General features: G+C 42.7%; 2 protein-coding genes and 2 long non-coding RNA genes across 11 annotated transcripts; 3 read left to right on the top strand and 1 right to left on the bottom strand.

Annotated features, from left to right (window-relative positions):
* Positions 1-119667: 119667 nt before the first annotated feature.
* On the top strand, positions 119668-268056 carry KALRN (kalirin RhoGEF kinase). Of its 7 annotated transcripts, none has more exons than XM_077320427.1 (28): positions 119668-119807; positions 153324-153570; positions 199392-199675; positions 201115-201219; positions 205598-205693; positions 210701-210834; positions 212599-212665; positions 213109-213212; positions 217752-217821; positions 219067-219153; positions 219953-220045; positions 220951-221001; positions 221625-221702; positions 222798-222983; positions 226011-226182; positions 228799-229040; positions 230655-230902; positions 234299-234419; positions 240500-240559; positions 246731-246758; positions 248148-248319; positions 251872-251993; positions 253452-253583; positions 255356-255520; positions 256980-257058; positions 258664-258864; positions 259185-259323; positions 261213-268056. In XM_077320427.1, exons 2-28 carry the CDS (start codon positions 153543-153545, stop codon positions 261756-261758), a joined length of 3810 nt encoding a protein of 1269 aa, XP_077176542.1. In that variant the 5' UTR covers positions 119668-119807; positions 153324-153542; the 3' UTR covers positions 261759-268056. The 7 variants fall into 7 exon arrangements, with proteins under 7 accessions (XP_077176542.1, XP_077176537.1, XP_077176536.1 ...); XM_077320422.1 differs by lacking the exon at positions 119668-119807 and adding an exon at positions 124741-124885 and having other exon boundaries at positions 201118-201219; XM_077320421.1 differs by lacking the exon at positions 119668-119807 and adding an exon at positions 124741-124885.
* On the top strand, positions 201226-203517 carry LOC143829474 (uncharacterized). Its single transcript, XR_013228162.1, has 2 exons — positions 201226-202597; positions 202762-203517. It is a non-coding gene; the product is annotated as an uncharacterized LOC143829474 (long non-coding RNA).
* On the bottom strand, positions 239398-245900 carry LOC143829470 (uncharacterized). Its single transcript, XR_013228158.1, has 3 exons — positions 245717-245900; positions 242597-242751; positions 239398-240488 (listed from the first exon to the last, which is right to left on the bottom strand). It is a non-coding gene; the product is annotated as an uncharacterized LOC143829470 (long non-coding RNA).
* Positions 268057-270795: 2739 nt separating the features above from the next.
* UMPS (uridine monophosphate synthetase) lies at positions 270796-278681 on the top strand. Of its 2 annotated transcripts, none has more exons than XM_077320419.1 (6): positions 270796-271054; positions 273179-273332; positions 273619-274287; positions 274707-274882; positions 276007-276139; positions 277690-278681. In XM_077320419.1, exons 1-6 carry the CDS (start codon positions 270920-270922, stop codon positions 277869-277871), a joined length of 1449 nt encoding a protein of 482 aa, XP_077176534.1. In that variant the 5' UTR covers positions 270796-270919; the 3' UTR covers positions 277872-278681. The 2 variants fall into 2 exon arrangements, with proteins under 2 accessions (XP_077176534.1, XP_077176535.1); XM_077320420.1 differs by having other exon boundaries at positions 270800-271054; positions 276007-276121.
* Positions 278682-288358: the final 9677 nt, after the last annotated feature.

Below are 288358 nucleotides of genomic sequence, written 5' to 3'. Positions count from 1 at the left end.
AGCACACGCAAAAATGAAACTAACTTCTTATTTAACAAGTGTTTTATATTGTGATGCCATGCACACTGTAAGCATGCAAACATGTGACTTCTGGGGGCATGGCCAGGTGGCATCACTTCCCGGTTTACTTGAAGCCTGAAGAATGTTTTTGGGGTTGTTCCATGATCAAAAGATTGAGTGTTGTAATAAATAATTTTATATAGTCTATTACAACAATTTCTATTTTATTGTCGTCTTTTTGACATCTGACATGCTGATTTTTTTGTTTTTTGTTTACATGGTAATGTAGAATTAAAGAGATAATATAATATATAATGGAATAAATAGTGATGCTGCAAGAATTAACATAGTATTAATTTAGCAGAAAAACATAAATTATCCAATATTATTATCATTTGGATTAGGAGATGGGGAGAAAAATCTTAAGAATTTGAGGAGGAGGAGAAGGGGAAAACCTGGATGATTACCAATCTATCTTTTATCTTATATATTATATTACATAATATATAATGTATAATGTACAATAGATCTAAAATGTATAACCTTTAAAAAAATCAGCTCCATGCGTGCTCATTTTATTCTGTTAGATTTTTTGCCTTGAGATATGTTGCCCTTGTCAACTATATCACTGTAAATCTATTACGGCGGCTGTGTTTACACAGAAACCAGATTAGAAGGGAGACTTCATAGATGTAAATGTCTTCCCAAGATAATGATAGTAGTAATGGCTTTTTAATTTCTGCTACAATGTTGAGCAATCATCAAGAAGTGTCCGCTATGTATGATGGCGAATGAACAGATCGCAGCAGTTCGATAATGGCAATTTATCAGTAAATGGTGAAGCGGCATTTTCCCTTGGATCTGATTGGATTTGACTCTGAACAGCGTTGAGTGTGAGAGCAGATAAACTCCGATCACTCCTCAGGCTATTGAATCCACTTACATTGAATGGAGTTGTTTTGAAGTGGTGCCCACAGATAATTGGTTGTTTTGTGTTGAACGGCTATGGGAGATAATTGGAGTTTTTCTTTTCTGTGTAGGTGTTGGACTGGATTGAAAATCATGGGGAAGCCTTTCTCAGCAAACACACTGGAGTGGGAAAGTCCCTTCACAGGGCACGAGCTCTTCAGAAAAGACACGATGACTTTGAAGAAGTAGCACAGGTAAGGCACCAAAGTGGATAGATGTGGGAGGAACATTTTGTAACTGGGGTCCACAACCATGAAGACTGTGTTCATTGTAACTGCCTGTTTCAATTCAGAACAGCAGATAGAACAGGAATTCTGAAAATGACATTATCTGTCTCGCTGACCCATGAAGGAGCAAATAGTGTTTTATTTGTGTCTGCATTTTAGAACAACTTTTAAAATGTACATTACATTCTGTTTAATTTGTTTATTTTAAAATAGTATTATGACAAAACCTTTAATTCTAAGTCCAGTTGCTGTTTTTAATATTTAAGATTTCTGCTGACTTTATATTTGCTGGTAGTGATTTATTTTAAGTATTTTCTTTGTTTATTTTACTTGATTCTATTGTAAAGCACTTTGCAAATAGATTGGCTGACAACTGCAGGATATAAATGTTTAAAATAAGTATGTTCTTATGGAAGGGGCTAGTTAGACACCATGAATTGCCGTATCTAGGCATTGTCACTGACAACAGTTACATAATGTAAGGGCCTTTACAACTCTTTAACAGCTGTATGAAGCTTATTGGGTGAGGTCATCCAGAATTTTGGAATTTATCATCAGTGTGCCGATGATACTTTGCTCTGTATTTTGGGAACAGAGCATCCAAGAGTGCCATCTCACACTTAAGCCATTTTTCTTTAGGCTGTGATTAGGTAGTTGAGAGCAGATTCATTAAAACTTACTCTAGTCAGTAGTAATGCTAGTGGGGGGCACTTTTGGGGGCCAAGAATACACCTGGGGCAGATGGAAGAGCTGAAGCCCTGTCTGGAGCCTAAGAAATTTCTGGACTAGGCACACCCTTTGCAAAGCAGACAATACATAGGGGGGAGTGTATATGACCACCTACATTTGTTGTGTAGATTCCAGCCATCGTTGGGTACAGATGACCTTATCATGTTCATTTCTGTTTCTGTAATACCGTAGACCCCTTAATATGCTTTCTCTGAGGCAAGTTAGATCAGCAACAGCTAGAATTAGAGCCTTTACCGCTGTGCATGCTGGTTCTGAAATGGTTTGCCTGAAGCATGCCGGAGATGCTGCTGTATGTCTGTTTTTCACAAAGATTCCAGGGCCTTTTGTTTCAGCTTGCATTGGCTGACTTTTGGGGAGCTGGTGGTTGTATTTTCGTTTGTTGCTTTAGCGTTTAGCTTTTCATTTCAGATACATCTTTGCAAGCAATTTTGAACATTTTGAGCAAGTGCTGTTGAAATGATTGAAATAAGTAAATAAATACATCTTTACTGGCTGACAAGTAGCCAGGCAAGAAATGCCTTTTGGGAGACTATATTTAACAGAACCTCTACATGCAGAGGCGGTAAATCTCTGAATAACAGTGCTTCAGGGGAAGACCTTGGCCTCCGCACCCTATTTGTCAGCAAGTGGAAATGGAGTAATATTGCCACCTCCACACTGGGATATTCCTGAGATCTGGAGAGGGAACAGGCAGGGTATCATGTCATAGAGCCTAGGCTCCCAATCAGCCATTTACTCCAGGGCAGCTGATTTATGTCATGTGGAGATCAACTATAATTCTGGGAGATTCCAGGCCCCACTGGGAAGCTGACAACCCTAAAACTAAGATCAAGAACTACCCTAGGTATAAACTGTATGGAGCTTTTATTCCAACTCCAGATCGATTCAGTCCCTGCCCTCTACACAGAATGCGATTTCCGTTTGGATTTGGGGTGATTTAAATTTTCCTTCTGCAGCAAGAAGGATTGATCCAGAGTGAACCTACCTTTATTGTGCGATATCTCAGTGCTGTTAATCCTCAATATCCATTTGGGAAAGAAAGCTCCGTGGTAGAGAACCTCTGATAGGCTACACCTGGTCATGTGACATGCTTGCCTTAAAGGAGAAGCCCCTAATTTCTCTCAACTTCTGTTGGTCCTGGATTTTTCTTCTCTCCTCTGCCTTTTTTGATCCTCTCCCCCTCCCCTCCAAGAAAAGAAAGAGACTCCCTGCCTGGCTCCTCCCCCCCCTTCAAGAAAAGAAAGAGGCTTGGCTCCCCCCCCACCTTCTGAGCCTTCCTAACCACGTGCAGAAGACTTTCCTGTTTCAATGGGGGGGAGGGGGGGAGGAAGACTCGAGTTCAAAGCGATCTGAATTCAACAGGATTGCCAATGGAATAAACAAAGTAAGTGCAGACTCTGCCCTTAAGTTCTGGATGGGCTGGAATAATTGCAAAAGGATTCAGTTTAGAAGAAGACAATGCAGCCAAAGAAATGGAGCTGTATTAATGAAAAGCTGCTATGTAGCCCAAGGACTACATGCAAGGTGATGCAAACTTTTCTTTCTTGGCTTTTTCTTTTTTTGGGGGGGGGGTATCTTAAGATCTTATCTGTGTTGGCTCTTCCTACTCCGTGTTCATGCCAGATTCTCCTGCTCCAAATGGTCTAATCTCCTTGATTCCAAATCTCCTCTCCAGTTCCTTCCCAGCAGATACCTGATTTGTAGTCAGATGTGGAGGTATGCCTAATGAGCTGCAAGCCCTTTCTGAATCTATGGAGGGACAGATCTTGGAATTCCTTAGACCTCCAGTATGAAGATTAGAACCTCATCCACTCATGCAGGGTTGTCAAGCTACAGATGACAACTCCTGATATCACTTACTGTGTGGGGACTGATGTGCCAGTGCCATTTCAAGAGAAAACAAGAAATGTCATCATGAAATGTTCTAGGATTTAAGAGGGTAGCCGTGTTGGTCTGAAACAGCAAAACAAATTTAGTGCCCCTTGGCACTTTTAAGACCCACAAAGTTTTATTCAACATATTAGTTTTCATGTGCACGCACACTTACTCATATACAATGTGTGCACATGAAAGCTCATAGCTTGAATAAAACTTTGTGGGTTTTAAAGGTGCCACTGGACTCTAAATTTGTTCTGCTGCTCTGGGATTTGTAATTCTATAGAAAAATCATGTAGAGCACCTCATGACATTACACCTGCTTTTCAGCCAAAAGGATAGCAGCTTGCTAGAACATTGTCCAGTTTCCTGGACACTGTTTCTTCAGGTACCAGTGGGCAACAAACCCTGTTACCATGAGATTTCCTACTATAACAAAAAACCTGCCAACTCTGTCCCCATAGCTATCATCTCTCCCTGAACGCCAACATAGCAAATTCTAGCCTATCCTTCTTATCCTCATATCCCCAAGGAGATTGTTTTGAAGGCTAAAAGATGTCACAATCTTTCCTGGCATCTCTTCTCTTAATTTCTTCCCTTTGTTAATACATTCCATTTTGCTATCATAATTAATTCATCTCTTCTTTGGCATTTAGAGGCATCAGATATTGGTAGACACAGTTATGTCTCTTCTTAATTGACTCTTCCCATAATATACATGTCTAATTCCTCTGAGCTTTCACAGAATAAGTAAAGCATCCTTAAAATTCCCCACTCCCCCATAATCTTTCCAAGATCCATTTTTTACAGAATATTTTTTGTTCTTTAACATTATCCTCTCAGGGGGATGACTGCAACATATGAAGCCCTGCACTGCTCTTATGGCAGGTCTGGGCTCTTTAAGCAGAAACCTGCAGGCAGGAGACAAGGTGGGCAATAGCATGCTCTAGAGAAGCTGTTGATCCCACAATCACTCAGGCAGGACTGAGGCTAATTATGAAGATGAATGTGTACTGATGCCACTACCTACGTTTGGTATCCTGCTTGTGCTTATGGCTGGAGTTAGTCCGGCAGCCTTCAGAATCTCATGATGGATCATCTCAAGCTTCATAGGTAGAGGAGAGATCTTGAGCAGCCAACTGGGTGCTCTGCTGCCAGAGCAAAGCTTCTATCCAGTCTCTCTGTCTCTTCTACTTCAGGGACTCTTGGTCACTCCTCTGACATCCGTGTCCAGCTTCTTTTCATAAGTCCTTTGGTTTTCTGGTCCTGTGGTCTTAGCAGATGGCCTGAGTCCTGGGTATCTAAGGACCCACGGACGTGAAGTCTTCTGGGATCATGATCTCAAAGTGGTTTGCCACCACACAACCCCTTCATCTTGTAAGAAGAATTCATTTCCAATCCTGACACTTATACTAAGTCAGACCATTTGACTGTTTAGCTCAGTATTTGCCTCTATGATAAGCAGTAGATTCAGGTAGAGAAAGAGAGATGTTTTTGGCACCTGCTAGTAGAGATTCTTTAACAAGGGTCATCAGAGTTTAAACCAATGCCCTGCTGCATGCAGAGCATGTGATGTACCACTAAACAGTGGTTCCTATATTTTGAGGACACAGGTTAGCCATAGCAATCATTGTAAAGATAGTGCTAGGCCTATTATGCATGCACAGCTTGCTTTCAATTTTCACTGAAGTTGAATCAGTCGAGTGTTACTTCAAATGCTGTGCCTGCACTCCACACTTCCTCCCCCCCTCCGGTTTTTCTCTTGGGAATCACAGAGTATACATTTGGCATATCAATGTCAAAACCTGGATAGTGTCATGACACTGAAATTTCCTACCTTTTTTGTCCATGTGTAGAGTGGTTGGTCTCTCTTTATTGGTCAGTTTCATGCTGTGATTTTTTGAAATACGAACTAGAAATTTTTCAAGCTGTATTTACTCTCAGTGACCATTTTAGAAGACTGTTCACGATTCTTCTCTCTTGGTATAGTGGTTAAGACATGGCTTTGGCTCTTGACTCTGCTCCCCAGCCGTACCCATCACGGTATGGCTTTGTCATGTCTTGTCTCATGTCATATACATCATGTCATGTCTTGTGTCCTATATGTAATGTCTCATGTCTCTTTCTTTCTGACTTTTATTGTTTTTTACATGTTGTAAACCACCATGAGCCAGAATTTCTGAGAATGGCGGTATATAAATCAAATTATAAACAAACAAACAAACAAATAAATAAGAGTGCCGGCTTCTAATCTGGATAACTGGGTTTGATTCCTCTCTCCCTCACATGCAGCCAGCTGGGTGACCTTGAGCTCATCAAAGCACTGATAGAGCTCTTCTGACCAAGCAGTTATATCAGGGCTCTCTCAGCCTCACCCACCTCACAGGGTGTCTGTTGTGGGGAGAGGAAAGGGAAGGTGATTGTAAGCCACTCGAGACTCTTGGTTTATATGCCACTTGGTTGAGAAAAGTGGCAAATAAAAAACAATTCATCAGTGTACAAGCTCCACTACTTATACTTACTACTTAAAGGTGCTACTGGACTCAAAATGTGTTAAGCTTCACTACTGTTTATGCATTTAAAGTTCTGGAGTTTTTTTTTTTTTTTTTGCAAGCAGGATGAGTCTAGTGATATGAGTTTATTGCTAATCGTGGATCACTGGGAAAAAATTCATAACTATTTGTGTGTGCGTGTGTGCAGGTAAAAGTTTTAAAAGTTGTATGCCTTCAGGAGGAGATGCTAAACAGTTGGGCAGAGCAGCAGTGGCAGGCACACCAGGGAGGGGAGGAGCAGCCAGGCATTCATTGTACTTTTGGTGTCCTCCTGCCCAGCTTGGAGAATAAAACAATGCTTATTGCTTTAGTTGTGAGCTACCTCAAGCTGCTTCTGGAGAAACATCATGCACATTTTCTAAACAAATAAATATGTAATAAATAAAGTGAAAACCTCAGCTTTCATTTAAAGAAATACTTCGTTCCTATGGAATTCTTATAGTGTAGCTTCTGCTGAGGTCTACATAGGCTCCTCATGGCAAGGAGAACGAAGGCATGCTCATGAGTTGTATCACTAGTAGCTTTTGTATTCTGGGCTAAGTAGTCATAAAACTTATATCTGTACAAAAAACAAAGGAAGTGTGATTGCTTTTTGACCAGTGGGTCTTCTAATTGCATATTCTTTACCCGGAAGATTACATGCATTTACAGGGTTTGAGATTCACACTGAACATTAGGGCTTGCAAGCCCTTCAAAACTGCTGGGGGTGCTATTTACCCTGTATATAGTTGAATTCTGTGAGAGAAAGTGATGAGGGGGCTACAGAACAGTCTCCTCTCCCTGCTGCCATTCTGCTCATGTTGGCAGGCAACAAGGCTTTGGCAGAGAAGAAAAGCAACAGTTTTTCTTTCCCTGCTCCCTACCTCATCAGTGTCTGCATGAACCAAACAGAAGGGAAGTGGGGGAATTCCTTCTCCCTTCCTCCTACATGCAAGGACACCCAAGGCAAAGAGATGGAACTCCAGTGTTCAAAGTTATTTAAATAACACCATTTCCAAGGGAGGAGCCCCCCTCGAAATCTTTGATCCTTAATATTTTAGAATGCCTCTTACTGATAAATTTGATTACCAGATTCCCCACTTTCTTCAATAGCAGCTTGACCCATGCATTGTCTCTGGAGAGATTTACACCCACATCTTCTTACTAATTTATGAGGGACGTCTGAAAGGCAGCCTTGGAATGTTGTGCGGCACACCATCACCTGTGTAGTGGGAAACCAAGAGACTCCCACATTGAGTTTGAGGTTAAAGATTGGAGAATGTAATACCCATTGCTTTGGGAACAGTGTAATTTCAGGAGCCAAAGAGCAGAGGCTAGACATCTATCAAGCCTGAGGTTCTTTTGAAGAATGGTGTCTTTAGATGGGATATATTCTGTGGCTCAGGGCAGAAATTTCTCTTTCACCCACTGGGTGCTTGGTATTAGTCTCTCGTGTTACCACACTTTCCCTCATTCTTAGTTTTCAAAGTTATTAGGTTTAGTGTGTGGGTGGCAAAGACAGTGGAATAATAAGGCACTGGTTTAGGGAAGGCAGGGCCGTTCTGCTTCTCTTCCTGCCTTGTGCTTCAGACACAATTTTCTTTTAGGAGCAGAACATTTACCTCTCTGGTTATTATGAAGGATGAAAGAGTAGTCACAGCTAATGTTTTAAACAGAAACTGCTTTTTGAGTTGTGCTGTCCTCAGAGGAAGGCTTTGGAGCTGTGCTGAGAATCTTGCCCCACACCAATTTCCTACCACCTCAAAATTTGAAATGGTGACCCTGAATGTAAATGGTAATGGCATCTTAACCCCGGAGCATTCAGAAATACAGAAGGGTTATGACATGCCTCCCCAGTATCCTGGATCCTTGGAGAAATCTCTGATTTGAATGATTTTGAAGGATGTCCATCTGTCACCTCACTGAACTTGAAAAGCTGCTGTTTTCCTGTTCCATTACTGCCTTGTTCAGACACATCCTGGTTCCAACTGTGTGTACTACCCTCTGTTCTCCTGATACATTAATGTGCCATTTTTTTGTGAATAGGGCAATGCAGTAATTTTCCATGTGCGTATAATTTCTGAATAGACAAATCTATTCCCTCAAAAATCTGAGATTCTGTTCTTGCTTATCAAAGTTGTATGTGCATGGAAGTCATCTGTCTACCCAAAATGTTGACCATGCACTTCAAGAAATTTGTACTCCCTCAATATGTTCTCAGTCACCAAAATGGGACACCTAAACATGGTTAATTTGCTGCTAATTATGTCTTAAGTTGTTTTGGTTGTTATGATAGAGCTGACTTGTATTTTAAAACCTGCCCATGTGAGCAGTATGATCATAATTGTCTAATTGTATGATCTGTGTAAATGGGAGCCCCAAAGTTGTATGGAATCAGAACACGCCTTTCATGTAGGGTTGCCAGGTGGAAGTGGACTAATGGGGTGGGGGTGGGGGCGGGGGCATGGTCAAGAGCTCCCTGATGTGTGCGTGTAATATGGAAATAACATCAGCACATCAGAGGCAATGCTCTAGCTTTAGGGCAAAATTCCCTCCAGCTGAAACTGGCAAAGTCTGCAGACACCACCTGCTGCCATTGTGCATGTCCGCTCAGCAGCCAGCTGCACAAATTTGGGGAGGAGGAGAGCTGGCATGTGGTGTCTCAAATTTTGGCATGTGGTGTCTCATGTGGTGTCAGCAAATTTTGAGTGGATGGGGGTTGGGTGTGTGTGTGTGGGTTTGGGGGTAGGTGCTAGAGAAGGGGTTCCTCCAGCCCCAGCAGGAGTCTAGCATCTCTACTTTCATTAAAAATTGCAATGATTTGGGAGCTATGATCCCATTTGAGTTTGTGGTTCTATTTTAAATTGCTTGTAATATATTTTCCAGGTAGCCAAAACTGACCCTCTGTCTGCTGCTGGAGACCAGACAGTTATTTCCAAACTAATAATGAAATAAACCTTTTCAGACTTTTCTGGGTATTCTTTCAAGGGAATCCATGGTTTTTAGAAGGAAAACCTCATCTCCATTTGTTAGAACTGTCGTCAAAGTATGAGGCTGTGACTGGAGAGACTAATGTTCAAATTTTCACTCAGTTATGAAACTCATTGTGGATGACCTTGTGTTTCGCCTAGCATTTCTCCATTTAAACAAGTCCACAGGATTGATGTGAGGATAAAATGGGGATGAGCACATGTATGCTTCTTAATCGGATAGGGTGAAAATATTATGAACAAGATAATGGTCTTATGGAATAGGCCCTCATACCATTCACACGTACATATTTTGAGACCAGGCACTGACTCACCCTTTCAGCTGAATGCCTGCTCTGTGTTGCTTTCTCATCTGAGAAATGCATGTAGAAATGCAAGGGGCCATTCCGCACAGCGTTAATGTTGCTGAAGTGTTACCATTGTGTAACGCTATTTATTTCTTGTTATTCACGACGGCATAGACAATCTGTAACAGTCCTGCAACACTCCCGCAAAAATCGCTTCATTGTAGCGATTTTCTGGGAATCCACTTTTGGATTTGGGTTTTTAAAAAAATGTCAAAGCGTGTAAACGAATAACTGCCAGCTCCTAAGCCAGCGAAAAAGGGCTTTCTGATTCATCCAATGAACGAATATGCATTGCTACTGTTTTTTTCATGTTTTTAAAAAACAGTTTTTAAAGGGAAGCACAAACACAACAGTTCATTGGCTGCTCTGTTTGATTGATGGCCAGGGGCGGGAGGAAGCGCGGAAAAATATTGCCTCTTTTGTTGTGATTTCGGCGAGACCGGAAACTTGTGCGTTACGAGAACAGCGCTAGTGGGATAGCCTTTTTTTCGATAGAACCGGCTGTGTGCATTACTAAGACCTGCTGCTTTTGCTTGCAGCGCTTTTCAATAGCACTCAGATTTAGCGACATTGCCCGTTGTGAGGAATGGCCCAAGGAATCTCATCTACCACTTTCCTGGCCAATGCTTAGGCATCTGTTAAAGGTGTTGCTGGTCTATTGTGCACTTGAGTTAATTGGCCATTGAATTGACCTTTTTGCCTGTTGTTGCCTTTTGTTGCATTGCTGACACCCTATTTGTTCTTTCCCATCTGGTGCTATTTGTTTTCCATGGGGTTTTTTGTTTGTTCTTATGTTTATTCTGATGTAGTTTCCTGTTTTTTGTGTGGTCTTTGAAGAACAAAAGGCAAGATAAAAATATTTTATGAAAAATAGAATCATAGAGTTGGAAGGGGCCATACAGGCCATCTAGTCCAACCCCCTGCTCAACGCAGGATCAGCCCTAAGCATCCTAAAGCATCCAAGAAAAGTGTGCATCCAACCTTTGCTTGAAGACTGCCAGTGAGGGGGAGCTCCCCACCTCCTTCGGCAGCCTATTCCACTGCTGAACTACTCTGACTGTGAAAATTTTTTCCTGATATCTAGCTTATATTGTTGTACTTGTAGTTTAAACCCATTACTGCATGTCCTCTCCTCTGCAGCCAATGGGAACAGCATCCTGTCCTCCTCCAAATGACAACCTTTCAAATACTTAAAGAACTCGGTGACTGTGATGTCAAGTAATGACTTATAATTCTGAAATTGTCTTTCCTGATCAAATGACAGAGTTTTCACATCACGCCAGATAATCTCAGACAAAATACTGTTTTTCAGCAGAGACAGCTCAGCTGCAAGATGATGTGTTATAAGATATGGCGCTTTGTATTGCAAATTAGCTATGGTTCCTGTATGCTCACAGAGCCTCCAAAGACACTTCCACTGCCATTTCACACAAAGACCAATCGTTCTTAGAATATTACTGTAATTTTCAATGGTAGTCTGGGTGCCCATCATTTTAAAAGAGTACGTTTGCAAACTGGCTATGTTCTAGGTCTTTCTTGCAGCATTCGGCCATGAGGTTTGGGACATTACCTGGTGCTATATCTGTTCAGGAGTTTTGGAGTCAAGGGAGTGTAACAACAGCCCCTCATTGATTTACTGGTAGCATAACTCCTGAATTGGCCTAACTATGAACTGTACCGGGCCATATGCCTTCTACTCCTTCTTAATTGTTTGAAATTAGAAACAATGAGAAAACGTAATCTATATGCACTAACCAAACTGGCTAGTAAAGTCTTTGTACAGCTCTTCCTGCTCTCCATACTGCCACAAAACAACATTCATCATGGGGTTTCATGGAATTTGGGCTGGCATCCTCATGCTAGCTGCTTTATTCCAAGGGCAACTTTCAAACATTTTTCCATTGTCTACATTCCCCATTTTGAAACTGCACAAAGACCAGTGCTCAGCATTTTTTCTAGGGCAGAGGATCTCTGAATAACCTAACATAACCAAGAGGATAGATTCAAGTGGGTATCCATGTTGGTCTGAAGTAGCACAACAAAATCAGAGTCCACTAGCACATTTAAGACCAACCAAGATTTATTCACGTGTGAGCTTTCGAGTGCATGTACTCTTCCTCACACTATGAACTACCATCATAACAGTGGAAATATAAAGCAAAAGTTAAAAGTGTCACAACATCCAAATTCAGCCGTATGATGCTTGATTCCTCATTCCAACTACTCTATTCCTCTTTGTAAAATAAAATGTTTTATTTGTTTGTGGTTTAAAATCCTCAGTGCTTTTCTGGTTAAAGGGATATTTAAAAAAGGTTCTACAACTTCTCAAAAGGGTTTCTGAGTTTCAGTAAAGCCAAAAAGGTGTAACAGTGAGAGGGTGGAACAGTAGGCTTCATTTGTTTATTTATTTATTTATTTATTTATCATACTTCTATACCGCCCTCCCCGGAGGCTCAGGGCGGTTTACATTATAACAAGGAACCTTACATAAAACAGTCTGTAAAACATATACATCAATAACCAACAATTGCAACCAAACACAACACAGTATAACAGTAAACAGTTGTGATACAAACAGGTCCAGGGCTTGTTGATGGGATTCTGAGAGGGGTGGTTTATTGATTGAATTCTGAGGGGGGGTGGGGGGGGAGCAGGGGCCCTTGGTCGCTGTTGATTACGTCTGGTCTCGGCCAAATGCCTGATGGAGGAGCTCCTTCTTGCAGGCCCTGCGGAACTGTTTAAGCTCCGTCAGGGCCCTGATCTCTTCTGGGAGCTCGTTCCACCAGGTAGGGGCCAGAACAGAGAATGCTCTGGCCCTGGTCGAGACCAGACGGACTTCTTTAGGGCCAGGGATCCTTAGCTGATTTGAGGCAGTAGAGCGTAGAGCTCTTTTGGGGGCATAGGCGGGGAGGCGGTCCCTCAGGTACACTGGGCCCTGACCGCGTATGGCCTTGAAGGTAATTACCAGAACCTTTAGTCTGATCCGGAATTCAACTGGTAGCCATTGCAGCTGATGAAGAATAGGCCGGATATGGGACCTCCACGGTGTTGCCGTGAGGATCCTGGCTGCTGCATTTTGAACTAGTTGTAGTTTCCGGGTCAGGGCTAAGGGCAGGCCTGCGTAGAGCGAGTTACAAAAGTCTAGTCTAGAGGTGACCGTCGCATGGATCACTGTGGCTAGGTGTTCCGGGGCCAGGTAGGGCGCTAGTAGTTTGGCTTGGCGGAGATGGTAGAATGCCAGCCGCGCTACCTTTGTGATCTGGGCCTCCATTGTGAGGGAGGCGTCCAGAATCACGCCTAGGTTCCTGGCGGCATGAGCCGTGGAGAGCTGCACGCCATCCAGGGTAGGCAGGCGCGCTTCCTCGCAAGGGCCCTTCCTACCTAGCCACAGGACCTCCGTCTTTAAAGGATTGAGCTTCAGACGACTCTGCTTGAGCCATCTCGTCACTGCTTCCAGGCAGCTGGCTAATGCTTCTGGGGGAGAGTCAGGGCGGCCATCCATCAGGAGGAAGAGCTGGGTGTCATCTGCATATTGATGGCAACCCAGCCCGAACGTCCGTACCAGCTGTGCGAGAGGGCGCATGAAGATGTTGAATAGGATAGGAGAGAGGACCGCTCCTTGTGGGACTCCACAAGTAAGTTGCCGGCGGCCTGATGTTTTCTCTCCTATTGCAACCCTCTGTCCACGACCCTGGAGGAAGGAGATCAGCCATTGAAGGGCTGTCCCTTGTATTCCAGCATCGATGAGGCGGCGAGCTAGAAGCTCGTGATCGACTGTGTCGAACGCTGCTGAGAGGTCTAATAATATCAGCAGTGCCGACCCGCCTCGATCCAACTGGCGACGGAGGTCGTCCGTCAGGGCGATTAGCGCTGTCTCTACCCCATGGCCAGGCCGGAAGCCAGACTGAGATGGGTCTAGGACCGAAGCTTCTTCCAGGTATTCTGTCAGTTGGTTTGCGACTGCCCTTTCTATCATCTTGCCCAGAAACGCTAAGTGAGACACGGGCCTGTAGTTGTTAGGCTCTTGTGGGTTTAGAGATGTTTTTTTCAACAGTGGACGTACCACAGCCTCTTTCAAACCCTCCGGGAATTCTCCTGTTGTTAGAGATAGGTTGATTATCTCCCGGAGGGGGCCCATTATCTTTATGCCAGCTGTTTTCAAGAGCCAGGATGGGCAAGGATCTAGTGGGCATGTAGTTGGTCTTGTTGTCGCTAGAATCCTGTCCACTTCGGTCAGCGTGAGTCGTCTGAAGTTACTCATAGTTTTCTCCAAAGACGGCCAAGGGGCCTCTAGTTCACTTTTTGTATCTAAGGTTGGGGGGAGGTCGTGGCGGAGTGTCGAGATTTTGTCCGCAAAATGACTCGCAAATGCCTCACAGCTGATGTCCAATTGGCTATTGTTTTGTTGCCCTTCAATCAGGGCAGTGAGAGATCGAACTACCTTAAACAATTGAGCTGGGCGTGAGTCTGCAGATGCGATGGTAGCCGAGTAAAAATTGCGTTTTACTGACTTCACCGCCATCTCATAGGCTTTCATCTGCATTCTATAAGATGTTCTCGAGGCTTCGTCACGAGTCTTCCTCCAAACTCGCTCTAGCCGTCTCAGTTCCCGTTTCTTGTCGCGAAGCTCCTCGGTGTACCAGGGAGCTCGCTTGAGACGGAGCCGGAGAGGGCGTCGGGGAGCTATCTCATCAATGGCAGCCAGCAGTCTGTCATGCCAGTCACTGACCAGGCCATTGAGAGAAGTGCCGGGAGGCATTGGTTCCCGCAGAGCGTTCAGGAATCCTATTGGATCCATAAGTCTCCGCGGGCGAGCTAAAATTTGCTCGGCGCCCAACTGAGGAGGTGGTGGAAGCCTTAGCCGAGCCTTTAGAGCATAGTGGTCTGACCATGGCACAGCTGTTGTTGTGACCAGATCCACATCCAAACCTACGCCGAAAATAAGGTCCAGGGTGTGGCCTGCTTGATGGGTGGGGCCAACAACAAATTGCGAGAGCCCCAGTGTTGCCATGGTTGACACTAGGTCCTGTCCAGTTCTAGAGGACAGTAGCTCAGCATGGACGTTAAAGTCCCCCAGGACTAGTAGACTGGAGAACTGTAGCGTCCAGGCCGCCACCGCCTCTAGCAGGGCAGGCAGGGCATCTGGTGGTGCAGTGGGCGCGCGGTATACTAACCAGATGGCCACGCTCTCGGTTGATCCCCATCCGAGGCCAACACATTCAATGCCTGGTATTGACGGCGCAGGGAGGGCTCTAAAGGAGAAAGCCTCTCGGGTTAGGATTGCCACCCCTCCTCCCCGCCCCGCTGTCCGGGACTGGTGGAGGACAGAGAACCCAGCAGGGGCTAGGTCTTTGAGGGCAACTGTCTCCCCTTCCCTGGTCCAGGTTTCTGTCAAGCACGCCAGGTCCGCTCTTTGCTCTACAAAGTAGTTTTGCAGCGTAGAGGTTTTGTTGTTTATTGACCTGGCGTTGCACAGCACCAGTGTCAGAGGCGGGTTGTTTACCTTTGCCTCCACCCTAGTGTCACGAGGGATGGGGCGGAGTCTGGAGGGGGCCTGAGTATGTTTGGTTTTCGGCCCCCTTGGTTTGATGTACCTCCGCCATCCGCTGTCCCTGCCTTTGCCCCTTATTATTGGGATCCCTGACCCTATCAAGGCCCCTGCTTTTCCTCCTTCTTCAGATTTGTTAGGCATTGTGAGCTCTATGGACACTGTTGGTTCAATTCTTGGTTCAGTGGTTTGGCTGGGGTTGATTGTTAAACCCCGGTTCTGTCTTTGTGTGTGTGAGTTTGTGTATCTGTGGGAGGTTGGCCCTGATCGCTAATTACAGCCTCTCAGGGCTTCCCAGTTCCACTTGTGTAGTTATGTGTTGGGTGTAGGATGTGTATCGTTGTGGGAGCCTGGAGGGGTAGTCCCGATCGCCTATTGTGGCACCTCAGGGTTGCCCAATCCAGGGGTGTGTGGTGTATGAGTGATCTGTGTGTTGTTTCATGTTGGGTTGGGACTGAGGTTTATGAATTGGGTGTGGTTCAGTTGGATGGTAGGGTTGTTTGGTAAGTGGGGGGCAAGTTATTGGGTTGGTTGGTAAGTTGGGCTAATTGGTTGATTGAGCTAATTTCCTCAGGCTGGGTTGGGTGTTCAATTGATGGTGATTGATTGTTTAATTGGTAGGATTGGTTATTTGGGTGGTTTTGGGGTAGAATCAGTTGTTTGGGGTGGGGATTAGTTATTTAATTGGTAGAATTAATTGTTTTGGGTGGGTTTGGGGTAGGTCAGTTGATGGTGTTTAATTGTGTTGGGTTTATTGTTCTGGCTGATTGGTGGGTGGATATGTTGATTTAATTTGGTTTGGCTGGGTAGGGGGGTGGGGATAAGTCAGGTGTGGGTTGGTAGCTAGTGAAGGTTGGGCTATCTTTGACTCCCTCTTGATTCCTCCTCTTTTTTGATTTTGGAGTATTTCCTTTCTCCCTCTCCCCTCTCCTTTTCTTTATTTCAGTCCTTTCTCCTCTCACTTTCTCTTTCCCTTCCCGTTTTTCTCTTCTTTCCTCCTCCCCTCCCCTCCCCCCTCCCCTTTTCTTTATTTCAGTCCTTTCTCCTCTCACTTTCTCCTTCCCTTCCTGTTTTTTTTTCCTTCTTTCCCCCTCCCCTTCCCCCCTCCCCTTTTCTTTATTTCAGTCCTTTCTCCTCTCGCTTTCTCCTTCCCTTCCCGTTTTTTTTTTCCTTCTTTCCCCCCCCTCCCCTTCTCCCCTCCCCCCTCCCCTTTTTTTCTTCTTTCCCCTTCCCCTCTTTTCTGTGCACATCACAATGTTTCTTCCTGATTTTTTCCCAGTTGTTGGTAGTTTGGTTGGTGTCTTGTCTTTCTTTCTCCCCCGCTCTCTTCCCCCTTACCCTCCCCCCCTCCGTTTTCTGTTTACAGTTTCCCCGCTTGGTTTTTCTTCCCGCCCGATTTGTTCCCGCCCAGTTTCTGGTAGTTTGTTTGCCGTCCCTTCCCCCTTCTTGGAACGGAGTTATCTCCGTTTGTGATCTTTTCCCTCTCCGTTTGATTTTCTTCCCGCTCAATTTGTTATAAAGAAACCACACTGGAACGGCCACCCAATCTCTCAGGGAACAACATTTTCAGTTTGGAGAGGGAAATTTACCTCGGAGTGGGGAAGTATGTAGAAGTAACCATCATAAGGGAATTTTTGACCAAACTGAATGAACTTTGGGAGAAGAAGTGTCTTGAGTAAACAAAGCAACTCGGGAGGTCCAGAGTGACTTCCTTAAAGATGGTAAAGAACCCCAGACACATAGGGGAGAGAAATTAAAGGTCCTTGAGTAGAAGTAGAGAGCCTTCTAATAGTAAGGGGTGGGGCACAACAAAGCTAAGGGGGAGCCAAACCCTTCTGTTCCTCTATAACTCAAGCACCGATCATTCTAGTGCTGATCCAACAGTCTGTCTTTAGGGCAACAGTGAAAGCCTAGTGTATCTAGCCCCCACGGCCCAACGTAGCAGAGGGTAGGATATAGTTCCTAAAGTACTCCCAGCTTCTCCTCTGTTTCCTGCAGGAGATATAGTTCTATTACAAATCCAGCCCATGAATATTTGTACTGCTGCTTTTTCCTATGCTAGTCTAACATCGAAAAGTTATTGTACAAACACTGAAAAGCACATTGCGCTCTTTTGTACCACTGTGTCAATGTAGTTATTGGTCCATTCATATCCAGCCCACATCTCTCATATGGAATCATATCAACTGTCTGTAGGTAATATCAATATGAACATTTACGACTGAAGAGTAAGAGTTTCCTGTATGCTCATTTCTGAGGGCAATTACAATTGTAATACAGATGAGTCCAGAACTGGAATTTGCATTGCTGGCCCTGTAGATGTCACTGTTCCTGTGCTTAGCGATCCTAGTCCTGTGTTGAAAGTCTGAGCCAATTGTCCCCTTTTAAAACCAGCATAGTACAGCATTGTCGCAATAGTAACAGGTAGCTGCTGTCAAAAGATATTTCCTTTAAGACCTCCATCCCTTGTCTAAACACTCGTTTGCTTTTGTTGCTTGTAGAAGCGGGAAAAGACCTGGCATGCTCTCAGAAATCAACTAACGTTACAAATTCTTTACATTTCTTCCTTGCTCCAGAACAATGCATGAGATTAATTGGATGTTGGATACATTGTTGTGTGAATGCAGTTGCATACAACCAGCAATTATTAATTAAGCATATATTTTTAAATCCCCTGAATCTGCAGTTCTGGGAGAAGGAAACATACATGTTGGAGAAATACATTTTTAAGGACCATGGAAGCTCTAAAGTGAAATGAAATGTGACAATTGTTCCGTGTGGGCTTACAGGACTTCTCAACACTTGTTTTAAGGAAAGTGCAGAAGAGAGTCAGTCTCTCGTACATCCCAAGCAGGATATTTAACCTAGGACAGCTTGACCTTTCCTATTGATTTCATGCATGATGCTGTCAAAACTTTCTACAGGCTTAGAAAATCACATTTATTTACAAAAGTCTTTGTGTATTGATAGAAATGAAAGTTTCAAATTTAGATAGTTGCATATTTTTAAAGGGCCTTTTTTTCTAATGTACTGTGACAGTTTGCAATTAGCAAACATGTAGTTATTGGTCTATTCACTGCCTTGAAAAAATCTGTTCTAAAAGATTGCTTCTGTTCTCGCAGTGATGATGCACAATACCCTAGCCTTATTACCAAGGAAACAAATAAAAAAACATAGGTAGATCATGCTAAACATGTTTTTTCCAAAGGAAAAATAAAAACAATTCCTCAAAGAAGCCTCCATGCCAGCCACAAGCTGGATCTAGATAGGGTGAAAAGGAAGGAAAGGATCTAGACAGGGATAGAAAAGGGGCAGCACTAGTTTGGATGGGTTCCATACATTTCGATACCACGGTCAAGTCCTGAAGTTGCCCCTTCCCGTTTCCCACACTGTCTGCAGCTATCACCCATACATACTGTGAAAAGACATACTGAGTCCCATCTTTTGTTTTAAATTCTGCATGCTTTTTCATCCAATTTCATGGGCTGATCTGTGTTAGCTGAAAATAGCAGAGAACACCCATCAGATATGCCCAATGAAACTGCCTCCATGCTGTGTGTGTGTCTTTCTGATTTAATTCTTAGATTAGATTGAAGAGGACACAAACTGCAGCTGCTTGATGCAATGCTGTGGTTGAGACAGAATTTATTTAGTCTCCTATTTGTCTCCGCAGTGGTGACCCAACGTGGCTTATGACCTCCCTCTCCTTCCTTCATTTTATCCTCACAACAGAAACTCCATGCGGGAGCTCAGGCTGAGAGGTTGATAGGCCCAAGGTCACCCAGTGAGATTCAAACGTGGTGGTGAAGTTAAGTCATGGGCCTCTCAGATCCTAGTCTGGCACTTTGACCACTGCATCACATTGACATCAATGTGATCTGATCAGGAGCTTGTCTCATGTGCAATAAAGGGAATTCAAGCACAGTGTGGTCGTTATGTTTGTGTTGATGTTCTCAGCAATGCCTAATTAAGCCCAGTCCAAAAATTAGATAATATAATTTACCGAAAAAGAGGCAGTATTCCTCTCTTTAAAGGAGGCACTGTTTGCTTCAGGTCATGGTGGCTTAGGCTGCTGAACTGACTGACTTTTGTACCACTTGAAGTTCATCCCTTGTTCATGTCTGCACCATCAGATACATCCTTTCAATTTATTTGAGAAGTGATTAAAAACATCAGGGCTGTGTCAGAGCTTACTGAGTTCTGCAGGGCCTGTAAAAAGAAGCTGTTCTACCAGGCCTATGGCTGAGACCAATAAAATATCAAAATATCAGTGTCTAGTTGGCCTCCCTCCTGTATTGCACTCCTACCCTGGATTCTGGTTTTATACCCATGGGTGGAATTTTCAGAATGATTATAGGACTGTTATAAACTGTGATTTTAATGAATTGTTGGTGATATGTTGTTTACTGCCCTGAGTCTGCTCTGTAGGAGAGGACAGTTTATAGAATCATAGAATCATAGAATCATAGAGTTGGAAGGGGCCATACAGGCCATCTAGTCCAACCCCCTGCTCAATGCAGGATTAGCCCTAAGCATCCTAAAGCATCCAAGAAAAGTGTGTATCCAACCTTTGCTTGAAGACTGCCAGTGAGGGGGAGCTCCCCACCTCCTTCGGCAGCCTATTCCACTGCTGAACTACTCTGACTGTGAAAAACTTTTTTCTGATATCTAGCCTATATCGTTGTACTTGAAGTTTAAACCCATTACTGCGTGTCCTCTCCTCTGCAGCCAACAGAAACAGCATCCTGCCCTCCTCCAAGTGACAACCTTTCAAATACTTAAAGAGGGCTATCATGTCCCCTCTCAACCTCCTTTTCTCCAGGCTGAACATTCCCAAGTCCCTCAACCTATCTTCATAGGGCTTGGTCCCAGGTTTATTTATAAACCTAGGTTTATGTATAAACCTAAATAAATAAGAACTGGTGGCTGAGTTCACAAGAAGGTAGGTAGTGGGGGTCATCATGCGGCCAATTAGCTTGCGGCCTGGAAAGCTTCTTGCTGCTGGAGGGGGGAGAGGGAAGCACGGCCGCTGGCATGTCACCGGCGCAAACGCGTGTGGCAGTTTCGCACGTATGCAGGGCTACGTGCATGCGTGTTTGTGCACCCCCAGGAGCGCAAACGTGCATGTGCAGCAGCCCCATGCATGCGTGAATGCACGGAACTGCAGCACATGCGCGTTTGTGCCCCACTGGGCCCAAATGCGTGCACAACAGGTCCGTGCATGCACGTCTGTGTGTGGCTGCTGCGCATGCACGGCCCCCGTGTCATCCTCTCCCCCCACCTCTTGGCAATGGGCCGCAACCTCAAAAAGGTTGTAGACCGCTGCTTTAAAGGGGATGAAGAAAGGGGATTAGCTGCCTGGCTTCATTGACAGGCAGAAGAGAGTCACATATAAACCACGTTGCTCTCTTCCGCCATTTCCAGCAGTACTTGTGGAGGGGGAGAAGCACAAAAAGGCAGCAGAGAAGAGCGAAACATCAAAATGGTGAGGAGGGGACGGGAGGCATGATTATATTTAGCATTACGCCATTCGGTTGGCGTAACGCTATTTTTACCGATGCACTGAAATGCCTTCAGTGTGAGGGGGCATTCTTGAACTGGTGGTGCAGAGGAAAAGCTGACAACCCCTTCTCAGTAGGAATGCAAGAAGCTAAAATAGTTCCTCAAAATCCCAGCAAGTTTCTCCCCCCAGATCTGGTTCATATGGGATTTAATAAGGAAGAACAGAGTTGAGTAATGGCATTCCTTACTTTTTAGCTACATGTTTGCACATGGTGAGAAAAGATCATTCTTTAACTGCGTAAACACAGAAAACAAATTTCTGTTTGTTTAAATCCCTGTGCTTCAGACTTACAGAAATACAAGGATGAGACTCACAAAGGTTGCCACGCTTGGCTTAGTATTAAGTATGGTGGCAGGCAAGAGGGGATGACAGGTTGCTCAGTCTCATGGAGACATCATCTGTATGCCCTAATGTGCCAGCCACTCCCCCCGGAGCTGGCTTTAACTCTTTATAGCCCTCTATGTCTTTGACCAAATGTACTGGATATCTATGTGATTCATTCTCTTCGGTTGCAACACCAAGATTATTGGAATGCTGTCAACACCTTGTCTGATGTTTCTGACATCATTTAGGAAGACTAATCTTTGAAGTCTTTTTAGAAGACAGCCCAAACACACCTATTTCACCTAGCCTTCTGTTCTGTTCACCTTAAGATTAGTTTGGTGGCTCAGTTAGGTTTTATTTTGATTTTCTACAGCCCTTGACCATATTATTTGATTGTTGATTATTTGAAACAATTATGTTTCGCAATTATGGCTTTATATAGTGTATAAGCTGTCTGGGGGAGGGTTTTTTTTTTTTGCCTTCAAGTGAGCCTGGTATCCCTTGGAGGTCTCCCACCCAAATACTGACCTAGGGCTGACTCTGCTTAGTTTCTGAGATGTGACAATGGAGATAGCCTGGGCTATACAGGACAGGGCAAAAATCAGGGTAGCATCAGTTAAATAAAGTACAGCAATGCATGATGTAGAAATAATTTTTAATATTTTTGACTGCACTACAGAATTTTGTGGCTATGAAGCACATATAGTTCTATGCATATCAGCATGGCCACATTCTTCTTGGCATCACATGGATACAGTGGAGATGTATGCTTTTTGTGCATCTCATGGCTTCTGTATGTGCCTTGGATATCTGCAGAGGAAAATATTTTAGCAAATAGGAAGGCCTGTTAAGCCCTGTTGCTTGCCACGAGAAATAAATGTTTGCCTCTGCTCTGGATGGGGCCAGGATCTTACTGGGGAATTACTTCCCTAGCAAATAAATAAAAGCCAGTAAGGGGGGGGGGGAATCATTACTTTCTGCAGGGGTAGTTCCCAGTTTATATGATTTACTTGTTGCAACGTGCTAGCCGTCAGTGCTTCTCCATAAGAAAAACGTATTGTGAAATATCTCCCTGGAGAGAGCTTCTGTCCCTGAAGTGGTTAAACTCTGAGTTGCTTCTTTACGGCATCTTTGAAGGATTCCAGGGATCACGGAAATAAGCCAATGCTCAGCCTTCTTAATCTGTCAGACAAGCTCACTCTGGAGGGGGTGGGGGGGGAGCGTTTCAAATGAAAAACTATTTCATGCCTTTTTGGAGATTAGTCTATGTGGAGATTTTGTTAGTGCCTTTGGCAAAGAGCCTCCGTTGGAATAACTGCTGTTGTTTTGAGATGCTGGCTTCTCCGCCTTCATCACTGTAAATCCGAGTCCTAGAAGTTCAATTACTGCAGTTTATGTTCCTTACCATTTGTTGCTTCCTCTCTTTGCTGATAGAATACCTACACTAATGCGGACAAGCTACTGGAAGCTGCAGAGCAGCTGGCTCAGACAGGAGAGTGTGACCCTGAAGAGATCTACAAAGCAGCGCGGCATCTGGAAGTGCGGATTCAGGACTTCGTCAGAAGAGTGGAGCAGAGGAAACTTCTCTTGGACATGTCTGTCTCCTTCCACACTCATACTAAAGAGGTAAAACGCTTGTGGTGCATCGGAACTTTCGTTAACATCGAGTCTCTTGTCACAAAGTCTGCAACATGCATATTGGTTTTATGTTGCCTGAGGCATTAGGCTGAATGTGAAATGTACAGCATAACAACTCTGAAGACATGACCAACCTGCAAGTTATGTCGTTCAGACAGCAAATGTCAAACCGTCTCCTCATTTGATCGGCATGTCCTAAGAGTGAAGCAATGTACGATTCTGAGATTGTGTAATGTGTACAGCAATCAGAACATCAAGGTGCATGGTGTTCATAATAATTAGATAGGAACAATGCAGCATTAACAGTTGTTATAGTGTGTATGTGAGTGATTTAAAGGAATATCAATCAAATGGGATGATAATCTGGGATGAATGTTCTTGAAGACTTCCATTGTAATGAAACTTCAGTTAATTTGACCATTTCTAATCAATGTTCCTAAAACAAAAAAAATCATCTTCTAACTGAAGTTAATATTAATTTCTTTGTTGTCCCAAGTGTGTCCTGCGTGGCTTTCAGTGACTCACTGCGGTAGCCTAAACACTTGAACACTACTAAGTCCACCAAAGTCAATGGACTGGAAAGGGTTTAAGTCTGTTTAGGACAATACTCTCGGTTGGACCCCAGACTATATGCTGTTTCGGTCTAAGTGAAAAATGTTCAAAGATAAGGGGCTCTCATAAGGGAGGCAGAGAGAGCAGGGTGTTGAAATTGGTGGCTCCCGAAGTTGTAATTAAAGCATACTTCACATTTTTCCCCTTTTGACCATTGGCTACTCAGCAGTGTGTGCCTTTTGGAGATAAATTTTACTCTGTGTGTAAGAACCAGTCTGAATCCTTGTTTTTCATGGGCTGTAGCATCTGTGTGCCACAGCACACTTGATCCATAAGAAAACCCGCAGAAGCTGAAGGCTTTGCTGGCATTAGCTGAATTATGTATTACAAACAAGTAATTTGTAACAAGATTCTGCAGAGTTAGGGGAGCCTGAGCAAACAAATGACTTCAGTCATAGATAAATTAATTTAAAGGAGATGGTCTGCAGTGCAAACGTTTTCCCCCTTAGAGCCTTGCAAGGCATAAAGGACTTTTAGCTGTGGATGAAATACGGTGGAAAATGTGCATTCGTGTAATTAATCAAGTATTTCTATGTTGGCTTTGAAGGGCCTGTACTCAGATTCCCAAGCACTTAATCACTCTTGCATTGTAGTAGATACACCATTAAATAAGATTTAGGCCCCCCTGCAATTTAATTGTGTGCTGAAGTATGCCCGTGTGTTTGTAACTGCTTTAGAGATGGGCACGGGTCTCATCCATCTGCAGTTCCAGCTCAGTCTTGTCTCTTCGGAGGTGCTCTTTCTTTCTCCTCTGTAATAGTTTTCTTTCTGATGCACAGGTCACAGAGATAAGTAAGATAATAGACAGGTAGAGCATGACAGTTTAGAGAATGCAAACAAACTCAGCCGGGAGGGGGAATCATTTAATAGACGATACAGACATGACAGAGCCATGAGATGAAAATTACTCCCACTCTTAGGATCATTGGGGGGGGGGGGCAGAAGAAGCAATTCATTTTCCCAGGGATGTGTTGTTCCTTGAAATGTCAGGGCATCTGTGCTTAGCATATTGTACAAAATAACATGTTGTCAGAACATCCCTAAATACCTGAGTTTCAAGGGATATGTTGCCGACAGAAGGCTCTGCTGTGCCCCATCCTTCTGCTGTGCCCTGTTGTGATCAGGACTTTGCCAGTTGCTCTGCCCTCTAACTCAAGGTGTATCAGTGCCTGAGTAGTCCTAGCTGTCAGTCATGTCACTCTTAGCTAGAAAATGTATTTTCATGTTCATGGAGTATCTAACTAAATGTTTCAAGGAATGTAGGACTCTCACTGAAACAAGCTGCTCACTGCTCTTCCTTCCCTTCCCCCCCCCCGGTGATATCTGGGGGCTTTTCGCACCGGGATCTTTGTAGCAAATTGGTTGCTGAATGAAAAATCGCCATTTAAAATAGTGGAATTCGTCGTTATGCATACCTGCCTTTGTAGTGGAATCCAGTTGCGTTTTGTAGCGTTTCCCACAGGCTTCCGGTCTCGACAAAAATCGCTAGAAAGGAAGCGCTCTTGCCAAGCTCGTCCCGCCCCTGGCTGTCAAGCAGCCAATGGGCAGCCGTTAGCATGCTCCCAAACAGCCCCTTTCCCTTTTAGAAAGTTTTAAAAAAAAAAACCAGACCCATTGCAACGAATCTGTGTTGATTCGTTGCAACGGAGAGACCCATCCAGCTGCCTGGTGTGTTTGAGCTGTCATTTATTCGTTGCCACGCTCCCTCCGAGTGAAACCCCCCCCCCTCTCACGGGCCCGATTTTCGGCTGAATGAATGTGTAAAAAATAAAGGGAAAATACATCAGCAAACGGGCTTCTCTTGTTTGTGCTTAGTGACTGAAGGGGAGGGACTGAAGCCGGGGAAGCCTCTAAACAGAGGCTCGCTGGTGCGTTTATCCCCGCTCGCTCGGAGAAAAAAAAATGGCGATCGCTTCTCCGGAAGATCAGAGGAGAGAACCAGGGGGAGGGACTTTGTAGAAACCGCGACAATGTTAACGCACAGGTCTTTTTCGCTAGTGTTGCAGATTGGTTGCAGGAGTGTATCGCTTTCCGGAGGGTGAATCCACTTTTGGGGATTTCCCTGAAAGCGCTACAAGGAAGCGCTTTTTGCAGATCGTTTTCAGGTGTGTGGCAGATTGTCAACGACGTTGTGCATAACGGCAAATCAGTAGCGTTTTCAATTGGCAACCATTGTGCGATTTTGAAGGCGTGCAAAAAGCCCCCTAGTATGGTGCCCTAATGCCATTATCTGTGCATTTCCACAGAACTAGCTGCTGGCTAAGGAAATGCACAGCTAGATGACAGCAAACCATGGGATAAATTGTAGTAGTCATTATGGAAAGGAAAGAGAAAACACAACACAAGTTTGTCATTTTTAGTAGCAGTAGCAGGTTTGGTTTTGCCCCCAGTGTTCATAGTAGAACACTGCCCAGTTTGTATGTTTGATGTAACATGGATCCTCCTATGAAATGTTTAGATTAGGTTTGTTAAATTTGAGGTCATATGATGCTAGCTATATATTGTGGCCCTTCAGGCACCTAAAAAAATCACTTGTAGTAGTTAATGGCTGATAATTTAATTAGTATATTGTCAATAGGTGACTCTTCAGTTGTAGTCAGGGAAACAATGGGCTTTTCTGCTAGTAATCTTATAAATGAAGTGAATGAGCATTTTAAGAGAAAATTGTACAAAAGTGTTACATGCACAGGAAGCCCATATAAATTGTAACTCTACTAAATTGGTTTCCGCACTGGGAGGGCTTGTGTAGTTTTCTCTGTTGATGGTATAACTGCATATAAAGCGCAGCAGCAACAGGGGCTCCACGTGCAGGCCTCTCTGTAGTTTTCCTGCCTCATTCCCTCCATCTCATGTTGTCTCCATCCAAGCTTTACTGTGATCTCTCCCCAAAGTTTGGGCCAAAGCAGGTTTGAGGAAAATTAGAGAGTGGCCATGGGAGTATCAGAAGGTATACAAACATACCATGATGCTGTGGGGAAGCAGGAAGAAAACGTTCTTTCTCAACAGGATTGAACCCATGTGGAAATTTGCTAGTTGCCTATGAAAAATTCCCGTGATATTAAACTATATTGGTTCTTTCCTACCTTTATTTTATTAGATGAACATAAGGACCACCTAGCGATCCTTCTAGTCCAGCATCCTGTCTCACAACTCTGGTGCTCTGGTGGTTCAACAATAAGTCAAAGAGGCCAAGGCCTTCTCCTCATGTTGCCTCCTGGCAGTGGGATTAAGAGGTTAACTGTCTCTGAACACGGAAGTTCCCTTTAGTCACCATAGCTTGTAACCACTGGTAGACCAATCCTCCATCAATCTGTCCAATCTCCTTTAAAGCCATCCATTGGGACAACTAAACAATATGGCACCCCTGAGCACAAACTGAAGATATGATAGTTTTACTGTAGGAATCCTCTGCTTTAAAAATGCTATGGAGCAAGTGGGAAGAAGAGGGATCCCTGTTCCCCATGTGCTAGTTCTTGAGCAGGAGTGGTCCCCGTGACATTTTTAAAGCAAGAGAATCCTGTGGTAAAATGGCTGCAGCATCCCCAGGTTGTCCTTAGAGATGCCATATTGTCTAGTCATGCCCTGTGCCTTGGCCATCACAAGATCTTTTCTGGCAGTGCAGTCCATATTTTAATCGTTCATTGTGTAAAGGAGTATTTCTATTTTTGTGTCCTTAATCTAGTGCCCATCAGTCTAGTGCCTCACCTACCTCACAGGGTGTCTGTTGTGGGGGGAGGAAAGGAAAGGTGATTGTAAGCCACTCCTTTTGGTAGAGAAAAGTGGCATATAAGAACCAACTCTTTTTCTTCATCTTCTGATGCCCCCAAGTTCTAGTTTTTTTGGAAAGGGAGGGAAAGTGCTCTTTGTCCATTTCCTCTACCTGGTGCATGATTTTCTAACCATCCATCATGTTCCTACTTGGTAGTCTCCTTTCCAAACTGAAAAATTCCAGACTCTTTAGCCTTTCCTCATAGGAAAGATGGTCCATTTTATTTTATTAATTGATCTTTATAGATTTTTCTCATTGCTGAAGGAGTTTAACAAGTTCTGCAGGGGCTGCAAGGTGGAATTCTTCTGCTGGGCTTGTGGTTGAGGCCGGTCAGGAAATATTCCAAAACAACTAGCTAGGCCTCCCTTCCTTTCCCCCCTCTAATCCCCCACCATCACATTCCTGTCACCAACCATCTACTGTCGGTGCTGGGAATTGGTATTTTATTTACATTTTAAATAATGTTTATACTGTTTTATTATTTTAACTATATCATTTATTGTTGACTGTAATTTTAGAATTCAAGTTTGCTGTGTTCACTGGCCCAAGACAGCTAGTCCAAGAGGGGTGATATACAAGTCAAATTATAAATAACAAAATAAATAGATTAAAAACCAACGAAACATCTGATGCATTAAGATGCTAGCACACATAAACGCAATATAAACCAAGTCAGAAAAGGACTTGCCTAAATAAGATAGCCTTACCCTGTCATCTGAATTGAATGAGAGAAGAGAGAGCACAAAAACGAGGCTGCCACAGATAACATTCTTGCCCCGATAGTCAGACATCTTGCCTCCCTTAAGGAAGCAGGAAAGAGAAATGCTTGTTTTTGAGGATCTTACGGTTTGCCTGGCCTCATATGGGGGGTGCAGTTATGCAGGTCTGTACTTGCACAAGCCTATTTCAAAGTAGCTTCCTAGCCATTTCAAGCTTCTTGAATTCTAGTGAACAGGCCATTCTAAATGGGATGCTATTTAAAATGAACATACAGTTGATCAGTGGCATCCTGGATGCCTGTGACAGACGGCTCAATGCTTGAACGTTATGCTATACTACTTCTATGCTAAAAAAAATATTCAGTGTCAAAATTGGAGACTAAACTCTCTATCAGAGACTGTAACATGTGAATCATCTAATCTACCAGGACTCCAAGAGTTGTATTTTGAGTTATGAAGGGTCATTTTTGAGCTTTGAGTCATTTTTGAGCATTTAGAGCTCTAGTGCTATGCAGTTCCTACATCTCTTGACTGGGGATTTGTGGAATGTTTCAATACAGAGAAAAGGGTGGGAAATTCATGGTTCCTTCCAGAGAGTGTAATTAATCACTCCATTCTATGCTGCATCTGCTAGAGATGCACATTATACTATCAATTTACACTGGTTGAAATCTGGCCTGATTATGTTCACCCAACTTTGTCCTTGATCTGTAAATAAGCACAGAATTCAAGTTTGCCATGACTGTGTCTGCTTTTAATCAGTTCCAGATATACAGTTACCAGCAAATTAAGAATATTTAAAATGGGAGAATGTTTTTTATCATTTAAAAAAGAGTGCAGCCACAGTGTGTGAGTATCTGACTATTAAGCAATACCAGCCAACATGGTATGGGATGGAGGTGTGATGAATTCTCCTCACAGATGTCCTTGGGCTTTTACATGCTGAGTTCAGTTAACTTAAAAGCACATTTGTTTCGAGATACTAGTATACCTGGTTGTATTATGGCCTCTACAGAACTACATCTTCAGATTTTAGTCGTTGCAGAGATTCTAATTACAGATCTTCCTTGTACAAAGCATCAAAGTCAACTTAAATTTGACTCTTCATGCTCTGAGACATAGATATTTGAAGGACTGTCTCATTCCATATTTTTCTGCCTCCCAACTATGGTCTTCAGATAAACCATCTCCTGGCTATCCCTCTAGTTAGAGTGGCTTGTCTGGCATCAACCAGGGGCCAAGCCTTTTCCATCAAGGCTCCAGCTCTGTGGAATGGGCTCTCAGAAAAGGGAGGGGCACTCCCTCCTTTAAGATCTTCAGGTAGCACTGCAAGGCTGGTTTATTTGCCAGGGCTTTTTAGGAGGTTTGAATGGCAGGGATCTTTTAAGGGAGGAGGAAGGGACAGATTTGGGGTTTGTTATATAATTCCAGTCTTAACTGAAAATGTTTTAAAACTGTTATTGTAAGCTGCCTTGAACCACAAGGCAGGGTGAGGTAGGTACACATAATTTTATAAATAAACAGAAATAACCAAATACATAAGTTTTAAGGATGAATAGGATGTAGTTCCTGTATTTCTTTCAAGAATACTCCGGCACCAGCTAGGCATGAGGCAGTCTTCCACCCCAGCCAGAATGCAAGTTTTGAACTGGCTAAATTTTGGTACTGAACCAAAGCCTACTTGAAAATCTCTGGTCCTATTCTGGAAATTATGTGGAACATGAGATGTTTCTGGGACGTGCTGTCATAGTGGGATATCTGTGGCACACTACGTGAGCGTAATATTTGTGGACATGCAGATATGCTTTGATGATGCTAGGAAGACCTCATTTGGAGAGGAAACACATTCAGTCTTGCAGTCTTCCCTTTGGCCACACTTATGGGCAATTCCTAATGGCAAGACCAGTATCTCCTTCAAGACTCCTCTTAGTTGGGGAAACATTCCACAGTGCCTAGTATGAATGTAGACAACAGCTGTATGAGGGGTTTGTGTACAGCTCATCCTTTCTCTTTTCCGGTGTTTACAAGCTTCCAGCTAACAGTGCTTCACAGCAGCTTGGATCAGTGACTGTAATTCACCTAGGAGGTGTGAAATGAACGATAACCTAAAATCAGATTTTAATTGCCAGTTGGTTTTTAAAATATCTTCCTAATTGTATTTATACTCAGCAATGCTAAGATTCCTCGAGGATTAAAAAAAAAAAAAGTCGAAGGGATTAAAACCTTCTGAGCCAAGGAAGACCTACTTTCAATAGGTTTTAGTATGCAAATCCTTATTGTCGAAAGGTCGTGCTCTAGGAATATCCAAAATTAGTGAGGATTCCGATATCCAGGATCTGTCTTAAACAAATCTGTGTGATAAGATTGCAGATACTTGGAGAACAGTTTAAATGTCTTTAGGAGTGCTGTAGATTCTTGTCACTGGGAAACAGCTAGCCAAAAAAAAAAAAAAAAACTAGCCAAAATTATTTTTTTCCGATTAATTGAAACTCCAAGTACATGTTGCATTTTCATCCATGACCATTTTATAATGTTTTCCCTTTTCCAAATGCAGTTGCTGAAGCTGTTTAGGGGGAAGTGGTGCTAGAGGACAAATGTGGTTAAGGCTGCGCCAGTTCAGATCAGGAGCTTTACTGGGACAGTAGGCTATTCTCCCCTTAGTCTCCCTGACGCACTGGATTGGGGGGGGGGTTGTTGGGTGGGTAGGGGATGAGCTTTTAGCATTCACTAACTGGGAAGATTAGGGTTTTAAGATGGGGTTTGCTTTATTGCTTCACTGTAGGGTTTTATTGGGGAGCAAAGAGATCAAACTAATATAAATAATAAATATAAATAAATAATAAGAGGAGGGGAACTTTTTAACTCTGCTCCCCATCCTTTTTCTCACTGAAAAACCTCCCCACAAACTGCTTTCCTCCCCTTTGAGGAATTGTGTAGCCTAGCTATTTGGAGGTATCTTTTATTTCACTGGAAAAATAGTGACGGATGAATTGGCTAAAGAACCATTCTCCATTTGAAGTTTGGAAAAACAACCCCTGCAACTGAGTTTGCCCCTGCAACTGAGTTTGGAAAAACAACAAATAAACAACAACCTTTTAAAATTCTCACAGAAAAAAAATGTAATGCACAATTTAAGCCTAAATGGTTTGTTTCCTTTTGTCCCTGTATATTAGGGAAAACATGACTTTTGTAATGTATTACCACCATTTCAGCTGTGTTGTTCATTGTGGTACATAATTTTCCAAACCTGTTTGATGGTAACCACAAGTGGTATTTACTGTATGTGGATTTTTACCACATACTCACAAATTAATATCTCATAAACGGAAGCCTATATCATCAGTAGCAAGGGAACAATAATAGTGATTTCTCTGCCTCATTCCTAAAAAACAAATGTTTCCAAAAGAGTAAATCAGATTTTTTCCACCAGATAAGGAGAACTTTGCTGCTCATCCTATATTACCATTCTTCCTTGAACAAGTTAGTGTTAGAGTAGGATGACTGGGATACTTAGTTGTGTAGGTGCTCTTCTCTTAGCAGTTGCTGTTCTGCTATAACAATATTCCTTGAGCTACAGCAATATATCTACCCCAACAATTTGGGCTACAACATTTAATCAATTACAATATTTTGTTGGATTGACCTTTGGCTAATCATACACTCTAAACCTAACCTGTGAGGATAAAATGGGAATGGGGTGTATATGAAATAAATAAGTAAATGATTTTTTAAAATGGAAGTCAATTAATTGGGCAGCAGGGTTTTTTTATGCTAATTTTAAATACGAATGCTTACACGGTGCTAATAGCCCTGTACAGATGTTGAGTGGGGTTATGCTTGCTGGCTCCATTGCTAATCTCCACATATTCACCTGAAGTTGGCATCAAGGCTTTTGTACACACATAGGCAGCGGGGGAGGGAGAGGAGGTTTTTCTGTAAAAAGCAATTCTGGCTGCATGGAGAATCCTATGCCCCTATGTTTAGATTCACATAAGGCTCACTGTAAAATTCCACTGGACACATGGGTGGTGTCAGGAGGCACAACCCCATTTTCCTCTGTATGCACAGAAAACATGAGGTTTGTGACATCTACATAGAGTTGCTGTATGTACAGTGGTATAAATTCAGGGTTTTAGGCATATATTTAGCTGAACAGGCAGAGATAAGGATTGAACCTGCTGCAATCAGAGTCTTCCTTCATGCATCCCCACTATTTGTGATTGTCTTGTATGACAGGCCACGGTGAAGCAATGACCTCTCCAAAGGTACATTTTATTGGGCCCTACCAACCCCTGATCTCCCAAAGCAAGAAGAGGAGCAACCCTAGGAGAGAAAAAACGTCCTTCATATCTGTCCTCTGAAGCAACAGATATAGTACATAATGTAATATCCCATCATTTTGTAGCCTTCCCTCCCTCCTTTGGGTAATCAGGCTTCATGTATGTTTACTAGAACACATTTATGCTATCAAGGAATTTTATTTAATTATGGACAAGGTGATCCATCATAGATTGGTTAATATAGGATCCTTTACTGTATTTGATGTGCATCCGTAATTCCCTCTGAGACTTAAATGATATTGCTGCGACCTGAAATTGTGAGAAAAAAGTGGTCCTTCTGTTATGCTATCGCTAGTGCAGAGTGCTTTCTCTTTGGCAATCCATTTCCCTTCCAGTTTATTCCGCTTCTCACCAGCATGGGGATATATCAAGTGGAAAATACACTTCTGAACAATTATTAGTATATTCTGGCTGATTACCAGCTCTTGTGGTACCCCAACTTTGGAGAAAATGTAACAATCAGTGGCTGGTGCATTTGTGGATTCTTTCATAGGCTGGGAGCCTGGGATTGCCTATCATTGTTCCCTGGTGAACAGCTTGATAAAAATTCTAATCTAAACAGAAGGATTATCATTTAACTAGTAGTCCCAACTCAACAGTTAGAATTAGTGTATCAGTTTGCAGTGTATTTGCATCCCCATTTGATAGATGAGAAAAATCATTTCTTTATTTAGGCTACTCCAAGAGTCTTGGGGCCCTGTGGCAAGGTATGAATGCAATCAATCATTTAGTCAGGTTATCATCTTCTATAGCCTATTGCCAAATTTAGATTGCAAAGCCAGTTTAGTGAAAAGGTAACAGATATGACTACATATGCATCAGATGTTGACTTTTGTACTCCTTAGGAAAGCAATACAAATGATTCTTGCATTGCTAAATTGGGAGCACAAAGGACAAACTACATTATAGGCAAATGCATCCAATAAAGCCCTGATTGATTTCGTTTTAATGAAAGGTAGCCTCAAGATGCTGCAATTTTGTTCAACGGAATGGGGGGGGGGTGATGAACACTTTCCATGCAAGCTGCTTTTCAGAAGGGATCTCCTCAAATCTACTTTAATCCAGCGGGTTTACAGCTGCACATTTACAAATTTGCAACCAAATGAGGCACAACAGGATGGATTGGGGAACTTGTTGTTTGTTTGCTTGTTTGTTTGTTTACGAGGCTTGCAGACTGCCCCTCTCTGACAACAGTCTTGGAGTGGTTCACAACAATGCATGCATGGGGTTAAAATTCAATTTAAAACATTTTAAAATTGATTTCATATATAAATGTTTTAAAAATACCCTGAGAATGATACTAAATTGCTTCTGCTTTGAGCTTCCAGGATCAAAAGAGTAGGAAAAGATCATCAGGGAAAGGGTTAAACTATTCCTTCTCTTCAGATCAGAATTACTGTCCCCATGGATTTCTTTTAATTTTAAAAAGTGGGGCATTACATGCACCTGCATTTAGTATGGCTCGTCCCCTTTTTACTGCCTCAAATAATTGGTTCTTAAAGATATGGGGCTGGATGCTTTCAAAGTTCAAGGCATGGAGACATAGTTTCTTTGCCTCCCTCCTTCTGAAACTGCTGAAATTATCCTGTGAAATTCCTGGTCCTGAGAGATAGAGGACCTCCCACCCAGGAACAATGGAATGGTGGTGAAGGGCTGCCAGAATAGGGGGGATTTGCTCTCCTCTCACCTTGTGTGTGTGACTCTTTTAATCAAGATTCAACCCAAGATTTTTCCAAATATGAACAAGTGTGAGGGATCACCCAGCAGATGCAAGCTCCACAGGGGGGTTGCCAGGTTTTGCAGCTGACCACAGGACTGTGATGAGGGAACTGTGATTTTGTCTGCTATATCACATCACTTCCACTTAGAGAAACAACAGCAACACCACCCCTACCCCAGAAGTGATATAAGATAGTCCTAGAAATTGCTGGAAGCTGTGGTTTTACCATAGAGGTTTCAGCAATTCCTAGAGCTATGCATACCACTTCTGGTTTTTGACCAAGAATGACATAATGCTACAGGAGTCATTGCCAGGTGGGGTATATGGAAAGGTCTGGGGGCTTGGCAACAGAGCCAATAGCAGCTCCCTGGGGTCATTTTGGGCTGATTAAGTAGTATGAGGGAAGTGCAAGTGCCCTGACCTCTGAGGGCTGAATTGACCTGCATGCACCTGGGAATTAAGGCCGATGCACTGACCTCCCAGAGCACAGCTGGCTGGGATAGACTGGGATAGACATAATGTACAGGTAGGCCCAGAGATGAATTTTTACAGGACCATAGTTTGTTGAATCTCGGCAGTACTGTTAGAAGTAGTGATTTTCCATGAGATAACAGATGCATATGTCCTTTGTAAATGAAACATTATCCTACTCAAGTAGGAAACATTTGCTGCATTCGTATTTAAAAGACCTATCACAGACTAAAGTGCTACCCCCTTTTCCAGAACAATTGATCAATTGAATATTGACTGAAATGAATTGGGTATACCCTTTTTAGTAAGATTTAGAGAAAGAAGAGAAGCTTTGAGGAACTCATTACTTGTATATAAGAACTGTAATCTACTTATAATGTACTAGAACAATATGCTCTCATTGCTATTTTAGAAATTTGGTTATCTCCATAGCTATAGAAATCTGGTACATGCTTCTTTTTCTTCTGTATTCTCTAATTTTGTCTTTTCATCAGTGCAGGACTATTAAGGCAGCCTGTTCCACACACAGTGAGTGAAAGTGTGTGTTTATTTTATTGTAATCTTTCAAATGATATTTCATAGAAGAGCTACTAGTATAAAAGATGTTTAAAATGTCTGTTTGCTGTCCGTTAGGAAGTGATTTGATGTGCTGGTGGCATTCTGATTAATTCTCTTTGAGCAGATTTTAGAGGATTAAAGGGTTAAAACTCAATCTCTTTCCCGCTCCCTCCCTCCCTTTTGCTGCCCACCAGCCATGTATTTTCATTTATGTTTCTTTTCTTCCTGCACAGCTATGGACGTGGATGGAAGATCTGCAGAAGGAGCTCTTGGAAGATGTCTGTGCAGACTCTGTGGATGCTGTTCAGGAACTCATTAAGCAGTTCCAGCAACAGCAGACGGCTACCTTAGATGCAACCCTCAATGTCATCAAGGAAGGCGAAGACCTAATTCAACAGCTCAGGTAAGCTCTTTGTACCAGTGGCATAGGTGAGTAGAGAGGCAGAGACACAGCACTTAGAACTTAAAGGAATAATTTATTCACCGCCTTGTTATTCTATTCAGAACGCTTAATTTTATTGTAACTACAAAGGAATGATTTAGTTTAAAACATCTTGAATCACTTTGGACCACTGTGTGGAATGGATGAGAAGAACTGTAGATAAAGTGAGTATGAATTAATGGTTAATGTACAAATAATTTTTAAATGGATATATGGAGAATATTGTTAAGCTGCTGTGAACTGAAGCCTGATGATTTGTATCCTGCTATGCTATGTCTGGGTGCCACTAAATAAAACATATACCTTCATATTACATTTAATATAGCATCTTGCCACCTGCAGGGGATTTGTGTTTAACAAGCTGAATAGTTGCATATGTTGAATATTCACATTCATAAACTCTACCTGTCACTGGGATTTGCATTTTTCCTACATGTCTGAATTAAAATGTTCCAAATAACTGTTTGTCTTCAGTTACATTAAAAATATATTGTTTCCTTTTCTTTAAGACAGCAGAGTTGCAGCCTGTACACAAGTGAAAGGTCTGATCCTACCTCTCCTAGCTTTATGCAAGACTGCTTTTAGCTGGCTTTAGTTAGAATTGACTTGGAAGGAATTGATATCTACAGCTTCTTGACCAAATTGGTTTAAGCTGTTGGATAGCAGGATCTTTTAAGATAGGGAGTTTTAGCCACAATTTGGAAATGGGAGAAACAAACAAATGTAAAACCTCCTGGCTGGTGTGTGGCCAGATCTCGATGGAGGGATCCAATTGGTTTAAAAGTGAAAGTGACCAATAGTGCAGGTTGGCAGGAACTTTCCATTGTTTGTTTTTTTGTATATATTGGGATGTTTTCTGGGGAATTCCCATTTCACTTTGCGTTCTCTTGTACTTTGGAGCTGGGGGTCAATAGAGAGCTGAAATGAACTAATCGAGTCTGTGTCTCTGAGCCTGCAGATTTAACAGACAGATAATAGCTCAGTTTCCCAGCATTCATTTTCTTTCTCTCTCCCCCCCAGTCTCTCAATATGCCATTACCTTTTGACCATGGAGGTTCTGCTGAAATATTTTTGGGGCTTCAAAGTACCAGAAAGTGAGGTCAGCTGGCCACGCCTCTCTGCCACACACACCCAGAAGTGAGCGGAACATCGGGTGGCAAATGGCTGGGGCCCCTCCTCACCCCCTCCAGGCCCATCGTTGGCCACTTTGGGAGGGCGGAAATCAACCTGACTAAATAAGGGTCGAATTCTTACTTTTTTCTTTCACAGAATGGGAGAGCTCTCCCTAGCCACCATTTTGAAAACCCACATGTCATGGTACCATTGAGGGGTCTTTGCAGTATCATATGGTACCTCAGTCCTATGCTTTGGAAACCCTATTTTAGCATGATTAAAAATGCAACTGAGGGCAGGGCTATTAGGTAGAAGTTGATTCAGTTCTCTAACTCGTACTGAGTTTTGTGAAACCAAGTGAATAGCAGCTAGCTGGGACACTGACAAAAGGTCAAGCAGAGTTTTGCACCAGCCTGTGGTCTACTTCTGAAATGCCATATCTGAAAGGAGCTGAATTATGCATCCACCCCTGGCAGAAGGTGGCCTAATCTCCAGCCTCAGGAACACCAATAGGTCTGAAATGCCTCTGCATCTGTACCCAGATGTGTTTTGTAATTTCCCTACTGTTGGCAGCTTACGGTCCTTTTCTTAGATGCACCCTAATGTATCATCATAATATATGCTTAAGAATTTGTAGTTTTAATATATGTTAATTGATTTGTTTAAACTGTACATGTCAATATTTTGTAAGCATTGTGGGCATTGCAGAGAGGCAGGATAGAACTATTTTAAATATTTCATATTATTTCTTATTTCTCAACACTCATATATGCACAACCACTTCATGTGACAAACCTTTCCCTCTAATAATGGTTGTATATTAAGAATTCATATCATTGACCCCCACCCATGTGATTCCTGAATCCATATGTACTTATTTGCTGAATTATTGTACAATTTATATATTTAAAAAAAAACACAACAACCCTCAGTGGTCATGTTTATGTTGCTAGAGCAGATTGGGAAGCACCTACTGGCAACAAGCTGTAAAGCCTGAGCCAAGACTGTATGTGCTGGCTCAAGGGATGCCAGTCCCCGGGTAGGATCTGGGAATCCCCCAGGATTACAGGTTATCTCCAGACTGAGGAGATCTGCTCCTCTGAAGAAAATGGCTGCTTTGTAGGGTGGACTCCATAGACTTATACTCCACTGAGATCCCTCTTCACCCAAATCCTGCCCAATTTGGATTCACCCCCAAAGGCTCCAGGTATTTTTCAACCCTGAGCTGGCAACCTGGCTGGCTCTAAGGAAATGAACCTTGCCTCTGAGCCACTTGAGTTGAAAGCGGCAAAGTGAAATGGATGCAGCTGGCAAAATCATAAAACTTACTCCCTCAAACTGATATGACCAGGAATAGCAGACGGGCTTAGCCTCCCTCCCCCCCTCTTGAGGTTTAAGATTCTGAAACAGGCTTTGTGTCAAGGGAATTGGGGTCACTTGGAGTAAAATTAAGAAGGATTGCGAGAATCTTCAAGAGATTTATCTACCATCCGCTCCCTCCCCTTTCTCTCCAGTTCCTTGTTAGAGTTTAAGGATCAAAATGTCACTAGATATGAAAAGAGATGTACAATTCTTTGTGCAGCATTCAGGAAATGAAGGCATTCAGCAAGTAGGAGAGGTAAATCCCGGATACAGCTTCCTCCATCCTTCTCTTTTTTTCTCCTGCTATTTATAGGACTGGGAAGATTTTTTTTTCCTCCTTGCTTTTTTTGACAATTTCTCTTTGACTTTACCGCAGGGATTCAGCTGTCTCCAACAATAAAACGCCGCACAATAGCTCTATCAGCCACATTGAATCCGTCCTTCAGCAGCTTGATGAAGCCCAAGTACAGATGGAAGAACTCTTCCATGAGAGAAAGATTAAGCTAGACATCTTCCTTCAGCTTCGGATTTTTGAGCAGTATACCATTGAGGTAAAAGCTGTGTGGGCCAGGAAGGACAATGTTGTTAGGAAGAATGGCATTTCACAGAGTTAAACTTTTACTGTAAAAGCAAACAATTATAATCTGATTTTGCCTGTTCTATAGAGATTCTTGTAATGAAATCAGAGCAGAGACATTCAGTGACTTGAACCCTCACTAGCATTTCGGCAGGGGCTTCCACTCCCAGAGTGTGATTTTGCCCACTGCCTACTGGCGGTATGTAGGGCTTCCGTCAAATAAGGGAGGAAGGAGAGTCACGCTCTGCAAGTGGAAGTCCTTCTGCCTGCGGAAATGCTAGTTAGCATTGTGTGTGCCCCGAACACCTTGTTGCTCTTCCAAAATTTCTGTTCATCTATTATTCTTGCAGCAGTAGCACAGTACTCAGTCCATTGCATTTTTAAATTGTTCCCTAGATTGTTCCCTTTTTGTAGTGTTTAGTTGTAGTACAATTTGGGGTGCTCGCAAACACATTTCAGGAAAAAATATTATACAATATAATCAGCATAACCAGATAAGTGTACAGTTGCAGTATAAATCAGAGTGTCAGTGTCATATCATGCAGATGCAGAATTGTGTTAAAGTCATTGGAAGATTTCTGTGTGGTTGAGTAGTAGAACATGCAAAGCACTCCATCTTGCCTGACATCAGAACATGCCATGATGAAATGGGTGTAGGGGTCAATTGGAAAAAAAAATCCCTGAAAAGCAAAGAGGAGGTAGGGCTTTTTTTTTGTCAAGAAGTAATATCGGCGTGCTTGCCCAGTGGTATTTGCACAGCCACGATTCACACAGGGTGGTCTCTGGAAAATGTTTTGCATTTTCTAAGGTACGGGGCATTGTATTTTAGCTCTCCAAAAAATGCTGTGTAAGGTAAACAAAAATGCTGCCTGGGCAAAATGTGCTCAGATTTTGAGCTACAGAATGAGAAATAAATGTACGTTTGAATTTGCATCAAAATCATTATGCTGGAAATGTTCTCACATTTGGGAACTGGTCCAGCATGCGTAGACTGTGAAATATGTAACAATATTTTTATATTCCAGGACATTAGAATAAACTTGGTTGGTCTTAAAGTTGCCCCTGGATTCAGGCTTTGACCTACCCACTCTGTAGAACTAGTTCAGCAGTGGAATAGGCTACCTAAGGAGGTGGTGAGCTCCTCCTCACTGGCAGTCTTCAAGCAAAGGTTGGATACACACTTTTCTTGGATGCTTTAGGATGCTTAGGGCTGATCCTGCATTGAGCAGGGGGTTGGACTAGGTGGCCTGTATGGCCCCTTCCAACTCTATGATTCTGTGATTCTATGAACTAAATCACAATTTAAGCCATAATCTAAAGTTAGGATATCAGCTGTTGGTGTAGAATATTAGAGTGAACTGTAGGGAGACTAGATTTCTTTATTATTCTTGTCTCTTTACTGTAACGTATGTTAGACAAGTATCTTTACTGGAAGCACACAAGAATGAGCCATCATGTGGACTCTGACTAATGCTTATGAAGGTGATCTGCTGGAAATGTGGGGGTCACTTTGCATAGTGGTGCATTTATTGGCTACTGGATAGTCTCTTTCTGCATAAGCAGTCATAAATCTTCAACAATCCCATTGCAGTTTAGTGGTCCTAAATTGCAGTTGGTACATTGCAGCCAATGTTTATTTCAGAAATCCTGCTATTTACTTGGACGTAGTGTATCAATTGTAATTCAGGGACTCTGAACTACAGTGGGAGGAAGATCTATAAGTGCTAATGCAGAACTAGACAACCCAATAAATATACTACTGGGAAAAGTGATCCCACCTGTCCGATAAAGCACGACAGCCGGATAAGTAGTGGATGTTCTCAAGAGGTGAATTGTCGATATATGTGAGTATGGATTTGTTGGTGTGGTCCAGTAGTGAAGTCTGGACAAGGAACTAAGCTGAAATCCTATATGAGCCCCTGATACTGGCTGCATTTTGTAAGGGATGCTGATCTGTCTGTCTTGTTACTCGATTTACGTGCTGTGCGCGATTAACTGAGTGACTATTTCAGCTGAGCTCAAGTTGTACTTGTAGCCGCATTAAAACAGTTTATGGCATATAATTCACATAAAAAGCATCTGAAGTAATGTTCAGCAATAAACTCTTTATCCTCAACAGAACCCATTAATACCATTCTTTTTTTAATACAGTCATCTGCTTAGCTTTGCTGAAATATTTAGAATCATAGAACTGGAAGGGGCTATACAGGCTAGCTATTCCAGCCCCCGACTCAATGCAGGATCAGCCTAAAGCATCCAGGATAAATATCTGTCTAATTGCTGCTTGAAGACCACCAGTGAGGGGGAGCTCACCACCTCCTTTGGCATCCAATTCCACTACTGAGCTATGCTGACTGTGAAATTCCCCCTGCCTGCTCCTCCCCCCCCAAAAAATATATATAGCTGATATCTTTCTACTCGTAGTTCAAAGGTCTTGCTGTGGGTCCTAGCCTCTGGTGCCTATCCTTTTCCCTACAGCTCTGACATCTGAACAAATATGGATAAAAAGAACATAATAAGTTGGCATCCAAAGCAAAACTGAGTGAGAATTATTAGGCTTCAGACAAGGATCATTGGTGACCCAGAGTTCTGTAGGGATTCACAGCATGCATGCACAGCACTGTAGGAGCCAGACCTGCCCCATTTTCTCCACCATGAGGGAAATGCTCATAAATTCCAGAGCAACTGTTCTTCATACAACTAGTTTAATCCAACATTTTGAATGTGAAGTGTTTAAGGAAGTGCATTTATCATTGATAGTAAAGTACTATTTGATTTGGTTCTGAACGGATTTTGTGTGGGCACAGAGGATCTTCATGTTTCATGTTGCCTCCACACTGCTTAGCAGTTCCAAAGCACAATGTGTGTCTATGCGCTGGCACATCTTTGTGTTTTATTTCATTATCTTTCCCCCCCCCCAAAAAAAAAACTTTTATAGCAACAGAATTTCAGTGATGCACCTGCGAGGATCTGAGTTTGCCTCCCACCTCTTAGCTGTTTTTCCAACTCTTGTGGGAAACCTGGAATAGGGAACTTTAGGGATGCTTCCAAAATTTCTGCCTTTTGAACCCTCACCACCATATTTAGCGGTTCCTACCTGCTTTCTTGTGGAGTAGCACCAATATATTCTCTTCCAGATTGGGTTTTCAAAATTTGTTTTAATATTTGGTACTTAATGCAGCTTTGTATGTCTCCACTCCTTCAGTTAAATCCTGTGCTCAAGCAGTTGTGTGTATTAAGTTGTTAGACATTTTGAAGCTGAGGATAAACATGAAATTGTGAATGCCAACACATAAAAATTGCATGCCAGTAGGACATGTTCTGAGGCCTTAAAGTTGCCCACACCAAACCTTTTGACAATAACATTTGGCCACAGGTTTATTATAACATACAAAAGGAGTGTTGACATAGCATTGGTGGATCTAGCAATCTTGCAGCCAGCCAACTGCAAGGAGTGGCCTCTGCTGGAACAATCAAGGAGTGGCCCCTGCTGGAACAATCAAGGAGTGGCCCCTGCTGGAACAATCACCCCTAGGGGGTGGCAGGCATTTGGGGAATTCTGTTGGTGTTGGCCTCTACTTGGTTCTCCCAGCAACCCAGAAATGTGAGCCAGCTGGTCTCCCTCTCCCAGGGATGGGATGCTGTGGCTTGTCATCCACACAGTCCCTTATGGAGGCCTCCAGCTGAGTGGCATAACGCTAAATAAAATCGTACCTTCTGGCCCCTCCTCATCTTTTTTGCTCTTTTCTGATGCCACTTCTCGCTTCTCCCCCTCCACAAGCGCTGCTGGAAATCAAGCCATGATGAAGGAACCTAGGAACTCGTTCTATTGTTTGAATAAAGTTTTTGCCATTGCCAGCTTGGAAATTTCTTTTTTGTCTATCAATCAAGCTAGGCAGCCAGTCCCCTTTCCCCATGCTTTTAAGCGCCTACAATGCCTGCTATTTTTTTTTAATCAGTACTTCTCCATTGAAATGCCTATGCAGCTAATCATAGATGCATAATGCTTCTTTATTGACACCCCTTATGGAATCACGAGTCTTGCTTCTTTTAAAAATAAATCTTGTTCCTGATTGCAGCGGCAGGGGGACTTGGAGAGGCATGCTTTTTGCTACAACTTTGGGGGAATTTTTTTTTTTTTGCCTTTGCCTGCATGAACACCTGTTCATTGCTCCAGGCAGTTCACTTAAAAAAAAGAAATAAACTCCCATCCCTTGGAGAAGGGAAAGGGAGGCAGGTGCAAGGGCAGGACATTGGAGGCAGAGATAGTGCTTCTTTGCCTCCATAAAATGGTGGATATAGCCAGCCGGTTGCTGCTTGGATGCTGGATGTTGGCAATGTCATGTGGAGGGGCCAGAATATAACGACTACTTATGGTAAACATTACACTATATTTAAAGGGTGCGGAAATGCCCTGAGAGTCCTCTCTCCCCAACTCCTGGTCTCTCCACCCAACTTTGAACTTGGCAGCATACCAATGAACACTAGTGATGAAAACCCAGTAATACACAATGCTTTGTCCCTACGTTGGAAATTAGGCATTGTAATTAGAGATGAAGATGAAAACATTGTTGATAGTATGTTTTGTAATCGGATTATCGAAAACTTTGAATGCTTACCCTACTTTGCTTCCTTTTACTTTGAAGGTGACAGCAGAATTAGATGCCTGGAATGAGGACTTGTTAAGGCAAATGAATGATTTCAATACCGAGGACCTGACTCTGGCAGAGCAGCGCCTGCAGCGACACACAGAACGGAAGCTGGCTATGAACAACATGACCTTTGAAGTCATCCAACAAGGACAAGATTTGCACCAGTACATCATGGAAGTCCAAGCGTCAGGTAGGCTAGACAGTGGTGGCTGGAAATTCTGCAGTACATAAATGTAACATGAGCAGAGAGATTTCTGTGACAGGAATCTATATGTGTTATACTCGAAAGGGAAAATACACAGGCCATGCCATCCTAAGCAGAGTGACATATTTCTACATCTGTTGTCAGTAGCATATCTGGAGTATGGCAGCCTGGGCACATGCCTTGGCTACAACTTGATGGGGGTGCTGGTCCGCTGCCCCCCACATCTGCTGTGGCAGACACACAGTGCAGTGTCAGTGGTAACTTTAAAAGGGCAGGCTGATGCACCAGGGGACGCATCAGTTGCAGATGGGCTGGAGTGGTGTCCTGCTTTCCCAGATCTCTTTTGCCTTCCCACTCAGCCTTGCTCATCCAGGTGCACCAGTAGAGTAGCCCTGCCATCTCCACACCCTGCATCTCTGCTACATTTCAACAACTAGAAAAGGGGAGGGAGTCAGGCTCCACCCTGGGCATTTCTGAGTGGCTTTGCTTTGCTGTAGGTCAACCTTCCACCCTGCTCTGCGCCTTTTGATGGGAAGGGGACCATTTTTGCCAGAGAGTCATGGCAAGAACCCTGATTGGGCTGGAAGTTTCCTCCAGATGCAGCGGCTTGCAAAGGTCCCCAAGTGGGCTAGTGCAGGATGATGAGTGGTGCTGGTGGCTGGAGTGACAGAGGAATGTGGCACTGGCTTGGCTTCCCCCAACCAAGCCCTTGGTCTGCTCAGATGGATAGGGAGGAAGAGAGATGCCAGCCTAGCCTAGCCTGGCCTTGCAGCTGCCGAGCACCTGCTTACTCTTTGTATGGGCATCTAGGGGTTGCCTGGTCACGGCCACGAATCTCAATTGCTCTCTTTTATGCACCCTGCTTTGCACCAGCTGGATGCCTCTTGCCTGCCTTGGTCTGATGTGATCCATTCAGAAATTGGGTGGGGGTGACACGGTGGAACCAGATCAGGGCCTCCTACCCTCCCACCTGGAAAACTGAATGCATCTTTCTCTCTATCTCCCCTGCACCTTGCGTGTCTCCTGGAAGTTTTGACACTACATCTGCTGAAAGTTTTAAGGCATGCCCTTGCCACCATGTTACCAAGCCCCACCCACCAGCCCACCTCTGTCCTTCCTGCATGTCCAAGCTGCACCCACCTGCCTGTCCAGGGTGCCAAACAGGCTAGGTATGCCACTGCCTGTTATAGTCAGTAAACTTAGAAGGAAGAAACTCAGCTTAGGGCAGCACTGTGCATTTGGAGTTATCTGACTTTGGTCTCATGCATGGGCCTTCCTAACTCACACGAACAAACTTATATTGAACCAGACTCTTGGCCTATCAAAGTCAGTATTGTCTACTGACCAGCAGCATCTCACGGGGCTCTCAAGTAGGAGTCCTTTTCATCTTCTGCTGCCTGATCCTTTTAACTAGACCTTCAGTACTCAAAGGGCATGAGCAGCTGCCCAGCCATGTCCCCTCACTTTGTGGTCAAGTAAAGACAGAGATCTGTTCAAGTCTCTAAAGGGATAACAAAAACAAGATGTGCCTAGGAGCAATGAGAGTGTAGCAAAGGTCATTCAACCTATTTCTCACATCCTGGCTATCCAGCAGACAAATGCTAATCAGTAATACTTGCCACCAAAGAAATGTGCACAGGATTGTTGTCTTTAAGCGAAATCGGATGAAATAGCTCCTTGTGTGTTGGTCACAAATTTTAAATTTAATTGCTGCTTCCCATTTGAACACATCCTTAAGGTATTGGCTTGTTTTCATATCTTATTTATTTTTACTCTGCTTATAGTATTCCTTTCTTGCTGTCTCAAGGTATGATTGCCACGGCCAACAGGAGATGAGGGCACTTTCTGGGAGCAGGGATGTGCTGATATCACCTAGAAGTGATGTTGGTAGGCTGGGGATATTGGGGGGGGGGGGACAGTGCTCTGGCTTTGGGGCAAGACTCTTGGTAGAATTAGCTTCTAATAATAGAGTTTTGCCCCCAAACACTGCATCCTCCTCTCCACAACATGCTGAGGTTCTTCCAGGTGATGTCAGCACATCATTTGTGGCATTCTTACGGTTTGGGGGTATGTGTGAGATGTGTCCAGAAAGTGGGGGACCCCACCTGGACCACGGGACTTGGCAACCCTATCTCAAGGAGGATTATTGCATAGTATAAGTCACTGCAGTCAAATAAGAGGAGGGGCATGACTCAGTGGGAGAGCATCTGCTTGACATGCAGGTTCAGTTCTTGGCATCTCCTGTTAAAAGGACCAGGCAGTAGGTGATGTGGAGAGCTGCTGCCAGTCTGAGTAGACAATACTGACCTTGATTGCTCAGTGGTCTGATTCAGTATAAGGCAGATTCATGTGTTCATGAAGCAGCCAACAAACAATGAAATAGGACGATGACCACAAAAATTAGAAACATGGTAACATTAGACAGAAGAGGTCAGAGCAAAAACAGAATGAGAAAAGTAAAAGAAAATACAATAAGAATAGTATAAACCGTGGCATAGGGTATATAATCCTGTTCCCTTTATAAAGGCACTGACAGCCTTCCTGCAGTCTTATTTCATTTCCCTTTTAGAAATACCCTCCTCTTTTGTGTTCTTAAAGGGAAACGAAATGCAGGATGGAGGTAAGCTGATGCATTGCCATCCTGGGATATATAGCTTTGCAGGTTCCTGTGCGTAACACATAGAAGTGAAAACAAGTAGTATGTTATTTTTTGTCCCAAAGAACTGACTTCATTACTAAATATGATACAATGGCTCTTGAACTTCACATTTAGAGCCTGGTTATCTAGCCTCCCCTTTGGGAGCAAGGTTCTTTTTAAATGCCAGGCATCACACGCATTCATTATAATTAGCCTGCATATGGTGTTGTGTCCTCGGGACTTTTCCAGCATTTTTAGTATGCTTGACTACATTACGCTACTTTGATCTTGACTACATTCACAATTTTCAGTCACACTCGCACACACAGCTGGTGTATTTTGGACTGAGATAACTCATCAGTGGCAATCAGTAAAGGGCCTAGAATATCAAAGGGCAGACAGCACCCCTGTGATGAATTTCTTGCCCTTTCTGTCTTGTCACATGTCACACAGTTTTATGCCACATTGCTAGCATACACAATTACAAGCTGAGTCTCCTCAAATGCTGAATTGTATTGACATAATAATAATGTTTTTAAAATGTTCTTTGGAATTTGTTGTTTTGGGGAAAATTCTTATGATTTTTCTAAAGCATACAAAAACATATTCAGTTTTTAATACATAAATTGTGGATCCCTTCCCCAAAAACATATGCCTCTGTACTAGAATTTTGTCCTTAGTTATTTGCAAATTGATTGAAAATGTTTACCATCTTACCCAAAGATTCCAGGAAATTATACTTTCTGCATACCATCATTGTATCATATAAATGTTCCCCATTCTTACCTGGGGAACTCCCTCCAGTCTGAGGACTTCTTTTAACTCTGCACCCAATAAAGATTTCTCGTGCCACTACATCTTTATCTACTTTTAATGTAGTACCTCTTTTAGACAGCTCAGTATCTCTCCCATTCTTGGCTAACTGGAAAAGACCCCACTGTTTGAAAATTGGGTTTTTCTGTATTTGTGTATGTTTGTTTCCTTGGATTTTCTGTTCTTTGTTTTCCCAGTGTCTTAAAATCATGGTTCTAAAACAGATTAGCCAGTCTTTTGAATGAATTTGGACATATAACAGTATATATTATTGCTTTGAAATTCTGAATCAATACAATAATTTAAACCTAACCATTAAAAACTTAATTTTAGACACAGAGTCTACTGAGCATAATTTAAAAAATACTTCTGTTGGAAGCAGGTGGCCCGTGAACAATTGAATTTATAGCCCCAATCTGAACATATCTCCTGACAGTCCAAAGCGGAAACTGTTTTTTGTTTACTTAGATAACGCAATTAGACTGCCACTCCATTCACTAAAGTTGCATCAGACTCACAATCAGTTACTTTGTCTAGGTTTTTCTCTAGTGTTTGAACAGAGCTGCTGTAGCAATACATAGGATAGTTGATCCCCAATATTAAAATCAATTCCTGGGTTTGTTTGTTTTTAGCAATTTGCTTAGATAATGTATCCTTAGATAACTACAGAATATGTGGAATGGTATAGTACAACCTGTTCTTGTCAGATCTCAGAAACTAAGCAGAGTCGGTACTTGAATGGGAGACCACCAAGGAAGACTCTGCAGTGGAAGGTGATGGCAAACCACCTCTGCTTAATCACCTGTCTTGAAAAATCTAGGGGATTCCCCTAAATGGGCTGAAGGGGCCGGGGTGTCTCAGTGACAGAACATATGTTTGGCATGCAGATGGATCTATATTCAATCCCCAGCATCTTCATTTAAAAGGAATTAGGTTGTAGAGGTGCGAAGGGCCTCAGTCTGAGACCTTGGAAAGCTTCTGTCAGCCTGAGTAGAAAACAAGTATCTTGATGGACCAAGGGTATGATTCCATATAAGGAAGTTTCATGTGTCCATGTGAGACCTGATAGCACTTTACAAATACATACAGATTGGTGCAGATATTGCTTCAGAATTCTAAGTAGCCTGAAGGCAGCTCATAGGCAACACATTGCTTACTCTACATTCTCCATCGCAATCAAGGATTTAGTTCTTGGTCCCAAGCATACAAAGATTGAAAGGTCACACTGAACCAACCAACCTGGGTCTTGTGAATTCAGAAATAGCTTGTGAAAATGGCTGAAAACTGATTTTGCTTGTTAATTCAAAATACTTTCTTATTTGGGGGTCACTCTTCTCCATTTTTCTTTTCTTTAGTCTGATCACAGTACAAAAGAATGATGTCATTTTGATCCAGATGACTCAGTGAATTGTGAACTTCTGAGAGATTTAACCTCTGTTTCATAAGATCAGTCAAGTACAGGAAGTATGGAAGAGGTTTTCCCCTCCTCTTTGATTAAAAAGGAACTGATTGAAATGGGCTGTTGTTTACGCAATGGTCATCATAGACCTTTCTGATAGTAGCAAAAGAGAAACTTTCTTTCTAACTATACTGATACCAGGTGCAAAGAAAGCGTACAATTTGAAAGAGTCTAGCAGCTAGAAAATTAACTTCTCAGTGTTTCACAGAGCACCTGTAAATGTGAATGAGAATGTCTGAAATAAATTACCAGTAGAAAGAATCAGATGGTTGTTACAGATCACAGCATTTGTACAGGAACTTTTTGTTGTGCTGCAGCAGCATACATGCCTGCTCTTCCATCTGAGGACATTTATTTCATTGCAGGCATTGAATTGATCTGTGAAAAGGACATCGATTTAGCAACACAAGTGCAAGAGCTGCTGGAGTTCCTTCATGAGAAACAGCATGAGCTGGAGCTCAATGCTGATCAGACGCACAAGCGGCTGGAACAGTGCCTTCAGCTCCGGCACCTGCAGGCAGAAGTCAAGCAGGTCAGGTTTTTCACCACTGCCATTAAGTTCTTTTGTGTTGTCTTGGAGACATGCTTTGCACGCAGTGAGGGCTGTTAAGCTCCCTGTTTGCACCATGTACCATCTGCAGACCTCTGAAGTTTTAATTTCCATCTATATAACTTGTTCTTGATGTGGTCACAGGTCTAACAATGCATGAAAAAGCAGAAGGTTTCCCCTTGGGCAAATGGCAGCTTTAATATTCATGTGAGTCCTGATCACATTCCAAGAGGGTTGACCTCAGAGGTTCTAAAGCAGAATGTATTTCTAGTTTGCACGTGTTCTGGGAAAATAATGTGTTAGAGGAAGCAATTATTGAAAGCTTTCCACGCACCACCACAGGATATTTGGCTCGCTAATGTATATATCCAACACACAAAGTGACAGCTTGCTACAGATTATTCTGGTTTGATTACACCACATTTAACATCTCTCTCTCTCTTTTGCTCATTATGTGTTTTTAAGGCCTGCAAGCTTTATGTCTTATATTAAATGGTTTTAATTTTTGTATATATAAATTGTATGATGTTAACTGTATCAAGCCTGCTTTGCAGGGGCAGGGGGTTGCAGTCTATAAATTAAACAAACAAACAAACAAATAAGAATGCAGAAGTATAAGTTCCTAAGCAAAATGATTTTCGTATCAACTATGCTCTTGTGAGCTATGCCTTCCTTACAACCCAGCAACATGTGCAGAATGTGATACAACAGTATTGTTCACATAAAGCGAGATGTAGAAATTAGGGAAAGGCAGAGTTCTGCTGCAGAAAACTATTAAAAGAATAAGACCAATTAAAGAAGGGGAAAAAATCTATCAGCATAGTAAGTAACAGTGGAACCCTTGTGTTGAGAGGGTAATACTCAGATTATCAGATGGTGGGATGGCAAAGAACTATGGGAAATTATCTCTTGATTCTTTGCCCATGGTTGCAGGGGAAAACGAGTGTTGGATTAGGTGATCTGATCCAGCCAAGCAATCTTGTAATCATGTTCCTCTTGATGCAGGAATCCAAGGAACTAGAGCAGAGAAATAGCATGAAAGCAGACGATTAATATTGCTGTACTGTTTTTTTTTAAACTAATAACATCTTCATAGTTAATCCAAGATATCGTTGTTGAGCTACTACATATGCTTCCTACATATTCATACCTGATAAAGGTAGCTCATAGTTAAAAATTTTGTTCATCTCTAAACTGATACTGGACTTGAATCTATCCCTTCTGCTGCCTACCAACACAGCTCCCCTCCTGAAACAACACAGCCTGTCTTCACTTTATTTTCAAGAGCTTTTTGAATTTCCATTTAGAACTCTGTGTTTTATTCTGTAATGGTACGCTCCCATGCAACCTTGTTGGATGTCCAGGTCCCCTCCCCATACTAAGTTCTGTAGGGAAACTGAAATAGCCAAGACTGTAGAGAGATTCTGTGCCACTATTAGTTCCAGAGGGGCAATGTGGGGAGAATTTTCTAAAATAGAATCAAAGTATATATACAAAAAATGCACAAGAATTATGATAAACAGATGTTTATCAGAAAAGATTGAAATGCAAAAAGGAGTTTGACAAGGATGCCCAATTTCACCCTTATTGTTTACTAGGGACAAAGCCCATTGCGCTGAGTGCTAGAATGGACATCTACACTGTGGCCTTCCTGGGTGCTGGCTACATGGCAAAAGCATATATCATGACACTGACATTCTCCCCCCCCCCACTTGATCTTGAGACCAGCATGGTATAGTGGTTGAAGAGTGGAGGACTCTAATCTCAAGAGTTTACAGGCCACACTGGCTCCCTGGGGCTGGCCTCTCCCTCCCTGCCTCCCAGCCACCTCTCTCTCTGGCTGGCTTACCTTTTGGAGGTGAGCCAGCAGAGTGGGCTGGCACTTCTTCTGGGTGGAAGGAGGAGGACTGCGAGGTGGCCGGAGGTGGGACAGACTCACCATTGACCATCTGTCGGATAGGGGGGCTCCCTATTCAGTGCCTATGCCTACGATGGCCAATCAGGTAGTGGGTGAGTTGTCCTTTTACAACTTGGGAATAATTGTTTAAGGATTTTGGTTTTGGAAATTTTAGCTGTCAGAATAAGAAAAGGTAAAAACATTACCAGAATAAATAACAGTGAAGAGGGGGGGAAATTAAGAAGGATGCTAGTGTGGTTATTTCAGTAACTAATCCTGATAATTCAATGAAATGTATAATGAATCAGATTTGTAGAATTGTACTATGGCCTAGATACAAAATAAGCAAAAACAAGACTAAGATAATGTTGTTAAACATGACAAACGAAGAGGAAAACTGAATAGAAAAATCAACGTGACGTGTAATAGTTGAAAACCAATTAAATGTTTTAGCATGAATTTAACACACCAAAGTGATGCACTTTATAAACTCCTCAGAGGGTAAGGTGACCAGATTTTAACATTGGTAAAGTGGGACACCGTTGACTGGGGGGGAGGGGGTGCTTGATTAAAATTTGGTCTATATGGAGCAACAAAATTTTTCATAGAACACATAGAATGCAAAAATAGTATTGTAATATATATTTTTTAATTTCAACCTAAGTACAATTTGCCAGGTACACCCAGATATCCTTCCAAAAGTGGGACAATCTGGTTACCTTACAGAGAGGCAAGCATATTTAGTTTACTGCAGCAAAAATGAACAGAAGTCTTGCAGAACCTTCAAAAGTAAAAGAGTTTTATTCCAACATAATCGTTCACAGAAGAGAGCCCAATAGTCCACCAAAAATTATGCTGGAATAAAATTTTGCTAATCTTTACTGTGCCACAAGATTCCTGTTTGTTTTTATATGTTGTCAGATTTGTTATGTGAGTGTCAAACCTGTTCTCTAAAACGGAGGCTGGCATTTGGGCAATCTCAAGTTACCTTGTTGTTTTCAGTGGCTTTTAGTCCTTTTTCTGTGCAGAACATGTTGGAACTGAGTATCTGAGACAGCTAACAATTAGAAGAAGTCTTGAATGGGCTCATGGAGTGATGGGTTTTTAGTGTTGTCTGCAGCCTTTTCTTCCCAGGACCTCTGTTTCACGTGTTCTGCACAGAATCTCGCTATGTGTCCAACAACAGGTGGTAGGAGAAGAATTGCTTTATAAGCCCTGAATGCTTGCATAGTAAAACCTGAAGCATCTTAAATTTGTATAACCCCTGCCTGACGGGCAGTGCAGAATTTTGAGAAATTCTTAATATTAGAAGCTGCATTTTTAAATGAGCTTGTTCTGTTCTGCATAGAAGAATTTGTTCTGCTTCTGTTGGGAACCAACCCAGCCTAGCAGAACAATAATTCTAAAAGTAAGTTTTTTGTTTTTTTTTCAGGTGGGGGGAGTGTCAAATTAATGCAGTTGCTATGAGAACTGTCCTCGTGGTTCACACAAATGCTAATAACACGTCTGTAGTGTTCTTTGGTGGTACACTGATAGGGAACATTTTGTTACTGGTAAAAAACAATTTCAGATGGGTAGCCATGTTCGTTTGAAGCAGCAGAACAAAGTTTGAGTCCAGTGGCAACTTTAAGAAGTCTGCTTGTACGCAAAAGCTTGTATCTTGAATAAAACTTTGTTGGTGTAACTTGACTCAAATTTTGTTTAAAAAGCAATTTCTATACTGAGGAGGTCCACTAAAGATCTGTGGAGCCTGTAACACCAGAGTCAGAGTGGGGCCCTTGTGAGTTGTTAGATTCCAGTTGTTGTTAGGTTCCATCATGATGACTTTACGGTAGTGGGTAAAAGTCGGATCTAGATAATTTCAAATGGATCCTCATGAATTCATATGATTTTTACATTGAAACAAAATAAACCACCTTAATTCAGTAGAACATGGCTTAAGCTATAGGCAGTACCATGAAAATTATGCATCCACAGTGTTGTGGTGCTGCAATGGAGCAAAAACATGGTTGAAATATATGAATCTTCACGATTTTTGCACCAGATCACCCCAAACTCACCATAAGATAAACTATTCTATTGATAACCACAGAATACAGCACAAAAAATCACAGATCCACGCCTTTGTGGCCACACCATAGAGCAAAAACATGGTTCCCAAACACGGATCCTCACAAATCTTTAGGGTTTTTGCATTCAGTCTCCCCAAATTCACCATAAGGTAACCTATTCTGTGAATAGCCACAGCATACACCACAAAAATCACAGATATGTGGCAACACCATGGAGCAAAAACATTCTGAAGCATGGAAACTCATGAATCCTCAGGGTTTTTGCACTGGGCCACCTCAAACTCACCTTAAAATCACCTATTATATCAATAGCCACAGCATAAACCATGAAAATCACAGATCCACACCTTCATGGCCACAGCACAGAGCAAAACCTGGTTCTGAAGCATGGATCCTCAGAGCACTGGATCACCCCAAATTCACCAAAAGTTTATGTAAGATCCTTATGTCTTTAAGATCCTCAACCCTACCCATACTAACTTGGCAGTAGGCATCACTGAATGTACAAACAAACATACTTAGACTCACACTTTATCCTTCAACACAAAGTCATGTGGCAGAACAAACTAGGTCAAAGAAACATTGAGTCCATTAGCGTCTTTAAGAAGAACAAAATTTTATTCAAGATAGAAGCTTTCATGTGCCTGCACATGTTCTAGATACAGAAAAAAAAATTCATTTTGAAATTTGCCATCAAATTTGCCATGAATGAAGCCAAACCCTCCCATTCTTTTGCTGCTTCAGAGGGAAGCAAAAATACCCTTTAAGGATAGCCTTCAATACAAACAGTGATTCTGTAAACAAATGCCTGCTTACTGCTGGAGCAGAGCAGGGAAGGAAAAGGAGACAGCAGCACCCAAAGGAAGAAACTTGCTCCAGGCTTCTAGCAGCAAGGAAAGCATATGGCATGTGGGTGGCTTATTTGGGGCTCTTATTATTATTCTCCAGGCACTGGGAGGTAAATGGGGGGAGGCAATGTGTGGGGCCCCTGAAAGTATGGGGCCTGTAGCACTTGCTACATGTTAAACCGGTACTGATACCAAGTGAAAACAAGAAGTTATCTTAATGTATGTGTATGTATAAAAAAATGGGTTCCTTTGTTGACATGAAGTCAAGGCCTAGAAACATTGTCATAAAATGGCCAGTGTTTCATTCCAAAGATATGGTAACACTGAATTTAATTACCCATATGGCATATTTATGTGCATTGCACATCTTGGGTTGTTTGTATGAATCAACCGGCTGGGTTATTTGAAGAGTCAAGAATATGATACAATTGGATCCAGAACATTGTTAACAATGTTTTGGTGTGGCAGTTTCACAGTTTGTTCTTTTGACCCTCTTTGATAGCACCACTGGCTCAGCCACACAGCTGCTGTGACACACACTTTGCAGCTGCAGATGAGTTTCTCGGCATCGTTAGCTGATCATGGGAAGTCTCAGCTCAAATGCCATAGTTATGCAATAGTAAGACTTTGAGGCCCTGCAAACTAAGGGTCCATTTTGTCCACCCTTGCTTCCAATCAGAGAAAGCTGTCAAAATTACTCTGGTGAATCATGACTTTAACAATCTGCTCACTGACAGCAAAGAAAAAAGATAATCAGCTTTTGAACCAAGCTGGGAACCCGTGAAACCATTTTAATGCTGTAGGAACTATTATTAATGTGGTCACCACTTGTGCTCTTACCTGTCGGTAAACTGTGGTGTTGTTGGCAAAGATCTCACCCATTTTCAGCTATTCCTTTCCCAGTGGTGCTTATATGCTTATATGCTTAGCTATACCTGGGGTGGAGCCTGAGGAGGGAAGGGCAGAATGCCATAAAGTCTATCCTCCAAAGTAGCCATTTTCTCTGGGGAAACTGATCTTAGTCATCTGGAGACCAATTGTAATAACAGAAGATGTCTAGGTGTCACCTGGAGGTTGGCCAACCCTATTCATGTCACATATACATGTATGTGATTTCTTCTGTAAAATTTCTTCAGCATTTCTGTTCTGCATTATGATCCTTTAAAAAATTTCTGAATGAATTGTGCTCTTTCCAAAGCATATTCACAACATCTAAGACCTGTGCCTTTGAATAATCTATAAACCCATTGCAGTGTGCATGAATTTAAGAGTGAATTTCCCAGCCTGATTCCAGAAAGATGTTAACATCTGTGGTTCATTAGATTTTCTTCAGCATTATTTGGTGGGGACCATCAGAGCCTTCCTCACTCCAAGGCCTTTCAACAAGCCTGTGGCAAGAACTCATTTATTCAGCTGAATACTTTAAAAAGTCAATTGCTTATTAACCTGTGAATTATTACAGCTATAGCTTTCCCTGGAAAGAGCAGGGTTTAAATATATCTGTGCCCTGTCATAAAGTGGCTGGATTTGGCTTCCTGTGGGATGAGTCATAATCAGAATCACTTAGTGAAATTGGAATCTATATTGATTTTGGCTTGTTGTTCACTTCCAGTTCAGGTCCAAATGCGCCTCACTTTCACTTCAGAGCATCTGAGACGGATGGATGGTCTCAAACTCATTACCAAATTGCTCTTGCTCTCAGGAGCAGAGGAAGAGGGGGCTGCCACCTGTACTGGTGCTAGCTCAAGTTTTGCTGATGTCATACAAAATCTGAAGAATTCTAGAACGCCTACATATGGTTGCATTTTAACCTAATGAAGCTTGACAATCCTGTACATTATTTTTTTCCTTCCCTGTCTTATTTAAAGAGGGTTTCTGTTTCCAGCTGTACACTTGATAGGCATCAATGTCAAGGAAATGAACTGAGATTTGGAATAACCAGAGACAAAAAATGTGCAATATTGTATAGGGCTCTCCTAACTTAGCCTTGCTGTACATAAAAAACATTTGTTTTCCACCTTGTTTTATACTTGATGGTGCATCTTTTAGTCCAGGTATTCAAAACTTTTCTCAAAATAACTGCAGGGTTTTACAGTTTTGTCCAATAATGCTAGCAAGAGATTATCAGTTCCTCATGAGGGCTTTGCTACTTTTTCAGAGTGGGAAATCCTGAAGTGGGAGATCTTCCATATGTTCACTTTTACTGAAGCGCTGATGGGTTGAGAGAAAGTCAGAAGCAGAATCAGTAATTGTAGCTCAGATCACTTTGGTTCTAAGAAACCAGCTTCCTACAGAAATTGTTCTTTCTATAGGAAATGGCTTGGCTTTTAGAGCATTCTACAACACAGTTCTGTTTTCCAGGCATCTTTTCCCTCTTAATAAAACAGTCATGGGTGTTGGGGTAGGCTCAGTCCGTGATGGGGAGGGGCAACAATTGGTCCTATGGCCCTGGGCTGACAAGCTTTACGCCTTCCGATTGGCCCCTTACCAGGACAGACCAAAATTCCATCCAGCCAGGGGCAATCTGGAGAACTGGCTGCCAGTCTGCTCCTGACCACCAAAGGGAGTCAGTAGGGCTGCCAAGGGGGATGAGAACAGAGGCTGCGCCAGCCCTTTTCACCCCAAGGCTGTCCTAACTGTCATGTCCAACTGCAAATTGCCTCAGAACCCTGACAGAGCTGGCAGGAGGCTGCTGAGTGCTCCCCTCCCCCCCTTCAGGCCTGCTGCGAAGGAGCCTCTGACAGGCCCTGACTGAGGGGAGGGAGGCCTTTCCCCTTCTGCCAAACAGTTGCCTGACAGGGAGGCCACAGAAAAGCCCCTTCTCACTTAAAATACTGCTCTGGCCAGGGGTTAGACACAGCCAAGCCATGTGTCTTTCTTCTTTGCAACTCTCTGCAGATTTGAGGCCACTGCACAGCGTTATTTTGCAGATGAAACTGTTTTTTTTGTCTCCTGTTTCATCTGCACAACAACCCTGCGCAGTAGGCCTCAAGTCTTTCAATTCAACAACAACAACCTGTGTGGGAGGCCTTAAATGTTTCTTCTCTACCACAACCCTCTCCAAAGTAGCCCTTTCTGCCTGGGGAGCTGACCTTTATACTTTGCAGGTGAGCTGTAACTCCAGGAGCTCTCCAGGCTCCACCTGGAGGTTAGCTACCCCTGGGTTGGAAATATTCCTGGAGGTTTGGAGGTGGGACTTCAAAATCGTACAATGCCTCAGAGTCCAGCCTCCAAAGGAGCCATTTTTGCCTGCAGTTGGTAGGGAGTGGTGCAGGTGTGTCCCTCCTGGGCTATGGGCTATGGCCAACCCTTACCAGCAACTGTTTGTATTCTAGGGCGCAGACAGGCAGACCAGCATCAGTCCTGTGAGTCTGGAAAGTGCAGGAAGATCTAAATAAATACTTACATCCTGAAACTGTAAATAGTGAGAGGGAGAGGAAGGGAAGATGATTGGAAAATGCTTTGAGACACCTGAGGCCTGCTGGGTCACTGCGGCCCATTCCCAGTTCTCTCAGACCTCTCACAGTCCCACATACCTCACAGGTTGACTGTTGTGGGGAGATGAATGGAAAAGGTGTTTGTAAACTGCTTTGAGACTCCTTTGGGTAGTAAACAACAGGGTACAAAAATCCGTTCTTCTTCTAAGGAGCAACCATGAAAGAAGCATGTGGGCACATAACATTTTATCAACCGTGAAAAAAATGGAGAAGAAGGAACAGGGTGGACACCTGTGTACTGTGACTACCCTATGTGTATTAGGGCAGAGGGACCTTTCGGTGTCTGTGGCCTAATTCCCACAAGAAGGGAAATGACGCAGAACTGGGGGAATTGGTTGCCATGTAATCTTCCCCTAAGAAGAGTCTCCAGTCTGATTTTCCCTCCACATATCTGAAGACTTGGCTCTGGAAAGCTCATCTGTAACCACTATGCCCCAATTCCCAAAGGTCAGTCTTCTCCGACACTCAAAGAACATTTCAAACCACAGGTTCTTGACACCCATATGCCCTCATTTGCCACCATGCACCCACAACCTCCCACACAGCACACATTCAACCCCATGCCCTTACAGATTGGACAACTCCTCCCCTTCCTTTTCCCACTGCGAAACTCTAGCGCCCGTTGTATTTTTGGATATAACAGGCTTTGCCCCTTGTAATTGAAATAATTATTAGGTGCTTTGTAAGAAATCTTGGGCTATACTTAAATCACGAAATATTTGATGTCTGCTTTTATGACAACTGATAAAAATCTTCAATTTGTAGGAAATATTTGCTTAAAGGTTACTGCTTATTGTTAGCCTATCTGCACATTTCGAGATAATAACCTTATCCATTGTTTAATTAGAAGTGGTGATCAGTGAAGTGTCTAGGGAGCCACATTAGCTCCCTATGCATAGTTTCTTTTTAAAGATGTTAAATGCTAAGTATATACCAATTGGCAAGCATGTGTTCTGCTGCAGCTATCTATTATATATGTAAATAAATACGGATCTCCAGCCACTTTCAATCCTCATATTAATGGAGTAACTGCTAAAAAGGCTTTTGAACTTATTGCTTTGTTACCTAGGCTGTTATGCATCATGTATTCAAAGAAATGCTCAGTATGCAAATCACATGTTTACAGGGAAAAATATCAAGATTTTAGTGTTGAGATGGAATATTCGTATTCATGGCGTTGAACTTTCTCAGCTACATTTTTCTAGAAGAGAAATGCCTGAATGAGAATTTGGGCCTATGATAGAAGAAAGATAAAAGTTTTTTTTCTACATATCCTGCAGTTCTATGTAAGTTTCTCATAAAATTTAACAACCTGACCATGCTGGGGGAAAACAAACCTCTTAAAAACTTGTGTATAGAGCTAAATTACTATAGGCTAAATGGGACGGCACCTTGAACCTTCTTGAAAAGGATGCTTGCTTATACTCTTCATCAGTTGTTGAAGACCCAGGAGACACTGATATCATGCAAGAAAATTATTTAGAGAAAGAAGGATGGCATTATTGTCTGAAGAAATACAGCTTTTACAAAATGGATGATGAAAAAAACCTGGCCACTCCAATGGTGTAGCAGAAAATACCAAAGTGAACCAAACTCATGCTAGTGATATTCTGTAACTGTTTGTGTAAGATTCAAATAGCACTGAAGCAGCAGTGCTATAATGATATAATAATGTTTATATATATATACTAGGGGCAAAGTCTGTTGTACTACAAAATACAATGGGCGCTAGGATCTCCAATCGGGGGGGGGGGGAGGGAGGGAGGGGGGAAGGGAGCTGTGCGACTGCCTTTCCCTAACCACAGTCCCAGGCCCCCCTTTTTATCCCTCCCATCTTGCACTCATTGTCCAGCTTACTTTCTGCCCTCAGTCCAGTAAAGTGGGCTGACACTTCTTCCACGTGGAAGAAATTGGAGGGGATTGCGGCCACAGACTGAGGTCGTGGGAGGAGTTGGGACTCATTGTGTACCGCATTGCCCATCTGTCCAATGAACAGCCAATCAGGCTGTGGTCCTGCCCTTCTACACATGGTCCTATACAATCAGACACACACAGCCATATATACACATATATATACACAAGCACATATATACATATATACATTCACACACACACATATATATACACACAAACACACAAACATATATATGTGTGTGTGTGTGTGTGTGTGTGTGTGTGTAGGTATAGGTATAGATATAGGTATAGGTATAGCGTTTTCATGACAGACTCAATACGGGGTGGCCTTGCCAGTGCCTTCCCTAGTCATTACTGTTTTACCCCCCAGCAAGCTGGGTACTCATTTTACCAACCTCGGAAGCATAGAAGGCTGAGTTAAACTTGAGCTGGCTGCTGGGATTGAACTCCCAACCTCATGGACATCGCTTCAGACAGCATTTCTGCTGGTTTACCACTCTGCGCCGCAAGAGGCTCATTTTATATATGAGGTGCTAGGCCCCCCTCAGGACAGGCCAAGGCAGGCGCCTTGCAAGGCGGGGGGAAGGAAGTGCCAGCAGGGAGCTCTCCCCTCCCACTGCCTGCAAAGCACCTACTGAAGTATGCAGAGGCATCGGAGGGTGATTTGTGGGGTGGGGGGGAGGAAGCGCTGGCAGGGAGCCTTCCCCTCCTGCCGCTGCCACCTCGAAAGCACCCTTAGGTCCATTTTTTAAAGGTGAGCTCCTTTCACAAAAGAAGGTATACTTACTGAACATACTTGGAATCAAAAATGTGTTGTCAGAATTTTGAACTTTCTGGGAAATTGAGAGGAAAATGCTTGGAGCAGTCATGCTGTAATAAATGATTAACTCCTCTAAATCTACCTTCCAGGCTCACACCACCATTTGTAATTTGAATATAATTTCCTGTTCCATTTAGTTGAAAGGAATTGAGAAATATGAAGCCTTGAGATTGGGCCTCATTACCTTGTTTGGTTCTAAACTGGAACATATTCCATTCCTTACTGTGTTTATGACAATTAATATGATGTATGGACTTTGATAGAGTTTCCCAAAGGGAATCAGTGAAGGTAAAAAAAGAATAAAAGGTTGGAAGTACCAGGTCTGTTGTGTATGTACTTTAGCAGAGACTTGGAGCAGGGATCTTAGTGCTAGCTTCGGGGATATGTAATCGTCATTGGTGGGCACGCAGGATCCAGCTTGTAATTGGTTGTTGTAATTATCCAGTCAAGGGGCTCTCCTTAGGATCAATCACAGACTTTAGTGGGACCCCCTGAACTGTACATACGTTCAGGTGATACTAAATTGGGAGGGGTAGAAAATATATCAGAAGACAGAATCAGGATACAGACTGATCTTGACAGGCTGGAAAACTGGGCTAAAATGAATTTTAATAGTGAAAAATGTGATGTTCTTCATTTAGGACAAATCAATCATCACTATAAGATGGGTGAGACTTGTCTTGGCAGTAGTATATTTGAAAAGGATCTGGGGGTCTTAGTAGACAAGACACTGAACATGAGTCAGCAGTGTGACTTAGTAGCTAAAAAGCCAAACGGGATTTTGAGCTGTATCAAACTGATTATTGTGTCCAGATCACGGGAGGTGATGGTACCACTTTACTCTGCTCTGGTAAGACCTCACTTAGAGTAATGTGTTCAGTTTTGGGCACTACAACAGAAGAAAGATGCAGAGAAACTGAAGCATGTCCAGAGGAGGACTACAAAGATGGTGAGGGGTTTGGAGACCAAGTAGTATGAGGAAAAGTTGCGGGAGCTTGGTCTGTTTAGCCTGGAGAGGAGACAACTAAGAGGTTATATGATAACCATCTTCAAACACTGTCATATAGAAGATGGAACAGAGTTGTTTTCTATTGCCCCAGAGGGTTGGACAGAACCAGTGGGTTAAAATTAATTCAAAAGAATTTTTGGCTAAACACCCAGAAGAGGTTCCTGACAATTTGAGTGGGTCCTCAGTGGAACAAGCTTCCTCAGGAGGTGGTGGGTTCTTGTTCTTTGGATGTTTTTAAGCAGAGGCTAGATAGTCATCTGATGGAAATGCTGGTTTTGTGAACTTAGGCAGATTGTGAGCAGGTGGGCAGATAGTTGTGTGTTCCTGCATTGTCCAGGGGGTTGGAGTTCCCTTCTAACTCTATGATTCTATACAACATCTTCTATGATCACCCAGTGAGCTTCCATGGCAGATCAGGGATTCAAATAATGGCCTCTCAGATTCCGTCCCACTCTCTAACCCCTGTACCACATTCTCCATTATGACCTGCATCATGCTTCATTCCCCCTCCAGTGTTGTTTATTGGTTTGTTAACATACAGCCTGAAAAACAGGTTAAAAAGCCTGCTTACCAGGAATGAGACCATAATGATATATACAAGTGCTGACAAATCATAACTGACTTATGACAATCCCAGCAAAAGGCTTTCAAAGCAAGTGAGAAGCAGCGATAATTTGCCAGTGACATCCTCTGCAGAATCTCCTTTGGTGATCTCCAACCTAAGTACTGCCTTTGCGTAGCTCCCAAGATCTGAGAAGATTGGACTATACCATGCTGTCTTCCCTCTGGAGAATGTATTTCCAGTGATGTCTATCACTGACTGAAAATTGCTCAAAATAAGGAGCAGTTAGTGCTTATTATTTTAAGTTCAGTTGACCTTAATAAAGGTATTCCCCTAATTTTGCTTTTTTGATCATAGCTCTATCATGGTTACCTCTTATTTCTATGCCTCATTGCTTGGGTACATCTAATTACTTTACTGCAGTTTCATTCCCGCTGTTGGTTCTGTGTGGTTTAAGACATCTGAGATAATTTACTGTAATCCTCTGCTCTGAGTTACTTAAACTTCTTGTCTGCTTAAGTCTCTAACATGCCAGACAGTTGTATTTGATAGAAGCTGGTGGTGCAGACAAGTTATTGATTACGGAGTAGTTGGCAATTGGATACACTATTGTATATACTTATATTTGATTAATTGTGCTGGCTGTTGATCTTTATATTATGGAGCAGCAATGCTAGTGGTTATCACTGGCAGTCTTCAAGCAAAGCAAACTTTTCTTGGATGCTTAGGGCTAATCCTGCGTTGAGCAGGGGGTTGGACTAGATGGCCTGTATGGCCCCTTCCAACTCTATGATTCTGTGATTCTGTGATACTATTCACATTTGTTTTTAAATGAGACAGTATGAAGGGCTGCATTAAAAAGGTGCTATTAGATGGTGATGTACAAGTCCTTTGAAGTCAATATGTTTGGAAGGGTATAACTCATTTTAGGATTGCTCCCAAATTGCTGCGGCTTTGTTGATAGAACATTCCCTGGAATGTTTGGTGTATCTGCTTGCCTTATAATATTTATTGATGTGGAAACATGTACTGGCACGGCCCTTGAAACAAACGTCTACAGACATGACATCTGTAGTCCCACCCCCAGGAACCGCGCCAGTAGATGGAGAGCGCAGGCGGCCTTGAAGAACAAGCGGCAGCGGCGGCTGGCAAGGCTCAGAGCTGAGCCCCATTTGCCATGCTGCTTCCGCTTGTCCTCCGAGGCTGCTTGCGTCCTCAGGAGAATGTGGGTGGCCTTGTAGGACGAGCGGTAGCAGCGAACAGGGCTTAGCTCTTAGCCTCACCACCCGCCACCACTGCTTGTCCTCTGAGGCCGCCCCCACCCTCAGGAGAGCTCAGGCAGCTTCGAAAAGCAAGCAGCAGAGGCCAATGGGGCTCAGCCCTGAGCATCACCAGCCACTGCTGCCGCTCGTCCTCTGAGCCCACCCCTGTCTTCAGGAGAGCGCAGGCAGCCTCGGAAACAAGCAGCAGGTGTCAATGCTGAATTTCATTTGCCATATTGACATCCTTCCACCCAGTTTGAGGAGGTCTAGGAACTCTTTAGTCAATCTTGATTTTCAACATCCTGAATAATGTTGTGTCATCTGCAAACTTGGCCACCACACTATTCACCTCTAGCTCCAGATCATTTATGTAAAAATTAAATAGTACTGTCCCCAAAATTGATACATGTGGAACCCTCTGTTTACTTTCTTCTGTTGTGAGACTTGTCAGTTGATTCCTACTCTTTGCTTCCTGTAATTTAACCACTTCTTAATCCATAAGAGAACCTGTTCTATTTAGGAGGCTTTGGTTGAGGTATCTTGTCAAAAGCCTACTGAAAGTCAAGGAATATAATGTCATAATGTCCAGGAGGATTGAGGAGACAGGGCACAGGGCTCTAGTTTGCACAGTCTCAGAAAACCCCCACCAAACAGCTGATCCTGAGATGGCCTGCTGGGGAGACATTTACAGACAGACAGACTGACAGACCTTTATTAGCATTATACAGAAAGACAGTTGACAAGTTGTATAGCAATAGTACATAAGCAATAAAAAAATAGTTAATACCATAACTACAACTCCCGTGAGCAAACTCTGTAGAAATCTAGCTACCTTCTCAATTATCTCACTGTGTCAACAAGAAGACTATAGAGCAGGGGTAGTCAACCTGTGGTCCTCCAGATGCCAATGGACTACAATTCCTATGAACCCCTGCCAGCATTTGCTGGCAGGGACTCATGGGAATTGTAGTCCATGAACATCTGGAGGACCACAGGTTGACTACTCCTGCTATAGAGTTTTTGAGTCAGAGATTAGTGTCCTCAACTAAAAGGCTCCCAATATAGAATTTATGTTGGCACTTATATAAAACACAATAAAACATCATGTGAGCTAAGGTCTCTCTGTCAGTAGCACCACATGGACATAATCTGTCTTTGAAAGGTATCCACCAAAATTTACCTTCCAAAACTGCTGAAGACATTGCATTAAACTTAGCCTGAGAAATGACCCTATGCAGGGTTGGCCTATTAAAATCCGAATGTATGGGAAGACATTTAAAGCCCCCACCAAACAGCTGATCCTCAGCATCAGCTCTTTGACTGGGGCTTTCTCAATGGCTGAATCATCCAAATCATGTCCAAATAGCTTTGGGCTTCTCTGATTTGGCTGATTTAAATAGCAGTTACTGATAATTAAGTGGAGATTTCATACAAATGGGGTGTGTAAACAAGCCCTGCTGATCAAGTGGAATGTTAATATATTCCGATTTTTACCCATCAAAATCAGCCAAACACATGGACTAGTTTCTTGTCATTGCTTCTGACTATGGATAACTCCTTTGAATGCTGGGCTGAAAGTGATAATATGATGAACCAAGAAGGAAAATGTTTAAGACACCCTATGGGATCACAGCTACAACAAGGAAGGGGTTGTTAGAGAAAGGGCTCTAATTAGATTGTTGAACCGAAGCTCGCACAGTGTTTTTCCATCTATGCCAGGTGAAGCTATGAGCTCCCTATCTGTCCCTGGAACACCTAGCCACAGTGATCCATGCAACAGTCGCCTCTAGGCCTGATTTCTGTAACTCACTCAACACTGGCCTTCCCTTATCTTTGACCCAGAAATTGCAACTGGTACACAACACAGCTGCTAGGGTCCTCACAGGGACATCTTGGAGAGCCCATAGGCAGCAAGTGCTGAGGCAGCTGTATTGGTTGCTGGTTGCCTCCCAGATCAAGTTTAAGGTTTTAGTATTGACTTTCAAGACTATTTGCAGTCTGGGCCCCACATACCTGAAAGACTGCATCTCACCTTATGCTACCCTCAGGGCTCTTCACTCTGCAGGTGCAAACCTGTTGGTGGTTCTTGGCACCCGGCCCTGGCCCTGACATGGTGGAATGAACTACCGGAAGAGCTAAGGGCCCTGCAGGAGCTTTTGCAGATCTGCAGGAAGTGTAAGATGGTGCTCTTCCACCAGGTATTGGATTGAGACCAGGACAATTAAGATCTATGGGCCCCTCCTTGCCTCAGCAGGGACAACATGCTGACCCCCATATTTTCTTCTTCCCCTGAGGCACAGGATGGATAAGGGGTCCTTGAGCTATGGGAAGTGGGTGAGGGTAGGCTTAGATTGAATGCCGCTGGGGGTTTAAGGGACTGGGATTTTTATGTATTTTATTGTGGGATTTATAATAATTGTAACCTGCCATGAACCAGTGAGAAACAGGGAGTGGTGGTTAAGTAAATAAATAAGCTATGGGGTTTCAAAAGCATAACGTTCATGAATAACACTGGATCTTGCATTAAAGACTTGGCGCCGTTTGTTAAATGAATTTGTCAGTTTCCATGTAGTGAAACAACTTAACCTGTTGGCATTATAAAAATTATGAAACACCAAGTGGTGCAAGCAAATAAAGCTCAAAGTGTAAATATCTATCCTGGGAGTTTATATATTCCGCTTTAAGCTGTAATTCTTACTCATTAAGCAAAAGACAACATATGGCGAGCAGGAAGTGGGTGGTACCAGTGGCATATTTATGTGACTCTGAGGCTCTGATTAAAATCCTAAGAATCTTAGCTTTCAAATAAAGTAAATTTGTAGCCCTAGCAGATACAAAAGATACTAAGCAGTTGAAAAAGAAATAAAAAGATGCCTATCATTTGATGTTCAACATCCATAAGTTCTTCATTCATATTTTCTAGGGGACAATTTGGATTTTATACATTTAAGAGTGACAATTTAAGACTTAAGTAAAATGATCTCCATTCTTGAGAGGAGTCAGATGGAGCATAACAGTGAAGTCTCAGGTTGTTACCTTCAGCATTCCACAATTAAGAAAGAGAGAGCTGCCCATCTATGTCCAATTTTGATATATTTATTTCCTTCACTATGTTTCCCCCTGTGATTAAAACCAAACAAATGGTGACCATATAAACTAAGCATGTTATTCCAGTTTGGTCCTTGCAACTGTTAAACATTATTAATTATGCTTATGCTCATTTGCTGCTTCTCCTCTTGTCTATATGTATGGATTGGTAACTTCTATTTCAGTGCATCAGAAGAAGTATGCATGCACATCAAAGCTTATAGTACACCTTGAATAAAACTTGGTTAGCCTTGAAGGTGCCACTGGACTCGAATTTTGTTCTATATCATTTAATGTTACTATTTTTTGGAGTGCCTTCCTTGCATAGAAATACTTTTTGAGGATTTTTGTTGTTTTTGCAAACAAACAAAAAAGGATGATTGAGGGAGGAATCAAAGGATAGAGAAAAATGGGCTGCACCCAGCAATCTATGAACAAAAGAAAAAGGGGGAAATGCCAGGTGATGGATAATGGATTTATTATACGAAGTCTCTATGCAATGTAGCTCTAGGTGAATGTTTTGGTTCTCCCTGATGAAACCAACATGGCAAAACAGGTATCAACTTTGTATAATAAATAAATCATCTATCATGTGGCAATTTTCCCTTTTCTGTTTCATTAAGGGAGAAATTGGACATTTTTAGAATTATGCCTGTTTTGGGTAGGGAAGATTCTTGCTACAAAAATACTATAATAGTGCTTTACAATGCTACTAACAGGCAATGGATTCCAGACCGGCAAAGCAGAATTCATACCTAAACAGTGGAACTCATTGCTAGAGGAAGTAGGGCAATGACTGATGAATCAAATAAATTCATTAAAAGGGGATTGGATAAATTAAAGGTAAATGGCAAATCTTCTCCTATCCCCTAACAATTGGTGTTCAGAGATATGTCTCTGAACACATAGGTTCCATTTATGGATCCTCTTTCCCCTTCTGTGGATCTTATCTGGAATATCTGGTTAGCCATTACTGGAAATTAGGATACTCAACTGCATTCTTATATTCTTAATATTTTGTACTTGATCTGTGACATTCCCCAAGTTGATTCAATTATCGTACAAAACTTGTACATAATCCAGTATATGAAGCGTACTGGTGGAGAATGAAGCCTGGGTCAGGTTGGTAGAGGGAGCAGAGCCAGGGTTGTATTTTAACCCATCTTTTTCTTTCCTGATAGGTGCTCGGATGGATTCGGAATGGCGAGTCAATGCTCAATGCCAGCCTTGTCAATGCAAGTTCCCTGTCAGAAGCAGAGCAGCTCCAGAGAGAGCATGAGCAGTTCCAACTAGCTATAGAGGTAAACGAAAAAGCCTATTTGTGCTCTACTTAGTTCATGTACAAAACAAAACCCAGATCACCTTATGGGCAAAAACTGTGAATCGGATGAAAAGAGGGGGGAAACAACAGCAATTTACATCCAATTTAGCATGAGGCTAGGACTAGGATAAGTTATTGTCTGATTGACACCAGGCATCTTTGGATTCATGAAAAAGCTGCCCATGCTACATAACCACCCTGGTAACTCAGCCAAATTAAAGTCCATGAAAGCTTATCTTGAAGACAGGAATGTAGAATTGCTTCCAGAATAGGACACTGCATAACATGGTGGCACATCCCTCTCAGCTGAAGGATTTCATGCTTTGATGGACCATACTGCTGGCAGAAAGCTTCACTGATCTCACAAGTCTGGTTTGCCTGGAGGGTTTTTTTTTTTGGGGGGGGGGAGGGAATAAATAGGAAAAGGGGGAGTTAAATAGAATAAATCATGTGAGGCCAGAGGAGTTTGCATTGAGCATGAGCTACATCATGTCTTTTCTCAACACAAAATTTTAAACTTCTAAATAGCACTGTTTTTATGAGTGCTTGTGGATGTGTTTTCAACGTTGTTTTCAGAAATCAGCTATGTTTAGTCACTCAGACTCACGGGACTTCTGTTTATTTAAGTCAGTAAAGTTTTAAAAACATGATACTTCAAGTTCTTCTTGCAGTTTCCATTACATGATGGGAAATGAAAACTGAAAATCCAGTTAAAAATGGTTACAAATGAGCCTTACAGGAGGGTGGTATAGAAATACCATAAATAAATAAACATTGTTCTAACAGCATTCACATATACACAAAAATTGTTTGGGAGAGAGTGAAAACCACTTTCGGTATCACCTGTGGAAATATCCTAAATATGAAACCAAAGAATGGTACTTACTCTGCAAAAACTAAGCTAGAGTAAAAGAGTATTGTAGTTTACTTGCCTGGGACATTCTCAAATCAGTTGCTTTAAAGCCAAATTACTTTTCTAGAGAGGTATTGCTCATCTTCCAGTGAGTGCCTGTTTAATCACAAACATGTTTGGTACAATCAAATGTCATGTTAGTAAGGGAACCCTGAAGGGGGATGAAGAGTTTGACATCCAGTAGAGGAGATTTTATATCATTCAGTAGGCTCCGCATATTGACAGTGTTCACCAGGGCTCTCTATAGAAGCAGGATACATAGTTCTGTTAGCACAGCTTGCTACACTCCAGAGATACTTATACTTAGTATTAACTAAGAGCTGCACAGTGAGACACAGGTCTCATGCTGCCAAAGAGAGTGGAAAAGTTTGTTTGAGGAGGTGGGGTGGGGAGAATTCCGGATTAAATATTGATGACTTCTCAGACTCAGCATGGTTCTGGTAGATCTGCAGAAGCACGCTGCAGAACATGGAATGCCCAGTTGCTGATCTGGGCGTCTCTCTGCAGATCTTTTAACGTCTGTTCTTTAAAAAAAGCCTCTCCAGAAGCAGCAGAACACTCAACACCAAACAGTGGGACTTGAGTATGTCTGTTAATGCTCCTCCCCAGCATTCATTTCAGCCTCTTTTTCCACAGGCGGTCTCAGGGATTCCATGGCCCTGGGCTACAGTCAAGGATGGGGCCAAGAATCACTGGGTGGGGTGAAATCAGGATGGCATTGAGTGATCAGCTGCAGGATTTTGAGGGCCCTTTGAGGGCCTCTGCCCCTACAGCTTCTTGCCCTGAGACCGTGTGAGTCATGACCCTCACCTCTGTAGACACAGCAATAGCTGAAATACCACTGACAATTGGGGAAGTTTAGCGGTTGAAGGTCCCTGGCATGGGGACCTGGGATAGCTGTTCCTGCTGCCCCATATTTAAAACAATTTATAGAAGAAGAGGATAAGTTGATATTTATAGCCTGCTTTTCACTACCCAAAGGTGTCTCAAAGTGGCCTACAATCACCTTCCCTTCCTCTCCGCACAACAGACACCTTGTGAGGGAGGTGGGGCTGAGAGAGCTCTAACAGGACTGCTTTGTGAGAGCGGCTCTATCAGGATGGTGACTAGCCCCATGGTCACCCAACAGGCTGCATGTGGAGAACCCAGCTCCTCAGATTAGAAATCCCCACTCTTAGCCACTACATCAATCTGGCTGTCATTTTTTGCTTGTTTGCTGCATTCTTTGGATTGTCCTGTTTAATATATTATGTGAACAAAAACTAATTTTATGATTCAGGAGTAACATTCTAGAAGTGGGTGCACTGCTGAGAACAAAAGCTTGTAGTCTGATTCTTACTGGTTGCTGAGTTTTCAGTTTCCTTTCTTAAAATGGGAGCAATATTTTCCTGCCTTCCGGGGTTGTTGTGAGAATGAGGAAACAAAGATTCAAAAGCAATGAGGATTTAATTTAATGTGTTAGTTCCTTCCACTATGAAGCAGTGGGAACAATACTCTGAAAAATGCTTAATGGAGAATCTGTGAATTGTTGGACGTGCTCTAAAACCATGTTTCCCTCTCTCGTATTTTCATGCTGAAACATTCACTTCACCTCTTTTTACCACATGCCTTGCACATCTGTACAAATCTCTCTTTCCTCCCCTCATATACACAGTCCCTCTTTCATGCCACTTCCTTGCAGAAGACACACCAGAGTGCCCTCCAGGTACAACAGAAGGCAGAGGTGCTACTACAAGCTGGGCATTATGATGCTGATGCCATCAGAGAATGTGCAGAAAAGGTGGCAATGCACTGGCAGCAGCTCATGCTGAAGATGGAAGACAGGCTGAAGCTGGTTAATGCCTCTGTTGCTTTTTATAAAACCTCAGAACAGGTGAGCGGAATCTCTGCAGTGACTGCAGCATCTTGTTTAGCTTTTGGAGACTGGCTAGTGAGGGCTACCAGAAAACGGCTGCCACGGAGGGTGGGACCAATCACAAATGGCTGCTATGAGGGCTAGGTCCAATCACAAAATGTTGGGAGATTCCATAGAAGTCCAGCATTTTCCTATGATGGTGGGAAAAGTTTCAATAACAGCTCACTGTGCTGATACAAAGGTAAGACACCCTGGACTCTTCTGAAGCACCTTTTCTTGCAGTGAGAAGGTGGAACAAAGCTGGGGTTGACTCTTCGATTTGAGGAAGAGATACTTTCAGGAAGAAGGAAGTGGGCTTCATAAATTAAGATTAGTCCTGAGAATTTCGTTCACCAAAACAACAGCAACAAACTGGGATCTGTTATCCAGGATTGTCCACATACAGTTTGGGTTTCATAGCCTAAGAAATTGAATACACATTTCAGTCTGACCATTTCTAGACTGCCAGTACTGTATTAAAAGCATCCTTGGGCTCCACACTACACAAGTAGAGATGTGGCACATTTGGTTACTGTTGACTTTTTAGACCCAAAGGATAATTGCCTTAGACCCAAAAAGGCAAGTAGGTCAATTAAAAGCACAGTTTGGAAGGCATCTCTAAGGCATCTCTTCCAAGCCAACTTCACTTCCATACTAGAAATCAAAGTTCATTACCTGCAAAGTATGCTGGAAACTGCCTTACAGGGACTATTTTTATTTCTTTGCTTAACAACCCTGAGATCAGAATACCATATCATGTCATATCATCTGAGAACCCATTTTGGTTGGTTTCAGAGCAGTAGGTTAAAGCATTATTAATTTAGGGCTGCATTTGGTCACATTTACTAGCCGTCTTGAACTATGATCTGAAATTTCCTTTTTAATGTTTTGTGTATTTTATCTATGTTGTAAAACACTGTGAACTTGGTAAGGAAGAAAGGCAGCTAATAAATGCTCTTAATAAATAAATAAAACTTGTAAGTTGATCTTGTATACTTCTGGAGGTAGCATCACTGTCTGAGCAATTATATCGTGGCTCATTCCATAGGTTTGCAGCGTGCTGGAAAGCTTGGAGCAAGAGTATCGAAGAGATGAAGACTGGTGTGGAGGCCGGGATAAGCTTGGACCAGCATCTGAGATAGATCACGTCATCCCCTTAATCAGCAAACATCTGGAACAGAAGGAAGCCTTTCTCAAGGTTTATGCTTGTTCCTCCAGTTTTTTAGTAGATGGTCTTTCCTTTTTGCAGTAAAGCAGATAGTGTTCTGCATGTCAACACATCCTTGTAGGAAAAAGAGTCATATGTGAAAACTGTGTAGTCCAGATATATGCTTTCTCTGAAAAGCCTGCCGTACCGTATAACCTGTATAGTCTTTCCTCACATTAGTGACTGCCCCAATTTTCCTCAGAGTCAGTCCCAGACATACAAATCAGCCTCAGTCATGTGAACACCTGAGTGTTACCAAAAATCCCTCTGCAAAAAGCAAGTACAGTTCAAACAGGGCTACGGAAGACCCCAGAGGTTCCCTTGGAATTAAGCACTGAACCAGACCTGCCATCCAGGCATGAAGGAGGTGGGCTTTGGACAGATCCCAACGTTTATTTTTATTTCCTAGGAATTTATGTGTTTATTTAAAATATTTATGCTCCACTATTTTCGTGTTTATGTAGAGGTTCATCCCCAGACTCAAGAACCATGCTCAAGGGGAAGGCAACTGATGGGGTTGCAAGAGTAGCAGCCTCAAACTCGCTGTGGCTGGTATTGGCTCAGCAGGGCCCAGAAGAGCAGAATGGCAGCAGAGGAGGCAGCAATAGGCATTGGCAGCATTGAACCACCAAGAGAAGCAGGAGGGAGAACAAGTAGCAAGGGTAGTCATAGGAAGCCGGTCAACAGTGGGAATTTCCTCTCTGGCAGATCTTCCAGGTCAGCCAGTTGGGCTGGCAGGCATTGCCAGAAGAGGCATATTATGAAGAGACCAGGGATGAAGGAACTGGCTCAGCCCTGCTCTGACAGATATACAATGTAGAGGGCCAGGGATTATGGGAGGAAGAGGTGGGGCCAAACCCAACCCACCGAAGGCAATTCACACAACAGGCCAGAGCAAAAGCAGTGAATCTTGCCCTGGGCCTGTGAGGCCAGATATCCAGAGAAGAGAGAGGAATCAGGTGGTGCAACTCTCTCCTCATCCTCTTCTTAGGCTGGAGGAGCAGAGGACAGGCGTCAGAGGTGGTTGGGGGGAGCTGCTAGGCAGCTAGCAAAACAGGAAAAGCTGCAGGGCAGAGATATCATAAATGTTCTACAAGTTAAAAAACAACACAGAATTAGAACATGGAGTTAAAAGCCTTTACTCAGAGTTAAAAGCCAGCACACAGGATTGACACATCTAAATCCCTCCAAATGCTGTTTGGAACAGAACAGCCCTGGCACACCTTACTGAATGTAGCAGGTTTAGGCACCCTCCAACCCCTCTCTCTTAGCCATTCCAGAGGAATGGGCCTTCCTAAAGAATGCCCATGACTGGACTGTTGTTGAACTGACCATCTTTAGGTGATGATTGTTTGAGGAAGGCAGCTGGAACATGGGAGTGTACCAGGAGGTACTGTTTAAGTGATATGAGGCCACAAGAGACAAACATACAGCCAATACAGTTGATGCAACTCTGGCATTATATGTTCCAACTGTCTGACCCTAAGTAGGAGTCTCTCTGCCACATTCTGCACCAATTAAAGCTTTCAAGATATCAACAGCCCTGGAGGTTGTTATTGGAGGTAGTCCAATCTGGAGGTTACAGTAATGTGCATCAGAGCTGATCTGTTGAGGAGGTGGACATCTTAACCTTTTCCACCAAAAGCTAATGATCTGATTATGTCAAAGGCTGTCATATCAATTCCTCTACAAGATCACTGCAGATAAGGAGATCCAACATATTGCCCTTTTCATGTGTCAGACCCATTACAACCCAGGATAGTTCTCTGGTTTCCATGGGGCCATGAAGTCCTGGACTGGATTCATCAAAGAGGCTTTGGCATGATTGTTGGTCCCTACACACTTTAAGATCTGCATCACCATTTCTGAGAAGAACTCCACCTACTCAGCCAGGTCTATAACTGTCAAGCTAGGCTCATGGTACAGCATATTCACCCTAACCTGTCTCTGGAGCAGCCTAAATCTGTCCCTAATATACATATAATCAAAATTGGCCTCTGTCTACACCAGGAACCTGCAGGACAAGGGGCATTCGCAAAGGAACATGGCCACCCCCTTTGCCCAGCTTGGAGTCAACAAAGGACTGAATTCCCAGCTGTCAATATAAGACACCTCTGTGTCCTCCAGCCAGAGCTGGCCAGCTGGAATCTCAGAGTGAATGTGTTTCAGTGAATAACCAGTTCAGTGGGGTACTCAGCCCCCACTTGGGACAGGAGATTCCTTGCTCCCTGTTCTCATCTGAGCAGCAGTGGGAGGAAAATAAAAGCCCTGTGAAACCAGGAGGGACAAAGGGGTAACTCTAGGAATTATCAGAAATGTCATAATTTTTCCATAGAGTTTTTGGAGATGCCTAGAGCTACCTATGTCACTTTTGGGGTTTTTTTAAAGTGGAAATAATGCCTTGCTCCACGTATCCCCACCCACAGCCAACCCTGCCAACCTGTTTGGCCTAGGGCACCTAAAGCCTTCAGGCCTGCCCTGGTGGAATAAAACTGAAGTCCTCCTATTGACTTCTAATACTGGTACTTCAACAAAACAAAGAAACAAAACTTGGTCCAGCACCACTCCTTCATTCCAAGCTCTTTTTTTCACCCCTGCTCCAACACAGATGGCAGCTGCACACTGTAGTATGTAGCACGTAGGGAAGAGTGGGCCTTGTGTTCTGATTCTCTTTCTCTGGGGAACTTTGGTTTTAGGATAGCTGGATGATCCTGACTAGATAAGGCCGCTGTGATGAAGCGGGAATACAAATTACCAGGCTCCTCTCTGGCACACAGTAGCTCCCCACCTCAATCAGACAGAGCGTCTAATCCATCCTTTCCCCAAATGTAGTTTACAGATCACAATAATAATATCATTTTGTATTCCAGAAGAAATCAACGGGCATCTCTTGAAATAAAGGCCCAGATCTATCATCCCCCATTGGAGGAGGGGGAGGGGGGCTTATTATTTGCTTTGTCTGTTGGAATCCGTCTATTTTTCCACAGCACATTTTTCTTTCATCTGGCGGACCATCCTGTCAGTGATGGATGCGTGTGACTGCTGTGTGGGATTCCCTCATTGTTTTCTCATGCACATCAATATCCTTGGGAGGTCAGATGGGAAAAGAAGTTCATGTCACAGTTCTGTAGTTTCTTCAGTAGCTTTTATTTCTTTGCGGTGTGTCAAAAGGTTAACAGTTGTGCCCAGTCTGTGTGTTGTTTTTGCGGTCCACAGGCTTGCACACTAGCACGAAGGAATGCAGAAGTGTTTCTCAAGTACATTCACCGAAACAATGTCAGCATGCCAGGGGTAGTGAGCCATACAAGAGGACCTGAGCAACAAGTGAAAGGTTCGTATGTGTTCTTGGAGAGATGCATTCCCAGAATGCCAACTTGGTTTTGCACCACATGCTAATTAAGTAGGCTTGTGCTTGTTACAGGTGTCTGCTTCTGTTGGATGACATACAATAAACATTTGCTATAAAGGATAATTACAGATGGTTATACTGTTAATCTTTTAAACTGGACAAATGAGACAAAAGGATTTCACAGAGGAGTTTCTTTTTAGAGGTGTGAGTTTTCACCTTGAGTTGTTCATTGCCAGCCACCTTGCTCCCCATCACCTCACCCAGCAGGTCATAGTGCTTTCTGCCATGGCGAAACTTCCCTGGAGAGTTCCTTGTGAGACCTCAGATATGGGAGGGGAGGGGATTTACAATCCCTCTTGCTCCTCCTCCTCCCGCCAGCCCTCATCTCTCTCTCCTCTGCCCAGAGGTGCTGAGTTTCTCCTCTCTGATCTCCTTCCCAGAACCCTCTTTATGTGATCTGCCACCATCCTGTAATCCTGCCTTCCACATGTCTACCCCCAAGTGCCCACCCCACTCTTCTTTGGTGTTGTCAGATCATGGGCCAAACCTGTGAGCCTTCCGGCGCTGGACCACCCATTTGCTGTTTCCTGGGCTTGGCTGTACCTTAGCTGTGCTGCTGGGCATACCAGGATTTCTTGTGGGTATCGGTATTCACTGGCTGGCCCCACCCCATGAGGCTTTCTTTACTGTCTCTAGGTCTGACAGCCATTGGATTCTGACAGCTGTTGGACTCTCCCTTGGGCCACTGCTGCTCCACCTCTGGCTGGACCAACCCAGCTTGATCTCCTGGATCCTGCATTGTTGCCACAAGGGTGTAGGTTGTTCCAGGGCTCTTCAGGGCAGCCTCTTCCTAGCAGGCTGTTGGTAATTCTCCTGACTGCTTCCCCTTTGTTGTGAGGCCACAGCTCTGCTATGTTGCTCCCAGAAGGAGGAGGAGGAGAAGGAGAGTTGGTTCTTACATGCCACTTTTCTCTACCTGAAAGAGGCTCAAAGTGCCTTCCCTTTCCTCTCCCCACAACAGACACCCTGTGAGGTGGGTGAGGCTGAGAGAGCCCTGATATCACTGCTCGGTCAGAACAGTTTTATCCGTGCCATGGCAAGCCCAAGGTCATCCAGCTGGCTGCATGTGGGGGAGTGCAGAATTGAACCCGGCAGGCCAGATTAGAAGTCCGCACTCCTAACCACTACACCAAACTGGTGGGACACGATCTGCTGCCCCATGCAGGTTGTGGGAGGCTATGTCCAGACACTCATACTTATTTATTTATTTATCATGTAGTAGAGTTGTACCCAGAAAGCATATAATAACATAAAATATGTAGCCAAGTTGATACAATGGATATGCAGACAAGCCTCCTAAATACTAATATTTAAATTTTCAGTCCACTCAGTCAATGCTGTGGAGAGTTCAGAGCTCTGTAACATCAGCCTTATAAGCATGATGCTCACATTCTTGTGACAGATGGAAAATAGTTTGATGGGCTGCACTACAATTGCATAAGGGTCCTGGTATTTTGCCCCATTTAAACAACAGATCTGCACAGCTGGCAAAACCTGTTCATATTCTTTTAGCGGTCTTCCATGCTTTATGTGGCAAGTTAAATCCTGTGAACCTTTCAACAGTGTTTATCAGGTTATGGATATCAGGTGGAACTGATTGCATCCATGTATGCAACCATTCGTTCTCTAGATTGAAATTTTGTGATTGCAGGATTTGTGCAGATCTTATTACTGGGTGTTGGGATCTTAGTCTGGATAGCCCTGCATCAGCCATGTCTTTGTGGACGGGCAATTCTCTTCCAGTGATCTTTCTGTATTCACAAAGAAGAGCATCTTGTCTTCAGGGATGCGGGAAAGAGAGATAACACAACATAGCCAATAGGTGAAGTGGGTTTAATACATCCACTGATGGTTCTCATTTTTCTGTTGAGTTGGACATTAACTTTGTGGACATGGGAGCTGTTGAGTCACACTGAAGCACCATATTCCCCAGTACTATACACCAACTCCAAATTGAGCATTTAGAGTCATAAAATCATAGAATCATAAAATAATAGAGTTGGAAGGGACCTCATGGGTCATCTAGTCCAACTCCCTGTACTATGCAGGACACTCACAACCCTATCGCTCATCTACTGTAATTTAATTGTTGTAGAAGATGCAACTCAAGTCGTATCACATAATTTTTGGTGAATGTTGTTTCAAAGGCATATTTTCATTGCTACATTGGTAAAATAGTGTTTTAGCTCAAGATCCTGTCTAGGGTAATGCCAAAATATTTATGTATATAGTTGGATGCCATTAAGGTAGAAATTCAGTTAATGGTTGGAAAGATTATTATTGAGTTGGAAATCAGATAATTCTGTTTTTCCTGAATTTAGGATAAGCTGTCATTCCAGAATTTGAAGGCCCTAGTCAGTATTTCCTCAGTTGATTTGTGCCTTACTGCAATCGTTATGTCATTGGCATAAGCAAGCTTCCTGGATATCATCTCAGGAATGTCAGACATGTATAGATTGAAAAGATCTGAAGTGAGAACCAAGCCCTGGGGTAGACTGTTTTCAATTTCTTCTGCTTGGTGGTTAACTAACCCATAATTACTTGGAAAGTTCTATCACTCAGTATATTATTGAGGAATCAGAACACAGGGCATGGGGAGTTGCCCCTATTGCACATTGGCTAACATTGTCGCTACATTTAAATCCACTTGTTAATGATTACCCTGTAAGCCCTGAACTTCTTAAAGGTAAAGGTAACGGTATCCCCTGTGCAAGCACCGGGTCATGTCTGACCCTTGGGGTGACGCCCTCTAGCGTTTTCTTGGCAGACTCAATACGGGGTGGTTTGCCAGTGCCTTCCCCAGTCATCACCATTTACCCCCCAGCAAGCTGGGTACTCATTTTACCGACCTCGGAAGGATGGAAGGCTGAGTTGACCTTGAGCCGGCTGCTGGGATCAAACTCCCAGCCTCGTGGGCAAAGCTTTCAGACGGCTGCCTTACCACTCTGCGCCACAAGAGGCTCTTAGCATTAGACAAAAACATAAGGCACAAGAAATTAGATATTTAGAACTAGCAAGTCTTAGGACTATTACCAGATGCATACTGATCACGAAGCTTATTTGTCAATTCAAAGGCATTTTCTTTGCTTTCAATTTGTTTAAGATTGTCCTCTGACTTGAGAATGTCACTGGACATTTATGCCTTTGAAATAATTAGTGCTCTGATAGCCCTTGTAATAAAAAAGAGATGTAGAAGAGGCTGATGACTGAATTTTTCACATGACAGAAGGACACTATGTCCATGTACAGATATATTATTATTTCAATATAACTTCCAGGAGTAGAAGAGAGGACATGAATTAAATCTGGTATTCGAATAACAATGAATGTGTATCTCAGTTAAGCAATGATAAAAAGGTGGATAAAATTACTGTGAAAATGTTTATTAGTTTAGCTACAGAAGACCCCAAATGGAATAGTGTTCCCTTGTTTCAGTTTAGAAGAACAGAAAGTAGTGGAGGAGAATAGCAGCTCATCTGATTTACAAGGACAGATTAAGTTATCAAGGGGGGTTTCTTGGCATTTGGATCTATTATAATCATGATTCCAGTCCACCCCTTGCCTTCCAACAGAAGCCAAAATTGAAATTCACAACACGATTTCTTGTCATGGAGATCAGTGCCTTCATTTCTTTTTCTCTTTCTAAGCAATTTCGCTACAGTGACCACTTGGACTTCCTCCTTATTTTAGCCTCTTTCACATGATCAAAAGAACATGGTCTGGTGTAGTAACAATAGATTCTTGGGGAAGTCTGGGGTAATGAGTTTTGCATTCTCTTTTGTGTTGCTAATATACCCCTACAATGCTGTGTGATACTGATTAAAAAAATGAGCCGAAGTAAATCTGCAGAACTAAGCCATTTCTCATCTCTGATCGGATTATTTCTAAAGCTGTAGAAAAGAGCAGATTAATGGCAGTGTAGTAATTATATAGCTTGGTACTGCATGCTCCATACAGTGAGGTACTGGCTCGTATTAACAAGATTGTAAATGCTCCTGGTTAGCTTAAAATCTACACTTAAAAAAAATCTGTTCTTTTTAATTTAAGCTGTTCTTCTATGTCCATGAAGATATATGACTCACAATCAGCCAGGTTCTTAAAATATGAGTTTACGGATGGGGAGAAGGTCCCTTCCAACTCCATGATTCTATACTAAATGGTGTGGGGATGTTTACATTTGGTTCCTGTATGATTAGAGAAGTATTCCATGTTACAAGGCACATTCCCATGGCCCGTGATGGGTCTGCCATGCAGCAAGTGGCCACCTTAGGCATCAGAGAAGACTGGCAGAGGCAGAATGTGTTGGGAAGGTCTTTCCTGCAAGCCCTGTAGAACTCCATTTCAATGACACTTGCATAAGAACTTCCCAGTGAATTGTGTCCTGCAGTAATGAGCCTAAGGTGTTCAGCTTGATTTTCCACATTGAGCGTTGTCCTTTCCATGTATCAGAAAATACTTTAGTGAAAAATCCTAATTTCAAGGCATGGCTTGAAAGGTACACAACACAATAATTATGAAAGTCCGGGATGTACTTGGGCGCCCTATGTATGCCTGTTGTTTCAGAGGAAAGACTGGTTATAATGTAGGTTAGACATTCTGAAAATACATTTTCAGATGTGGGAGTCATTTGGAGAACATTTCAGTGATATGTAATACCATTAACCACCAGAATGCAGATGTCTTTCTGAATAAGACCCATTTGGGAATCTTCAAAGAGCTGAAATTAATATCTATCATCACCGTGCTGTTAAGACTGTGTGTCCAATCCAGGTGCAACACTGATAGTGTTCCAAATAAATAGTATATAGTTTAGTAAAAAGTGTACAGTTATGCACCAGTCCAATACGGAGGAGCTAAAATGGTTCTTTACAAAGTTGCATTGAATTGTTGTGCGCTTAAGAAGAAGAGCTGTTTTTTTAGGACCCTGCGTTTTACTACTCGGAGGAATTTCAAAGCAATTTACAATTACCTTCCCTTCCTCTCCCCTTAACAGGCAACCTGTGAGGTAGGTAAGTCTGAGAGAGCTCTGAGAGAACTGTGTCTGGCCCAAGGTCACCCAGATGGTGGCATGTGGAGGAGGAGTGGGGAATCAAACCTGGATCTCCAGATTAGAAGCCGCCGCTCTAACCACTAGTCCTAATTAGTTTGTAAACCATTTCTGTCAATCCATCTTGTAAGGCCTTGATATTTTTTTGTCATCCTGCTGTTTGTTTTTTTTCTGTATATAAGTATCTGTATATAAGTTTCTGATATAAGTATCATCTAAGATGCTCTCTGCTAGAGATTCTGCATTGAGAATGTTAAAATTTTGCGTGCATTGACTGATGTCCACACATGCCCACCATACCATTCTAAGCATAGTTATCGCCTCCTAAGTCCCTTGAAGTCAGTAGGCTTAGACGAGTATGAGCATGCTTCCAATTGCACTGTTTTGTGTTTTTACAAGCTTGGTCTGACCCACTTCCCAGGAGGAAGCACATTTCTCTATGGCAAAGTACCCAGTGGAACTTGCAGCGATTTACATCAGCATACGCTGACCCACTAAGGATAACTACTCTCCTCCTGTTCCTCCACAGCCATTCTAAGCGAGCTGCTGCAGAGGGAAAACAGAGTTCTTCATTTCTGGACGCTGAAGAAACGGAGATTAGATCAGTGCCAGCAGTATGTGGTCTTTGAGCGCAGTGCTAAACAGGTAGCTTAACCAAAACACTCCAATCTTTTCTTCATTGCTGATGTCTAATGAGGGGCTGCTTAATAGATTAGTCGAGGGAAAGGATAATCGGTCAGGGAGTGCAAATGATACTTTATGAGTTCCAACATTCAAATCATTATTTCATTAGCCAAGGCTGCAGAAGCCTCTGGCTGTCAAGCCCTTATAAATTTAGAACTGACAGTTTGGATTGATTGAAAGTATTAAAATAGCCAGATTGCAATCCGGAGATCACACTTTACTTTCAGCAATGCAGATGAAGCAGAAGAAGAAGAGCTGTTTTTTATACCGGCTTTTCACTAGTTGAAGTAGTCTCAAAGCAGCTTACATTCACCTTCCCTTCCTCAGGTTCCCATGCTGCCAAAGAGAGTGGAAAAGTTTGTTTGTTGGGGTGGGAAGAAGAAGGCCAGATTAAATATTGATGGCTTCTTGGACTCAGCATGGTCCTAGTAGATCTGCAGAAGGACACAGCAGAAGAGGGAATGCCCAGTTGCTGATCTGGGAGTCTCTCTGCAGATCTTTTAACATCTGTTCTTAAAAACAAGCCTCTCCAGAAGCAGCAGAACACTCAATGCCAACCAGTGGTACCTGAGTATTTCTATTAATGCTCCTCCCCAGCACTCATTTCAGCCTTTTTCCACAGGCGGTCTCAGGGATTCCATGGCCCTGGGCTACAGTCAAGGATGGGGCCAAGAATCACTGGGTGGGGTGAGATCAGGATGGCATTGAGTGATCAGCTGCAGGATTCTGAGGGCCCTCTGAGGACCTCTGCCCCTACAGCTTCTTGCCCTGAGATTGTGTGAGTCATGACCCTCATCTCTGTAGACACAACCATAGCTGAGATACAGCTGACAATCGGGGCAGCTCAGTGGCTGAAGTTCCCCAGTATGGGGGCCTTTACAGCTGCCCTTTCTGACCCATAGGCTAAAACCATTTATAGAAGAAGAGTTGGTTTTTATACCTGACTTTTCACTACCCAAAGGAGTCTTAAAGCGTCTTACAATCACCTTCCATTCCTCTCCCCACATCAGACACTCTGTGAGGTAGGTGGAGCTCTGAGAAAACTGTTTTGTGAGAACAGCTTTAACAGGACTGTAAGTAACCCAAGGTCAACCAACAGCTGCATGTGAAGGAGTGGGAATCAAACCTGGCTCCCCCAATTAGAAGCCACTGCTCTTAACCATGCTCTTAACCAAGCTGGTTCTCCTTGTGTCACCCCACCTAATCCATGCGTTCTTGATACCTGAAATTAACTCTTCTGTCATAGCCCCTGGGGCAAAATTGAAATCCAACTTATTTCAGCTGATGTGGAAGAAAGTTCCAGTGGAGTAGCTATGTTACAGTGCCTTTACACTGGGCTCCTAAGTAGAATTACCCCCTTCTAAGCCCATTGACTTCAGCGGGATATAACTCTGCTTAAGACAACAATAGTAAAGGAAAAGTCTTGTGGCACTCTTTTGACAAACAAATGGATTGTAGCATAAACTGTTGAGGGTTATGCCCGGTCTGCCATGTAGTAGTTTTGATATATTGGATTATGCAGGTGGTTTTGTTATAAATTTGTTAGTCCTTAAGTGGCCCCAAGACTTTTATTTCAGATGAGGAAGGAATCCCAGGAAAGTATAGGGTGAAAAGAATAGCAGTGACAGCTTCTCCCAGTGCAATCATACTTTTTAAGGGGAAAGCGTGATATCAGCTCTTGATTGTAGGATGGCCACTTTTCCTCCCTGAATTTACAGGGGACAACAGCAAAGTTTCTCAGGTTTCCATTTAGACATTTTAGTAGGCCAATGACATTGTGCAAAGCAACTTGAAGGAAAGTCATATACATGCTGATTGGCTATGTATTATTATTTCTCATATATGATGTGTGTAGTTTAGCCAGGAGATCCAAGGATTGTCTGGCACCCTGGCAAGGAATGTTCAGAGGTGGTTTGCCATTGCCTGCCTCTACCTCATTGCCCTTAATGTTCCTTGGAGGAACTACCACCCAGATCCTTGGAGGTCTTCCATCCAAATACAAGCCAAGGTTGGCCCTGCTTAGCTTCTAAGATCTGATGGAATCTAGCTTGCTTGGGTGAACTTATTGGTATGCAGTGGAAAACCTATTCCAGGTGCCATCAATCATAGTAACAGACCGGGCCAGTGTACACTGAAAACCCACCTGCTGCTCAAGGAAAAAAGTGGAAAGTACTGATGTGATAGCACTTTTGCATACTTTCTGTAGAAATATATGTGGTTGTTTAATTTTCAGGCCCCACTCTATATTGTCATTTGCTTGAATTAGCTGCCTTGTAAGACTTATATTTGGGACTCTCCCATTATGTTTTTTTCTTAAAACAGACAATCCTCAATTGCTGTAAAATTTAAATTGCCCATTTTGAAATATGTTCATAGAAATGTGTAACCTAGACACAAAACACCTTTTTTTTCTTTTCCTTTTTGTTGTTTGGTGCTGCCCCACTTATAGGCTTTAGACTGGATCCAAGAAACAGGAGAGTATTATCTCTCTACTCATAACTCCACAGGGGAATCAGCAGAAGAAACTCAGGAACTTCTTAAAGAATACGGGGAATTCAAAGTACCTGCCAAGGTAAACCTTACTTTTCGTTTCAAAATATTGCGATACATTTTATAGTAATCCATATGGAACTGGAAATTGCTGACAAGAGCCCTGACCTAGGCTAAACTGTACAGTTTAATAAGAAGGGGAAGGGATGTGGCTCTGTGGAAGAGGGTCTGCTTTGCATACATAAGGTCCCAGGTTCAATCCCTAGCACCTCCAGTTAAAAGTGTCAGGTAATGGGCGATGTAGAAAGCCTCTGCTTGGAGATCCAGTTTCAGTCTGATCTTGATAGACCATAATTACCTTGATAGACCAACTCAGTATAGGGCAGCTTCCTGTGTTCATGTTCAGTAACAGCTAACTATATATGAACCAGTTAAAATCAAGAGACTTTAATGTCTTTTAATTAACTCTTGCATTGATCCCTCCATAATATTGTAGAACCCAAAATGCAGCAGCCTTAGAACATCAAGTAATGGGTTTGGGCAGTGCTTGAGTGGTATACTTTTGTTTGTTTATTTATTTAATTTCTATACTGCCCTCCCATAAGGCTTGGGGCGGTTTACATAAAACATCATGAATATACATAGAAATCTAGTTACAGTAACATAACAGTTGTTCCAAAATTGAACATAACAAGTTATAACAAAATACTATAACAGATTCACAGTGTGACAACAACTGTCAACTTTAACATGAACCCATGAGAGGTCATCATGGCTCAGATCATGGAGGGGGTGTTTGTGGGACCAACAGATGTTGTTGAGTCAGCTGGCCTTAACCAAACGCCTGTTGGAGGAGCTCCCGTTTAAATGCCCTTTGGAATTGTTGTAGTTCAGGAAGGGCCCTGATTTCTTCAGGGAGTTCGTTCCACCAGGTGGGGGCCAGGACCAAGAAGTCTCTGGCCCTGGTTGAGGTCCAGAGTGCTTCTTTGGGGACAGAGATCACTAGCCAGTTGGCTAGGTTGGATTGGTCAGCCTTAAGCAAATGCCTGGTGGAGGAGATCTCTTTTGAAGGCCCTGCGGAACTGTGGAAGTTCGAGCAAGGCCCTGATCTCTTCATGGAGGGGATATTTGGGGGACCAACAGATGTTGTTGAGCCATCTGGCCTCAACCAAATACCTGGTGGAGGTGCTCCCTTTTACATGCTCTTTGGAAGTGTGGTAGTTCAGGAAGGGCCTTGATTTCTTTGGGGAGCTCGTTCCACCAGGTGGAGGCCAGGACCAAGAAGGCTCTGGCTCTTGCTGAGGTCCAGTGTGCCTTTTTAGGGCCAGGGATCCACAGCCAGTTGGAGGTGGCGGAGCATAAAGCTCTTTTGAGGGATAGGCAGGGAGGCGGTCTCTCAGGTACACTGTGCTTAATTAGAGTTAATTAGGATAATAGAAGATGCTTGTGCTTACATTGTGGCATTTCTGGCATTTTATCCTTTGAAAGTTGCCCACATTCCACATCATAATCTGCTTCTGAAACTGCTCAGTCCCAAAACTAGCTTGCCATATTAGGGTTGTGTGCTTCGGTACAGATTAGGGTTGTGTGCTTCGGCTGCCCAAGCAGCTGTTCCAGCCCAAAGCAGCCAGCCCAAAGAGCTCAGTGCCTGTGTGTTGGTGCTGGGTCACTCGCCACGATCGGCACCACCTCTCCTCCCCTGCACCACGGCACTGCCTGCTTCGGGCTGGAACGGCCGCTTTGGCGGCTGAAGCGCACAACCCCTAGTACAGATGGTCAAGGAATATATGTCTAAAGCTCCCTTGGTCCTGCATGAGTGAGTTTTACATTTTTTTGGATATAACCCAGAACATGTATTTCAGTAGAGATACAGAATTTTACAATCCTATGAAAATTCTCTCCTACTCTCTCAGATTGAAGTATGTCTCTTTTTGCTGCCAAGATCTGTACTCTCTTTGTGCATTTTCTCTTCCTGCCCATTCATAGCCTCATATACGGCAAGTGGAACAATATCTCTGAAATTATAACCCAGTATATCCAAATAGGAGTACATAAGCAGGGCAGCGGTGTCACTCCTTGCTCATGTTTCCACTTTCCTGTTAACTATTGTATCAGAAAGTGTCTGGTGGAATAAAATGTTTCTCATCTTTAAGATGCTATGAAATTCCTCTTTATTATTCTTGCATTCTATAATTGCTCTATGAATGATAAATGCAATTGAGTAGCTCTGAAAATCAATGAGAAAATGGGTCTTGGAAAAAGGTAAAAGTTTATCATTATCTCAAACTGTGCTAAAAGTAGTGGAGATTCTGGTCGTGTAAGGTCTATTTCTATTTATTTTTGTTTTGTACACTTTAATAATAAGTATAAGAATAATAATTTATTATGTTCTATGTAAACCGCCCTGAGCGGTTTACATAGAACATAAATATATATAAATATAATAAATAACATAAAAATAAATAAATACTGGGTAGAAAACAAGCAAATTCAAAAGCATGCAGTGTTTTAGGTAGCTTGTTTTAAAAATGTATTCCACCTACACTGTCTCCAAAGCTCTCGGGGACTTTTTATAACAGTGATGTTTGTGAAGAACACGAGGTCCAAATGGCTACTTTTGGGATGAAAACTGAACATGTGTTCATAGAAGAAATGATAACCAAACAACACTCTTTTGGACAGCAAACCAAGGAGAAAGTGAAGCTTCTCATTCAGCTGGCTGATAGCTTTGTAGAGAAAGGACATACACATGCCACTGAAATTAGAAAATGGGTTACCACCGTGGACAAACGCTATCGGGACTTCTCATTGAGAATGGGGAAATACCGCTACTCTTTGGAGAAAGCTCTTGGAATCAATACAGAGGTACTGTAAGTCACATGTTTTGTTGACATATCTTAAACAAACAAGAACTCTGAAGAGAAACACTACTGTGAGAGATGAGAAAATGTTTCTCTATTATGTACCTAGCCATGGCTTGGCTGAACAAGTAGGCCACCCAAAATGGATTTTTTGATGTAAATAAAAGTCAATTTAACTTTCTCAAATACAAATTAGTGGCCATCATTCATTCCTGTCAAGAATAGTACTGCCTGCAGTTGGAAGCAACATTGTGGATGTGGCACACCTGCCCACTGCCTCTGACATTAGGTGACCAAAGACCACATAGCGAAAAATTTCATTGTGGGGGAATCTGGTTGTGTAGAAGCAGGCTGTCCCATGTATTTATGTACTGTTAATTAGTTGAACTAAGTTCATAAAATAAAATTTAATTCTATAAAATGTAAAGATAAATATTGAATCGTTCCAGTATACCTGGCAATTTTCATTTATTGGCTAGAACAGTGGTCCCCAACCTGCGGGCCGCGGCCCGGCGCCGGGCCGCAAAGGCCATGGCGCCGGGCCGCAGCTCCCTCTCCCCGCCCCCCCCCCGCAGTAAAAAACTTCCCCGGCCGCAAGGTTGCGGCCCGGGAAGCTACTTACTGCGGGAGGGCGGGGAGAAGGAATGAGGGCCGGGCTGCGCCCGTGCAGGCCGCGCCGGCGCGGCCCGCGGGTGCGGCCCGATCTGCGGGCGCGGCCGGGCGCGGCTCGCGGGTGCGGCCGGCGGGCGCGGCCGGGCGCGGCTGGCGGGCGCGGCCGGGCGCGGCCCGATCCGCGGGCGCGGCCGGCGGGAGCGGCCCGAAGCGTGGGCGTGGCCCGCGCGGGCGCGGTCCCTGCGGGCGCGGCCCGATGCCCTGCCGGTCCCCAGCCTAAAAAAGGTTGGGGACCACTGGGCTAGAAGACTTGAAGACAGCAGCTGGTTTATAAGTTGCGCAGAATAATGGTTGGATCCTGCCAATAAATTCTGATGATGCAAAAGGGGGGAGGTTCTCTGATTCCCCTAATATTGTTCTTGGAGGGTCCTCTGGAGCAGCATTTGGGGGTTTAGAGAAGTCTTACTCCATTGCTGAAAATTCCTTTCATCGGCAGAATTCTTTATTGGGATCTCCCCCTCTGCCTATATGTTTTTTCTTTATAGTCCCACAAGTAAAAAGGCTGAATATCTCCCTGTCCCTCAATGATTCCCTCCTATGGCATTAACACTGCTTTTGGGAAGCAATGCCATAGGAGGCATAGGAGCCATGGGAGGCATCTTAAAATTATATCCAAAAATGTAAGGGAAAAGAAAGTGGTAAGTCATAGAATCATAGAATCACAGAGTTGGAAGAGGCCTCCTGGGTCATCTAGTTCAACCCCCTGCACTATGCAGGAACTCACAACTACCTGCCCACTCACAGTGACCCCAATTTCATGCCCAAATGACCCCCCCCCCCACACACACACACCAAAAAACTCCAGAATCCAGCCTGGCCTGGAGGAAATTCAGTTGGTGGAGAATGGAAAGTTCTAGAATTCTCTAGACTTCCTCTTCCATTGTCTGTCAAATCTTTTGCCCTTTAGTTAGCCATTAACTACTCTAAGTGCAGCTGGTCCTTTTTTTTGTGTGTCTCCCCCACTCCACCTCTCACTGTTGACATTCTCTTCACCTCTTCCGCTTTGTAAATCTGCTGACTTCCACAAAGCAGAGGCATATGTTTAAAATCCATGTCACTGCCTTTCTCAGGATAATAAGGACCTGGAGTTGGACATCATTCCAGCAAGTCTGTCAGATCGTGAGGTGAAGCTACGCGATGCCAATCATGAGGCTAATGAAGAAAAAAGGAAGTCAGCCAGAAAGAAAGAGTAAGTGGTGAGAAGCAGGTGCCTCGACATCCTATTGCCTGAATGGCAAATAGCACTAGTTTCAACTTGACAGGCCCACCTGTCATGTTCGATACATTTGTACTGACTGTTGTGCAGCTTGGAGAGAAATAAGACTGTGGTTGCAGCGGTTACCGAGTCATGGCTGAGAATCCATTCCTGATTAATTAAAAACATGATTGCATTGCTACCTGTTACATCTTTGACAGCAAGGAGTGACAGAAGCTCTTGGGGAAAGAAGTATTCAGAGTACAAGACAACTGCCTTTAAGGATATTTGTCATTATCTTTACCATTATACATCTGCTGTGTGAGGAATCCCAATTTTGACTGCTTTCTCTGAGGGCCAGTTCACTTTTAGGTGACTGGTATGGTTCTGACATATCCTGTATGAACTCAGTTTTGTGATCTCATTGATCTGTTTCCCTGGGCTTTGCCTGCAAATATCCCATGGATATGTTATAGTCAGTATTTACTAAATCGGTTGTTAGGAAGGGAATTTGGTTAACATGAAAAGTGTGTGTAAACATGTATTATGTGTTTATGTATTTTTATTATTACAAGTTGTAACACAAAGTGATGTGCAGAATATGTCTGTCTGTCAGTATGACTATAGGACTGGATCATATACACAATTTTCATGGATAGAAGGGGGAGATATTTTTGTCAATTTCTCCTGTCATTCCTTACAGTGGCCTCAGACCAGGGCCCCTTTACACTTTGTAAGGGACACCCTCCCAGGATGCTCCCTGTCATCTGTTTTTTTAAAAAGCACCCATCTATACAATACTTAGGCCATGCCTATTCCTGCACCATTGTGCCCTCCCAAAGCTACAGATCCCTTCCACTTCCTCCTGGTGTCTTTGAATTCCCTTTAGCCAGCCCTTTCCTGGCTTAGGAGATGGCGTTTGGTCTGAATGCACCTCCTCTGGCTCAGTCTCTCATTTATCGATGACTTCTTCCCAGCCAGGAATTGCCAGCATCTCAAGTGTCTCACAGCCTCTTCCATTGTCTGAGCTCCATGGCTTTTCTTTGTCCGGGCATCTTTTGCAGTCTCCAGAGCCTTCCTGAGTCCACTGTAGCCATCAGCATCCTTGTCCTCATTCTCTTTTGCTGCTGCTGCTCCCCTTCCATCATTTCCCCAAATGCCAGTATTTCAGTCGTGTGGCCTGAGAGTTGTTCTAAGGCTTGCAGCAGCAGTGTTACATCACTTCTGCTGTCTTGTCAGCCATATCACCCTCCTCCTGCAGACCTTTTACTCTCCCTTATTGAGGTCCCCTGTTACAACAACACTGTCTACTTCCCTCCCTCAAAGTTCAGAATTTCCTTTCATTTTTCTTTCACTTTACTGTCTGTGCCATGTGAGTAATGTGTTTTCTTCTTTGCTGAAGAACTCTGGCTGCCCCACCCTGTCACAGTATGATATCTACAGTGCACAGAGCTTCGATGTCTTTTGAATAAGCAAGTACATTTATGGATAGGAAATAATGTGGATTGAGGGAAGAACATGGGCTTGTTGAGTGAGTGGAAATTGCTGGTTCAGATCATTACAGTGATTTCCCTGAACTGAGATACAATTTCACTGAGAGATGCCGAATTTGGACCTCAGGGTCTCGTTTGATTGAGGGGGGGACAGATTAGAGGGAGGACTGTGCTCTGTGCAAACTGGGCACAATTATCTATATCAAAAACTGCCCCAGGGCTTCCTCATCAAAAGTAATGATCCTGATCTTCTGAAACCCAAACAAACCACATGGATTTTAATCCTGAACCAGTAATATCCTACACAACCATTAAAAAATCATGGCATAATTTTCTCACCAGAACCCTAGATATGAAATTATAACAAAATTTTGTCAACACACATCCTTAGCTGTAATACATAAAATGGTTTTCTGTCTGTAATCATTGTATTACTCTTCTAATATATAAATATACATATCGTTGTCCTGCATAGCATTTCAAATATTTTTTGCCTTAGTAATACTAATACACATTGACACGGCCTTTCTTCTCTTAGATTCATCATGGCTGAACTGCTTCAGACTGAGAAGGCATATGTCAGGGATTTACATGAATGTTTAGAGGTATGTTGCCTGATGTAAGGAATGGAGTGTTCTTTCAAAAGTATTTCTCATGCCTAGCAGTAATTTTGAAACTTGTAAATTCTTAAGGCTTAACCAGTAGGACAGACCTTAAAAGCAATTGTGATATGATAGCATGGCCTTTATTTCCACTGTTAGAGAGTTTTGGAGAATACACACTGGTCAGGACATTACAACATGTGAGGCCCATTGTGGAAATTATCTGTGCTGTTGAAGCTGCCATTGTTCCCCGAAATCTAATGGAGAAAGACCAAGTGTATGTTATATATATACCCTAGGAATCTACATAGGCTCAAGCATTTTACATTCCACATAGAGAAAATGGCATGGACATAGGTAAGGTTTGTGCATTAGATTTTTAGTAGGCATGGAGAAATATGAGCGAATTCTGAAGCTGGAACAAAAGAATGACACTCTGGCTGGACCACAGAAAAAGGGAATGCATGGCAAAGCAAAACTCCCATAGACACACAACAAGGGAACTCAGTTGGTCTTTGAACTTCCTGAAGTTCTATCTGAGCAGCAAAATGGAGAATTCAGTGAAATAACTAAGTATGCAACATTGTTTGTTTTGCTTGTAGGCATCTAAATGTCTAGATGTGTTGTGATTTTTCTTTTCAAAGGACCCTCCACAGTGGGTTTTTTTCTAGACTGGTGTGGATTGTCTTTGATTTAAACTTTAGAACTTCCCATTTCTCTTGTCACTCTTTTGCTTTGTCAAGAAAATCTGGAAGATCTGTTTTTCTGTTGCCTACCCTGTGTTTAAAAACTGCTCTTTTCCAGACATACCTTTGGGAGATGACGAGTGGAGTGGAGGAGATACCCCCAGGGATTCTTAACAAAGAACACATCATATTTGGCAACATTCAGGAGATTTATGACTTTCATAATAAGTAAGTTTTCTTGAATATTGTCAGAAAGATTCACATATAGAAGCACATCCCATTTTTTAGAACCGTACAACATGCACCATGAACAGGCCTGTTGAGTGTTTATGGCTAAGTTTTGCACTGTTATACCTGGGCTTCCCAGGCTACACAAATACAAGGGTAGCAAACAAAGAAAAACACTGGAGCAACGTCTACAAACTGGTACAGAGTTGTGTAGCCAAAGGTCAAGGTAGGAGGATTAAGAGTCCAGGGGTCCAGTTCCAAGGCCTGGGAACAGGTGCAAGATATAGAGGTCTGGGCTTCAGGAGCAAGTACATTAGACAAAATACGAGGCATTAGAGTTTAGCTCTGTTTATTGAGCAGGTCAGGTAAGCAAGGTTGCTTCCACACTAAGCCTTACTCAACATATTCCTTTTATCTGTCTCTTTTGGTGACTAATCTCCCCATGCCCAGCTGTTGCTCCTTACAGCTGTGGTCACCTTTCTACAGGTGCAGGTGTTTTACTGTTGCTGTATCAGCCTGTCAGTCCTGGTCTTGCAAGGACTCCTTCCAGAAATTAATGCTGATCATTGCTGAGCAGGCAGCCAAGTGCTTCATCATCTCTCCTGAGCTGTCAAGGACTCTCTCCTCCTCCTATGCTCCCCTGGCTCAGAAGAGGCTAGCAAGGAAGCCAGTATTTATGGCCTCTTTTCCCTCTCCTGGAAGAACAAGCAGCCTGGCCATGACTGAAAAGCGTCCTCACTTCCTGGTGGTGCTTCCTGCATTGGGTCTGCTGCCAGATCTGGCTGCTCAGGTGTAGATTCTTTCGAAGTGGGACCTGATTATTCCAGTTCCTCCAGGGAGGAGGAGGTGGCAGTCGGCTGGCCCATGACAGGGCTGAAGTTTGTGGCAGAGAGGAGAATTATGTGATAGATGTCAATTTTAGAAAGATTTCTTTGGGCTAGCCTAGATGTTCACTTATACACGTTATATTCACGTTATGTTCACTTATACACATTATACATGCAAATACTCCAGAAGATAGAGACAGAGTTCAACGAGATTTGAACACAATGGAAAAATGGGCAAATGAGAACAAGATGCAATTTAATAAAGATAAGTGTAAAGTTCTGCATCTGGGTCAGAAAAATGAAAAGCATGCCTACTGGATGGGGGATACGCTTCTAGGTAACACTGTGTGTGAACGAGACCTTGGGGTACTTCTGGATTGTAAACTAAACAAGAGCAGGCAGTGTGATGCAGCGGTAAAAAAGGCGAATGCCATTTTGGGCTGTATCAACAGGGGCATCACATCAAAATCACAAGATGTCATAGTCCCATTGTATACAGCACTGGTCAGGCCACACCTGGAGTACTGTGTGCAGTTCTGGAGGCCTCACTTCAAGAAGGACATAGATAAAATTGAAAGGGTACAGAGGAGAGTGACGAGGATGATCTGGGGCCAAGGGACCAAGCCCTATGAAGATAGGTTGAGGGACTTGAGAATGTTCAGCCTGGAGAAAAGGAGGTTGAGAGGGGACATGATAGCCCTCTTTAAGTATTTGAAAGGTTGCCATTTGGAGGAGGGCAGGATGCTGTTCCCGTTGGCTGCAGAGGAAAGGACTCTCAGTAATGGGTTTAAACTACAAGTACAACGATATAGGCTAGATATCAGGGGGGAAAAATTCACAGTCAGAGTAGTTCAGCAGTGGAATAGGCTGCCTAAGGAAGTGGTGAGCTCCCCCTCACTGGCAGTCTTCAAGCAAAGGTTGGATACACACTTTTCTTGGATGCTTTAGGATGCTTAGGGCTGATCCTGCGTTGAGCAGGGGTTTGGACTAGATGGCCTGTGTGGCCCCTTCCAACTCTATGATTCTATGATTCCACGTTTTGATTTCAGTGCCCAGAAGAAACGCTTGATGTGGTTTGCCATGCCGATCCTTCCACAGTGTAATCCTAAACAGAGTTTACCATTATAAGTCAATTGAAGTCAGTGAGCTCAGAAAGGTGTAATTAAGATTGCACAGCTATGCCAGGACTTTCCTCTCACATGATAGATATTTCAGGACTATCTAACACTGCTACGGATGCTCTCTGAGTATGGGAAATTTGACTCGTCAAGTTGTGCTAGAATGTTATAGCCACCAAGACAAAATGGTTTCCCATGCAGATCAGGGTAACTATAATTGAACTCTCCGTTAGTGGATTTCATCAGGTTTAATCTGAATCCTTCATTAAAACAAAAACTTCATTAGCAGTAAAATTCTGTATGAATTTCGAATGACATATCTTGATCAAAATTTCTGTAGACAGTTTTAAAGGAAATTTATGGATGCATATTAATTTTTTTACATAATGTGAGAAATCCATAACTGAATCAAATGTTTTTATTTATATTGATGCCTCTCCGTTTGAATGTACTGTTTTCCTGAACTGAATTACACGCAAAGGTTGTCATGAGGTTCCAAGTGCTAAATAGCATCAGGGAGATAATTCAGATTGGAGGACAGTGTGTACCCCTGTTTCTCCAGATACATGCTGATAGCTCTTTTCATCTTTAAAAGTACAGAAAGATGATGGGAGCTCTGACTACAAATCTTCCTACATTTTGTCTGGCTTGGCCCTGAGATTGATACAATTTTCTCAAAGCGGTTTCATGTGCTTTTAAACTTCCACTAGAGCAAAGTTCCGAGTGAATTTGGAGAGTTCTTTTCAGGTGAAATAAATATAGGAAAAGAGCCTCTTGTGGCGCAGAGTGGTAAGGCAGCCATCTGAAAGCTTTGCCCATGAGGCTGGGAGTTCAATCCCAGCAGCCGGCTCAAGGTTGACTCAGCCTTCCATCCTTCCGAGGTCGGTAAAATGAGTACCCAGCTTGCTGGGGGGTAAACGGTCATGACTGGGGAAGGCACTGGCAAACCACCCCGTATTGAGTCTGCCATGAAAACGCTAGAGGGCGTCACCCCAAGGGTCAGACATGACTCGGTGCTTGCACAGGGGATACATTTACCTTTACCTTTAGGGGAAGATTTGCCATTTACCTTAAATTTATCCAATCCCCTTTTAATGAATTTATTTGATTCATCAGTCATTGCCCTACTTCCTCTAGCAATAAGTTCCACTGTTTAGGTATGCATTCTGCTTTGCCGGTCTGGAATCCATTGCCTGTTAGTAGCATTGTAAAGCACTATTATAGTATTTTTGTAGCAAGAATCTTCCCTACCCAAAACAGGCATAATTCTAAAAATGTCCAATTTCTCCCTTAATGAAACAGAAAAGGGAAAATTGCCACATGATAGATGGTTTATTTATTATACAAAGTTGATACCTGTTTTGCCATGTAGGCTTCATCAGGGAGAACCAAAACATTCACCTAGAGCTACATTGCATAGAGACTTCGTATAATAAATCCATTATCCATCACCTGGCATTTCCCCCTTTTTCTTTTGTTCATAGATTGCTGGGTGCAGCCCATTTTTCACTATCCTTTGATTCCTCCCTCAATCATCCTTTTTTGTTTGTTTGCAAAAACAACAAAAATCCTCAAAAAGTATTTCTATGCAAGGAAGGCACTCCAAAAAATAGTAACATTAAATGGTATAGAACAAAATTCGAGTCCAGTGGCACCTTCAAGGCTAACCAAGTTTTATTCAAGGTGTACTATAAGCTTTGATGTGCATGCATACTTCTTCTGATGCACTGAAATAGAAGTTACCAATCCATACATATAGACAAGAGGAGAAGCAGCAAATTAGCATAAGCATAATTAATAATGTTTAACAATTGCAAGGACCAAACTGGAATAACATGCTTAGTTTATATGGTCACCATTTGTTTGGTTTTAATCACAGGGGGAAACATAGTGAAGGAAATACCTTTAAATATAGGAATGTTTCATCATTTGGCACCTTCTTCAGCCTGTTGGAAGAGTTGTCCCCTTGACTCATTCAGCTGCATACTGTTTCACAGAGGGTTAGGGGGTACAAACACAAATTAATACCTTATTATTTGAAGCTGTATTAAATCGGAAGGAGATGAAGGGAAAGGATGGCATGTTGTACCTAACCAGAGTCTTTTATCTTACTTTTTCAGCATTTTTCTGAAAGAACTAGAAAAATACGAACAGCTTCCTGAAGATGTGGGCCACTGCTTTGTTACTTGGGTAATAATCCTTGATGTAGCACCATTTTTAATGGCTGTTTTATCCACTCAAAATGGGTATTGAGTGCCTTTAAGTGGTCCGTGATGGTGTGTTACTTGTTACATGGTACTTTGTCAAAGTTATGTGAGCCCTTTGGGGAATTAAAACTACATTGTTAAAAATACATTTAAGTCATGTAATTATTTGCAAACAGTAGTTTAGAATCCACCACATATGGCCCCTTGCAGAATCAAGAGGTTGGGAGTCCACAATACAGAATTAGATGAGATCCCTTGAATAATAATGGTGGAAGCCAATGAAATAAAGTATGGTCACTCTTTCCCTTTCATTGTTCTTTCTATTCTCCAAGGTTCTGGATGACAGAGGGGACCAAACTGTGGCTTTCCAGGTGTCCATGGGCTAAAAATCCTATAAGCCCCTGCCAGTGTCCTAAATTCCACAGTATCCTAAAAATTCCTTTGTTTCTGAGTGTATTAAATGTATGTTAAAGAGAGGGGCCCAAGTGTAAAAATATGTGGTATCTGAATATAATATTTATGCAGAGACCATTAGAAAATCTAGTTTTTCAGAGATGTTTTGATGTGGCCATCTTCTTTGCTATGTAAAAATTAAAATGGCTAACAGTGAACTGTTGTGTAGAGTTACTCCAGAGTAAGCCCATTGGATCATCTCTCTGAGGCTAGCCTAACTCAGCACAGAACTGCTCTCTCAAATGCATTGTTTCTATTGAAGCTTTTCAGAGTCCTGCCCATATTCATATTTGCTGCTGTATTTTAGCCAATAAAATGTCGATCCAAATGTGACACTGGCCACTTATTCCTAGGATTTTCGAAAGCACTGACAAGGCACAAGTTTTGTTCGTGGTAAGGACAATTCATATTATCATAAGCCGCCTCGAGAGCTGTTTATTGCTGAAAAGTGGCTCGTAAATATAGGCTACAAATCAATAAACAAACCATGGTTATCTCCTTTCTAATGTTGCTTTGGTTTCCCTCTAGCATCCAAAACATTAAGCTCACATTTGGCTTGGTTTTGTTCCATTTCTCTACAGTGCTGCTTTCCTTGTTAGAGGGACTGGCATATATTATGGATTTATTCAGAGGAACCGTCCTTGGAACTGGTGCTAGTACAGCTTATCTTGCTTTTTCCTCCCATCATTATGTTTGTTTTCACAGGCAGATAAATTTCAGATGTATGTCACCTACTGCAAAAACAAGCCCGATTCCAGCCAGCTGATCCTGGAGCATGCAGGAACATTTTTTGATGTAAGCATTTTTTGCTCCTCTCTGTCATTATGAGACAAAGAGATACACTTCTCTTGAATTCCCATTCTCCCCCCCCCCCCCCTCTTCTAACTACTTTGCTATTTGAATTTTTATGATGTCTGCCAGGGGAGAAAATGAGGGAAGACAGGGAAGCCCAAGCCCTCAAGGATGCTGGGTAGTGTTGCAGTCTCAGTGTTTAACCCCTTCCCCCCCCCCATAACATAAATGAATGTTTTCCCTAGGTGTGGCAATTTTTGTTGTTGTTTGGTTCTGCCCAGTCACTTCCAACTCACGGTGACTTTCTGAACAAAGGCCCACCATCCAACTCAGTTTGCAGTCATTTCTTTAAGTTTCTGTATACATGTATTTGATTCTATCTATCTGTTGTGTTCTTTGTCGATCTCTTCTTTCGCTCCCTTTGATCTTACCAAGCATAATCATTAGCACGCATTATATGACCCAAGTACAAATGTTTTTGTTTACAAGTCATTTCCTCAAGGGAGCAATTGGGTTTAATTTGGTCCAGAACAGATCAGATCAATTTGTTCTTCTTGCAGCCCATAGTATTTGCAGTTATCATCTCCAGGTCCATAATTCAAAGGCAGCTATTACCACAGGAAAAACCATTGCTTTGACAATTCTGATCTTTGTTGCCAGTAAAATATCTTTGGAGTGGCAGAGATCACCCCAAAACACAGGCTTTGTTCAGGATAGCTATACCAGTAGCTGAAACAGTATGTAAGCTATATTCCAATAATGTAGTGTAATCTAAATACCAGTAAGATACTTTTTCAGTATCCCCCTCCCTGCTAAACCAAGCCAAATGCATACCCCTATTCAAGAAATCTATGCTCCAAAAATTGCTATGAGGGAACTGTGACTGGGCCAAGGTCACCCAGTAGGCTGCATGTGGAGGAATGGGGAATCGAACCTGGTTGTCCAGATTAGAGTCCACCACTCTGAACCACTATACCACACTGGCTCTTTCCAGCTCCTGCACCTTAGCTATCAAGGCAGGAAATGGGACAGTAGATTTGGCTGGTTTATATATATCCTAGTTTATGAAGGCAGCCATTCTGCTCTCCCTCGCCCCACACCCAACCCCAGAAATCACCTACACTATAAATGGCTCCCACATCCTTCCTATTCTGCCAGAGGTCTTTTAGAGTGCAATACTTCACAGAGCTGCAAACCTAAGTCCATTCAAGTCCGTGGGTGTCACTCTGCTTTAGATTACACTGTTAAGTACCTATGAGAACACAACCATTGTTCTCAGAGACTAGGGCTGATCTTGCAGGGTAGACTGCCAGTGGCCATTCCAGTGACCATCCCAGGTTGTTTTGTGGCTTAGCAGTGAGGGGGCAACGCTGTTACGCTCCCATCCTCTTCTGATGGAGCCTGCTGCAAGGACACCTTCCTTCACTAGGCCTCAGATGGAGAGGGGAGTGGTATGCCTTCACTGCTCAGCTCCTGCTAATTCAAGCCTTACCCCTCCATCACTGCACCATTGAGAAGCATCTTTGGCTGCCCCTTCTCGGCAGGTTGTGCTGCAGTTGCCCCACCACTGCCCCCAGTGACGTCAGGCCACCGCAGTCATCATGGCCTTGGCTCCCAGGGCTACCCTGTCATCACAGGAGCCACCAGCCAACCTGGAGTGAGTCATCTCCTGACCATAGATTTCAGAAACCTAATAGCAGGAGCGGGATAGTCGCCCCTAAAACATAAAGGCATGCTGCATTAATTGCATCACAGGCAGACCTGTTGCTTGGCTTAGTCCCTGTTCTGTTTAGCATCATTCTTCATCTAACCCTAAATTAGGCATCTCCAATTACAAATGTGGTCCCTTGGCAGCCTTTCTACCTAGACGGCAGCTGCTAGCATTTTATACGGCTTTCTTCATCATGTGCCACTGATTAACTTGTCTCTATTTAGTTTAATGTTTGAAACTTGTATAGCCAGCTAAGAAAAACAAATAAAGATGATGAAGGGAATATTATTATTTTTAATTGAACAGAATCCCATAGGACTCTTAGAACAATCCCTGTCCCCTTGGTGAAAACATGTATAGCAATTAAATATGCTAACCAGCAGGTGGCATCTCAGCCTGCTCTAAGGCTTCCAGGGTGGACCTAACATTCCAGCTGATTTACACTTTGAACAGAGTATTGACACAGATTAAAAAGCGTTTGCTCAGTTAAGCCTCTGCAGCCCAGATGTGTTAGGCTGGTTGGAAACTTGGCTATTGCTTGAAGTTGATACCAGAATGTTGATAATTCCAAGCGGATAGAGCTATATTTATATGGGATAGGGAATCCTTCTTTTGTGACAAGCAGTGGGAGGAAAAGAAGCTGACCTAGTTTGTTTCTTAAGGGTTAAATTCTTCAGCATACTTTATTCTAACCACTTGTGCAGTCATTCAGTCATGCAAAAACAAAACAAAAAAGGCTGCATATTGCTTTGGGTCTGATTCTGCACTTTTTAAACTTCACAAATTACAGATTGAGAACAGAAGAAAAACAGGAGACTATCATGGTGGAAATTAGGTGATCAGTAGACATCTTTTGGCTCTGTTCTAAGTATTGAAAATTCTGTTCTGAGCTTACCGTGGTGTAAACTGTAAATTGAAAATCTACTGTTAAGTATATTCCAGAGAATCCTTTATATGGATTAATTTGTTTGGATTTACCTTTTCAGTTTAATTCTCTCACCCCCCCCCCCAAATATATATATATGAGAAGGGCTTCTGAATGTCACCACAAAATGGCTGCTGCAGAAGGTTCAGGCAATCCCCAAATGACTGCCGTGGAAGGTAGAGTCAGATGCAACACTTCCCTCCTCGTGTTGCAACAGAATTGCAGAGTAAATAAAAAGAAATGAAGGGAAGAAATGACAAACAAAAGCACATGCTACTTCACAGAATTAATTTGTAGAAGAATAATAATATGTTTTATACCCTACATTTCACTGCTTGAAGGAGTCTCAAAGTGGTTTATAATCACCTTACCTTCCTCTCCCCACGACAGACACCCTGTGAGGGAGGTGGAGCTGAGAGAATTCTGAGAGGACTGTGACTGACTCAAGGTCATCCAGAAGGTTTCATGTGGTGGAGTGGGGGATCAGAGGAATGGGTTAGATGGAGCTTTTCTTCTTTACTCTGTATTTATCATTATTCTTGTGGAGTTGAGAAGAATGGGGAAAGCTTTGGAGCTGTCCTCATGCAGGCCTTGCTCCCAGAAATTCAGCAACCGACACCTCTAGCGGAGGGACCTTTCTGCCTCATCTGATGTTATTTATTTATTTATTTTTATTTATACTAAAACTTATATACCGCCACTCTCAGCCCAGCTGGCTCATGGCAGTTCACACTGAAAAATAAAAACATCTAAAAACCATTGCTATCAATACAAACAGCCAAGCAACTGTCTTCTGCCTTCTACAATATGGAGAGGTTGGACTGTGTGATCACACTTCAGCGTATGAGTATGCCCTTACGCATTACATATACAAAGCAACTTTTGAGTAAGAGCCAAAATGAAGAAGACAAGTGGCCTTTGTTAAGAACTGGGCAGCTTTAACTGACTTCTCTTGTTGTCTGAATTTTAAAAAAAAATACATTTCATCGATTTGAATGAAGCTGGATTGCTTTCAAAGTTCCCAGTATAAGGACTCCATTCCCAAAGTGGCTCTGTAAGTTACTAATCAATCTATATTTCAACATGCATCAAGGGTTGTGATAGTGATCTGCCACCATCCCATTCCAGATGTGAAATTCACCTAGGCTTCAGTGGTAAGACTCTGGTTTAAACCCTTGTAAATCAGGGCAAGCCAGGTTTTATTAGTTAATAAAAATCCCCCCATCAAGCAAACTGTTCATTATTTTCTTGGCAGGGCCCTAGCTGGCTGCTTGGAGAGAGCTGTCGTATCTAAAGGACCACAAGGGAGGTTACGGAATTTCTCCCTTGTTTTTAAAGAAACCACATAAAAATTGCTAGCTCCAAAATAGTGATCAGTTCAGGTGTTTTGCAACTGAAAGTGACTCTGTGTGGCTGCTTTTGAAACCATTTATCTTCTCATTGCAATATGTGTGTTTATGTTTAATAGCATCCAAGTTCTGTGTTAACTTCTTTTTTTTAATTTAGGAAATTCAACAAAGGCATGGCCTGGCCAACTCCATTTCATCATACTTAATCAAACCTGTCCAAAGGATAACCAAGTACCAGCTTTTATTGAAGGTATGTAAACAATGTATTGTGCTACTTGTTTAATGTTCCTTGACCTTATTGGATGGGTTGATTAACTGGCATGGATGTGGATCCCAGAGGAGCTCCATTGCGGCACCCAATCTTGGATCGATTGACAAAGTTCAAATCAAGACACTAGGGCAGGGGTAGTCAACCTGTGGTCCTCCAGATGTTCATGGACTACAAGTCCCATGAGCCCCTGCCAGCGTTTGCTGGCAGGGGCTCATGGGAATTGTAGTCCATGAACATCTGGAGGACCGCAGGTTGGCTACCCCTGCACTAGGGAACCCATGAAGGGATCTGCCCAGCATTTTAAAAAAGCTAACAGAAACCATGTGCAGGCTTCATTTAGACTAGAACCCCACTGAACAATCTCACTGACAACATCGTCCATATGCTGCTTTTAGTTCTTCACAGGGAAAAAGATGGCTTCCCATCTCTCCTTCCTTTTATGCCAATAGTATCATGTGGCCAGTGATTTCAAGGCATGCATCTGTGTAGGGATAGAAGAATTAATCCCTGATGAGCCCGTGCATATTTGAAATTTACATTTAAATAACACAGAGATCTTCCTTATACCCACTCTTTGTCAAGTCATTTCCCTCTCTTCTGTCAAGCCCTGTCCTTAAAACTGACTTTTTCTGCAAAAGCTGTTAGTTCACTGGGCATGTATAATTCACTGTGGGGCTAAACGAAACAACAGAAAACATTGAAAGTAAGTTTTGGACTTCTTCTTCTCTGGGCAATCTACAGCAGACTTTATAACATTAGTTTCCTTTAGTAGAAAGCAAGCAGTGGAGAGTTCTAGTGTCCTTGTAATACCCTGTTGACGAATCTACAGGTTCAGCAGGCTTCCCCAAAGACATAAATGTAAGGGCATAGGGAGTCAATGCTAGTATCAAAAGCATTATCAGCATCTTAGAATTCTCAAACCAGTTCCTCCTCTCCAGCTTTTATTGACTTCATAATGAGCCATAATTTGTTCAGCCTCCACCTTTGTGGATGATTCACATTGTACATACTTGGGAACAACTTATTACAGTGCCTGTACTTTCCAGTGAATACAAAATCTGTAGGCCTGTTCATATTTGCAACATGTCCTAAGAAAAGAATTGTCCATTTTCAGTATAGGCAATGCACACCTACTTAAAGTTTTACACACAAATAAACCTGCTTGCACAGTCCATACATTAGCCTGTCTTCACTGCCCATTACACACACAGAGCTATCTTAGAGGCAGCTGACGAATTCTCTGCTTGTGAACAGGGTGGGGCAGTGATCTGGTTGGTTCACAGGGGAGACCTGGCTGAGGCATTGTACCGATATGAATTGCAGCCTAGTTTAAATTTGGCATTCAGTACAGCTTTCCATCCTATATCGACATTGTTGACATCTGCCTCGACACTCCCTTCTCAACAGACTAGTTCCTTGATGCTATGTGCTGATTAGCTGCAGCCAAAAGGAGGCAACCTATCTGGGGCTTAGATTTACTTTTGGGTTTTTGCTTCTCCACAGGAGCTCTTAACATGCTGTGAAGAAGGGAAAGGAGAGCTTAAGGATGGTTTGGAAGTGATGCTGAGTGTCCCCAAGAAAGCCAATGATGCCATGCATGTCAGCATGCTGGAAGGTAAGTGGGTGCTAGCACCTTGGAGGTGAATGCGTTGGCATGCACAAAGACAGGCATGAGGTTGCCAGGGAATCTCTGTGTGTTCTGAGCCTGTTGACAGAGGGCAGCTTTGTACAGACCCTCGTCCTTTATTGAGTGAAATATTAAGATTCCTTATCCTTCCTTGCAACAGGCATCAGGGCTGTTTTTTAAGAAGATATTTTGCTCACACTTGGCTCCGTTTTAGCTAGCATTGCCTTGTCACAACTTTGCCAACCTTTTATATATGTCATTAGTAGGACTAAAATCCTAATAATTTAGCACAGTAATTTTGGTCAAGTGTACCTCCCTGGTATTATGAAAACATTTCTTTCTTGCCTCAAATTTCTGAAGCCTCTCAAAGATAAGCTAGCACCAACAGTGGAAAGAGAAGTGGAGGAACAAGGGATTGGGAAATGCCCTGATCTGCCAAAGAGGTTATGGGCAACCTTGGATTTACAAAAAGTTTCACAACAATTACATAATACTTTTTTGTGATTCTCAGGAAAACAGAGTTCAGTTCTTAATTTTGGACTATCAGCATCTGAAATAAATTGACTGAGGTTATGCTTTTTGCTTGACTGGTTTGTTTTATTTGCAGGGTTTGATGAAAACTTGGATGTTCAGGGAGAGCTAATCCTTCAGGATTCCTTCCAAGTATGGGATCCCAAGTCTCTTATCCGGAAGGGTCGTGAAAGGCACTTGTTTCTCTTCGAAATCTCTCTTGTCTTTAGCAAAGAGATCAAAGATTCTGCAGGACACACTAAATACGTTTACAAAAACAAATTACTGGTATGTCTGCTTTGTGGGTTTCAGAGATTTTGTTAAATGCAAACAGGAAATAAAAGTGTGGCAAATAGATGTGATCAATCTAGAGCAAATCAGAACTTTACTAAAAAGCACTTTACCAAAAAGCAAAGGGCAAATAATATCTGAAAAAGTTAATGATTATTGTGGCTAAATGTATTGCATAAAGCTGAAATGTAACTCTGGGTGTGAGTTCCTTTCTGCCTAAAATAATTAAAATATAATTCATAACAATCTCTTCTTCTTAACAGACCTCAGAACTGGGAGTGACGGAGCATGTGGAAGGAGATCCCTGCAAGTTTGCCTTATGGTCTGGACGGACTCCCTCCTCAGATAACAAAACAGTGCTGAAAGTGAGTCTTGGCACTTATTTTCTTCGCTCAGCACATTTTAATGTAAAACCTGGAAGTGCTAGATAGATCCCACTCAGCAGTACAGTATAAAATGATGGTAGGGTCTTGAGGAGGAATTTCATAGGCTGATAATATACTGATACTAATTTCTTCTGACTGGCTCCTGAGCCTAACAATGTGCGTTGTTTTGTTTAACATAGGGACTTGGAGGTTGACGAAATCAGGGGAAGGCCCCTGTGACCAAAATGAATACAGTCACAGAATAATCAGATAAAACTATGTTGCAAGTGATGCAAACCAAATCATCGTAAGGTACTCTGGACCTCTGGCTTGGCCTGAATAAAAGACCATTTGTGGAAAGGTCCTTTATAACCATCTTGCTCTGTAACTACTAACAATTCTTGATGGATTACTTAGCTGTAGTGATTTTCCTATCTCCCTGCACAAGCTAGTCCTATTTGTTGATTGATTTTTTTTCAACAAGAACCTTTTATGGAAGATGTTTTGTTTAAGGAAGCCTAGCTACAGAATGACATCCCATTTTGCCTGCATAGAATATCCCTGGCATTGGCATGCTTTCCTCTGGGGACTGCATTTATTTATCTGGCACTCATCTGACTTGCTCTTGCAAGTGCAGCTGCCTATCAGCATTGGGCACTTGAACCTTTGATGGCTTCTGCAGGCAGTTAACTCTACAGTGCAGACAAAGGAGCAAATGGAAAGCACTCAGTCACAGCACTTCAAACACTTGCAAAATGTCATAATTTGGTCTTCTTTCTCTGTTGACGTTTTAGGCATCTAGTATTGAAACAAAACAAGAATGGATAAAAAATATCCGGGAAGTGATACAGGAGAGGATTATACACTTAAAAGGAGCTTTGAAAGAGCCAATACAGCTCCCCAAGACTCCATCAAAGCAGAGAAACAACAGTAAGAGGTAATCTTGGTCAACCTTTGCAGTCTCTTTCCTGGTTAATTGGGTTATACTTCCTAGGTACATAGCAGGGTTTGTGTAGATCACCCAGGAAAGTACAAATTGCACAAATATCTAAGTAAATAAACATCAGCTATAGGCAGTTCCCAGGTCCAAACCGGTCCAACTGAGCTGGGCTGTACCCTTCTTTCAACCTAAAAGTCAAAGGGAAGAATGGCGGGAGCATTGGCCATGGTAATGGAATTTGTCCGCACTTGCTCTTATGTGCACTTGTTCAAGCTCTGCAATATCCTCAAGAGTGATGTCCAGAACTGTCCACAATGTCCCAAGTTTGGTCTCACCACTGATTCGTATAAGGATGGTATGATAGCAGAATATTCCTATTCAAATTATGGCCTACATGGACTTTGCCTTTTACACAGCAGCCACAAACTGGGTTGACAGTTTCATCAAGTTATCCACCACCACCCAAAGGTCCTTTTCTTGGTCTGTTGCCGCCATCTTTGATCTGATTGCCCCAATAAGAATCACTTTACAGTTGCTCACACAAATCTCATTTCCCGTTTTAATTCACATTCCTCCAGTTTGACGAGATTCTTTTGGAGCTCTTCACAATCTGTTTTTGTCCTAATCATCCTAAATGATTTGAATCTGCAAATCTGGCCACCTCACTACTCACCCCTAACCCCAGGACAAAGCATATGAAGAACTTTGGACAAAAGCTGTCCCCATGACATGACTCCTAGGCCTATTCTGCACACATTGGATAATGCAGTTTCAATGTGCCTTGGCAGCTGAATTTTCCTGTGCGAAACAGGAAAATATACTTCGAAAGTGCATTGAAAGTGCATTATCTATTGTGTGCAGAACAGGTCCTACTGAAGTAGTGGTGTTCCAAATCAGATTCAAAGTATTGGTACTTACCTTTAAGGCTATCCGTGGTCTGGGCCTGACATATCTGAGGGACTGTCTCTCCCTATGCCCCCTGCAGGGCTTTATGCTCTATAGATATGAATATGCTGGTAGTCCCCAGCCCACATGGGGTGTGCCTGGCCTCAAGCAGAGCCAGGACCTTTTTGGTCCTGGCCCCTGCCTGGTGAAATGAGCTCCCAGAAGAGCTGAGGGCCCTGTCAGAGCTGTCACAGTTCTGCAGGGCCTGACAAATGGAGCTCTTCCACCAAGCTTTTGTTTGAGGCTAGGACCGGAAGATCCAAGGCCCTTTCCTCCTCTCCCCATGGCTGGTGCTGTGAACTTTTACGTCAAATTGCTGACAGCTGTGTGCTGCCAGGACTTCATAGAGGATGGGATTTGAGATTGATTTCACCTGCTGCTGTTGATGGGCTTCAATCATGTAACTGTTTTTATATTTTATTGTTAAGATGGGGTTTTAATATGTAACTCACCACAAGCCAGCATACTGAGAATAGCAGGATATAAATCAAATAAACAAGTCAGTAGTAGCCATTGTTTGTCTATGGAGAATAAGATGGCAGTTGGAAACTTTGAGGGAGGGAACTATGTAGTGGGGGAGAAGGAAAAATGGAGCCATAGGTCATGTTTTGCATGCAGAAAGTCCCAGATTATTTACCTAGTATTCTCCAGTTAAAAGATCCTCAGTACTGGGGAAGATTCTGTCTGCCTGAATCCCTGAAGAGCTACTGCTGGTCAGAGTAGTAAAGCATTGAGTGTAGATAGAACAATGTTCTAGTTTGGCAGGAGGCTGTTTCATATGTTAACATGCCTGGAATGAGAATGGAATGAGGCTAGCTTGAACAAACTATACTAGTGAACCAGCATTTGTATATATGCTTTGTTTTACACTGACAATGTGAGTTTTGTTGTGTTGTTTCAGAGTATCATATGTAGTGGCTAATGTGGTCTTTAGATATGTTAACTTGGAAGTTATCCGTGGATGGGTGACATGTCATCCCCTACGTGGCTAAAATGTATGCTTGAATTATTAGGTTAAGGAATAAAAAAAACTATGCTGTCGAAGCAAAGGTCAACAGCCACAAAATTTTGAGTGTGGTCTAAACTACATACGCAGAATAATTAATTTTACCCTAATGGGGCAAGCTAATAGTTGATATAAAAATACAAGAAAGTGACTTCTCCTAGATACCTTTGTACTTTAAGTGTGTTCTTGGACACAGTAACAAGAACCAAATTGGACCCATGCTAGTGGAATGCAACTTCAATAGTCGTCACAATGGTGAAAAATATTGCAGATTTTGAGCTACAGGACATATACAAAAAGGAAGAATTGACATAGTTGTACTGGTTTCCTTAGAGACTTCATGATCTCTGAATTTAAGACAGTAAAAATGTGGGCACCCAGAAGTGACCCTTAGCAATTGACTTAAGCTTTGCAAAACAGAAAGGCTATAATTTGGATGGCTGTGTTTGCTTAAAGTGAGAAATCCAAGCTGAGCAGGCCTTTGGCCAGCCACCCTCATTATGGAGCTATTTCGAGACTTGTTGCTGTCACCTTATAAGTCCTGGAGAGTCAATTTCCAAGGGCAAATGTACTTATTATGTGCTAACCTCACGGTGGAGGTGACGTCATTCTAAATTACATACTGAGTTGTAACACAAGCATGATCCTCTCAGCAACCAACTCTCAAATACTGTCTGAGTAGTTCTCTAATCCATTGAGGAAATTTCACTGTTCATTTCCTACAGAGAGGGAGGAGAAGATGCCGATAGTCAAGGAGATGGGAGCAGTCAGCCGGACACAATTTCAATTGCGTCCCGGACCTCTCAGAATACAGTGGACAGTGACAAGGTAGGATCCATTCATGAAAAATGTAACTCTGCTGTGGCACTCGGGTTCTTCTTCTGTCCTACTTGGCCATCTTTTTGTGGTTGTGACACAAAGAATTTCAGAACTGGAAACAGAGGGAGTTACTTCACCTTGTTCCTCTCTTCTCCAGGCAGGAATTTTAACAACCTTAATATGAGTCAGCTTCTAGTCCCTGGCCATCCTTGGGAAGCCCCCCTTTTAACCTTCGTTGTCACCATCCCTCCTTCACTGGCACTGAAACCTGGGCTGGATTCCACCCTAGTTGATGCTTTGGCCAATCCCTGGTGTAAAAGGTAAAGGCTTGCCCACACCTGGTTATTTTCCCACCCTTCTGACTCCTGTCTTCTCGCAAGCAAGCATGATAGCCAGCTAGGTATCTAAGCCCTTTTTGTCTCACAGAAAGCCCAGCTTCCCATCGCCTCCAGCTGGACTGTCACCTGCTGGAGCCTGCCCTGAGGTGTCATCCCTCTCCTACCAAACTAGGGCACTGGAAAAGTCATGCCCACGTAAGGCTTTGGCAGTGCAAGTAGGGGTGGGAGCCCACAATCTGGAGCTATCTCTGAACATATCCTAATTCTAGCTAGAGGAATTTGAAATATGGATGGGAAAACAGCAAAAAAAATGAGGTCTTCCCTCCCCCTTTTTGCTGTTAAACTACACTGCGTGTTGAAGCATTATTTGAGGAAACTGCAGGCTTCTTACATGTCAACAGTGAGTTCTTGTGTTTACATTCTTTGTGAGCAGAGTTATCTGCCACTAGGACACTGAGGGTCTAAAACAGGCAGGTTGAATGCACAAGTTGGGGCCTTCTCGTATGTATTGGAACAGGCATGCCATTCCCAAAATGCTTGTTCTACCAAGAGTTTATATACCAATAACTAGGAAGCAATAGAGCAGCAGAAAAGGAAAAAGGACTTTCATTTTGGTGCATTGGCCTACTGCTGCCTCTACAGCAGGTCTAGCAGGTAGAGAAGGAAATTCAACTCAGAGCTGGTAACTCTATGTTGCATTTGGGCTTCTTGTCACTAAGATGAGCAGGAAATTGAGTTTCTCTTTCATCTCTTTCATAAAGAGATGACCTGATCTGCATCACCACTGCTTTCTCTCGTATCCTTCAAGCATGTATGTGTGCTGCTTATCACTAGGGCCAGGCAAGACCTGATCATCTATTTCTTTTCCCCTTCAGTTAATACAGAACTGCCACCATGTGCACATAAAACTTTTACTTATTTTCATTGCTGCACATGGGCTTCCTATCATTGAAGACCAAATATAGCCTAAGGCTGAGCCTTTTCTGTCTTCCCACCCTCTGCTCCTCCTTAAAGCATGTGTAAGCAGAATTTTTGCTGCAGCCTAGCAGGTGTCAGGTATAGCCCCAGGAAAAGAAAAACTACTCATACAAACAAGTCCCATGCCTACATATTATCCAGTGAAGTGGAAATACCAAGCATAGAAACACCAAGAGGGCAAATATGTTTGGTGGGAAGATGAACTGACTAAGCTGGTGCGAAAATAGCCCTGTCAGCAGCCGTCATGTCCTTACTGCCCTCCCACTACCTGCAAAAATGAAACTGGCATGTTTTTTCCTGTAGGCTCCTAACAGGGCTATTTTCCCACCAGACTAGTCGGACCATTTTGGGTGTCAAAATATCTTGGGCCAGCTCTTCAAGTCAGGCAATATCCAAGGGATTCCAGAAACAATGAAAAATGACAGGGAGTTTCCTGTATTCAGGCCAAGTAATAAAGCACAGACAGAGGCGTTACCTGCTGGGGCTAGTTGCGATTTAGCAAGTCACAGCCAATAGACACAATCAAGCTATGGAAATTAAAGGAGGGTAGGGTAAACAAGGCCCTGTCAGGACTAGATAAGCCACATGTGAAGAGAGGCTTCCTGGTCCTAGAGCTCTAAGGACTACAGAAGCACTAGGAAGATTTTTTAATAATAATAATAATTATTATTATTATTATTTATTATAAACCAGCCCTCCCTAATAGGCTCCATAATAAGATTCTTAAGGAGTCAGTCCTAGATTGTATTGTTGGAATGGTTGATAAGAAGTCACTCTTTTGGATTGGGAGGCAAGTCTTTTCTTTGGTAGAGTCTGAGATCTGTAGCCCTTTTTATTATTATTATTATTATTATTATTATTATTGTTGTTGTTGTTGTTGTTGTTGTTGTTGTTGTTGTTATATCCCACCACTCCCTTGCGGCTCGTGGGATTTTTTCCCCCCTGTCCTAGTAGAATGATCATGGTGTTCCAGCTTCAGTGCTTAATGAAAACAATCGTTGAAATCTGGATTTCAGGTTTTTTTAATTAATTTAATTTGTAAAAACATGGGGGTCTGACTAATACTGCTCCTATTTCCTCCAGATATGATCTTTTGCTGTATTTTTCTCTGTCCCAAAGGACACCATATAGAAGCAGTTAATGAGCTATATTTTTTTACAGGAATAATTGATTTTGCTTCAGGCAGATCTGTTCTGTCTTCCTCTGTCTGCCCGGCTTTACAGCATGTATAAGCAAAGCCTTTGCAACCTAGTAGGGATCAGAGGCAGCCTTAAAAGGTTAGGCTTAGGTGACCATCTGTGTATGTGTCCAATGCTTCTAGGTTTGTAATATGCTGTTGCATTACGGATGCCAGCCTCCAGGTGGGAACTGAGGATCCTCTGGAATTATAGCTTATCTGCACCTGACAGAAATCAGTTCCCCTGGATAAAATGGATGCTTTGGAGGGTGGACTCCATAGCATAGCACTGCCTGCCAAATTCAGCCCACTCTTGTCTCCATCCCCAAAGTCTCAAGGTATTTCCCAACTCAGAGCTTGTAGCTCTATGTTGGATTTGGGCTTCATTTGATCAAAAAGCAATAATATATTATACATGTTTCTGAATGGACTCAAGTAACTATTGTGTGTGATATAGCTGGAGGGTGTTATGTTACCTGCCATTCAAACATATGCCCTTCCACACCAGAGCAAACATTGTATGGAAACTGTGCTCCTTCCTGCTCTGAGACTGTTGGGAGAGTCAACCTGTAAAACATGATTAAATCTTAAATGAATAACTTTTATAGGAGCCCAGAGATAAACAAGTTATATTTCCCTTAAATACATGTATCAGTGTTATTGCTTTTTTCGCCCTGTCAGCTGGGCAAAATCTATAGTTCAGATTGTTCAGCTTCCTATGCATTTTAAAATAAGCAGTACCTTTGCTAAACTTTTATGGGGTGTCTGAGCCTTCCAATTTCTTAAAATTGTAAGATGATTGATAAAAATTGAAGTACAAAATAGAGTAATCTTAAATGCATAGGCAGAAATCTTAAAGTTTGGTTGCTTTTTAAAGGGTGGGATAATGGAATTCTGGAATTCTGCGGTTGCAGGAATCCTTTTAGGATGGCCACTGTGGCAGATGTTGGCCATTTGTATACAATGTTCAGTCTTTCCAGATAACAGTAATAGAATTCCAGATTTTATGGGATAGGGACAGGGACAGGGATAGGGATAGGGATGCCATGCCTTTCTTTCCCTACTTACCGCTGCAGCCTTAGAATCACAGAATAATAGAGCTGGAATGGACCTCATGGGTCATCTAGTCCAACCCCCTGCACTATGCATTTAGTTAGGGTTGCCAAGATGAGCTTGGGAACTGTTGGCAGGGCTGAAGGCAGGGACAATGGGATAGGTTACCCCTTCCACATTTACCCACACTGATCTTAATATTTAATTGTATATAGTAATAATTGACATTTTGTTTTTAATTTTGATGTTACCTGCCCTGAGCTGACTAGGGAAGGGTGGGCTATAAGAATAAAATAAACTACACTGGTTTAGATACCATCTGTCAGTGCCCAGTCTCCTTTTCAAACCATGCTCAGAGCTCATCTCCCTGTTTAACTGGGCAAGGGTTCTACTTCTCTCCCTAGAAGATATATCCCCTATCCTTTGGCCTGACTGAGTCTCAGCAAATATTATTCACAGTTCTTCTGTCTGTATAGAATTGCTTTCAGCTTAGGCTGAACCCAGAATCTTTAGTCAAAACCATGTTTTCTAACTAGCATCTGCTCAGGGTAGATATTCAACAGTTAAGGTACAGAATGTTCTTTCAATGCAGGTCTCTGTCAGAATCCCAATTCCCTTAACATATCGTTCCCATATAACTTTTCTCTCAGCTCGGAACAGCCTGTCATTACTCTCTTGCTATTTGAAGGTTTAACTTTTCATCTCTCAGTTCTCTGATTTTTGAATACTTTGAGGCAAATTTAACCTCTTTAGGGCCAAGGATCTTGAGTAAATTTTGCTCACTGAAACTTAACCTCCCTTTGGGGATATAGTAGAGCAGGGGTAGTCAACCTGTGGTCCTCCAGATGTTCATGGACTACAATTCCCATGAGCCCATGGACGCTGGCACGGGTTCATGGGAATTGTAGTTCATGAACATCTAGAGCAGGGGTAGTCAACCTGTGCTCCTCCAGATGTCCATGGACTACAATTCCCATGAACCCCTGCCAGCATTTGCTGGCAGGGGCTCATGGGAATTGTAGTCCATGGACATCTGGAGGACCACAGGTTGACTACTCCTGATCTAGAGGACCACAGGTTGACTACCCCTGTAGTAGAGGACCAGTCCTGTAGGTAAAAAGGTTTAGGGCTTTGAAGGAGCCAGTGCAGCTGGAAGAGCACAGGTCAAATGTGTGTTCTGTATTGGGTTCTGGTAAGGACCTGCACATTCTGTACCAGTTGAAGCTTCCAGAACAGCCCTGCATAAAGCAAGTTGCAGAAGTCTAGTCTAGAAGTGACTGTTGTGTGGATCACAGTGTAGATCAGATGTTGACAAGCAGGATGCTAGTTGCCATGCCTTGTGGAGATGGTAAAATGCATGGTGGGCAACGTTTGATCTGGGTATAAGACTACTTTTCCCCCCTGAAAAACATGCCTCCAAGTGGGGGGGTCGTCCTATACGCCGGGTGCACTTCAGTTGGGATAGACATAGCTGCCCATAGTGGCCCATAGTACTGTAATGTAATATAACAAACTCTATATTTTGAGTGGAAATGTTTGGGGGTCGTCTTATACGCCCAGTCATCTTATACGCCAGCAAATACGGTAATTCCCTGCAGAACCCCCCATATTAGGGCATGCCTCGGGGAAGTCCTCTCCCATCTGTCCATGACCCTGGAGAAAGGATTGTAGCTATCTAAGGGTTGTGCCTTGTACTCTCAAAATGATTAGGTGTTGGACAAGCAGCCCATGATCAACAATGTTAAATGCTGCTGTTAGGTCTAACAAAACCAGCAGCGCTGACTCACCTAGATCCAGCTGTCTCTGGAGATTGCCTATGAGGCAACCAGAACCATTTCTACCCCATGGCCAGGTTGGAAGCCAGACTGGAATGGGTCAAAGGCCAGTGATTCTTTCAGTTAACTCTGAAGCTGTTCCGCAACTATGTGAGTATATGGGGGTTGTCAAGAGGAAGGAAAAAGGACACAACATGGGGAGGGTGATACAGGGGAAGTCCTTGTGGGTCCCCCCATTTGTCCTTTCCTAATACTAGAATACTGCCCTCTTTGATCAATAGGAGTGAAAGAGTGACTGAAAAGACAAAACTGTGTTAATACTAAGCTTTCTGTTTTGAAATTGGAATTAAAAGTGAGATTTTAGCCCAAAAGAAGCAGAGAGAGAGATTCTTTTACTGCAATATATATAAAAAGAGAATGACACACAGGTGCACATGCAGACCATCTTCTACTGTTCTGCCTGAGGGTGCATATTATGGGATATACATGGCATGGATCATCTCAGTCCAAAGTAACCTAGTTTTTTATCACTGCCAATAACAGCCTACAATTTCTATTTGATTCACACTGCTTTATTTGAAAGTTATTCGCAGCCCAAGTGTCAAAGGATTTGCGGGGGAAGTAGAAGTGTTGGCACACCAGGTGCGTTTGAAGATTAGTGGAACTACATTCCTTGATTTTTCTTCACTCGTTTTCCTGACTGAAAGCTGTAATTTCACCCATCTCAAAGAATGCCTTTCAGCCTTGAGCAAGCTTTAGTGGTTCTGCATGGATGATATTTGAATGGTAGTGCTAGTTTTATGCAGCAGGAAGAAAGTTTTTATGAGTTTTTGACACAACTATGTTAAGCGTGGAAGATGGTGATGTCCAGTGGAGGGGAAAGAGAAATGATGCATGCTCAAATTTAACTCCTGAATGCAAATTACTTCAGTGTCCTCTTGTACTTCTTAATATCCCATTCGACCGTAAGCCATTCAGGACTTGGCTTTCAGTAAAGTTTGTTTAGCTATCAGCACAGGTAACAAACTATTCTTCTTCCTATTATTATTATTAGTAGTATTCACTTATGTAACACTTATAATATTCTGTGCTTGATGTTCTGATTTCCCCTTGTCTGCATAGTATCCTTCTATGGCAGGTCACTAGTCCCATTGTATTCATTTAAATTGAGGCTGGATGGACATGCTGTTCCAAAGTTATGTAAATAACTTGGGGGGGATGTTGTTGTTGTTTATGTTATATTTAAATTTATTGCCTGCTTCTAAACCCCCCATAAAAGCCCTTAAAAACAGGCATTAAAATCCCTTAAATACAATAAAAAAGCCAGAAAAAGGGGAAAAATTAGAAAAGATGCTGCAGCAGAAAATACATACCCAATCTGACAGTCCCCTAAAACACACACTAGTAGGGAGTGGGTAACCGAGGGTGCTGATGTACATTGCTACCTCCACTCATTTAGGGAGGGCCCAGAGCTTCTTACCCACCGGCCTCAACCATAGACCTGGTGGAAGAGTTCCTTTTTGCAGGCCCTGCGGAACGCTGAAAGATCTCGCAAGGCCCGCAGTTCCTCCAGGAGTTCATTCCACCAGGTCGGGGCTAGGACCGAAAAGGCCCTGGCCCTGGTCATGGCCAGGCAAGCTTCCCTGGGGCCAAGAACGACCAATAGATTAGTGCCCGCAGAGCGAAGAGCCCTGTGGGGGGGCATAGGGTGAAGGGGTCCCTAAGATATGCTGGGCCCAGACAGTGTATGACCTTGAAGGTCAAAACCAGAACTTGAACCAGTTCTGGACAGCAACTGGCAACCAATGCAGCTGCCTCAGCACAGGCTGGACATGTGCCCTCCATGGTGTACCTATGAGGGTCCTAGAAGCTGCATTCCAGATCAAACTCATAGGCAGGCCAACGTAGCATTAGTTAGAGAAATCTATTCTGGAGGTGACTGTTGCATGGATCACAGTGGCCAGGTGATTAGAGGACAGAAAGGGCACTAGTAGCCGAGCCTGGCGAAGGTAGAAAATGCCTGGCTAGCTACTGTTTTGACCAGTGCCTCGAGCGTTAAAGAGGCATCCAAAATCACCCCTAAATTCCTGGCCTGGGGTGCTATCTTAAGGAGGAGAAGCACACTTCCTCCTCTGCCCCCTATGACACTGAAAATGCATTCTAAAAATGTCATAGAGGGAAGGCAAAAAAGATACCATTTGATTTTTAAAATGAGATTACTGAAGCTGATGTGTGGTTTCTGGGGAAACAAGTTGAAATCAGGAAACCTAGGCTGGTACTGCACTCCCCCTCCCCCCCCCTGTCGATCCTGCTGAATTCAGATCGATTTGAACCTAAGTCCTTCCTTTTCCCCCGAATCGAAACAGACTGCGCTCTAGACTTAATTGTGTGGCTGTTCTCTCCTTCCTGCTTGATCGGGGAAACTAAGAGAGGGGAGGGGATCTCCAGCCGGCATTGAAGGAACACAAGGCTGGAGATGGGTTATTTCCAGCCATTCATCTCCTAACTCTACAGCCAAAGCAAATGAGGGGTGAGGGAGAAATGGTGCACGAGGCTGCTTGTTTATTTTGCTATTCCTGAGGAGGGGGGAGAATGGGGGGAGACAATCCATAAGGCAGATCTCGGCACATAAAAGTGTGGGCTTGGAAATGAGGGCTAAAATAAGTCTTGTGAGGGGATGGCAACTGGGAAACAGGCAGCCTTTGAACTGATGCCCTGATGCCCTGAATTCTTTGCTATGCTAGGGAGTTAATCCAGCATATTGTGTAGATATTCTGCGTCTGTGCATATTGGCCTTGAGTGAATCTAGGGCTGGACTTGAGCCTAGGTGCCCCCAGTCCCAATTCAGCTGGTGCACTCTTGGCCAAGTTGTTGCAACAAGGTACCCCTAAAATGTCATGGAAATAGTTTGAGATAGAAATTGTTTCCTCTTCACCACTTCCAGTTTCCCTGTAATCTAGGCCAATGTTGCCCTTCATCAACCTTGTAAACTCTAGAGATGCTTTCAACAGTTCACTGTGTCTGCTGGGTATGCCCCAGCGCTTGTCTTCTTTGTCTTTCCCTTGCAGTTGATTTACTCCTTTTGAAGCCCGTTGCACTGGTAGGCTTCTTAGAAATCCAGTTTACAAAGCCAGCTTTGTGGTGGTATCACTTGCTGATCCATGTGGGGAAACGGTTTTCATGAAGCAACTCCGTATGTAATTGGAACTCTTTTAACCATTCAAGTACTACTTTTTTGGGGGGGAGGGGGGGTTGTAAAAGAGAAGTTATGCAGAGTTGAGCAAAGTTGCTGTGAATGTGTAGGGAGCTGCTTCACACAATTAGCATCCTATGTGGAACAGCACCACTGTGAGCTCTTCTCAAGGGCAAACAGTGTCACAAACTGTGCCAGAAAACTGTTCACATGACAGCAGCCTCCTGAACAGCTGAGTTAAATATATGCATATTATTGATCTGTGGAAAATTCTTTTATTTAATCAGTAACATTATGCAATTCGTTTTGGGTAGAATGTCAGGACAGTATTCAAATTATAAGAGAAATGTAGAGAGCCTTTAATGAAATTCATGAGCACATACCCTCTTATTAGCCCCTCCCACTAGCCTTCATAGGCCACACCCCCAGAGAAGACCATATCCATTGTTGTTCCTCTATATATTTGTGAAACAGCCAGGCGGGTGGAACGTGTCCGGCTGTCTAAGTTGGAATAGGGCCAATCAGGGTACAAAGCTGGCTGCACCTTGATTGGCCCTGCCCCTGCAGCTCCCACCCTCCATCCCTGGACTCTAGCCTTTTTGCTCTCAGATGCGCCTCAGTGCATGGAGCCAACAGCAGGTAAGGGGAGAGGACCCTGGCCAAAGGGTCATGGTGGAGGGCCTGATAATAAGGGCCTCTTGGCCTGCTGACTGCCTGCTAAGGAGCTCTGTCCCGGCCCTGCTAACGAGCTAGCCAGCCCCCACCCGCCCCACTTGATCTGGCTGTGAGGCTGCGGCCCAAAGCCACCTTAAGCTGCCTGGCCAGGGGCCAGGGGAGGGGACCCTCTTTCAAGGTCCGTTCTTAGGAACGGGCTTTGAAGCTAGTCATTCATATAATTCTGTGCTCATTGTGGACCAGGTTTATGATGTCATATGCGACACTGTTCCAAAAAGCCTTAAGACTACAGATTTGAGATTACAAACTCTGCCAAAACCGACAACCTTAGGTGCCTGTTTAAATGCATTAATATGAGACAACAAGTAGACACATTGCTGATTATTATATTGTTGTAATATTTTCTCTTCCGTACTTGAACAAGAAAATTTAGGAGGTGTATGATTTCAATACCACAACCTCCAATTAAGAAGAAAAAGAAGAGGTTTTTTTTATATCCCACTTTACCCTAAGGAGTCTCAAAGTGGCTTACAATCATATTCCCTTCCTCTCCCCACAACAAGCACCTTGTGAGGAAGATGTGGTTGAGAGAACTATGACTGGCCTGAAGTCACCCAGCAGGCATCATGTGGAGGAGTAGGGAATGAAACCCTGTTCTCCAGATTAGAGTCTACCATTCTTAACCAGTTTGCCACCCTGGCACTCCCTAGCTCTCTTTTTAAGACTGGATTCACGTGACTTTTATTTTTTGTTTCTGTTTGTTTGTTTTAAAAAGCTCAAACCCACTTCAACAACATCTCATTTTCCACTTGTTCACCCTGAGTTTGGGAAGGATAGGGTCCAGAAACAAAATGCTCCCCTTCAGTGCTAGGCTGATCAAAACTGAGCCTCCCCAGGAAAGAGTTATCAACTGAGGCAGGATAGATGGCACAGGAAAACAAGAATGCATAACGGATAATTCACTAATCACTGATTTAGCTCCCCTGATCAATTAAAACTTTGTCATCAGTCTGCCCTCATCTCCACTCCATTTATGAGGATTGTCTTATTATGGGGTTTTCAGGTTTTGTCAGTTTTTGTTCTTTATTCTGGATCTTCACAAAGCACATATATGAACTCAGCCTCAGCTTTTCTTCTGGGCCTATCAGACAGAATCCAGTCCCTGTTTTTTTTTAGTGGCTCCTGATGGCCATATGAGTTGAACTCCTTTCAACCATCTCCTATCCATTCTCCAGAAGGAGATCATAAACATAGGGCCAGTGTTAGTGGGGAGCAAGGGGTCCATGATGACCCTTAAGCAGAGTGGGGGGGGGGACAAACCATACCCCTCAGGTTCTTCTAATACAGCAACTATAGGAGCCATGCTCAGGCACTCCCCACATATTTTGTAACTTAAGTGCTGTGTTAGAAATGGGGGGTTAGGTGCTTTACAGGGCTCTGGGGTTATAGATAATGATGTGTAAGCATGTGACTTTTTTCAGGGCCTTTCTACATGTCATACATTTAGTGTCCCAGGTACCTTGTGAAGCCACTATATTCCAGGCGCTCCTCATGACGTCACCCACATCCCGTGGTTCACTATCAAACTGCTTGCTACATCCTCCATTTTAAGGCACTAGTTGGGGAATTGCATAAAGTGGATTCCCCAACCTATTTAGCTCTAGCTAAGGGAGAGCAACTAGCGGGCCACCAGCCCAAGAAATGTGTGGAGGTGAAGAAGCGTTACCTCTGCCACTAATGTCCCACCCTCACACCTGCCTCCCTCACCCTCCTTCCGGGGGACGGGAGGTGCTTTTTAAAAATTAAGAATTGCCTGAAACAACGAATAGGTGGACAAGCATGCAAGTGATGCCAGAAATAACTCTCCCAAAGTTGTAACACAAAGCATGTCTCTCTAAATCCCCCCCCCTCAAAATCAGGAACGAGATTAATTTTTTAAAGTATCAAAACTCATGATTCCATAAGGGGTGGCATTCAAAAGGCATTATGCATCTATGATTAGGGTTGGTACTAAGTTCACTGATGGGCCCTTCATGTTTTTTCAGTGGCCTCCTTTTCCTTGTGGATTTGTGGCAAGGCCTTCTCCCAAAGAGCCACTTTCAGTCTTGTTGCTCTTCTCTCCCTAGCTTTGGCGGTCAATAGATGGCAGGCAGGGCATGAGGTGGTATTGTAGACTTCACCAAGACATAATAAACATGACTTATATTTTTCATTTTGAGCTATTTTGGCTTCACATTCCTCACACTTTGTTGACAAGTGTTTTATATGCCATTAAAGGTTTTTTTGAATTTGAATTTGACAAGTGCTATAATAATAGTTTCCATTGAAGAAATCTCAGTACACACTAGGATACTGAAGAACTGAAGAATATTACAGATTACTACAGCTTGCTGAGACGGTGATCCAATCTTTGGCCACATCTCTGCTGGATCACTGTCATGTCCTTCACATGGAACTGCTTGTGTTTAGAAGCTTCAATTGGTCCAAAGTTCAGCATCCAGGCTACTGTTGGTGGATAGACCAAACCTGTGCTCAAAGGTCTGTACTAGTGGCTTGACTGTTCCAGGCACACTTCAAGGTGCTGTTTCCTACTTGTAGTGCTTTAAACAATTTGGAGTCTGGGATAGTTGAAGCGTAGCCACTGAGCATGCCGCTCCTCTGCTGCCCTGCCTTGGCTGCAGCCTCCAGAGGCATCGGCCCACCATTCACCAGGGCTACAGGTGCCCGTGCACCTCCACATCCGGCTGCCTTGCCCTTGCCCCAGCTGCCAGCATGCCACGCGCCTCCAGTGCTGCATGCCAGCCTGGCCACCTCCCCCTGCCTATCCCCAGCTGCCAGCCATGACTCCAGGTAGGGCTGAAGCCCACTCCTCCGTCAGGTCCCTCCACTAGCGGCCATTGCATTTCTGGATTGAATGCATTGAACGCATCCATTTCACTCCACCCTCTTACAAATGAGGGGGAGGCAAAAGGGACCACTGTAATGGCTCGCAGGTTTAAAAGACTGCAGCCATGAGAGCCCTACAGTGGGCACGGGCAGGTGTGCCTGGCCCCCTCTTTGATTTAAATCCCCCTCTGCTTGACAGCCCATAGATAGGCAGAGTGCACCTACATCTGCTGTTGGGTGCAATCTTTTAAGCCTTGCCTTTCTCTTCACCCTCCAAGAGGGGGGAGGGGAACCAGATGAGTTTAAATGAATTGCGGGCATTGCAGGCTAACAGTGGAGGGGTGTGGCTAATATCCCTTCAGGGGATAATGTGTCCCTCCTGGAGCGGAATGGCAGAGTTAAATGGATGGATTGCAGGTGAACAGTGGAAGGTGTGCCCTTGCGCTGTTGGCCTACAATCGCTGCAATCCATTTAAACTTCTCAGTTTCCCTCCTTCTGGGAGGGGAAACTGAGAGGTTAAATGGATGCACTGCAGAGGTTGCAGGCTAACAGCATACTCCAAACCCTGAAATAAATAGAAAATGTTCAGTTTGTGCCCATCCCTAGTATTAAGTATCATTCCAATTAATAGCCATTGGCAACAGAACAGTTAAAAACCTTCAGATCATTAAACTATTAATTTTTCACAATGGGTGATCACTTCCTGGCTTGTGATTGTGATAATTTGGAGTAAGCAAGGAGATATTCTGCCATTGCTCATGACTTTCTTTCACCATGTATGAAAGCAGCCATCTAAAACATGTGTCAGTGGTATAAATTTAGATCCCCCCCCCGCCTGTTTCTGATCAGAGTTCAGCCAGAAACTCCCACAATGTTCAGCACTATCATGATCACTTCCTCCTCCTCTCTAGGTCACCCACATAAAGCTGTCCATGTGATTCTGCTCCTCCTCCTCCCTGGAGTGTGCTTGAGCTGACTGTGATGCATAAAAGGGTCACTCGTCAAAGCGGTTACCTACATGGAAAGATATACACAAAATGAATCAAGAGCACAAAGAATTTGTGTTTGCTTCCCACACTGAAGGCTCTAAGAAATACTCATTTTTCCATTGCCACCTTTGGGGTTCTATGCTGAAGGGGACAGGTAGGCGTTTTCAATGCTTGTGAAGTTCAGCCTTCAAATAGCATTAATTGGTGCTTATGCAGGCCGTGGCATTTATACTGGTGGGAAGGGGGAAATATGCTTGGATCAAAGCTGCCGCAATTTGTTATTTTCTGTTGTTAAGTATCTGAGTTAAGCCCCAATAGTTATGGAATTGGGGAAGGACAGAAGAGAGCAAACAGAGTTGGTGGTGGTCAGCTAGTCCCCGATGTCTTTCTTCCAGTGCAATGTTTTCACTGACCACAATGGGCTTTCTTTAGGTCTGTTTGACTTCTGAGCATGCCATGCAGAATATGTCTAGCAATGTGTGCCTGTACGATGTCTGTTCATACACTGAGTTCAGGACCGTGTTGGACACAATGTAGAATTGAAAGTGCCTTTGGGAAAGAGAGATAACTTCCTTCTCTTCCTAAGTTGGATTGACAGTGGCCTGGCCCACGTGCTGAACAATTTTGCTCTTGCAAAGTACAGGAGTGGAAGAGGAGGGAGGATAACACAACTCTGTCTCACTTACTTCCCCCAGTATGCAGTTTTGGCACAGGCTCACCTTTTTGTAAAGTACCTATCTGCATGCTACGTTTATGCCTATACGGTTGCTTAACCTTGATCCACCATAACGTCCATTCACAGAACTCAGCAGCAGCAGCAGACTAACAATCTGCTTGCCTGTAATTTACCATTAAGAAGATTGCTCAGACTAATACGCCCTGTAGAAGTGTCATAATTATTTATATACAGGGAGGAATGCTTCCATTGACCAGGAGAGGTTTTTTTGGTTGTTTCTGCCAAACACTGACCGTCTTGTCATTGGCAGGAAGCTGAGAAGCTAGTGGTGATGTTTCATTGGGGAGGGATGTCATAAATACCCAGGACCTGGCACTTTCATTTGTCTTGGTGGTAAAACCTCCAGCAATTATTAATTTGTAGTACTGTAGTGTAACACTCTTCTTATCAGGAGAATAGCGCGTGCAATGAGGAGTTGGCATCTGAAGCAGGTTGATTCTATACTCTTTATCTTTCCCCTCTGTGATGAGTCAGAGTCCTTGGGAATAAACACCGTCAGCTTTTTACTGTCAGTGGTGCACATATTTCTCATTTATGTTATCTCTTCGGAAGACATTCTGAGTTGCTATGTAAATTGTATTGTTGCCATTGGTTTGTTTCTTAGATGAGGCTTGTTGTATCAGTCTGCTTCTTAGATGAGGAGTGTATTCACACTGTCTGCTTTTCAGATCCCTCCCCCTCCCCCGCTGATTTAGGTCATTTGGTCTGCCTGCATGTATGAAATTATTTCATTATTTCTATGGATAGCTCGACCTGATCGAAAGGTCTGAGCTTGGGAAGTGATATTCTGATAAACATCCCTTCACCTTTGTATGTCTTCCAAGTCTTTATCACAAGAGAGCATTCATATTTTTGGGTCTTGAGATTTTTTCCTTCCCATACATAAGGAGAGTAGGAAGGGCAGACTTTAATGTCCCTCTGTGAGACCATGTAAATTGCCAAAGTTTTGACAGAAATTAAAATCCTGAAAGACTTCTACTGCGGTACCTCAAACAAAATGAGCATTTCATACTCACCAGGTTTGCTTGTATTTCCCAAGCACCGGTAATCGTAAAAGCCATTTCTCATAAGCTGCATCAGCCCATCCCTCTGCAAACACAGCAAGTGAAAGGTTGCCTTATGGAAAACAACTCTCCTTTCTTTTGCCTGGACACTTGTTTAAAGATTAAGTATGGGTTGGCACTTTCCACTGTGTCCCCCTTCCTGTGGCTACAGTGTCCACCTCCTCTTCTTGTCATTCCTCTTGGCCTCCTGTGCCACAGAAACAGCATTTCGTGCATTTAAGTGGCCTGCAGTGGAAGGGGGAGGCGGTAAAAGGGGAAACTTCCATTCCACCATTGGAAAATTTAGGCTGGATCCAGCCTGTTAAGTTCTACATTTAAATCAAAAGAGTATTCCTAGGAATATAGTATTACATAGTAATTTCTATTGTAAATGAATGAAACTGTTCTTAACCCAGGACATTTTACAAAGCTACTACCATTCCAGCATTTGATGGCTTCTTGTCCCCACATAAAAACATACATATCTATCTAAGAATAAAACTTCATGCAATTGGTGAACTAAGAAAGCTTTTTGCCCCCAAACATGTTACTTTAAGGTGCCACAAATAAGATTTTGCCAACTTTGGGTTGGGAAGTAACTGGAGGTTTGGGGTGCTGGGGTAGGGGGGCAGGGAGGGACTTCAGCAGGATGTAAAACCATTGAGTCCATCCTCTGAAGCAGCCATTTTTTCCAGGGGAACTAATCTCAGAATCATAGAGTTGGAAGGGGCCATAGAGGCCATCTAGTCCAACCCCCTGCTCAACGCAGGATCAGCCCAAAGCATCCTAAAGCATCCAAGAAAAGTGTTTATCCAACCTTTGCTTGAAGACTGCCAGTGAGGGGGAGCTCACCACCTCCTTAGGCAGCCTATTCCACTGCTGAACTACTCTGATTTGTGAAAAAATATTTCCTGATATCTAGCCTATATCGTTGTACTTGTAATTTAAACCTATTACTGCGCGTTCTTTCCTCTGCAGCCAACGGAAACAGCATCCTGCCCTCCTCCAAGTGACAACCTTTCAAATACTTAAAGAGGGCTATCATGTCCCCTCTCAACCTCTTTTTCTCCAAGCTGAACATTCCCAAGTCTCTCAACCTATCTTCATAGGGCTTGGTCCCTTGGCCCCAGATCACCCTCGTTGCTCTCCTCTGTACCCTTTTAATTTTATCTACGTCCTTCTTGAAGCGAGGCCTCCAGAACTGCACACAGTACTCCAGGTGTGCCCCTGTTGATACAGCCTAAAATGGCATTTGCCTTTTTTACCGCTGCATCACACTGCCTGCTCATGTTTAGTTTACAATCCACAAGAACCCCAAGGTCTCATTCACACACAGTTGAACTTGGTTGTTCTGGGTCTGTTCATTGTTTCAAACCATACACTAAAAATACCTGTAAACTCTGGGTGTATGTTGATGTGTGAAGGAATTCTGACTATAGCATGGAAGTGAGGGTTGCGTTGATGATCTTCAGGTTATTTCCAGCTTTGTGGTTCTATACAGCTTCTTACCAATGACTTATATGTGGCTGGTATAAATGGCATGACATGTATTGCTTAAATTCTTGCGTGGCATTCAAAGTCTCATAAGGTCACTGGAGGATATCCTTCTTGGGGAAAAAATCACCTCCCTTTTTATCACCAGCTCAGTTTCAAAGATTGGCCACTCTTAGCCTAATGAACAAGCCTCTTGTGGCGCAGAGTGGTAAGGCAGCCATCTGAAAGCTTTGCCCATGAGGCTGGGAGTTCAATCCCAGCAGCCGGCTCAAGGTTGACTCAGCCTTCCATCCTTCCGAGGTTGGTAAAATGAGTACCCAGCTTGCTGGGGGGTAAACGGTAATGACTGGGGAAGGCACTGGCAAACCACCCCGTATTGAGTCTGCCATGAAAATGCTAGAGGGCGTCACCCCAAGGGTCAGACATGACTCAGTGCTTGCACAGGGGATACCTTTACCTTTACCTAGCCTAATGAACAGCATAAAGTTGAATCAAAGGATTATTATTACTATCATTACCTTTATTACTATGATGTAGATGGCTAACCGTAACCAGAGGCAGTGAAATCTCCTAATTTCTCCTCTGAATTTGAGGTTGCATTTTAAGAAGACACCTTTGGAAGCCCAAGGTTCACCTAATTTATAGCTTTATACACCAGCAGTCAGTGTAATAAAATATGAAGCAAAAGAAAGGAGAAAATCCAATAGAATGCATTTTTTTCTCCTCAATTATAAGATGTTCATATACTTGTATAGCACACAAATGTCATGCTACTCGCTTCTTATGGTGTCATTCCAGCAGATCTCCTTAGCCTGTGATTAACATCTCCCCCATCTCATCATTTTGTACCTGCAGAGCAATCCTGCATTCTAAAGATGAACACTTATAATTTGCACAACAGGGACATGTGAGGGAGTGGTTAGGACTTTACATATTAACTATGGCATTCAATTCCTTCCTCCCTGGGTAGCTGGAAAGCATTCCATAACAAAGTCCTGTTCTTATTCACCATTTCTACATCAGAATTATGGTGAGCTCTGATGATCAAATTTTACAGCCCACAAAGATGGCTTCAGAAGCAATTATACTGTAGTTTTGTATAGGGGAACATTTGTCCATAAGTCACCCGTTCCAGAGTTTTTGGTGAGCCTCCTAAGATGTAAATATCAGCCAACCTGAATGGCTTGTGTGACATCCTCCCTATCTTTTCCCTAAAGACCAAGATCTGGACACCACTACAGGATCTGAAAGAACAGCATAGTTATTTCCAGCTACTCTTCCCACCTGCATCAGTTCCCATGTGTTTCGCTTCCTAAACCCAATTGCTTTGTATTTGTTGACAGTAATGTTGAGTAGATTAAAGAGAGCTCCAGCAGAGCAGAAAAATAAGGGGGCTTTTAATTTCATGAACACTGTCATTGCAATGAGGTCCTCTTAAGCAACCATTCAGAACAATGCCTTGTTGCGTTCCAGAAAGCACAAAAAAGCAAATTGCAAACTAATATCTTCTAAAATGTCATCTTTGTCTGTATACTGTATCTATTAAGCTAAGCCTCAGGTTAGGGATATTTGCCGTTACAGTTAATTGTGTACGCAGTGTCCGTACATCACAAGATGCTCCTGACACCCATGTGATCTTGCTCTGGGCAGAATCTTTCTCGAGGCAGGAGGGAAGCCCAGCAGCTCCTAGCACACAACTTGGCAGTATATATGAGCTGCAGAGGTGGTACAAAGTCCCTGCTCGGAATGACAGCATGGTGCTCGATTGCAGGAAATAAATCACATTGCAAACCTATAAAGCGCCATTAGAAAATCAGACAAGGGAGGGGGAGGAAAAGAGAGACTAAGAGAGCAAAACATTTTCAGTTTTGACTTCAATTGCAAAGAGGCTGCAGCCAGCAAAGGAGCAGAATGTTAAAGCGGATAAGTTTGAAGCAGTTAAAACAGCTCAAGAAGGGAGTGAGTATGGACTGAATCCCTGTCCCTTTTTCTTACGTCACATAAGGGATAATGGCAGAATTAACTCAAGTGAATAGCCCTGTTGATCTGAAATAGCACAACAAAATGTGAGTCCAATAGCACCTTTACGACCAACGAAGATTCATTCGAGGTGTGAGATTTCGTGTGCATGCGTGTCTGAGGATGTATGCATGTCAAATTTTGTTGAGCAGAATTAACTGGTAAAAATGGACTGTTCATCCCCAGCTGGGAAAGTAACAAAAGGCCTGTTGCTTTAAAGCTGACCTAGGAAACAGATGTAGCATTTACATCCCATTTGTTGGGGCAGCTGGGTTTTGTGTTTGTCTATCTGTTGGTGGATGTGTGGGTTTCCAGTGGGGCAAGAGTTTACAGAGCAGACTCACATTTTTATAGAGGCAGGAAAGGTTTAGAAAGCTGCTCCATGTTCGAGGATGGCATTTGCTCCCCTGCTATTCATTCTGTCAAAATCCTCAGTGGTGGGAGGAGAATTTTACTGGACCAGAACAGACCTGGATTGCAAATGCTTTTAGTGGGAATAAAAAGCTAAAGGGGAAACAATGTTGTGTTTTGCTCAAGCAGCTTATCAGAGTCCACCTGAGTGTTTTTTGGTGAGCCTGGAGAACAGATCTCCATTTCTTCAGAACATGCAACTCCTGGCTTTCTGTGGATTCTGTTGTTATGCTGCAGTTGGGGCAATGCTCCCCAAGGCCACCCACTTTGCTTTTTGTAAAGGGAGTGGAAATAGGATGATTCCCAAACACAGAACCAGCAGCATATTTGTGACTCCGTGGACTGAACCTGGCTTTGGATTGGCACTGTTTTTCAAAGCCAAACCATGATCATGACATTTCATGTGCATAATTGGTACAGGCTGCTTTTTTCTGGGGCTGAATTTATTTTGTTATTTGTAATTTTCATTCTTTATTATTCTTAATAATAACTTTCAGTCACTTTTATTCTTGAGAATTAAAACAATGCAGATAAATATTGGGCATTTGCTAATTCACAGGGCCATTCCGCACAAGGACCAATGTTGCCAATTGCTTTCACAAAGTGGAAACGCTATTTTAAATAGTGGAATCTCGGTGTTCCGCATACCTTCATTTGTAGTGGAATCCAGTAGCGTTACATTCGTTCCCCACAAGTTTCCGGTCTCACAGGAATTGCTAGAAAGGAAGAGATTTTTTTCTGTGCTTGTTCTCGCCCCTGGCCGTCAATCAAATGGAACAGCCAATGGGCGGTTGTTATCATGCTCCCGAAAAGCCCCTTTCCCTTTAAGCACAGGTTTTAAAACACACACGTTGCGACAAATATGTGTTGATTCATTGCAACGGAGAGTCCCATCTAGCTGGCATGTGAGCTGGGGAGGGACTTTGTTGCAACTGCTACATTGAGAACACACATGTCTTTTTTGCAAGTGTTGCAGGTTGTTGGCAAGAATGTAGCGATTTTCTGAGGGTGAATCCATTTTTCCCGATTCCCCGAAAATCGCTACAACAAAGCAATTTTGGCGCTAGTGTTGCAGGAGTGTTGCAGATTGCTCACGACATCATGTGTAACGAAGTTTTAATGGCGAAAACAAAATGTAAGCCTAGTGCTATATTAAAGTCGTGCAGAATGGCCCACACTGTTGCAAATAATTAGAATCCTTTTGTCTTGAGAACTTCAGTGTGTGTAATTTTCAGTATTCATTTAAAAATTAAGTACCTAAGGTGAACAATGCACTTGATAAATACCTGCAGACATGTAGTGGCTGATTAAAGAATTGGTAATATAATTCCAGAAAAGCAGTTACAACTTCATTAACAGCTTTATTAGTAACTAGGAATTAAGCCCGCTGTGCTGTAAATGCAGCGGGCACTAGCTGCGGGAGCGTGGGGTTGCGGGCAACTGGGCGGCCGGGCATGGCTTGTGGGCCTGCTGGCTGTCGCTCTGGGGCCCCCCTTCCCCTCAGTCATACTCACCGTGGGCTGGGCATGCGGCAGGGCAACGGCGGCGTGAAGGAGGCGAGATCGACAGTGGCTGGCCATGTGCTTCGGTGCGGCTCCGCAGCGGTCTCCTGGTGTGCGCAGCCATCGTGGAGCGTGGGGCCTGGCCGTGGCGGTGGCGGCGAAGGTCGGGGACAGGCGGGAAAGCGGGGAAGTGGTCTCAGGAGCTCAGGGCATGGGCGCGGCGGCAGCAAAGCCCGGGGACAGGCAGGCAAGTGGCGAAATGTAAGTGGGGGGGTGGAGGTGGGAAGGGCACAGGCGGAGGCGGCTGGGGATGGACGTAGGGGACGGGGGTGGGAAGGGCTGGGGCGGCCGGGGATGGACGTTCGGGGTGGGGGTGGGAAGGGCACAGGCAGCGGCGGCCGGGGAGGCGGAGTAGGTGCGAGCTCCGTTGGCAGGGAAGGGCAGTCGCTGGGCGGAGGGAAAGTAGTTTTCCTCGAGTCCAGCGGCGTGGGGTGAGCCTACTCCCTGGTGGCCATCCAGCGAGAATGGCGTCTTAAGAAGACTGGAGAGTCGGCGGCGCAGTGTTCAGGAGACGGGCCAAGTAGCCAATATGGAGGCGCACTTTGCATGCCTCCCAATTGGCCCAATTCGTGGCTCCTGATTCGCTCCTCCGAGTTTTTATCCCTGACAGGGCCCGCCCTAACTCCTCCCCAACAGCCCTTAGCCTTTTATTTAATCCACTCCGCAGGAGAGGTTTAAAGACAAGTAGTAAAGCCCATTGCATGCTGTAATGCAATGGGCACTAGTTCATGGTTTGGTATGGGTTTAGTGCTTGATTTGGAAGCTGGCAACCCTAAGAGAATGTCTCTCTGTGCACTACAGTTCTGACCCAAGTTAGGTTCATGCAGACCTAGGAAATGTGGATTTCCAGAACATGAACCTACACCAATCTGACAACCTTACCTCCTCTCTGCAATGTTTTCTTCACCTGAATATGCCAGGGGTTGCTATCAGACTGGTTAGGTGACTGTGGAGGCATTTTGAGGCCTTACTTCCAAACCTCAAGGAATATTTCCAGAGCAGGGGTAGCCAGTCTCATTTAATTCCAGGAGATCTCCTGGAATTACTCCTCACTTCTAGACTATAAAGATCAGCTTCCCAGGCTAAAATTGTGGCTTTGGAGAGGTGACTCTGTAGCATTGTACCCCACTGAGGTTTAGGGATGCCAGCTTCCAGGTGGGGTCTGAGGATCCCCCAGAAGTGTAGATCATCTCCAGCTCTCCCGCTTCACATGCACCTCTTCAAAAGGAATGCACATGACCACAGACACCGCTTGGCTAGCACTGTCTGTTGCTTGGCTGGTGATGTTTGCCCTTGTGAAGGCTGAGGCCTACTGCTGGCATTTGCAGTTTCTGTTGGTCTCACTTTCTACTTTCCTTCACAGCAGGCCTGAAGGGAAGGGGAGAGGGTGTGGAATCCTGTGCAAGAGCAGCAATTGGCCTTCATGGGAGGAGACCACCAATAGGGGGCTTAGGAATCTTCAGCATGTTGTAAGAAGTATACAATGCATTTTATTATATTAGATAATGAATGGCAGACAAATTCACAAAGCAAGGGAAAATGCAGTAATTTACTCTGTATTATTAGAAGGATAATTGTCCTGCGCTGCAAATCTGCAAGAACAGCTAACAGCTTTAACATTCTGGGATGAGACATTGGTTCTCCGCAATATTTTGACAAGGAATTTAATAATTCTTTATGCACTACAGTTATTCACTGAAATCTTTGTCTGAAGAAAGAAGCACTTGTTTAATTGAACAGTCAAGGTTGTCCTGAGGACATTACTGTGGGCAAAGCAATATTGTATGAAGCCAAAGTTGTTCTGTCCCATTGTAGATTAAAATTAAGTGTAGATCGCCTCTTGAATCCCCAAAGCTCACCATAGTGATCCCTTCTGGGGTTTTTGTTTCAGAACCTCTCTAGTATGAAACATTGATGAGGCTGCGGGATGGGTAAGAAAGCAAGCTGTGGGTCTAGCTTTAATTAGAAGTTGCTTCAGTGAAGAGTGATTGGGTGATCTGAGGCTAGGCATGGTGGGGGCTCAGGAAGGAAGAAGAAGGAGAGAGCAGTGTGCTTAACAAGCCATTCTAATTGTGCATTATAACTGAACATCTGCACTAGTGTGGCAAGATTCATGAGCACTTGCTTCAGGTCAAACTCATCCACTGATTTTTTTTTTTTTGGTTTTGTTTCGTTTCGGAGACACCAAGACCTTGGGGTGGTCTTGTATCAAAGAGGCCACTTCATGCTACACAGAATGTAAAAACAATCTATTAATTCATCCTGCAGAAGTGACAGCTCTATCTAGCTTTCTTCCTTCAAATGCTGCGGACACTGAAGACTGTCTCGCTTCTATGGTTTTTTGTTGTTTATAATTTACCTCCTATGGGTAAGTGGCACACTGCCCTTTTGATAATTTTAGCTGTGTTTGCTATGATGTATACTTTGTTTAATTTCCATACATTAGAACAAGAATAGCATAATAAGTAGAAGACAATACTAAACAAGAAAGCCTTTGATTCAAATGTTGTCTGTACATTGATTGTGCCCATATAATGGTGCGTGTTTGTGTAGGAATGTTTTCCAGAATGAGGTAAGTAGAGATTGTGCTACAAGGGATTGTGCTACAAGGGAATTCATTCACATAGGAGTCCAGTAGTACCTTAAAGACTAACAACCAGGGATGGTTGAGACCTGGGGATCCTGTGGCATCACAGCTCATCTCCCAACTACAGAGATCTGTTGCCTTGGAGAAAATTGATGCTTTGAAGGCATTGTACCTCAATAAGGCTCCATCCTCAAATCTCAAGGAGTTTTCCCACATTGACCTGGCAATCCTACCCGATCCCTTGTTGGTGGCCAGGACAGGTTTGGCAGCATTTATTTCATTGTAAGATTTCTGTAAGTCAGACCTTCTTTCCTCAGAGGCATAGGAGTGTACGTCTTGGGGTGACACCCTCTAGCGTTTTTTTGGCAGACTCAATAGAGAGTGGTTTGCCATTCCCTTCCCCAGTCATTACGGTTTTACCCCCCAGCAAGCTGGGTACTCATTTTACCAACCTCGGAAGGATGGAAGGCTGAGTCAACCTTGAGCTGGCTGCTAGAATCAAACTCATGGTCAGAGTTTCAGACAGCATGTCGGCTGCCTTACCACCCTGCGCCACAAAAGGCTCATGTCCGTCTATTAGAACTAGTTTAAATACTCAGCATGGGGCAGGATGGGAATGTTACAAATAGAGGCCTATGTAAAACCATATCCAATTGAAAGAGAGATCAGTTCAGCCAACAGAAGCATAGCAAAATAAATTTAATACAAGGAAAAACAGAAGAAATCAACATCTATAAAGAGTGCAATATGCTAGAATAGTAGCTATAGTAAGGTGTGTATCCAGGGTCCTTGGATACCCAATATCCTTGGGTATCCAAGGACATTGTCTTGAATTTGCTAATGAATTCTAATTCAGCACTTCTGTATTGGATTGTACCTATGAAGTTCCTTTTCAGGATAACAACATAGTTAGCACCAGTATATTCTAGAAGGGCCTGGGTGAGTATGCACACAGTTGTGCTTCCCAACCATATTCTGCATGATTGCTCCACTTCTGGGGTTTCTCGAAGCCTGAAGAATGTTTCAGAGGTTTCTCAACAGTACAAAGGTTGAGAAAGGCTGGCTTATGCATTTGCGTTGAACCTAAAATATTCTAGCTTTGCGATCCAATCATGAGCATCTTTCTAAGCTCATTGAATCTGTGGGCATCGAAGACTATAATTTTGTTCATCACTGTATTGCTAACCTCTATAAACACACTGCTGTCTGTTCCAATTTAAAGCTCAGATCCGTATATTATTTTAAGCTTGTAAAGCAGGTAATGTTGGGGTATAAAGCATTAAATATTTAAATGCTTAAGCAAGAGCTCATGTTAAATATCAAAAGGAGAAGAGGGTAGGTAGATGCCTGGCAATGATGCAGATGCACAGGTAAAGCCAGCTGAGTGGAGACCAAGCCCCTTGACCAAGCACCTGCTATTGCTCACCAACAGGTGATTCCTGCTGGCCCTGACAGCTTACCTTCCTATTGAAAACATTTGAAGTCCTGAAAGGGCCTGGAGTAAGACACGGAGCCAGTCACCTGTGAGGCTTCAAACGGAAAACTACACACACACACTTAAAGCACAACAAAACATTTAGGGAGGCTAAGACTAGAATGTTGTCAGCTTAATTGAACTGCATTACTATATCTTTTTACTTTTTCTTGCCACATGATAAATAATAACCATTTACTTTTGCTTATTATGGGTTCACTAGTTGCTTTGTTTGCCTTGAATTCCATTTGTATCTCAACTGTGCCTGAAATTCCTTTCTATCCTTTCATATTTCTTATTCTCTTCTTATCATTGCATGTTCAGTAAATCAATTTGTTTCAGTTAAGCTCTAGAGCCAGTGTGCTCTTTTCTCATCCAATGTTTTGTCCGTCTAGGCGTTGTAAGAGTCTTGTCTTCACAGGAGGTCGAATGGCACCTTAAAGACCTACCAAAATGTAGTTCAGCATTTCTGTTCATCTTTAAAGTGCTGATGATTGACTGCAGTGTCATTTTGCAACAACAGACCCACAGTCTGTGGAATGACTGTCTTCACGTGTGTCTCACAGCATATTTCCCCCCTGGCACTAAATTAAAAGAAACAGGGTGTGCAAAGGGAGAAGTGACATGAAAAGTGTTGTGTGCCTAAAGAGTATAAAGCAAACCAGATGTAGAGCATTAAGGCTACGCTGTACGTACCTGTGCCGAATGCTGGAAATCTACTGCCAGTTGGCCTGATCAACCCTATAGTAAACGATCTGTGTTGGGTTGGATCGTCAGAATCATACATGGGATGTAGTTCCCAGGAAACTAAAATTAGAAAGTTGCCAAGCCTTACCTCTCAGACTTGTTTGCCAGTGAAGAGGCTTTGAGATGTTGCTGTGGTTTGTCCTGAGATGGAAACTTTTCTTTGGGTATCGCTGAGCTAGCTGACCTGTATTGATAGCTCCATTACACTTTGTTTTAAAAATACAAAGTAGCATAACTGCATTGGTTTCTTGGGCTGGAGTCCTTGGCTGATACACTCAGCATCATGAAAAAGGTCAGAAGAATGGTCTAAGCAGAGAATGGGATTTATTAAAATTTATATATTTTGGTATGGAGGAATCAAGCAGGCCCATAGCAAGATATTTTTAGTGAGGAGGGTATGAATACATTTTCCTTCTGCAGCAAGAAGGATTGATCCGGAGTGACCCTACCATTATTGTGCAGTATCTTGGAGTGCTTTTAATGCTCAATATATTTTAAAATCTGGATTGGGAAACCAAGCTCCGTGGTAGAGAACCTCTGATAGGCCACACCTGGTGATGTGACACGCTTGCCTTAAAGGAGAAGCCCCTAATTTCTCTCAATTTCTGTCGGTCCTGGATTTTTCTTCCCTCCTCTGCCTTTTTCGATCTTTTCCCCCACCCCCTCCAAGAAAAGAAAGAGGCTCCCTGCCTGGCTCCTCCCCCCCCCTTCAAGAAAAGAAAGAGGCTTGGCTCCCCCCCCCTTCTGATCTACCCTAACTACGTGCAGAAGACTTTCCTGTTTCAATGGGGGGGGGGGGAGAAGAGGAAGATCCGAGTTCAAAGCAATCTGAATTCAACAGGATTGACAATGGAATAAAGAAAGTAAGTACAGACCCTGCCGAGGAGAGTGGGTCCCTGAGAAGTCTCTGCCTGGGCCTCCACAAGCCTGCAACAAGCCCTAGGACAGAATTAATTAAGGGTGAATTTGGTCAGGAAGGTGTTAACTGGCTCAGCTTTGGGTCACTTGCAGCTTCCTTTCCCTAGGTGCTTCCCGGGCAGTAGAACAGAAAACAGATATATGTAAGGCATGCTTTGCCTTCCATCTCTGTAACCAACAGGGATAGAGATTTACATTAAAAGCAGTGAAGCCAAGGGACCCGAATTAAGTTCCACTCTTTATTGTGACTTCCTTAATCCTTGCTGTTGCCTCATGCCTCTGGAACCATGTCCAGAAATAATGCCGCAGATGTATTGATCCAAGGACCTCCTTTTTGTAAGGTTCCAGCATGAGATGCCCTATCATGAACAGGTTCATAGACAAAGACTCCACTGTATCCCACACACGTACCTAACTGAGAGATTTGTTGCCTGGATATAATAATTTTCCTTTGACGTCTGCTCACTCCCAAAAGATAATCTGGAGCAGCTTGTTACACTGATGCAAACGCAGCATGCAGTAGGATAATTTTTCTGTTTGCCATGCAAGCCAGCAGCGTGTTCAAGTTATAATAGGTGTCATGGAAATTCCATCTGCACTCAATATCCGGATGGGAGGCTGAAGGGCTGTAGTCATGAGGGAGTGAAGTGGGAAAGCCCATCAAATCCTGCCTGAACCTCTGCAGCCTGTTAAAAAGGTAAAGGTATCCCCTGTGCAAGCACCGAGTCATGTCTGACCCTTGGGGTGACGCCCTCTAGCGTTTTCATGGCAGACTCAATACGGGGTGGTTTGCCAGTGCCTTCCCCAGTCATTACCGTTTACCCCCCAGCAAGCTGGGTACTCATTTTACCGACCTCGGAAGGATGAAAGGCTGAGTCAACCTTGAGCCGGCTGCTGGGATTGAACTCCCAACCTCATGGGCAGACAGCTTCAGACAGCATATCGCTGCCTTACCACTCTGCGCCACAAGAGGCTCATGCAGCCTGTTAGCCACGACTATAAATGACAGAGAAATGTCTTTACCTTGAAAACAGCCTGATGCATATGGAAAGCGTGTCCCTTCATAATCCAGGCAAAATCTCTTCCAAATCATACCAAGTTGGGACATCTGCTAGCTATTATGAGTTCTGCTTGCTGGAGATAATAATAATAATTCATCACCATCAGGAGGGGAGGGGGGATCCTTAGTTAACAATACTTTTCTTTGGTGTTTACCAAGTTTGTCCTTTGCTAACTTGGTTATGGCAAAAAAAAAAAGTATAAGTACATTATGTTCTGAGTCATAAAGGTATAATCACACCAGAAACAGAATGGAAAGTGAGGTCAGGGGGATCAGCAAGCGACTTTGTTTTATTTTACCAAAGCCTGTAAAAGGATATTTCAGTTATATATTTTTCCAGATTACTAGGTGGGTGGCTTCTATAAAACAAATGGGGGAAATAAGTGGTCTTGAAGCACTCTTAGAAGAGTAGGGAAGGGGGTAATAGATCATTTTTCAAGTTTCTCATGGAAACATCTTGTCAGCCCCAATAACAGGGCCATCAGCTGGGCGGTGCCACCAAGACAAGTGGTGGTTTATTCAGAACACACCTGTTCAACAGCAGGAGGGCAAGGTGCAGGGGGTTTCACATTTTCCATCCATTAGATAGATAAAATCTGATTTTAAAAAATGGTTTCAGAAAACAAAATATCCTGTATAAGTTTTGTTCTCCACTAGCTTAGACTGCTGACACTAAAATGTAATTAATAGAACTCTTACATACTTTCTTGGCCTTAGAAATCAGTGACATTATTCTGTTCACCCTGCAGGGACCTCTTTCCTTCAGCTTTATTTTTACTCTTTGCTTTATTTTTACCCTTAGCATATGGGGGAAAGCTATTAATTTCTGTAGCCATGTAAGATTATAGCAGCTGTTAGCAGATGTTCAAGACAACAGAGTCACAGTAATGTCTCCAAAACAAACTTGATCAGAGTGATTTTTTTTACTTCAGTGTTTATAGGAAGTCTGATTTTCATAACTAATACATTACATATTACCTAACTATATCATGGTTTTTTTTAGAAGGGAAATAAACTTTGTATAGAAAGAAGAGAGAGAGAAAGCAATCTAAGTGTCTAGCTGTTTGTTTGTTTGTTTTTGGGTTTTTTTGCATACATTCAGTCCTGTTCTGGAAGCAAGCAGGGAGGAAGTGAGCTCAGCAGAACATGAAGTTTCCAGTGAGCCAATCTGGACCCAAGAGGAGAGTTCCTAATCTACTTAGGCTAGATATACATCTCCAATGCCTGCTGTAGGGACACTCTTCATATTCTGTTCAATCTTGCACCCTACAGAATTTGCATATACCAACAATACTTACAAGATGGAGAACACTGTATTGGGTCAGATTTGTAGGTAACAATTTTTTAGGTAATTTGCTCACAAGATTTATAGTAATTCCTCCTTATATTATTACATGATATAATGCAGGTAAGAAATGATATGAATGAAGTTGATTATTCCTTTACAGGTTGCATGAAATGGAGAGAGTTTATACATGCTGGTGTGATGTAAATTTACTGTGAAAAAAGTCACTATATAAACAGATAAAAGGTTGAGCAAAGGGTACAGGAGCAGCCTGTGTCTGATGACAAGGGTAAGCAAATAATGGCAGTACAAAACCAGTGCAATTTGGGGCATAGCTGGTGGGGCTGAAGCATAGAGAAGAATCACATTGGAGTTGCTGTTATCCTATCTCTTTGGGTGGGGCCTGTCCATGGAAACAAGATCTTTTAACAATGTGTGGCAGTATAACACTATTTCGCTCCCTTATATATTTGGGAAACAGCCTCCTAGGAGGAGACTGTCCGGGGCCCTGTCCGTCCAGGTCCAAGTAGAAGGACTCCGCTGCATACATATTTTTAGTCAGCCAATAAGAAGCCACCTTGAAAGAAGGGCTTCCCAAAATAGCTGGGCTGCAGCCAATCCTCAGTCAGATGTTATTGCCTTTTCCACAGCTCCGTCACAATAGAAATTTTTGAAATGTTTATTAGATTTTTAAAAAGAATTTTTGCAGATGCAACATGTGGAGGAAGGAATGAAGCATCAACAGATGTGTAGCCTTAATCTTAAACCACTGGAAATGGCACGTTTTGTACCTTAATACCTGTGGGGCTCTATTTAAATGAGAAAGAAGCACAGCTCCCCAAAGCTAAAGTACAGCATTTTTATTTGATAAGGAGAGAATGTTACGCTGTCTGTTAATTCTTCAAGGTGTTCCCCCACCCAGTAATCTCATCAAAGAAGTCAGCTAACACTGCCCTGTCAAATCAGTACACTGAAAATGACTATATGAAATTTATTCCAAGCTTCCCTTGAGCTGAACTGGATGTTACAGCCTAATATACAGTAACTGTGCCTGAGGACAGCCAATAAAAAATGAAAAAATGCAACGATCAGATTCATAGAAGGGGGAAAACCTTAAAAAAAATAACGCACCCAAAGAAGCCTTTCCAGAAAGGGGCAAAAGGGAACCCAACCTCAAGAGCCATCTGGCTAGTGCATAGTTTGAATAATCCTTTCCAATTAAAATTAAAACCAGTTTTATAGAAAACATCTGTTCTCCGATTTCAGGGTTTCAGAGCAGAAAAGCACCAGGGAATAATTTGAATCCATTCATCAAGGTTTTATGTTATGCAGCCGGGTTTTGATATTCAGTTGCTCAAGGTGATGCTGCCAAGTGCGCTCAGCAGCCCTCACTGTCTTTACAGTTTGAAACAAATCAGGTTTTTATTTCAGTTTTTAAAAAATCCTTTTGAGAGTGACTGATTTCGTTGTGAGTCAGGCTTCTAATCCAGATAGGTTTTCTCAGTGCTGATGACCAGAAGCAGAGTAGCTTATTGGGACAAAGCCCATGCAGATCAAAACTACCGTCGTGGAGAAAGGGACAGTGTTCGGACGGAATCCAGCCTACCAATTCATACTTGAGGAAGAGATACCTCACTCTTGAGAGCCATTGGGGTATAGTGGTCAGTAGTGACAAACTGTATTCTGGAGGACCAGGGTTTGGTTCCCCACTCCTCCACATGCACCAGCTGGGTGACCTTGGGCCATTCACAGTTCTTTTAGGGCTTATAGAACATTTCTAGCTGGGCTTTCCCAGCCCCACCTACCTTACAGGGTGTTTACTGTGGGGAGAGGAATGGAAGGCGATTGTACGTTGCTTTGGAACTATTTTTGGTAGTGAAGAGTGATATAAAGGAGTATAAAAAAAACAGGTCTTCTTCACTCTCAGCTGGTGCACAAGTTGTGATGCATGTAAACACCATTTCAAAAGGTGATTTTTTTTTTTAGTCCATACATACTAAGGGATTTCTGTAGGTTCTGTGAACTTGCACTGACTTTCTTAAAATGTCTCCAACTTCTTTGGCCATATGTTGAGTAAAAGAAAGGAGAAAAACAGCATGCACTGTGCCATATGGACAGTAACTATACCAAGTAAATTTGGATTTGCTGCTATTCTGGAGTAATGCATGCATGGCCTTCCTTTCCTGACAGACATGTAAAAATATTTCAGACACAGCTACTCAAGCTGCGTGGCAGATGTCTTATGTGTGTTCCTACAGGCTGCATCAGTCAAAAAATCAGCAGCGTCAGGATGTAGCTGTGGTGGTCTGTTAGGGCTTCCTAAGGAGTCACAATCTGCCCAGTAGAGCTGGAACACTGAAGGTGCTTGTTACCTGAGCTTGCAAGAACACATTTCCTTTTCTCTAATGTCTCTGTTTGTCTGTTTACCTGTAATCTTCTCTTCCGCCTCTTTTAGAGTAGGCTGGATATGTCTTGAATTATATAACAGGGCTAGGGTTGCCAACCCACCTGCTGGGGGCAGGGGATCCTCTGCCGTCAGGCCTCAACTGCTGCCATTCAATTGGCTGCCAGGGGAGCAGGAGGGAAGCCCTAGTGACGAGCTGTTCCCGTCACATTATCATGTCAGTGACTTTGCAAATGCACGCTGATATTTAGACAAAAGCTTTGTGGTAGAAGCCATTTTCACCATAGAGTGGTATTTGCCCAAATACCAGCACATCACTGTAACATTGCAACATGAAGATGTATCTTCCAGGATATGCCAGAAATGCATCACTGGCGATGTAGCCTAGGCCTCCTTCCCATCCCTGGAAAGTCTTCCCCCATCCCATGCTGCTTATTCTCTAAACAGTGCATGCTATAGTTCTTCTCATTGTCAGTGGCAAAACTGATTGTGTTCATTCATTCTCCCACTCTGACTGTTCAACCAACCTGGCAGCAGTATTGAAGAGTCCTGTCCCAGGAACACGGTTCTGTAGAAGGATAGTCTGAATTAAGCGAACACAAAGCCATTTCTATCTTTGCGTAAACACACATTCAAACAAATCCTGGAAGGTTTTGGGATTTCACTATGCAAGAACTGAATAAAGTAATCTAAAACAGTTCAGATGAAGTTGAATTACACATTATGTAGCAGATGGGTCTGCTGTCAATAACGCTGTTCTTGTATGAGCTCTTGTCTCCCAAATTATGTAGTTACACCATGACACTAATTTATCACATTTTTTATTTCCCTGCCTCTGTTTCAAATTACTAGATGCCTCTGGTGCAGGGGGGGGGGGGGGTTACAGAATGTGATATTATTGCACATAATAATGGATCCTACTAATTGTGGGGAAGAGAAGAAGAATTCAACATGGGGTTACTGCTGTTATTGGCAATTCATACCACTTATAATACGTAATTCCATTTCTAGTGGAATGGTTTTAATTATCCTTATGTTTTGGTTTCTGCTGTCCCTGGTCACTCAGATCATTTAATATATGCTCAGTCTTGCTTTTATTTATTGTATTTAAAATATTTCTATTACTTCACATGCTCTTGGGGTGGCTAAAGAACACTTTAAAAAAGCAGAATAAACAATAAAAGAAGCTAATCCAAAATCAAAACCAACAGCAAAATCAACAAAGTAGATTCCAGCAGATAACCATCAGCAGAAACAATTGTAATAGATTTTTTTAAAAAGCTTTCTCCTAATGCATGGAGCTTAACAGTGTGAATGCCAAAAAAATATTTATCCCATCTTTCTGCCCATCAAGGCCACACAGGTGGCTAATTCTATAGATACAACACTGCACCAGAGTCTTTCCTGTCTTTAGTCATCAGCATTTCTCATACTGGGTTCTAGTATCTGAGGATGTATGTGAGGATACTCCAAACAGTCATTCACAAGCACTTTGTAAAGACAGAGGACTAACCATTCATGCCACCTGGATAAAGTGAAAAATGGGACCCTTTAATTTTTCTAGGAGTTGGGGCAGGATTCATAGAATTGCTGTTGGATGCAGTCACCTAGGTTCCAGATCACCTCAGAGCACCAGCTAGAAAATGTGCTGATTGGTTGCTAGGATCTAATAGTTCAACCTTAGGAACACAGGTTGCTTAAGTGGCAGGGAAGATGCATAGCCATATTAAAATGTTATTTCAGAGATATAATTGACCTAGTTTCACTCTGTTTTCTACTGCAGAAGATTTCACCATAGGTGAACACGGGACGGGCTGGGAGACGGGACTATGCCAATAGGCAATAATAGGCAGTGGCAGTCTTCCATTGAATGCCAGGAATTCAAGTTTCATGTGATGCTGATCCTTTTCTATATCTATGAGTAGCTCTGAATGCTCTTTCTCGTTTTTCTATCTAGAAATTATTAATTTTAAAAGGCTCCCCCCTATCTGTGGTAGTTTGACCATAGAATTTTGGTCCAATGTCATGATGTAATTTCCGGGTCACAGCATCCCAGGTGACACAGATTGCCAATTTCTCTTCATGTGGTGGAAAATGGGAGACCTGGCCTCCATGGAAAAAGAGGTATCCAGTATGTGGCATGTACTGGGATGAGAAGAGGAGAGGGCTTGGGAGTCCTTGGGAGTTCCATGTTCAGTGGAATTGGAGTACTTGGACACTTGGGCTGAGAACCACTAACCTTTTCTCCATCCCAACAAGTAGGAGAATGTAAAGCAACGCTTCAGAATATTTGGTTGTCCAAATGGGAGTAGGCTAGTCTTACCTCATCTCTGTTTCCAGACAGGGAAGAATGAGCTAAGGTGATTGATGACATCAGTTTTAATTAGGAAAAATGTACCATAAAATTAGATAGGGAATACTGCATGAGTTGCACAAAGAACACTGTGTCTCTCTTTTCCTTTTACCCAGGTGGGCTCCAGAGCAATTTTACAATTGAAACCTAACAGTGATGGAAAACTTAATTTTCCTGGCTTTGTTGATAGTTTTGATATTTTAGTACAGGCAGAGCCAAGTGTCTAATCCCTTTTCCTCCTGTGTGGATGTGTCAGTCTCTCCACCATTCTCCATCCCCCCTGCTCTCTGACTTGCATACTTGTAAAGATTGGCTGTCATCCAAGGGTGATGGGCAGGAATTCTAACAAAAATGGCAGTTTTCATTTAGCATTCAGTGCAGACCGGCACTTCGTTTAAAAATCAGCATAGAGGTGTATGTCCTGTTGAGTGTGTATGAAGGGAAAGTTACTGTGGGTCTCGATGATGTATATTAGTGGTGTTTGCTTCTTTACCACAATAAATTGCTTGTGTTTTAACATTTTTGATAGACACAAAAATAAATTACATCAGATATGTACTATAGAGGAAAGCAGCTTTTTAACAAGAAAATTGCAACCTGTTACTCCAGAGTTGTTGGGTTCTTTAATTCAGCTGTTTCAATGGTACAATCCATTATTGCATTTGAGCTTTGATCAGCGTCTAAACGGATGCCTTGTGGCTCATCTGCTAGCCTTGATGGACTGGGGGAAATGTTTTGGGTTGTTGAGAAATTATTTGAAACAATAAAGAAAGGTGTACTCCAGTACATTTTGACTTTACTGTTTGTAGCAAGTCTTCCCCTTTTTGGTCCTTACTGGTCAACACATCTGCACAGGAAGCTGTATGGGCTGCAGAACCAGGACATGAAAATCTCCCCACCAGCACCTCGGCGGTATACTTAGGGTAGCCAACTCAGGGTTGGGAAATACCTGGAGACTTTGGGGGTGGAGCTAGGAGTGGGTAGGATTTGGGGTGGGGAGGCACCTCAGTGGCGCACTATTCATTCATTTATTTATTTATTTACTTACTTATTTATATTTGATTTATTTCCCGCCACTCCCTAAGCAGCGGATCACAATGTCTTAAAACCCCATTAAAATTCCCATTAAAATTCATCACAACATGGTGGGGAAAAATCCCCTTCCTACCCCCTATTACAATGATGTTTACTTCAAAAGCCCGGGGGAGCAGTAGATGTTCCTCGCTGACCCCAACCTCAACTATAGACCTGGCAGAAGAGCTCCGTTTTGCAGGCCCTGCAGAATGCTGGAAGATCCCACAGGGCCCATAGCTTATCCAGGAGCGCATTCCACCATGTAGGGGTCAGGACCGAAAAGGCCCTGGTTCTGGTTGAGGCTAGGTGCTTCCTTAGGGCCAGGAATGACTGGTAAATTCTCACCCACAGAGCACAAAGCCCTGTGGGGAGCATAGGGCGATAGTCCCTCAGGTATGTGGGTCCCAACCCGCATAAAGCCTTGAAGGTTAAAACCAAAACCTTGAACCGGATCTGGGTAGCGATTGGCAACCAATGCAGCTGCCTCAGCACAGGCTGGATATGGGCCCCCCAAGATATATCAGTGAGGGCCCTAGCAGCTGCATTTTTTCACTAGCTTTTTCACTAGGTTTCTAAATTTCCGGATCAAGGACAAGGGTAGGCCCGCGTAGAGTGAGTTACAGAAATCTATTCTGGAGGTGACCGTTGCATGGATCACTGTGGCCAAGTGTTTGGGGGACAGGTAGGGCACTAGTAGTCGGGAGAGATAGTGGAGATAGAAAAATGCCTGGCCAGCTACTTTCTTGACCTGCGCCTCCATAGTCAGGGAGGCATCAGTGGTCACACCCAAATTCCTGGCCTGGGACGTGATGGTAAGTTGCACAACTGCCATGGTGAGTAAGCGCACTTCCTGGTCCTGCCCCCTACCTATGTCTCCTGGAGTTAAGCTCCTCCTTTATCCTCATTCTGATAAAAAACAAAAACAAACATCTACATCCATTTCAATGAGAAATTCAGGTCTAGAGGATCTTACTTTAGTATGGAAGTCAATACCAGTCCTAACCTACTGTGACTTCACTAGAGCAATCCGACTTATTTATTCATTTATATATTTGTATACCACCACTCACAAATGTCTTGCAACAGTTTACAAAAATCAAAAAACACAATAAAATCCCCTAAAATACCCCTTTACAAAATATAACAATACTAGAATTAAAGCCCGTTGTAGCAAATACAACGGGTGCTAGCAGGGGGAGAGGGAGGGAGGTAAAAAGGAAGATAGTGATTCAGATAGAGAGAGCTTGACATTGGGAAGAGTAGGGGGAGGGGTTGTCCAGTCTGTAAGGGCATGAGGTTGAATATGTGTGTTGGAGGGGGGGCAGAGCTTTGTTAGACCTGGGAATGTCCCACAGGCACCTAGCAGGCCTCAGGTGTCTCTCAGCAGTTTAAAATTGCCTTCCCTTCCTCTCCCCATAATAGGCACACTGTGAGGGAGGCGGGCGTAGGGGGCTGGACCAACCAGCTGCTTTCGGCCGCACAGACACCTGTGACATGGTCCTCCCACAGGGCCATTTCACATATAGAGGAACCATGGGTACGATAAACAAGATGGCAAACAATAAAATACCAATCCTTCCCCTCTGTTCAGTATGTGGGTCAATAACTCTCACCATCTCATTGGGACTTAGACCAAAACACTTATAGGACAATCTTCCTTCAATTACTTGGAAGGCGGACCCACCGATTTAAGTGGGGCTGACTCCCAAGAAAGTGTTCATGACAGCCTTTCTCAACTTTTGACTGTTGAGTAACCCCATAAATTTTCTTCAGGATCCGAGTGAGCTCAGAAGTGATGTGAGCTGGCCACACCTCCCTGTCATGCCCCCAAGAAGTCATATGTTTACAGTGTGCATGCCATCACTCATATAATAAAATGCTTATTAAATAACAAGTTAGTTTCATTTTTGTATGTGCAGTACTTTCCTGATCAAAATAAGGAAGTATTCATCTCAGCTATCATAAAGCGCCACAGAAATCCCAAAGACCCTCAGCCATCATTGGCCACTTTGGGAGGGGGCAAGTCAACCCACCCAAATAAGACGAAAACCACCCGGGTATTTGTTTTTAAATAATTAAAAGTATATTTTGAAACAAATCTCCCCCAATCAGAGTAACTCGAAGGAGCAGCAGATTCAGGTCTTCCCTCCCATTCCTTTTTCATTCTCTGTGAATTCAACAAGGCCACCGCAGGCCAGACAGATTGATGTAATGATTAGGAGTACAGACTTCTAATCTGGCGAGCTCACCACAGCACTGATTAAGCTGTTCTGACCGAGCAGTAACGTCAGGGCTTTCTCAGCCTCACCCACCCCACAGGGTGCCTGTTGTGGGGAGAGGAAAGGGAAGGCAATTGTAATCCCCTTAGAGACTCCTTCTGGTAGAGAAAGGCGGTATATAAGAACCTATTATATTATGTGTGTGTATGTGTCCGTAGTTAGGTAGGTGGACAGATGGATGGACAGACTGACAGACACAACTTAAAAAATTAAATCCACCCCAAACAGGAGTAACCCCTCCTGAGGCTCTGGAGTAATCCTGGGGTTACTGGTAACCCTGGTGGAAAATGACTAGTTCAGAGGCTTTCAGCTTTAAAGATGCCCCTTTTCTTTGCATACATTGCATTTGGCTATTTTTCTAATCTTAAGAGTTAATTGTGGACCTTATTACATGCTGAAAGAGCACAATTGTTTTCCTGAGGTGCCAAGGCTTCCTCTTGAATCAGATGCTTTTCCTATTCCCTCCCTTGTCCTCTTCTTCTTCTTCTTCTTCTTTTTTGCTTAAGGTCTTGTTAACATTTCCTTTTTCTTTATTGACTCCAAACATGTCAGTACATTGTGAGCTGTGAAAAAATGAATAAAATGGGGGATTTATTAACAAGGTAATGAGATGCAAGTGGTAGGTAATGGAACTGACCCATTTTTTCATACACTATGGCCAACATGGTATTTATTTTCTCTCACTGCCTTGATTTTTATCAGAAGTGGTATACAGATGAGTTTGGAAGTGATTGTTTTAATTTGCATATCTTAATATCTGGATTAAAATAATGCTTTAGAATTTGGGATTTTAAAGAAGCTTGATGCCTCAGTTGGCTCTGATTATTTCAGGCCTGTGCCAGGCTTCATGTCATCCTGGCCTGGATTCTTGGGCAGCTTCTGGTTCAACATTTCCTGCTTCTGGAGCCTGATTGGTACTTGCAGGAGGTGGTGACTCATCTGGGCTACATGTCATCCAGGCACATCACCCATTCAGTCTGATAGGATAGCAGCCCTGTAGTCTCAGTTGCAGTAGCTGGCTTCCTTGCTGAGCTACATCCATTCTTGCTAACATGGACAGGAGTGTCTAGGGCAAATGCATCTTTGAACTGTACCGTGACCGAGTCATCATAAGCAGTCTTTGGTTAATCCTCAATCAATCCAGCAGAATTGCCAATCATCTGCTTATTAAATAGCTCAACAGGCTACTGGCAGTAGTAATCTATGGCGTAATGTTTGTGCAAGAAGGAAACTTGCAAGACAATAGTCCATCATCCTGAATAATCCATTTGCATTTCCCATTATTCTCTCCAGTCACTCAGCCTTGCCACTTGTCACCAGGTGGAAGGGGAATGGAAATCATAGAATCATAGAATCACAGAAATGTATGGTATCTGCGTGCGCTAATAGGCAGACTAGGGCACTTCCCTTTGAGACACTATACTTAAGACTACCTGTCTAAGAAAGGAGAAAATCTAGAGCAGAAAGAACCAGTGTGGCATACTGGTTAAGAGTGACGGACTCCACTCTGGGGACCCAGGTTCAATTCCCCACTCTTCCACATGAAGCCTGCTGGGTGACCAGTCACAGTTCTCTCAGGACTAGGGATACTAGCCATCAGTTGGGACCTGGGGATCCCCCAGAATTACAGACCATCTCCAGACTAGAGAAATCTGATCCTCTGGAGAAAATAGACACTTTGGAAGGTGAACTCTGGAACTGTACCCCATGGTATCATGATGCTGGCATGAGTCCATGCCACTGGCATCTATTTGTGTTTTGCAAAGGGGTTTATGAGCCTGTCCTTCCCAGCATGCATAATGAGGGTAGAATTGCTCTGTAAGTCATTGTACAAAGAAGCAAAACAGTGTGAAATTCTTTTTAAAAGAATTGTTATGACTATCAAATATTATGGGACAGGGAGGTGGTCCAGAAGAGCTTCTATTTCTCATGCTACTTAAGCATTATAAAATATGCATCAGAGGTAATTGCCTGGAAAAGCTCAATTATGATAGGGGGGAAACCCCAAAACAATATTCTTGGCCACAGTGCTAAAACAAACCAACCAAAACACATGTACCCTCCCTGGGCTGCACCCCCAAATCAGGCAACCCCCCCCCCCCCAATCTCCCACAGGTTGCCAGAGGGAACCTGGCAATCTTACTCGGGACTTTCTCTGTGCCACCTTCTTCACAAAGTTGTGGGGAGAAGAAGGGAAAGTGATTGTAAACTGCTTTGAGACTCCTTAAGGTAGAGAAAAGTAGGGTATAAAATCAACTCTTTTTTCTTCTGGATAAAAATATTGGACATATGGCTTTGACCTTTGAGTTGCTTCATGTTTGATAAATTCTATCCTTGGGAACAGCCCTTCAGTATAATCTTCCTCACTAGTTAAGATTTAAAAAAAACAGTGTTGACATATATGCTCTACTGAGTTCCAGAGGAAGGACTACCCATGCAATTAATACAGTATCTCTAGGAGAAAAAATGGGGCTGTGAATTGTCCTTAAGGCAGTGCAGCACAGTTTGTCTTTGGACCAGGTGTTCCCTGTATTAGGAACAGTGATAAGCTGGTTTTCATGCTGCCCCTTCAGTAGAAAAATAGAGCTAAATAGTGGGCAGGATTTAAATTCTAGGGGGAAAATATATTTCATCAGTGTTCCTCTCAGTAGTATACCCTTGAGCACCCTCTTTTAGATGTGGAACACATCTTCTGGCAAGCCTCATGGGACAGAAATGGGTATAGACATAGGCTCAGGGCCATTTATATTGTAACTTTGGTAAAGCAATATAGTACAACAAACATCTTGACTTAAATATAAGAATATTTTACAGTGAACTGGTACTGAACAGTTTATAGTTTAACCATCAGTACTCAACAATCAGCAATTCAGTTTTTGTGCACTGTGGTTCTGTTTTTTTGTTGGTGCAGTTGACCGGGGGGTGGGGGCGGTCTGGTTAATGGTTGGTGGCTTGTTTACTTGTCTTGACCGAAAGCCTGCATATGAGGGTTTTATTCATACTAGCTCTTTATTATACACGGACTCTTTCCGTTTTCATTTATGTTTAGCTGGTGTTCACCTAATGTCCTAAGCTTGCCTTAGCTAATACTCAACATGCTGGAAATGGGTTATCAAGAGAACACCCTTTTCTAGGCACAAGCATGTAAAGGCAGGAAGGGGGAGGTTACATGACTTGCCAGTGCCAATGTTACCTCTCTCTAATTATGTAGTCCACACACCTGGCTTATTTGATTTTTTAAAAATATGTTCTTTTAAAAAAAAACCCTCTGAAGAAGCATTCTGAGCAACAGGAAGCTTCATTCTTGCATGCTGAATATGGATAGGACCAAGATGTGATATTTCTTCACTCTAGTATGGGAAAGCACAACTTCTAAGAGTTTTTAAATGGCACAATGTTTGTGGCTGCCTGTTTCCTTCCTCTATTTAGCTCATTACCAAGTTTGAGTTCAGTGGCACCTTTAAAACCAATAAAGTTTTATTCAAGGTATATGAGCTTTAGTATGGTTCTTCAGAGAGAGTAAAACTGAATTTCCTCAACCATTACATATTGTTAGAGGGTGGGCAGCAAATTAACATGCAACATAATGAAGATGTTTAACAGATTCCAGGGCAAAACAGAAATAATAAGGTGAGTTTATAAGGTTACCATTTGTTTGGGTTAAATTTGGGGGGGGGGAATAAGAAAATAAATATGACAGGATTGAAGATTAACGGGCAGATGTATTTTTAAGTGTGAACTGCTGAGAGAGATTAACTGAAACTCTTCCTTTACACTCCATCCACCTCATCTCAAGCATGGAGGCGTCTTCTGTTGCTTCAGACCAACACAGCTCTCCCCCCACCCCAAATCTTAACTCATTATTTTTTCTTCGCCAGTTGACCTGAGCTGCATTTGTTCATAAGTAGGAAGTCACCACATACATTTGGAAGTAAAATTTCACCACAAGTCGAATAAAAGAGTGTTCCCTCTACCATGACCCAATTAAACCTTAGATTCAGGTTCTCAGTTCTCATTGTGTGTCTGATGACTATTAACTTATTCAAAAAGCTGAGTCCATTTGTCTGTCATGCCAAAAATGAGCCTTCAGAATGCTTCTTAAGAAACAGCTTTCTGACTTCTGTCGAATTGATCTGGGTGTGCCCTCCTGTGATGAAGCTGTGTCTTGGCTTGCACCTCAAGTGACATTTTGAAAAAATGGAGAAGGCTGTAAGAGGCCTCCTGCTGGTAATGTTTTGTGAGGGTTAAAGGGTTCAGACGCTCCTTAAGCTCCCAACTGCATCTATGCTGCCCTGTTGCCCCAAAGGAACGTTGTTACCTCAGTCCATTAAGAATGTATTAATTGATGGACACAAGTCATGTCATGAATTGATTTTTGTGCTAGCCCTTGTCTGAGGCACTGAGACACAAATAATTGAAGGTTTGGGCTGTTAAACATACTGCATCTTACCTCAAAGTTGTGTTCACAGCAAGCCTCCAGGGGATCCAAAATTATTGGCAGAGAAGTGGAACTGCCTCAGGTACTCAGAGGACCCCGTTAGCAGATGCCTTGTAGGCTTGTGGCACTGCCTCTTTTTCCTCTAGATCCACAAGAAAATGAATATTTCAGAACACTGACATTAAAATCAACATTCATTTTGGTCTAAGAGAGATGCCGAGCGTTTGTGCATTTTGTGGCCGTGTGAATTACAACACTGGAGTGGCTCGCTTCTTGATGTTCTGATGTTTCTCTTGGAGCTATTAGGGGCGCACTTCCCCCTTGTCCTTGACCCTCTTACTATCTTTAACAAAGGGCTGTGTCAAACACTTTAAGAAAGATTCCCTCAGCTCTCCCAAAACTCTTCAGCCCACTACAAGCCACTGTTACCTTCTTACAGAAACATGCAGAATGTGACAGATTATTGTTCTGGGTGACTTGGTCAAGATATGCATTCTGCCTTGGGGGACACAAACAGGTACATTCAGTCAGACAGAGGATTTGGGAATGGTAACTGAACTGGCTAAAAGACAGCAAACATGGACACCTTGTGGTCATATTGTGCAGTAACATATATATTTTTCTATAAAAAAGGATCTCAAAAACAGCACTTGAGAGCTGTTTAAAGTTTTTTTTTTTAATTATTAAATTTAAAAAGTTTCTATACCTGACTTATTTTTGACCTGAATAGTGAATTCTTTGATAAATTTGGATTTTGCAACTCACCAGTATTAGGCTTAACCAGCATAGAACATTTTGCAGCTATGGTGATGACCCATGCTCTTGACATGTCAGGGTACGCATAGGACTGGATGCTCTGCTGAAAATCCCCAAGCAAACCATACTTGTGGTGACTTCATCATGTAAATGTTACCTGTTTGGAGAAAGTCTCCCTAAAGTGAGGGGGACTGGATGAATTTTCTAATATAAATTCACCAAAACAAAGACAGTTGTCTTAACCAAAGAGCATGCCAGTTTGCAGGTCAGTGATTTTTAATGGGAGCCATAAATATTTGGAGGGTCATCAGGGAGTTCAGGGGCTAATAGGAAGCATTTGGGATTCTAGGCAGTGCCTCCGCTTTCAATGACTTCTGACAGCCCCCTGAGGAGAAAAGTTTTTTACTTCTTCACCAATTATAGGCTTGTCTCCCAGATCCTTAAAAAGGGGGTCGTACAGCAAGTATGAAGTAGATGTAACATTAAGGAGTCAGCTAGCAGCCACCAGGCATTATGAATGCCTACGATTTAGGTATCTTATACATATACCTATACATACATATATACAATATGCATATAAAGTGCCTTGTCTAGGGTGCTATTTGTATTTCATATTTTCTTAGGGGTTGCTTGGGAGGTATTTGGTGATTTTGTTACTTACTGGGTAATGCATTAAAGTTTAAGAACCACTGCCTTCCAAAGTATGTTATCTTTTAAGTTGAAAAACATGGAGCATTCCACTAAACAACCCAGTCTACAAGGGATGAATGTTCACTACACTGATTCAGAAATTGAAATTGCAATTGTCCATTTGAAGAGTATTTTGTATCTCCTCCAACAATTGCACACACCTCGTAATTTGAGACCATTGTGTAAAGCAGTTGTGTTGTTGAGAAAAGTGCCACCTGGATTAGTTGGGGAAGAGCCACTGGTGGTCTTCAAGCAGTGTCTGGACAAATACTTATCATGGCTGCTTTCGCCTGATCCTGCATTGAGCAAGGGTTGGACTAGATGGCTTGTATGGCTCCCTCCAAATCTAGGATTCCATATCCTGAATTACATAGAAGTAAGATTCAAGTGGGTAGCTGTGTTGGTCTGAAGCAGCAGAACAAATTTTGAGTCCACTAGCACCTTTAAGGCCAACAAAGTAAGTAAGACAGTGACTGCCTGTGGTTATTGAAATACTAAGGAAACATTGGCATTAATGGCTGAACAGGAACGTTCCTTATGCTCCAATCAAAGCCCTAGTCATTTCGGTATAGTGATTAAGAGCAGGGGCCTCTAATCTGAAGAACGGGGTTTGATCCCTCACTCCTCTTCCACATGCAGCCAGCTGGGTGAACTTGAGCCAGTGACAGTTCTCTCAGAACTCTCTTGACCTTACCTGGAGAGCCAGTTTGGTGCAGCGGTTATGAGTGCGGACTTCTAATCTGGCGAGCCAGGTTCGATTCTGCACTCCCCCACATGCAGCCAGCTGGGTGATCTTGGGCTTGCCACGGCACTGATAAAGCTGTTCTGACTGAGCAGTGATATCAGGTCTCTCTCAGCTTCACCCACCTCACAGGGTGTCTATTGTGGGGAGAGGAATGGGAAGGCGACTGTAAGCCGCTTTGAGCCTCCTTCGGGTACAGAAAAGCAGCATATAAGAGCCAACTCTTCTTCCTCTTCCACTTCCTCTTCCTCTTCACAGGGTGTCTGTTGTGGGGAGAGGAAGTGTAGGGGATTGTAAGCCACTTGGAGACTCCTTCAGGTAGTCAAAAGCAGGGTACAAAAACACAGCTCTTCTTCTATTACAATACTTCCCAACAAGTTACAGAGTGGTGCTTCGTTTAAATAAGTCATTGCATGGTTAAGTCATTGCATGAAACTCACTGAGTGACCTTGAGTCAGTCAATCGTTTAGCCTAACCTACCTCACAGGGTTGCTGTGAAGATAAAATAGTATGTGGAAGAAATACATGTGCTGCTCTGAAGTTCTTGAATAAAAATTTGCAGAGTTCCATTCAACCATGAAGCTCACTAGGGTACTCATATTTTACCTATGTTTTGTTTTTTTTTAATTGTTTTATTGTGGGGGGATTTAGTGTTGTAACCTGCCACAAGCTGACTTGCCGATATCAGCGGGTAAGAAAACCTCATTTTAGCCTTGCTTTGGACTTCAATTGGCTGATGCAAGTTGTCACTCTGCTTTCTGCATTTGGACTTTGCTCCCCTTGTTAAATTGCCATGTTTTCTGCATTGGGGTTGGGAGGAGGCAACCTCCCATAATGCTTTGGTCTCTTCCGCATTCCCAAAGGTTTTGTGTTGTTGTTGTTTTGCAAAATGTGGCTTGCTTGCACCTTTTTTAAAAATGTGCTCCTTCCTGTTAGGATTCTGTGCACTCAATCACCCCTCCCCCCTTCTCCCCAACGCGTTTTTGTTTTAACAAGTTTATTGTGTTACATCGCTGGGGCCTTCCGTGACACTGCACAAAGTGGCTGAGGGCTCGAATGGGGAAAGGCGTACGTAGATTTCTCCACGCCTACCTCCCGCCCTCCTTCAAAAGCCAGCTGTGGACTCGGATGGGGGAAGGGTGGCCAGGGAAGTCTACACCTGCTTTCTCCAATCCTCCAGGGACAAAAAAAACCCCCAGTCTTGCTTGTTGCAATACAACAGCATTGTAATGCAATAACCTCCCAAGTGATCTGCGGGCCCTGCGGGATTTGTCAGCTTTCCGCAGGGCCTGTAAAATGGGGCTCTTCCACCAGGTCTATGGTTGAGGCTGGGGTCAGCGAATCAGGGACATCGCTCCCCCCCTAGGAGTTGGAGTGTACGCTACTCCCCTATCCTTTCCTCTTCACCTCTTTGATAATTGGCGGAGGGATGGGATTTTTAGCCGTCATGTTAGTAGATTGATGTTTTAATGAGAATTTTAATGGGGTTAGTTGTTGTGACCCGCCTCGAGCCTGTTGGGAGAGGCTGGAAATAAATCTAATAATAATAATAAATCTAATAATAATAATAATAAAGAAAAAACACTTTGGGGTGGAGAAGGGAATGTGGGATGTAGGGGGCACTATTGGGAAGGAAGAGTTAGATGCAGGGCATATGGAAGAGGGGAGCACTAGGGCACCTTTCCCATGGGTGGGGGATGAAGGGAGCAGGGAAGGAAGATGTCAATGAGGAAATTCAAACACTCAAAATGGTGGGTGCCATGAGAAACTGAATGCTCATTTCCATACTGAAAAGCCCTGAAATAGACCCTGTTTTAAAAAATGAAAACTGGATTTCTAGGGATTCCTTTGCTGCAGGACAATTCGGGTCTGCACCTGAAAAGGTAAATTTTAGTGCAGAAATAGACAAAAAACTTGACCCTTTAAAAATGCAAATCCAAACAATATTCCTAGTGCAGAAACAGTCTAGATCTCCTTGTTGAAAGGGAGGGATATAAATGTGAGAAATGAAATGCTAAATCAAAAGGAGGTATTGCAGGCCAGAAACAGGGTTGAATCAGAAGGTATAGTCTTAGAAGTTAAAGGATGGATGAGGTATAGCAAAGAGATCATCCTTGCTTAGTCAGACGAATAGTCCAACTAACCCAGAATCCTAGTCCACATCACACAGTGGCCAACCAGTTCCTTTGCATGGCCAACTACAGGGCATAGTGTCAAGGCCTACCTCCTTGCTCTGGGACTCAGAGGCTTAGGGCCTCTGAATGTGGAGGTTCTCCTCAGTCACCATGGCTAGTAGCCAATGACAGACGTATCCCCCATGAATCCAATCTTTTAAAGCTATTTATCCCTGTGGCCATCACAACATCCGGCAGCAGATTCCACATTTTAATTACTCTCTGTGTAAAGTAGCATTTCCTTTCATCTGTCCTGAACCTGCTGCCCATCCACTCTCTTTATCAACTCTCTCCACATCTATCCATCACCAATGCAACAGTTTAGATCTTTATTAAACTGGTTACGTGTATAGACATTTATGTTTCAGAATCTCCCCCCCCCTCCAAGCACTCCCTTGTTATTCTCTCCCCTTGGTCTCATTCTTGGATGGCAAACTCTTAAAGCAAGTATCTACTTAATTTTGCAATCCACCATTTCCGCTGATGGCATTCTTTCACTAACAATGACTGTAATAAGCATTGTCTGTCTCTCCTCCCAGGGGAGCTGTAGTTGCCTCATTGGCTTCCTCCTGTTAAAACAAACAAGCCTGCAATAAAATGACTCTTTGCCAGAATATACAGAAGATGGGGGATTTAGAGAGGCAGCCTTAGTAGGTACATCACAACCATGTTCAACTTGGTAACAGTAGGGTTTTACCCAAGTGGACACATTCTATAACATTTAATGCCCATTTGGGTCATGGGCTGAATTCATACATGCCACTTTAAAGCCCTCTTCTGCCATTTCCATGGGAAAGCAGGTTGCCTTGGCTGTGCAGGAAAGTTGCTTTACAGTCACATTTCAGCCTTTCCGTGCATCCTGAAGACAAAACACATGTTCAGTCAGACAGCCAGTGGGTACAGTGGTGTTTAGATTGTAAGAATAACGTCTGAGAAAACCGCATGAAGTTCACCAATTATTTTTCTCTCAAGCTAAAGTGCCTCACTGGATTGTGTGTGAAGATAAAATGAGAAGGAAAGCCATTTATGCTCCCCTGAGTGGCTTGAAGGAAGGATGGAATAAAAATGTACTAGATGAGAGACTCAAGTGCTGGCCAAGTTGAGACTTGCTTGGCTTTTAACTGTTCAGCAGCATCTGATACTCCCTCACTGAGTGTTGTTTTTTAACCTGCTTAAGAATCTGTACCAGTGTCAGGAGTCAGTGATATCACAACAGCAAGTGATTTTGTCAGACTGAATGTAGGCAATCCATTAGGAATCTGGATTTCTGATACAGAAGACCAAAAGCTCCGAAAAGCTTCAAAGGGAATCTTACTTTGCAAAGGTTATGGTTCTGTGAGCCCAAATGTACGATTATCAAAGTTAGTTATTTTCCTCTTCGCTATGACTCATTTCTTTTCTGTCCCCATTTTTTCCCCTGGCAGCTGTCTGGAGGATGTGAACTGACAGTGGTGCTTCAGGACTTCACAGCTAGCCACAGCAGCGAGCTGAGTATTCAGGTGGGACAAACTGTGGAGTTACTAGAAAGGCCCAGTGAAAGGCCAGGCTGGTGTCTGGTCCGTACAACAGAGCGGAGTCCTCCTCAGGAAGGCCTGGTCCCCAGCAGCGCACTCTGCATCTCTCATTCACGGAGCAGCGTGGAGATGGACTGCTTTTTCCCTTCAGGAAAAGGTAGGCTGAAAACAAACAGAATTTAACTGTCTTTACACTGTAATTTTGCTAATAAAACTTTAATGGGTAGCCTGTTTCACACTCCCAAGTCAGTAAACTTGTGGTTATTCTGCTCTGACATACAGCATTTATCTCATGGATTCAATTCTTGCAGGGCACCATTTGGCCATGAAACGTCACACTTTTCTCTTGATAAAAGAGCGGTGTTGGAAGAGAGCACAGTGCTCTGTATAAGGCCTGAACATTCCTCAGTTTCAAGGTTAAGCCAGTCATTGAATGCAGCACAGCTACTGGGGACCTAGTGGGTGTGGATGTGGGCACTTTCTCCAGCATAATAATGAGTGGGTTTGATCCTCTGCAGTGTTTTGCAGACAGAAGGATTTCTGCCCATAAAGTGTGGCTTCCTCACCTCTCCCACCTGCTGCAGCCTGGTATGCCCCCTGAAATGCTGCTCATGGGGACCCTGGAGAGGCAAGTCACACTCTGTGGGCAGAAATCCTTCTGTCTGCAGAAATGCTGTGGTGCCAGTATGATGTCTGTTTCCTCACTGATACCAAATATTTTTATTAGTAGTAGTAGTAGTATTATGTTATGAATCTTATCCCCCCCCCAGGCCTTTTTCCTAATGCTAACCATTAGAAAAAGTCTTAAACAACATTTAAGGAAACTGCTCAGACTCTGATTGGTTTGCAAGAAGTGAGAAGAAGAAGAGTTGGTTCTTATATGCCGCTTTTCTCTACTTGAAGGAGTCTCAAAGTGGCTTAAAGTCGCCTTCCCTTTCCTCTCCCCACAAAAGACACCCTGTGAGGGAGGTGAGGCTGAGAGCCCTGATATTACTGCTCAGCCAGAACAACTTTATCAGAGCTGTGGCGAGCCTAAGGTCACCTGGCTGGCTGCATGCGGAAGAAGAGTGGGGAATCAAACCAAGCTCGCCAGATTAGAAATTTGCACTCCTAACCACTACACCAAGCTGGCTCTCTGCATTCTGTCAGACGTTGCAGTGTCTAAATAGTGTCTAAATAGTGTCTAAACAGTGTCTAAATAGTTATGAAGAACTGCAATGTCTCCCTCTCTGTGGATTGGGTCTTGAGTGTTGAGAGCCAGCTTGGTATAGCGGTTAAAAGTGGCGGCCTCTAATCTAGAGAACAGGGTTTGATTCTCCACACCTCCTCCGCATGCAGCCAGCCCGGTGACCTTGGACCAGTCTCGGAGCTTTCTCAGCATCACCTCCCTCACAGGGTGTCTGTTGTGGGGAGAGGAAGGGAAAGTGATTATAATTCACTTTGAAACTCCTTTGGGTGGTAAAAAGGGGTGTACAAAAAAAGTAGCTCTTCTTATCATCTCAGTTTCAGCCACTGAGTTAAATCACATTTTCATACCCAAATGTTTTATTGATTTTTGTTGTTTCTGCTGAAATTGGTGTCACTCCCTTTTGATCCTCTTTACACCGTAAATCTTTTGTTTTTATTGCCATTGGCTTTTGTCTGCTATTGTGGTGTTTTAAAACCTTGCTGTTTTTTTATTGTCATTTCAAGTTTGCGTTTTGCCACTTGATGACTGAAGATCAGAATAGGCATCTTTAAACAGCCCCGGCCGCGGTGTAGCGCACCACGGACTTAATAATCCAGTAAGGGCTGTTGGGGAGGAGTTAGGGCGGGCCCTCTCCGGAATAAAAACTCGGAGGGGCCAATCAGGAGCTGCAAAGCGGCTCCTGATTGGCCCCTCCAAGTGTCCATCCAGGACCCAGCAGCCAATGGGAAACCGTGCAAAGCGCGGCTCCCCATTGGCTGCTTCGCCCGGCTGGGGACTCAACACTCAGACTGGACTGCCAGCCCACGCGGTGAGTCCTCCGACCGCGGTCCTCCTCCTCCTGTTTCCCCGCGGCAAGGCCACTCCTGTGGCCGGGAGAAGCCACAGCCATGCTCCAGGTGGGGTGGGGGACTCTCCGGCTTCTCCCGGCCGCTCTTGCTGCCGAGAGAAGCCCCACCCATGCTCCGCCACCCGCCTTCTTCGGCTTCTGTCGGACCTAGTCGCTCCTTCGCGACGAGGGCCTAGCGCCCATTTTATTTCGCCATAAAATGGGCTTTATTTCTAGTCTGTTAAATAAATTAGAAGGCTGACTGTTTATAAAGTGCCTTCCCACAATGTAGCTTACATGTTATCAAGACATGAATTACACTTTGCCAGGTGTATAGATAATGGTACAACCTTCCCAGGAAAAAAAAATATGGGAAATGCTCCTTGAATGCTGTCACATTGTGAACTTTCTTTGTCAGGATTGCCCGCCTGAGGATGACAATCGGTGGGAGACTTAGGCCCTTGCCATCTCTGTCATGATATCATTGCCCATACAGTGATGTCACTTCCGGCATGACATGAAAGTGACACCATTGCATAGGGTCAATGCTGTAGCATTCACCCAAAAGCCTATGGCATAACCATTGAGTTTGGGGCAAATGCTACAGTATCACCCAGTGTAATGCTGTCAGTCATGCTAAAAGTGACATTGCTGAGTCAGTGCAATGTCAATTACACCCACAATTCCCTCCAGAAGTCTACTCCCCCACTGCCTGGCAGGGAGAGCTGGCCTTCCTAACCTACATGCAGATTTCAAAACTTTTGCAACCAGAGTCTAACACTATGGAAAGTACAGAAAAGTAGCCAAGGGCCAGGCTTGAAGGAGGGGACTGAGTGAGTCAGAAGCTCCATGAACAATTCATCAAGGCCCGAGTCCCAAAGCAAAAGACTTAGGCCTGGTCTACAGGTGCAGCAGAATGTGATGGAAGAATTCTGACACAGAATGGCATATGCCTCTTCAGATTGTAGGTAGAGAGACAAGAGTCCTTGAATGCTCCTCTGTGAAATAACTCCTCTGTGTAAATAAAAGCTGAGTGTAACAGGGAGAAAGGTTGGACCCTAGCTCTTCACGGTCTGTCCTACTTTTCCACATATAGGAAATTCTAATGTAGAAGAACTCTGAAAAATAGAATCCCTAACCTGCCATCTTTAGTGGCACAGCCCATTCTGTGACCTCATCATACTTCCCTCTCATTTCCACCTTACTCTCCAGGCCAGATGTTGTAGAGTTCTGAAGTGGTAGGATGTGAAAGCTCAGCATTAAAAAAAAATAAGACATTGGCGGGACCAATTAAAAGACTGTTTTGGTTTGCCAGATTCAGGGACTTATAGGGGGTACTTCCCTCTAGTCAGAAGTGGTACAGTTCATTCTACCTCTTCAGCAATTTATTACCTCATTCTTCAGCATGTGTAAATCAAGCCTTAAATAGGAGAGGAAGAACTGAATCTCTGGCAGAGTGGGGTGGGGGAAGGTGGCTGGTCTCATTCTAGCATTGCTAACCTCTAGATCAGGGTTAGTCAACCTGTGGTCCTCCAGATGTTCATGGGCTACAATTCCCATGGGCCCCTGCCAGCATTTGCTAGCAGGGGCTCATTGGAATTGTAGTCCATGAACATCTGGAGGACCACAGGTTGACTAACCCTGATCTAGATGATAGCTGGGGATCTCCTACTGTTACAACTAATCTCCCAGTGACAGATATCATTTTGGAGAAAATGGCCATTTTGGAAGTTTGACTATGACATTATAGCCCAAACCCCACCATCCTTAGGTTCATCTCCAAAATCTCCAGGTATTTTCCTACCCAGAGCTAGAATTAGACAAGCCACTGGAGTATTGTGTTTTCAACCATAAACTTAAGATGTGCACACAAAACTAAAGGACTTCCACCCACCACCATCACCGCTTCAGTCTTATGAAATTAGTTTCATGTCCTTTCATAATTCACTGTTGTTTCCATGGAGAAGGTAGAATTTCAATCTTTTCTTGATTAACCAGAAATGTATGGGAGGGAGAAGAAGCATTTGTGTTTTTCCTCCCTGCTGCATAGGGGAAATCTTTACAATGAGTAATATTCTGTCCTTTGTTGCTTGCTTGAAGGTCTGATTGCTGCCCTTGAGGTCTTGGTATTTAGATAAAAGGATTTTTAAAGAGAAAATTTTACTTCCTGCGTTTGTACTAAAGATTTTGACTGATGTAATTAGAAATTTGTCTGAAGCAAAGGACCACCAGCAAAAAGAAAAACGCAGAAGGTGGCAATCAGCATTTAGATTTTATGCCGTTCTTAAAATACCTAGCCGTATAGGGATGAAATAACAGTAAATGACAGTAAAGCTCCCTGCTGCTGAGAGAAGACTGAGCCTAGCAGCTTGTATGTTGAGCATTGCTTGTGCAACCTGACCTTGATAAGCCTGGAGGTCATCAAGTAGGACTGGTGTCAGATGATAGTTTACTATCATCTTCAGAGAAGGTGACATTTGAATGAAAGAAGGAAATTACTGCTAATGGTGTGTGCATATTCATCCTTCTTCTCCCCGGAAAAAAGATTGTGCTGCTTTTTGTATTATTTCAGAAGCTTACAAAACCTTTTCAGGAGTATGGGGATATGTTTATGATATGCCAAATATCTTAAAAATTATTCTCAGCCCATGTTTACCTGGTTTATTATTTTATTGCCTATGCCTTTGCCTCCAGTGGCAGATAAGTGTGCCATTTCTTATTTCCTCACAAGAGGGTGCTCCTGGTTTGCAGTGTGAGAAATGTGCTCTACCTATTCAAACAATATTTTAAGAAAATGTTTTTTTAAGAGTTCAGTGTTAATGTATGGTGATGGCCAAAAACTTATAAGAATGTGTGGAATCTAATGCTTAATTTTCACCGAGGAGGTAAATCAGTGTCTCACCTATACAAATTAAGTAGTGGGTCATTATGTAATCCAATGCTGTTCCATAGTAAAAAGGATTTCCTCTATACAGAAAAGGACATTTCAGGACAAAGGTTTAACCTGGAACACTCTTCTAAGTGATGTAGGTTTTGGTGTGAATAGAATATTTTTGTGTGGCTAAGTTTTGTCATGTTACATGTTTTTGCACTGATTGTATATAGTTTATCTATATACATTTAATATATAATTATTTATATACAACCATTATTTCAAATGTTACATGATAGAGACAAACAGTGAGGTTTTTTTCCTGAGCTTTCCTGATATATGTTATTTAGTTTTGAATGGATGGATTGTGATAAAACACTGGGACACATTCCTTTTGGGAAGGCTTTTTTTCCAATTGTGGTCTTAATCTTAATCTAGAGCCTCTTGTGGCGCAGAGTGGTAAGGCAGCCGTCTGAAAGCTTTGCCCATGAGGCTGGGAGTTCAATCCCAGCAGCCGGCTCAAGGTTGACTCAGCCTTCCATCCTTCCGAGGTCGGTAAAATGAGTACCCAGCTTGCTGGGGGGTAAACGGTCATGACTGGGGAAGGCACTGGCAAACCACCCCGTATTGAGTCTGCCATGAAAACGCTGGAGGGCGTCACCCCAAGGGTCAGAAATGACTCGGTGCTTGCACAGGGGATACCTTTACCTTTACCTTTAATCTTTAGGACATAAAGCAATTTTCTGTCAGGAAACCTGCTCGGTTTAGATTGCAGAAAACATCTTAGGGCCAGAGCAAACCTTAGATCACTTAGCTTTCTTAAGTCAGAAATATATGAAACCAAAGAGGCGCAAATTGTTTGCTGACTTTATTGATCTAAAAATAGCCTTTGATTCAATCCCCAGATAGAAACTCTTGGCAAAATTAGCGAATATAAATATTGACTTATGTCTGCTATTTTTATTAAAACAGCTCCATCATAATAACTATTGCCAAGTCAAATACTCTTCAGAGGTAAATTTAGCACCAAAATCCCAATAAATATAGGAGTGAAACAAGGTGCACCACACTTATTTCACCTCTTTTTAAATGATCTACTTTCCTATTTTGATGAAGTTAATGGTCATCTCCCCTTAACTGGCGAAAGAACCACTCTGCTTCTTTTATACATGGGTGACACAGAATCCTGTCTAGAACTCAAGTGGGCTTAATCCGATACCTTTGAATTTTTATTGAATACTGTCAAGACAATCATCTAACATAAATTTTGAAAAAAACTAAGACCATGGTATTTGCAGAGACTCACTACAAATGTAATTGGAAAGTAAATGGTAATTGTATAGAACAGGTAAATGATTTCAAATGCTTAGACATAAATTTCAGTTACAACAACAGATGGTCAAACCATAGAGAGAAAACCATCAAAGCTGCAAAAGGCCAATCATCTCTTTTATCTAAGTTTCACCACCAAAGAGGCAACAAAAACCTACCAGCAGTCCTCAAAATCTACAATGCTAAAATAATTCCCCAGATCATGTATGGAATTCCAATATGGGTGGAAGCTTTAAACCACAAATTAGAAAACATCCAACCTTCCTTTTTCAGAAATCTATTGAGTTCCTAATTACATGGCAAATCACACACGTGTTGCATAACTTGGCCAACAGAGTTTAGAAGCCAGAGCTTGGCTCCTATCCTTCAAATATTCGTTAAAAATTCATATCTATGCTCAACCAAATAGTTCGCTAATAAACTTTTTGAATTATCCCTACTTTCTTAACTGGTTAAGTAAAGTGTCACAGAAACTTCAAACTATGGGCTTGGACATCTCAACTGTCAGTGTGCAAGGAGTTATGCTAAAATCAGTCTCTCAGAGATTATAAGATCTGGATGCTGAAAGCATATGTTCTCCTCGATTCTGGGACATTCCCTTAACATACAAAATCATGCCCTTATCTCCAAACTCTGGAGGGGCACTCATTAAAAAGAGCATTCATTTTTGCTCACCTAAACATCTTTCCTTCAAACCTAACTCAAGGTAGATGTTTGCAAATTCCTTCTCAGGAGAGATATTGTTTTCATGTGTGTGATGTCCCTAACACGCTTTACCACTTACGCTTGGAATGTCCTTTAGATGAATATTTGAAGAAATTGGGATCTATCCATGTTGACAAGAAGCGTTAGAACTATACTAAGTGTGAAGGACTCAGCAAAAATTGTAAAAGTAGCTAAGTTTCTTTTGGCAATTTTAAATGAAAATCTATTATGGAATCTGTAACTGTATTTGTTCAAAAGTTTAGTTTCTATGCTTTGCAATTATTATGCTAATAAAGATACTCTGATTGCAGAAAGTCTCTTTCCCTCTGAATTGAGTGGTTTACTTTTGTACAATTCAATTGTTGACTTACAGCCAACTTTGACCAGAATCAAGTGTGAGTTATAAATCAGTCTTTTTCTAAGACCATTTATCAGTTCGAGCCCTAGTACAAATATATTTAAAATCAGCTTTTTTTCACATGCCAAAAACCAGATTCTTACACAATTCATGTGTGTTTATTTAAGACCTGCAGCAGCAGAAGGGCTGGAAGGCACTAGAATAGACTAGTATGAATTTGGCTTTTGTTTTCCTGTGCTTTGTTCTCTCTTGCTATTTCTTTATGGCACATTATTTTGGTGAAAAGAAATGACAGCTGGTCTAAACTAATAACTTTCAGGCCCCTCCAAATTTACAGACAGTGGCAAGTTGTTACTAGATGCAAAATTGTTTTGATTCTATCACAGCCTCTTTGGGAGTTTGCCACTGATTTCAGTAGAAGGTACTCTATAGTTTGTTTCTGTTAACATCTGCCTTTCACTGGGTTCTTAAAGCAGGTTTTAGAAACAAAATAACAGATGAAACAATTGACAAAGTGATTACATTGTGATGGAAGAAAATTAAATTACAGATACTTTTGCAGAATCCAGTGTAGATGCTTTGGGACTTTTGTTGGGTGTAATTTATATTTAAGATTATTATGATAATATTAAAGTTGCGTTTACTTACCAGGTTCAGGAAACTCGAGGTTAGCATTAAATTCAGTTGGGCTCCTGGAAGTCATTGGTGGTCAGATATCAGCAAAGCAGAAGAACCTTCCATTTCCTTCCAGTGCTTACAATCCATCACACCCTTTATTTCTTCTGTGACTATCGCACATTATAAACAGAAAAGGCTATTTTAGGGAAACAGTTTTGTTACTGTTCTATTTTAAACACAGACAAGTTTATTTAGAGAAAGCACCCTGCACATTTTCTTGCTACGGTTCTACCAGACAACCATTTTTATTTTTGAGATGGAGGAACAGGATTGTATCCAATTGCCATCATAATTAGAGTTCAGGAGCCATATGGAGCAAGATAATGCTTAATTAGGTAAAACCATGCTATGTTTTCTCATAGCATTTTAAGAAGTAAAGATAAGTGTAAAATAACAGAACATTTCAGTTTATCCTGTTAGTGAAATGAAATGCTGCAAAAGTATTTCACTGAGTTTTATACTCTAATCTTGACTGCCACAAAATCTAGGAAGGGGTACCAGAGGAGAAGTCACCATGCTTGCTACACATTTGTTTTAGTGGCTTTAACAGAGTTCTGCATTGCTACACAGTACTGCAAAATCTGGTTGAGCTAACATCAGCTCCTCAATCCCCTAGTACTTGTAGCTCCCTATTTCCCATAAACCAGCTTAAAATAGGCTGGTGGAGAGAAACTTGGATAGATAGAAATGGTCAGAGTTCACTGTTCACCACAAGTCCATGGAAAGCAATTTTAGAAGAATATTGAACATCTTGGCATTTTCAGAAAACAAAACACTTTAAAGTACATTTCCTTGTCAGATAGAGTTCAACGAGATCTGAACATGCTGGAAAAGTGGGCAAATGAGAACAAGATGCTATTCAATAAGGAGAAGGGCAGAGTTCTATATCTGTCACAAAAATGAGAAGCATGCATACTGAATGGGAGAAACGCTTCTGGGTAGCAGTGTGTATGAACAAAATCTTGGGGTACTTTGCGGATGGTAAGCTAAGTATGAGCAGACAGTGTGATGCAGCAGTAAAGAAGGCAAATGCAGTTGGGCTGTACCAACAGATGCATCACATCAAAATCACGGGATGTCATGGTACCATTGTATACCGCATTGGTCAGTCTCCACCAGGTGTACTATGCGCAGTTTTGGAGGCCTCACTACAAAAAGGAGTGTGACGAGAATGAAATGGGGCCTGGGGACCAAGACCTATGAGGAAAGGCTGAAGGATGTGGGAATGCTCAGCCTGGAGAAGAGGAGATTGAGAGGAGTCTGATTGCTGTCTTTAGGTATTTGCAAGGTTGTCATTTAGAGGAGAGCAGGGAAAGGTTCTTGTTGGAAGCAGACGATAGGACCCATGGTAATGGATTTAAACTATGTGTAGAACAATATTGGCTAGCTATCGGGGGGGGGGATTCACAGAGTAGGTCAGCAGTGGAATCAACTGTCTAAGAAGGTGGTGAGCTCCCCCTCACTGACAGTCTTCAAGCAGTGTCTGGACTGATGCTTACCCTGGATGCTTTAGATTGATCCTGCATTGAGCAGGAGGTTGGACTACATGGCCTGTATGGCCCCTTCCAACTCTATGATTCTATTATTTTTGTTCTAATCCTTACAACAGTTTTGCAAGGCAGTCCAGTCATATAAGGAATGGGGTGGGGAGAGGAGCAGTGCTTTTTGACCATGGTGTTCCTGAAGCAACATGGTGAGTTTATAGTAGTGGTGAGACTTGAACGTTCTGTATCATGTCTCATTCCCTCAAGCACTCTGCTGCCCTTTATACAGTGGCTGGGTTGTCAGTCGACCAGCACTCAGACTATCCTTGAGCCACCACAGCTTTCTCAGAACAGAACCTGAAGTATACTGGATTCCCTCATGACGGAACTATGCCCTAGCAACATTAAGTTCTCATGACTCCCAAGGACACATCTGAACTGACAGAGGTAACAGGGAAATGCCTCAGCAAAACATTGACTGAGTTGACTGACGTAGTGTAGATCTAATGGATGGCTGTAGTCTCCCCTCTGTTGCAGACTCATTAAGGACGCTGCTCTCTCAAAGTCAAAGATGCATAATGGCACCAGAAGGAGAACATCTCCCAGGCTGTTGTCTGTGCAAAATTCTGCTAGCCCTTCTTTTAGGAAAACAGAAATTCGAAATTGAGATCTAGTGTACTGTAGGGGTAAGAGTGCTGAACTAGGAAGACCCAGATTCAAGACTGCCATGCATGCTTGCTGGGTGACCTTGGGCCAGTCACACAGCCTCATCCTGACCTACCTCACGGGGTCAAACAGAGGAGAGCAGGACAGTGTAAACAGCTTTGGGTTCCCATTGGAGAGAAAGGCAGTGTATAAATTAAGTAAGCAAGTAAATAAATCCAGGATGGCTCACACTCCCCCCCCCCCTCGATATGAGTAAATCTCATTGTCCCCTATCCAAATAGACAAACATAGCATGTTAACTGGGCAGTCACGGGTATTACTTTATTACATGTTATGTTTATCTATGCTAGTTTGTGCTCAAGGAAGGTTATTTAGGAAGACTAGGACAGGGGGCTGTATAGTGTAACATATTCCTAGAGAAGAGAAAAGCCAGTACAAAAATATATTACTTCTGCTAGTGGGTTGTTGCTTTTTGCTGAACCTTAAAATCATTCTGCTCTTGTCTTCCAGCCTGCTTTTGTGCTTCTAAATTATATAATACAGTTTAATGAAAATTTCAATAAGGAGAAGGCCAGAGTTCTACATCTGGGTCACAAAAATGAGAAGCATGCATACTGGATGGGAGGAAAGGCTGAGGGGAATATCCTGTCTGGAGAAGAGGAGACTGAGAAGGGACATAATTGCGGTATTTAAGTATTTGAAAAGTTGTTACTTAGAAGATGGCAGGGAAAGGTTCTTCTTGACAGCAGTGGATAGGACCAGCAGTAATGGGTTTAAATGATGTGTAGAACAATATTGGCTAGATATCGAGAACATAATTTCACAGAGTAGTTCAGCAATGGAATCCACTGCCTAAGATGGTGGTGAGCTCCCCCTTAGTGACAGTCTTTAATCAGTGGTTGGACAAATACTTTTCCTGGATGCTTTAGTCCAATCTTGCATTGAGCAAGGAATTGAGGTAAATGGCCTGTATGGCCCCTTGCAACTTTTTGATTCTATGATTCTATGAATGAGATGAACCAATGGCTGTATTCCCTGTAACACAGTGTCATATGTTCAATGCAAAGATGTAGAATTCTTCAACTTCAAACTTTTAAGGCATACAGATGCAAAAGGGAATAGGTCGCAAATATCTTAAAATATTGTTTAAGAGGAGGATGTACCTTAGCTAGTGAGAACTGAACCTGCTAAAATGCTTTACTTATGGAACGTCCAAGAGCCCTTCTTTTCTTCTGATCACCTGAGCAGATTATCTTGTGCCAGACTGCTTTTACAGGCACAAAAAACATTCACCTCATAACTGTAATTACTCATCTTATTATTTCTTTATTCATGTGGGACAGGCTTTTTCAACAGAGGTTTAATGAAACCTGGGTTTTCTTGACAGCCCTCAAAGGGTTTCTTTGATTGAGTGGGAGTTCATTAATTTTTAATATTTAACAAAAAAATTAAAAATATCAGGTGATATAGTTATATCTACCTGACCCCCAGTGGCCATTGATGGGACTAGAGAGGGTGAAAAGGGGCTCTGGTCATAAAAAATCTTCCCTGGCCAAGGCTTATCATACATAGGGTTGCGCGCTCTGGCACACTTCGGCTGCTTCAATGAGCACTGAAGCCTGAGGACACCCCTTCCCTCCACAGCACTGGCTGCCTCGGGATTTGGTGCTCACCGAAGCGGACGGAGCGCACAGCCCTAGTGACTCCAGGAAGGTAACTTTCATTTTAACATAACTGCATTTGTGTATGTGGCAGAGATAATGAAATGGCGGAAGCCTGCCCCAGTCCTGTTCCCAGCCCAGCGGAATAGGCCACTGGGCTGTTTCTACTGTTGGGGGAATGGGGGGGGGGGGGAGGATGGAGCATGATGTCACATCAGGTGGGAGTGTCTGGGTGATGTCATTTCTAGTGAAATGTGACTTCCAGGGATGTGGCAGGGAAGTGTGGCCTGCTGACAACACTACTGGGGCTTCTCGAAGCCTGTAGAATGTTTCAGGGGTTTCTCAGTGGTAAAGAGGTTGAGAAAGGATGATGCAAGAACACAAAGCTCAAAAATAGCCTGTGGTTTTGCCTGGCTTAGCGGGCTACAAAAACATGCCTGTTGTGGCATTAAAACACTGGGTTTGGTCAGACTGCTCTGCCAATAAATAGTCTACTTTCAGGAACTGTAGGACTGATGTTTAATTTAGCCTCAACCTACCTGGTTAGGTTTTTCTTCCCCTCCATAATTTGTTGAAGCAACAGTCATAACTCCACCAGCCAAGTTCTAGCATTACTGGAAATATTGCTTACATTCAAAGGAACCTACTTGCATTTCCTCTGCATTCCTAGGCTTGCCCATAGCACCTGCACACTGCCTCAAATACTGACAGTGCTTATAAGGTTTCTTCCATTAGTTTTAATGTTGCAAGTAACACAGGGATGCTGGAAGTTTTGCATTGAGTTCTTTGAGTAAGTGTTTTGCTAAGGGAGGTTTTACTTTAGAATTCACTGGGGGAAAAAATTATTTCCATGGTAGTTTCTACACTAGCTGTTAAGTCTGGGATTGCCATCACCAATTATTTCCATTTTAACAGAAAATCCAAATACTGTACCTAGCAACTTTTACAATATAGTAATTTCCCTGTTTTGTAGTTCCTTTTATAAGTGATTTTATTAAAACAAAAAAGTAGAAAAGGAACTCCAGCCTGTTTTGGTCATAATGAAAAGTCTGAGAGCCTCTGGCCCTTTAAATTTTTCTTATTTTTCTTCTGGTCCCCATTTAATTAATTATTTCCTGTCTGCCTCAAACTGCTAGCAGCTGCATTCATAAATCAATTATTAAACAGTCAGATCTTTGGAGGGAAAGGGGACTGAGTATCCCTTTTCATTTCATAGTCAAAGCTACTTTCTTTAAAAAAATTAATTTACTATGCCAGTATGACATTTTAATAATTATAATAAAGACATCATTTAGGCTAGGAGTCAATATCAGTTGGCTATAACTACTGTCAGGACTCAGGAGAAAGAAATATTCTATATACAGCAATGTTGGAAATGGGAGGGCCAATTTAAGAAGAGTAATACAGACATTATGGTAATCTACTTGACCAATGCATGACAGGCAGAAATCAATATTGTCACTGGGAACAAAAAGAATGCTTTAAATGAATCTTTCATTAATACTTTAAAAATCTTTCTTCTTTTACTTGTTAAATTTGCCACCAGCCTAAAACTCAAATACTTTGTGATAAACTTCCTTCACAATTTCACTTACTCCACACAGCTCTTAATAGGCAGTGCCACCTCCCCCCTCCCCACAGCTGGCCCAGTTCCCATGTTTTTTTAACAGCAGTTTGATAAATGGGGAAGATTGTCCCCTCCCCCACTTTATTTCCATATCAGGTTAGACTGCTATTACTCACAGGAGAAAGGTCTGTAATTATCAGAGGTCACTCTATTAATGATTATTAACATTAATTGTGAATTGCAGAAGGTGAAAGTTTAAACCCGTATGTTTCTCATTCACTGTAGTACTGGAGGCCGCTATCCAGTCTCTCTCAGCCTTTCTCAACCATTTGACAATGGAGGAACCCCTGAAATATTTTTCAGGCTTTGAGGGACCCCAGAAATAGTGACATGCCCCTTCAGTGGAAGTGAGATGCAGGGGCCAGTCAATCAATCATTTACCTGTTTCCATTGTGGAGAAAGAGACTAGGCCTGTAGAGCAGCAGGGGAAGTGAGCTCCAGGGAAATCTAGTGATGGTGGTGGCCATCTGAACTTCTGGGAAAGGCTGCGTAATTCCTGGGGAACTCTCTGGCAACCCCAGGATTCCTTGGAACCTTGATTGGGAATCCCTGCTCTAACCCTAAAACCTGGGTGTGCAAAATTCCAAGGAAATGTTGATACTTCTGTGTGTGTGTGTGTGTGTGTGTGTTTCTGGTCCTCCTACTAAAGGTGGAGGCACTATACCTTTTCCCATACTACTACATTTTCCCCTGGCTCCACAAAGCAGTTGTACATTTCCTCACATAATTCTGACTTAAAATGTTCAGTGGTTAATTTTTTTTTAAATTAGGTGTAGTCAAGGAACAATGGCCTGTCAGTAGTTATTAGGCACAACATAGATATAGATATAAATAGATATAAACTGCCCCGATAAGAGATCTAGATATAAACTGCCAGAAAGATCTTCATGCAGTTGAGAGTGGCATTTGGGTTTTTTGAGTCTCCATTCTCTAGAGGGGAAGGAGAAGAGCCCTACGATTCAGGATTTCCCAATAAGGCAGTCTTTTCTGACACATGATGGAGTAACTGTTCTTTTTGAAGGGGAGAAAAAAGGGGGATGGGATTTTTAAAATATGAGATTCCTGTCCATTTTACAGCCACCCAACAGTACCCCAGTGTGCCGTCTTTACTATTCACTTCTTCAATGATCAAATTTAGGAGCATACAACAACAGAGCAACCCCTTTTACTTAAGAGCAGAACCTCAAAAGCCGTGGTACAGAAGCATGCAGGTGTGTTTGCTTTTCCAAAATTGGAGGTGCTCATATACCTAAACGAGAGAAGCTTGAGGCCCAAGAACATGCCAATGATTCTCCAGAGAGTTGGTTTTCCCTCCTTATAGTATATTTATACTAAGAGTTTCATTTAGGATTGGGACTGTGGCACAAAGCAATATGGAATACTCCCTTTCCCCATAACTTCTTGGTCTTTATCCAAAGCAGAGGCCTTTCTGCTGTTCTGTTGAAAGACAAACAGTTTTGATTACATGTGGCTTGATCCCGTCATGCACCATTAATTAGATGAAATCATTTCTCATCACTGTTTCTGTGCCAGAAAAAAGTTAACCTGCTTAATTCCTGTGTGGGTCTGCTGTAAAAGACATAGAAGTAGGGCCAAGTGACCAGATCCTAATACAATGCTGCCTTTTATTTTATTTTTTTAAGCTTTCCAAAGGGATTTATGGTCCAGCAGCATAATACACTAAGAAAAAGCAAATAGCTCTCTGTGGTATTCTTCAGACTAGATAAAATAGCTACCTCTAAGAACAAACAGGGAAGGGAGTGGCATGTAATCACAGCAAGGATTGAGAGTTCTCTTCCAGAAACCTCAAGTTCAACATTTCTCAGAGATGTCAGTCACACCCTTTTGCATTAGAGGCTGTAAACCACTCATTCCACCCGAGTGCCATGGAAGCTAATGGCTAGTGAGACAAATTCAGTGCTCCTCATCATGGGTATCGAACTGGAGATCCAACAAACGCAGCTTCATTAAAGAAGAGTGAAGACAGCAAGTCAGCCAATAGCATGCAAATACCTGTGTATACTATCTGTGAGAGGAACTGAGAGGCTCATAAGTATGTCAGTTGTAGTTCTGGGCTGGCAGGACTTCCCTGAGACACATGAGGGGCTGAAAGCCAGGAAGTGATGTTCTCTCAATGGCTGTATCCCATATCCTACAGTGGAACAAGGCACAGGAGCCCAGCTGGGGTTTTCCAAGGAAGCTACTGCATTGCTTGTTGTTTCTGAAAATATTTTTAAAGAACTGTATCAACACAGCAAGCCAGAATTCCACAGCTGTGTCTCTGTGCTGGGGAAAGCTGTGCTGGACTGGGTTTCATTTCTTTCCCAAGTAGAGTTCTTGAAGGCACAGAAGAAAGCAATGCTGCACGGCTATCCCTCAGATTACAAACTAGGTTATTACCCCAATAAAGGTACTCTGTTTTCTATTCTCAGACTAGGTTGACTTCTTTGCGCACATTGAACTTACCATGGGTGTTGTCTTCTTTCTCTTTTGCATTACAAATATTCAGACCTGATGTGTTCCTAAATGGTGTTTTTAATATCAAATCTTCAGAGGCTAATATAGCCATGATCCCAAGGTGCTTCTAGCCACCCTGCCCCTGAGCCCGCTTTCAACTGGCTGCACAGGTTGTAGACAGTTTCATTCCAGACACATTAGATCATGCACTTTCAATGCACTTTAGAAATAGATTTTCCTCTCCCGTGCAAAAGTCCAGCTGCAAAAGCACATTGAAAGCACACTATCCAATGTGTGCAGAATGATTGGTCTGCAGTAGAACAGCTAAATTTGTATCTGGCAGCACCTCAGAGACTGACAGATTTGCATAACGTGACCAGATTGTCCTACTTTTGGAGGGACATCTGGGGGCACCCAGCAAATTGTACTTATGTTGAAATGAAAAAAATATATATTACAATACTATTTTTGCATTCTATGAATATTTTTGTTGCTCCATATAGACCAAATTTTTAATCAAGAACCCCCCCCCCCCCAGTCAATGGTATCCCGCTTTACCAATGTTAAAATCTGGTCACCTTAGATTTGCGGGGTACGAGATTTCTAGAGTCAAAGATTCCTCCCTTGAGAGGCAGCGTGGAGTAGTGGCTTAAGAGCAACAACCTTTAATCTGGAGAGCTCGGTTTGATTCCTCCCGCTTTTCCACAGGCAGGCAGCTGGGTGATCTTGGGCCAGTCACAGTTCCCTTAGGGCTGTTCTTGTAGAGCAGCTCTGTCAGAGCTCTTTCACCTCCGCCTACCTCACAGAGTGTCGCAAGGAGAAGGGAAAGGTGTTTGGAAGCCACTGTGAGACTCCTTCCGGCAGTGAAAAGCAAGATTTAAAAAACCAACTTTTCTTCATTGTAGTGGGATAGCTGACAAAGTTCATCCTCCGGCAATTCTTGTTGGTTTCTAAGGTACTACCGGAGGGGAGGGGAAGGTAGCCGGAGCAGCAGAGCGACACTTGGTGACACCTGTGCCTCTGTTTTAAAGGCACAGGAGCGCCGACGGGCAGCGTAACTCCAGACCTAAAGCCGTGAGAGCGTTCAGCAAGCAGCACACCCCAGTTAGCCTCGGAGTGGCTTTCTCTACTACGGCGACCAGCGTTGGGATCCCAAAGCAAGCTCTATGCACTCAAGAGGCTCCGTCCCCGGGGAGGCTGCGTGTGCGTGACTCGCTCTTCGGGACTTTTATCACTCGGTTTTGTTTTTGTTTTTTAAATTATAGCCTCCACAAAAAACCGCTGACGACCGCAGTCAGAAACCGGAGGCGTTCCCATTTTAAAGCCGACCCGGCGGGAAGGTGTGGCTCCGTTGCCTTTCTTAAGAGTTACGAGGATCAGGACAGTTTGTCGCTTGGTTTCCCGGGGGAGCAGGAACTATGCCCCGCGCGATGTGTTGGCTACAGAAAAGCGGCCATAGGCTGGGGAGACGCGTTTCTCCCCGCCGTGCCGTGGCCGCGTGGCATTAAAAAGCGCCCCGAGCCCGCCTTGGCCAAAGCGCGGCGGGAGACACCAGCTGGGACTGCGCCCCTGCGGCCCGCCCCCTGTTCCGCCGGCCCCGCCCCTCTCCCTCCCGGGGGCGGCTGGCTGCCTGGCTGCCTGGCGGGGAGCGCGTGGTGCTGCCGCGGCGATCAGTGGGGCGCTTGGCGCGTTGCTGGGCGGATTTCGCGGCGCTCGGCGGCTCTTGGCCATGAGTCCCCCCGAGGCAGAATGAAGGGGGGGAGGCGAGCGTACGCCAGCGCGCCTTGTTGCTGGGGCTGGGTCGTAGCCAAGTGTTGCTGCTGTTGCCCGACGTGTCAAGGTTAGTTACTGCCTCTCAGCCGCAGGATATTGGGATGGCGCGCTTGGGGGCGGGGGGGCAAGCTGGAAGCTGAGCTGGTTTGAGGTGTTCTGATTTTGGGGGGGGGGGGGGGAAATAGTTGCGTAGCCGGTCTTTTAACTAGGAGTAGTAATGAGGAAGGGGGTTCTTTTCAGGTAACTCCTCAAGGCTTTATTTAAGTGGCTTCATTCAGAAATTTTAGCCAAAACAGATGCTAAATACAGGGGAGCCTTTCACTTTCTTGCCCCCTCCCCTTCAAATTTGGGCGTGTGCCTCTGTTTGCGTCTGCAGATATCTATAAACCGTTTCTGATCCCTGTTAATCTGCCATGGGACTCCATGTCTCGCTTTGCCCGCCGCCTCGGATGGCTTTAGCAAGTGAGAAGCTGTATGCACATTTTTGTCAAGCATGTGGCTGCTTGTTAAGGAAGCAGGTGTAAACATTTTGGCCGACATTCACTGGGGTTTGGAAGTGTAAGTGATTTCATGGGTTCCGCCCCCCCCCCGCCGCCCCCCATGTTAAACGGCACCTAACATGCACGTAAGGGTGGAGTAAGCCCCTAAATGCCCGAGAGCTTGTAGCCAAGTAAACTTCAGCACAGCTGTTCGTGTCCCTCTGAGTTCTAGGACTCAGGAGGTTTATTGCCAGAAGGGAAAACTCAGGTCACTAAATGATGGCTATGTGTTGTAAATAAACCTATTAAAAGAGGTGGAGAACCAATAATAACTTTCCAGGTTATTTTTATACCTCTGCTTTATCACTGTAAAGGCACCTTTGGCTGGTTCAGAAACTTATTAGATAATTTTAGGCCACTGTAGTAGTGTTAAAATTGTGTGGGGTTTTTATACCTAAGTAAAACCTGTGTGCAAATATGAAAGCAGAACTTACTGTTTCTTAGTTGCTGGAGGAAAAATGGTGAAGGATGTCTACCTATTTGGGCATTGTATCTGGCAGCATAGACTGTGCATCGCATGAGAATATCAAAACAGTGTAAGGCACGATATATATTTTTAAAGCCACAATTTAGCTGGTTTTCTTCTGTTTGCTTTCTTTGTAAGTTTTTTGTCAGTAGTGTCTATTTAGCTTTCGCTTGATATAATCTATTAGCTATTTGGGGAATAAGGGCACTGTTTTGTAGGTGGGCAGCTGAGACTTCTTGTACGTTGACCAAGGTTCTGTTGGTTGTACAGAAGGATGCTCTATGGAGAAACCATGCACTAGCCTGTTATCTGTGCCGGGCTCCTGGCTTGACTGGGGCCACACTCCTGTCACCCGTTAGGAAAGGATGGTCCCAGCCACCTCATCTTTCTTTTTCTTCCCGGCTGATTATACGTCTGCACTCTGTTCTTGTGAGCATCTCATGGCATGATTTAAGTTATGTATTTGTTGGGTCATGCAGGGTTTTAAAGATAAACATTCACTCAAACATCCCTTGTGGAAGTAGTGGTTTCCTTACAGCTGCTCTGAAACATCTGCTCTCATTCACTGTGTCATCTCTGGTTTGCTTCCCTGGGAGAGCTTTGTCAGGCCAGTGAATGTTAAACTTGGCCCACTCTTATCTGCTATATTAAGGTAGTTGTATACCTGTTATAGGGATTATTCTAGTAATATGTCTGCAATATTATTGTTCATTCTATAGCCCACCTTTGAAACTAAAAGTGGCTGTTTAAAATGCAAAACAACAGGATACAAGTTGAAATATGACAGTGCCGTATGATTCTTACAGATCTAATCCAGTGTTTCTCTTGAAAAGGCAGGGGAATTCTTTCCCGTTGGGGTGGGAGTGCCAAAGTCAAGGATTGACAGCTGGAGAAGCCATTCCCTGGGATCCTAACAACCAAATGTCTGTCAATGCTGGTTCCCTGATTGGACTGGTTGATATGGAAGGGGGCCCAGTCAATCCAGTACTTTGAAGCTAAAATATTTAGGGCTGTAAATGTCAAGAAAGGAATTAGAAGCCAGAGTAGATGGAATAACATTTGCTTAGTAGGGTTACCCTGAGAGGAGCATGTTGTAAAGATGCTAGCTTCCATATTTACCAGTCAGCCTTCATATTTTTGTAGGTAGTATTGCCTTGCTAGGTCTGAGTGTTAAGGCAAGTATGACTGGCCAGCTTTGTCCCGAAAAGGTAGCAGCTGGCAAAGTAGAAAGCAGGGATAAAATGTAGAGCTATGATTCAAATAAATTTCCTTTATGAGATTAGCTTAACTGAAAAATGTACCCCACATGTGCAGTGTGACAAATGTTTGGTGGGTTTAATGTGTGTCGTTAGAATCCAGCGCCAATTGGAACTTCTTGCCTCATGTATGTGTGGCAAAATAGTCAGGTGAGATCTTCTCACCAGGGCCAGTTTATCCATATAGCATGTATTGCGGGCCCCGTGCTGTAGCCTCACTCCTCCTCCCCTTTCCCCTCTTTAAGCACACTCGGAGTGACACCCCTTTCTACTATGGTGGACCCTCCACCCCCACTCTTGCTGCTCCCACTACAATTGTACTCTGTTAGGGCCCCAAGAATCCTTCTCACAGGAGGCACTGAAGGGTTATGTGATAATTTTCTTAGCTTCCTTCAATGCCATATCCACATAAGTTGCTTAAAATTAATTGTTGGGGAAGCAGGTCTCAGTTCTACATTAGAACAGGTCTTTTCTTTTTCCAGATCTCCGGATTTTAAGCATGTGTGTGAGAGAGTGACATGTTTGAAGAAAGCAGCTGTTTTTAAATTTCAAAGAGGCTAACATTTCTGAATACAATCCAGTCTGTTAGAATTATTAATGATACATATTCATTGCACAACTGCTAAAATGTGCTTCACTTTTATTTTTGTTAAGGTCTCTTGGTATTTGTATTTCTTGTGCAGGCCAAACTGAGAAGGTGAACTTCAAAAGAGTTTTCTGATCTGAACTGAAGATTCCTATCCATTCATGCTATTAGGAATAACTTTGTTTCCTCTGGCTATGAATTAAAAAGTGATGAGTTTCCAGAATTGTTTTCTGAGGTTCATATGGCATGCTTTTCTGTGTTGTCTCTGGTTCGTACCCAGTATTGACCCTCCTTATGAGATATACCAGGGACAAAAAGATACATCTTACTCCACTTATCCCTCAAAGTTGGTAAAATGCGGTATGGATCCTAATTCTGTCAGATGGATTAATAACTGGTTGACAAATCATACCCAGAGGGTATTTGTTAATGTTTCAGCATCTTCTTGGAAAAGAGTGACAAGTGGAGTTCCCCAAGGATCTGTCCTGGAGCCTGTGTTGTTCAACATATTTATAAATGATTTGGATGAGGGATTATAGAGTATACTTATTAAATTTGCAGATGATACTAAACTGGAAGGGGTAGCAAACACAACTGAAGACAACAGCAGAATACAGGATGATGGCTTTGTTACTGCTACGTTAGGCCAGTGTCATGAGTGAAGATTTTATTAGCAAAACAGAATGGATATCTTCCTGCATTTTCACTGGTTTATCTATGTGGCCCAGCTGTCACCCAGAGTATTAAAGTGGACAATGGCAGTAATTTCAGTTTGACACAGAATGAGGGAAAGCAACTTAAAATAAAATACCATCCTTTAATGGGAGTAAGAACAGAGCAACACAATATACTCTGTACATCATTGTTAAAATGAAAAGAAATGTGATCCAGTTGAAAGAATGTATTTTTATTGTAGAACAAAGGAAATATTTTTCAAAGTTGAAGGCCAATATAAGGGTGCCAGTTGCTACTGGAAGTTCTTGACCTCTTCTTCTGCCCTTCCGGTAAAATACATGGAAAGGAGGCAAGGGAACAGGTGATGATATGGGGCATAAATACATGAGATTTCTGGGTCTTTAGTCTTCTACGTGCTAGGGGTTAATGTGACTGAGTGGTAGTGAACCTGATTTTCATGCAGAAGATGTCTGATTCAGTTCCTGGCATCAGTAGTTAAAGAATCTCAAATAGAAATTGGCAAAATGTTCTTCAGGCTAACAAGCAAATCAGCTAGACAGCACTGAGCTAGAGAGAACAATGATCTAAATTGGTACATGGCACCTTATATGTTCTAGTCTTACATACAAAGAGAATGGCCTAGGAGTAGTGCATTCAGGTAAGATTTAGAATCATGTCATGTTGAGCGACTTCAGAAGTGGCTTCTTGGCAGTCCTGACTCACGGACATCTTCCCAATGTCTTCCTTGGCTTTCTGTGTTCATGGGATCGATTAGAGGAATGGGCATGCTTTCTAAAATTCACTGACATGACCTGAAGATGAGTGGCGTCCCCAGTTGTAGTCGCCATTAAACCTGGGAAACCATTAAAATGTAACCCAGGGAGGGGTTAAGCCTATGAGCACCTTTGGAATCCTGACATTGGATGGTGGATGCCAGTCACAGAACGGCTGTCACTGGAGAAGCTTCCAACCACAAAATGGCTGCCACAAGAGGCTGAGCCACCCACAGCATCTCTGGGCAGTCATGCAGAACTCTAGCAATTACTTTTAATCATTTTGGGCAGAAGTTCTTTTAACAGGATGTCTTTTAAAATGAGCATATTGTTTGAAAATATTTCCTTGCATGCAGACAGCTTATCTTCAGTCATACAGTGAAGGTCCTTGTGCTGTGGTCACAGTTGCTGCCAAAAGAAACGTCTTAGAAATCTACACCGCCAATCAGAAGCCAAGCTGGGCAAAAGTCACACATGGACCTGTTCACTTTCTAAAAACATCTAGTGGACACCAGAAAAGGCATCTGTGGTGCCCACAGTTGCCATGTTGGGGAACCCTGAGGTGTCTAGTGTATCAAAGAGATCACACAATCTTATTCCAAGTCTTAAGAGTTCGGTTTGCTGATGTTAGGCTGCCTGAATTTGAACTCTAGTCCTGATAAGTGTTTTCGCAGTAATGACTTAGTCATTGCATGCACAGAGAGAAACATCAAGAGTTGTGGAAGTTAACCAGCCCCTATTCCAAGCTATAGATGAGCCTGTGTGGATGTGTCTTTTTAAACAGTAGTAGTATCTGGTATTTCTTTATGGCTGTGCCTTTGTCTACTGCTTCAACTCTCCCATGACCTTGGTCTAAGATGAGATTAGCTGGAGCTATGTGATATGATTGCCAGCTCTGTGGAAGGTCAGTGGCAAAGAGAAACTCAAATAACTGGAGAAAATATAAAATCAGAAGAATGTTTTACTTTATCATGAAACCAGAGTTTGGGATCATTGATTTGATTTTTCATAGCCAGTCGTTTTAATGCTTTATTCTCTCAGAGAGCCAGGCTTTGCATGGGACTACTTAAGTATGAAGGTTCGAAATGTGCTTCTCCAGAAACTGGCATACATCCAGTTACCTATCACTTCATGGCATGTTGCAGTATACACATGTTTGCTGTTGGTCTTGCCATCCATTCTCAGTTCAGTTCTCTGCATGCTTTAAATGTTGTCTTGTGACTGAGCTTGGCTTAAAGGCACATTTAGTTTGATGCAAACAGGCCACACATGTGGCAAACATGTGGGATTCATGATGGTACAAGCTTGTTATTTATATGGATTCCAGATTTAGGTGATAGAACCAAGTATTTGTTTTACCTATACAACAGGGTAAGGGCTGATTTTATCTGTGTCACATATGTAGCGTGTGCAATGGACCCCACGCTTCTAGGAGCCCCATGCAGTGCCTTCCCCCTGTGGAATAGGGCCATAGCTCCTCTCCTCCCCCCCCCCTTTCTCTCTACCTTTTAAGGTGCAAGGGTGTTAGAAGGAAGGAAGGTAGTTGCATTGCACAAGTGCATCCCTAAGAAGGTGGAGCGAAGAGATCCAGCAGGAACCAAGGGTGTCCCTACATGCATATGCTCTCTGCACTGCAGTGGGGAGAAGCCCACTTTGTCCTCCTCCATCTGAGCCCCAGTCCCTTTCTCACCTGCTGCTGCCTCACCACGGCTCTTTCCTCCAGAGCCTGCATTCATATTGCCTCCACTGCCTTACTCTTCTCTTGCACAGGACTGCAAAGGAGGCAGCAGCAGGTGAGTTGGAGACCCCCTCCTACTCCACTCATTCCAACACACTCTTGGCCAAGGGCCTTTTGACCTTAGTTGATGGAGCTCTTTAAAGACACTTGGAGGGACATCCCTTTCCACTGTGGTGGGTACCTCTGCCCCCAGTCTAGCTTCTCCCACCGCTGTTGTGCTCTGCTAGGACCCCACAAATGCTTAAGTTGACTCTGGTGCTGTGGGCCCTTTGAATCCTTAAATTGGTTCTGAGCAGGATATACCTCTGCACAGTAGGAGGATGGAGAATAATATTCCTCTAACAGCTAAGCTGGTGTGTGTTGTCTATCTTCAATTCAAACTGGTTATGTTTGCATTCCCTCTGTGTTCATATGGCAACAAAAGGTTTATTGTTCTTCTTGTCACTCTTTACCTAACTATTTTGACCCTGTTCATTAAGCACCTTTTCTTCACAAGGAGCATGGTGGCTAGGTAACTTTAATTAGAAGGAAGAGTGATGATCACGTGCTGATAATTTTCTTATACGTCTGTAGAATGTCTAAGGAAAGCATTTGAAACATAGCAATAAAAACCACTAATAATTTATTATTTTTGTTTCTCACAGTTATCACCTAAAGGTACTTATGTTGACTTTAAAGAAGTTTAACAACTTATAATGCTTTAAAAAATGTAAACACCCCCCAAAAAACCCCCAGTAAATACAAAGAAGAGTAGTCACTACCACCTCCACCTCTACTCCAGAAGTCTAAAAAGAATTCCCTAAAAGTAACTCTTTGGATAATTTCTCAGCATTTATATAAAAGCTAGCCAGGCACACTTCTCTGGAGTGCGCCACAGTCATAGAAGAGCATGGGGGATTCCATTCTAGATCCAAATTTGAGGCATACTTTTGTACCTCTTATTCTTTCGCAGTAAGAGTTGACGTTCCAGGCACGTCATGTGGGAAAACCATATAAATCCTGGCAAATAATGCAGAATGTTCAAGTGGAGGAGGGTTGTACAGGGATCAGGACTGCAAAATTTAATCAGATTCACCCACTAAGATTAATCAGTAGAGGCCAACTTGATTTGGGAGCTCTCATCTTAAAGGCACATTTTAGTTTTGGTTCCAGATACAGCCTTTTACGGACTAATTGCTTTTTGAGAATTCCTTATTCCTTAGTGTGTGTTTTTAAAACTACGTTGAATTATTTCCAATATGCAAATTAAACAACTCGTTAAAATTCAGGTGAGTAACTAACTACAATATTTTACACCTAACAGAAATCTTTTCCTGCGCAGCACTAAGAAATAGCAGGGTACCTTATGCCTGAGCAAGGTATCAGCAACAAATTTCCACCCAGTCTATGAAAAGTTCACTAAGCCAATTGTATGATTTTATTTGGAAATCTGATTCTTTCTCAATCATTATGCTTAGTTGACCAGCTTTTGTAACATTTACCTTAACTGAGCTACGTTCCTGCTTGTTTGCCTTGTACTTGGGCCAGCTCAGGTACACATAGGGCTTAATATCTTTGCAGTACAGGATTCAGCTCAGGGGAAAGTATTGGAAGTCCACTGCTTTTAAGAGCCAATATAGTACAGCAACTAGAGCTTTGGGCTAGGGCCATTGAGACACATTTCCAGTAGGTTGATCTCAGACCAGTCATTAACTCTCAGCTCAACTTGCATCACTGGGTGCTTGCGAGGATGTCATGGGGGAGAAACTAGTGTGCATTTAACTCACTCCCTAGGCCATTTCAGGTTGTGAAAGTGCTATACTGGGGAGGCACAAGCACCCTCTCTCTGCAGGTTGCAGTCCCAATCCAAATTGGGTCCCCATGAGCCTAGCCAAGTCCTTCTCCCACTCCTTGTCTTTAAAAAATAGTTGCTGCTTCTGTTTCTCATTCTTTTGGTTGCAGTCCCAATCCAAATTTTAGCTAAGTGGCTGTAAATACGTTCTCCCTGTCTGACATCAGATGGGACTGGTAATACATTATTATTCACGGACAGCTGCAGATGTATGCCTTGAGGCCATTGCCAGCAGCATAGAATCATAGAGTTGGAAGTGACCTCCAGGGTCATTTAGTCTACCCCCTCACAATGCAGGAAATTCACAGTGACCCCAATTTCATGCCCAGATGATGCCCCCCCCAAACCCCCCAACAACAACAGAATCCATGATCGGTCTGGCCTGGAGGAAATTTACCTCCTGACCCCAAAGTGGCAATTAGCATTTCCTGGGGCATGCAAGAAAGTGCCATGAGCACTGACACAACCCTTCTTGCCCACCCACTCACTCTCTACATATTTGTATCTACGTGCTGCAGAAGGCTGTGAACACTTTTCCTTCAAGGCTATGCATTGACATGACATGTGATCAGTAGTGGCAGACTTGGCATATTTTTAGGACCTGTGTTGACTATCTCTTAAAACATTCTGCTGTCAGTGTGTGTGGGGAGTTTCCACAGTATTTTTTTAAGTGTGTTGTATACAATGTAATTTGATAGTAGTAGGTTATAACTGGTGCTGCTCTGATGAATTCCGTCAAGTTTACCAAAGCTTATGCTATGGTAAGCCAGTCTTTAAGATGCCACAAAGATGGCTTTTCATTTTGAGCTGTCTCTCCTCTGCAATGTGATTTCCAGAAAGATAAATTATCTTCTGTCTCCTCTCTTCTACTCATCCATTCCGAGTTTGATAGCAGATGCTTTCAGCTTAGTATTTGGCAATACCTTGAATGCTTTACTGTGCTGTTAATGTTTTGCTAAATGTTTCTGATTTGAGAAAACTGGCAATTTCGTAATTCTTCTTTCTTTTTTTTTGCCAAGTAGTGGCTATACAACTAGATTAGTTTTGCTCAACCAAACACATATGGACGGAAATGCAAAACACAGCTGTTCCACCAGGCCTGTGTTTGGGGCCACAAATCCCACCCATAAGCTGGCCTCCCTACGAAAACAATATCATTTACATGCCCACTCAGCAGTTAACATCAAAGCACCCCACCACCCCTCCCCCATCAGAGAGAAGGCAGTGAGCTCTTTTGCTTGTTTTTAATGTAAGCTTGATTAGTTTAAAATGTTTGAATTATTGTTTAATTATATGATGTATTGTAAGCTGCCCTGAACTCTCAGGGAAGGGCAGCATAGAAATTTAAAGATAAAATAAATCTCCAACATATGAACCTCGCTACAAGACCTGGAGAGTCGCTGTCTCTCAGCCTAGTTCTTGCACCTGTTACGGTTCTTCATTGAATTTCTAGTTCAGTTTGTTCTTGGTATGTCTTTTCAAGTCATTCACTATTGAGGTGGGTGTTCATGAAAACTTTCAGAGGGAAGTTCTGCACTGACAAAGCATTAGTTGTGTAGAAGAACTCTGGGAAGTTTCTAGAATGTTCTGGCAACTAAATAGATGGAAGTGTAGACATTAATGCGGATCTTTAAGGTTCAGTGGTTAAAGTTTGGAAGAGACTATGTCTGGGCATTTGATATCTCAGATGACTTGCAGAGTGAAAGTAATTATTACTTATTAGAAAGGTCGCTCTTGGTAGAATTTTCTCTATCAAGAGAAGTGCATGAGAAATTGGTATCTGCCATTTGGATCTGGCCAGTTCAGATCTCTTCAAAGCCAGCTTCTCCCCATTTTCTGTTCTCCCATTACGCTCCTGATATCCTCTGGTATTCAGTCCTAATATCCTCTGGTATTCAGTAGACAGTCATCTTGGAAATATTAATGAAATAGCAACCATTATTACTGGTTTCCTATTTTCCTTCACTTTCCGCAAGGAAGAAGGATTTGATGGTAAGCTCTAAATAAGGGCTGAGTGATAATGTGGAAAAGGCCTCCATTTGGTGTAGATTTCTCTGTCCTGTATCTAGATTTATTGAAAGCCCATTTGCTTGCATAGTTTTGCTGTGCACATAAACATATCCTAGTCAGTGTTACTATAATCAGAATATATCATATTTTTAAATAAATGGGCAAGTTAAGACAAAACGCTAGGAATTGAAATCTGTATCAAACTCAAAGATGAATTCAGTGGCAGCCAATTTTGAATGGCTTCCGTTCTTAGAAGAGGAGGAGTGGGTTTTTATACCCCACTTTAATGCCCCCGCAAGGAGTTTCAAAGCAGCTTTCAATCACCTTCCTTCCACTCTCCACAACAGGCTCTTTGTGAGATAGATCGGTGGTCCCCAACCACGGGGCCCTGGCACCAGGCCACGGCTCCCTCCCCCCCACCCCCCTCAGTAAGAAACTTCCCAGGCCGCAAGCAAATCGGCTGCAAAAGCAGCCGATTAGCTTGCGGCCCGGCAAGCTTCTTTTTGTGGGAGGGGGGGAGAGGAAAGCAGGGCCACGCATGTGTGTTTGTGTCATGCACGGCCGTGCATACGAGGCATGTGTGGCCGGGCGATCACCCTCCCCACCCCCGCTGGTCCGCAGCCTTTAAAAGGTTGCGGACCACTGAGATAGATGAGGCTGAGAAAGTTCTAAAAGAACTGTGACTGAGCCAAGGTCACTGTACAGGTTTCATGTGGAGGAATGGAGAATCAAACCCCAGTCTCTAGATTAGAGGCTATTGTTCTTAGCCACTGCATTACGCTGTCCCAAAGAGCTCTTGCAGTTATTAAGTTTAATAAGCTAAAGGGCAGTGAATGTAGGTATTTGCATAGTGCTTTTCTGTGCAAAGCACTATACTGATAAGAATTTCCACTGAATTAAACTCTGTCTGCTCTTACAATTGTTTTAACATGTTTTTTAAAGCGATAGGGGAAGTTCCTGGGTAAGAGCCCCAGCAGTGTCAAAGACCAGTCTTACTCTGGAAGAAAAAGGGGTTGATGCTAGGTAGGCTTCCTAAACAGCTTGAGAAAGAAACAAAAACTACTCTTGCCCTAATGTGCCAGTGACAATATGCTATGATCGGGCTAAACATTGGCCAATGCCAAGAGAAGACTTATTCAGTATGATAAAATGTGCAAAATGTAAAGATATGGGTGTGATGTCTAAGTGAATAGTATATACTTATACATCATGTTATTCAGTTGTGAACTATGATAGGCACTGAAAATGGGCAGAGGGGAGAAAAATTGGTGTCAAAAGCTAGAATGCAGGATTTACTGTTGAATGAAATTGTTGAGGCATCTTCTCATTTTGATAAAAGCTAAAACAAACCAAGCTAAGGATTCTGCTTTGTGTTCCTAAATTTGAATCCAGATAGGTTTGGATGGAATAAAATCCAGTGGAGCTTGCTATTCTGAACCTTATTCAAATGGTAAATGGGTATCTAGGTGTATCACAAGTCTATAGATAAAGACTTGCATAGGGCTGCCAGCTCTGGGCTGGGAAATACCTGGATACTTTATTTTGGGGGAGGGGGGAATTGAAGCTGGGAGTGGGCAGATTGTGGGGTGGGGAGGGACCTCAGTGGAGTATAATGCTATGGAGTCCATCCTCCAAAGCAAGCATTTTCTCCAGGGAAATTTACCTCTGTCATCTGGAGATGAACTAGAATTCTAGGGGATCCCCAGGTCCCACTTGGGCACTGGCATCCATAACTTTGCATGATTTGAATAAGTAAAAATAATGTGCCTGCCCACTGGCATCTCTGAGTAGTTCAAGCATTGCCTTCTCCTAAACATGCTGGACAGGGAAAGGGTTTTTAATAGAAAAGAATGCAGTCATCTCAGGTTCCACCTGCAGACTGATGAGACAGAACCAAACTTCAGATGTATCACCTCAGTCTTAGTATGTTTTAGATTACTTCCAGGTTTCCAACTAAGCTCTAATTGTGGTATGTAAAGCAGAATATACAACAGACATGTTCAGAGTGGCAGGGCTGAGTTCTGTGGGGCAAGAGAAAACACTGAAGATTAAGGGCCTGAACAGGTTTGTCAAGTTCTCTTGTGTTTCCTGAATGATAAACTATGAGGAAACTGCTGGAATTACTGTCTGGGGAAAGCTCTTATGCCAACCAATAGTGGCTGGATCACACTACTTTTATATATAAGGTACAATAGTAGTAAGTTTATTTTGTTTTGCTGGGTGAGTTATGTGTTTATGGAGGAATGTAGAAATGTAAAAGTTAATGAGTTAAGAGTTTCATCAAGCTGGTGACAGGATTTCAAAGGTTTGCTTGCTGGTTGCTGCCAAAAATTGGTTGTGAATACACTGACTGCATGTCAGATAACTGACTGTGCATATCATACCCACTTTACTGTTGTGGAAGTTGTTCCTGGAACCGACTGAATATTTTGTAGCCAGTTCTCTGGAACCGGGACACTAATGAAAATCAGTGCATAAGATTGAGAATCAGCACATGTAAATATGGGGAAGTCCAAGCCTGTTTTTTTCCCCCACCCCCTGCAAAGATACTTCTTCCCTGTGTAGTAATATGAAGAATATCAAGCTATACTAAAGTAGGTGAGTGAGTTTTATGCAAATGTTACTCTTCCATACTTGGTTGCTTCTCCACAAAAGCACCCAAGCAGTTGCTATGGATAGCCCAATGATGGAAGTCATCAAAGCTCCAATGCGAGGGGGAAGTGGTGGGTGTGGCATGTATCCATTGCTTGTACCCAAAAGTACGCTGTCTGTGGTGTTGCTAATGTCTTCTAGTGTTCTGGATTGTTCTGGTGGGGCCCGAAGGATGCCTTCTCCCCCCCCCCGGCCCTTTACTTCATCCCCCCCCCCCGGCCCTTTACAACACACTTTGGGTGTCATTGTCTCCCATCACTCCCAGATGGGACTATCTCGTTGCAGAGAAACAAGCTCAGGGTTCCCATTGATTTGTCATTATCATGAGTTAAAATTTCCATGAAAATAAAATGTTCCTTATGTTCATTGTTGTGACGTGTCTGTATCTTATTTTGAAGGGATGTTTAAACATTACCATAGCGATCAGAGAGTGTTAGGGCAGTGGTTGAGAGTAGAGGAGTAAACTACCCCCCCCCCACTGGGACTCAGTAAAAGGCGTTGAGTGGTCCCCCGGTGATAAAAAGGTTGGGGACCATTTAAAGCATAATGATTGCTGGTCGAGCTGATCAGTGAAGGCTTAAGGGGATTTGACCTCCTTATATGCCATTTCACAAATGGAAAATGAGGTGTTATAACAGCAAACGTCCAGGTTTCCACATATACATAGACACTTGGATCTTGGGGTACATGAGAACAGGTGAAATCACAGGAATGTGGGGATAGCTTGGAACCTTGAATAGATAAGAGCCATCCATAGTGGCAGGAGGAAGTTCTATATTGGTATTAAATGAGTTTAAATAACCCAGTTCATTACAAGTTGGTGTTCTGCTTCAGTTGTTGTGATAATGTGGCTCAGAGTATTTTGAGGTCAAAAGTGCCACAAGAAGGGGTGGTTGTGCTATTTTTGAAAAGTTAATTATAATAGATGTACTTCATCTTTAAGGATTTTTAATGCTGCCACAGACTCAGTCAGAATTGTCCCCTCTTTCCCGTCCTCTAAAGCAATTCCCTCTTCCTTTAAGAATCACAAAAAAACCTAATCACAAATCTCCTGCTTGGAATTGTGCCCTAAGAATCCTGCTAACCTGGAAACCCTTTGTGGCCACATGTTTATGCCAGCCCTACGGCAAATATCAGGTGCAATGTACAACATCTTCCTAGGTACACTCCCTGTGCTACATGAACACCAGCCTTTTGAATATTCAAAAGTAGTAGCTGTGTTCCCTCCCAGTAAATCTTTTTCTCTACAAATACTGATTTTTTTTTTGACAGGTGAAAATGTCCGATTTTTTGGGTGGGGGTATGTCTGCAATTTGCCCCACAGGTCTGTGGCTCACCGATCCCACCTTGTCCTCTAAGTCAGGGATAGTCAACCTGTGGTCCTCCAGATGTCCATGGACTACAATTCTCATGAGCCCCTGCCAGCAAACACTGACAGGGGCTCATGGGAATTGTAGTCCATGGACATCTGGAGGACCACAGGTTGACTACCCCTGCTCTAAGTCGCAGAATTCCTGGCACGATTCTCATAAAATCAGGCAGTTTAATCATTAGACTTACTGGGTGGTGTGTCCTCCAGAAACTATGTCATTGGTTGTCTGATTTCACTGAACTAGAATTATCACTAGGATCTGGTCTTTAAGATACCTGTGGGACCAAACTTCAGAACATGACAGAGCAACTGTTTGTACCAGTGCCATTTATTGCATGCCTACGCAACTTGTGATCCACTGACCAAACTCACACTCAGCCCATTGTGCATCTGTGGTGGCTTAGTGGGAGGTCAGAATGCTGCTTGTCTGGAAAGGGAAAAGGACTATGGGAGATTGGGTTGTTAAGCAGTAGATGGACTGTGTCTGGGTACATGGGTCAGTGGCAGTGTAATCCTGTGAAGAGCTGCTGTGGTGTAAAGACCGTTGATATTAAATGTACATAGGATGGCCCTTGAACTGTGCAGGACTGATCTAACTTTCTTTCAAAAGCAAAGTTAAATAAAGCAAGAAGTTAAATAAGAAAATAAGAACGGCAAAGGAGTGTGCCAGTTACTGAAATACAAGCAGACTGGGTGAAGGTTTTACACATCTTAAGGCTTGTGGCACATTAAATACTGGCAAACTTACTGTGCACTCATATGTCTAATTACTATATTGATTTCAGCAAGGTTTAGACTGAAGTAAGTTTGCACAGAACTACAGTGTGACATTACTGGAGCTATAGGTCATTTTGCAATCTGGCTCCCTAGCTTGTAAAGTAGTGATCTATCTGGTGTGGGACAAGTGATTAAAGGCTTCTGATCGTAGAAAATCCTTCCATAGTGTCTAGAACCAAATGTGTTCTAAAATAGGTATTATATTCCAAAATCTATTGCTAGCTCAGGCAACCACAAGCTGACCTCTCGATAGTTTTCTCTTCTGTTTCTTCTGTTATGCAGTATTTCTCTTAAAATTTCCTTCCTGTGTAAATACCCACAAGCCCTGTGCATTAGCCCCTAGGGTGATGATGCAGAATGGTGGGAAAGGAATAGGCAGAAGGTTCCTCCTCCCCATTATTCTGATACGGTGGTCAGGGTCAAAAAGTCAAAACTTCTATTTTGCTTACATATTATATCTGAACTACTAATAGACCACTGAGATGTCTGACCCTTTAAAGGACTTATGCAGGCCTTTATATTCTGCATGGTTAAACAGATCAGTTTCTTGTGGAGGGATTTGATAATCTATAGCTCTACTTTGAATTCTCCCACTATTGAGTGCTCTACAAAAGCCCCAGAAGTCATTCTTAATCCAGTAGGCATCTACAAATATGAAGCAAATAATTCTGGACCCTGAGGACCATTCTGAACCCATCCAGTGATTGTACAATTATAATGTTACTGCTAAGTAATAATGCTAAGTTGTATTGTGGTAATTTCTCCCCATAAAGAGAGAACTTAATGATTGAGTCTCAGTTCCTTGCTGTGGTCCCTAGTTTTCCCTTAACCACCTGTTCCCTGTCAAAAGTACCCATTATACTTGGTGAATAAACTTAGACAAATAGATGGTTATCTGCCACTTTTTCATTCTGACAGGTGCAAAATTGACAGCTAAATCTGTATATTGCCTCTTTCTCTTGACCATTAGTGCAGTTCAGACATTGACTATCATCATCAAATTAACATAAAAAGATAAAATAAGGAAATATCATATTAATATAGAAGCATAACATTATTTTATACTTGAATCAAAGCTTTCAATGAAATCTTGCTTCCAAACAAACAATAAAAGCTTGATGAATGCTAATAGAAAGAGATTTTTAAAAGGCATACAAAAGTTTGAGCAGTATAGCCAGCTACATATTTCCAATAAAAGTGCTAACATGGTACCCCTACCATAACCAGCCCGTTTTCCAATATATTCAGTCACAGTTATATCTGGTATGAGGACAGCTCCTATTTTATTTCCAAACAGCTGTTTAACTCAATGCAAGTTCTTTCAACCTTTAGTTCCTTGTTTGAGTATCGTGAATCATCCCCACTCGGGCATTGGTTTTCTGTGTGTAAAGCCCAGGAAATTCATGTGGGTTACTAGCAGAAGTTACTAAAGCAGCCCTCCAGTAAGCCTAAGGCATGAAATGCTTGCTGTCAATCAAACATGGAAGCAATTTTGTTTTTATTTTACACTTATCCTGCCTGTCTATGAGAGCCAAGGCAGTTGTACAAGCAGAATGCACTGCCAATAGCACACCTGTGAATGGTAGAATTATTTTCTTAAGTTACTCGTACATTTTTACTATTGGAAGTTTTGTTACTTCAAGTCATGAAATGCACAGATCCTCAGCTTCATCCTGTGAAGGAAACAGTTTAAAGAAAGGAATCACTTTGGCATATATGGTAAAGTAGTAGCCTAGGCTTCCAAATCAGACAGTTTAATTTTAGAAAAAGCTTTAGTGTGTTATCATGGATGCAGACACAACCAATTATCAGTATACATGAGATATGCTATATGGTAGTCTATTGACTGCCTAACTGCATTATTTCTGATCAGTAATTGTGGCCCAGGCTACTGGGAAAGGAATAGCTCCTCATTATGATGTGGCTGCTAGTATTTGGTAGAATCTGAGGTGGTATTTGCTAGGCATACTTGGATATGAAGTAGGAGGGATTCCTGTGATTCATCATTTTAAGACACCCAGTCACCTACCAGAATCTATGCTTCCTTCCCTAAACACAATCCAATAGACAAAAATAGCTAGTTCTGTCTAGTTATCCAGATTTTCTTTCTTTTACACAGGTTAGTGAAGAAGTGGAATGGCTATCTGGACGAATACCTGTGTTATTTCAAGGCGGTTCCTATATGGAGCAAAGCCACCAGTTACTATTTAAAAGGGGGGAAAAGTTCATTAATAACAGTTTAATCCAAAGTTTTGCAAATGCACCTCTGTTTCTGCAAGCAAATCATATAGACAATATGTTGATTTTGCCATGCTAGTCAGAATAGCATTTCATTTTTGTGAACTTTTTATCATGCAACATTCAGGTTAGTTTACTCAGCAGTATGCATTCCTTTAGTTTCTCCAACCATGCCACTTGATTTGGACTTAGGTTCCTCTTTCAGAACTTAGCAAAAAAATACTCTTCCAGAGGTTATGGCATGGAAAACAAATTCTTGACTTGGAAAAGAAGTGAATGTAAATCAACAAGAAAGATTCAGAAAAGCAAAGTAATTGTTTATCTATTCTGTGGGAGAAAGTTCTAGCAATAATTTTCCAGGGGTACTACATCTATACTACATGTATATATAAGGGTGGCATCAGCAACAAATCCAAACAACAGTCACCTTTAAACCCTTGATTAATTTTAACTACTTTAGGAAGAGTTAGATGTCACTTTATCTTGATCATATTCTCTTTGGCAGTGAGATTTGCTGAAAATCTTTAAGCCACTTTTTGGCATTCAATTGCAGATTCCAAATCCTGACACGTATAACTCTACGTTTGTCTTATGACTGCTATCTGTATCTCACCACCAGTTACTTTTCTGACTTGGTGAACTTGAACTGTCCATTGGTGTGCAGCTCAAATCTACGAAGGCATTGTTATCTAAAATACACCTCTCTCCTGAGTTTAGCAATTCTAGGAGACTTTGCTATATGAGAGCTGTAATAAGCAAGGTTATGCCACCTTTGTATACAAAGGAAGTATCCTGACCAGAAATCTCAGGCAGAGGCAGACTTTGGAAATTAATCAAAAATGATTTTTATTGAAAAACAAAATAAAAAGTCTGTAACAAACAGTCGCACAGTATAAACAAAACAAGGACACAGAAGAAAGTAAAGGGTTGAGATGGTTGCACTAGAGAGTTAAGTTTTAGGGTCAGCAAAGGGTTGAATAGGTACTGTCCAAGTTGTTACGAAGTCCAGTAGTGGGGTCTGTGTAGAAAAACAGCAATCAAACCCAACATGCACAGACTAAGTCCGGAGCATTGGCTCAAAAAGCCAAAAATGTATTTATTAGATTTGTATACCACAGCTCCCAGCAAGCTGGCTCGTGGTGGTTCACAATAAAATATATAAAACAACATGATCCAGATATAAAAACCTGATACAATAAACTCTACTGAGGCTAGCCCCAAGAACAAAGTGCTTGAACTGATTATTGGTATAAAACAAGGACATTAAGATTTTTCTACTGTCTGAAGCAAGTCTGAGATAGAGACCTCTGAGTGAGTTTGTGAAAAGGGGGTTTCTCTGGCTTTTGCATTCTGACCTGGATGGGTATTTGGGTGTTAAGGAGACACCTACTTAATGGAAGCTTGATGACCCAGCAATTAAGAATGAGGAAGATGGCTGGAAGAATGTCTTAACTGGGTGGAGATATTTGTAAGACAGTACTTCCAGGTTTAGAGGGTCATTGAGGAGATTAGCCAAGATGATTCCTTTGTCCACATTGTCTTAAGGTAAGAGAAAGGTTAATGACCCAACCCTTCATTTATGTAATTAATTGCATCACTCTTGAATGTGATTGACATCTCACTTAGAGCTGGCATTGCCTTATTTCTGATACACAAAGATTTCTGGGCAGGCTAAAAGCAGTATGACTTTCATCCTCTGGCATCCTGGCTGAGGCCCAGGAGATATTCACTGAGAGCCTGCATGGTGTAATGATTGAAGAGCAGCAGACTCTAATCTGGAGAACAGGTTTTCATTCCCCCACTTTTCCACATGTAGCCAGTTGGGTGACCTTGAGCTAGTCACAGTTCCCTTACAGCTGTTCAGGGCTGTTCTCTCAGCCCCATGTAACTCACAGGGTGTTTGTTGCAGGAAACGGAAGGGAAAGATGCTTGTAATCTGCTTTGGGACTCCTTCAGGAAGTGAAAAGTGGGCTATAGAAAAGCAGCTTTTCTTCTTTTGCTGTGGCTGAGCAGCCTTCTTGTTTTTCTTTCCATGTACTTGGTTTTCCAGCCTCTTCCTGCTCTCTCCTTCCTTCCTTCCTTCCTTCTCTGTCTTTAGCAGCAGCCTAGCCTCCTCCTGGGGAACCCTACCCAAGAGCAGGTAGCTATCAAGATTCCAGAGTCCCACCACAGGGTTGATGAGGGGGGCAGGCTCAGTTGGTCATTTGCATGCTGAGCTGGGGGCAGAGGCAAGATGGCTGGCTTGAAGCTTCTCTATTTCTTATTTTTGTTTAAAAGCACATAACTAACCAACAAGGAGAGACCAACCACACCACACATACACATGGACAACAGAAATATTGGTGTTGCAACGCTTTCCAGTTTTTCTCTTTGGTATACAGACTATGTACCCCACAATTCCTGAAAAAAATGTGGAGTTCAGGTACAGCTTTTTAAGGAAAGCCCTACTGACCTCACTCCAGGGAAAATCAGAAGTCAGCTGTACGTGCATGAAAGGCCTATGTACGTTGGTGAACTAGTTCACCTTGGAAGAGTTTTTAGCATGCCATGAGTAATAATCAGTTAATAGTTAAGAGGATCCTATGAGCCAAAATATTCACCCACAGGGAGCTGTACACTGCGTCTGAGTGATTCACTGCTGGGGCCATGCCTCTTTCTAGTCAAGCTTCTACTGTGGGTGGGCAATTCTGCTATTTCCTCTTCCCCACACTGTGAGCATTTTTATTCACTTCTTCTGGTACAGCAGTACGACAGGGGTATCTGTCATTGCAGGGTGGTGAGGCTCTGCATGTATCATTGCTAAAAATTAGGCTTGGTGTGTGGGCAGTGGAACTTGATATTTTATTGTTTTTGCCAAATAGGAAAAAAAAGCATCAGAACTGTGCATGGGCACATAAGCCTGATGACATCCAAAGCTCATTCCTGGATTCATTTTTGGTTTGTCATTACATCTCAGTGTCATCAGAACCTCTCCTTGTAGTGGGCACACTTTTTCCCCCGAGAAACTTTCAAAACTTTTTGCTGTACTGTTACACTGTTATCTGGTTACAACTATTGGTTATTATTATAAGGTTATTCACATGTTTTTATAGACCGTTTTATGTATTGTTCCTTGTTATGTAAACCGCCCTGATCCTCCGGGGAGGGCAGTATATAAGTATGATAAATAAATAAATAAAATAAATAGTATTGTCAGATGGCTGCATGTCCATTTTATCACCATCTGGTGACACAGCTTTAATATGTGATGCCATTCTTCATTTTCTAATGGCAGTGAACCTAGAGGTGCTGTGATCATCTTACATACTGGTTATGTAACAAGTTGCCCTCAACACTGCAAATGCTGGCAGTGGCTCATGGGAATTGTAGTCCATGGACATCTGGAGGACCACAGGTTGACTACCCCAACTCTAGTATGTTACAGGATAAGTCATGTAAATAAAAGCAGTGATGGCTTGCAGTGATGGCTTGGAACCAATGGAGCACAGTGATATGTGCCCCCCTTCATTCAGCAGCCCCTGAAATGTTGTTCCCGTGTACCCTCAGGAACAGTATGAGGGAAGCATTTTGAGGCTACACCGGAAATAGGAAGGAGAAAAATAGAAAAGCTCCATTGGATCCAACTCAATGCTCTTTTTTCTATTGCTTTGGATCTATTTTCCTGTTCAGTCAGAGAAACAAGTCTGAAACTTAGTCTATGGAATTACTACAGGATGAGCAGAGAACATTTAATGAAGGCTCTCCAGTTAGAAGAGGACTCTTTGATGTTAATCCCATAATCACATTCTCTGTTGGGGGGGAGATGTTCTCGCCCAGCATTGCTTTGATTGGTAAAACTACTTATTGACCTAGGCAACCTGGATGGGATAAGATAAACATTAGAATTAAAAAAGCTTTCTGTGCCTTTCTGAAACTAATAACAGGTTTGAAAACTGTTTTCCACTTCTTAAAGTCCATCACTTTGTATTTAGTCTATTTCTATTTGTGGATGTTTATCCAAAGCTCTGTGTTGAAATGGATACCTTGAGTTTTAGGTTTGGGATAAAAACTGAGGTGCTTCAAACCTGACTTACTGCTTACTCAGTAAATAGTGAAAACAGCCTATCCTGAAATAATCACAACCCCAAATCCACAGGCTTTACAAAACCAGCTCAGTAAACTGCATCTGGTGCTGAGAATAAATTTTAGATTATAAGAAAAAGTAGTCACAGATTGCTGCACTTCCTGCAAATTAAAAAAAAAAGAATCCTGGTTTTGTTTTTTTAGTGGCTTTGTTTCATAAAGGGTGCCCATTAAGAAGAAGAAGAGTTGGTTCTTATATGCCGCTTTTCTCTACCCAAAGGAGTCTCAAAGCGGCTTACAGTCGCCTTCCATTTCCTCTCCCCACAACAGACACCCTGTGAGGTGGGTGAGGCTGAGAGAGCCCTGATATTACTGCTCAGTCAGAATTGCTCTATCAGTGCTGTTATGATCCCAAGGTCACCCAGCTGGCTGCATGTGGGGAGTGCAGATTCAAACCCGGCTCACCAGATTAGAAGTCTGCACTCCTAACCACTGCACCAAACTGGCTCTTTGGAGTTATGCTGTCCAAGCAAAAGGATGATCCCTTTTGTGAAGGGCATGGGGAGACATCTTGAGGCTTCCAGAAATTAAGAAGGAATAAGATGGTGGGGGATCTAGATAGTTCCCTTCTCCTCATTCCTTTCCTCATCACGCCTCATGTCTTTTAGCACAGTGGTCCCGAACCCCAGGACCGGGACCGGTCCGTGGATCAGTCGGTACCGGGCCACAGCTCCTCCTCGTCCTCCTCCCAAGCTGCTGCCAGCTCACTTTTGGTGCTCTCCGGCGGCTGCCATGGCTGGGTCTCCCCCTCGGCGTGACACTGCACAGCTGCTGCTGGCAGCGCCCCCCAGCAGGTGGCGGGAAGTCAGGGGTGCCGGCGGGAAAGCAAGTGGATCAAGGGCTCAGGCAGCAACAGTGACGTCCCTCAGCAAAAGACTACCCCCCCCCCGGGGCCTTAGTAAAATTGTCAAGCATTGACTGGTCCCCGGTGATAAAAAGGTTGGGGACCACTCCTTTCAGCAGACCCGAAATAAGCATGTGTTGCTTTAAAAATGTACTGAGATAAGGAGTGAGGGAATAGGGTTTACCTTCCTAGGTGCTTAAAAAGGCAAGCAGACAATCTACTTGGTCTGCATTTGAGTGGGCCAATATTAGCTGGAGTAACTTCTACTATGAAAATGGCATATGGAAGAACTGTTACACTTTCTAGTGCCCCTGAGAGTAGTTTAAGTCAAGAGACATTAAAAAAAATCTATTTCTCAGTTCCTCATCTCAGATCTGCTGCCTATCATCTGGCTTGGCCAGCTGCATAGCTCACTCATGTTACTGATTGTGGTGCACATACCAAGAGGAATGGTAGCACTTTCTCCAGTACTGCTTACCCGTATACAAGAACTCATCCATTTCTGTTTCTTGGCTCTTATCACTAGAAAGGAAATGTGTGCCATTTCTCCCCTGCCCTCTCTCAGTTTGCAGTGTGCATTCCCTGTATGCCAGCAATCTATAACTGAAGTATTTTGTCCCTGTACCAACAGATGTAGCAGCAGAGAGAATATCCTATTGTTACTGAATACCAGGTTTTCAACTGAAGTAAGCTGTAACTATATTAACAGGGCCTTATGCCTATTAAGAGCCTCTTGTGGGGCAGAGTGGTAAGGCAGCAGTCGTGCAGTCTGAAAGCTCTGCCCATGAGGCTGGGAGTTCGATCCCAGCAGCCGGCTCAAGGTTGACTCAGCCTTCCATCCTTCCGAGGTCAGTAAAATAAGTACCCAGCTTGCTGGGGGGGGGGGGGTAAAACAGTAATGACTGGGGAAGGCACTGGCAAACCACCCCGTATTGAGTCTGCCATGAAAACGCTGGAGGGAGTCACCCCAAGGGTCAGACATGACCCGGTGCTTGCACAGGGGATACCTTTACCCTTACCTTATGCCTATAAAGGTCCTGAACTGAACTATTAATGGCAGTCTTGGTTAGCTTGTAGGACTATGCCTTCAGATAACGGGTACTCATAAGCATATATACATGTAATTAATAATAGTAAATTGTTTTTTATTGTCTCCTAAATTGTGACACAACATTAATAGTTATCAAGTATTGTATCAACGTGGTACTCTTCCCAACTAAGATTTAAACCTCCATCTGATCCAGGAACAAACTGCCTTAAACTTAATACATAAATTGGAGGCATTCTTAATGTTGGTTTTTCTAATGAATGTGAAATTTTGTGTTTATATGTGCCTTTGGTTTAGAAGGAATGTCTGAAAGGAAGTGACCTGTCTTCACTGACTTGTGAATGTATCTACTATAAACAATTAATATCAGTGCCGTAAAACTGCTAATGGTGATTGACAGTTTCTCACAGGGAAACTCTGACCCTTGTGTATGTCAAAAAAGTCTGAAACACCATTACCCAAATAGTGCTGTGAATGCCTCCAAATGGACAGCAATAGTATGTGAATGTGGAGACTCAGTGAAATGCATGCAATAACATCTTGGAAAACATGACATTGTCATTTTGTGCTATAGTGGCAATCCTTAACTCTACTTTGCTGCTTTTCACAAAGCTGGATAACAGCTACCTAGCTTTCGACTGTATAACTTAGATTCAGGTGAGTAACCATGTTGGGTCTGAAGTAACAGAACAAAATTTGAGTCCAAAGGTACCTTTAAGGCCAACGAAGTTTTATTCAAGGGGTGAGCTTTTGGGTGCATGCACACTTCCTCAGACAAGAGACCAAGAATCATAAAAGTACAGATAGGAGAGAATATATTAGTCAGTTAGTAAACAGCGTCACAACAAGTATGCAGCATGATAATGAAGATTTGATAATTCCTTGCTAAAATAACAGTCCTTTGGGTTCAGTTGTTCACAAATACACCGTGGGGATAAAAGACTTATTAAGGTTAGTGATTAATGGCAAATACTTTCCCAATTGTAGAAAGAAATAATTAAAAGTGACTTGTTGCTAGTCTTACCCATCTCCACCCAAGCATGGAAGCATCCCTACAAGTGACAAGCCCTGCTGAATTTGTTTTCCTGTCTGAAGACCCCAGAGAGTTAGATTTTAAATTGTATTACATACAAACTTACATCACATTAGTCCCATTGTCCAAAATGAAATTAAGAGGAGATAGTAAAGAATCTGTACCATATAAATAAAATGGGAATGGGGTGGTGGGAGGAGTTGAGACTCATCTCCTAACTGCCAATCAGGTAGGCTGTCCTGTCCCTGATTGGCCAAATGTCCAACAAATGGCCAGTCACGTAGGATATCCTGCCTGTGGCCACATCCTCCTCCATCTTCTTCCATGTGGAAGAATTGCCAGCCTGTGGTAGGCTAGGAAGCCAGCAGGAGCTGGGAGGGTAGGGGAAAGCCTGGGATTGCGGTCCAGGTAGGGAAAGGAAGGAGGAAGCCGCTGCTAGTGCTTGCCCTGGCCCTGAGCAGCCCTGGCTGTGGCCTTGACAGACCTTGGCAGAGCTAGGGGGGGGAGGAAGCCCATCCCCACCAACCTGAACAGCCCCAGCCACAACCTTGCTAAGTCTCAGCTGGGCTGGCCAGAGTAGGGGAGGGAGGGATCAAGTCAGTCCCTGCCAGCACTCTCACTGCCCTAAGCAGTCCAGGGAGTGGCCTAGGCAGGGCTGCCTAGGGTGCGGGGAAAGAGAGGAAGGGAGCCCACTCCCATCACCCCACGGAACCGTGGCCTTGCCAGACCTCAGCAGGGCTGCCCGGTGGGAGGGGGAGGGAGAGAGTCCCTTCTAGCACTTCCCCTGCCCCGGGCAAGCCTACCGAGGCCTGGAGGGGCCACGTTGGGCCATTTTGGGGTGGGATGAAGGAGAAATGGAGTCTCTGCCAGCGCTCATACCCCCCCCCCCGGCCTGAAAAGGCCCACCATGGTCTCTCCAGGCCTCAGTGGGCCTGTGTAGGGCCTGTTTGCTCAAAAGGACTCAGTGGGCAAACGGACCTTGGTGAGCCGGTTTGCTAAAACAGGCCTTAGTGGGCCTGTCCAGTGCATGGAAGGGAGTCCCAGCACTCCCCACGCCCCGATAAAACCCATTACGGCCTCTCCAGGCCTCAGTGGGCCTGCGTGGGGTGAGGAGGAGGGAAGGTTAGTGCCCATTGTATTTTTAATTATAACGGGCTTTTTTGCTAGTCTTTATGCATCTTGAATAAAAGTTTAATAAAACTGTGTTGGTCTTAAAGGTGCCTTTGGGCTCAAACTATATAAGTTATATTTGTCTTCCAGAGTCTGTCCTTTCATTACCTTTCTGAAAGATTGTTTACAATCCTCATATGAATAAACCTGTGGCATGTCAAGAACATTTTTAATATAGACAACAGATTGTGGACAGGTGGTCTCTATCAGAGAGCACCTGTTTCACCAAAACCTGTTTATTTCCTAAATTGATTTGTGTTCAGTAGAATGAGAACTTCAAGTGTTCAGGGTGTCTAAATTTGGTTTCTTATTTTGACTAAAGCTCTCTCAAACTGTGGCAACCAAACCCAATGCTGAAATTTTGGAACCAAACTAGATTTTATAGGGGCATCTACTACAAGTGAGACATGTGGTTCCTTTTTTACAGACAGAATAGAATGTGAGAGAACCTGAAACTTATTGTCTTATATACTTTGGGCTTTTCATATTCTAACTTGGTTTGGAGAGAGGGAAGGTAAGGGCAAATTTTAGCTCCCTTCATTCTGTGTGTAGGATTAATAGACTGCATCTCCTGTTTCAACAGGGTTGACACATGAATAAACAGTGGCCACCTGGTCATGTAATGATTTGGTCCTTAATTAAAGTACATACCTGAGAAGCTATATGGCACAGTATTTCTCTATGCTCCTGAGTAATAAGAAATGGATTGCCACTGTCTTAGGGAAGATGCTGTGTATGTTCTAGATTAAATTTGTTTTTGTAGTACATGAATATGGAAGCTCTGCACGAAAGGAGCACTTTGACAGGTCTGTTGTGTTGGTATCATTAAACAAGCTGTGTGTCGTGAAGCAGATGGTCAACAGTTTTAAGATGTGTCCTCTCAGGTATGTGGTGATGTGATATTCTTTATTGATTTTTTCATGCTGTGTTACTTTTGCCAGTGAAAACATGATTGAATCTTGTGGTATTAGTTCAGTTGTGAACAAAGACTGAAGCTCCCCACTTTTCATGTAATCATGTTAGAGCAGGGGTAGTCAACTTGTGATCCTCCAGATGTCCATGGACTACAATTCCCATGAGCTCCTGCCAGCAAACGCTGGCAGGGGCTCATGGGAATTGTAGTCCATGGATATCCCTGTGTTAGAGAACTGTAATTAGAGGATCATGGTCATAAAGATAGCAGTGCAAATGGTCATCTGCTTTTCTTGGTGCTTGTGTACTATAGACTTCCAAGTATTTCAGCTTCCCGTTCTCCCTTTCCATGTTCAGTGAATCTGTAACAGCCTATTTTCAAGAGGCTGATAGTCTTGCCTCTCATACACTTGATATCCAACTGTGCCTATAAACCCTGTTAGTTCAGTCCTTTTGTATTCTTCTCATGTATAGACGGCTAATACTGAGCATGTAAGCCTACCCAAAAGTACGTTTTTCTGTGTGGAATCCTAAAAATGTTTACTTTCAATTGTTTCAAAATAGAATGTTGAGACTGACCTTTTTTGCAATACTGCTTTGCTCTATAGACATTTCACAAATTTAATGCCTTAGGATTAGAAAATCACTGTTATTATATTAGAGACTAGTGATCAAGCCCGCTGTAAAATAAATACAGCGGGCGCTAGGCAAGGGAGCCCCTGGCGGCGGTGGCTCCCTCGGCTGGCAGCCTGACGTGGCGAGAGCCGCTTCGTGCCTCTCGCCGCATCAGGCCGCCAGGCAGGGAGCCGCCAGGCAGGGAGCCCCCGGCAGCCGCGCTCCGCGAGACTGCCGGGGACTCCCTCGGGCAGCGGCCTGACGCGGCGAGAGCCGCTTCGCGCCTCTCGCCGTGTCAGGCCGCCAGGCAGGGAGCCCCCGGCATCTGCTCTCTGCGCGGCTGCGGGGGCTCCCTTGCGGGCAGCCTGACGCATCGGAGGTGCTTTGCGCCAGACACATCCCGCCCCAGAACCCCTTACCCTTTTATTTATTCCGTGGTGCCCATGGAGCCACGGGCGGTATTAAGATGATTGCTGATCCTTTCTCTGCTGGGCTTACTGCCGCTCAGAAGTTCAGGAGGGTTGATAATTGATTCATCTATCGGATCTATTGGCTAAGAGAGAGGCCTCAATCACTGAGAAAGTTGTGTGTCTGACAGAGATTCTTGGTTTGTATTTCACAACTAATGCTGTTGTATACAGTGTGTTTGGAGTAATTGTGTGTCCTGTAGAGCTCTTCAGGAATATAATATAATGATACCATGCTGATGGGTAGAGTGGTTATTTTCAAGGTAGAAGATAAGTAAAAATTTATACCAAAGGGCCCAGAATAGATTTGACAGCATCCTCATGGCCACCATAAGCATACCAGTGCCATTTCATTGCCATTTTTATATGTGGCTGAGTGAGTTTATGGCGTGCTGGAGAGCTCTGAAGGCCAAATCAGGCTCTTGCAACAGTTTAAAATGTCATTAAGCAAGCACCCACAAGAATGCCAGCATGTCTCATTTAGCTCCCATTTGCATGCATACCTAGATTCTTACCTGGTATCCTATCCTGATAGGCAAAGGCTTCATTGCACTGATCTTTTGGTTTGCCAAGGAATATGCATCCTAACCCCGTAAATATGCTGTCACTTTGTAAACAAATTTAAGTGATAGAATAGTCAGCTGACCAGAAACAAGGCAAAGAACAGGTGATTCTGCACCAAAATTAAGTAGAGAAAAGGCCTTGATAAGGATTTGGATGCAAAAAGTTCTTGGTTGCACATTGATCACACCACATCCGTGCTTCCTCACACCTGAAGGACATGAACTTACATCCTGAATATCTCTTCAGAATGCAAGATTAAGCAGTTTAAGTAATTGGGATTTGCTGACTGACTTCTGTTATCCAAACTTGTATCTCTTTTACTTCACCACCACTACCTCCAAATTATGGCTTCTGTGAGTCAAAAATGGTTGAAACCCATAGCACAAAAGATAGTGAGCAGTTTCCTTATCTCTTGGAAGTCTAATGCCACTTAGAGTGCACAGACATGCTTAAAATAACATTGGCAGTAAACAGCCAGTACCAGCTATTTTTATGGTTAAGGAAGCTGTGCAGTTCTAAGTGGACATAGGCCAACTAGCGTAACAGAACAGCTTGAAACAGAGCACTAGGTATCAGCAAGTATTGGCCTCTTGGTAGTTTGCAGAAAAAATAGCCCAGTTTAAGTGAACTTAGCAATCCTTTTCCTCTTGTTCTTTTGGTAGATGGTTATTCAGGCTCCTCTAATGAAAATGGAGGGAAGTCTGAATCGGTGGCAAACTTGCAGCCTCAACCGTCCCTCAATTCCATCCAGAGCTCACCTGGCCCAAAGCGCTCAACCAACACACTGAAAAAATGGTTGACGAGCCCCGTCCGTCGGCTGAACAGTGGGAAAGCAGACAGTAACATCAAAAAGCAAAAAAAAGTGCGTGAAGGAAGGAAGAGCTTTGATTTGGGATCCCCCAAGCCTGGAGATGAGACTACACCTCAGGGAGACAGCGCTGATGAGGTATGGAAAAAGTTCAGTGCATTTAGTTTAAGGCTGATTTGAATGTAGCATTTTTTTTAGTTGAACACCGAACACTGATTCTACGTTTTGAAGGAAAACATTTAAAAAGGAAAGTCTCTGTCTTTGCTTTGTACAACAGCTTATAAACAGAATAATTGCTTCCCTCCCTTCACATTGTTGTTGTTGTTAGGTGCGAAGTCGTGTCCGACCCATCGCGACCCCATGGACAATGATCCTCCAGGCCTTCCTGTCCTCTACCATTCCCTGGAGTCCATTTAAGTTTGCACCTACTGCTTCAGTGACTCCATCCAGCCACCTCATTCTCTGTCGTCCCCTTCATCTTTTTCCCTCAATCGCTCCCAGCATTAGGCTCTTCTCCAGGGAGTCCTTCCTTCTCATGAGGTGGCCAAAATATTTGAGTTTCATCTTCAGGATCTGGCCTTCTAAGGAGCTGTCAGGGCTGATCTCCTCTAGGACTGACTGGTTTGTTCGCCTTGCAGTCCAAGGGACTCGCAAGAGTCTTCTCCAGCATCAGAGTTCAAAAGCCTCAATTCTTTGACGCTCGACATTCCTTATGATCCAACTTTCGCAGCCATACATTGCAACTGGGAAGACCATAGCCTTGACAACGCACTTTTGTTGGCAGGGTGATGTCTCTACTTTTTAGGATGGTGTCTAAATTTGCCATAGCTTTCCTCCCCAGGAGCAAGCGTCTTTTAATTTCTTTGCTGCAGTCCCCATCTGCAGTGATCTTGGAGCCCAGGAAAATAAAATCTGTCACTATCTCCATTTCTTCCCCATCTATTTGCCAGGAATTGAGAGGGCCGGATGCCATGCTCTTCGTTTTCTTGATGTTGAGTTTCAAGCCAACTTTTGCACTCTTCCTCCTTCACCCGCATCAACAGGCTCTTTAGTTCCTCTTCACTTTCTGCCCTTCACATATACACCTCATATTAGTCTGGACATGTTTATATTTGACTTGTTAAAAGGTCATCATGCTTCTTGAAAGAACCGAACAGAATCTCCCTTCTAATATGTTTCTACTTATGGACCATTTCCGCACAAGGAATCTTCCCATGCCTGGCCTCTCATTGTTTACGGGTTTTAATGCTGCTTCCTCATGACATTAGCAGCAACCTGTGGCACTCCAGGGGTTGGCCTGAGTTTTTGTTCCCGTTGCCTCGAGATAGCGGAAAGCAGGAGAATCCGCTTCCCCTTTCTTGTCGCAGCATTTGAGGAGGCAAAGACCAGGGCAAGCCTGTATGTGCGACAGTCTCAGTAGTGTTTTGCCAGCCCTCGCACTCACCCTCCCCTCTCCATTTCTGGATCTAAATTATTTTTTTTAATGGCACGGTCCATGTTGAAATGGGAACGTAAACCAATGTGCCCGTGTATTGGCTTCTTAACACTTTTCGTAACACTAATTCTCTTGCTTTCAGAAGATCAAGAAAGGTTGGGGCGAAGATGAACCCGATGAAGAATCTCATACCCCACTCCCTCCTCCTATGAAGATTTTTGATAATGATCCCACACAGGATGAAATGGTAAGATGCTAACTTCTTCCCAAAAAATTAAGTTTGCTTTGTAGAATTTTCCAAGGAGCCAGGCATGATGATTCATTAGGCTACTGTATTTTTTCGTGATTTTGTTACACATTGAATCTTTTCTCCAGTCCTTATGGATATGAACTTCAACTGTTGCTGTAATCAGTTTTTTTGTGGTGCCCCCTGCTTACCTGTGTTGCTTGAATGCTTTTGTGTGTGTTTCATTAGTTTTGTGTTTCATATTTTTGCTGTTGAGCAGTGGCTCTCAAACTTCTTTAACGTTAGGTAATATTTCCCATGTCACCTTAACTCTGAGGGACCTCTGAGTGTTGCAGACACTTCTGGAGCATATTCTGTGGCGATTGCTCAGGCCAAGTCTGTGAGATTTCCCCATGTGACCTGAGTGCGCACTAAAACATAACTTCAGCTCTCTTGATACTGAGCATTTCCGGGGAAGTCAGTCAGAGGCAAGCTGTCTTTTAAGGGAAGCTTCTCTGGCATGGATTGTCTCCTTAAGGAAGTTTCTGAGAATACAGTGGGAATATCATTGCTGGAATGCCGCAACAATGCGTGTTATGTTCTAGTATTATATTATGATCCTGGTGGTGTTGCATCCACTTGTCTTGTAGGAGAAAAAATATGTTAGCCAAGGCAGATTGAGAATTAACTTTCACTGGTCTCTTGTAAGTACCTAGATATAGATAACCTTATCACATCTGTCAGGAGTTCACTGAACATTGTTCACTTCCACCTTACTTCTCTTACCTAGGACAGATACTCTTCATACTGTCATCACTTCCCAGCAAGCCCAAACCTTCAATGGCTTTGCTCCCATAGAAAAGCAGGCCAAGGCATGTGTCCGCATTTTTCCCCATAATACAAATCTACTCTTGTTAAGGCTGCCTCAAGAACATCTGAAGCGCCACAAGCTAAGTTTAGCTATTGTATGACCTTATACTCTATCAAGTTGAAGTTGGTCCTTAAATATAAAAACCGTCCCTTGAAAAAGCTGTAAGGCGAAACACATCGGGACTTGTGTGAGATAATAAGAATAAAAGAATTACTGAAGAGAGACGACTCTATATAATTCCAATTTGGATAATTTATTGCCATATTGGTTTCCCAGTTCTTCTGTATTTTTCTATATTTGAAGATCATCTGAAGCAGATAGACCCAGAATTATGATGATTTGAGTATTTCTGCAGTGGTTTCAGTGACATCTGCTTATGTCAATTTGTCACCCAAAAGCCCATGGCTGGGCTTTTTGGCATCTTTCAACATACTACAAGGCATATAGCAAACTTACTCGGGCATACAAACTAAGTCTGTGCCATTCTCCACAATATAACATAGGAAAGATCTGCCTCACAGCTGCTTGGTTGACTATGGCCTTCTGCTGTTTGCCTTAGGCCAGTTTTATAGTTGTAGTGTAAATCGGGGGTAGTCAACCTGTGGTCCTCCAGATGTCCGTGGACTACAATTCCCATGAGCCCCTGCCAGCATTTGTAGAATTGTAGTCCATGAACATCTGGAGGACCACAGGTTGACTACCCCTGGTGTAGATGATTTCCAGAAGGAAGACTTGCACTCATAGGGAGTGTCTCCCTCCTCCCTCCAAATAAGCCAGGCTAGTTTTAATCTTTTCCATCATGGGATAAGCCTTTGATTCAGTTACTGCATGGTAGATCATTCTCACACATTTCGGAAAACACCTGTATACTTCAAGGTTTTTTTTTTTTTTGTGCTAATGGAAATGTGGCTCTTCTGGTTGTACTAGAGTAGCAAAAGGACATCTTTTTTTTGCACATTAAGTTGCTGAAGAGATGCTGAGTAACTGGTGTAGGGTTAATCTACATCAGTTGCAAGAACCCACATTGGGCTTTTCCTGCCTGTCATAAAAGTTGCATCTTGTTTGCCAGCTCTTACTTGCTGTGTGACTGTGTAGCTCTGCATAACAGAAAAATGACAGAAGTGAATGGTATGCCTACACTGCCCTCTTCCCAAGTTATAGTGTGTTTAATGTACCATTGATCTTGCTTTATAAGTTCATTAAGTCTCATATTACATTCCGCGTTACTACGGCTTAACAAGTGATACAAACCCCACATCCAAATCCTGGTCTCTGGTTTCACTTGTAAAATGACCGTATGATGCTCTGTTACAAAGGGATGTAGGCACAGACACGGCAGGTGTATATTTATTCACTGGAACACATGATCAGGGCTACAATGATTTGGGAAAGGAACACAATCATTTCTCAGAAATGTGAGCTTTTCTCTCTTTTTTGCTTTAGTAGTAGCCTCTTGTGGTGCAGAGTGGTAAGGCAGCCGCCTGAAAGCTTTGCCCATGAGGTTGGGAGTTCAATCCCAGCAGCTGGCTCAAGGTTGACTCAGCCTTCCATCCTTCCGAGGTCGGTGAAATGAGTACCCAGCTTGCTGGGGGGTAAACGGTAATGACTGGGGAAGGAACTGGCAAACCACCCCATACTGAGTCTGCCATGAAAACGCTAGAGGGCGTCACCCCAAGGGTCAGACATGACTCGGTGCTTGCACAGGGGAGACCTTTACCTTTACCTTAGTAAAAAAAAGAAAGAAAGAAAGAAATGGGAGCTTTATCAGTCTAAGGTGAAAATTCAAAAAGATGCTTCCAGTATTCGTGCTCTTTTGATACTTTTATTAATGATTGCAGAGACCCTGGTCCCTGGAAGTTAATTCCTGTTCTTGGAATTATTCTTGCTGACTTAATTTCAGTTGTTGATTGGCTCTAAGTGAAGGATAGGCTATCAGAGGAGACAGGCAAAATGTCCAGGATAGGTATTTATGGAGATAAAATAGCAAAGATGGAGCATCACTCAGCAGCAGTTCTAAGGAGCCTTCACCTGCCAGAGCTGGCCGACTCCTACACAATAGCCTGCTTATTGAGGTGGCTGTGTGCCCTAATCTTCACTGTCACTTTGCGGGGTCTAATTCAGCCACACTTAGTAATTTTGTAATGTTTTACGAAATAGATCAATGGCTATTAGCCTTCTACCCTCAGAGAGGCTGCAAAGCTGCACCTGAGGAGATAACAAAGCATTGTGTTAACTAAGCATTTTAAATGAATACACCTCTAACAAAGTAGCTTTTTAGTCCTGTCTGCTTTTAGAGTACGTGCAAGTATGCAAGCATATTGTCTAACTGGTCTGGAGACTGCGATGTTCTTCTTCTACAGCCCATTCTGTTTATTTCTACATTGGGGCTTTGGGCTGCATAGTGAGCTTGGGGCCTTCAGTACCTTCTCCCAAGTCATTGGTCAGAGATGTATAACCTATAGAGGTGTTAGTTTCAGGTTAGTGTTCTCTGGTTGGGGTTTAATCTTCCAGGACAGGCATAGAACTATGTCTGGATATTCATCAGCACTTGTACCCTTGGAGAATCTCAGGATTCCTCCAAGGAGAAAGAATGGGTAAAATATGCACATCTGTCACATATCTTGTATCTTGCTGAAGAACTGGCAGGATGAGCTGTATCCTGGCCGTCTCGCTCTTAGTCTATGAGAAGAAAGACAGCTTGTGGAAATGAGCCCAGATAACATGGGTCCTAAAAGTCTTCTGATTCAGGAAGAGGCTTGTAAACTAGTAACAGTGTATGGTGATTTTCTCCCGGGAGATACATTCTGCTTTCATATCTTGAAATTTCTGAGCCATTTTGTGACTTGGGAAAGACACTTCTTTCAGTTTCAATCATGAAGCAGAAAGGGAGATAGGCACGATAGGCATGCCTGTGTAAAATATAATGGGCTGAAATAAGATCTTCATCTGAGACTGCTGTTGGTTGTATCTTTGCCACTCATGGCTTTATGACAGTAAAAGGGAGCTGGCTCTCAGCAAGATGTTCAGCACCTAGCTTTTGTTTCCGAGCTTTAGGAATGGTGTTAGCAAGGGGGAAGGTGCCATCTCTTCAGCATGCAAATGGCTGGGACATCAGACTTTCAGAAATATGGTTCCCTCTTTATTTTTTCCCTAGAAAATCAGCAAAGATTTATCATCTCAAGTTATGACATTGTTAATAACAATTCTGTTTGAAAGATGCTTTTCTACTTTTCTCATGGTATTATAGGACTAGGTACTAACTTTAGAAAGACTCCAGATATTAGTTCTAAACCTAATTCAGAGATTAGTTGTAACCATGATTCCTGATCTGGTCTCTGCTTTGCCAGTATGAATGCTGAGTGCTGCTTTTTTGTGTGTGAGAGCCTCCCCTGATCTTTCATGCTCCTGCCATGTGTATTCTCCTGCTTGTGTCCCAGCGTGTGACCTCAAACAGCTAGCCTATTGGCTTTCCCGATTCCTTCTCCTCCCTGCTAACCTGCTGTTCCTTTGCACACTGGTGTCTTGCAGTCCTCCTCTTTGCTAGCTGCTCGACAGAGCACCTCCGATGTCCCCACTGCTGCGGATCTTGTCAGTGCAATAGAAAAACTGGTCAAAAGCAAGCTGGTAAGTGTGGAGTCCTGGGATCTTGTCCTAAAGGGCAACAGGATAAATTGGCAGCTTGGTCTTCTGCTCCGTGTCCTTGCTCTCCTTGCTTTCCTTGCCATTGCTGTTACCCTGTGTAGATGCTGAATATCCATATGCAATCTCATGCTGGTTCCATATGCAGTTGGCTGATAAACTGTGGTCAGATATTTGTCAGTTCCCCTTGGTTCTTCCTGTTACGTTGATAATGACCAGGGTAATCCAGAATGTTTTGTAATTGTCTACTGAACCTCAATGAAATCTCTGTTAATAAAACTGGTTGTCCTATCATGGTGCCAATCTTTAATATTATATTTCATATATAGCACTGGTGAGAAGTTTTCTTTCTAAAACATGCTGGGCAAATTTGTTGTCTTACTACTTAACCACATCTTCTTGCTCCCTGCACTGTTCCAGGAGCTGCAATTTCAGGGATGATATCAGGTTGAGGAAGGAGCGGGGGATTGAGAATTCACTTCTGCAAGCCCTGCTGTACTCATGGTAGATAGGATCTCAGCTGATCACTTATAAGCATGTAGTTTTCGGGATGAGGATGCAGTTTGGGGAATGATTCAAAGCTGGCCATTGTGTGCTTCAGGAAGTCAGTCTTTCAACGTAATATGGCTTTTAATGAGAACATCAAGTACGAAATACAGTGGCGAATACATAAATGCAGCACAAAATGTCCTACACAGATTGACAAACATTTAGCCATTAAAGCTCAAAGGTTGCTTTGTCCCAGGTATTTCAGAGATTATCTAGACCCATATGAATCTTCCAATGATTGACAATCAGCTACATAGGCCATGCGGTAAATTCCATCAGAGAGGACAGGTTACCCACACAAGAAGTAGGGTCTTTTGTTTGATGCCCAAGAACTCTGGCATTTGCTGTTCAGTGAAAACCTTTTTAGTGCCTAAACTTTTACTCAGAACAGCCTGTAAGCAATGAACCACTGGCTCTTGCCTTGTGGCTGCTGGTGGTGGTAAAAAATGTTGTCAAGACCCCATAGAGATCTCAGGACAAGAGAGAAACAGAGGCAGTTTGCTGTTTCCTGTCTCTGCTTAGCAACCCTGACTTCCTTAGTGGTTTCCCATCCAGGTCCTAACCAGGACCAATCCTGCTGAGATTAGGGGTAGCTTGGCCTATCCAGGTCAGCATCATTGCTGCTGGGGCATTTAAATTGTTGAACACTTTCCCATTTTGATTTTGTTTTTAATCTGTACAGCACTTTGAAATTATGGATACAGTTTAGATTTTGTAGATAAGTATAGGATTGTGCCTTATTTTGATCTATATGCATTTGCCAAATGTGTGTACGTTCAATATCAATTTTCAGAAAGAGTTGCCAGTTAAAGGCAAATCATTTACCATTTGAATTAATTAAGTTATCCAGCAGTATCAAGGACAAAAGCAAATGACATGATAGCTCAGATTAGACTGGTTGATTGTTTGGCTGATGTGGATTTTGATCTAGAGACCTATTGCAGCTAAGTGTTCGGTAATTGTTAATATCATGTTATATGTTTAATAACACTGTTTAAGGCTGATTATCGATCTCATCTCTTAGTAAATTAATTAAAATAAATTATGCAAAGTAAATTAGTTAACGTAAATTATATAAAGTGAATTAAATAAAGTAATTTAAAGATGCAGGCAAGCTGGTTTCTTCAAAGCCAGCTGGAGGAGAGAGTTCATCTTCTTTCCAAGAAGCAAGTAATGGATCATCTTTTAGGGTACATTGCAATAGTCCTATCTGGAAGGTACCGATGGATTGAACGACAGTCTAGACCAGGGGTAGTCAAACTGCGGCCCTCCAGATGTCCATGGACTACAATTCCCAGGAGCCCCCTGCCAGCAAATGCTGGCAGGGGGCTCCTGGGAATTGTAGTCCATGGACATCTGGAGGGCCGCAGTTTGACTACCCCTGGTCTAGGGCTTGGATACTGACATTAGACCTGAAACTCCAAATAATGTGCTCTGAGGATAATAGTTTATTATATGAAAAAAGATAATTCCTCCAGTTCATGGAATTTGGCTGTAATAACAAAATTGGATATTGTACAATGCCCAAGGAAAGCTGTTTTTTTGCATTAAGGTGGTCCTTAGCCTGTAAGAATATAAAACAGTTGATTATGGAGATTGATATCAGTAGCATTATCTGCCAGGCTGGGTATGTCTGATCTAGGAATGGGCACAATTCCAAAATCCCTACAAAAATAGCCCGGGGTGAACTGGGGATCATGCAAGCCACTTGCACAATCCTCCAATGACTTCTACCTGATTTCTGGGTTTGGCAGTTTGTGGTGGGGCGAGACGTGTCTGCTGCATCCTTGGTGCTTAGCATCATATCCGCTGGGGCACTGAATACTGTTCATGGAAGGGGGTGGGGGTAGACCTCTGCAGCCCTGGAAACACCAGAAGGTAGCTCTAGCCACTAATAAAAGCACTCCCATTCTGCTCTTTGGGTGTTGAATGGTAAGCACCATCCTGTGTGTGCTTTGCAACTTGCGCCTGGCATTGATCCCTTCCCTTTTTTCAGTTATTTCTTTTGCCTTTTTGAACCTTCCCTGCCACTTTTGCAACTTTCTTCTTTTGTTTCAAGACCCTCTCAGAATCCTGTAGCAGATCCATATTCACCTGCCTTTTTCCCTATAGTTACCTCAATTTCCCACTCCAAAGGTGATGCTTCCCATTTTCACAGCTTGTTTTCCCACTTGCCCCCTTTCCCCTCCACCAGTCTCTGCCTGGTCCCATACTCTTCCTGCTTCTTACTGTGTGTCTTATGAGATTCTCCCTCCCCCCTGGTACCCACACCCCACTTTCAGGCTGTGCCTTGGCTGTGCTTCCCTCCACTTAAACCCTCTGTTCTGCTTCCTGCCCCCTTCCAAAGGGAGGAAAGTGAAATGGTTGGGGCACCAAGGCCCCAGGGGAGGTGGAAGGATCCCAGGCAGGGTCAGGATAATCTAGCAAGGAAGGAAGATGGCAGGGAGGGACATTGAATGGTCATTGGAAGAGCCCTCACAGCTGCCAGCCGTGGAGGAAAAGAGGAAAGGGGAGCTGAGATGCAGACAAAAAGCGGATTGCAGGGACCTGAGGGAGTCATAAGCACATAGACACATGGAGGTAGAATCATAGAGTTGGAAGGGACCTCATGGGTCATCTAGTCCAACCCTCTGCACTGTGCAGGACACTCACAACCCTATCGCTCATCCACTGTAACCTGCCACCCTTCACAGCCTTCACAGAATCAGCCTCTCCGTCAAATGGCTATCCAGCCTCTGTTTAAAAATTTCCCAAGATGGAGAACCCACCACCTCCTGAGGAAGCCTGTTCCACTGATAAACCGCTCTTTCTTTTGAATTAATTTCATCCCATTGGTTCTGGTCCGTCCCTCTGGGACAAGAGAGAACAACTCTGCTTTATCCTCAATATGGCAGCCTTTTAAATACTTGAAGATGGTTATCAGATCCCTTCTCAGTCGTCTCGTCTCCAGGCTAAACAGACCAAGCTCCCCCAACCTTTCTTCATATGTCTTGGTCTCTAAAACCCGCACCATCTTTGTTGCTCTCATCTGGACACACTCCAGTTTGTCTACATCTCTCTTCAACTGGGGTGCCCAAAACTGAACGCAGTACTCCAAGTGAGGCCGAACCAGAGCAGAGTAAAGCAGTACCATCACCTCCTGTGATCTGGACATGATACTCCGCTTGATAGAGCCCAAAATCTCATTTGCCTTTTTAGCCACTGAGTCACACTGTTGACTCATGTTCAATGTATGGTCTACTAAGACTGCTAGATCTGTTTTCGCACATGCTACTGCTAAGACAAATCTCCCCCATCCTATACTGGTGTATTTGGCTTTTCCTACCTAAATGCAGAACTTTATATTTGTCCCTATTGAACTTCATTTTATTCAGTTTATCCCACTTCTCAAGCCTATCAAGATCATCGTGTATTCTGATTCTGTCTTTGGTTGTGTTTGCCAACCCGCCCAGTTTAATATCATCTGCAAATTTAATAAGTATCCCCTATAAGCTCTCATCCAAATCATTTATAAATATGTTGAACAACCCAGGCTCCAGGACAGATCCCTAGGGAACTCCACTTGTCTCTCTTCTCCAAGAGGATGCTGAACCATTAACAAGTACCCTCTGGGTACGATCTGTCAACCAGTTACCAATCCACCTGACAGAATTAGGATCCATACCACATTTTACCAACTTGTCAACAAGACTATCATGTGAAACCTTATCAAACGCTTTACTGAATAGGGAACAAGGCGGGGAATGGTGGAGACTGCCAGAGGGGAAGGAGGACAAGTGGGAAGACAAACCTTTGTATGGGGCGGGGGGGGGGGGAGGTGAGCCATCTGGGGCACTGAAAAAGCTAGCAGCCCTGGCAGTGGGTCCTGCAGGCCTCTTGGTTGTCAGGCCAAAAGGGCTGCAAGTTATTTCAGTGCACCAGATCACTTCCTTTCCTTTGGAAGGCATGGAGCAGTATCAGGAGAGCACAATACAAGAACAAAGCATGCAGATTTAGTCTCTGCCCACTTCTAGAGCACAGGTACTTCCATGAGGAAGCAGCCTTTATCTGCTTAAAATGATTGCAGAGCAGATCAGGGAAACACAAAAGAATGGAGCCAGCCTGCAAGAAGTTCATAGAGAAGACCTTACCTGTTGATTTATATTTTGGAGAACTTCAGACTATTCTAAGGAAATACTGTAGTAACTGAGAATAAATGAAATGCTTTCAAAATGTGAGCTCTGCTATACTGAACATGACTTCTGGTCTATTGTATTCTAATAAGTCTAGCACATAATTAAATGTGATTGGGCGAGGGGAGAATTACTGTGGATTTTTTTCCCCATTACTCTTTCAAACAAGGTAGCTCTTCGTACATGGTTTGCTTTTCTATTTAATTTGTTGTGATTTGTTTGTTTTTCACTGGGTGTTTTTTGTTGTTGTTGTTGTTGTTATACTTTTAAGACATTAGAAGGAGGCTCCTACCGAGGAAGCTTAAAAGATCCTACTGGATGTTTAAATGAAACTGTGACACCTTCAACTCCTCCTTCAAGAAACCTTGAAGAGGAACAAAAAGCCAAAGCTATGCGAGGCAGGATGTAAGTTATTTTAAAAATCTACATTGTCATGGAAATATGCCATTATGAGTAAATTTAAAGCTAGTAAAATGCTACTGTATGTGTTCCATTTTTAGCATATACTGAGACCATTTCTGCACAAGAACAAACCTCCACATCGGCATTCTGAAAGTATCAAAGAATACAAAAATTTCTGCACCAATTTTTGCCTCCTCAGAAGTCGATTTGAGTTTAATTCCCCTTTACCCTGCATTTTCTGAATCTTACATTTTTTTCCCCTTCGGATCTTGACTTGCAGTTTCCAAGTGAGGAATTCCTGAATTCAAATTAGTTTTCTTGCCCCACTGTCATCATTGCCCTGTGTTAACCTTGCCTGCTGCCCTCCCGCCCCCAACAAAGTTATCCCCAAGGTGTCCAACTTTTAAAAATCCTGTTGATTATGTTAAGAAGTGATTTTTAACAACAGTATTAAAAACAAGCAGTTAATCTGCCCAACAGAGCCTGCAAAGGAGCCGATCCTCTCCACAAGTCTGCACAGTTTAAGAAGCAATGTTAATTTGGTATCCTGTATCCAGCTAACTAGTGGCTGAACTGATCAGTATACTCAAACTGAAATTAAGCTTGAATTTACAGTATTTGCTGGCGTATAAGACTACTTTTCCCCCCTGAAAAACATGCCTCCAAGTGGAGGGGTCGTCTTATACGCCGGGTGCACTTCAGTTGGGATAGACATAGCTGCCTATAGTGGCCCCATAGTACTGTATTTTGAGTGGAAATGTTGGGGGGTCGTTTTATACGCCCAGTCGTCTTATACACGGGCAAATACGGTAAGCTAGTCAGTGCCCATTTTTGTCTCTTTCAGTGTAGTGGTCTTTTTATTCTCTAACCTGCCAACTCATCTAAAGACTCCTTGGGGGGTGAGACAGGCATTAGGAGGTATTTACATATGAAGCTATTCATCATTTGCACTCCCCCCAAAGCTCTGCACCATGATAATCCAATTTCTACAGATAAAAAAGCTGAATCCTGTAATCTGCGTAGATCATAAAAAGAAAAATTGTGGATATTGAATTGCATAGTTCTTTTACTGGTAATCAAGAGCCAAGGAGGTTGCAGACCTTGAATAGCCCTTGGCCCCTTTAGAAGTTGTCCTACGCACACCCCTACCTGTCTTTTGTGATTATTTATACCCTTCTTATTATACATTCATAGCCTTAAGATGTAGAAACTGTTGAAAAGTGAAATGTAAGCAGAGGTTCTGAGGAACTTAAACTCAGCCCAGCACCAAATAACTTAATTTGAGTCATATACTCAAGAATATATGCGGCCCGGATTAACAAGAGTGCAAAGAAGCGTGACTTAGTTGTAATTTTTTTTCTTGCAAGCTGTAGAAAATGGAAGTTAATTTCTGTAGTGTCAGTCTTACAGTGGTACTCTGATGAAAGCTTTGGCTGCTTGCTGTATCTGTAAATACTAAGTGTCAATTTACCAGCATGAAGGTCAAGAAAATTTCAAAAGTATAGCAGCAGTCCTGGTTAGTGTTCTTCCACAGCAGAACTGCCTACAATCTTTGGGGGCACCTGCCTCAGCTTCTTGGAACTAGCCTAATTTTGTCCAGACTCTGTCTATGGGGATGTTTAGTGCACCCCAGTTTGTCCACTAAACAAGGATCCCTATTAACCTGAATTGCCCTGGTGTTGCCCTCCTCTAATGAAAATAATTCCTAAAAAATCTCTCCTGGACAGGTGCTTTGACCACTAAACATGCAAACCTTTTGAATTCTAGGTTTGTTTTAAATGAACTAGTACAAACGGAGAAAGACTATGTCAAAGACTTAGGAACTGTGGTGGAGGTGAGTTAAAATCTATACTAGATATATTTCCATTGTGACTTCTCAAATTAAATGGTTCTTCTGTAAAGGAGTGACACTCTAAGCTTGTCTTCTTCATGAACTGAAAACGGTTAATTTATCTGCCATCCAAGGGCTAAGCAAGAACAGTTTGAGAAACTGTCTGTGCAAACAATTCTAATTGCACTTTAATGATGACTTTTAAATTTCAGTTACTTACTTGCTCTGTAGGTATGTAGCAAGCCCTTAAATCTTGCTTGAGCATGATTTATAACCTTAATGTTCTAAAATTAGAAATTGAAATTATGAAGGTATTTACAGCACTGCAGGATCTCAGCAGGGAAAAGAACCCACTTAATAGCATATGTAGCTTATTCTTTCTGTGCATAAAAAGTCAACTTAATTACTGTTCCAGTCTGTTTAATCACTGATATTTTCTGTTAAAGGGATTCATGAAAAGAATAGAAGAAAAAGGTGTCCCTGAAGATATGAAAGGGAAAGATAAGATTGTATTTGGAAACATTCACCAGATTTATGATTGGCACAAAGAGTAAGTTTGTAATATTTCAGATATTTCCAAATGTATAGGACTTCTTTAAATATAAAAAAAAATATTTTTCTACTCCAAATCATGTATCCAGGGAGGCATCCTCCCAGATAGCTTTGAATTGTTTGTGTGGAGGGGGTAATGGACCCTTAAGAACAGCATAAAGGGATCCTGCAGTAGGGGGAGGGGGATTATAGTTGACGAGGGGCCAATTTCTACTGAAGACAAGTGTCATTCTATCTTTAGAATCAAGCAGTAGGCTATAAGCCACATTTTCGCACACACAAGTACCTTACGTGCTATGCTACAAATCTTGGATAGTTGAAGTCCGTGCAAACTTAGAAGCTTCTGAATGTTTGGTAAGACTTCAGAATCTTTTCGCTTTCAGTCCAAGACATATTGTGTGTCAGATTGGTGTGTGTGGTAATTCCACGTTTCTCAAGTTGGTGTGTGGTGGTTCCATGTTAGGGGTTTAAAAAACTATGTTCATCCATATGGGTTGGAAGTGCTACAGATTGACATGTGTCCCTTTAAACTTCATAAGGATAGATGAGTGGATTCCATATTTCCTGCTTAAGGGAGCCCTTTCCACATTGCTTCTCAGGAATTGCTGTTCTGTGCCAGGATCCTCTGAAAGGAGGACTTTGAGGCTCTGGACATGCTGCCTGGGTAGAGTTACCTGCTCTAGCATGGGAATTCCTTAAGAGATTGGGGGAGTGACATCTGAGGAAGATCGAGTCTCAGGAGGAAAGGGAACTCGGTGGAGAATGTAATACCACACAATCTAGCCTCCAAAACTACCATTTCCTCCAGGAGAACTAACATGTAGTCCGGAGATTGGTAACTAATCCAGGAAGGCTCCAGGCCATGCCTGGAGGCCTGCAGGTTCTGGACCTTCCTTGTATCATATGGCAGGGGTGGCCAAGCTCTGGCTCTTCAGATGTCCAGGGACTACATTTCCCATGCAGTTCCCAGAATGCTGGCAGGGGCTCGTGCGAATTGTAATCCATGGACATCTGGAGAGCCACTTCTGCCACTTCTGCCATATGTAAGGTGACCATCTGTCCCACCTTTGGCAGGACTGTCCTGCTTTTGGGGCATTTGCCCCACGTCCCGCGGCATTCTCATATATGTATATGTATATGTATATGTATATGTATATGTATATGTATATGTATATGTATATGTATATGTATATGTATATGTATATGTATATGTATATGTATATATATAAATTTTTTTAAATTTTTGTCACGTGGCAGGCAGCTGAGTAGGCAGCCCGGGCTCAGGAGGCCCTTGTGCAGGCACCAGGGCTCAGGAGGCCCCTGCACAGGCGCCTGGGCTCCAGGGCAGGGCTTCCCGGCCAGGTCTGCTGCCACCTGCTCGGGCGGCCTTCCTGCCTCCAGACCTTGCTGTGTCCCAGACTGCCGCCGCCCTAAGGCCAGTCAGGGAGGGAGGGGGGAGGCCTGCCTGCCGCCACCGCCCTCCTAAGGGTCGGGGAGCGGGGGAAGGGAGGACCTTCCTGCTGCCGCATCACGACTTGTGACCACAAATTTCTGGTCACCTTAGCCATATGCTGAGAGTGAGCCACAAAATATATGCAGGATTTCTCTGCAGCTGTGCACACTGCAAGATAAAATTGATAATAGTATGCATATATTTCAGGAAGATTTGCTCTTCATTTTGAAATACAACTGAAACTGGGAATGCAGTTTGAAAATTACAGTTCATACTATTCTGACTGTTAAATTGATTTGTGCAGCAGTGGGTATTCTTTTCCTCTTGCTAAAGTAGTGATCAGGTTGTAACTCAGGGATCTTTTGAAAAGAACAGTATGAGTTGAAAACTGAACATTTTATAAATCAGAATCTTTTTTTTACGAGGCTGAATTCAGCATGCCTAGTGCACAGAACACCTCGATTTCTCCATGATGGCTTTGCAGAAGTTCTTCCCAGAGCAAGATAAATATTAATAATTAAGTGCCCCCAAGACATTACTGTGTGGCATGCAAACGTGGCTTCTCTGTAGGCGAAGAAGCTGCAAACAGACAGCTGATATTTCTTTTCACAGTTTACAAATTTTGTTAATTGTGTTTGGGGAAGAAAGGGCTTCCAAAAGTCTCCCCTACAGTTTTAGGTCATACTACATTCTGTCTGTATATACCAAGATTATGACAACTCACAGAACATAAGGCAAAGAAAATGTTAAATAACAGGGGAATGGTTGAACACTGATGACAAGAAGCTACTTGGCATTTATGACAAACCAAATGCTTAGTTCCAGGAATACTGCTCCAAAAGGGTATGAATAAGCAACTAGTTTTCAGTATCGCCTTATCCATCTGTTGAAGCCGTATGACTGGAGGAGGGCAAAGACCTAGCTCCTTCTCAGGCCATGGTACATGTTAATTATTGAGACTGATAACATTACATTGGCCTCTTTCTCTTGGTAATCAGTCATTGCTCTGGTCACATTTTAGGGCTGGCAGTTTTTAAATCATATGCCTGTATTTGTCATGGGAGTCCTGTGAGCCTCAGCATTACAATCAGATCACAATGTTCAAGAATCTAGGCCTTCCAATTGATCTGAAAACTTCCTGTAAACTTCGATGATGTTGAAGGTGTTAGGGTGCAGGTGAAAGAGGGATTTTTAATGTGCAGGCAGTGAAACGTTGATATAATATGTAATGGGATGGTCAGAATTTTTCATTCCACTCAAAGTCTGTTCTACTTTCTCAGCCTTCTTTAAAATAAGTGCATTTAGCATTGTTTATTTGCAACAGGCAGACTAGAGTTGAAATCTTTGTTAATAAGAAGAAAAGTAGCAAGTTTCTTGGTATTTTGAAGAAACTCATTTTTGGGGAGTGAGTTTTTATTTTAAACGGTTACATAGAAAGGAAAAGAAAATGCCACATATTATATACTACAAACCTACTATTTAGAAAAAAACATAAAGCTTACATCTAACAATATATTTCCTTATAATCACCTTGAGGTTACAAACCACATACTGCACTGAAGCTAACATATAGTCTGAAAATTATTTTTTTGTCTTTTCATCTTAGATTTTACTTTTTCAATATAGTCTAATATTGGCTTCCATTTTCTTCTGAATTCCAATGTGGATTTGTTATGTATCAAACATTTTGACTTTGTCTCATATTCCATCAATTTATTTAACCAATCCATAATACCTGGAGCTGATTCTTTTTTTAACATACACTATGGATCCAACACATATTTATCTTCCAATATCTTTTGCAGCTCATCATGTATCATAACCCAATATTTCCCTGCTTTTAACCACCAAATATGGTAGATTTATGCATTTATATTTTGACATTTCCAACATTTATCAATATAGCTGTTATTAATTTTTGCAATATACCATCTGAAAACATTTTGTACCAGTTTTTTAACATTTGACATTTAGTAAATCACTGCTCATTGACCTATAGTCCCTTCCATTGATCTAAGCTTATATTCTCTTCAGTGTTTTGAGTCCATTTTATTTATTATTATATTTATATACCACCCTCCCCTGAGGCTCATTTTATCATACAATCTTTATTTTGTTCTATTTCAGAGCCATACTGCAATAAGAATTTGTAGATTTTACCTGACTAAGTGTGCCTGCACACGAAAGCTCATACCTTGAATAAAACGTTGTTGGTCTGAAAGGTGCCGCTTGACTCTAATCGTATCTGATAATAAATTAACCAAGATATGTTCTTCCTTAACAGTCTGCCGTTCTTTTATTTTCCCTTGTTTATCCACCATATTCTAACAAGTTAGTCTATTGTCTTTCTTTTCCTTAAATCAAGATGAGCATTTATTAAAGAAGTTAATAGTGAGAGTGAAGGACTTAATCTTTCTCTACATTTAAACAGCAAACTGTCTCTTATAATAGGTTTGCCATCTTGTCTCTAGATCATTATTAACTATTTCTTTTCCCATGAATAATAATGGATTCCTTCTTTAGTATCTGTTGTCTTAAGTTTAAAGTGACTTCCTTGAGGGTTGATGATCTAATCCATTATCCACACCAGTGCTTCTGCCGGCTTATATAAATAAAAGTTTGGAACCACGAGACCTTTACTTTCTTCTATTGCCTTGTAGTACCTTGAATTTTACTCTTGGTCTTTTCCCACTCCATATAAATTTGGTTATTACTCTTTACCAGGATTTAATAATTGTGTCTTCAGTATTCATTGATAATATGCCCATTGCTGCTTTTATCGTTTATGACACTTCAGAAGTTCTGTAGAATTTCCTTTTTTTCATGTTTCATAAAATTCTTTGTATGTGGGAGGAATAGGAGCCATGCTTTGGTTTTTTACAGGGTTTGGAGAAAGTATGGTTGGAAGTTGGGGAGAGACCGTAGAGATGAATAAGTACTTTATCATGCATCTACAACTGATGGGGGGGGGGTCTGCATGGGCAGTTCAAGTAGCTACAACTCTTGTGATGGGATGCAGCTATATAAAACTGTGTAACATTTGAGCAAGGAAGATTGAAACTAGCCGTCTCTTTTTAATTGCAGTTTTTTTCTAGCTGAACTGGAAAAGTGCCTTCAGGAGCATGACCGGTTAGCACAGCTGTTTATCAAACATGTAAGTTAGTGTAATATTTTTTATAAAACTAGACCTAGATCTTGAAATTAAGATACTAGATCATTGAATGTCTGAATTTTCCTAAGATCGTAAAACTGTGCAAGCATTTGTGCCAGTGTGGTATAGTGGATTAAGAGTAGCAGCCTCTAATCTGGAGAACCGGTTTTGATTCCCCACTCTTCCACATGCCTCCAGCTGTGTGATCTTGGGCCAGTCACAGTTCTGTCAGAGCTCTCTTAGGCCCACCTACCTCACAGGGTGTCTTTTGTGGGGAGAGGAAGGGAAAGGTGTTTGTAAGCTGCTTTGGGACACCTTCAGCTAATGAAAAGCGGTGTATAAAACCCATCTCTTCTCATTGAACAAAAAGTAAAATGTGACTAATACCTATGGAAACTCTGTGTTAAATTATTACACAATAACTGAATGCATATGTCTCTCAGCAGCTCAAAAGGGGCCCCCCAAGGACACAGTTTCAACCATTGTGTAGGATTTTCCTTCCAGACATGCAGGATGTGTGTCTTAATGAAAACAATTAAGTTGAAACAGATATATACCCTCAAAAGAATTAGAAACCAAAATCTCAAATTGCAATAAAATATTTTTCATTCATTTTATATATTCTGCCGGGGTTTGAGACCTGGCATACCCTTGTGACTGGCTTGGTGGACTTGCATCTGGATTTGAACCATCGCTCTGTCATGGTCTAGTGAGGTGGCCTGAGGCAGGCCCCTATAGCTTAACCTTAGGAAGTAATAGTAACTTGGCAGCTGTTAATACAGGAGCCTGAGACTAAGCATAAAGGAGATTTTAGCTAGCTGGAACAATTATTGCGTTTTACAGTTGCTGTAATCAAGCAAATAACTTATTATGGACCTCGTGGTTAGCAACACTGTTGCTGCTGCTCGTCCATTCACCTTTCTCAGTAATATGCGTGAAAATATACAAAATACAGCAGTGCTCTGTATTATGTAAGTGCTGACATCCAAATCATGCCATCTTCACTTGCCCAAAAGGTGGAATTGTGTCAGTCTGGCATCCAGGTGGAATTCCTGTGTAGCACATGGTGCTAACTGCACTGCGGAGTTACGGGATACATCCACTCATTCACCGCAGGAATGCTTTTCTTGGTCCATTTTTTACCAGGCTTTGATTGGTTCTGGTTTTCTTTGCTTTTTCCTGCTGTTCATGCAGTGATACATGTCCATTGCTTAATCTCAAACAGCTGTGTAAACTTTGTTTCCACAGGAAAGAAGACTACATATGTATGTAGTGTACTGTCAAAACAAACCAAAATCTGAATATATAGTAGCGGAATATGGTCCATATTTTGAGGTAAGTTTTTGGCTATTTTTCCGCTGGGCGCCTCATGTTGCAGTCGAAATATATATGTCTGGTGGGATCTCTGCATTTTTATCATGCTGAACCTCTGACAACTCTCCGACTTTCTGTGAATACTGATTCATAATCGGCAGCATGCAAAGAGGCACTTCTGTGACATTACCATGTAGGGATGTGCGATTTGGCTCACATAAGACTGCAAAAACCCAAATCAATGCTGATTCAGGTATTTTGGGGAGTTGTCTGAGCCAAATCGCAATCTGCATTAGTTTAAATGAGCCAAATCAGAGACGCCTATTGGAGAGAAAAGTCGAGTATACATAATTTAAATGATTCTGAATCCTCAGGAACATAAGTCCCCTCTACATTACAGAATTCTCACACAAACCAAAGACCTTTAGTCTCCAAAATTGTTGTTGTTTTCCTTTCCCTAGATGGCCATTAGTTATTCATCCACAGTTTCTCACAAAAAGGTGAGAGTCAGTCAGAGTCCTCTTGACACTATAAAGAGAAAAGCTGCCACGTATGAGCAAGGCTGTCTTCTTGAGCTGGACAATAAGCATTTGCATTCCTCTGCAGGGATTTTTGTGTTTTAAGCAGGTTTCATTCAACATCTCCAAAACAAAAAGAGGAAATGTATTGTTTGAGTTTTCTGTAATTCTACTTACATATACCATTGCTTTGTTTGAACTAGTAGGATTAGTTAACACCACTATAGGCCAGTCTAGCTGATCTGTTCATTGTGCAGTAATGAAAGTAATGGAATATTGATATTGCCTACTTTATTCTACAGGAAGTACAACAAGAAATAAGCCAGCGGCTAACTCTCAGTGACTTCTTAATCAAACCCATTCAAAGAATAACCAAGTACCAGCTTCTGCTCAAGGTGAAAGGAAGTACACTAGTGCTATTATGTGTCTAGCAAAAAAGCCCTCAAAACATCTGTGTGCTGGTAATGGCAAAGAAGATCAAAGCAGTTGCCAACAATAGAGATTAAGAACCAAGATGCTCCCTAGGTGCATGCAGGAGTCTGCATGTACATATCGGAGTATTGTGTGTTCATGCTGCACTGGAGCCATTGACAAAATTTCCCCCAAGTTTGAGTGGAGTATTGGGTCAGTACAGTTGCTTCTATGCAGAAAGCAACAGAGAGGTGGGATCTGAAAGCCCCATACATATGCAGAAATATTTTAAGTAGAAAATTATGTCTAATGCTGAGTCTAAAAGATTACATGGGGGTCTCTCCTTAACATTAATACAGAATGTAATAACAAATTGTTAGATTTATAGCATTCCCTTCTAAATTTCTGTCCAGATTAGTTACATATACACAAACTATAAGCTGTAATAATTTGTATGTAGATCTGATATCTGCTGTATGGTATACTGTGTAAAGTTAAACATAAATGCTAATAAACTCTCTTACATACAGTGAGCCAAGTACAACTAATGCATACAGCACTGTGTGCAGATAGGAAAATCCAGATTTGTTGCTGAAGTACTTTAAAAAATGTGGCTGAAGCTTAAGAACCTCTTATTTCCTTTGGAAGTTTTTTTGTGAAAGCCATGTCTCTTTGACCTGTGGCTGTGTCTTCATCCCAGATGTTTCAAGCTTTGATTAGCAACTTTTGGCTCATATTTCTATTAGCTATTCTCCCAAGTGCATAGAAAAGTATCTCTCTTGTTTTTATTTACTTTATTTACATAAATTAGTGGACTTTATGAATTCATTTAATAATCAAAACAAGCTTCACACAAATCATTTAAATGGGTTGTGTTTCTTTCCTGTAGGACTTCCTAAAATACAGTGAAAAGGCTGGACTGGAGTGTTCAGAGACAGAGGTATGTTTGTTGTATCAAGGTGGTAATTTTAAGCATGATGATGAGGCAACAGAATGAAATCTTTTTTGCTTTGTCATCCTTAAGATACTTTTTACTTTTGCTGCCTTGTTTTCTTGTAAGATTAGATGCAAAGAGTTTGAAGTTGTTAAATATAAAATCTAGCTTTATGAATAACCCTTTATATTGCTATGTATCTTCCAAGTGCAACTCTGAACGTATTTACTCAACATAAATCCCACATATTCAGTAGAACTCACTGGTGTCTTTCTGATGCCGGTGAGATCCATAGCATAATTTTAAGAGCATGTGTTGGAAAAGACATCGTTCAGATGTCAGTAATGAACCCATGTGGCTTTTGTGCAGGCCAGTATTTCTCAGATGATCAGGTTAGGAAAGAGGGGGTCTATGCGTGTGGTCATAAAATGGCAGTGCTAAAGGTATTTGACATCCTAAGTACATTGTACTTTGAACATGTGGCTAGACTTGAATCACCGGTAAGTAGTAGCTTTGCTATTACTCTCACTTTGGCCTGTGTTCCATGGGTTGAATGATGGTGGTTGGGATAATGTACAGGTGACTCCACTAAAATGCTTTCCTCTAATTCTGTATTCTTTTTTCAACAGAAAGCTGTGGAGTTAATGTGCCTTGTTCCTAAACGCTGCAATGACATGATGAACCTGGGCCGCCTTCAGGGCTTTGAGGTACTTTGCTGAAAGCTGGGCTCCTGTGGGGAAGCCCTGATCACTTTGGTGATTTCTCTTAAGTCCTCAGGACCCTGAGCACATTGTATGCTGAAGCTGTGGTTAGCATATCTGCTAGGCAGGAGTGGCCAAACTGTGGCTCTCCAGATGCCCATGGACAGATGCCTCCTGCACTAGGGGATAGAAAACTGTTGGCAGTTCCTGATCTGCATTTTGTCGATAGAGGGAGCTTGTGGTCATTCACCTTGGGCTGTCTCGTATTCGATGGCTTCAGTTGTGGCTGTTCCAGATACCATGCTGGCATTGACCTTGTTGCAGTGCTTTCCCACTAAGCCTATAAAACCAGTTTATGGATAGTGTGATGAAACGACCCTTTTTTGCCCTCTTATGTTGTCATTGTGAACCTTCAGTCATCTTCCTGCCCATTGTCATTTGCTCTAATCGGTTAGTTTTTTTCTTCTGTATTTTAATGCAACATGGAAAGTTGCATTTCTATAAAATAATATATGGATTGCTATCTGTGGGCACACAAATGTTGGAAATGCCATACATTTTAAGTGGGAATATTTGGTGCAAGGAAAGATTGAGAATTTAAGTCCTCTGCAGACATCAGATTGCAGTCCAGGTTCTGATTCATGTAAATGGAATCTGTATCTTCACAGAACATCTTACGCAGTGCTCAATTTTCATCATAGTGCAAATTGCATTCCCAAAACCTATAGCTGGCCAATACCCATTCTGTGTGAATGAAATGTAGTATAATATCCATTGATGGATTTGGTCTAAATACAAAACAAAATTGAAAGGAATATTTTGATCAAACCAAGTGTACAAAATTTGGCAGCCTTCAGAGTGGAAAACATCCTCAGCAGAGATAGTGTCAGGCACACACATCACAAATACAGCAGCATAGGTAGGCTGTAATTTCATTGGTGCCTGGAAGATTAGTGGCTAATATGCTATAGGACACAATTCATGCATGAGCATCCGAGACCCTTTGAGGAATCTCCTATCAGGTAACAATTAATAAGTATTAAGGGATATGCAACATCTTGTTCATGCTGTTTGTGTCTTGTCATTCAATCTCTCTCATAGGGCAAGCTGGCAGCCCAAGGGAAGTTGCTGCAGCAGGATACATTCTATGTAACGGAGCAGGATTCTGGAGGGCTGTCTCGGCCAAAGGAACGCAGAGTTTTCCTCTTTGAGCAAATAGTCATCTTTAGTGAACTTCTAAGGAAAGGTTCTTTAACACCTGGCTACCTTTTTAAACGGAATATAAAGGTAAAGAATTCAGAAGAGCCTGTGGTCAGTGGCAAATTTCACATGGCATACTTCTGAGAGCTTCACTTAAAAACCCATCTTTTCTGTTCTTACTTTTTGTTGCATTGGGTGATTGCAAAGGATCCTGTTGACTGGCAGGATGGCATTCAGACCAAGAAGGACACGACTCCTGCGATGGTGTTAATATGGCCACAGCTTTATTTGTTCAATATTCCAGCCTCCCAAAGGGCAGTTTGCCCAACATGAGAAGGGAGCCCAATCCATGCAACCATCTGACTATCTTTCTTTGAGGTCCAGCGGCACCCTGGGTCCCACTTTATCCCAGCCAGGAGAGCATGCCTCTTGCCAGCTGGGACCCCTCCCAGGGAGACAGCCTTCTGGGGGGCCGACAGGCACACACCTCATTCGGCTGGCCCAGTCATCAACTTACCCAACTGGGTAAGCTGTGCCTGTTCCCAAGTCAGTCCCTTAATAGGACTCCCAACTCAAGGGGGTCAGTATGCAAACTGGAGCCAAGGGCTCCTTCTTGAACCCTATCCCATGTGCTGCCCCACAGACAGCTATCCCATGTGCTGCCGCACAGACAGCCTTGCCATCCTAGGCTTGGATGAGCATCGTTTGCCCCTTCTCATTCCAGGGCTCACTGGCTGCCGGGCCTTGGGGCCTTGTCTCATTCGTGTCAGGGTATGGGCCTACCCGGCTCCACTTGCTTTCCTTCCTGGCCTCCCAACCTCACTATCAGTGGAATCATTCTTCCCCAAACTGTATGACCCACTGGCTGGGGAGTCCCCCGCCCAGGCCCTCCCCTACCCTCTGGCTGCTGGGCCTGCAACACCACTCCTACTGGTGGCCCTGCAACCTTGTAGCCTCCATAGACCCAACCAAGACTAGTGTTTCCTGGCTCCTGAGGGGCCCACTTCCCCTCCTGTGGTATGTCAACCTGCCACTCCCCAGTTGGTCCTGGGTTCCCCTGGTGTGAATGCGGTTCCACTGCTGCCCAGGCCTGCCTGGCCCATATTACACTGGTACATTTCCCTGCACCACTGCATGCCTCTCCCCTCAAGCTGTCCCTATCTCGGGACTGGGGCTCCCTGCCAATCCTCTCGGCCTGAACTTCTCCTGAACATCTCCAGGAATGCATTGCCCTGGGCTACTCCTCACTGTCGGGCTCTTGCTCCCTGCCACCAGTCAAGTGAGGGAAAGGAAAATCTCTCATGGCTGTCCCCCACACCTTGGCCACAAGCTCCCAGTTTTCCTGACTCTCTCCATCCTCTGCAGCCTCCAGACAGCAAGCTGTCCTGACGGCGATGGAGATAAAGAGGCTAGGCGAGAACACTTGATGCTTTAAGTAGGTGCCCGGCTGTCCACCCCTCACGCTGTCCCCACGCATGCCGAGCCCGACATGCATGTCACTGAGCGACATGACTGGCGCATCTTTCGCAGCCAGCCATCTGTGCCATCAATGGGTGGTCCTGCTCTATGTCGGCCACCTATTTCAGTGGAGGATGTTCAAATAAAGATGGCTATTAGAACCTTTCCTGGACTATCCTCCTGCAATAATATCACCTTTTCTAACTCAGATAACTTCAACAAACAAAGCTATGAGATGTGTATGTGCATGGATTGTGTACATGTCATTTCATGCCTGATTGAAGGAGATAAATATATAATTATCAAAGTGTTCCTTTGTGATGGGAACTAAACAACACTTCTCCACAAATATTTATAGCAGTAGTACAAAAGTAAACTGAAGAAACAGAATTGGGGCAGAGTGCTTCCTCTGACTTTGGTTTCCCCACTTCAGATTGCTCTCCCTCCACCTTGCGGCATTTCTGCCCCACACACTTCCAAGCGCATGTTTGTGAGAATGCAAATAATTTGAAATTAGTGATTTGCATATTATGAGCTGACTGGTAGGAACAGGGCAATTTACTATAGCCAGTTTGGGAATGACTTCCCTATGGAGGTCAGGGGACTTTTTGGAATTGCAAGATCCAGTTATTTTAGTTCGCTTTTGACAACTGAGTTTGATTTGATTGGGGAACTCTTTTCTATGTTGGTGTGTTTACATTGTTGTTGGTGATAATGATGTAATTGTGGTCTTTTAGCCTTGGAGAAGTGGTACATATTAGTTGAATTAAATGTGTTTGCAGCCCTGGGAGCCATTTGAAGGGATTTGAAAGAGGAGATATTGAGCAGGTGACATATTAGATGCTTTCCTCCTAATTCTCCCCAGACTTGATGACTTTGTAAGCACAAAAAGGGCCATTGTGTTGCTATTCAGTTAACTGTTCTGAGTGTGCATAAACATCGCTGCAGGTGTAAAATGTTTCTTCTTCCTTTTGTAATTGCCTTGGGGCTATCTGGAAGTAACACATGACTTCTCCTAGAAACCTGTATGGCAAGCAACTGCCCCAGAGCTGCACAGAAATGGGCGGTATAGAAATCTAAATAAATAAATAAATAAACTCTCTGAATTGAACCTCCAGGAGAGCTAGCAGAGCTAAACTTTAGACAAAAACTAGATTCTCAATGTCAGAAGCTGTCCTGGAGCTTCCAAGGCAGAAAAAAACCTATTTGTTGAATGCTTCTCAATACACACTTAAGTTCTTTCTTCACAGGCATCAATGCAAAAGTGTTTGCTCTTGGGGAGCACTTTGCTGATGGTCTTATTTATTTGCAAGATGCCAAACAATCCGTTTTTAAAATTTTTGCAGTAGCTCCTTGTGCTGTAGATTGGCTTCGCTGTTGACCATAACAACATTGCCTTTTAAAGAAAGCAATAATTCAGAGCCTTAGGATACTTAACGTAGCATGTGAAGAACAATGCTGAAAGCCAAGTGTTCTTTGACGATGGGATATCTCTCCCACATAATACCTTATCTGGAAAGGCAAACTTGCTGCTGTTTTGGTTTTGGACTGCCTTGGCAAGGCCATTTTTGGGTTTGCTGCTAGACTAGTAATCTGAGCGTGACTCTTTCCTCTTAATTTGCTGTTGACTCTTTAATTTTTTCTGGCTGTTTTCAGATGACTTATCTAATTCTTGAGGAGAACGTGGACAGTGATCCCTGCAAATTTGCCCTGATGAGCCGAGAAACGTCAGAGAGGCTCATCTTGCAGGCAGCCAATCCTGAAATCCAGCAAGCTTGGGTACAGGACATTAGTCAAGTGTTGGACACACAAAGGGACTTCTTAAATGGTACATGCTTTACTTCTGAGATTGCAAAGCCAAAATGCCTGATGGGTAAAATCTTATGTCCCCCCCATAATTCCTGTTATAGGCCTTTCCTTGCCCTTTCTCACACATTTACTTACTGCTAGCTTTTCTTTACATGAAACATGATGGGAGTTGCTAAATGTCTATTGAACAGTGATTTGTTTTAATAGTAGCCTCTTCACTTAAATACTTAACTTGTTTTTTTAAGTTGACAACTAAATATTCGAGAATGTGGCCTCAAATTGCTGGTTTGGAAAATACTTTCTTTTTTTTTTGCTATTTACTATTCAAAACTGCTTGTTCTTAGCTGCCTTGCCAAGCAATCAAAGCAATTAAAATATCCCAACAGTTTGTTTAAAGCCTTAAATGTTTGGAGTGGTTATGCAAACCAGTCTTTGGACTGCCCATCCACATAAGGACTTTGCATGTCCCAGAGAGCCTTAGTCTCAATCAAGGCTGTTATAAAGTTTCTTACTAGAATGTGATATTTGTCTATTAAGCATAGGTGTTTTACCTCACTTTAACAATGCATGTCCATCAGGTTTTCTTTGTTGTTCTGCATTCCTCCCTTCATCACTCAGTTTGTTTTCTGGTCACCATTTCCCCAAGTTTTCTGAGTATGCTTTTGTATTGAATTTTCCCTTGTTTTGCCTCCAAGTCAAAGGTAATTCAAAAGTGTACAGATTTCCTTAGATTCCCCCTTCGGTTCTTTTGCCACCCCCTGAAGGTCACTCCTCCACCCACATTAAGGTTGTTCGACCAATTCTTACTCCTTCGTTGGTTTACAAGTTTCGTTTCCCTCCTTAAGCTTTTTTTGGACTGTCATGAGTCTAGTGATATGAGACTATCACTAGTCTTGAATTGCGGAGTAATTTTTTTAGATGACCAGGGGAGGAGTTTAAAAAACAATGGCAGTGTCACCTATACCAAAAGAGAGAGGCTTTCAGAGCTGCATGCAAGCAAAATATAGGCGGGGATCATCAGTGCATAGTGAAATTGACATGATATGTAAACAGAGATGCTGGGACAGGAAGCCAAAAGCTTTAATGGTTTAGTGAACAAAATTTGAGGTGGGAACCATTTGGCAGTCTCCAGAAGCCTCACATTACAGTTGTGGCTGAACTACATGAACTGCTACAAACTGCGGCACATAAGAACAGAATAGATCAATTTGGAGGAAAAGTGCAATCAGCACAGGAGAGGCTTTAAAAAACTACCAAGATCATGACCAGGATGAGGAATCAAATTAGAGAATTACCAAGAGAAAACCATGCCGTGTTACTATGCCATGGTTATAGGGCATCAGCAAAAATACCCTCCAATTTTTGTTCAGTTTAGTGGCACAAAACTTTAAAAACTTCCCCAGGGCTTCTGCCAGAGGACACCGCTGTGCAAAGTGTGGTTGCACAGGCACACATATACACATGCAGACATTGCCAATGATTGCAGCTTGCAATGCCAGTGTCACTGGGTTCTACCATTCAGTCTGTTCCCCCGTGTAATGTTCCCCCATATAATGAGATCACGTGGCTCTTTCCCATTTTTCAGTGGCCAGTAACACAGCAAGGAATCCCCTAGTGCTTGGCAGTGTGGGAAAAGGTTTTGCACGTGCTTGTCAGGTTTTTTTTTTAAGATCTTATCAGTTTCAACATCAGGTTTTCTGCATTCTTTTCTAATCCCTTTTATTCAGCAGGCTAATGCTAAAATGCATATGCAAAATGTGAACCACAAGGAATTAAATAGAACATGCTAGATGTTACTGCTCAACTGCATAAAAAACAATTTAAGTCTTTGGATAGCCTCCCCCACATGTTATGACATTCCACTCTGATTTAGAAAATAGCATTTTTAATTGTAGCCACAAAATAAATACACTGGAGGAAAAATAATGGGACATAAGATGGGCACAGAATCTGAAGTCAAGATTAAAGGCTGTCTGTTCTGAAAATGAGAAGTAAGGACTTCCAGTGGTTAATGATCCCACAGTTCTAGCTAGTCTCCCTCCAACAAGCTGAAAACAAAGCGTGCATGTGTGTTGATCTTTGCAACTCCCCTGTGGAGGAGAGCAAGCTGAAGCAGTTGATTACTATATGCAAGTCATCTCTTGGTAAATGTTGATAATCGCTTTGGAAGCTAATCCATCAGAGTTGTCCTTAGAAGGAAGTTGCATGAACGGTGTGATAGGCTGCCACTTGATGAGTGTTTCGCCCAATATTTAATCAGTTGCTTCGCAGGGGCTCGTTTTAATGTCTTAGGAGTAGCTGCTGTTCCAAATCAAATAGCAGAGCTAAAGCAGGAGGGAGGCTCTTGCTCTGGGTGTTATTGATTGCTTCCACCATTGTTGTGAGACTGACATTGTATCCATGAACTGTGATGGCTCTAAGCTTCAGGGCTGGATGTTGTACTCTTCTTGCTCAGCCTGCCCTTGCAAATGCATCTTCTCCTCATTACATAAGGAGGAAATGATGGTGTCTTGTATTTTTTCTAGCTGTATTCCTTGTTGTTTGTTTGCACTCGAATGAGTCTGATGCCTATTGTGAGAGACAATGAGGCGTTGCAAATGGGGGGTCTGTACTAACACCTAGTATTCTGCTCCAGCACTACAGTCACCTATAGAGTATCAGCGCAAAGAGAGCAGCACTTCCGCAGTCATGAGACCCCAGAGCAGCAGGGTACCTCAGCCCATCACCAGGCCCTATTCCTCGGGTCTAGTAGGGCCTGACAAACCTTTGAAGGCTACAATTCGTAACCCAACTCTGCCACCTCTGAAGATATCTACCTCCAATGGCAGCACAGGGCATGAGCAGCACCAGCCTGGGGACAAGTACGAACAAAACAAGGTACATATCTCATTCAGTATAAACCATGCTTCATTGACCTGGACAGTAATGTTTGACCTGGACAGTAATTGACCTGGACAGTAATCCTATGACAAATATATGAAAACAAAGCAAGTGTAAGAGGTGCTTACCTGACCCAGTATTCCATTTCCTCTTGTAAAACAAGTTGCAAAAGTGTGCACTGCTTGGAAGTCTGGGTAGTTCAGGGTGTGGCCAGCTAAACTGGTTGCACCCTGATTGAGCCGGCTCCTATGCCACCCACCCTCCCTGACCACTCTCTCGCCCGCGCACACATGAGGCCTCTGCAGAACAGGAGCCGCCGCCTCGGGATGCCACAATGCCCAGAGCAGGTCGCTGCTAGTGCCCAACACGATGAGGCGCTGGGTTCATGCACCCACCGCCAACAGCAAGAAAGGCCTGGCGGAGAAGGCCAGCTACTGGCTTCACCAACCAGGATGCGGCGGCAGACTGCAACAGCCACCGCTGCTGCCGGATGTCATGCTGCACTGCCTGCGCCACCGACAGGCCGCCCGCATGCCACCCACCCAAACCCCATGCTCCACACCACCTTGCTGCTTGGGACTACATAGATTCCCGAAATCCTTCACCCTCCGAGGAGGCAAGCCACCACTGCCGCCCTGTCCTCCGCGCCACCACCCCTGTACGTCCGGAGCCCCCATCACAGCCTCCACCATGGACACCTCCTCACACCAGCCCACAGCCCATATGCCCCCCCCATGCCTGATCCAACCGGTGTCTTTGGGAACGGGGCCTACCATGGGGGAGGCCTCTCCACGCCTCTGCGGCCATTCCCCCCAATTTAATGGAGGTGGTATAATTAGGAAGCAATATTTTCTATTTTTCCCATAACAATTACATATTTGACACATATAATTACATCTTCCTTTCTGTCTTTTTTTTCTAAATAATTTTAAAAATCTATTCAAAAAAGACTGCAGATTCTGTTCTGAAAATCCTTTTAGGGATTTTTTTCCAGCTTCAGGAATATGGCAATGGAGCTATTGCTTCTGCTACTGGGGAGGGGGGGGGGACTGGCCCATAGCACATCAGCTCCTTTAAACACCCTTTAAACTCTGAAAGGACATTATTCCATTGGGTATTTAATCCTGGTATCCAGGCCAACCATCCACTGTAAACAAATGATTTTTAATAGGGGCCAGTGTACCAGACTAGGTGGAACATAGGTGGAACTGCTGTCCCAGAACCTTAAACACTCCAAAAATTACAAGTCCACACATATCGGCACAGGGTGGGACATGAATTAGGTACACAGCACAATGAAGATGTTTAACAGATACAAGAGCCTTGCAGAAATAACAGGCTAAGTTTAAGAGGTTATCATTTGTTTTGGTTCAGTTTGGGGGAGCAAAGTCAAGGAAATAAAAATGTCAAGATTAGAGACTAATAGACAGATGCATTTCCCGTTGTGAAATGCTGTGAGTAATTAACAGAGATCATATCACTACACTTTTAACTTCTGTTAGCAAAATTCCAAGTGGATGCCTTAATTGAATATATATATTGTTCAGAAAGAGGATGATGCAGTATTCCAGTGCTAATTTTCCATTGTAGCCTTCTGTGTTTTCTTCCCAGAATGACTCGGGTGGGTGCAATGGGACCTCTTCCATGGTGGTCATCAAAGATTACTATGCACTGAAGGAGAATGAAATCTGTGTCAACCAGGGTGAGGTGGTCCAAGTACTTGCCATTAACCAGCAGAACATGTTCCTTGTGTATCAGCCTGCCAATGACCATTCACCAGCAGCAGAAGGATGGATCCCAGGGAATATCTTGGCTCCCCTCACTAAATCAACTACAGATAATAGCGACGGAAGCATAAAGTAAGTGCTGTGTTGGATTCCCTGGGAGCAGTATGTGGATTTTTGAGGAAAAGTAAAATCCAAATGGTAGGATTTTTCTGCTTTCTTTCTCTTTTTGTTTTTTAAATCTACAGTGCCATTGGAACAAACTGGCTTGATATACAGCATGGAGGTATCCATGTTGGGATAGTTGGGTTTTTGTTGACTTCTTTTTTGTTTTTGGTTTTTTCTCCCTTATAGTTTGTAAAGAATTAAAATCCATAGACAGTTTAAAAGGCATGTTTTATGTTTCTCCATCCTTTTCTAATTATGGATGTGATTGGACTGGATTTCTATTTATCTTGTGTTTAATTTGCTTATACGTATATATATATATATATATTGGTTTATAATGGCACAGAGCAAAAAACAAAACAAAACACAACAGGCCTTGTATTGGATTGAGTCCTGCTTCTCAAGGAAGAGAGATTTTTATGTTGTCTATGGCAATTTCTTGTACATCTTGTAACATTTTTATTTTGAATTTTTCTTCTGTTCTCGTAATATTTTGTAAAGAGAAAATGGTTTGAGAAAATCCCCTTTGGAATACATTCCTGTAAAGTATTTTGCACTATTTAAAGAATCCCATATTTGAAGTCAGGTTGTGCAATATTATGGATAGTCGCAATGTTCATCATTGTACCTGTAATGTAACTAATTTTAAATGTACTATTTTAAATATGTAAAATAAATTTTCACCATGAGCATGTTTTAACAAGGTTAAAAAGGACCAGTTTTTGACCCTCTTTGATTCTGCTTTTTCTTACAATGTTTTGTTGCTTATTTAACAAATGTGAATACTTCCCCCTTTTTTGAAAGTTGTCAGTTTGAAATAACTAATGCAAGAATGTTTTGATATTAAATACAGAAGGTACAATCCTTTTCCGTAATATCTGTTGATTTTTTTCCATATATGTAATTGTCAATTTGTGCTCCAGTTATAGGAAGAAGTAGATAGATGGGTGAAGTCCGAAAAGTTAGGTGCTAACCAGATTGAACAATGCTTCTGACTTGGCAACAAACTTAATAAGGCTTATTGAAACCAAATACTGCTTATCGCATATCCATTTTGAAGGAAGAAGGAGCAGGTTTCAAATTTCCTGCTGATCCCCCTTCATCTTGAGCGTGAATTCCAGTCCACACCCCCTCCTTTGTCAGCCTTAGCAACAGTTTCCATGTGTGGAATAGGTACTAGCCATTTTTCATGTTGACCTAGGTTTGAAGTGAGTTTTGTAAACCCTGATTAAGAAAGTACCGCGTTAGTATTAACATAATTTGTGTCAGGGTAGATAAATCCGCATTACAGTCTAAGTAAGGAGAGGATTTCCATTAAAGGGAACAAGTGTCCAAGCTTGCAGTTCATTACCAGAGCTTTTCACACTAGTTAGCAAATATATGGAGTGGTCCTAAGAATTTAAAGTAGAATCCATTCAGTGTTGGAACTCACCAAGATAAGTCCATCATTGTCAATGAGACAGCATTAAGTTATCTAGGGGTGTCAAAGTGTGAGGCATTTGGGGTTTATATGTATCTGCAAACCTTCGGGAATGGCAAAAGTTGAACTGATGGAACTCCCCTGCTTCATTTTGGGAGTCTGTTGCTCCCATCTGATTAGGAACAGCCTTGGTTACGCAGGGTCACCAGAAAAGGTGGACATGGAAATGTGATTACTCATTAGCTTGTATGGTGAGGACTATTTCAAACATCATGGCAGTGATGATGCCTAAATCCAATTGGAGGGGGGGGGGATTAAAACACTACTTACTGCTATAACATTTAATCTGTAACTGGGTTCATTCTACTTTTGAGCACATTTGCAAGCAATTTCAGGATTTATGCACAGCCAAAGCTTTTTATATTTTCTAAATTACCACCAACTTATCTGAAACGACATCTCATCCCTCTCGTAGATCTTCATGTTTGTTTGGATATTATGTCAGAGCAGCCTTTTTTTTCTTTTGCAACCTGCAAAGTACAAGCTCAGATGCTGCCACCAAATACTTCCCCTTATTAGCAATCTCCCCCCCCCCAAAAAAAGAAGCATGTGACTTCTGCCTCTGTGTAGCTTCATAGTACATAAAGTGTTGCTGAGTGCAATTTGGTTACAATCAGTTGAGTCATGATGTGGCTTATGCTTTTTAAAAAATACTGTGGTTTAGCTAATGTGATAGAGGGATAATAAGCACAAGGCATTTCTTTACTGGAGCGAAATGTTCTTAAGTGAGTGGGTAAAGTTCTAATTAGGTAATACACTTTCTGAATGTTGCTACTACAGAATATCAATCTTGCTAATCTGAGCAGCTCTACCCATTATGATAGTTAAATTCTCTAGGGGGCTTCCTACAATAACCTTGTAAGCAGAGGGGACCCATGTATTCAGAGCATCTCATTTTGACCTACATGCTGTTTGCTGCTGGATGTACTGAATTTGCATCAATTTCCCATAATAGTTGTAATGTTGGGATGCTATCATACCCTTGTAACATATGCCATCAGTTCCATATCTGGAAATGGAGTTAAGCACTGAACTTGTAGCAAGCAGAACAAGGACCATATAGAGGACTCTGGAACATAGTTGTAGCAATTCTACAGTTGTTTTAAAAGACTCATTCATATATGCTTCCACTATAAAGTAAAATGGAATACCAGACAAATGCTAGGCACCCCTGTTAGGATTAAATGTTCTTAAATACACTTTTGCTTTGTTTTGGTTGTATGGTTCTAGCTTTCATTTTATCATGTGTATTCTTTATGTTCCACACACAAAGGGACAATGGGGTGGTCTACTCTTCTTTAGACCGAAGGCTAGATTTGCTGGCAGGGATAAACAGCTGGGTTCATGAAACATGGGCAAGTTTGAAGCAACAGAAGACAGTTTGTTCCACGAAATACAGCAAAACTTGTATTTCTAGGAAACCATTAATTTCAATCTAATAAAACAGTTGCTGTTTAACCCTTGATTTATTTTGAGACCTCTCCTTGAACTACAGAATATGTACATTTCTGGTTTTCCTCTATCAAACTGGCATGTGTCCTAACTTTTTTTGCATTATTTTCACTGCCTTAACTAAAAATATGTTTCACCCTACCCTCAATGGTTTGCATGTTCCAGATTTTATTCATATTTTATGCTATATGCTTTCACTTGCAGAACTGCAGTCATCCTTTAAAGAAACTGCTTTTTTTTTTCAAATGGCAAGCATAACGAACCATCGGTTCTAGTGTAGACTGAAATTCTGACTTGAATGTTTGTACCTCGATAGACCGATTGGCTTCCTCCTTCTGGGGGAAAGATCAGATGTGCTGATTGCCTTTCCACATCCCTTCCTCTTCCTACTAAGACATGCCATTTGATTGGTGCATTTTTTGGTACAACAGGAAGTCATGTTCATGGCATACCCTGCGCATGAGAAAGCGGGCGGAAAAGGAAAGTGGCAAAACAGAAGCCAATGGCCTACGTAAACCCATGGATATTCTGGGCAACAAAGTCTCTGTTAAAGTGAGTAAGGCCATCAGAAGCCATGTGCTGCCTCCTGCTTCTCATCCTCACTCTCCTCGCAACATCCTTTCTAAGGACAGGGGTTGACATCTGGCTTTGGTTGTGTTTTTTTTTCCCTTTTGGGTTTAATTTGTGTTACTTTTTGGTAGTAGTAGCCATTTGGGCTGAATTTTTGCATGCAAGACAACAGCTTTCCCCCTGTTCACCGCTGGCAACCAAAATGTAAGTACGCTGTGTGTGTGTGTGTGTGTGTGGTGTGCATTTCAGAAATTTTAACTGAGCATCAAACACATATGTGTAACTAAAGGAAGAGCAAGAGTTGGATAAAACTTTACCTTGAATAGAACAAATCAAGCTAGCTCAATCAAGACAAGACCTTCAGTAAAGGTTAACAACTTCTATGGAATGCTATGTTTTATTTGGTAAGAAGATGCAGTTTCTCTGACGAAGTTCCCTAGGATGTTTTTAAAAAATAAAACTGATACAATTTTATCTGATAATGATTCCTGGTCTGTTGCCGACTAATGGTCTTATGCCCTTTTATGATAACTTTTCCTTGAGTTAACTTGTTCAAACTCTGCATCTGGATCACTGGGGGAGGGGGAATAGCTGTGAATTACCTGCATTGTTCAGGGGGTTGTCCTAGATGATCCTTGGGGTAACTTAGATCTCTATTTAAAAATAACAACAACAACCAATCAAGCTTACCATAATGGCCAACCAAAGCCAATGGCAGAGCTCCTTTTTTGGTTGTATCTCTACATTTAATATTGACTTCACTAATTAACCCTTCCAATTTTCTCTGCCAAAATCTTGTATCAGAATCCCTGTCAGGGTTTTAATAATTGTCTAATGGTGGCACTCAAGGTATAAGAATAGAGTTCTTAAGGAAACTGTGAGGATTAGTGCTCATCCCTACAGTACTCAATTTTGATGAATATTCAAAGCATGTACTTGGCACTGTCCCTAGGAAATGGGAGTAAAGAAGAATTGTCTTATTTGGGGGTCCACAACATTCGGTTCTGTGAGGATGCTTGGGCAGTGTTGATTTTTTTTCTCATTAATTCCTGCATTTATATTTAGTATATGAGGAACAGCAGAAATAGATACGAGGTGAGGAAAATTCGGTCCATTCCTTTCCTCCACATTTGATCAATGGACAATTTGGTTACTGGTAACAAGTGGTGAGAGCCATCCTCATAATTTTAGTGAATCTGGCAAATAAGGTAAAGTAGCTTCAAGATTTTCATCTTGATAATCCCCCAAACAATTACATGTAGGTAAGATACATGTCAGATGGAAAACTGGGTCACTTGGCTAAAGCCAGCTAGTGAAGTTATGACTAAGCAATAAATATAGCTTTTGAGTACACCTCCTGTAAAGGCATACCACCCTTCTGTTCACTGGGTAGCATAATTAATGGCTTGCCAGATGTCTCTTAAATCCTTCTTGAAGACAGACAATCCTTCATTAGAATGTACTAAAACAGCCCCATACAGACGCTGTGTAGAGCATGTTCATTTTGAGGTTATGCATTGCAATGAAATAGAAACACTGTGGGTATTTGACAGACAGGTATTAGTTGGATGTATTGTTGATTAAAATATACATTTTGAACCCTGGAGGCTGAAAGGGGGGGGGAGATAAATATTTGATATAGCAGATCCTGTCCTTTTCCTGCACTGCTATGTTTCACTAGATTAAACAGTCTCACAGATTGAAGAAATTGCTTCATCACATAAAGTCATTCTGCATTCTGTTGGTGACGGTTCTTAACAACATGCATACTGTGTTGTATTGTGTGTGATTATAGAATATTTATTGATGCCCTAGCATCAACCTGTACTCAAAGCACTGTTTGGCACCTCATGCCTATTCTCAACTGTGTGTACTGTTCTGAAATCTACCTAACAGTTGCTTTTGTGGGTTGGACTCTAAGTCAAAGTACCTGATGAAATGAGCACTAACCCATGACGGTTTATACCCTGAAAAATGCCGATGGTTTCCAAGGTGCCACTACAGAAGGCCGAAGCTCAGTCCAGTCCTTTATAATAATGATGATCTGAACACAAAGATCCCAGATCAAATCTGAAGGCCATTAAAATGCAGAGCTCACCACACTGATTCCAACAGCCACTTGGGGCTTCAATTGACCAGAGCAGTTGGGGCAACCAAGTTGCTAAACTCCCTGTAGCTAAATCAATCGAATGGTGATAATTTTAGGAGGCTTAATTACCATGTGAATCCAGTGATAAGTCACCTGTCTCACAAGTTTGGCTGCAATGGTATCTCTTCAGAGGCAGTTCAGCTGTCCCCTGGGTACTATTTATTACTGCAATCATTCTCATATTTTTCCTTCTGGTTATGGCACGGCCACCAGAACAAATAATTTTATAATAATTGTCTTGAACAAAAAGGCATCGGAGGTTTTCACTTGGACACGGTCCCTGGCTCTAGAACACATTACTTCCTTCTGTTTTTCACCTTCTGTGACATATGCTAGGAAATCCATGGCCAGATTACACAGCTTGTGTGTATTGTTTTATTTGGAGCCATAATTTGTAGTGACATGTCTTCTCAATGATACTCCCAATGCAAATTCTGCATGCATTGTTTAAATAAGAGTGTGCTTGTTTTCCATTATAACATTTTGTCAGCTAAGATAGTACAGGACTGAGCTCCAGTATCAGCTGCTTAGAAGCAGAAGCCTTGGTACTCTTGTATCACTATCTATACCTGCCCATATCTAGTTTTCTATGAAACTAAAGCTGCAGGAAACCCTAACAATAATGAAGAAAGACTAGGCAATAAAATGTTTTTAACAATTTCCTCTAAGTCATTGATGCACTTCAAACCTGCATATATTTATTCTTAAAATCACGCAGTTGCTCAATTGGTAAATATTAACGTTCTGTTACAGCATTCCTGTACTGCCGTTATGCTGTATAAACTGCCCCTAATTTGTCGTCATTTTAAAAACCCAATATTTCTATTTACATGCTTAATTTCAAATTTAGCTAGAAATCCCTCCAGATTTTACAGACTAGTACAAGCCAAAGCTACTTGAATAGCCAGGCTTTTCAGAGTTTGGGAGCGAAGGAGAGTTAGCCTTGGTCAGTGCCTTGGGAGGGAAGGACAATTGGGTGGCTGTGCAGAGGAAGGCAATGGCAAACCGCTTGTGCTAAATTTGAGTCTAGTGGCACCTTTAAGACCAACAAAGTTTTAGTCAAGATATATGCGCTTTTGTGTGTAAGGTTATATCTTGAATAAAACTTCGTTGGTCTTCTGCTGCTTCAGACCAGTATGGCTAGCCATATGAATATCTATCTATCTATACACTATATAATTCGCTAAGGGGGGGTAGGCCAACAGAGGGGCCAATTGACCAATCACATCCACTTCGCGGTGGCTTGAACAGGCCATGGCCACGCTCCACGGGGCCTGTAGACAAGGTAAAATCCATGGCCGGGGGGGGGGGGAGGGCCTGACGAACACTTCCCAGGCCCCGCTGAGCGTGTGCTTTGTGGCTCCTGATTTGCTCCTCCGAGTTTTTATCCTGGGCAGAGCCCGCCCTAACTCCTCCCCAACAGCCCTTACTCTTTTATTTAATCCGCTCCACAGGAGCGGATTAAAGATGTGGGAAATTTGCCCATAGTAACATCATCTGAGGCTGCCTGGGAAATCATATTATAACACAAGTTAGGGTTGCCACTCTCCAGGTGGGATCCGTAGATCTTCTGGGATTGCAGAGATCAGTTTCCCTGGAGAATATGGCAGCTTTGGAGGATGGACTCCATGGCACTCTGAGGGTCCCTCCCCAAATCTGCTGGAATTTCCTCACCTGGAGTTAGCAACCCAAATGCAAGGCCTCATACCTATTGCTATAAGAGAAAATGACCACCCACAAACCAGGCAGGAATGTCTTTGTGTGTGTGTGTGAAATGCCATCAAGTTGCAGGGGCTTTCAAGGCAAGTTTGAAGCCAAGGTGGTTTGCCATTGCCTGTCTCTACATGGTCTTCCTCAGTTGTCTTCCTTCCAACTGCCAACCCTGCTTCAGTTCTACATCTGACAAGATTGGGCTATACCATGCTACCTTCCCTCCCAGGATTTTATTAGTATACAAAAACATAGTAGTCCCATGAAAAAGTATATCTCCGCCCCTTCCCAAGTTGGTCATATGTATATTGAGCATACTCACTGCTCTATACGGGTAAATATGTGTTGTTAACTGCAGCATATCCTTCCCGTCAAAGGGCAGGGGGTCATGGCTAGCCCGCTAAAGCTCCTACCATATCATGGTAGGAGGGAGGGATAGATTCCCTAATCATTCTCCCTCTGCAATCTCTTGAAGGCTTAAAACTTGTGCCTTCTATTTACACACGGTTTTTTCCATATGGTTATGAGTTGTATAAAGGAGTTGCACAGCCCAGAGATATAAATATAATTATTATTAATTTGAGATGTTTTTCCATAGCAGTTTTTCATAGAATTTTAAAAATACATTCTTGCAAATTTGAGGGGCTGCTCAATGTGCGATGATTGAAGGCCTGGTTAACACCCAATGTGGGGAGGATTGAAAGAGAGACGGTGTGTGCCTATCATGGCCATTAGTTCAGTCATGTGTGGTTAAATGTGTTATGAATATTTTTAATATTGACTTAAAAGAAAAAAGAACAATCGGCCTCGTTACAATATGCTTTTCAGTTTCCAGTCGACCAGACTCTAAACTATTACTCATTCAAATCTATCAAAATGTGTTATGAATAGAAATGCTGCAGTTCCCATCTAGGTATGGTATAATTATTGTCTCATACCTGCCAGGATCAAGATGAAATCTTTTAGCTTCTTTACTGCCTAGCCAGCATTCCAGCTGGGGGAGGGGGTTACATACGGTATCTTTTTGTCCATATAAAATCAAAACACGACTACCACCCTGCCCTGACTAACGAACCATCCTTGAAGAAATATGCATCTCTTTTTCATCAATAACACATGGCATTGATTCTGTCCTTATACCTTCTGTCCTTATACCTCCCTCCTACCATGATATGGCATTGTACATTAGCCCCATACTGCATTGAGGATTACCCCCTAGTGGAAACATATTTTTGTTTGTCATTGAATCTTAGAAGTCTGCTGTTGAGGAGGGGGGAACACACTGTCATATCCTGCACCCACAAGTATGCCTGTAGTTGCATGGCATGTGTATTGCCAGATTGGTGACCAGTTCTGTCAGCATTAATAGTACTGGTTAGAGCTCTGGGGGGTTGAGAATCTGGATTAAAGCTTGTGACTATGCCCCTTTGCCCTTGCTGTCTGGATGATCACTATTGTAAGGGGGTGCTTTCCCCCCAGTGAGTGGAGAGGCATCCTTGAATGAAGCCGAAGATATGCTATTTTCTGCTTTGTTCTACTATGTCCTAATTGAGATCCCTGAGGTGCAAAGTTAGGAACAAAAATGGCATTCGGAATTTGCTGCATTTGGATTCAGATCCTAGAACCCTTAAATTACATTTCAAGTTGTTGGATAATTCCATGTAAAAGATTTAAATCTGGTACAAGTTTTATTGGCTCAGACTTGAAACAGCTGTCATTCTAGAATCCAGAGCTGCAAAGTGATTGAAACAAAACACTGGGCTCCTAGTCCCCATTAAAATAAAAGGTGAGTTCAATATGCTTTCAGATCTGCTGAACACATGAGAATTGGATGTTCATTTCTGTGAATTCCTCTGGGCATAATATAGCTCTGGAGGATGAATATCAAACTAAGTGCAGGACAGGCACAGAAGCCTTGCCAAATTGGGAGAGGGGGCTGGCATAACAACAGCGCAGAGAGAGATCTTTCCGTACTAATGCTTCCATTAATCCATTTCGTTTTGCTGAATGAATCCAAGGCTGCTGCCTCCCTTTTATTTTGCTGGAAAGCATATTGCTTGCCCTGTCGTGCTTTTCTATTTTGTGAAAGCATTTTTGTTTCCAGTGCACATTTCCTTGTTGTTCTGAACTACACAGCTGTTCTTGCGGCTTAACCTCTCTGCTTGATGTAATTCTGTTCTCTTTCCTCCACGCTGCCAAAAAGGAGACAAACAGTTCAGAGGAGTCAGAATGTGACGACCTTGACCCCAACACTAGCATGGAGGTAGACAACCTTTCTTCCCTCCCAGACTTGCTGCCCAATACTTCTTTCCCCAAAGCATGGTACCACCTTCTACATGGGGCCTGTAAATTCTGCAATATTCATTCTCTATTCAGTTGCACTGAAGAGCATGGGACCTTTGGGAACAGCATGGGGTGCTGCAGTGGAAAAGGGGAATCAGCCAATCTACATCTACTGAAATTCTCTTTTACACAATTGCTAAAAATCTAGCAAGCCTGTTTCTGGGCACTTTCACACATGCAAAATAATGCAGTTTCAGTCAACTTCAGCAATGGGTTGCAAGTAGATTTTGCTGTTTCACACAGTGAAATCCAGTTGCGAAGTGGATTGGAAGCACGTTATTTAGTGTGTGAAAGAACCCTCTATCAAATCCAGTGAGGGTAGCATCTGAGGGTAGTTACTTTTCAATGGGCCATGTATGTTTTACTCAGGATAAGGAAAGTACCAACTGACCGGCAGCCTGTGGCCATAGATATTGTCTAGCCTGCAAGGCAATAATAGTAAACAGAAATGGACTATCAGAGGAAAACTTTGTGTTCCCAATATCCAGATACTACTCATAGCATGCTGTTATTTGAGTGAACACTCTGAAGACTAGCTAGGTAACAAGATGCACATTATTTGCTATGAAAGCCAGTCAAAAAAGTTGTTGAAGGCCTCCCTGCTGAGTCCATGTGTAAAATTTACCCTTAAATTGCTATATTTCTCTGGGACTAACTCCTGTCTTGAGCTAGCTACATCCTGATTTTTTCCACTCCTCTACTGCCTATATTGTTTCCAACTAAATTCTAACTATACCTGCAACTGAGTAGAAGTTGCTGCACTGCTTAACATTTGCTAACATAGAGCATGGCGGTCTAAAACTTGCAAAAAGTATGCCAGCATCTTAGCAGGAGCAGCACCACCCACAATTGACTGATACGGCATCATGAATCATGGGCAGTTTCAGGTTCTATTTAGTTTGTATTAAAAGCCCATAAAAACAACAAGGCGAGTTTCCCTGTAAAACTTCAACTTAAAGGAAAAATTTCATGCACAGTGAAGCAGTCAGTTCCTAACTCCCAACTTCCTGTGTTTGCCTTTGCCTAAACAATGGTATGCTGATACCACAGCACTCTGTGCCTTGTAATTATAGTTTATTTTCTCATTCTTTTAATAGAATAGCCATTGTTGCTATTGTTGGCCTTGCTACTTTGTTTACCCACATGCAAGACCTATGGACAAAGGAAAACAGAGCCAGGAAGAAAATGAGATGCTGCGATCATTTTTGAGTCAGCACTGGGCAAGGGCAAAGCAACATTCTAACACTTCAGCAACAATGAGCCCTGGTTTGAACACACACGTGTGTGTGTATGTGCATTCTGTGTACACTGCGCTTGGGGAAAGGGCAAGTGTCTGTTTAAGTTGCCGCTGGATGTCTTATCATTCTGCATTGGGACAGTGCCTTCACACTGGGATGTGACATGCTCCTGAAACAAAAAGCAGTCCTACACCATGCCTGAACTTCCCTCTACCCAGTAGTTCTTGAAAGCACTGCTACCAGTAATTGGAGTTACAGCACCCAGCCATCTTCCTAACACCTGACAAGAGTCCTCCATTCTACTTGCTTCCCCTGGAGCACTCACACTCTTCACTTTGACAGATTAATATAAGCTGTCATCTAATGCTGCTTGTTACACTTCATGATACTTCCTCTTGAAAGGCACAGGACAACTGGATGTATTTGATTCAGTGATGGAATAGCCGTAGGATACCAAGATGTGTTGATTTTGGGATTCAGAACAAAATGTCTTCTGTCAAGGTCTAAGCTTTGCCTTCAGTGGTGTATTTTTCCATCTCTTGGTTTAAAGCACCTCCTGAAAATACAGTATGTTTCATCCTGCCAAGTGATGGGATAATTTTTACTACTCATCTGCACTGAACTAGAAATCTCCGGTGGAAAGGTTATGGAAACGTCATCATTTAGCAAGCTGTCACAGACCCTTATAAATGAATAGGAACCAACTGTATTATACTAACCTTAAGAGAGCCAGCATAGTGTCCTGGTTAAAGGCAGTTAATTTGGAGATCCAAGTTTGATTCCTTACTCCTCCACATGAAACCAGTTCGGTACCTGTGGGCCAGTCGCAGTTCTCTCCAGAATCCTTCAGCTTTACCTACCTCACAAGGTGCCTCTTGTGGGGAGAGGAGGGATAGGCAATAGTAAGCCATTTTGAGATGCCTTAAGGCAGAAAAAACGTCAAGTCCTTTTCTTCAACCATAGCCTAAGCTAGAGGGCCTAGGCTAGCCCAATTATGTTGTCTTGGAAGTTAAGAAGGGTTGGTCCTGGTAAATATTTGGATATGACACCACCGAGGAAGAAGTCCAGGGTTGCTAGGAAGAGGTGGGCAATGATAAACAAATGCCTTGAAAACCCAGTGGTATGTTCCAACAACTATAATCTTACTATATGATTATACACACACTTAATGACCATCTGAACTCACCCAACAATCTTTTAGTACTTCCTGTCCCGATTTATCTTCTGCCTTCCCCCTTCCCAGGACTTGTGATCCACGTGCAAGTTCCCAAGGTGGGTAAAAACAAACATTAACAAATAACATAAAAAATATCAAAGCCTGTCTAAAATACCTTATGCCAGTACTGCCTACCCATGAGATATTTCCCCTCTGCCCAGGCTCAAGCTGCCCCCAAAGCTCTTCAGAACAGCCCTATTTTGTATTTTTGTCAGAAAGCCAGAAATGATTTATACACTTCATTTCACTAATGTGAATCTACTCTTTTGAAACTACTGGAACTTTCTTCCAAATAGTTATGTAGTATCATTTAAAGAATTATTGATAACCATTTATTTATATGTATACTGGCAATTTGGCCATAGTGCAAGCACTGTATTTAAAGTGTCGTCAAAGAATAAGGTGACCAGATTTTAACATTGGTAAAGCAGGACACCATTGACCAGGGGTGTTCTTGATTAAAAATTTGGTCTATATGGAGTAACAAAAAGTTTCATAGAGCGCATAGAATGCAAAAATACTGTCTTAATGTATATATATATTAATTTCAACATAAGTATAATTTGCCAGGTGCCCCCAGCTGTCCCTTCAAAAGTTGGACAATCTGGTCACCTTATCAAAGAGACAAAAGCACCCTAACGTTCTTGGTTCTCCAAAGTCAATGCCTTATTGGCAACAGAAAGGCAAATAAACTGTAACTCTAGCAAAAACCCTGAACATTCAAAGAAATTCCCACCAGGACAGGCACTAAATAATAGTATCATCTATCGAATTTGAATGACTACAGAGGAGTCTAAAATGAATCTGCACATTGCAGTGCAAAGCTGCCCTCTACTGCTGAAGCAAACTCTTCATCCCACATAAAAAGACCAGCCAAATAACTTGAAGGGGGGGGGGGACTTAAATGACAATGTTGAATTTTAACACAAAATTCAAATTTATATTATACTCTGGGATTTGTATCAGTTGAAATTTTTTTTTTGGGGGGGGGAGCATAAAATATTTGAAAAGCTGATGAAAAGTCAGGCTTTCTAACATCACTCCTCCATATTAGGGACCAAATCATCATACATTATTCTCCTGTTCTCATTTTTTCTGCTCGTGAAAATCCCGTGAGGTAATAAACAGAGGCCTGAGTGGCTGTTGCTAGGCAACCAGAGCAGTCAGCTTACACATGGAAAGGATGTGACTGCCACAACATCAGCTAGTGAGCTTCCACTTTGATTTGAACCTGGGTCTCCCAGAACCTACTCTGAAACTCCACCCAGACTTTCTCAACATTTTTACACTTGAGAACTGCCTGAAACATTCTTCAGGCATCAAGACACCTCAGAAATGTTGTGATCATGCAGAATATGGTTAGGAAGCATAGTTGTGTATACACTCACCCAGGGCCCCTCCTCTTCCCACCCCCTCCAGAAGAAGAAGAGGAAGAGTTGGTTCTTATATGCCGTTTTTCTCTCCCCGAAGGAGTTTCAAAGTGGCCTACAGTCGCCTTCCCATTCCTCTCCCCACAACAGACTCCCTGTGAGGTGGGTGAGGCTGAGAGAGCGCTGATATTCCTGCTCAGTCAGAACAGCTTTATCAGTGCTGTGGTGAGCCCAAGGTCACCCAGCTGGCTGCATGTGGGGGACTGTGGAATCAAACCCAACTCGCCAGATTAGAAGTCCACACTCCTAACCACTACACTAAACTGGCTCCAGGTCCATCATTGGCCATTTTGGGAAGGGAGGGACTAGTTGACTTGACCATATATGGTCATAACATCCGGTAAGTGTTTAACATATATATAAACTAACTCCCACCCATTCTGGAAAACCTTCCAGGGCCATCAAGAAACTCCAAGGTTTCATGAAACACTGGCCGAGAAAGCCTGCCCTAGCCACTTTACCACACCAGGTTTCATAGGGGGGCTGCTGTTGAAGAGTAGCAAGCAGTCATGCCTAGGTGAATCATGCAAGTTGGGTGTTATCAAGTTACTCAGTGGTTGCTGCCAGGCCTGGCCCTATTAAATTGTCTTTAAAATGATAAAGCAGCCCTGGAAAGGGTTCAATTTATTTATTTATTTATCACATATATATATACCACCCTCTGAAGGCTCAGGGCAGTGTACATAGAAAGGGAACAGTAGCAGCACAGAGAAGTCATAGATCATTAAACATGGAACAGTGAAACAGTAGTGTCACAATGGAACAGTAATGGAAGACAATAATTCATAATTGGAACTTATTGGTGGGCCTGTGAGTGGTCAGTACAGACATTAGCTTCAGTTTCATAGGAGGAGAGGCTCCTATGTTCTCCACACAACAACACTGTGAGGTGGGTTAAGCTGAAAGTTTGTGACTGACCCATAATCACCCAACCAGGCAGCAAGACGGGTTAGAATCTGGCTCTCTCAGACCTTCCTGTGAAGCTGTAAGTGCTATGGCACACTGGCTTTCACAGGGTGGCTGCTGTTGAAGAGTAGCAAGCGGCCAGATCCAATTGCATCATTCATGTTCCTTGGTATCAAGTCAGCCAGAGGTTGTTTTCAGGCCTAGGGTTGCCAACCTTCTGGTGGGCTTGAAAAGCTCCCAAAATTACAACCAAACTCCAGATAACAGACCTGTCCCCCTGCCCCCACCTCCGCCCCGGAGAAAAGGATTGCTTTGGAGGATGGACTCTTTGGAATTATGTTCTGCTAAGGCTTCAGTCCACCACAAAATCTCCAGGAATGTCTCAACCTGGAACTGGCAACCAATAATCAGACCTGACTCCAAGGAGTCCTCCCTCAAAAATAGGCTTAGAAAGGGCTTGGCCTCTTCCCTCTGCCTTTTATTCCCTGAAACTCAGCCTGGAATACTGTTTGCCTAGCAACAGCCACTGAGGGAATCTGCTTGTTAAAGCTAAAGGTGCTCAATGTTGTCGTCGTTTTTGGATTTCGCATTTTCCTGCAACCCTGGGGCATTTTTAGTTTTGTAGAAAGATCTGTCTTACACGTTCACAGATTCAGCTGACTTGGCTATTAGTATATAGATGATTATCCAACAGTGAAACCTCCATGTTCAGAGATGATGCTCCTGGAGATGTGCAGCATAGGGTAGACCTTGTCTTCCTGCCCTGCTGCTGAGCTTCTTGGCTTCTCTTTTCAAAGACAATGCTGACCTGTTTGGCTCTTCAGCATTTTTTATATTCTTTCATGAAAGTTTAATGCTATCCTCAGAAAGCTGGTTAACAGATGGACTCTTAAATTCCTTGACATTTATATGGATGGCTGAGGTGGACCTTGCTGGTCAGTGGAGGAAGGAAGAGGAGTTTGTTTACTAAGCCCACCAACACTCTACCAACTACAGGAAGAATAATTTCATCTTTTAATCCTATCAATTTTTTGATAGAGGAGATCTGGAGTTCCTTGAATGAGAGGTACACAGAACATGCAGAGTTACTCCTGGGTAAGCCCACTGGAATCAGTGGGCTTGAGCCTGTTATATATCTGCATTCTGACAACCAAAATAAGAACCTTTTGGTTTCTCACCGACCTTTTGTCAATTCCCTTTTGCTGGCATTCTTATTTAACTGAAACACATTTTTCTAGTTATGGACAAGTTAAACAAGTATTTTTTCTATTTCTCTGTTGTTTCTGTTGTTGTTCCTCCAGATCATCAACCCAAACTTCATCCAGGAAGGTGAGTGAAAAGATACAAGTGTGTAAAAATGTACTAGAAGGAACAAGAGAGCAAAACATAGCACAAGTTATATTTTATAATAATAAGACACAATGCAGATATTATGATTACACAATGTCATAATTTGAATTTGAAATATACCATGGAAAGCTAGCAAACGCCCATTTCAAAACACAGATTTTTCTTCAGGAAGTTTGCAAGTTATTGACTGAAGTTTTTTGTTCTGTGACTTTTACAAAAGACCTTGTATCACTGTGGATGTTTCTGTAGCACTATAGCAAAAACACAGTTGAAAGGAAGTTTACATGACTTGTGAATATACATTTTGAATAAGAGAAAAGGAAAGGCCATCTTTCAACTAATCACACCAAATGCATAAAATTAGGTCCACAAAAATACTAAAAAGATACAAGTGTGCCAGTTTATTCCCATGATGTTCCTAGGGGGAGGAAACAAAATACAGAAAAGAATCTATTGAGCGTACCCAAACGCAACAGGTGCTAATAAAAGGAGATAAATTTCCCTCTTCACCAGTCATGTTACAATATGATAGCTTTATTTGCAACTACATTTGTTCACCAAAATGAAAGCTTCTTTAGAATTAATTCAAGAGATTACTTTGCTTCTTAATAGACTTGGAGTTTCTTGAATGCTCATTAGGGAGTCTCCAATGAGAAGATTTATAAGGGGCTGAACCAGTGTCTACTTGCATGTAATTTTTTTTCCTGGAATAAATACAACTGAGTCTACTCCTATAGTGACTGGTTTGAGAACTAGTGTGCATCTGCTTTGTCTACAAGCTATACAATCACAATTTACACATGCTATTTTCATAGCAGGAATAACCGCCCCACACTGTAGCAGCAGATATGGGAGTTTAAATAATTGTATAGTTGAAGGAAACTCTAGCCAGCTGTTGCTAGCAAGACATAACTGCACTGTCCAAACTCAAAAAAGCAACTATAGATATTTACCATTGGCAGGTATGGATGGAAAAACTGATAAAAGGATCTAACATTAACCATGTTAGTTTTAGCTTTAAAGTGTGCTCCTAAGAGCTTAATTTAAATGTCCAGACTGTTTGAGAATGAGACTTGTCAGTTGAATCACAGTCCTGCTCAGGGAACAGCATGGAGCAGTGTAGATAGTAGGAATGCATGTGTTTGATTCAGGGCCTCCATATTTATGGCAGCATCTATTCTTTCTAACAGCAGCAGCAGCAGTCCAGAGGATGTAATGACACAAAGTCTGAGTTTTCTTCCGCTACTTGTCTGTTTTCCCATTGTCCCTTGGGAAGCCCAAACGTCAGGAAAAGGTTCCTTAGGCTTAGCCACTGCCAGATCAGTTTGACATCATGGGTAACGTGACATGTTTCTGTGTGTGCTTCAGTTGCTCCAGAGTTCCTTGTGCCCTTAGTGGACATTACCTGCTTGCTGGGTGACACAGTCATATTACAGTGTAAGGTGTGTGGACGGCCAAAGCCAACCATAATTTGGAAAGGACCAGATCAAAATATTCTCGACAATGACAACAGTACAGCTGCATATACAGTTTCCTCTTGGTATGTTCAACCTTTTATATTCAATATATTGCAGTAATAATGGTTTCATTGCTACATGTTGTGATTGTATCAAAAGCTGTTGAGTCCATAGTAAATGCCAAAGCCTGGGGGGGAGCCAGCTTGGTGTAATGGTTAAAAGCAGCAGCCTCTAATATGGAGAACCAGATTTGATTCTCCACTCCACATGCAGCCAGCTAGATACCCTTGGGCCAGTCACAGTTCTCTCAAAGCTCTCTCTGCCCCACCTACCTCGCCTACTTTAGGGCTGTTTTTTCACAGCACCTCTTAGAGATTTTGGGATTCCTTTGGGTAGTGAAAAGAGGAGTATAAAAATCCAGCTCTTCTTCTCTGCCCAGAAAGGTTTGAAGTTAAAGGAATATGTCAGATCCTCCATGGGAAAATTCCTAGTGCATCACAAAGGATGTAATGTCACTACCTGGTGATACTCTAGGAATTTCCCTAACCTCTATGGTACAGACCATCAATGCTATTCTTCATTTTTCTCCAACTCCTCAGATTATTATGGGGAAAGGATTGAAGGCAGGGGCCTGGGATTGCCTGAAGTCGCCAGGCAAATGGCAAGCCTAGTTCAAGCTAAGCTCCTCCGTGAGCAAATGAGCTAGTTCAAAACATCAGCATCTGAAAAGATGTTCCACACTCCAGTGTCTCAAGACAAATAAAACAGGTAGCTAAGCACCATGTCCAGCATGATTCAGAACTGTTTCCTGTGTTATTTTTTAAAAGGACTTTTATAGAAGACTACAGACACACAGTTTTCAAGAGAAGAAACAGGAGAGAATCCTGCCAGTCTTTCCTTTCGTTTTATATTCTGATTCATGAGACCCATTAAACAGCCTTACCCTTCCTGTAATATGCAGAAAAAATGTATTAGGTCAAATTTAAAAACTCTTTTAAAATTATCAGGATAAACCTGTTACTCAAGAAAAGCCCACTTGGAAAGGCACGTCCTGAAAAGCAGGCAATGTGTTCGTTTCTGAGTTGCATGTTCCAAAGTGAGAGGGGCAGTCACTGAGAAGGCCCTGTTCCTTACTCCTTAGAAAATCACAGAGGACAGTAGTGGAGAAAGCATGTTCCCATCAGCTTAGGGTTTTAAGTTAAATCAGCATTTTGAATTGCATGTAGGAACTGCTAGATCTGACACCAGTAGCACCTTGGAGACTCAATAAGATTTTGGGGAGATACACTTTCATGAGTCACAGCTCTCCTTGTCGGATACCAAGAGAGCTTTGACTTTCAAAAGTTTATACCCCAGAAACCTTGTTGGTCTCTAAGGTGCCATTGGATTTAAATCTAGTTTCTGCAGTGCAGACCAACATGAAACTGGCTACTAGTGTAGTTTTTTGAGAATCAGAGGAATATATTCTACAGTTGCACTTAGTATCCAGGTCATTGTATTGTGGAATACCTGCAATTTCTATGCACTCTTAAAATGTCCGTGAAGTAAACTGCATTCACCAAGAACATTACAATAGTCTTGTCTAGAATATATGTTCTGGTAGGCGATCCATCTGTCATCTTGGAAGGTTTGCTGCTGGTACAAAGGGATGCTGCAGATTTTGAAATGAACACGTGTAGGGTCATGTGGTAAACCCCTCAATTCAAGTACACTTTATGTTAAATATGTGGGCTGTGGGAACTGGAATTGTTGCAGCTCTTTAATCGTGAGAGTACATGATACAGAAAGTACCAGGACTTCACTCTGCTAAACCCCCCAGAAAACCCCAACGTATATACATGCAGTAAACACTGGGGCTGGCCATAGAGGCAAGCCATTGGTTCAAACACTTTGATTAATTTAAACTGAATTGGCTGTTGCAGTGGCCGTGACAGTTAGGGGCTTTTAGCACGCCTTCAAAATCGCACAATGGTTGCCAATTGAAAACGCTATTGATTTGCCGTTATGCACAACGTCGTTGACAATCTGCCACACACCTGAAACCGATCCGCAAAAAGCGCTTCGTTGTAGCGCTTTCAGGGAAATCCCCAAAAGTGGATTCACCCTCCGGAAAGCGATACACTCCTGCAACCAATCTGCAACACTAGCGAAAAAGACCTGTGCGTTAACATTGTTGCGGTTTCTACAAAGTCCCTCCCCCTGGCTCTCTCCTCTGATCTTCCGGCGAAGCGATCGCCATTTTTTTTTTCTCCGAGCGAGCGGGGATAAACGCACCAGCGAGCCTCTTTCTGTTTAGAGGCTTCCCCGGCTTCAGTCCCTCCCCAGAGTCACTAAGCACAAACACAGAGAAGCCCGTTTGCTGATGTATTTTCCCTTTATTTTTTACACTTTTTTCGGCCGAAAATCGGGCCCGTGAGAGGGGGGGGTTTCACTCGGAGGGAGCGTGGCAACGATGAAACGACAGCTCAAACACACCAGGCAGCTGGATGGGTCTCTCCGTTGCAACGAATCAACACAGATTCGTTGCAATGGGTGTGCTTTTTTTTTTTAAACTTTCTTAAAGGGAAAGGGGCTGTTTGGGAGCATGCTAACGGCCACCCATTGGCTGCTTGACGGCCAGGGGCGGGACGAGCTTGGCAATAGCGCTTCCTGGCTAGCAATTTTTGCCGAGACCGGAAGCCTGTGGGAAACGCTACAAAACGCAACTGGATTCCACTACAAAGGCAGGTATGCATAACGACGAATTCCACTATTTTAAATGGCGATTTTTCATTCAGCAACCAATTTGCTACAAAGATCCCGGTGCGGAAAGCCCCTTAGAGTCCAGCTCTACCCGATCCTACCACAGTCTTCTGGAGGTCTTCTGTAGGATCGCCCGTGTGTCCACATACACAAATACTTTATTTCTATTTCAAATAGATTTTCCTACAAAATAACTTGACCTACCAAAACCTTACTTCTCTGTAGGGAGAAGGCAGAACTGGCCATAGGATACTTGTTTTAAACAGAAACATCACACAGGGGCTGTAATTAATGGAGAACGAAAATCCAACAATGCCTGACCAACATTTCTTCCTGGAACTTTTGGGAGTGATCATTCTCTCTGCCTATTTGATTAAGAATGCAAACAAAGCTACACATTCCACAATACTCAACAGGAAGTTATGCCTAGTAGTAGGTATATGTGTATCCTAGTAGTGACATGTAGATAGGGTTGCCAACCTCCAGGTGGTAGCTAAAGTTCTTCTGCTATTACAACTGAGCTCTAGGAGAAAGAGATCAGGTTACCCTGAGGAAATGGTTGCTTTGGAAGGTGGATGCTATGGCATCATGGCCCATTGAAGTCCCTCCCCTCCCAAAACCTCATCCTTCTCAGAGGGTGTACAGCTGGTAACATGAAACCTCTCAAACCAACCTGGAATCCCTGTTCAGCCCTAGCATTTTCTCCACTGGTTTTCATTTTCTGCATCCTTTGCATCAGGGGTAGTCAACCTGTGGTCCTCCAGATGTCCATGGACTACAATTCCCATGAGCCCCTGCCAATGTTTGCATGACTCTGTTATCACTGGAAGAGAAACCACTGTAAATGCACATCAGAACACCCCATCAAAATGATACCATTTGCCTCTTTCCAGTGATTCAGGTGAAATCACTCTGAAGATCTGTAATGTTATGCCCCAGGACAGTGGTATTTATACATGTGTGGCAACAAATGAACTTGGAACAGCATCCACTTCTGCTACAATCAAAGTCCAAGGTACTGATTTCTACCCTAATTAACATTTATTTCATTAGATGGTACAATGGGTATTTTGCAAATCCTGTTATCATTTTTTTAGTCAGCAAGTGTCTCTGTTGGTTTAGAGACTTGATGATCATTTCTGAAAATACTCAGTTTAGCTGCACAGGTATCCTATAACTTCTCTCTGTTTAAGTATTATAATTTTACACATACAACATGTCCTGTGCAAAGAGAAATCCCCAGGCCACTTCTTCCTAGGGTTGGTTTTCTTTGCATGACGGAGAACACTGTATAATATATTCCACATTATTTACAAGTTAGGCAAAAGGCAGAGGCAAGGGAGCACTTCTATGAGGCATCCTTCACTTGGCTTTATAATTGTAGAAGACTTTTAGATCATGAAGCCAGGAGTTAGGAAGCTCAGGAGGATTGCAGGAACCCACCTTTCAAGGAGGATTCAAGGAACTCAGTACCACCACCATCATTATTTTGCTACCTTTTTGAAGAATCTGATGCTAGAATGCATGCCTGTGTAGAGGGCAAAGGTGCCACTCTTTCCACTTCTCCTTGCACCCGTGCTGAGCAGCAGACTGGCAAGATAGTGAGATGAGGTCACTCAACAACAGGCAGTCACTGTGGTGCTGTAATAGGAGGGATTGGACCCGTCTTCCCTGTAACAGAAACACGCTCACCCACCAGGCTGCCATTTTCTCTGAGAGGCCAACCATACAGGTAAAGATGTAAGAGATATACCCACCTCAAATGTCTTATCCAGTTTGGCCATAAGGTTCTACACCAACTTGGTATAGTGGTAAAGAGCAGCAGCCTCTAATCTGGAGAACCGGGTTTGATTTCCCACTTTTCCACCTCCAACCAGCTGAGTGACCTTGGGCCAATCAAAGTGCTCTCAGAGTTCTCAGCCACACCTACCTCACAGTGTGTATGTTTGAGGGAGAGGAAGGGGAAGTTATTTGTAAACCCCTCTGAGACTTTTTCAGGTAGTAAAAGGTGAAGTACAAAAAACCAACTCTTCTTTTTTTGATATGTATATTTATATGGTTGATTATTTGAATTTGAGGAGTGAGAGGGAAAGACTGTGTAGAGGAGAACTACCCATCAATTCTCATTAGCACCACACATTAGTACTGCAAGATGAATAGGAGATAAGAAAGTGTTGTTCTGCCCACATATCTTTGAATCCAGTACAGCCTATGTACTTTTACTGATCAGGCGTATCCAATCTCAAACATGCCATTTTTTAAAGAAAGAACTCAGACAGTATAATTCATTGCCAATTACCTTAGTGAGCAATTTGACCCATTGTGGGTGAATATGATACAGTCGTTCGACTATGCAGATGGTTATGGTAGTGAACCTAGCTTGAGCTAGGTTGAGCTGCAATAAAAAAACAGCAGTGCCTGTGATCTTTCTGTTCCTTTCCTCCTGGTGCCTCCCACCTGCCACCTACCCCAGGTGTCCCAGCAGCTCCAAATCGCCCGATCGCTCAGGAAAGAAGCTGCACTTCAGTGATTCTTCGCTGGCTGCCTCCATCCAGCACAGGGAACTGTACTATTTCTGGCTACACAGTGGAGTATAGGGAAGAAGGTATGAGCATTACTTCATATTGGGTGTATATAGACAGAACTGCCTGTGATGAGGAAAACAATGGGTTCCCAAGATGCTAACATAGCAGCAGGGGTGGGCATTAAGCACCCCTCTGTCTTCTACCTGCCTATTTACTCCTTTCAGACATTTGATGAAGTGAGGTCAAACTTATTGCCAAACGATTTATACAGATGACTTTGAATTGTGGGCCTAGTTATAGGCAAAACAGTCCATTCACTGCTGGCCCAAAACATCTGACTAGTTTTCCTGAGGGTTGTGAATGAGAATTGCCAGTGGAGAAATTCCTTGAGATCTGGTGATGGAGGCTGAGATGGGAGGAGTTTGGGATGGAGTGGGATGTGTCAGTGTACAATATGCTCTCCAAAGCTGCTATATCACCCAGAGGAACTGATTTGTGTCGTCTGGAGATCAGTAGAGATTCCAGGAGAACTCCAGACCACATCTGGAAGTGGTTAAACCAGTTATGAATGGATAGAGTTGCGTAGGTCATCAGTTCTGGTCTTTAGCCGTTATGCCAAACATAACTGTAGGTGTAATTGTTTGTGTCATTTCCAAAAATGTAGCTTCTCCTGATAGAGGCCTGCTGGACTGAGAGGATGAGCACTGCTGAGGCACTGAAGTCCAATCCACCTAATATATGTCTTCTCAGCTTATTCCACTGTTCTGTTTTCTGCTCAATTCCCCTCTCTATCCCCACTACTCTCTCAGTTCCTGTACTTCCATTTTTAAACCTCTGTCACCCCTTACTCTTGTCTCCATTACCCTGTCATGCCCATCCCAGAGCTGGAAAACTAACTTCCTGTTTTATTAATCCGGTTGCTTGCTATCTTTGCCAAATGACAAAATGAATAAATAATAGTAGATGAATGATCATATCTATAATAGAAGCACCCAGTCACATGTCTTCCTCTGAAAGTCTTGAATTTATTAATTTCCTATTTTTAATTTTTTGATCTGAATTTTGAGCTACATTGGCCTATGAGGAATGTCAGTAATAAAGCATTCCAGATGTACATACAAATGCACACTCCTTGCAAACAACAGGCATAAAAATGCTACATCACAGACATGTGAGCAATAAAAATGCTACATCACAGACATGTGAGCCATAAAAATGCCTTCTTGTGAACATTCTTTTCTGTTTCTTTGAATTTATGATTATGCAAGTGGCTCTAGTGGTTAAGCTACATAAATTCTGTGTTGTAGACACATAAAGGTTTCTAAGGATGGAGATACACATTGTGTAAAATGAGATAATAGAACCCTGATGTGATAAAATAATATTTTTGAATTTTACCTGTGTGGGTAAAACAGAATTCCCTGTAAGTGGAAAACTAGCACAGCAGGAAGGTGGCATTTTCATAGCTTTGTACTTGCAAGATTCTCTCTTATTTAGAAGAATATTTCCAAAAATATCTTGTGCCTGCACTTTGAAATTGTACCACCCATTCAACTGCTTCAGCATGACTTAATAATTTTTACTCTGTGTGTAAAGTGCTCTCAACCAGGGGTAGTCAACCTTTGGTCCTCCAGATGCTCATGGACTACAATTCCCATGAGTCTGGCAGGGGCTCATGGGAATTGTAGTCTATGGACATCTGGAGGACCACATGTTGACTACCCCTGCTCTCAACTATAAGGGCCCACTACTTTTAGTAGAGTGAGTAGGGAAGCATAAATCCCAGGATGTCTAGAGTCACGTGTAAGTTTTAATAATGTTTCATTTCTCTCTTTGTGTCCATAAAACACAGGATCACAGGTCTGGCAGCAGTCTGTTGCCTCAACTTTGGACACCTACCTCGTTATTGAAGATCTCACACCTGGCTGTCAATATCAGTTCCGAGTCAGCGCCAGCAATCCTTGGGGAATTAGTTTACCTAGCGAAGCCTCTGAGTTTGTGAAACTTCCGGAATATGGTGAGCACTTGACCCAAAATGGGGTCAAACTGCAGATTGGGAAAGCCTATTAATGCATTAAAATTAGAAATGGTGGGTTCAAGCTCCATTTCAGGAGCCAAGGTTTGTGTGAGCCCTAACTTTTCTCTCCTAGCATTTTGAACACGTTAAATAGCCTCATACTAAGTCAAAATATTGTTCTATCAAGGACAGTATTTTCTGTCCTGACATCTCCAGAATCTCATACCCTACTACTTAATCCTTTTCACTGGAGATACTAGGGATTGAATTAGCGACCTCTTTCCATGAAGCAGATATTTTGCCATTGAGGTAGGGCCCCTGAGACACCAAATACAAAATAAAAATGTATGATATCTCTTCTGATTAGTGCATAAAATTTCCATCAATATATTGGGCACATTACATGATGCAGGGCCTAATTCTGATAAAGGGGCGAAGGTCAATGGTACAGAATATTTTTTGTATATAAACAGTCTCCTCCTGCCTCCTCCTGCTTCCGCCACCACCCGCCTCCGCCCACCTCTGCCCATCACCCACCACCGCCACCACCTGCCTCCGCCCGCCTGCCGCCGCCCACCTGCCGCCACAGCCAACAACTTGGCAACCTTGGGGAAGGGGCCAAGTGACCCCAAATGGGGTTGCGACCCCAGGTTTGGGAACCACTGGTCTAGTCCATAGCTTGTCAAATCTGTCTTTCTCCATGGTCACTTTTGCCATCTCCTTTATCTTTTCATCATCTGCAGCCCATCAGTAGACATAGGGGTTGCCTGGCTTCTTAGACCTGGGATTCAAGACACATTTATTGGCATTGCAGGAAATGACTGCATGAATTGGCCTAAGTCAGTTCCTCATTCCACCCAGGGCATCAACTATATTGGCATTTTCTTTAAAATTATGTTTTCTAACACAGCTATGTTTTAAAACTACACAATACAGAAAGGTTTAGAGGAAGCATTTCCTTTTTATTCAAATGCAGGAAGGAATATGTCATCTAAATGGTTGCATCCAGCATCACCTAAAACAAATAAATCATACTGTCTTCAAAATGATTGATGTACCTTTAATTAACTCACCACGCTATTAATGCTATAAATCAAGTCACATTTCATTAACTGGATAACATAAACCTACTGAATAAGATTTCCTTAATAACACCACTGTATATTTCCTTGCTTACACAGCAACCTATCATTATCAGAACATATACGTTCTCATAAACTGCGGTGCGGAACACAAACAATGAAGGCAGTACCTTTAAGGGGTAGCACATTAATACAAGTTGCCTATCTCCATTGTTGGTGCATTTCATCTCTCTTTCTCTCTCTCTCTCTCTCTCTCTCTCCTCTCTCTCTCTCTCTCTCTCTGTTTTTAAAGGCCCTTCATTTTTAATACATGTCGTGTATCAATGACTGTATTTTCTAATGCAAACTGTTCCCCCCCTTTCCCTTATTTTACAAAGACTCTGCAGGAGATGGAGCCACCGTTACATGGAAGGAGAACTTTGAGTTGGCTTATGCAGAATTAAATGAGATTGGCAGGTAATACTAAAATAATTGTTTCTTCAAAATACAAAATTAACAGTAATGAACACTCTCTTTTAGAAAAACTTGATAAAAAGAATCACTCCTTCCATAGAATCTGTTTGGCCTCACTTGCTAGAAGTGTTGTGTCAGAGAGATTTAGTCACTATTTGATGAGTTGTATAATACTATGCAAACTAAATACCCTGGAAAACAGGAGGCTGAAGTAAAGTAGTTATGAACCTCCTGGGCTGTACTCTCTGCTTACTTATTACCACCTGGAAGTCTTGATGCTGCAACGGAGTTATTAAGCCATCCAAGCTGACAGGTCTAAGTTAATTCATTCTGTTCTTATGTGTGCTGTCTGCTACCACTTACCCACGTTCCAATGGGTATCTTATGCATTAAGGCTGTGAACCAAACAACATTTTCACCTCTAGACTATCATAATTGGCAGTGATCTTGAGTCCACCTACCTGAATATATTCTTAACCGGTGATCAGTTCTTTGAATATATTGTAATGGCCGTCTTTCTGTTAATGGAGATCTTTTCCTATTGACTTTTCCTTATTGGAGCACAAACATGTGTGGTATTTCTAGAGCTTCTCATGTATATTCATTAATCCACATTAAAATACTTGAGAACTATACATGGATAATCATGACCCATCTCCCCTGTGGGTTTAAAAGAACTGAAGATGGTACAGTGGGCTCCTTTTTTGTCTTTATCACTACTTGGCTGGTTCTTGAATATGCATGCAACTATTGGCAATGGAAAACTATTATGCACTTAATAGATCTACACTAGTATAGAGTAACAAACTTGTAGGCTAAGATCTGATGTGGGAGAGGGATCGGCTCCCATTACATGCGATGTCTAATACACTGCAGTGCATGCACAATCAGTGCAGAATAGGAGAGAAGGAGGCCCCACTGAGACTTATGCCAGTCCTGAGCTGTCCATGCAGCAGTGCCCATGTGTGATGTCACCTTATGCCCCTCGCAAGGCCTTACGCTCTGTGGGTGCTAATATACTGGTGATTGCCGGCCCATGGTCAGTTCACCTAGCCCTGACCTGGTGGAATGAGAAACCGGAAGAACTGAGGGCACTGCAGGAGCTGTTGCAGTTCCACAGGGCCTGTAAGAACGGAGCTCTTTCGACGGGTCTTTGGTTGAGGCCAGGGCACGGAAGATCGAGGGGCCCCTCTACAATTCCATATTCTTTACTGAATGGGAGATTTAGAGCGAGGACTGACACCCCTGGAGAGTTTCTCCCCCTGAGGCACTGAGGAGGTCAGAGTGGAGGGACAGCAAGGGTGGGTGTCACTTTTACTTGCTTGCTGCCAGGGTATTTTTTAATATGGACTATTGGATTTTCAATGGTTATTTATTGGGTTTTTTATTGTTATTGTAACCCGCCGCGGGACATATGTCAAGAGCTGCAATCCAATAAATAAAAAAACAATATACAAACAGGGAGGGACAAAAACAATACAAAAATAAATGAGGGAATGCTAAACAATCTTCACCCACTGGAAGGAGGGAGTTCCAAAATTTCAACACCACAACTGAGAAAGCCAAATGAGGTATTCATGGCTTCTCTTCATTCTGCTTCTTTTCCAGGGGACGATTTGCTGTTGTAAAGAAATGTATTCACAAAGCCACTAGGAAAGATGTTGCAGTGAAATTCATCAATAAAAAAATGAAGAAGAAGGAACAGGCAGCGCATGAAGCAGCCATGCTGCAACATTTGCAGCATCCCCAGTATATTACTATTCATGATATCTACGAATCACCCTCCTGCTATATCTTAGTTTTAGAACTGTAAGTCCTTTTGATGGAATCAAAGCTACTTCATTATAATGAGGGTTTCATTTATATTTTGAATCACAAATTGCCTGATATGCATTCAAACAATCTAATTTCCCCAAGGAAAGAATAATATGGGAAGATGGATGTGTGAATGTCAAAGTTATTATGAATGCTGTGGTGGTGGGACCTATACAAACAATGGCAAAAGGGCATCATGAAACAGCAAAAAAACAAATAAAAACAATGTTCGAGGGTAATTATTACTTTGTAATAATATGAAATAATATTAGCAATTCATTGTAATTTTACATTGGATTTTTGTTGGGTTTTAGGATGGATGATGGTCGTCTCTTGGACTACCTTATGAATCATGATGAACTTATGGAGGATAAAGTAGCATTCTACATAAGAGACACAACGGAAGCCTTACAATACCTTCACAATTGTCGAGTGGCTCATTTGGATATAAAGGTAGTAACGAGAAAGTATTAAAGTCTTTACTTGGCTATCAGTTGGTTAAGAACAGCTAGTACCAATATATGCTAAGCTTATATCAAGTGGCCATTTCTGTTGTTCAACATGAATAACCTTATTTATGTCATATCCTCTTTCTCTTTACTATGCAGCTTAGAGTGTTAAGGTTGTGTGTACATGTGAGGCTGACATTTAGCACATTAACAACGTGGACTAAGTAGGGTTTTTCAAGTCTCTTCTGGTTTGGTTCGGGTCTAGCTTGGCGGATACATACAGAGAACCATTTTTTTAACCATTTTTTTTTGTGGCTGTTCAGCTGGCTGCTCCAGCTATTCCCCCCTCTCCATACATTTCAGCACAGTCAGGTTTTTGCATATGCGGGAGTTCTCTCACAGCCCCAGGGAACTCTGCCTCCCCTCATTCTTGCTGAGCTGCTGCTCTGCTCAACAGTTAAATCAATCACAAATTATATAGTCATAAATAAGCACTTTAAAAAACCCTCTACCATTTAGTGTTCATTTAAATAGTCTGTAGCAATGATAATGGCAGCCAGTCTGTTTGGATCAGCAGCATTTTCACGTGTGCTGTTTTCCAGAAAATGCAATGCAAATCTGCTCAACAGCAACGTGAGTCATTTGGTATCAAACCCACAGACCTGATGATCAGCTCATGTCTGAGTGTCAGTTGAACATAGTATGTTCACCTGCTGAAAACATTTGGTATAAAATGTTTGTCACCCAAGTAGCTATGGAACAATGAGGAGAGAGGGGCAATGGTGCTTTTTGGTCTGAGTGACCAGCCTGATGTTAGTGCTTGGCTTTTCTAGATTAACAGTATACTTTTCAAACTGATCCTGAACTAGAAGTGTGAGCTATACAGTGTTTTTATTTACTTACTAGTATCAAAGCCCATTTTAAAAATGGGCTTTGAAAGGGGCGGCAGGCAGGAGGGTGTGAGAGGGTGGCCACGGCTCCCTTTGGCCCGCAAAGCTCCCCCGGCTCCCTCCCAGCAGGATTGTAGCTGTGAGCTGCAAAGCCCCGTCACTGCTTCTCTCCTCGTGGGCAACAATGGAGGCCACAGCCACTAGGCTTCTAGCACGTAAGGAGGGAGGGTGGGAGCTGGAGGGGGAGGGCCAATCAGAATGGACCTGAATGGACAGGGCCCTGGACAATTTCCTCCCAGGAGGCTGTTTTCCAAATATAAGGGGGCGAAATAGTGTTAAGGATTTCCATTCCATCCATATTCCATTATTAAATTCAAAGCAGTAATTCTAACATTCCAAGGAGCTCTGCCACACAGACCCTGACCAGACACAGACCTCCTTTAGCTTCAGCAAAATGGTTGCCTCAGGTTGTCTTCAAACGAGATCTTGGAACCTTGAAGGATGACCTTAAAGTTGCCCTTAGGCTTTGTATATCCCATTGGTTAGGCATTTGCTACCTGATAGTTTTCCAGGTGGTCCTATACTGTTTTTTTTAAACTCATAATATTTCCAATGTAGGCAAGTCCTAAATGTCTCAGTTTCCTTTGAATGCCCCTCAGTCAATATACTTCATGCTTGAAAGCTACCATTCTGAATGAAATTTTGTCCTCTAACTTTTAAAATTGGTTCCGACACTATATTTTGATGAAAATCATGTCAACTAAGTCCCAAATGTTTTAAGACTTTAGTTCTAGCAGAATGAAGGTAATTCAAGTATTTGCTGGAGAAAAGGTGTGAATGCAAATACATGTTTCCTTTCCTTTGGTGTATTTTTTGTCTCATGAATATCTTTTAACTTTATTGAACAACTAGATACGTAAACCAAGTCCACTGTTGGTTTAATGAGATTTAAGTTATTATAAAAATAATGGACAACTGAGTCTTCGAATTTTAACTTTCACAGCCAGAAAACCTGCTCATTGACTTGAGGATCCCAGTGCCTCGTGTTAAGTTAATAGACTTAGAAGATGCTGTACAAATTACAGGTCATTATCATGTCCATCACCTTCTCGGAAATCCTGAATTTGCTGCTCCAGAGGTTATCCAAGGTAACCCCGTTTCACTAAGCACTGATATTTGGAGCCTAGGAGTCCTTGCCTATGTCATGTTGAGTGGTGTCTCACCCTTCCTGGATGAAAGCAGAGAGGAGACTTGCATCAATGTATGCCGGGTGGATTTCAGCTTCCCTAATGAGTACTTCTGTGATGTAAGCCATGCTGCCAGAGACTTCATTACTGTAATCCTTCAAGAAGACTTCAGGAGGAGGCCAACAGCAGCCACTTGCTTGCAGCACCCTTGGCTGCAGTTTCACAATGGCAGCTATTCCAAAATCCCACTGGATACCTCACGCCTGGCTAGCTTTATTGAACGTCGCAAGCACCAGTTTGACGTGCGTCCAATTCCCAATGTTAAAAGTTTCATAATGAGCAGGATAAACCCAGGAACATAACGGAAATATAGACACTGAAGTATGATAGGGCATTGAAAGAAAGACAGAATTTGTCTTGTATGTCTGTATAAAGTATCATATTTGATGTGATGTCCAAGAAACTATAAATACTGTTCCAGAAGTTGCATTATCGAACTAATTAGGTTTAGATGCTTTCAGGTTGCATATACAACTTCTTAGTTGGCTTACTCTTGTTATAATGTGGTCTTGTTAAATACAGAAGAATGTTCCTAATGACTTCATGTGAGAATGAGAACCAAAACACTGTTGCCTTACTTTTGAAAGGCAGCCCTAGCATTCTTACTGATCCTTTTAAAATTTAAATAATAGAAAGACATGAGTAAATAACACAAGGCTGACTCCTAACAGCCAGTTTTTCCTGAACAATAAATTGGATTGGCTTCACTTTCCAGAAACTGTGGCTATTCAAGTTCTAATGCGGGACCAAGTCCTACGAGGAAGAGCTGTAGTGTTTAGTGAGACCTAGTTTTATGGCCAGACTGATGTTTTATGATCTTTGTCAGCTTTGCCGGTGATGTGACTTGGGTATGGTTGCAGTTTGCCTTCACCAATAAGCCCCTTCTGGATTCTACAGCACTCTGATTATCAAAACTAACATACCAGAAAGTAGCAATGTGCTACTGATGAGATGGTAAACTCCCTGGAACAAAAATATGTTTTGATTAAGCACAATAAGACAATTTTTTAAACTGAAGTTTTTTATAGCTCTTGTACAGAAAACTTTTACATAGTCTGTGTGTTGAGAAAAGGGTATGTATGTTGAAAATAATTGCTGTATCTGTAAACTAGATGTCCAAAACATTTTTCTATCAAAGGAGTTTTGAATTATCACATATTGAGTAATATGAAAAGGTCATTCCATTTTCAGCTTGAACAGTTAGTGATGCAGTTGTGATATCAATCCAAATTGGCCAAAATAGGGTAAATGTAGAGGGTCCACTCCTATTTTCAGCTTCAAAATCGGTGTGTAAAATCAGTAGTTTACTACATTTGTGCATACATGCATCTCTCTCTCCCCCCCTCCACTATCTCCATCATGCAAACATCTCTGTTAGCATTTTCTTTCTGTCCTAAAAGTCTGTAGTGAAATCATTCAAAAAGATCATTTCAATAATCACTTGTATTAACAAAAAGCATAACTACAGAATAGTCCCTTAGAAACTGTTGAGCCATTTCCAAATCAAGTGACTTTGTGGGGGAAAGTTCTAAGTTATAGTGGTCTTGTACTGATGCTGTAGGGACTAGTCCGGTTTTTTTATACCTAGGCTACCTTAGTACAGTCAATGATTAATGGTCCTGCTATAGCTTAATCCTTTAGTCAACAATTCACATCTGATATCCTCTTCTTCCTCTTTGCCCAGCAATAGCTGTTCTATAAACTTTACTGTGTAGTGATGAACCAAGTCATTTTTGAAGGCGTCATTTCCTCTTTCAACATACAATGAAATTTCCCATGTCACTTGTTCAAAATACTATAATACAAGATTTTTACTTTACTCAACAAGGTAAGTCTTTATGTGATGTCATCTGTGTAAAATGCAATACAAACTTGCAGATGGATTTGCTGTAGGAACTGTATTCTGACCCTAAGTTCTATTTCTTGTACAGTCTTCAGAGGGGAAATGCTCAGTTACATTTTCAATCTCCTGGACCAGTGGTCCCCAACCCCCGGTCCGGGGACCGGGACCAGTCTGTGGATCAGTCAGTACCGGGCCGCAGCTCCTCCTCGTCCTCCTCGGGGGCTGCCCTGCCACTCTGCTTCAGGCTCACCTTTGGTGTTCTCCAGCGGCCGCCATGGCTGGGGCTCCCCCTCAGTGTGGCACTGTGCAGCTGCTGCTGGTAGCACCCCCCAGAGGGCAGCAGGAATTCAGGGGTGCCAGTGGGAAAGCAAGTGGAGCAGGGGCTCAGGCGGCAGTGGCAATGTTCCTCGGCAAAAGACTACCCCTCCCCCCGGGCCTCAGTAAAATTGTCAAGCATTGACCGGTCCCCGGTGATAAAAAGGTTGGGGACCACTGTCCTGGACAACATTTTCAATCCCCTGGACAATTAAGGACAACATTAAGCTATTTATTAAAGACAACAAAGTTTTTCTACATAGAACAATATTAAGACTTACACAAAAAGTCAAGGGACTCAAAAAGAAAACAGTAACACTCCACATCTTAAGGCATCTGGATGGCCAAATAAGGAAGAACTTCCTACATTTCTGCACTTGGCAAAGCAGGAGATGGTATGATTCTCTGCACCATTTCATCCATGCCCATTTTACCAAGCATTTTCAGGTATTCTCTGGAAGGTTATAGTATTGTCTCTCAACTTACTCTTTGACAGTGGTGGGATAGAGAAGAGCAGAGACTAAAGGCAAAACACTTTCGGGGAGCAGATAGCTATCGAAGGTTGGACAAATTTCACTACTTTTATGTTAGTTTCCTGACCAACGCTGTTCGCAGCTGAAGAAAATGGTTATGCTTATTCTAACTGTACCTACCTAACTTAATGTTTAAAGTAACTTTTAGATCTTGGTGATGTCTTAACATTTTTAAGAGCTGAGTAGTTGCAGATGCCGATTGCCAATGTCTGACAACAGGTGATTAGCGTAAGCCCCAACCCAAACAAAACACATAACAATCTTGCCTTAAGTTTGTGTGTGTTTCTCTTAATCTAGAGTATTTTAATACAGAGGCTGTATTACAGTTGCCAAAGCAGGAGCTATACACACAGCAAAAATCAGGAACCTCTTTTGGGGAAGATTTCTTTCTTCCCTGATCGGCCATCAGAAAATCAATACAGAAAAGGCGGAAGTATATGAATGGAATTTGATTTAGATTCTAGGCCTAACAGATAACACTTAACAAAGCAGAGGAATAAGAAAGTCTTGGTATTTTAACTCTTCAGTGAATGAGTTGTCCCTCCCCCCCAATAATATGCCTATAGCATACTTTCTGTAATTAATGTGGTTGTCCTATGTCCATTGATGTCATAGTATGTGGGATGAAATCAGCTGTTAAAGTTGCTTTCTGTTGTCATTATCTCTTCATGGTAATGGCAATCATCCAGATGAGTGTGTGGAAACAGGTTAAAAACAGGGGTCACAACCCTAAAACCAAGGAAACAAGTTCACCATGACTGATCTAAATATCATTGCTTTAATGGGACAATTTTTTAAATCCTAAGCATGTTTACCTGGCACTGCCCTATTGAACACCATGATCCATATCTGAATATTTATTTAGAAAATATGTATGCCACTTCTCCAGATCTGCTCAAGATGAATCACAATGATAAAACAAATCATATCACTAAAAATTATCAATAAAACAACTGAACCCAATTAAAACAACACAGGACATAACAACACACAAAACAGAGCAGTCAAAAGGGGTATTGATCAAAAATAGGCCAGGACCAGACCATAAATAGTTAAGAATGGAACCCCTTAGTTAAAAGACCAGGTAAAGTGTAATGTCTTGGCCTGGCATCCAAAGAAAGCTAAAGACAATGCCAATTGAGCCTCCCAGAGAAGGGCATTCCAAAGGCAAGGTGCTGTCCCCAAAAAAGCCATCTCTGGTCACCGCCCATCTTACCTTTATTGGTTGGGGCATAGAAAGCAGAGCCTGAAAAGAACTCAGCTGGCAGCCTGAACAATATTAGGAGATACAATCCTTCAACCACTCCAGCTCCAAACATTTAGGATCTTTAGATAATAATGAACTCTTGGAATTATGGCTGGAAACAGATGGCTAGCTGGCATAGAACTTTCAGCACAGAATAGAAACAATTCGTGACTGCAGCCCCTGAACACATCTGGGCTGCTGCATTTCAGACCAAGTGAAGTTTCCAAACTGTTCTCAAAAGCAACCCCACATAAGAGTGTGTTACAGCAATTTAACTTGGCTACGATCAGAGCATGGATCATTGTTACCAGATCATATAGAATCTGGCTATATTACCAAGGATCCCTCTGGTTGCCCTGGAATCTATGAAAACTTCTGTGATCCAGAGAAAATGCAAGCTGTATCCTGGATATTGCCCATCAATTCTCACATTGGATGGAATAAACTAGTTTGATATCTGCCAGTTGAAATGAATATCTGGATCTCTAAATCAAATGACTGGGCAGAGTTCTGGAGTACCAGAGGATATAGCTTTTATTTGCTTTGGAGAAGCCTGGTATCGGATATCTGAAGGTGCCTCATTTGTTTTAAAGCAGCTCATGCTTTGATTGTAAAACTGACACTGGCCATGTGTTGAAATCACCTCTCTTCTGTTTTAACAATGCCCATAGAGTGGCTCAAAAAAATAGACACCCTTACTTATATAAACACCCTGAATTTTGTTTTATATGTTAAACAGTTTTTAGAGAAGCAATTTAAGACCAAGTCTAGAATTTTTCTGAAAATGAAAAAAAAAAACCCTGATTCATTGAGGTGAACTGTCAAATAAGAAATAATTCTGGATCCTTGAAAGCATCTGTACTAAATTATTTTGGAATCTGATAATACAAAAATCATTATGCCTATGATATGTGCTTAATGTCTGTGATCCCAGCAGCATAGCTGAACTAGAACACATCTGGATAATGCTAGAGACAATTTTTTACTTCACACTGAACCTTGCTAGTCTGTTCAGCATTCCTCTCTCATCAGAAAAAAAAATGTTACCATAGTCACTGCTTGGCTACAATATTCACAGCTAAGAGTATGAAAATCCATTGTTTTCTCGATTACTTGGAAATATGTACCACTGAAAACAATTGGATTTTATTCCCAAGTCAATGTGTTTCATTGTATCTATAGTTTTCTGCAAGAACCTCAGCAGTTTACATGAAGTTTTCTTCGTGTCCCATATAGACTTATTTAGATTTATAGATGTAATGAACACTTAAGACTGAAGTAACAAGATCAGGATATGAGACATGGACAGTATCAGACTTAAAACAAAAATATTTGTCTAATAAGTGAATAAATGTCTTCCCTCCATATTTAAGGTGGCTTTAGTATAGTAAAATATTTATACAAACATTCTTAGGGGTTTTTTTTTTTAACAAAACCTTGAGGTCACTCAGCACTCTGCTTGCACAGTTCTGAGAGCCAGAATTGCTGGCCATTCTTTCTGTTTTAAAAGTGTTCATTGCACCTTTGTAATATGAAAATCGTATATGAATGAAAATTATATCTATGGAAATTTGCTTTGAGGCTTCTAATATTTAAAAAATGGGTAACGTGGATTTGAGCTGCATTTCTAGGTATACATGCTAAAGAACAAATTTCAGTGAAACCTGTAAGGACATTTTTGTGTAAAGATGCTCATGCTGCACTTCATATCTAAACCCATCCCAAACTTTTATATTCCAGTCTAGCCAAGGATATCTGTGTGTAACTGATATAGTATTCATGTTCATATGGTCCCTGTGGAACTCAGTGGATGTTAAATTGGACATTCCCATCCATGTCTGCTAGCTATTTCTGGGCCATAGTTTGTTATTAGGATTTGATATACATGATTACATTCTCTAGGGAAACCCACTGTGCCATTTTATGAGCTACTTTTTCTTTCTGATCCATTTGTAGAATTACGATCTCTCTGAACTGGGCTGATACACCAGAAAAATGGTGCCTTCCTAAAGGAATAAGAGCAGATTCCTTTCTCCAAGGCTAGTTATACACTGCCAACAAATGTCAAATTGCTGTCTGGGATTAGTCCTACTGTTAACATGACATCAGGATTCTGTAATTTGTAGTCTCAGTACTCTGAATCTGCAACTATTTGTTCAGTCAAGCCATATTGTACCTTCCTGTCCAAATTTTCAACACTGGTGCTTTTATTTCTCTATCAAACTTCTTATTCTGCTGTTTGCTAAAATGCCACTCCAACAGTTAGAGATCTTCTGTTGAGAAAATAAAGTCTGATGAGTGGAGTTGGAACAGACCTTTAAAAATATTTGCAACAATCATATCTGTTGTGGGTGGGAGTACGCATATTGTTAAGAGCTTAACATTCTTCAAGGTGCAAACTGATTCCACAGCCTTAATCATTTTCAGTCTTTTGCTGGTCTGCCTTAAGTGTTATTAACTTTGTTGGATTGCCAATTTTTCATTTTGTATGCATATGTGTTTTCTAAAGATACATTTTGTAAATATTTTATTTTTACCTCCAGTTCATGTGTAACATTGTAAAGTGATTTCCTGCTGTCACATGTTCTTCTGAAGATGATTGAAAATCTACATTTGGGGCTCTTGCCTTCCTTATAAATATAGTATACAAATGAAGTTTAGAAGGGTATTTTTGCTTGTTTCCAAAAACAATAGAGCAAACCTGATATAAATTCAGCAAAAGCTGCATGCCATGTTACAGAGCAAAGCAATAGGTTGATGTGTAAACCACGTAATGAAAATGCTTGGGACAGTTAAAATTTCTTACTTATGTATTCCCCACTACAAGATCAGGCTACTGTATTGGCAGTCCCAAAATATTTTTCAAAGTAATCCATCAGGTGTCATTAGTACAGAGTCACAGTACTCATTCCAAATGTAGGGGAAATAGTGATTCTAGTGTTAAGACATAATAATGTGGGTTCCACTCCTGACAGCTATAATCACTTTTTATGGTTCCTGCTTCAAGACAATGAAATGAACTTCCAATGCAAGAGCTTGCAATGACTTGTTTGGTGGTATCTGGTGTTGTGGTTATAGATGTCAATGATCTCATTCTAGTGAGCTAGCACCTGTATTTGGGCTAAACAATATCAGACTACAAGTGAGAGACTGCTTGACCGGACATTCCTCTATATAAATAATTTCTTCATAAAGAAATAGTCACACACAAGGAGAATGCTAGATTCAGGTGGGTTGCCATGTTGGTCTGAAGCAACACCTTTAAGATGAACAACATTTTATTCATGGTATAAGCTTTTGTGTGCAGGCACACTTCTTCAGATACAGAGAATTCAAGTCTTTTCCTTACATGCTACCTTTCTATGAGAACAGTTTGTTTTGTCAATATGGTGAAGCATTTAGTCATGTTGCAGTTTATCCCAGGACAGCTTAGGTTTACTTACCATTCCATTTCAGTAAGGATCAAGTCTAAATTTACAGAAAACAGCCTAGTCTGTTTATCTCCACATCAAGCATAAATGGAATAGAGAAGGAAAGGGCTATTATTCTATTTCCTGACATCTTACTTCTGTGCATGTTTGGTGTTTGGGCTCTTTCATCTGTAGCTACACCTACAAATCTCACTGGCTCTTTTAAAACCATAGTACTTAAATAATGTTTAATGATAACATTCCATACAGTGGCACTGCTGATGCAGTGTATGCAATGTGAGCTGGAAATTTCCCAATTCAAATCTCACCCCAAGACATAAATGTGGTTCTAGGCTAGCTTTCAGCTTGGCTGTTCATTTTCAAGACCTGAAGATAATAATACAGTAACAGTTTCTAAGAAAATATGGGGGGGGGGGCTAAAATAAAACAGCGATTGTAATCTTATCCTGAAGTACCATATTTTAGTGATCAATTGATTTAAATAGATCTATGATGGAACAGTTTAGCATAGGATTACACTTTAAATATAAACAAGAGTCCAGGAAGGTAAAGGTATCACCTGTGCAAGCACTGGGTCATGTCTGACCCTTGGGGTGACGCCCTCTAGCGCTTTCTTAGCAGACTCAATACAGGGTGGTTGGCCAGTGCCTTCCCCAGTCATTACCGTTTACCCCCCAGCAAGCTGGGTACCGACCTTGGAAGGATGGAAGGCTGAGTCAACCTTGAGCCAGCTGCTGGGATTGAACTCCCAGCCTCGTGGGCAGAGCTTTCAGACTGCATATCTGCTACCTTACCACTCTGTGCCACAAGAGGCTCTATATTGGAAAGTAGAGTGATTTCAGATGCCAAATGACAACAGCAGGCAAATGACAACAGGAGGTTTGATTGGATTAAGTGTGATTTGAAGAGGGGTAGTAACAACAAAGACTGATTAATTATTGTAAGCCATTCTGAATGAGAAAAGTGTGATATAATACTCCAGCTTAATGAACAAAATATCCCTTCCCCCCTGTTTTAGCACACAACATGGCTGTAATCAAAACAGCTAGTCCAAATTAGAGATGTGCTGTTATTTAAGTTTCATTCAAAACACATATAACCTATTTAATTCAAGGAGCAACATCAAATAAATACTTTTTAAGAACAGAGAGTTCACATCTATGACACTGTGATCTCACCTCGTGACACTTGCACTCACGAAAATAACTTTATTTATTTATATTTATATACCGCCCTCCCCAAAGGCTCAGGGCGGTTTACATAGAACTGGAACTATATATGGAACCATACATACATAACATTCATAGTATTAAATAATAGTAACAGTAACAGTATACAACCAATAATCCAAACAGTAAATAAACCAACTTCAGAAGACATCACATTTGGGACAATAAGCCTATTCAACCACTAACATGTAACTATTCAAGCCTGTTGTATTGGGGCAGAGCAGAGTTGAGCCTCGCCAATGCTGTGAAGACACCCAACTTGTGGCTGTGCTCTGCGCTGGGATGTCTTCGGTCCTTTACTGGCGTTTCTGGTAGCCCTAAATTAACAAAGCAGCGTTTCACAGAAGCGAGTGCTTCAGAGATGAGAGCGGTTCTCCTTGCAGCCTCGGGCCCTCCCAATTACACGCGACATCCTTTTCAAATCATCCCAACAACCATCAAAACGCAGCCTGACAGCCGACGAATCCAAACAAATCCTCCCTTCCAGCAATTAGCATAAGAAAGTCCCGCCCCTAAAGTAACACGGAGCTTCATAGAGGGGCTGCTTCTGAGGTGGGAGGCCGCCTCCCCGCAGCTCCACGCGCCCCAGTGCCTCCCCCGCCCCCTTAGAACTCCCCTCTCGAGTGGAGCAAGCCCGTCGCTGGGCACGCCTGCGCCCTCGCCCCGCACAGGCTGACTGCTGAGATTAACGGTCGCCCATCCGGCTTCCAATAGGCAGGAGGGGAGGGGAGGGGAGGGGAGGGGAGGGGAGGGGAGAAAGAGGCAGCCACGGATCGCCCGTTTGCCCGCCCTTCCGGGGCCTCGGCCAACGTCATCACTCGGCGACGGAGTCCTCCGGGTGCCTGGCGGCGGCGTGCGCACATACGATGGATCTGCTGGCGTCGGAGCTGCACGGCGTGGAGGCGCTTCGTTTCGGGGAGTTCGTGCTCAAGAGCGGCCTCGTCTCCCCGGTTTACGTCGACCTGCGTATCATCGTGTCCCACCCGGCGCTGCTCAACAAAGTACGTGCCCGCTTCCTCGGGAGGGGGCGGCGGGAGCCGAAAGGCGGAAGACGGGGCGAGGCTGCTGAGGGCTGGGAGCCAATGGCATTCGGGCCCCTGGAGGGGAGGGGCGGGCTCTTGAACTGGTTGCGGAATCTGATAGGCTGGGCGAAGGGAGAGAAACGGGATTGGGGAACTGAATAGGCGCGGGGTTAAAGGATGAGGATACAAGGCCTGCCCTACTGGGGTGTTGTAAGGGTCGAGCCGCCTCAGAGCGCAGTCTTTTCAAGGGCTCAGCCTCTGTTTATCTGGCTGTAGAAACAGCAGCCTTGTATTGCCTTAAAGATAAAGAAGTCTGTAATACCATTTGCTTTTCTGTGTGCGGGTGTCCCGTTTTATTACATGCAGAAATTGGTGTTTCCTGCGTGAATGTAATATGGTGTGCTCTGACTAGCAAAGGAGGTGATTATTAAAAATAAAAATAACGAGTTGGTAGTAGGTGTCTCTCATGGATTTATTTGAACGTGTGAAAAAATAGGATTATGTGTAGCTGGTTTCATCATAGATTGCTGGCAACAGTAGTGTGGTGAGATTCTGTAGCCTGGATGTATACGTAGTACTCATCTGCCGTCGGAACTTCAATGGTTTATTTATTTTGTTTTGCATGTCACTGCACTTAAAAAGTTTGAAGCTTTGAAGTGCTATAAATGTGAAGTGCCGTTATTGTTCTGAAGGTAAAATGGAAAGACTACTTGATAATCAAGTGACTTGCTTACAAAGGCCATGTGCTAATGGTCCATCTAGTCCAGCATGACTCATACTGGGCCAACCAGTTCCTCTGAATAGCCAGCAGTTAAGCATACATGCTGTGGCTATCCCATGATGTTTCTGGGATGCTTTGGGATTCAGAGTATTAGGGTTTCTGAATGAGGAGGTTCTTCTCAGTCACCATGGCTAGTAGCCACTGATAGACTTCGCCTTCCTGAATCTATCTAATCCCCTTTTGAAGCTGTTCATTGCTTTGGCTATCCTTTGGCAGCGAACTCCACATTTTAATCACTTTCTCTGTAAAGCAGTATTTTGTCTGTCCTGAACCAACTGGCTCATCAGTTTCACTAAATGCCCTGAAGTTGTAATATTTTGGAACATTTCTAGTAAACTTGGGAGAGGGAGAACATTTGTAAACTTCTGTCATCTCCCACCTTAGTCTTCTGTTTTCAAAACTGAAGAGTCCTAGACTCTTCGGTCTTTCCTCACAGGGAAGGTGTCTCTACCCCCGAATGCCCTTGGTTGTCTTCCTCTGTGCTTTTTCCAGCACTCCAATGTCCTTTTTGAGATATAGTGACCAGAACTGTACACAGTCATCCGAATGAAACCTCACTGTAGTTCTATACAGGGGCATTACAATATTGGTCATTTTATTCTTAATCCTTTCCTTAAACTCTAGCACAGAGTTTGTTTTTTTGACTGCTGCAGCATGCTGGGTTGACACTTGCATTGATCTACCCACTACTCCAGGATCACTTTCCCTGTTGGTCTCAGCAAATTCACACCTCGTTCGTTTACATTTGAAGTTGGCATTTTTTTTATCCCAGTGTGCATTAGTTTAACTTACCAACTTTGAACTTTAGTGATAAGTTATGTATGTGGGTTGGTAAATCAACTCTCTCACATCTGAGTTCATTAAGAACTCTTGTGTTTATGGCCTGGAGGCTTACTGATTTTTAATTTCCCCAATAAGTCTAGAGTTTTATTTCTGGCCACCTCAATTTGGCTCAGTTCTTAAGACTCTGTGATCAACAGATCCAGTGCACCGTCATTTATGATAGCTAGAAATCTTATTTCTGCAGCATGACACAAGGATGCATTTACCCAGTCAATGTGAGGGTGTTTAAAGTATCCCACTATAATAACTTTATTTACTTTAGGTACCTCCCTTATTTCTATCTTTCCTTTCCCTCCAGCAATAGAGTGACTTGTTCTCAGCCTGTGTCATAGTCCCATGGATGTGCATTTGGAACTTACAGGGGGGCGGCAGGGGAGGGTGTACTTCCTGGCTTGTGGACTCTGTCTCTCCCCTACTACCAGGTAACATGAAAGTATTGTCCTGTTACTAAAATATATTTTTAAAATTTTCCTCCTCAGGTAGCACATCTTCTCTTTCAAGCAACAAAGGATGCTGGAATCAAGTATGACTGTGTGTGTGGGGTTCCATATACAGCATTGCCTTTGGCTACGATTATCTGTTCAGCCAACCAGATTCCAATGCTTATTCGCAGGAAGGAAGCTAAAGAACATGGTAAAAGAAGCAATCTGTGTTGTACACGTTGGTATACGTTGTGACTATTCAAGGCAGCAAAGGTGTTTTTAACAATTCAATCTAAATAATGTTAATTATTTTTACAGGTTGTGAAAATGCAACTTTCAGTCTTAAGTAACATACCTGTGTTTTAGTGGCACCAGTAGAAAAATGCTGCCAAAAGTTATTTATTCTCAATTATTATATGTTTATTTTTAATAACAGCAGTAATCTTGTGATCTGAACTAGAACATCAGAGAATGGTTGTATTTTGTTACTTTTAAAGGTACCAAGCGCATTGTGGAAGGCATCATAAATGCAGGAGAATCTTGTCTCATCATTGAGGACGTGGTCACTACTGGCTCAAGTGTCTTGGAAACAGCAGAGGTTCTTCGTAAGGAGGGATTGAATGTCACTGATGCTGTTGTGCTGCTGGACAGAGAGCAGGGAGGAGGAGCCATGCTGGCCAAAAATGGGATTCGCTTACACTCAGTATGTACCTTGACTAAGGTTCTCAAGATCCTCGAGCAGCAAGAAAAAGTTGCTTCAGGGATGGTGATGAAGGTTGAGAGGTTCATTCAGGAAAACATTAGCAAGCCTTCTGTGCAAAATGGTGCTACTGCTATAAAAAGAACATGCAAAGAAATGAGTTTTGGTGCTCGGGCCAAGCTGCCTGGCACACATCCTCTTGCTGTTCATCTTCTCAGGCTCATGGAGAAAAAGCAGTCCAACTTGTGTCTTTCTGCTGATTTAACTAAATCCACAGAATTGCTCCAACTGGCTGCTGTTCTTGGCCCATCCATCTGTGTCTTGAAAACGCACGTAGATATTCTGGAAGATTTCACCTTAGAAGTAATGGAAGACCTAAGAAAGCTTGCGGACCAGCATGAATTCTTGATATTTGAAGACCGGAAGTTTGCTGACATTGGGAATACAGTGAAGCATCAGTATGAAGGTGAGTTTGAATTGGCTTCCTTCGTACCCACATTGTCACACTCCAGATCTGTAATTTGATGTGTTTCGTTCAAGTATAGTGTAAATTCCTAGTACCTTGGCACTTGTTCTTTATTTCACTAAAAACTTCACAGCTTTTTCTTTTTTTTTGAGCTGAACTTTTTTATGACGGTTACATTAGATTGGAAAAAAAATGGCACTGATTTAAAACTTGAGGTCATAAAGAAAGAAATCTTAATTGGCCAGAACTGTGAAGATGCATGGTGTTGATTTATGTCCTCGATGGATGGCTGTGGGCAACAGGGTGTTAGACCATGGAGAATTTTTTGCACCTTGCTAATAAAGATGTGGGAAGACATTAAACAGTGTTCTAGGTGAGAAAAAGCTGCTTATCTGGTAATTCCCCTTTTTCCCTTTCAGGCGGTGTCTTTAAAATAGCATCCTGGTCGGATATTATTAATGCCCACGTGGTTCCTGGCTCTGGAGTTGTTAAGGGACTGAAAGCGGTAGGGAAGCCTTTACAACGGGGATGTCTTCTGATCGGAGAGATGAGTTCAGAAGGGACTCTGGCTACTGGTGACTATACAAAAGCTGCCGTAAGTTTAAGTCTTCACTCAGGATTGAAAAGTGTTAAAATAGATTTTTTTTCTTGCAAGAGTTTTTTCTCCTTCTGCTACACAGGGAGAGTCTTTATTTAGTTAATATATATACTTTGGTCTCCAACAGACTGGGACAATTTGCAGTTAAGAATAAAGACAGTCAGGAGACAAATGGCAGCAGTTTGAAAGCTGCACAGGTATTATAGTGAACATCCAATTCAAAGCTATCCGTCAGCACTAATATTCCCAGTAGCATCTCATAAAAGCAGCAGTAATCCAAAATACAAACAGGGATCCAACAATAACAGCCTAAGCAATAATTTCATGGCAGAGGCTGGATAGCCATCTGACGGGGAGGCTGATTCTGTGAAGGCAAAGGGGTGGCAGGTTACAGTAGATGCACAATAGGGATGTGAGTGTCCTGCATAGTGCAGGGGGTTGGACTAGATTACCCAGGAGGTCCCTTCCAACTCTATTATTGTATGATTCTATGATCCTCTCAAATCCATGAGTGGTGGATTCTAACACCTAAAAGCAGGATCTTATGTAACATTCAGATCTAGTCCCTGTCTCCCCATCCCCCCAATAGTTTACAGAAGCAGGCCTGAACTTGGCTTTTGCTTGATGCAAAAAAGTTGCCAGGTTTAATGTCAGAGAGAGGCATTGCACAGCAGAAAAGGCCACGTCCTTGCCTTTCCCTCAAGAGCAGAGGCATACAAGCAGGGCCTCAGATGGTGATGGTTTTGAATGTTGCTCCCAGCTTTATTAAGAAACAGCAAGAATACTGGCTGATGGCTTCCGTGCTTATTAGAGGGGGGAGCCACATAGGATTGCAGAAGCAGCCACAGGGCTGGAGATGCTTCAGGAGAAGCAGTGTGGGAATCAAGCTCTTGAGACAAACCTGGAAATGAGTATAATGGGTTTGACAAAAAACTTTGAAACAGGGGATAGAAATCTATATATTTTTCTGTATTAGTTCTGTATTCCTGGACATGTCTTCTACCTTTAAAAAATTGTGTGTAAGTAACAGAACATACAACCAGACAGGGTCTGTAATATGGCTGAAATATCATGTTGCTACCGGGAGATATGAATGTTTCTTTGTATGTATTTTCTTGTAGGTTAAAATGGCTGAAGAACACTCAGATTTTGTTTTGGGTTTTATATCTGGCTCCAGAATTGTTGAAAAACCTGAATTCCTTCACTTGACTCCTGGAGTTCAGATGCAAGCTGGAGGTGAGCCTTTCTATGCAGGTGACCCGTTTGAAACATCTACTGTGTTTGTGAGATCAAAGAAATCAGTTTGGTAATACACATTTTTGTAGAAATACCAAAATAGAGATGCTTCTGGCAAAAAACATTTTTCCGTTTTATGTATTGATCTGGTTGAAGGTGCAGAAAGATCCCCAGCATGACTTGCTTGTTGCCAAGATTGTTGTTTCTTGCTCTCTTATCCATAAGAGAGATCTGTCACCTAAGTAGCCCTGGCCTATTCTGCTTATCTCTTGCCCAAGTAAGGGAAGGAGTAAAAAGTACTTGTGCAATAAGCGATCCACATTAAAGGAGCCTGATGCATAGCAAGATGGTGCCAAATATGCTTTCTTGTAATGTCCATTATGTTTTTTGCTGCTTCATGCACTGAAAGCCATATCTGCTAGCTGTAGAAATCCCTTGCTTTGTTTAGAATGCTTGTAAATTTAGAATTCTTGTTCCGTCATGCAACTGTTGAAATTGCTGCTATGAAATATTTTTTGTGTAAAATTAGACTCTTCTTTCATATTCATAGGTATTTTGTCATTCCTTATTTGTATATATTATACAATTATTAATAATGTGCTGTTGTAGAGATAGCTTCATGTATGTGAAGAGCTTTTTCCTTAAGGATGTGTCTGAGAGGAAAATCATATGAAATTCCAGAATATCCATGAATGCCTCTCTAGCACTTAAAAAATAAAAAAAAAATAAAAAGGAGGCCCTGATTGGGATCAGGACCCCTGAGTAGAGGGAATAAACTCTCCTCCTCTCTCTCTAACATCTTCCCCATAGTGATCATATAAGCACACAAATGATGGGAAACGTACAGGCAGGTCCCCTCAGTGGAACAAATAGTACTTTGGACATGGAGGGGATGTAACGCCGAAAGATCTCAGTCCTCCATTTCGTATGTGTTTGGCAGTTCTTGTCAAGATTGTGGCCTCGCCTGGCTCTCTTGCCTAAATAGACAAATTGTCCTGGAGATTGGATCACAAATCATCTGGTGACTTGTCTGCTTGGCTGCCTACTATGATTAGGAGATCGCCTTTTCACATGCAGCCAGTTCTCACCCAACCTGATCTGCTTCAGATGATTCAATAACTCATATGAAACAAGAGTATCCACCCTGAGCAATGGGAAGCTCCTTGGATGGTGTACCCCAAAAACATCCTCTGTTGTTGTTGGAGAGCACTTTATCCCCCTCCTGCTGCTTTTAATGCTGCTGAGCATATTCCCTGAAAGTACTTTGGAGGTATCACTAGCAATGGTTTGGATGTGACGTTCTCAAAGGCTGCATTCAGACTTCACCACACTCTGCTACTTCTGCTACTACTGCTAGTACGTTTATTTGTATATCCGGCCCTTTGTGGCTGACTCAGTCTGGTTTGTTGTTGTGTCCCTGCATGCCCCTCACTTGCACTTAATTGGAATTGGATCTCAGTTTGTTGCTGGGTCACCTGGATAGAGCTTCAGCATTCACTGTGCCGCTTGCTGTTGAAAAGCAACGTAGAAAACCAAGCAAATAAAGTGTCTCTTTGGTACGTTTGCAGGTGATAGCTTTGGACAGAAGTACCTCAGTCCCCAAGAAGTGATTGGTCAAAAAGGCTCTGATATCATAATTGTAGGACGAGGCATCTTGTCCGCACCCAGTCCTTTGGAGGCAGCGGAGACTTACCGGAAAGCAGCCTGGGAGAGCTATTTGCAGAGAATTGGCGTCAGCGCACAAGTCTGATGCCCGTCCTGGATCCTATTGAATATCTCAGTCCAAAACATTCCTGGAAGCTGGAATAAATAAGAAGGGCCTTTTGTTTTAATGTTTGTTTACATGAAAAGAAATCCGCCAAAGGTTGGTATGCAGACTGCAGTGCCGATGCTTGGCAGCCCATGACAATGTGAACTCAAATAGCTTGATTATTTGCCTAGTGTTGAAGTTCTAAGATTTCTTCATTTAAAACAAATTAAAAAATGCTCTCTAGAGGGCACTATTGGGATTTGTTTTTCTTGCTTTGGCCTCTTTCTATTGAGTCTGTGAATATATAGGTACAAAAACTCATGGGAACAAAGGAAACAATATTTTAATCACACATCTTATGAGCTTTACTTAGCATTTTACTGTCCTCATTTCTGTACCAACTGAATGTAATATGAGTGGCTGAGAGCTATTTTTTCATCCATAGGTTGATTACTTTCAGATACTCCATGAAGCCAACCCTAGGCAAGAAACTGGCTTGTTGCCGGACTCACATAAACCCCTCACTTCTGTGCCCTCCCCTCTTTTCACACAGAGGACATTAAAGAAATCTTGTTCTTTATTCTGGCTTCACAGGGTAAGTGGGGTTGCATCCCCCCCCCCCCCCACACACACATACACATGCACACACACGTAATTTTGGCTAAATTTAGGTTTTATGTTGGAAACTTGTATCTGAAAACCTTTGGCCAGGAAACAAATGGGGTGTCTTAAGTATTCAGTTGAAAACAGTAGATTTTAACATAGAAGTCTTGACAACAGACTGGAAAATATAGAATTCTGTTCAATGAATATTATCTTGTTTTAGTGCTTTTTTTCATCAGCACTTAGACAAATAAGTGGGTTATTGACCAATAAAGTGAACTCTCTTGAGGAACTAAAATTACTAAACTTGAAACCATTCTTCTTGGTCACATTAGAAGAAGAAGAAGAGTTGGTTCTTATACGCCACTTTTCTCTACCCGAAGGAGGCTCAAAGCGGCTTACAGTCGCCTTCCCATTCCTCTCCCCACAACAGACACCCTGTGGGGTGGGTGAGGCTGAGAGAGCGCTGATATCACTGCCCGGTCAGAACAGCTTTATCAGTGCCGTGGCGAGCCCAAGGCCACCCAGCTGGTTGCATGTGAGGGGAGTGCAGAATCGAACCTGGCATGCCAGATTAGAAGTCCGCACTCCTAACCACTACACCAGACAAGAGTCCCTAGAAAGGACAATGAAGCTAGGATAAGGAAGTGGGAAAAGAAGAAGACTCAACATGTGATTGACTGTTAACCCCCAGCCCTTGCTGTGCAAGTCTGTTAGGTTTTAGAGTCCATTAATTCATAGGTCACCGTAACTCAGAAGTGGCTGGACAGCACTTTATGCACATACACATCTTGCTTTATATTTGGGACCCTTCTTCATTTAGTCATCATGTTGAATGTGCTACCAGTTGTGATGAAAATAAAATCAGAGACGCCATGTATTGTGACTGAATTCTCCCCCTGCTACCTCTTCCGTGCTGCTGAAACCGGACTTTGGAAGTTAGTGATGGTTTGCATTTAGTGTGGTGCAAACAAAAGTGAACACTGAGAAGGGAAAGTAGGATCACCCAAGTCAGAAGACATTAACATTAATGAAAAGTTTTTAAATAGGACTTCTAAAATTAAATCAAACTACATCGTTTAAAATAATAGTGTGTCTTCTAAAATATGGTTTGAAGTGAAATAGAAAGGTAATGTAAATAAACATAAAGCCTACAATAATTGGTGAGAATCAAACCATGACAGGGAGAAATGCACAGCTTTTATGGTTAAACTTCATTAATGATGGTAGTGTGGTTTAGCTTCAACTGAATCTCAGGGTTGCATGTCATGTTTCTCTTCTATCCTTTCATAACAGGCCTCAAGTCAATTGGTTGCTCAAATGTTTAATGTAAACCATAGTTTGGCATAAAGTCCAAATGGCAACAGTTCAAAGGTGGTTTACAATCCAAGTTTGGAGGGCAGTCATGCTGGTTCAAATAGCAAGACAAATCATGGCTTTTGCTAACTAAATGGGTACTGATGGGAAAAGAAGTGGAGAGGAATACTGTGAGCTTCCTACTGCATGCATAATTTCTTTAAGATCAAGACAAACTCTAGAGTTCATGGGAAGGTGTATATGTGATTTCCCACTTCTTCAGAGTACTTTACACTAGTGGTCCCCAACCCCCGGTCCGGGGACCGGTCCCGGTCCGTGAATCAGTCGGTACCGGGCCGCAGCTCCTCCTCCTCCTCCCCCGGCTGCTGCCTTGGGGGCTGCCCTGCCACTCTGCCGCCAGCTCATCTTTGGTACTCTCCGGTGGCTGCCATGGCAGCACCCCCCAGCGGGTGGTGGGAAGTCAGGGGTACCAGCAGGAAAGCAAGTGGAGCAGGGGTCAGGCGGTGATGGCAGCGGTGTCCCTTGGCAAAAGGCTACAACCCCCCCCCCGGGCCTCAGTAAAATTGTCAAGCGTTGACCGGTCCCCGGTGATAAAAAGGTTGGGAACCACTGCTCTACACCATATGGTGAATTGTAAATTTTATGATGCTGTGGAGCAAAGAATACGCTCCACAATTGCTCAGTCTTTGTAGTGAAAATTTACAGCTACAACTGTATTGTGAAACTTTGACCACTAGAAGGTGCAGTGAATCAGATCTTGACTTCGAGATTACAGTTTGGTCTCTGCTGATGCAAGCGCTATACGAACAACCTTTATAATTTTGAAATTAGGGACAGATTGTGGAATGATCAGTCTGTGGTGCAAAAAGGATCTTGGCTTTTATGACTTCACCATAGTCGAAGTAATATAAGGGCCAGTTGTTGTTACGGTATTCCCTTAACCCTAATTGGAATATCAGGAATATGGTGTACACTCTTCTCTCATGTATGTCTCTCCTCCCCACTGCCAATTCCATCCTTTCCCTTACTCAGATTTGTTGTGTTTTGTTCTAGTGAGAGTCACAAGTACCATACAATTCTGTTTACCATCCACCATGAGTTTGGAGAGGTTAGACACTGAACCCAACATATTATCTGTACAAAGTATGTGGTTTTTTAAATATACATCTCCCAGAACATGTGAAGTAAACTATGGCAAAGAGAAAATTTGGAAAATGTGAAAGATTCTCAAGTAACCTACATGTGAAGACTTGGAATGGGATACTGGACACTTTGACATGTGAAATCATACTTGGAACCACTAGGAGGAGAGGAGGAGGAGGAGGTGGATAATTCTATTTTGACAGCCCCCCCTTCCTGGTTGGTTCACGACAGGTAACATCAAGGCATATATTTACCACAGGCTCTTAAATAAAGTTGAAATGGGCATCTGCGCGGCGCTATCTGGGTCTTAAGTCTGCTGTCCAGGTCTGTCCGGCCCTAGGTCAGCATAGGCAGCAGGCCAATCTGGAGGCGCCCAGCAAAGCTGCGTGCCTCTGGATTAGGACAGCCCCTACAGTGCCAGCCTCCTCCAGGCGTGTAGTCTCGCTCGCACAGACTTGCCGCCACACAGCTCCGGGCTGCCAAGGGCTGTGCTTCCCTGACTCACCTCCTTCCAGCCGTCCACCACCGAGGCACCCGGTCCCAAGAACCATGCCCCGCAGTGGCAGCCCACAGCCCGCCATGGCCCCACCTGCACCGTGCATGCCTTTTGTCTGGCGGCGGCCCTGCAACCACATGCCACCACTGCCTCTATGGAGGCCTTGCTGCCGCGCAACCCTCTGGCTGCCCGCTGCCAAGCCAGCTACTCCCCACATTCCTGGCCGCCAGCGTGACTCTCCACCACCCCACCATGGCCGCCGAGGACGCATTCCTAACACCACCATTGGCTGCCCGCTGCTCTCTGCCCCGGGAAGACACTGCCAGCAAGCCCTCCGCGCACCCACTGCTGGGCCAGCTGCTCCTGACGTCCCTGGCCACCAGTGCAACGCTCCGTGGTCCCGCCCTGGGCCCCAAGAATGCGTTCCTGCTGCGGCTTTTGGCCACCTGCTTCTCTCTTCCCCCCTCCCAAGACACTGCCAGCCAACCCTCCACCTGCCCACCGCTTCTCGCCCTGCTTCCTACCGGCCTTCCCGCAACCAGCCTGCTTGCCTCTGGTAGGTCCTCTCCCCTTCTCCCACTCTCCCTGATGTTGCCCGCTAGCGCCCATTGCATTCCTGAATGCAATGGGCTTTTCAGCTATTATAGTTATAAAGTTACATTGATAAACAGTTATTAAACATATCTGTGCAAGGAAGTATTGCATCCCGCTAAATGTGTCTTTCTCACCTTTTCCTTGTTCTTGGAGCAGCACTGCTGTAATTGTGTGCCACAGTGGTGGTGGGGAGTGATAAAGTCACTCTGCAGGCAAAACTGCTATAACAGCTTCAAATCACAGAGTATCTTGTCTTAGAAAATCAAAGAATTGTATGGTGTTAAAATGGAAGTGGTTTCATTAACTTTGTTTTACTCTTATAGTTCATTTTGTATTCTGGGCATGACAGCAGTTTTACAAGCAGTAGTAATACAATTTGTAAACATGCAATTTATCCTGCTGTATTTGTTTATTCATAATGGGCATGGTTTCAGGATCCAATTGTATATTGTGATGATTCTCTTTTGCATTCAGGAACCTATCTGTGAAGGAATTCCTGACCCACTGAATTCAGGGTCAGATTCCTTTAAATGGCCCAGCTGTTTACATTCTCCGAGGCATGGTTCCATCTGTGATCTGAACAGTTTTAGCAGCATGGGAACTAGGTCAGAATTTATAAGACCTCATTTGCATTATAATATCAGAATCTTAGTTAGGACCCTGAATAAATTGCCAGGACGCTACAATGCAGTAGAGTCAGAGAAGTGAAGAGTTGACATGCTAACCTTTACTATTTTACAGTACATCTTGAATTTTCATTGTGTATTGATACCTTTTTAAAACAAAATCTACAGAATACTGGAGTGGTAACTGTCAGGTGATCTTTGCTGTTGGAATCGTTACTTCAGCTAGTTTGTACATTAAATAAAGGGCAGTAGTTTAGGAATAATGGCAGTGTAATAAATTTTCTGATTCATCTTTCCATCAAGGTAAACTTATGTACAGCCAAAGCTTCAGTTGAAAAAGCTGTCCTCCCTCCCCACTTTCTTAACTGATGTTCCATTTTTTAAAATTTAATTTCCATGCTGATTTATTGGTGGGTTTAAAACTAGGCATTGAACCAGCTGAGCAAAAACATAAAGGTTTGGGATGAATGAGTGAGATGCTCATATTAATGCAAGCAACGCCTTTAGCTTTTATTGTTCAGAGTGTGTCTTTACGTGAGCTGTATCATCACCAATTTCATTCAAATAATAACAGTGGCATGAATCACTGTTCTCTAGAACACTGAAATTCACATTCATTCTTTTTTGCATGTAGTTATTTTGTTTCCCCTTTAATTTGGCTGCAGCCCTGTATAATTTTGAGGTGAGGTTAGAGCCAAATTATTTTTTATTACAGGAAAACAGAAGCCGATGGTAGCTAGGCTCCTTTCACTGTAAACAGCTGTATGAATCCTTCCTTTGCTAGTAGCCGAAGTGCTGCTTTCTTGCCCTGTCTGGATGACTTAACTTTTCTGGGGAAAGTGGGCAATGTGGTTTGAGAAAAAAACATTTCCAGTATGACTAGCAATTGGAAGACACCCTTCCCGCATGTGTAAACCAACATGGCTTTTGAAGGGTGAGTGTTCTATTCTTGTATGTTATGAGCCGTTCATGTTTAACGGTTACGTTGTTTGCTTTTTATGCTTGCAAAGTGCTTTGAGAGTAAAACAAATGGATGGGATATAAAAACGATAAACAAACTCTGTTAAAGAGGAGCAAAGGGCACTTAACGCTCTTAGCAGGAAGCGTTAAAAAACAGACATCAGTCAACCAAATAACAAAGCAGCTTGTTCTTTGCTGCCAACTGTCTTGTAGCAGAATCGTCTCATGGTCATTTTGGATCAGCAAGCAAATCAGTAGCATGTAGTCAACTGGACTTCAATATATTTCCTAAAAAAATGGCCTAAAAGAATTCCTAAAAAGAACAAAAGCAAAGGTCAAGAATGCTGTTTGCAACGAGTTTTTACAGGTTTCAGGCACCAATGAGCTGGTGGCATATGATTTTAAAATTATATAACTCTATATTTATTATATTTATATACCACCCACCCCGAAGGCTCAGGGCAGTTCACATAAAACAAAATACAGATAACTTAGATTAACAATAATGAAGTGATAACAACAAGCAACAGAATAGTAGAAAAGTATGGAGAACATTAAATTAACACATACTGATAGCCCAGTGGGTTGGGTGGAATTCTGGTGGGTGCCAAAGGAGGGAGGCTCAGAGGGGAGGGCCTATGGGAAGTGGTGGTTCAGATCGACCTCAACCAAATGCCTGGTGGAAGAGCTCCCTTTTTTAGGCCCTGCGGAACAGTTCAAGTTCTGTCAGGGCCTTGATCGCCTCTGGGAGCTTGTTCCACTAGGTGGGGGCCAGAATGGAGAAAGCTCTGGCCCTGGTTGAAGTCAAGTGAGCTCCCTGGGGATCACCAGAAAGTTGGAAGTTCTGGAGTGTAAGGCTCTTGGGGGGGGAGGGTAAGCAGAGAGGCGATTCCTCAGGTACACTTGGCCCATACTACATATGACCTTGAAGGTGATAACCAGAACCTTAAATCTGGTCTGGAATTCAACTGGAAGCTAGCGCAGCTGCTGGAGAATGTGCTGAATGTGGGAACCTCCGAGGTATTGTTATGAAAACCCTGGCAGCTGCATTCTGGACTAGTTGCAGTTTCTGGTTCGAAGTCAAGGGCAGGCCTGCGTAGAACGAGTTGCAGAAGTCCAGCCTAGAGGTGACCGTCATGTGGATCACTGTGGCTAGGTGTTCTGGGGCCAAGTAGGGCGCTAGTGGTTTGGCTTGGCAAAGGTGATAGAATGCCAGCCATGCTGCTGTCACGACCTGAGCCTCCATTGAAAGAGCGGCATCAAGAATCACGCCCAGGTTCCTGGTGGAGTGGGCCACTGATAGCTGCACTCCATCTAGGGTGGGTAGGCACGCTTCCTCGCTTGGGCCCTTCCTACCCAGCCACAGGACCTCCATCTTTGAAGGGTTGAGCTTCAGACAACTCTGCTTGAGCCACCCCATCACTACTTCCAAGCAGCTGGCTAATGTTTCTGGAGGAGAGTCAGGGTGGCCATCCATCAGGAGGAAGAGCTGGGTGTCATCAGCATATTGGTGGCAACCCAGCCCAAACCTCCGCACTAGTTGAGCAAGAGGGCGCATAAAGATATTGAATAAAATTGGAGAGAGAACTGCCCCTTGAGGGACTCCATGTGCCAGTTGGTGATGGCTTGATGTACTCTCTCCTAGTGCTACCCTCTGTCTGTGACCCCGGAGGAAAGAGAGAAGCCACTGAAGGGCAGTCCCTCTGATCCCGGCATCGGCAAGGTGGTGAGCTAAAAGCTCATGATCGACTCTGTCAAATGCTGCTGAGAGGTCCAAAGATGTTCAGGGTTTTTTTTTTTTAGTAATGGGCGAACCACTGCCTGTCCCCCCCCCCCGGAATTCTGTTGAAAGGGAGAGGTTGATTATCTCCTGGAGGGGAGCCACTACTCTTCTATCTGTTGTTTTTAGTAGCCATGATGGGCCTGGGTCTAGGACGCAAGGGGTTGGCTTTGCTGCCTTTAGCATTTTGTCCACTTAGGTATAAAAGTACTTTTCATTTTATGCTATATGGAATTGTGGGTTTTAAAAAAATAATAACTAGTATTTAACTGCAAGTAGCATTCCCCCCCCCCTGTAAGATAGATAAATGGATAGGTCATAACTGAGCAAAAACCAACAGAAGGAATGTGGTGACACAAGACCCCTGCTGGATCAGCCCAGTGTTCCAAAGCAGGGGTAGTCAACCTGTGGTCCTCCAGATGTCCATGGACTACAATTCCCATGAGCCCCTGCCAGCAAATGCTGGCAGGGGCTCATGGGAATTGTAGTCCATGGACATCTGGAGGGCCACAGGTTGACTACCCCTGTGCCAAAGGATACCTTCTAGTACTGGGATTCACGGGTTTACTACATCTTAGTATGGAGTTTCTGTTTAGATTCTGTTTAGTCACCCTGGCAAGTAGCCACTGCTTGGCTTATCTTCCTTGAATCTTTAAAGTACAGATTCACGGACTTCCCTAGAATTTTTAAGTATTCTTATACAAGTAGTGTTCGCAACTATTACATCTGCATCAGTTTAAGATTGTAAGAAAGATGGAATGCATAAGTCAACTCTTTTTTTAAACAGTTGTTTCTCTTTCAATATACATTTTCTAGCTCTTTTTTTCCGCAGTACTAGCAGCAACTTGAAGGGATTCCATAGGGAATTGTGTTGTAAGAACATAAGAGAAGCCATGTTGGGTCAGGCCAGTGATCCATTCAGGCCAACACTGTGTGTCACACAGTGACCAAAACCCAGGTATTATTAGGAGGTCCACCAGCATGGCCATAACTCTAGAAGCCTCACTACTGTTGCCCCAAACACTAAGAATATAGAGCAGTGGTTCTCAACCTGGGGGCCGGGACCCCTTTGGGGGCCAAATAACCCTTTCACAGGAGTCGCAGCAGGGTGAGCAGCTTGGCCGTAGGGGCACCGCCACTGTTACCGCTCCTCCTGCAGGTGCCCATGCTTGGCCGCCAGCTGCTCATGCAGCACCCCCGGAAAAAAAAAACAATTTATATACAATCATGAACTTCACAGCACTGGTCAGTTTTGGTTTAATTTCTGTGAAAGAACATTTGCATAATTTTATGGTTGGGCGAGGAACTGTATTAAAGGGTCGCAGCTTTAGGAAGGTTAAGAACCACTGATATAGAGCATCACTGCCTCAGATATAGAGTTCCATCTATACTTTGGGGGAATGTAGCTACTTGTGGACTTCTGCTTCATATTCGCCCTTGAAACTGTGCTTGTAGCTGTCACCATTTGCTGTGGCAGTGAATCACACATGTCCGTTCTATTGCTCATTAACTTCATTGAGTGACTGAGTTTTTATATTGGGAGAAAATTATTTCTTTCTCTGCCTTCTCTATTCCATGCACAACTTTGTAAACCTTTTATCATATCACCCTTTGATTGTTGTTTCTCCAAGCTAAAGAACCCTTTATTCTTGGGAAGGTGTTCCATCACCTTGATCATTTTAGTTGCTCTTTTCTGCACCTTTTCTAATGCTATTCTTTTTTTGAGATGTGGTGAACTATATTCCAAATGAGGCTGTACCATAGATTTATACAGGGGCATTCTGATGCAGGCTAATTTGTTTTCAATCCCTGCCTGATAATCCCCAGCATAGCCTTTGTCTTTTTTAAAATTGCAGTTGCACACTTGAGTCAACATTTTCAGCGAGTTATCTACCACAACTCCAAGATCTCTCAGTCAATTACTGCCACTTCAGACCCCATCAATGTATATCTATAGTCAGGATTTTTGGCTCCAATGTACATTGCTTGGCACTTGTTCATATTGAACCTCATTTGCCATGTTGGCTGATGCTTTTCCAGCCTTGATGGATCCCTCTGGAGCTCCTCACAGTCCTCCCTGGTCTTCAGTGCCCTGAGTAATTTCATGTCATCCAGAAACTTGGCCACTACACGGCTTACTCCCAATTCCAAATAACGAATAAATTAAAAAGCACCTAGTATCAATCCCTGTGGTACCCCACTGCTTACCACCTTCCCGTGTGAAAACTGCCCATTTATGCTCTGCTTCCTGTTAACCAATTTTAAATCTACAAGGATTTTTCCTCTTATCTCATGACTGCTGAGTTTACTTTAGGAGCCTTTGATGAAGAACTTTATCAAAAGTTTTCTGGAAGTCTAGGTAATCAACAGCTACTGGGCCACTCTTGTCTATATGTTTGTTCACCCCCTCAAAGAACTCTAAAAGATTAGGGAGACAAGATCTTTCCTTAAAGAATCCATGCCAATTATTAAAGGTAGAATTAGCATGTACATTGAGGAACAAAGGCTACTGAAGAAGAATCGGCATTCCACCAATTTACCCGGTATCCACACTAGAGTGACAGTCCTGTAATTTCCTGAAGCTCTTCTGGAATCTTTTTTCAAAGATGGTTTTACATTAGCTACCTTCCAGTTCATGAGAATAGAGGCAGATCTGTGATGGATTGCATATTTTTGTCAGGAAAGCCACAGGTTGACCTATGAGTTCTTTTGGAGCTCTTGGATGTATGCCATCTGCACCTGGTGATTTGTCAGTTTTCAACTTGTCCGTCAATCATAGGATTTCCTCCAAACCACCAATTTCAGGAGGGCAACCCTCCCTCCTGATCCACAGAGGGATCTGATGAGACCTCAGCTGCTGACAGCTGGCAGAGCCTTCTCATAATCTTATTTTAAGGTTGCACAGGGATGGAGAAACATGGGAAAGCTCAGATGTGCTATTAGTTACAAGGAGTTTGGGTGGGGGACT

This window comes from Paroedura picta, chromosome 2 (genome assembly GCF_049243985.1).
Source record: "Paroedura picta isolate Pp20150507F chromosome 2, Ppicta_v3.0, whole genome shotgun sequence".
NCBI classification, from domain to species: domain Eukaryota; kingdom Metazoa; phylum Chordata; class Lepidosauria; order Squamata; family Gekkonidae; genus Paroedura; species Paroedura picta.
The sequence above is the reverse complement of the archived record's forward strand: the minus strand, read 5'-3'. Positions and strand labels throughout refer to the sequence as shown.

Bases quoted from the DNA above. Each gene is read 5' to 3' on its own strand.
- UMPS (XM_077320419.1), top strand. From the start codon at position 270,920: ATGGATCTGCTGGCGTCGGAGCTGCACGGCGTGGAGGCGCTTCGTTTC. The intron at 271,055-273,178 runs GTACGTGCCCGC...TTTCCTCCTCAG, and splicing joins ACCCGGCGCTGCTCAACAAA to GTAGCACATCTTCTCTTTCA. The intron at 276,140-277,689 runs GTGACCCGTTTG...GTACGTTTGCAG, and splicing joins AGGTGAGCCTTTCTATGCAG to GTGATAGCTTTGGACAGAAG.
- KALRN (XM_077320421.1), top strand. From the start codon at position 124,838: ATGTTAAAGCGGATAAGTTTGAAGCAGTTAAAACAGCTCAAGAAGGGA. The intron at 219,154-219,952 runs GTAAGTTTTTGG...TTTATTCTACAG, and splicing joins AATATGGTCCATATTTTGAG to GAAGTACAACAAGAAATAAG. The intron at 255,521-256,979 runs GTGAGCACTTGA...TATTTTACAAAG, and splicing joins TGTGAAACTTCCGGAATATG to ACTCTGCAGGAGATGGAGCC.